General features: G+C 40.7%; 1 protein-coding gene and 2 pseudogenes across 10 annotated transcripts; 2 read left to right on the forward strand and 1 right to left on the reverse strand.

Annotated features, from left to right (window-relative positions):
* Positions 1-212: 212 nt before the first annotated feature.
* CPLANE1 (ciliogenesis and planar polarity effector 1) lies at positions 213-156371 on the reverse strand. 9 transcript variants are annotated; one of them, XM_030927505.1, is made up of 53 exons: positions 156012-156371; positions 153724-153851; positions 151497-151632; positions 151266-151385; positions 150112-150344; positions 149079-149185; positions 145525-145681; positions 144697-144800; positions 133533-133715; positions 130244-130493; positions 129913-130068; positions 128975-129744; positions 126906-127114; positions 126627-126707; positions 123871-124035; positions 115431-115604; positions 101558-101786; positions 100351-100490; positions 96620-96837; positions 93433-93597; positions 89939-90077; positions 82127-82236; positions 81808-81966; positions 81008-81116; positions 79500-79800; positions 77472-78411; positions 75581-75729; positions 74408-74574; positions 73742-73824; positions 72039-72118; positions 70209-70286; positions 68063-68258; positions 64345-64635; positions 63085-63855; positions 61394-61560; positions 59860-59992; positions 58583-58637; positions 56737-56838; positions 52789-52910; positions 52249-52447; positions 51893-52000; positions 46639-46892; positions 41048-41135; positions 35135-35299; positions 31891-31921; positions 31280-31408; positions 20004-20169; positions 16865-16923; positions 16020-16187; positions 14315-14439; positions 9019-9108; positions 2271-2449; positions 219-1768 (listed from the first exon to the last, which is right to left on the reverse strand). In XM_030927505.1, the coding sequence occupies exons 2-53, from the start codon at positions 153802-153804 to the stop codon at positions 1592-1594; spliced, it is 9768 nt and encodes a 3255-aa protein (XP_030783365.1). In that variant the 5' UTR covers positions 153805-153851; positions 156012-156371; the 3' UTR covers positions 219-1591. The 9 variants fall into 9 exon arrangements, 7 of the variants coding, with proteins under 7 accessions (XP_030783368.1, XP_010371742.2, XP_030783365.1 ...); XM_030927509.1 differs by having other exon boundaries at positions 491-1768; positions 101558-101657; XM_030927506.1 differs by having other exon boundaries at positions 491-1768; positions 74408-74571.
* Positions 25230-25713, forward strand: LOC104670256 (annotated as a pseudogene).
* LOC104670237 lies at positions 110937-114024 on the forward strand (annotated as a pseudogene). Its single transcript, XR_004056373.1, has one exon. The product of XR_004056373.1 is annotated as an oral-facial-digital syndrome 1 protein pseudogene (transcript).
* Positions 156372-220509: the final 64138 nt, after the last annotated feature.

The following is a 220509-nucleotide window of genomic DNA, read 5'->3' on the forward strand; positions in this document are numbered from 1 at the left end:
AAAATGACTACTATAGGAAAGATGGAAAATAAATGCTTGTGGGCATACAGATAAAGGGGAATGCTCATACAGCCTTGGTGGGAATGCAAATTAGTATAGCAGCTATGGAAAACAGTATGGAGGTTCCTCAAATAATTAAAAATAGAACTACCATATGATCCAGCAATCCCATGGCTGGGTATATATCCAAAAGAAAGAAAATCAGTATATCAAAGAGATATCTGCACTCCCACATTTATTGCAGCTCTATTCACAACAGCTAAGATATAAAATTGATATAAGCATCCAACAATGGATAAATAGCTAGAAGAAAAGGTTTGGAATGTTTCTAACACAAATAATGATAAATGTTTGAGGTGATGAATATCCCAATTACCCTGATTTCATTGCTAAACATTGTATGCATGTATTAAAATATCACATGCACCCCATTAAAAATGTACAAGTATCATGTATCAATACCCATAGAATACACAAAAAAGAAACAGAAAACATTGTAAAATATTTTAAATGACAATAACAATTAAATGACAATTTATAATAATGTTAGCATATAAAGCTATTTTCTAAAACAATTTAGTAAGGAGAGTGGCACTGTTTTATAGTTCAACAAATCTCTTTAATGTTTAGCTTAATAGAAGGCAGCTATTACCATACCTGCTTCTGCATTCAACTTGCTGCATATGTTGTAAAATCTGGCTTCACACAGGTAGATATTTGGAAAAAAGGGGGTATTTAATTGCTTTTTCAGATAATAGTGTGCTTTGATATTATACCAAACATTGATGAAGTAGTTGAAGGATCCTGGTTCTGAGTCAATTCTCATAAAAATTATCTCTTAAAACTATAACACTGTTGGAGCTCAATACCAAAACCTAACCAGGTCTCTGTACCATGGTTCTTACAAATTTAAGATAAGTCTTCTAGAGCCTGGAGTCATATTCCCCTACTTTCCCGCCCAAAGCATCCACGCCTGTTTCTTCCTCCAAGGCTTCAGGCTGCAGGGCAGAAGACAGAAGATCTCCTGGCCTCCATGAAACTTGGCTTATTTAGAAATTCACGGTTGGTAAAATGTAGTTGGTTTTTCTTTTCTTTTCTTTTCACGGTTGGTAAAATGTAGTTGGCTAAACCCTGCATAGGTGTTTTAAAATAGGGTTCATAATTGAGTTCTCAGGTGAGACTGTGATTTTCTTCTCAAAGAAAAGAATTTTTTTCCCTATTAATCTATATATGGTTGTTTCTCAAAACTCAGAGGGTAATAAAGGAGGAGGCAAGATAGAATGTTTTTATTGAAAGTAGGTTATGCAAACTTGGCTTGAAAGGTACTTATCATTTTAAAAATTATGCCTAATGATGCAGCAAATACAAAAACATATAATACATCAATAGTCAACCTTTTCCCCATGAAGGCAAAGTTATTGAGAAATGTTTATTTTTCCTCTTGAAATGGCTAATCCAGTTAATAATATGATAGCAGATGGAAAATTCACATTGCTTCTTTCATTGCTTCTGTCCCTTAAACCTGTTAATCTTTCAGAATCACATTACTGAGGTGCTGGCCTGTGTATGGAAACAGAATGATATCCAGGTCTTACAGGTCCAGGGCCCAGTGGACAGACAGGCCCTGGTCCTCCACGCTGGCCACCATGTCTTCAATGGCATTCCAGTCCAGCTTGCTGAGGATGCTGCCAGTGCTCTCAGACACGCTGTCCATGCCGCCCACCCCAAAAGGATGCTCTGGCTCTTCCTCTTCAGTTGGAGACAAGTCCTATTGAATTGAAAAGATAGTCAGTTGTGGTCCTAGCCCCTAAAAACAAACAGAAAAACAAAAACAAAAAAACCTGGAATGTGAACTAAGCTTTCAAAAATTCTAGAGTTGTTCATCCATCAAAGGGCTGAAGGAAATGTGCCAGGAAATAGGGCTGTGATTGCCCAGCACATCCAGATGGACAAGAGCTGAACATCATCTCACACAACGAGATGCTGGCACTGGATTCAAAGACAGGGAAGAATGGACGTTGATACTTGTAGTACAATTTTATATTCTTACATTTTGGTCATTTTTTTAGTTAAAAAATACAGTCACAGAGAATTCTGAAAGATAAATGCTGGAGTACTAAGCCAAAAGGGAAGATGTTTTGCATCACGATTTCAAACTGACCTAACAACCTTTCAGTATTTCCACATCCCACAAAAAACAAACTAAAAAACAAACACAAAACCTGAAGAACATAGAGCAATCACTAGACAAAATCTAGAACAATGCTTACTTGTAGAAGGGAATTGTGGCTGTCATGAAGAATCTTATGGATTTCTGAAGGTATCGTCCAGGGACTCACCACAGTCTCCTCTCTCTCATACTCCACACACACCTGCTTGGTTTGAGGTGCAAGTCCAGCACTTCCATGTTTTTTTGTATGCTGCTGACTATGACATGAAGCATTAGAGCCTTTTAAGGGATAAGAACAAAGCATACATTGGGATGGATTGATTGATTGACTCATTTGTTAATTGTGACTTTTATCATCAAAGCAAAGGTAGTCACATTTTAAATAATATTCAAATCATAAGGTCTGGATATGGTTCACTTTGGGGTTCGAACAATTCCTGTCCTGTCAGTGTATGAGATGGAAAATGAATTCCAGCCTTCTTTGGATTTGAAAACTATTAGTAATTAATCTCTAAGACAAGAAAATTTAGGGAGGAGAGGCCACAGATACAACAGAACTGTGGAGAGGTCTTCACATCAAAAGTTGGGTGAACTCTGAAACCTGTGCCTTCCCTGTCTTTTACGGAAAGTCTTGTGAAAACTTCTTTTTTTTTTTTTTTTGAGATGGAGTCTTGCTCTGTCTCCCAGGCTGGAGTGCAGTGGCGCGATCTCAGCTCACTGCAAGCTACGTCTCCCAGGTTCAGGCCATTCTCCTGTCTCAGCCTCCCGAGTAGCTGGGATTACAGGCACCCGCCACCATGTCCAGCTAATTTTTTTGTATTTTTAGTAGAGACGAGGTTTCACCGTGTTAGCCAGGATGGTCTCGATCTGCTGACCTCGTGATCCGCCCGCCTCGGCCTCCCAAAGTGCTGGGATTACAGGCGTGAGCCACCGCGCCCGGCCGTGAAAACTTAGAAGCAATGCTTTGGGCATCTTCACCCAGGCTTAATACTTACAATCTGCCTTTGGGCAAAGGCATCACAGTGAGTGTGGTGACAACACATTATGACCCTCTTTCTTCTTACTGCATGTATCAGTATTTGTTGAAAAGAAACTTTCATTCCAGCTAATGCCCAGAAGCAGCTTAGTAAACCCACAAACCAATAAGGTTTCTCCGCACAAAGTCCTAGGGGAGCCTACCTCACCTAACACAATGTTCCAAAGCCAGCGTCACAGCATGTTCTACCCTTCAAGGTGATTTCAAGACATGGGGCAAGATGGGATTAGATCCCAAACAAGCAGTCATGTGGCTCCCTGAAGCAGGAAGAAGAGGTAGGACAGTGCTGAAGTTTGGGCCCTCTTTGTCTTTGGTAACTCTACCAACCTTATGTACTTGAAGCTGAGGATACCACCAAGAAATAAAGCCCCCAAAATAATCACAGCACACACTTTGGCATTTATATGGGCTAATAAGCACTTTTACGTTCAGTCCCTTGAACTTACCAGACACTCATGCCTGGTCTTTGAATTTTCTAACACACCTCTGCTTTCCCTAGCTAACTTCATTTAGTTCCATGGCTTTAAATATCACCTACATGCTGATAACTCTCTAAAACCTGTACCTCCAGTCTCATAAAGCTAACTGCCACTTCTTAAAATCTTTGCTTGGATGTGCCATAAACATCTGAACTTTAACAGGTCCAAAACCACACTGTTAATTTTTACCCCTAAACTTGCCCCATCCCAGGAGACACTCAGGTTAAAATCCAGTTGTTTATCTTTCTTTTTTTTTTTTTTGAGACGGAATCTCACTATGTCCCCAGGCTGGAGTGTAGTGGTGCAATTTCAGCTCGCTGCAACCTCCGCCTCCCGGATTCAAGTGATTTTCCTGTCTCAGCCTCCCGAGTAGCTGGGATTACAGGCATGCGCCACCATGCCCAGCTAATTTTGGTATTTTTAGTAGAGATGGGGTTTCACCATGTTGGCCAGGCTGGTCTGGAACTCCTGGCCTCAAGTGATCTGCCTGCCTCAGCCTCCCAAACTGCTGGGATTACAGTCGTGAGCCACTGTGCCCTGCCTCATCCTTCTTTCTTATACATGTCACATCCAATCATCAGCAAGTCCTAATTTTGTCTATCTTCAAAATATATCCAAATCAAACCATTTCCCCCATCTCCATTGTTAAAACCCTAGCCCAAGCAATCTATCCTTGTATGCTGTCTTTTTTCCACATGTTCTAAAACATAAATTATATTATCTCTCTGCTTAATTGCCTAAAATGGAGTCTCACTGGATCTCAAGTAAAATCCAAACTCCTTGCCTTAGCCTACAGTATCTAGCCCATCTCTTCCACCATATCTCTCGTCACTTTTCCATATTGATCTTTTCTGTCATACCAACTTTGTTTCTGTACCAGGGCTCTGAACTTTCTGTTCTGCCTTATCTTTATATAACACTCTTACCAGAACTTTGAACTTCTGCCTGAAACTGTTTTGCCTTATCTTTACCTAACAATCTCCTTTTCATCATTTAAGATCTTCACTTCAAAATCACCTTCTCTTTTTCTAACTTTTTTTTTTTCTTTTTTGAGACGGAGTCTTGCTCTGTTGCCCAGGCTGGAGTGCAGTGGCCGGATCTCAGCTCACTGCAAGCTCCGCCTCCCGGGTTTACGCCATTCTCCCGCCTCAGCCTCCCAGGTAGCTGGGACTATAGGCGCCACCACCTCGCCCGGCTAGTTTTTTGTAGTTTTTAGTTGAGACGGGGTTTCACCGTGTTAGCCAGGATGGTCTCGATCTCCTGACCTCGTGATCCGCCCGTCTCGGCCTCCCAAAGTGCTGGGATTACAGGCTTGAGCCACCGCGCCCGGCCTTTTTTTCTAAATTTTTATTTAATTTTTAATTTGCTTCATACTAAGAGCTGGAGTAAGAGTTTCACCTTCTCAAAGAGACCTTCAACCACCCTTGCTAGAGTAGTTCCAACTAGCCAGCCTCATTCTCCCTTATTGATGTGCTGCTTTCTGTGTTGTTCATGAGTAACAGTGCCTGGTATGTTGTAGGAGCTCAATGGGCAGTTGCTGAGTGAATACTCTTCCTGACAGTTCTATGGAGGAAGCATTATTTTATTTATTTATTTATTTTTTTGAGATGGAGTCTTGCTCTGTCGCCCAGGCTGGAGTGCAGTGGCCAGATCTCAGCTCACTGCAACCTCCGCCTCCCGGGTTCACGCCATTCTCCTGCCTCAGCCTCCCGAGTAGCTGGGACCACAGGCGCCCGCCACCTCTCCCGGCTAATTTTTTGTATTTTTAGTAGAGACGGGGTTTCACCGTGTTAGCCAGGATGGTCTCGATCTCCTGACCTCGTGATCCGCCCGTCTCGGCCTCCCAAAGTGCTAGGATTACAGGCTTGAGCCACCGCGCCCGGCCACAAATAGATCTATTAATTTGCATCCACAAGGTGGCAGCTTTCCAAAAGCTTCTTCCTGGATTAGTGCCAAAGGGAAGGGAGCAGTGGTACAGACAGCTTAGGGATTTTTCTTTTGACTAGCCCCAAGAGTCTGAAAAAGAAACAAAGCTAACATCATTTGGTAGCACCTGCCACTGTAATATCCAGTGTGAGAGCTATGCTCTAGTTGAAAAGGTTTGACATTTTTTCTGCTACTTAAAGACATCAGAGAGTATTTTGAAATGCCACTGAAAGTCCCATGTTAAAATAATTCAGTAAATTATTTTTCAGTAAATATTATTCAGTAAATAATTATTTCAGTAAATATTAATAAGGAACAAATTTTGAAAAACCTTATAAAGGAAAAAAATCTACAAGCAGATCACAGGAATGCATATGAGAACAAATACTGTGGTAAAAAAGAAAGCAGTCATTAAAACAGAAAAAGTGAGACTGAAAGAGAAACCAATGAGTGGTTAAGCAACACAACCACAAGAGTAGGCTTCCACTTCAAAGCAGATGGGAACAAGTGGAGGTGGGGTGCTGAAGTATCCTTCAAGTATTCACGATATGACTAGAGATTAGCAAAGACTACAAACATCAACTAATCCCAACCCCATCTTGGCTACAATTAATTTGGTATCTAGACATTGACACTCTTGTTTTGTCAAATGAACATGATTATTGCCAGCTAGAAAGAATGACAAAATCAAACCACTACCTAGTCTGCTAAAATTACAGTTAAGAGTCTTGCATTTTAGGATAAATCTTCACCTATGGGGTATTACAAACCTTGAGAGGCTATCACTGGGTTTCTCTCACCTTGCTTTACCTAGAGATGGTTTTGTAATTTCCTTCCTTTCAGATCATAATGCATTTTTCTAGGGTTTATCTGGGATATCCAATTTGAGATAAAAATATAATATGAGAAAATTTCTGTGAAACTGAGCATGCATAAGTCTTTTCAAGGTAAACTGTCCTGCCCCATTGGACAGTGAAAGCTTTCTAAAGTGAAAGGTAAGTTACAGATCAAGAAGACACCCCACAGCAGAAACCAGGCTGCCAAGTACACTGGCTTCCCTCAGAAAGGAAGTACTCTTTCTCTAGGATGACGGGCACTGACACTCAGTTTCTTTATAACATAACACCAAACAGTGTCTACAGAGTCTAGCCTGAGAAATCTGAAACTGGATGATAAAACTAAACCTATTACCTCCACCATTCCCAAAGAAAATCCTGCTTCTTTTCTTGCTCTACTTGTGTCAATTTGTGGGTCACAGTCTATCTAAGCACTTAAGCTAGAAAGTTGGAGTCACACATTTCCAACTTTCAGAGGCAGGGTTACCATTGAACAATGAAACAAATATGTACAGCTTTCTATGGGCAAGGCCTCATGTTAGATTATAACGACCTCAAGAACACAAAACCCTGGATCTCTGGGACTTTCAAAAACAAAACAATATAATGGTACAAGTAATTTCAACTGTTTTGAGAGGTAACATTGTATTTGGGGAACATTTGATCTGTTGAACTAGACATTGCTAGATATTTGCTTTGAAAAGAATAAAAAGCTATTGAGTACTCTAAACTAGAAAATAATTCATAATGGATAAAAAGGAAAGACTTTGAAAGTGAGAAAAGATAGCATGGGATTTAGAAGCTGATATGGTTTGGCTGTGTCCTCAACCAAAACTCATCTTGAATTGTAGTTCCCATAATTCCCATGTGCTGTGGGAGGGGCCAGGTGGGAGGTAATTGAATCATGGGGGCAGTTACCTTCATGCTGCTGTTCTTGTGTTAGTGAGCTCTCATGAGATCTGATGGTTTTATAAAGGGGAGTTCCCCTGAATACGCTCTCTTGCCTGCCACCATGTAAGACTTGACTTTGCTTCTCCTTTGCCTTTTACCATGATTGTGAGGCCTCCATAGCCATGTGAAACTGTGAGTCCATTAAACCTCTCCTTTTAAATTACCCAGTCCCAGGTATGTATTAGCAGCGTGAGAACAGACTAATACACAAGCACAGGAAATGATGCTTTGAGGATTCAAATTGATCCAAATGACCAGAAACTTGGGTTTTAATGCGTACACGGGGAAAAGAGTAGAAAAAGTACCAAATGCATTGTCTAGAAAATACAGCCATAGACATTAAAAAGTTGATAAATGAGTTAAATAATGGATTACACATAGGTAAAAAGAGATAGGGTAAACTGAACGACGGATCTGCAAAGTAATGAGCTAGTAGTAGAGAAAGAGGCATAATACCAAGCCTAGGCTAATTACTTTGTATTTCTCATCATTTCTCACAGTACATATAAATTAGTGGGGTTTGTTTTGTTTTGTTTTGAGACAGAGTCTCACTCTGTTGCCAGGCTGGAGTGCAGTGGTGCAATCTCGGCTCACTGCAACCTCCATCTGCTGGGTTCAAGCGATTCTCCTGCCTCAGCCTCCTGAGTAGCTGGGACTACGGGTGCATGCCACCATGCCCAGCTAATTTTCGCATTTTTAGTAGAGACAGGATTTCACCATGTTGACCAGGATGGTCGCGATTTCTTGACCTCGTGATCCACCCGTCTTGGCCTCCCAAAGTGCTAAGATTACAGGCATGAGCTACCGCGCCCAGCCAAATCAGTGGGTTTTTAAAAAATAATTACCCCTACCAAATTTAGTTCTGTTCTTTCAATAGGGGATAACTGCACAGATTTCGTTGGGTTTAATGTGAGGATCAAGTGAGATAATGCACATGAGGTGTGAACATAATGCCTGGCATAGAGTAAATGCTCTATACCTATTAGCTACTATTGTTATTGTTTTAAGGATATCTGGACAGGTCATTTAACTTCTCTATGTCTGTTCTCATAGTAAGACACGGATAATAGTTACCCTGTTTACCTACCAAGGTAGTTACATATATCCTCACTATTATAATCTGTATTTTTTCCAGGTGAGAAAATTAAGGATACATAAATGGGTTAGAAATTTGTGTGAGGTTGAGTAAGTGGTTAACTTGATTCCATAAAGCTACTCCAAAACTTCTTCTCTGAACCACTGCAGCACAGAGTCACAGCATTCATTCTGAAATCTATATTTGAAATTGAGTGATTTATAATTTTTAAAAATTTAGTATTAAGGGCCAGGCACAGTGGCTCATGCTAAAGCCCAGGCACAGTCGCAGGACTTTGGGAGGCCAAGATGGGTAGATCACCTGAGGTCAGGAGTTCAAGACCAGCCTGGCCAACATGGCAAAACCCCATCTCTACAAAAAATACAAAAATTAACCAGGCGCGGTGGTGGGCACCTGTAATCCCAGCTACTGGGAGGCTGAGGCAGGAGAATCGCTTGAACCCAGGAGCCGAGATCGTGCCATTGCACTCCAGCCTAAGAAAATTTAGTATTAAGTCTGAGAACTTTATCTTCTTTATCCCTTACCTTTTCGGAAGGTAACTGGAGACTGCATAGCCTTTCTTACTGATGCTTTGGCTCCACCAGCTTTTTTCTGTATGGTGAAAGTGGCAGTTCCTGTACAGACAAACATTATTAATCTTCCATAGGCATTCATGATTTTTATATATATTGTGAGTTATTTGAGGACAGACATCTTCTCCTGATCAGCTCTGAATCTGCTCACCAAGACCTATTCACAGTAGGGGCCCAATAAATGGTGGCTGGTTTGAACCAAGGCGGCAAAACATAAGTGCAGACAAAGAAAGGGAACACTCTGCTTTGACACCTGGTATCCTTCAAGCACAGCCATATTCTTGTTTCAAATAGCAAATGTGTTTTGACGTTTCTGGCAACTGGAAAAGCTAGGAACATAATACACCTCTTAGCAGTAAACACCTAGACAAAATGCCAAGTTAAATTTTATCAACAGAATGATTAGTTTCTTAAACTCAAAGATTAATAACAATCATTTACTTCCATGTTATGCAATATGTTCTCTTATTAATATAATCCTCAACAACTCTCTGAGGTAGGTTTCAGATAACTTATGAGGGCAAAAATCAGCAGCAGAGCTGGGATATAAACCTAAGTTCAGGGGATTTTAAAACTTAGACTTTTATTTCTTTTTTTTTTTTTTTTTGAGATGGAGTCTCGTTCTGTCACCAAGCTGGAGTATAGTGGTGCAATCTCTGTTCACTGCAACCTCCGCCTCCCAGGGTCAGATTCCCCCGCCTCGGCCTCCCAAGCAGCTAGGACTGCTGGTGCGTGGGCCCGGCTACCTTTTTGTATTTTAAGTAGAGATGGGGTTTCACCATGTTGGCCAGGATGGTCTCAATCATCTAACCTCGTGATCCGCCTGCCTCAGCCTCCCAAAGTGCTGGGATTACAGGCATGAGCCACCATGCCCAGCTGACTTTTACTTTTTTATGCCTAAGATGCTTCTCGGTTACTAATCACATAATCTTTGTATTGTAGTTGACAGAACTAAACATAAAACAAGCAACAATAACACAAACTACTCCTGGCCAGGCACGGTGGCTTATGCCTGTAATTCTTGCACTTTGGGAGGCCAATGTGGGAAGACTGCCTGAGCCCAGGAGTTTGAGAACAACCTGGACAACATGGCAAGACTCTGTCTCTACGAAAAAATTTAAAAATTACCTGGGTGTGGTGGTGCTCACCGGTAGTTCCAGCCATTCAAGAGGCTGAGGTGTCTAACATACCACTAGGCACGGTGGCTCATGTCCGTAATCCCATCATTTTGGGAGGCCAAAGCTGGCAGATCACTTGAGGCCAGGAGTTTGTGACCAGCCTGGCCAACATGGTGAAACCCTGTCTCTACTAAAAAATACAAAAAATTAGTTGGGCGTGGCGGTGTGAGCCTGTAGTCCCCGTTACTCCAAAGGCTGAGGCAGGAGAATTGCTTGAACCCAGAGGGCAGAGGTTGCAGTGAGCTGAGATCACACCACTGCACTCCAGTCTGGGTGACAGAGCAAGACTCTGCCTCAAACAAACAAACAAACAAAAAAAAACAGAAATAAAAAAAGGCTGAAGTGAGAGGATCATCTGAGCCAGGGAGGTCAAGGTTGCAGTGAGCCATGATCACACCACTGCACTTCCATCTGGGCGACAGAATGAGTTCCTGTGTCAAAACAAACAAACAAACTCTTAACAGTATGGAAGCAGGGCTGAAGAAATTAGCCAAAAACTACATACTGCTTCACAAGATAGAAAGCAACATACAGTCAAACTCCCAAGTACATTAAGAAAAACTCTTCATTTACAAATTAACTGCAGTGCATTTGAAAATCTTGATGGAGCCTCACCTCCCCACATGTGCAATGACTGAACTTGACCTATGTGAGTTCAGGTTATCTGTATCACTGACTAGGAAAAGGTCTGGAATCAGTCTTGCCTGGGTTTCCCTTCATTCTCCCAAACACTGGGGGACCTGAAACTTCTGAATGTAGCCAGGTGAAATGGTTGGGTGTGGGTGTGACAGAGGCCACAAGAACAAGGGGAGTCACAGCCTGCTCTACTGAGGCAGAGAAGTCAGAATATCCACAAGCACTCAAGCTGCCTCTTTTATCTTTGCCTTAAAAGACAGGACAATAGCCAGGCATATGGTATTATTCTCTGACGTGATATAAATACTATAATACCTGCCTATTAATATCCTTGAACAATAATTTGTTTATAAACAGCTATGCTTAGGCAAAAAGCTCAATAACTATTTTTTCCATTTATCCATTTGTTCAATGTTTGAGTATTTCATTTGTTCAATGTGAGGGGTAATATGAAGATGAATAAGGGAATACTGCTGCAACGTATTCTAGTATGGGGCATGAAGTTTACAGGTAACAATAACAGGACGCCTGTTGTAGTGCTTCAAGAGGGACATAAACACGTGACTAAGGGTTCAAAGAACAGAAAAATAACTGCTTTGGCCACTATTATCTCTAATTTTCATAGCAACCATGCAGATTAAATATAAGCCTCAATTTAGAAATGAGAATGTAGAATTTCAAGTTGATTATATCAGATTGGACAAACTAAATAATTAAGATTAGGAATGTCTTCAGACATACAGAAGTGAGACATTCAAGGTATAAGGGAGCACAAATCATGTCATGCGGTTGGAAGACAAGATGCTGAGCAGCACAGGTTCTGTGGGGAAAGGAGGTCAAGGAAGCAGGAGAACACACAGAGGATGCTTGAAGGCCAAGCAGAGGGTCTAGACGTTTCTGCATGGGTATGAGTGTTGCTGAGGGTTTCTGAGACCAGGAGTAGCAGGAGCCCCTCCTCAGCATAATCCAGCAAGGGCAGGTGAGATTAACGGAAAGACAGGCTAAGGCCACAGCAACTGTCAAAGCACAAGGTAAAAATAAAGACTTGAAATTGAACATATATAACAGGAAGACATATTTCTGTATAATTCAAGACTTTTTCATCAGATGTTAAGAAACCATCAGATGTTAAGAAACTATCAGATGTTCTTAAAACCTTGACAATTTTAGATATGTGTTTAATTCTGGCAAATATATCAGGTGTAAAATAATTTTTTTTAAAAAAAGTATGGTTCACTATTTTGAAATTTCCATTTTAAAAGAGCAGTATTTTCTTACTGTAATTTGTCAATCAAAAAAGCCAAGAGCTGGTCAGGCATGATAGCTCACACCTGTAATCCCGGCACTTTGGGAGGCTGAGGTGGGTAGATGCTTGAGCTCAGGAGTTCAAGACCAGCCTGGGCAACACAGCGAGACCCCCACCCCCCCATCTCTACAAAAAACTAACAAATAAACAAAAATTAGCTGAGAATGGTAGCACACACCTATAATCACAGCTACTTGGGAGGTTGAGGTGGGAGATGTCTGTTGAGCCTAGGAGGCAAAGGTTGCAGTGAGTCAAGATTATCGCACAGCACTCCAGACTGGGCGACAGACTCTGTCTCAAAAAAAAAAAAAAAAAAAAGCCAAGAGCTAACCAAATCATGAAGGGTTTCATCTAAAGAATTGGGATTTATGGAAATTTCAATTTTCTAAATTGAGGCAGCATATTGAAGTGTTGGTTCTATGTGTGTAGGCTCTAGACCCACCCTAGGATTAAATATTGGCTCTACCACTTCCTAGTTGTATGATCTTGGGCAATTATTTGAGCTTTCTATCTGCCTTGGTTTCCTCGTCTTTAAAGTGGGAACATAATAGCACCTATCTCACAGGGTTGTAATTAAAGAACATAAACAGAACCTGCCACATAATTAGTTGTTATTTCACTTTTTTTTTTTTTTGAGACAGAGTCTCGCTCTGTCACCAGGCTGGAGTGCAGTGTTGCGATCTCAGCTCACTGCAACCTCCGCCTCTTAGGTTCAAGCGATTCTCCTGCTTCAGCCTCCAGAGTAGCTGGGACTACAGGCGCACACCACCATGCCCAGCTAATTTTAGTATTTTCAGTAGAGACGGGGTTTCACCATGTTGGCCAGGATGTTCTCAGTCTCTTGACCTTGTGATCTGCCCGCCTCGGCCTCCCAAAGTGCTGGGATTACAGGCATGAGCTACCACACTGGGCTTATTTTGCATTTGTAAATGTACACATTTATATTACATGTCAGCTATTATAATACATTCTTAATATATAAACATATTACAAATAACTATGTTTTACTTTAGTAATCAAAACTCAAATATGGCACAATTAACTAAAGAAAGGTTAGTAAATAATAGATATACCTTGAAATGTGGAAAAGAATTTTCAAAGGATAAAAACATGATAATATTTCAATCTGAGCTTCTTAGCATTTCTCTTCTGTGATGTATTCATCCTGCAATCTATCAGAACTTGATTTGTTCAAATGCCTACATCTTTAGCCAGATATACAAAAGAAACAGACTCCCAAAAAAGTTATATCTAATACCCTGACTCTTCAAATGCTATTATAAAAAAGCCATTCGGCCGGCTGCAGTGGCTCACGCCTGTAATCTCAGCACTTTGGGAGGCTAAGGCGGGCGGATCACCCAAGGTCAGGAGTTTGAGACCAGCCTGACCAACATGGAGAAACCCCATCTCTTCTAAAAATACAAAATTAGCCAGGCGTGGTGGTGCATACCTATAATCCCAGATATTTGGGAGGCCGAGGCAGGAAAATCGCTTGAACCCGGGAGGCGGAGGCTGTAGTAAGCCAAGGTCACACTACTGGCACTCCAGCCTGGGAAACAAGAGCAAAACTCCGTCTCAAAAAAACGAAAAACAAAAAAATAGTCATTCAAGGTCGGGCATGGTGGCTCACGCCTGTAATCCCAGCACTTTGGGAGGCAGAAGCAGGTGGATCACCAGGTCAGGAGATCAAGACCATCCTGGTTAACATGGTGAAACCCATCTCTACTAAAAAAATATTAAAAATTAGCCAGGCATGGTGGTAGGCGCCTGTAGTCCCAGCTACTTGGGAAGCTGAGGCAGGAGAATGGCGTGAACCCGGGAGGCAAAGCTTGCAGTGAGCTGAGATCTCACCACTGCACTCCAGCCTGGGTGACAGAGCGAGACTCCGCCTCAAAAAAAAAGAACAAAGCCATTCATTTAGAAAAATTCCTAGGGCCTTACTTCAAAGCAGAAAAAAAAAAAAAAAAAATTACAGCTAAGTCTTTATCTTTATCAATGCTTTGCATTCTGTTCAAATCAGAACTCCTCTTTACTAAGACTTATACCTTTTACTAATGAAAACACAACTCTGGAGAGAAGAAGGAATAGGTCCAAATCAGACAATTTACAAAAAAGCTTTAAGTCTTACCATGTGGCCAAGGTGAGCCTTGAGGTTGCCCAAAAGACTTTCTCTTATGGATGTAACTTGGTTTGGACATATATTTGACTTTCCCAGGTCGATTTATTAGAAAACTGTAACCGTGTTGATTCTCTCTATAGTAGAAATCACATAATTATTATAATCCTAGAATCTCATATCAGTGATAAACTTTAATATTTCAAAAAGCCCAAATTAAGCTGGGCACAGTAGCGCAGGCCTATAGCCCCAGCTCCTGGGGAGGGTGAGACAGGAGGATCACTGGAACCCAGAGGCTCGAGCTGTGGTGTGCCATGATTGCACCTGTGAATGCCACTGCACTCCAGCCTGGGTGACAGAGCAAGACCCTGTTACTTTAAGGAAAAAAAATGGACCGCCGGGCGCGGTGGCTCAAGCCTGTAATCCCAGCACTTTGGGAGGCCGAGACGGGTGGATCACGGGGTCAGGAGATCGAGACCATCCTGGCTAACACGGTGAAACCCCGTCTCTACTAAAAATACAAAAACTAGCCGGGCGAGGTGGCAGGCGCCTGTAGTCCCAGCTACTCGGGAGGCTGAGCCAGGAGAATGGCGTAAACCCGGGAGGCAGAGCTTGCAGTGAGCTGAGATCTGGCCACTGCACTCCAGTCCGGGCGACAGAGCGAGACTCCGCCTCAAAAAAAAAAAAAAAAAAAAAAAAAAGGACCAAAATATAGCTCAGATTATATTCACTTGATACTGCCTATTCTGTACCTCAGTGATACACTTAACATATAACTCTCAACAAATTATTCTTTGTATCTCATACCTCAAACTTCATTTTTTTCACAAAATTTTTTTGTGGTTATCTCACTCCCCATTTCAAGTTATCCATATACTGGGCAGTTATATATGTATTTAATCCCTGCTTTATTCTAGAAAAGTCCCAATGGGAATCTTTGGTATTGGAAGTAAACTCCACAGTATACACACAAATGATCTGATTACATCTGGGTTTGTTTTGGTAGTATCTCCTCTAGGCTCTTCAATTATGTGATTATGTTTATAATTCTAATAATTCATTTTGTCAAAGGTGGTGATGCTTAACAACACTGTACTCCATTTCATGTTCACCTTATGATTATCAATAGAACTTTGCATGTTTGTTGACCATGCATAAGAAATTTTATACTTGGGTAGTTTTCTTCAGCATTCTATGTTTAATTAATTACTGCCTAATGAACTCACATATAACCCCTCTGTAGGTGATTAAAGTAAAATACATAATAGTAGCTACAGTTGAATGAGCATAAGTGGGCAGGTCTGGGGTGGGTAGCAGAAAGGCAAGTGGTAAGCAGCTGGGGACTGGCTGTTTCTGCAAGAGAGATGACAAATGGAAAAATAGGATGAGCAGTTAGGAGGCAAATTACGGAGGCAAATATTAACAACTAACTAAGTAAAACAGGACTGCACACATACTAAATTTCATACTTCTGGAATACCTAAATGCGCTGTAAGCTTAGTGAGAAATGTAACACAATTTCTGCCTTTTTCCTTGGTGATTATATCAATGTATAAAGACCTCATGATTATGAGACTACTTTTTTTCCTTCACTTTATCATCACAACTCTAAGCAGGGTAAATGCAAATGCACTGAACTTAGGTCACAAAAGTGCTACATTTCTTCTTATCAGGCCTGACATTATCTTGCCAAATGGCATGTCAAACCTTGTCTTACCCTCTTGGAGAAGGACAGTGTTGACATCTGGAAGAGTGAGTAGGGCTGGGTTTGTTAGGCAATGGTTTCTGTGGTACAGTTGGTAGCTGTACTGACTCAGATAATAGTTCATTCATCAGACCGTATGCTTGTGAGATTCGACGACTGTAGTGTTCAGAGAGCAGCAATCTGTAGACAAAGAATTAAGCATCATTTACTAAGAGTCGCTAGTATCTTACTTCCATAAAATGGACACTCAGAAGAGTATCCAGAGGGAATATAGTGTTTGAAGATCACCTAGCATTTTCTTTTCTTTTTTTCTTTTTTTTTGAGACGGAGTTTCACTCTTGTCACCCAGGCTGGATTGCAATGGCACGATCTCGGCTCACTGCAACCTCCGCCTCCTGGGTTCAAGTGATTCTCCTGCCTCAACCTCCTGAGTAGCTGGGATTACAGGCACGGGGCCACCATGCCTGGCTAATTTCACTTAGCATTTTCTTTCTTCAACGCTTCTCACATCCTTCTATTTATCAGGTTTCTGAAAATGATTAGGCAGTATTATTAAAAGTACTTGTAGTTATGGTCTCTGGAGTATTTCCCAAATGCATGTAAATATCTGGGTTGGGAAAGGGAGAACAGCAGAAATAAAAGTCATAAAAACTGAATGAAACACATAATATTTGAAAGCAAATTTGAAAAAAGGGTAGTGAGTCTCATTATTTTCCTTGCAGTGATATCTTCCATAATTTTCTGTTTATTCACAAAAAAGAGACTATTGTGAACACAGAATTCCTAAGGCATTAACCTATGCCTCAGGCAGTAAGGAAGTCAGAGAGAATATACAGGGTTACAGCTACCAAACTCACCTGTCTTTTTCATGCTTCATCTTTTGTCTCAGCCTTATTTCCCTTGAAGTCATGTAAAGCTGCATAAGAAATATCCAGTTGATTCATTATTGTTCAATCCAAATAATTAAACCATTAGACATAATTCTGTTTTTGAGGAAACAGTACAAAACACTGTGGTGTTTGATGAAGCTTCCTACTCTAGCACAAAACATAAAAATGTTAAATTAAAACATTATGTAATTAAAGTAAAAACCAAGTTAGGGAGGCGGCGGCAGGCGGATCACCTGAGGTCAGGAGTTCCTGACCAGCTTGGCCAACATGGTGAAACCTCGTCTCTACTAAAAATACAAAAAGTAGCCGGGTATGTGGCATAGGCCTGCAATCTCAGCTACCCAGGAGGCAGAGGCGGCAGTGAACTGAAATCGTGCCACTGCACTCCAGCCTGGGCGACGGAGCAAGACTCCATTTCAAAATAAAGAAAAATTTAATAAATGGAATGCAAAATCTATTTCCTAGTTCAATTAATATATTTTATTGAGTTAATTAGGAGAGAACCTTATTTGGCTGCACAAAAAATGTGAAGTAGGAACATTTTAGGTGGAAGCGCCTATGCTTTGTACTCAATCTTGTAACTAACCTCACCAAGAGCCTGTTAATAAAGCTGAAATTAGACATTTAAAATAATTATTTTTATGGTTTTTTTTTTTTTGAGATGGAGTCTCGCTCTGTCGCCCAGGCTGGAGTGCAGTGGCCGGATCTCAGCTCACTGCAAGCTCCGCCTCCCGGGTTTACGCCATTCTCCTGCCTCAGCCTCCCGAGTAACTGGGACTACAGGCACCGGCCACCTCGCCCGGCTAGTTTTTTGTATTTTTTAGTAGAGATGGGGTTTTCACTGTGTTAGCCAGGATGGTCTCGATCTCCTGACCTCGTGATCCGCCCGTCTCGGCCTCCCAAAGTGCTGGGATTACAGGCTTGAGCCACCGCGCCCGGCTATTTTTATGTTTTAAAATGTTTATCAGAAACCTACTACAGCGAATTGACTGTGACTTGTAAACTCTTCAAGTTATACACCAGAAGGCAAACAACAAATGTCAGACACATACATATTATTCCAGAACATTAAGAACTATTGGTGTGAGTTATATGTGAGGTTCTTTTCACACACAATTATGTATATAAAAATGGACACTCAGAAGTAAACACAATTTTTCAAGGTCCTGTAGAGAAGTAGTCACTAACAAATTAAAGGTCTTGTTGATTTCTAATAGAAATTCAAATGAAAATTTTAATTACATTAACACCTCACTAATCTCATCCAAACTTACCCAAATAGAAGTTAAAAAACAAAACAAACAATGTCTGCAATCTTGAATGAGACCACAAAATCTATGAACCAAGCAGTTCTTAAACCCTTAGAGTTTACTTATTTTGAGACAAGAGCTCACTCTGCTGCCCAGGCAGGACTGCAGTGGCATGATCACAACTCACTTTAACCTCCAACTCCTGGGCATACTTGATCTTCTCACCTCGAGTAGTTAGGACTACAGGTGTGTGCCACTACATCTGGCTAATTTTCATTTTCTTATTTTTTATTTCTATTTTTTAGAGACGAGGTCTTACTATGTTGCCTAGGCTGGTCTTGAACGCCTGGCGTCAGGTGATCCTCCTATCTCGGACTCCCAAAGTGCTGGGATTACAGACATGAGCCACTACTCCTGGCCAATTTATTCTAAATTTGGACACAATTCTAACCATCTTGGGTATTTACTTCACTGACAGCAAGAAGGTAATGTCAGAACCCATTCTACATTAGGCTGGGGGAACACACATACACACACACACACACACACATTCTTCTCTCAAATACACATGCACACACTTTAAGATTCTGGACATGTACCTCAGTAGCCCTGAAGGCCACTACCATGTCTCCTGGGCTATCAAGAAAATGTTATGTTAACACCAATATACTCTTTTCAGAGACAGGTAAGTAAATTGCACACTTTAAACAATAGTTCACCTACTTTTGCACCATTTGGTGTTTTAATGGAACAGTTTATCTGGAAAATTCACCAAAAGAATTTGTTATCCTAATGATGCTGAAAAAATGAAGGGATATTATATTTTATTTCAGATTACAAAGTAAAAGATAAACTGTAATCTAAATGTAATTTTCATAGTAATGTGACTATCAAAGTAACAGTGCTTTGTTTTACCATCTGAAAAAAAATATACCTGACCTAACTATGGTGATGTCTGTATTTAGGGCTCAGTAAATAAACGCTGACAGTTTTAAAGACAGTTAAAAAAACAAAAACCACACACACAGAAGTGACATTGTTCTGTTGATACATGATTGGACAATTTTTTTTTGTATTTTTTGTAGGTAACTTATTAACAGAAAATTACGGGGCTTTTTATTTGTTAGCTTTTGCGTTATTTGTAGACACAGGGTCACCCTTTGTCTCCCAGGCTGGAGTGCAGTGGTGTGATCATAGCTCGATACAGTCTCAAATTTCTGGGCTCAAATGATCCTCCTGCCTCAGCCTCTAGAGTAGCTGGGACTACAAGTGTGTGCTACCACACCTGGCTAATTTCTTTTTTTTTTTTTTTTGGTAGAGATGAGGTCTCACGATGTTGCCCAGGATGCTCTCAACTCTTGGTCAAAAGTGATCCTCTCACTTTGGTCTCCCAAAGTGCTGGGATTACAAGCATGAGCCACCATGCTGAGCCTCAAAGTTTTCTAAGCAAGTAAATTTTATAAACTAAGTAAGGGAGCAGGCATAGAAAAGTGAGTTTTTAAAATGGCTTTAATACACATAGTTGTTTCAACTGCCAATGACTCTCACTGAAAATTAAAGGAACAACTCCAATTGGTCACCCGATTACTCAACCTCCTCCTCTTGTTAAAATGCTACAGCCATCATTAGCCTGGGTGACAAAAAAATATTTAAGATAATTCAGTATAACTTGGTTAGCACAATATCCTGTAACATTTTAAGGTAATTAACTTTTCCTGACTTAAGTAAAACATTTACTTTTCTATATGCCAAATTAAAAATGTGTCCAAATTATGTTAATCTTTTTCTTAAAATTTTGCCAGGAAAGTAATTACACATATTCTATAACTCCATTGCCCTTGACACTGCAGACTTACTGGATTGCTTCTGGGACAGAAAGGATCATGTTCTTGCCCTCTCTTTTCTGCCAGCTCATTTAAGTACTTTGACATTCTTTCTTTTCGTTTTCTTTTCATCCAGGCTTGAATCTCTCTTCTTTCCTTGTCAGTTCTTTGTGAATGTCTGCCAGAAGAATGCTGAATTCTGAGAAATTTAACAAGTAGACATCATTTGCTTTTAAATTTGTTATGCAGATAAGATATATCATGACTAAACACTATTTATCTGGAAATATTTTGCCCCATCTTCAAAAGCAGTATATACTTATGTTCTCTAGTCAACTCACTCCAATTTGTTACCTGAACTCCAGTGAAAAGGGACTCAGAAAACTAACAACTTCTTTACAACATTTGCCTTAAACTCTTTTCCCTTCTTCTTTAAACTCTATCTTACTGGGTCTTTTCCTAACTCTCAGAAAACTATATAGCCTCCTGCATTGGCTCCTTTCTTCTCTGCTCACTGCTTCAAAACTAATGTCTTAAAGGTTCTCCTTTTGACTTTTTTTTTTTAACTTTTTAATTTTGTGGGTACATAGTAGATGTATATATTTATAGGGTACATGAGATATTTTGATACAGGTATGCAATGCATAATAATCACATCATGTAAAATGGGGAGGTTTCCACTTCTTTATCTATTAATGTAACTTATTCCCTGTACTATTTCTATCACTTTCAAAACTTCTAATACAGGGCTGGGCTCAGTGGCTCACACCTGTAATCCCAGAACTCTGGGAGGCCAAGGCAGGTGGACTGCTTTAGCCCAGGAGTTCAAGGCCAGCCTGGGCAAGATGATGAGATGCCATCTCTATAAAAAAGAAAAAAAAAAATTTGCCAGGTTGAATGGCACATGCCTGTAGTCCCAGCTACTCAGGAGACTGAGGTGGGTGGGAGGATCACTTGAGCCTGGGAGGTCGAAGCTGCAGTGAGCAGTGATCGTGCCACTGCATTCCAGCCTGGGTGACAAAGGAAGACTGTCTCAAAAAAACAAAACAATTGCAACACAGAGGTGACTTCCAACACTTGCCCTTCTGGATCTACTCCCATGCTTAGGTTCATGTCACACTTTCCATGGTCTGGCCCAAATTAATGGACTAAGCATGGCAGGGATACTGCGAAAGGCCCATTCCTGCAAGACACAGGTGACTCTGTGGGTAACTTGGCCTGAGGTCTTACCATTGACCCAGCTGAAACATTCATAAAACTACACAGTGCACTGAGACTCTGTCTCCCCCACCCTTTTTCCCTCTCCTTTGCAGGGAGGGCTGAGAGCTGCATCGTAGTCTGATGCTTCTCCTTACTTCTTCCCCGCATTCTGCTATCCTCTCACAAGCATTTTCCCCAGTAAATCTCTTCTGCAGCTAAACCGACCTTAGCTTCTTGGAGGATCTGAACTAACATACATGTACTAGGAGTGGTCTGAGAAAATGGGTGGTGCAAAATGGGGATTTGGGGCCAGGTGCAGTGGCATGCACCTGTCGTCCCAGCTACCTGGGAGGCTGAAGTGGGACAATCATGAGTTTGAGCCTAGTTTGGGCAAAATAGCAAACCTCCGTCTCCAAAAAATAAAATTTTAAAAAGTTTGTTTTAAAAGATGGGGACTTGGACAGATGCATCACCCAGTGATTGAAGAAGACACCCTCCTAAACAGAAGACTAGCACAAATACAAACACTACATTTTATTCTGAATATCTGCTTTCCTTTTGAGACTCTGGAATCTTAACACATGGCAGGCAGTATCCTCCCAGTAAAACCCCAGGCACTGAGTTTCTAATGGGCTTGCCTGGTAGACATTTCACACACGTTGTCACAACTTGTTACTGGAGGAATTAAGTGCATTCTATGTGACTCCACTGGGAAAAGACTCTTGGAAGTTTGTGCCTGATTTCCCCAGGAATTTACTCCATGTACCTTTTGCCTCCCGTTAGGATAAATTATAGCCATGAAAATGACTATTTGCTGAGTTCTGTGCATCCTCCTAGGTGATTTCTGAACCTGGGGGTGATCTTGGGGACTCCCAGCACAGGGTCAGCTCTACATCAGCACTGCAGTCTGATAGTTTTCCCCAATTTTATGGCATCCTCCCTTTTTCCTTCACAGGCATTTCTCCAAATAAATCTCTTGCTCATCAAAATCCCATCTGCTTTGCAGAGGACTTAAAACTAATATACCACTGAATATTACCACTTGATGTTTTTCTGCCACCTTATATCTAAAACTGCATTCTCTTTTTTATTTATTTATGTTTTTGAGATGGAGTTTCATTCTTGTTGCCCAGGCTGGAGTGCAATGGCACGATCTCCGCTCACTGCAACCTCTGCCTCCCAGGCTTAAGCAATTCTCCTGCCTCAGACTCCTGAGTAGCTGAGATTACAGAATCGCAGCACCATGTCCGGCTTTTCGTACTTTTAGTAGAAACGGGTTTTCACCACGTTAGCCAGGCTGGTCTTGAACTCCTGATCTCAGGTGATCTGCCCACCTCAGCCTCCCAAAATGCTGGGATTACAGGAGTGAGCGACTGAGCCCAGCCATTATTTAATTAAATTAATTAATTTAATTATTTATTTGTGTTTTTGAAACCTAGTCTCTACCAAAACTATAAAGACTAGCTGGATGCAGTGGCACATAACTGTAGTCCCAACTACTTGCAGGCTAGGGTGGGAGAATCACCTAAGCCTGGGGAGGTTGAGGCTGCAGTAAGCCATGATTGTGCCACTGCACCCCAGCCTGGGTGACAGACTGAGACCCTGTCTCAAAAACCAAATAAACAAACAAAAGATATATTATGTCCTTCTCAGGGAAGGAAGCAAAATTAACAGAATGCAGGATTTAAAAGATATTTTTATTAAAAAAAATATTTTTGAGATTGGGTTATGAGGCTGGCTAATTTTTATATTTTTGGTAGAGATTGGGTTTCCCTGTGTTGCCCCTGCATTCTTTATCCTGCTAAAGAAATCACCATCAACTCAGTCACCCAAGTAGAAAAGCTGTCACTCTTACCACCTGATAGCCTCCAAATGTTTACTTACACCTATTACCCTACACTCTCCATTCTGATCACCTCATCTCTAAACTACTGAAATAAGTCTTCTAACCGGCTCTAATTTCCATCTTAAAGCCCTGTGCTGCATGCAGATGGTGCCACCTGGAGCTTAAGGACCTGCATGCATGTATTACTGCTGAAAGAAATCATAAATAACAAAACAAATGGAAATGCATCCCATGCTCATTGATGGGTAGAATCAATATTGTGAAAATGACCATATTGCCAAAAGCAATCTACAAATTCAATGCAATTCCTATCAAAATACCACCATAAGGGCCAGGCGAGGTGGCTCACACTTGTAATCCCAGCACTTTGGGAGGCCGAGGCGGGTGGATCACCTGAGGTCAGGAGTTCAAGATCAGCCTGACCAACATGGCAAAATCCCATCTCTATTAAAAATGAACAAATTAGCTGGGTGTGGTGGTGCGGACCTGTAATCTCAGCTACTAGGGAGGCTGAGGCAGAAAAATTGCTTGAACCCAGGAGGTAGAGGTTGCAGCGAGCTGAGATTGTGCCACTGCACTCCAGCCTGGGCAACAAAGTGTGACTCTGTAAAAAAACAAAAACAAAAACAAAAACAAAACAACAACAACAAAAAAACCCCATCATCATTCTTCACAGAACTAGAAAAGACAATCCTAAAATTCATATGGAACCAAAAAAAGAGCCTGTATAGCCAAAGTAAGACAAAGCAAAAAGAATAAATCTGGAGGCATCACATTATGACTTCAAACTATAAGGCCATAGTCACCAAAACAGCACGGTACTGGTATAAAAATAGGCACGCAGACCAATGGAACAGAATAGAGAACCCAGAAATAAACCCAAATACTTACAGCCAACTGATCTTCCACAAAGCAAACAAAAACATAATGGGGGAAGGACACTCTATTCAACAAATGGTGCTGGGATAATTGGCAAGCCACATGTAGAAGAATAAAACTGGATCCTCATCTCTCACCTTATACAAAAATCAACTCAAGATGTATCAAGGACTTAAATCTAAGACCTGAAACCATAAAAATTCTAGAAGATAACACAGGAAAAATCCTTCTAGACAGCGGCTTATGCAAAGCCTTCATGACCAAGAATCCAAAAGCAAATGCAACAAAAACAATGATAAATAGGTGGAACTTAAACTAAAAAGTTTCTGCACAGCAAAAGAAACAATCAGCAAAGTAAACAGACAACTCACAGGGTGAGAGAAAATCTTCACAATCTATACATCCGACAAAGAACTAATACCCAGAATATACAAGGAACTCAAATAAATAAGCAAGAAAAAAAAATCCCATCAAAACAATAGAGTTAAGGCATGTAGAGACAATTCACAAAAGAAGATATACAAATGGCCAACAATCATATGAAAAAATGCTCCACATCACTAATGATCAGGGAAATGCACATAAAAACCACAATGCGATACCATCATACTTCTGTAAGAATGAACATAATTAAAAAATCAAAAAACAATAGATGTTGGCAGCGATGCGGTTAAAAGGGAACACTCCTACACTGCTGGTGGGAATGTAAACTAATACAACCACTATGGAAAACAGTGTGGATATTCCTTAAAGAACTAAAAGTAGAACTACCATTTGATCCAGCAATCCCACTACTGGATATCTACCCAGAGGAAAAGAAGTCGTTATATGAAAAAGATACTTGCACACACATGTTTATAGCAGCACAATTCACAATTGCAAAAATATGGAACCAGCCCAAATGCCCATCAAGCAATGAGTGGGTAAAGAAATTGTGGTACACATATACACCATGTCATACTATTCAGCCACCAAAAGGAATGAAATAATGGCATTCGCAGCAACCTGGATAGAATTGGAGACCATTATTCTAAGTGAAATAACTCAGGAATGGAAAACCAAACGTCGTATGCTCTCACTCAAAAGCTATGAGGAGACAAAGGCCTAAGAATGATATAATGGACTTCAGGGACTTGGTAGAAAGGGTAGGAGGTGGGTGAGGAATAAAGACTACAAATTGGGTACTGTTGAGGTTGATAGGTGCACCAAATCTCACAAATTACCACTGGAGAACTTACTCATGTAACCAAATACCACCTGTTCCCCCAAAACCTATGGAATTTAAAAAAAAAAAAAAAAAAAAAAAAAGAACCTGGATGTACACATCAAAGACAATGGCCAATAACAAATTAAGGGGGCAGAAGTCCAGGAACGTATTTCACATTGCCAGCCACAACAACTTTAAGGCAAAAAACAAAGCAAAGCCAAGCGATTCTCCTGCCTCAGCTTCCCAAGTAGCTGGGATTACAGGCATGTGTCACCACGCCTGGCTAATTTTGTATTTTTAGTAGGGACGGGGTTTCACCATGTTGCCCAGGCTGATCTCGAATTCCTGACCTTAGGTAATGCACATGCCTTGGCCTCCCAAAGTGCTGGGATTATAGGCGTGAGCCACTGCACCCAGCCCACTAATCTTAAAATATACATTATGAATGATGAAAAGTTAACAATGTGAATAAAGCATTTGTAAGTATACAAAAGGAACTAGAGAACTTCTCAAAAGCCCTTTCTCTTGAACCTCTGCAAAAAGAACCAATTCCTCAGAAACATCACGAAAGCAAACCAGTTAATGTTGATGAAGCTGTAATACAGTTGTGATACAGTGTAATACAGTGATGATGCATCTAATTCCCCCCAAAAGACCAATACATTATATGTTTTATACAATTTTATTTTTAAAAATCTTAACGTGCAGGCACTGGCACATTTAAAAACAAACTACATAAACAGATCTTTCCTCCAATCTAGGAAAAATGGAAAGTCAGAAGTCAACAAAATGTGATAAACTTAAAGTACTAAAACAGAAGGCACTTCACCAAATCTGTTCATTGAAATAGTTATATATCCTTGCTTACATCTTTCACGTTATAGACTGCAGTGAATGTCTGTCTGGATAGAAGAACATACAGGAAATAGTTTCATGGCAATAAAAATATAAGTCGAAGAAGTGATGAGTACTTTGCCAACGTATTTTGTTTTTGATAACCTTCCTTTGTTTTTGATAACTTTCCTTTTATAAGTGGAGAAAACAGGATTCAGAATTGGAAGAAAAGTTGAAATCGTAGAATGCAGCCAAGTACTTGGGGGATGGGGAGCTTGGAAGGTATTAAATCGTTTTTCCCCTGAAGCAAAATGAAAAGAAAAAAAGCCCCTTCTTATCACCCCCTACTGCTTGTCAATAGGTTGAACTTAGTGATTCCCTCTGGTCTCCACACTCAGCTAGTCCCACTCTTCCCTTCTAATGCACAAACTCTAGTTACATCTAATTCCTTGCCCTTCACTTACAAATACAAGAACTGCTGTGAATGCCTTCTTTCACTGACTTTCTTCCCCGAGCTCAAATAAACACTGATATAACTTGGTCTTAGAGCTCTAAGAGGTGTGTGTGTGCGTGTGTGTGTGTGTGTGTGTGTCTGTTGTAAATGGGACTGCATTCTTGCTTTGGTTCTCCATAGAAATGCTACTGATTTTTGTATATTGATTTTGTATCCTGAAACTTTACTGAAGTCATTTATCAGTTGTAGGAGGCTTTTGGAGGAGTCTTTAGGTTTTCTAGGTATAGAATCATACTGTCATGGAAAAGAGATAATCTGAATTCTTATTTTCCTATTTTGATGCCTTGCATTTATTTATCTTACCTGATTGCTCTGGCTAGGACTTCCAGTACTATGTTATATAGAAATGGTAAGATTAAGCATCCTTGTCTTGTACCAGTTCTTAAGGTGAATGCTTCCAGCTTTTGCCCATTCAGTAAGATGTTGGCTGTGGGTGTGTCATAAATGGCTATTTATTGATTTGTGTATGTTGAACCAATCTTGCATCCTAGAAATGAGGCCTACTTGATTGTGGTGAATTAACAATCACCACAATTTGATGTGCTGCTTTCGGTTTGCTGTATTTTGTTGAAGATTTTTGCTTCTATATTCATCAGGGATATTGGCCTACAGTTTTCCTTTTTCCTTGTGTCTTTGCCAGGTTTTGGTATCAGGGTGATGCCACCTTCATAGAATGACTGGGGATGAGTCTGTCCTTGATTTTTTAAAAAGAGTTTCAGTAGAATTCCTATCAGCTCTTCTTTTATGTCTGGCAGAATATGGCTGTGAATCCATCCAGTCTGGGGCTTTTATTGGTTGGTGGGGTTCTTACCACTGATTCCATTTCAGGACTTCATATTGGTCTGTTCAGGGTTTCAAATTTCTTCCTGATTCAATGTTGGGAGGTTGTGTGTTTCCAGGAATTTACCCATTTCCTCTAGATTTTCTACTTTGTGCATACAGGTGTTCATAATAGTCTCAGGATCTTTTGTATCTCTGTGGGATCAGTTGTAATGTCACCTTTGTTGTTTCCTGATTGTGCTTATTTGGTTCTTCTCTCTTTTTTTTCTTTGTTAATGTTGCTAGTGGTCTATCAATCTAGTTATCCTTTCTAATAACCAACTTTTGGCTTTGTTGATTCTTTGTATGGATATTTGGTTCTCGATTTTGCTCACTTCTGCTCTGATTTTAGTTACATATTTTGCTAGCTCTGGGGTTAACTTGTTCTTGTTTTTCTGTTTCCTCTACGTGTGATATTAGATCACTAATTTGAAATCATTCTAACTTTTTGATGCAGGTGGTTAGTGCTATAAATTTTCCACTTTTTTTTTTTTTTTTTGAGAAAGAATTTTGCTCTTGTTGCCCAGGCTAGAGTGCAATGGCACGATCTTGGCTCACCACAACCCCTGCCTCCTAGGTTTAAGTGATTCTCCTGCCTCAGCCTCCCGAGTAGCTGGGATTACAGGCATGTGCCACCATGCCCAGCTAGTTTTATATTTTTAGTAGAGATGAGGTTTCTCCATTTTGGTCAGGCTGGTCTCCAACTCCCAACCTCAGGTGATCCGCCCACCTCAGCCTCCCAAAGTGCTGGGATTACAGGCGTGAGATACCATGCCCAGCCTCTAAATTTTCCTCTCAGTGTTGCTTTTGCTGCGTCACACCTGTAATCCCAGCACTTTGGAAAGTCGAGGGGGGCAGATCACAAGGTCAGGATATTGAGACCACCCTGGCCAATATGGTGAAACCCTGTCTCTATTAAAAGTATAAAAATTAGCTGGGCGTGGTGGCACGTGCCTATAATCCCAGCTACTCGGGAGGCTGAGGCAGGAATCACTTGAACCAGGGAGTCGGAGGTTGCAGTGAGCTGAGATCGCACCACTGCACTCCAGCCTGGCAACAGAGTGAGACTCCATCTCAAAAAAAAAAAAAAAAAAAAAAAACAAAACAACAAAAAACCCATCAGAACTCGTGAAATAGTGTTTTTACTATCACGAGGACAGGACAGAGCAAACTACCTCCATGATTCAATTATCTTCACCAACATGTGGGGATTATGGGAACTACAATCCAAGATGAGATGTGGATGAGGAAACAACCAGACCATATCATTCTGCCCCGGCCCCTTCCAAATCTCATGTCTTCATAATTCAAAACACAATCATGTCCTTCCAACAGTCCCTCAAAGTCTTAACTCATTCTAGCATTAACTCCAAAGTCCAAGTCCAATGTTTCATTTGAGATAAGGCAAATCCCTTCTGCCTATGAGCCTGTAAAATCAAAAGAAAGTTAGTTACTTCCTAGATACAATGGAGGTACTGGCATTGGGTAAAAACACCCGGTCCAAATAGGAGAAATTAGCCAAAACAAAGGGGCTATCAGCCTCATGCAAGTCCAAAATCCAGTAGGGCAGTCATTAAACCTTAAAGTTCCAAAAATGATCTTCTTTGACTCCATGTCTCACATTCAGGTCATGCTGATGCAAGAGGTGGGTTCCCATGGTCTTGGACAGCTCTATCCCTGTGGCTTTGCAGGGTACAGCCCTCTGCCCCAGCTGCTTTCACAACTGGCATTATCTGTGACTTTTCCAGGCACATGGTGTAAGCTGTTGGTAAATCTACCATTCTGGGGTCTGAGGATGGTGGATCTCTTCTCACAGCTCCACTAGGCAGTACCCCAGAAGGGAATCTGTGTGGGGGCTCCAACCCCACATTTCCCTTCTGCACTGACCTAGCAGAGGTTCTCCATGAGAGCTCTGCCCTTGCAGCAAACTTCAGTCTGGGATTTCCATACATCCTCTGAAATCTACGAGGAGGTTCCCAAACCTCAATTCTTGACTTCTGTTCACCACAAGCTCAACACCACATGGAGGCTGCCAACGTTTGGGGCTTGCACCCTCTGAAAGCCACAGCCCGAGCTGTATCTTGGTGCCTTCTACCCACGGCTAGAGAGGATAGGATGCAGGGCACCAAGTCCCTCGGCTGCACACAGCAGGGAGGGCCTGGGCCTGACCCAGGACATCATTTTTCCCTCCTAGGCCTCTGGGCCTGTGATGGGAGGGGCTGCCATGAAGGTCTCTGACATGCCCTGGAGATATTTTCCCCATGGTCTTGGTGACTAACATTTGGCTTCTCATTATTTATGCAAATTTCTGCAGTGAGCTTGAATTTCTCCCCAGAAAATGGGTTTTTCTTTTATACTGCACTGTCAGGCTGCAAATTTTCCAAACTTTCATGCTCTGCTTCCTCTTGAATGCTCTGCCACTCTGCCACTTAGAGATTTCTTCCACCAGATACCCTAAATAATCTCTCTCAAGTTCAAAGTTCCACAAATCTCTAGGGCAGGAGCAAAATGCCACCAGTCTCTTTGCTAAAAGATAATAAGAATCACCTCCTCCAGTTTCCAACAAGTTCCTCTTCTTCATCTGAGACCACCTCTGCCTGGACCTTACTGTCCATATTGCTATCAGGCTTTTGGTCAAAGCCACTCAACAAGTCTCTATGAAGTTCCAAACTTTCCCACATCTTCCTGTCTTCTTCTGAACCCTACAAACTGTTCCAACCTCTGCCTGTTACCCAGTTCCAAAGTCGCTTCCACATTTTCAGGTATCTTTGCAGAAGCACCCCACTCTCTGTGGTACCAATTTACTATATTAGTCTGTTCTTACACTGCTAAATAAGACATACCTGAAACTGAATAATTTATAAAGGTATAAAGGAAAGAGGTGTAATTAACTCACAGTTCAGCATGGCTGGGGAGGCCTCAGGAAACTTAAAATCATGGCAGAAGGGGAAGCAAACATATCCTTCTTCATATGATGGTAGGAAGGAGAAGAATGAGTGCCCACTGAAGGAGGAAGCCCCTTATAATACCATCAGTTATTGTGAGAACTCACTCACTATCATGAGAACAGGATAGGGCAAACTGTCCCCATGATTCAATTATCTCCACCTGATCCCTCCCATGACACATGGGAATTATGGGAACTACAATTCAAGATGAGATTTGGATGGGGACACAGCCAAATCATATCAGTCAGATTCCAGGGTTTTTTTTTTTAATTTATTGAGACTTGCTTTACAGCCAAGCATTTGGTCAATCTTGGAGTATATATTCCATGTGCAGATGAAAAGAATGTATATTCTGGGGTTGATGGGTGGAGCATTCTGCAGATGTCGATTAGGTTCAATTGATCAAGTGTCTAATTTAATTCTAGAATGTGTTAGTTTTCTGCTTTGATGATAGGTCTAAATTTGTCAGTGGGGTGTTAAAGTTCCCCACTATTACTACGTGGTTGCCTAACTAGTTTCATAGGTCTGTAAGTACTTATTTTATGAATCTAGGTGTTCCAATGTTGAATGCTTATATATTTAGGATAGTTAAGTCTTTTTGTTGAATTGAACTCTTTATCATTATGTAAAACCCTTCTTTGTCCTTTTTTACTGCTGTTGGTTTAAAGTCTCTTCTATCTGATATAAAAACAGTAGCGCCTGATCTTTTTTGTTTTCCATTTGCATGATAGATCAGAAAAGCTATTTAAAACGTATTCTAAGGGTTAATTTTAGGATAAAGTGCTACAAACTAAATCATTAATTACTTCTAGTAAGAGATAGGATTAAATGTATGTTGTACTTAAGAGTGATTCTTGGGAAAACTCACAGGATACAGTTATATACTATAAATTGTTAGAGAAAAGGGAAGACTGACACATATACATAACAAAACATGAAGAAAAAATCTATTCTATGCTTCAGATTTTTTTCATAAAAATCACATTAAAATATGACAAGTTTTGAACATTTTTGAATGAGAAGCATTTTAAACAGGTTAAAAATGAATTATTCAATGATTACCTGAAGGTGCGCTTAGCTTGTTCTGTTAAGCCCAGCTCTTCACTGGAAACTCCATCTTTAGTTATAAGGTCATCAATAATGTCTGCAATATCAGTCAATCCAGTCATCTGGAGTGGATCTACTGAAGCACTTCATTTGCAAATGTAATAAGAAATATAAATCAGTATCTACAACTTAATTACATTAAGCAAAAATAAACATGTAACAAATAAACACAAAATGATAAACATATATCTACTGTTCCTTCTATTTCTGCAATTCTAGTATCTCTCATCAACAATAAGTAATGACTTAGTAGATTTTCTTTAAAAAGGAAACATACGGCCCAGAAGAAAACCTCTATAGATTCTGCCTGTTTAAATTTGATCTATATTTATATAAGAAAATATAGTAACTATAGTCTATTGAATTCTAATTACTTGTGCTAAAACAGTAAGGGATATAGCAATCCTCAATTTCTTAAAAATATTCCATACCCAATGAAAACTTATATTCCTTTAAACCACAAAGATATGTATAATGTAAAAATTCACACACATATGAACAACAAAATTTCCACTATCTACACCCAACTTTAAAGAAAATCATGAATTAACACTTAAGATATTTACCTCTCAAATAATTCATCATTGCTATTCATACCTAAAAAAAAAAATCATTATTAATAAAAATTTTGGGTCATTTTTTTTGCTGTCAATTGTTAATCTAATTTAGAAATTATATAACCAGAAATTAAATTAAAATACTTTTAAACCTCCAAATTGGTTTACAGATATATATTTACAGCATATTTATCCTCCTCTGGAATATGCTACCTGATAGTGAATACTGTCTACATGTTTTTTAAGACCATGTCTCACTCTGTCACCCAGGCTAAGCACAGGTCATGGCACACTACAACCTCTGCCTCCAGGCTCAAGCGAACCTCCCACCTTAACGTCCTAAATGGCTGGGATTACAAGTGTGTGCTGCAATGCAGGCTAATTTTTGCATTTTTTTGTAGATATGGGGTCTTGCTGTGTTGCCCAGGCTGGTCTCCAACTACTGAGCTCAATGATTCACCTGCCTTGGCCTCCCAAAGTGCTGAGATTACAGGCATGGGCCATCGCACCCAGCTGGTATAAGATTATTACTTTTCTATCCTGAGTACTCAGTATAATATATGTCAGAAGGTACAACCCTTCTTTGCTTAGTACACAGTTTAGAGTGCTGGAGTGCAATTTACTTTATAAAATATACACAAACAAAAAACAAACCTTTGGTGATCTGAAAGTAATATATTTCAGAAAATATCTTATTTAAATCCAAGGAGCAATTTACCTGTAAGAATGTAACCCAAAATATAATTTTTTGTTGTTGTTGTTTTGTTTTGTTTTGAGACGGAGTCTCGCTCTGTTGCCCAGGCTGGAGTGCAGTGGCCGGATCTCAGGTCACTGCAAGCTCCGCCTCCCGGGTTCACGCCATTCTCCTGCCTCAGCCTCCCAAGTAGCTGGGACTACAGGCGCCTGCCACCTCGCCCGGCTAGTTTTTTTGTATTTTTTTTTAGTAGAGACGGGGTTTCACTGTGTTAGCCAGGATGGTCTCAATCTCCTGACCTCGTGATCCGCCCGTCTCGGCCTCCCAAAGTGCTGGGATTACAGACTTGAGCCACCACGCCCGGCCCAAAATATAATTTTTAAGTCTTGTCCATTATTAACTATATGTTTTCAAAGAAAAACACTTAATCTATTCAATCCTCTATATGTTTAATTCTAAAAACAGAACTGAATTAATTTGGGAAAAGTGTTCTGACATCTCTTCTCAAAAAATATTCCTTAAGATTTTATTATCTTAAGATAAACCAAATCTGTCCTTAAGACTTATACATTCACATGGTTTTAATATGAAATACCTGTTTTCTTGAAAGTACATTGTTCTATTTAATTTATTAACCTCCAAATCAAGCATTTTATTTTTGTTCTCAGAATCTGGGCATCTGTGGGTTCTTAAGGATGACTAATTCAATTAAATAAGAGAGAAATACCTTACATAAATCTAAGGTTAGTGTAATAGTAACAGTACTACCCTTAATAGCTTTTTGCTAGGTAGAAAAAGATATTAATCCTATGTACTTAGAAAAGAGAGGGTCCATTAAAGAGACACTTTCTATCAGTATTTGAGAGGTCCCTACTGGCCTATTCATGAAAAAAAGCTTGAAGGATTCTCTTCCAATACTGACTGGGCTGCATATGGGGAAGTAGATAAGATTAGTGAAGATGGTGACCTCTTGGGTTAAAGGTTGAAGTGTTTGGTAAGTAACAAGTTGCCCTTTCTCCTATTAGTAACCCAGGATCAGTAACCCACGGCCACAGTACCTGTTTACTACCAAGTAAACGTTCTTAAAACATTATGAGATTTATGCATGGACTTTTTTTTTTTTTTAGCTCATCAGCTATTGTTAGCGTTAGGGCATTTTACGTGTGGCCCAAGACAATTCTTCTTCTTCCAATGTGGCGCAGGGAAGCCAAAAGGTTGGAGTCTAGACTTTGATATCAGACCTAGTTATACGTTTGCCTTAGACTCTGGCAACACTAAACAACCATGTTCCCCCTCTCCTCCTCTTTTACCCACCTAGTCACTGAGTACCATCAGTTACTAATTCAAAATGTCTCGTTTCTTCTATTTCTTTCCCATAACACTAGCCAGGCCCTCATTATTTCCCAGGTCAGATTTTAGTAGCCTCCTCAGTGGTCTCTATGCCTCCGTTCTATTTTTCCTCAAAACCTCCTCATTTTACTTCTCTGCCTGGAATTCTCCCATGATTCCCAAGTATAAAATGGAGTGTAAACTTCTCAGATATAATTGGAACCCTCTACCATCTAGCCATACAAATCCTGTTTAACCTCATTTGTCAATCCTACCCCAGAGAAGAGAAGAGAAAAGCTATCAGTGACCAAGAAAATGAAACAAGATTCTGAGATGCTTTATACATGATATTCAGTCTTCACAACTCTGTGAAGTGGAAATTATTATCCCCATATGTTGATGACTAAAACATACATGGCATCTAGAAAGAACTGAGAAAATCATTACAAGATTTAAAGTCAGCTTACTAATAGCTTTTCTTTAAGTAACAGTAATGTCATTCAAAATAGCATTTTTACTATTTATATCACTTTAATAATGGTAATAGAACATATACTAAACACTCAGTAAAATCATTTTAATTGACCATCAATATCTGAGAGAAAAAAACATATTTCCAAGCCACTGTCAGTGATTGAACTGATGTATTTACTATGTCCTATTATTCATAGGATAAAATGTATTCATTAGGACTAAAGAATAGCAGTTTTAATTGCTACCTCCAAATGAAATGAAACAAAAAGTGGCACTAAATCCTTCTAAATCTCAATCTCCTCAACTGTAAAATGGGGATAATAATAGTGTCTACACCTCATAGGTCAGGCTTAAACCAGAATCTACGCATATAAAACAGTGATGTTTGGCACATGGTAGAGGTGCAAGAAAAAATAGATACTATTTTGTTTTCAAATTAAAATTCAAAGTTCTTTTAATTGGAAGAGTTTTAATTTTTCAATTTTTGTAAAAGTCAACTATTATAGTAATTCCAGTTGCTATATATTTCATATTAATAAGTTACACCAAGATATGATACATGATTGCATTATGTTTTATGAAGGTGACAAGATGTCACAGTTCTTCATGTGAATAGCAAGTTTTAACTTTCCTTCCCCTAAAATATTACAAAATGACTTCACAAACCTTTCATAACTGTATTTCCAGTAAATCACATTCAGTAACATTATAATGGAGAATAAGAGTATGTGTAAATGAAAAAGTGAAGAACAATACCAGGAGAAGTAGTATTCTGATCACTGGAAAGGCTGACAGCTGAATCGGCAGTAGGAAACACACGGGTTTTCTGACCAGAATAATTTTCCGTTATTGAAAATTCAGGTTCTGAAGTCTCCTTTTTGTCACTTTGATCTTCTTCATCCATATGTGTCAAAAAACGCACTAATCCAGAGTATATATTACAATTAAAATAAAATAGTAGAGAAAAAAAGATCACATGGAAAAGACAACAATTGCTAATACTTCCAACTGGCAACATAGATATTAGAAGTTTACCACATATTATGCTGATAGCTTTCTACTGTATGATGAATTTAATAAAAAATTTGAAGTTAAAGCTCTCCCACAGTAAATAAACCATAAAATTTATTATCAACTTCATTAAATGTGGCAGACTGAGCTGAAGTACACAGGCCTATGCCCTTCCATAAAAACACAGACATGCTAAATTACAAAAAAAAAAAAAATATTTAATATACAACTAATCTTTCTAAACAGAGAAATCCCCTGGTGCCAGAAAAGAAAAAGGAACTCAAAGCTGGAGCAATAAGCGGGCAATGATGCTAGGATAGTCTACTGAGGAATAGGAGATGTGGTTTCTGCAGACTGCAATGAGGGAAAAACTGAGCTACCTTCATTTATCTTAGAGCACTGAAGGACAGCTTTGTCCATAAAATAGGAATAAGAAAATCTCTCCCCTGGTGAAACAGCAAATAAGTTTTCTATCTGCATGGACAGTAGCTGAGAGAAAAATAAAAGTCAACTTTGAGAAATCAAAATCTCTGACTTGCCACAAGCATGAACAGGGTCTGAATTTCTACCATCAATACAGTACAGCAACCCCAAGTGAAGAAATGTACACTAAAATTTGTTTCAATTTTTTCCTACGTTGTTCAATGATAGCAAAAAGCAAATGCAAAACTACTCCAAAGACAAATACATATAATCTAGCAGAACTTCTACTAATCATAAGCCCATGATAAAAAATTACAAATCACACAAAGGAACAACCAATCATGAAAGAGAGTCAGTATGCAGATTCAATAATTGATAATGTGCACATATGAAATACAACAATCAGAAAAGGTTAGTCATAAAACATGACTAAAATTATTAAACAGATAAAGCATAGGAACAGCAATAAAAAAAACAGGACAGGACATCCAAAGAGCAGATAGATCTGAAAAAGAAATAAATATAACTTCTAGATATTAAATGTAGCCACCAAAATTAAAATCATAATGAATAGCTAAAACAGCAAAGACATAGCAAAAAAGAGAATTAGTAAACTAAAAGACAGATCTGAGGAAATCATCCTGAGTGCACCACTGATAAAGGGAGGAAATTATGCAGAAGAGGTTAAAAGAGATAAGGAGGCCAGGTGTGGTGGCTCACACCTGTAATCCCAGCATTTTGGGAGGCCGAGGTGGGTGGATCACCTGAGGTCAGGAGTTCGAGACTGGCCTGACCAAAATGGAGAAACCCTGTCTCTACTACAAATACAAAAAATTTGCCAGGGGTGGTGGCACATGCCCGTAATCGCAGCTACTCAGAAAGCTGAGGCAGGAGAACCACTTGAACCCGTGAGGTGGGGGTTGCGGTGAGCTGAGATCACGTCATTGCACTCCAGCCTAGACAACAAGAGCGAAACTCTGTCTCCAAAAAAAAAAAAAAAAAAAAAAAAAAAGATATAAGTAACAGAGTGAGAAGGTCCAACACACCTCTAATAGGTGTTTTAGAAAGAAAAGAAAAAATGGGGAGGAAGCAGTACTTCAAAATATTATGGGTGAAAAGTACCCAAAGTTAAATCTTAATACTAAAGAATCATTCCTAGTCCAATAGAAGGTAAATAAAAGAAATATGGCTGGGCCCGGTGGCTCACACCTGCAATCCCAGCACTTTGGGAGGCCAAGGCGGGTGGATCACAAGATCAGGAGATGGAGACCATCCTGGCTAACACAGGGAAACTCCGTGTCTACTAAAAATACAAAAAATTAGCCAGGCATGGTGGCAGGCGCCTGTAGTCCCAGCTACTCGGGAGGCTGAGGCAGAGTATTGCTTGAACCCGGGAGGCAGAGGCTGCAGTGAGCTGAGATCATGCCACTGCACTCTGACAGAGTGAGACTCCATCTCAAAAAACAATAAAAAAAAAAGAAGTGGATGCAAAAAGCAACTGTGGGCAACAATAGCAGAGAAGAGAAAATATCAGAGAGCATCTCAGGCAATAAAAGGTGTCATGAAACTTGTTTTGGTTTTATACATTTGTTGCCTACATATTTACATTATTTAAATTAGAAATTTTAAAATGAAGTAATTTGTTGGCAAAGAAAATGACAAATATGGAGAAATCCTAACTAAGCACTGACTTAAAAAATAAAAGGCAAGGGGAACTAAATGGGAGGGTTAAAAACAGAGTAGATCTACAAATATTTGAAAACAGTATCAGAGGCTGGGTCGGTGGCTCACACCTGTAATCTCAACACTTTGGGAGGCCGAGACGGGCGGATCACAAGGTCAAGAGATTGAGACCATCCTGGCCAACATGGTGAAACCCCATCTCTACTGAAAATAGAAAAAATTAGCTGGGCGTGGTGGTGTGCACCTGTAGTCCCAGCTACTTGGGAGGCTGAGGCAGGAAAATTGCTTGAACCTGGGAGGCGGTGGTTGTAGTGAGCTGAGATCACACCACTGCACTCTCCATCCTGGGCCACAGTGCGAGACTCTCAAAAACAAACAAACAAACAAACAAACAAAAAAACAGTATCAGAGAAGATGGAGGGAACAAATCAGTGCTAAAAAGGTCTAAAGTCCTTATATTGTTTGGGAGGTAGATATATTCACCTTAATTTAAAAAGAAAAAACTTTTGAGATGGTGTCTCACTATGTTGTCCAGGTTGGAGTGTAGTGGCTATTCATAGGTGTGATGATAGCATACTACAATCTTTAATTCTTGGGCTCGAGTGATCCTCCCACCTCAGCCTCCCGAATAGCTGGGACTACAGGTATGCACCACCATGTCCAACTTCACCTTAAATTTTAAATCAACTATGAATGTTAAAAATTCAAGAATAACCACTAAAAATTAAAAATCAAATGTATAATTTCTGAATCAATACAGTAGGAAAGACAGAATATAGAAAACTCAATCCAATAAAAGGCAAAAAAGAGGAACAAAAAATAAAGGAAAAAAATGGCAAAAAAAACCCCATGAAATAAGATATTAGAAACAAGCACAAATATATCAGTAAATACAATAAATGAAGACTGATTATGCTTGCTGGTTAAAAAAGATTGTCTAGGTCGGGCACGGTGGCTCAAGCCTGTAATCCCAGCACTTTGGGAGGCCGAGACGGGCGGACCACGAGGGGAGGAGATCGAGACCATCCTGGCTAAAACGGTGAAACCCTGTCTCTACTAAAAAATACAAAAAAAACTAGCCGGGTGAGGTGGCGGGCGCCTGTAGTCCCAGCTACTGGGGAGGCTAAGGCAGGAGAATGGCGTAAACCCGGGAGGCGGAGCTTGCAGTGAGCCGAGATCGCGCCACTGCACTCCAGCCTTGGAGACAGAGCGAGACTCCGTCTCAAAAAAATAAAAAATAAAAAAATAAGAAAAAAATAAAAAAATTGTCTAATTATTTAAAGGAATGAAATCTTGGTAGATGCTGGACACAACTACAACATAATCAAACAGCCTGAAAGTAAAGGGATATCCAATTTACAAGAAATACAGAGGAGAAAACAACACATTAAATGACATCACAGAGACTCAATTAGCAAAACTCAGACTCTGAAAAACACTTCAGAACAAATATCTTGTTTCTTCAACAAAGAAAACTTCAAGGAAGAAAGAGCAGAGAAGGAACCCAGAAGTAAAGAGACTTACAAGCCATCAACCAATGGCCACATATAGATCTTACCTGGGTTCCAACTATAATAATTAAGAAGTTTTTTTTGTTTTTTTTGTTTTTTGAGATGGAGTCTCGCTCTGTTGCCCAGGCTGGAGTGCAGTGGCATGATCTCGGCTCACTGCAACCTCTGCCTCCTGGGCTTCAAGCAATTCTCCTGCCTCAGCCTCCTGAGTAGCTGGGACTATAGGTGCCCACCACCACACCAGGCTAATTTTTGTATTTTTAGTAGAGACAGGGTTTCACCATATTGGCCAGGCTGGTTTTAAACTCCTGATCTTGTGATCCGCCTGCCTCAGCCTCCCAAAGTGCTGGGATTACAGATGTGAGAAACCATACCCGGCCTAAAAAGCTATTTTTTGAAACAAGACAACTGGCAACATTTGAACCCTGATTAGATATATAAGTATATTAAGAATTTTTTAAAGGAGTGCCAATATTATTGTGCTTATATTTTAAAAATGGACCTGATCTTTTAGAGATACATATAAAATATTTATATATAAAATAACGTGCTGTCTGGGTTTCACTTCAAAATAATCAAGAAAAAGGTGGGAAGAGTGGGTGGGTGTGGGTAGGTGTTTAGGTAAAAAATGGATTGGCCATGAGTTGATAATGATTAAAGTTTGTTGTTGAGTATGTGAAAGTTAATTGTATGATTCTGTCTTCTATTAAAATAGCATAGAAATTTTACATAAAATTTTAAAAAATAAAACATATCAAAAAGTTATACCAGAACACAGGGGTAGTAATGTTCATATTAAACAAAATTGACTATAAGTCAAAAAGGATTATTGGGAATAATTACTTAATGATAAAAGAGACAAAATCCAACAAGAAATATAACAACCCTGAACTATTTTCACCTTATAGCCTTAAGATGAATGTAACAGATTTACAAGGATAAATAATTCCATAATCACTATGGGTAATTTTTAATGCAACCTTCTGAGAAATTAATGGATCAAGCTGACTAAAGAAACAGAAAAAATATAAAAAGCTGGACAATACAATTTAGAAGCTTGACCAAAGGGAGATATATACACATACAATACATACAACCAACAGAAAATGTTTGGTCTCTTCAGATAAATGTGGAACACAACGTAAAAACTGACTATCCTCAGCCACAAGGAAAATCTTAACAAATTTCTAAGATTTTATATCATCATACACATCAGCTAATCAAAATACAATGAAAGTGGAAATCAACCACAAAAACATAGCCCTGTATATTAGAATCCTTAATATTTAGAAGCTAAAAACTCCTTTCACAAGCTAAAGAAATCATAATGCGAACTACAAACTATGTAGACCTGAACAACACCAGATGATGATAAGTAGGTCCATGCAGGACCATATTCAGCCTCAATTACACATATTAGAAAACAAGAAAAAATAAAGTTAGAAAAAAACCAACAAGTTAATCCCCCCCAAATAGAAGACATAATAAAGATTAATGAAAAAGGAAACTGAGAAACAAAGAGAATTAACAAACACTGGTTTTTGAAAAGACTGACAAGACTGAATGAGAAAACACAGGTATAAACTACACACACAGTAGAAAGTAAAAACAAATTCATTCTTTCAATAAAAAATGAAAAAACTTAATACCTCACCACTGCCTGGCCATTTTACTAGAACCTCAAATTCCAGCTCAGCTGATGATCACAGACAAACAGCAACCTCAGCACAAAGTTCTGTGCAATCCTCAGCACTATGAGGCCAATGGCTTGGAATCCACAAAAACTGAGCTCCAGGCCACACTTGCCCCATGCTGGTATGAAATCCAGAGGAGGTTACTGCCTTCTCAAAAAAAAAAAAGGCTTTGAGGTGGAAGCTAATCACATTATAAAAAAAATAATCCTTATCTAAAAACTGGGAAGCTGATGAGTTAAGCTCACATATGAAAACTATTCCTACTTCTGGCACTCCACAAAGCAATGTTTATTCTTTCAGGTCAACTAAAGCAAGACTTCAGCCAGTCCCTGTCAGCCCCTACAAACCTTCTTCAGAAATGCTAATGGTTTTTGAGGCTAATGTTTTTTTGAATTCAGGGCCAGAAGAGAATTCAATGTGATCCACTGGTCCAATCTGTAGAAAAAACACACACGACAAAACAATGGTAATACTTTGATAATTTCAAAATAACAAACAAGTTTTTGTAAGTTTTAAACACTTGCATTAATGCAAAAGTAAAAGAAATGGGATTAAATCCAATATAACCTAAATGGTAGGGATCGATAAAGCAGAGGAAATTTTTACTTATTTGTAGCTTAACTGAGTTATAAACTTTTAAGAGGCTCAGGAAAATTGTATCATAAAATTTTAGAATGAAGAAGAACCTTAATTACCATCTAGATAAACTCATATTAAAAAGGAGAGAACAAAGCCCAGAGAGAGTCAATGACTTTTTTAGTGGCATGACACGGTCAATTCAAGTCTTCAAGACTACTTACTACTCAGTGTCTGCCCAGAGTATCCCTGGGCCTCTTCCAGGACTCTAAGCTGTTTTCTTAGCCAAGTGAAGATGTTTGTATTTATGTGTACATTATAACAATGTGAGAGCATTTTTTAAAAATATACCAAACCTGCTGGGCCCAGTGGCTCACACCTGTAATCCCAGCACTTTGGGAGGGTGAAGCAGGCAGATCACTTGAGGTCAGGAGTTTGAGACCAGCCTAACCAACATGGCAAAAACCCGTCTCTACTAAAAATACAAAAATTAGGTGGGCATGGTGGCAGGTGCCTGTAATCCCAGCTACTCAGGAGGCTAAGGCAGGAGAATTGCTTCAACCTGGGAGGCAGAGGTTGCAGTGAGCCAAGATTGCACCACTGCACTCCAGCCTGGATGACACAGTGAGACTCCATCTCAAAAATAAATTAAATAAATAAATTGTGTGTGTGTGTATACAAAATTAACGTTATTTCCTTCAAAGTGGTCATTTTAGAAGACTAAATACCCTCTTTTTCTCTGGGAGATATGTTCCAAGACCCCCAGTGGATGCCTGAAACCGTGGGTAGTACCGAACCTTATTTATAGCTGTCCCTTAGTATCCATGAGGGATTGGCTCCTGACGTCAAAATCCACAGACACTCAAGTTCCTTATATAAAATGGTGCAGTATTTGCATATAACCTATACACATTCTCCCATATACTTTAAATAATCTCTAGATTACTTACAATATCTAATACAACGTAAATGTTAAATATTAATAGTTGTTATGACATATTGTTTAGGAATGACAAGAAAAAACTCTGTACGTGTTCAGTACAGATGCAACCATCCTTTTTGTTTTTATTAAATATTTTCAATCCACACTTGGTTGAACTGTCAGATGCAGAACCCATGGATATAGAGCGCCAATTGTATACTATGTTTTTTCCTATGCATACATACCTATGATAAAGCTTAATTCATCAATTAGGCACAGTAAGAGATTAATAATTGCTAAGAATAAGATTGAATGATTATAACAATATACTGTAATCAAAGTTATGTGAATGTGATTTCTTTCTGTCTCTCAAAATATCTTCTTATACTGTACAGAGGGTAACAGAAACCTCAGAAAACAAAACTGCAAATAAGAGGGGACTACTGTACTTAGGGGCTCTGAGCAAATGCTTTTGGAACTCTTCCTTTGAAATTGTCTCCCAACCTTCTGCCACAATTATAAATAACTGTTCTAGTGGTGAATCTTTAGTATGTTAATATGATTTTATTAGTGCCAGAATCAAAACTAAGATAGCAAAAACAACCATTAAACAAATATTTATTAAATGCCACCCTGTGTAGCAAAAGACATTGTCCCTACCTTCAAGTCTTAAAAGGCTTGAGAGAGGAGCCCTATCAGAATTTTTGAGAGCCTTTTCAAAATGCCATGCCATCTCCACCTCCCCAGCAGATTCCGCAGGGATAGAATGTATACTCTGAAAAAGCATCTGAGTGATCTTGACAGGCACAGGAGTTCAAATGCTTAATGGACAGGAGTCCATTAAGCATTAAGATATGTGGAAATTCCCTCCTGCAACTCCTGCTTTGGCTGGCTTTCTCCTGAGTCTCTTGTGACTTCAGACTGTTATCAAGTCTTGTTGAATCCTCATCCTTACAAGGCAGTGTTTCTACAAGATTCTTTGCCCTCTTCTTTTCTCCTCTATGTGCTCTCTGAGGAGCGCCTATGCTATCATGATTTGAACTTCCTCCTGATTACTGAACTTCCTCCTAACTGATTACTCCAAAATCTGTAACTTCAGCCCAGTTGTAGTTCCTCAGCTGCTTCTGAGGAACTACCTACTTATCTCACAGCACCTCAAATTTGTCATGTCCCTGATAGAAATCATTGTGCTTCCCTCCCCCAACACACACACACACACACACACACACACACACACACACACACCCCTCTTCCTCTTCCTTACTTTGGAAAATGGCTCCACCATTCACCCAGGCTGGAATCTGGACGCCACTGTGAATCTCTGTTGTCTTCTTCACCTTCCCACGGCTTATCAATCTCTAAGTCCTATTAATGCCTTCCCTCCATTCTTACCGCTCAAATTCAGGCACATTGTTATTTCCTGCCATAGATATTTAATGGATCTCAAACACTTACCAGTGGACCTGATATAGAGCTAGCAGCATAAGAATCATTTGTGAAGCTTGTTAATAACACAGATTCCTGGGCTCTAACCAGACCTACTTAAAATCAGAATTTCAGGGAAATGGGGCCCAGAAATTTGCATTCTTAACAAGTTTCCTAGATGATTCTAATGCGCAGTCAGATGTGGAACCACTGTAACCCATGTGGTCTCCTTGTTCCCAGACTTATCCTTTCCAATCTACCCTCCACATTACTGTCTGCATATCTGATCATCTCCCTTCACTGTTTAAAATACTTCTGTGGTTTCCCACTACCTGCTTATAGGATAAAATCCCAATGGCTTGACATAGTAAATGCTTTCTGTTCCTCCTTGTCTCCCCTCTCCTACCTCTACTGACAAATGTCTTAAAGTCCAATCCCACTAACTTCTACCTCTAAGTAATGCTCTTACAGCTCCCCAAACACTATGCCATTTGGTACCTTTCTCCTTTGCTCACAATATTTTGTCAGTCTTTCCTTAATTAGCTGATGAATACCAATTCATTACCAGCTCGAGTCACCACTACAAAGCCTTCTTTGATGCCACAGCTTCACTTACCCCATCTAGTCACAACACGCCAGGCATATCTATGTGCCTCATTAGACCCAGTATGTATGTATTTATTGGTAAATACATCTATCTTCTTTTATTAGATTTTACACTCCTTGAGAGTAGGTACTATGCCTTATTTATCTTTCTATTCCTGGAATTTAGCACAGGGCCTAATATGCAGTAGATGCTCAATAAATGTTTGTTGAAGGAATTAATGATTCATGAACTCTTCTGAAAGTGAACAAACCAGGATCAAGACTAGATTTGGGTATAATCAAGTATCTGGCTGTAGATAATGAATACTAAACTAGCTCAAAGGCAATTTCAAAAGAGATTCTTTGAAGTAAGGAGTTCCAACAACTGCTTTGATGCTGAACATTTATTTGGATGTGAAGATCTAAATCTGGGTTTAAAAAAAAAACAGAAAGCAGGCCAGGTGCAGTGGCTCACGCCTGTAATCCCAGTACTTTGGGAGGCTGAGGTGGGAGGATCATTTGGGCCCAGGAGTTAGAGACTGGCCTGGGCAACATGGTGAAACCCCAAATCTACCCCCTAAAAGAGAGGAAAGCAACCAAATAAGCATCATAATATCATTACTTAGTATTAATATTTTTACTTAGTCGTAGTCCTGCCTCATATGCTTTCAGTATAGTTTCACATATGCTTAATCTTAATTTTTAAATGTGTTAAATGTTTGGATTAAAGGTGTACTATAAACCTAATAAATACATTTTTTAAATGTCAACACACTAGCAAACTGGAATATTTGTAAGTTAAGTCAATAACAGAATTCTTATCCTGCAGACTATTTTGCATTTCCCAATATTAGACTTTAAGACATTTAACTTTGTTTTTTGTTTTTTTAAGAGGCAGGGCCTTGCTCTGACACCCAGGTTACAGTGCAGTGGCACAATGATAGCTTACTGCAGCCTTGAACTCCTGGGCTCAAGTGATCCTCCCACCTCAGCCTCCCAAGTAGCTAGGACTAAAGGTGCACACCACCATGCCCGACTTACTATTATTTTTATGGAGATGAGGTCTCGCTATGTTGCCTGGGCTGATCTCAAACTCCTGGCCTCAAGTACCCAACCATGGTCTCATTTAACCAATTATTTGTAACATAATATTTGTTCTCTAATCTTTTTGATATAAATTGCTCTTCTTTTAAAAAAAAGGACAAAATGTGCAAAATAATTTTTGAGACTTCCTATTTTATTTAACTGTCATTATATATAAACATTAATTTATTTTGTATGTCTACCTTTTAAAGATATAGAAAACTAGGCTGGTATGGCGGCTCACATCTATAATCCCAGCACTTTTGGAGGCCAAGGCAAGACTGTTTGAGGCCAAGAATTCGAGGCTAGTTTGAGCAACATAGGGAGAACTTATCTCCACGAAAAAATTTTAAAAACTTAGCTGGGAGTGGTGGTGCACACCTATAGTCCCAGGTACTCAGGAGGCTGAGATGGGAGGATTGCTTGAACCTGGGAGATTGAGGCTGCTGTGAGTCATGATCGCGTCACTGCACTCCAGCCTGGATAACAGAGCAAGACTATGACTCAAGAATAAAAAGAAAAAAAGATATGAAAAATTTCTAAGGAACTGACTACTAACTCTCTTATAAAAATATTTAAAAGAAACTCACAAAAACTCCAAATAGAAGGACAATAATATTTATAAAAGTATAAAAATCTTTCAGAAGAAAATGATAATTATAAGCGGGGTTCCTTTAAAATCAATTCTAGTTTTGTAATTCACATATTCCTTTTCTTGATAGGAAGCATGGGTTTACTTCATTTTTGTGTGGGAGGACTCTAGAAAAAGCTTTATTTAGAGCAGATCAGCTGAATAGCCCTATATCTACAGAAGAAACTAAATTTATACTTTAAAATGTCCCAACAAACAAAGCTTTAAGCATCTTCAGTGAAGATGGCTTCACTGAATTGTACCGAACATTTAAGGAAGAAATAGTACCAATCCTATAAAAAATTTTCCAAAATATAGAAGAGAGGGTAATATTTTCCAACTCATTTTATGATAATAGCATTATACATGGGTTTACTTCTTAAAGGTAATGGTTCTCAACTGAGGGTGATTTTGGCTCCCAGGGAACATTTGGCATTATCTGGAGACATTTTTGACTGTTACAACTAGGAAGCAGTGCCACTGGAAACCAGTGGGTAAAGACCAGGGATGCTGCCAAATATTCTACAACACATGGGGCAGTCCCCCACAACAAAGAATTATCTGGCTCAAATGTCGATAGTGCCGAGGTTGATAAACCCTAGCTTAAAGAAAATAAACTTCTCATTATTCTGAAAAATCAAGTATCCAAAGTTATATCACACTACAAATCTAATAATTCAGTTGCAAACAAAAAACTAAAAATAAAGGTAGTCTACCTTATCACAATGTAGATCTAGCACTTCAGGTTTGGGGAAATCCTGCTCTATCTTTTCAGCAATGTTCTGTATTGCTAGCAACTGCTTGTCAATTTTCTGAAGCTTAGCAGTAAGATGCTCTAGTCGGTGAGCTGCAAAGCTTGGTGCAGGGCGAGCTGCAGAGACACCTTGCAGCTGTTTCCACAACAGATAATCTTCCGCAGAGTCTGACTTCGTGCTCTGTCCTTTGAATTGGAACTCTGGTTTTGGCAGATCTAAATATTAATAAGAGTAAAAGCAGAATTGATTATAATTAAAGAAGAGGTATTATTGATGATCTCATTTTTTGATGACTTCATTTTAAACCAGCACAACACTACTTTCCAAATCAGTTTTAATTAAATATACCTAAAAATTCCTTTTCAGCTTCTTGATTTCTGGGGTAAGAATACATAAATTACTACCACAAAGTTCTACACACAAGGAAAGTCTGAATATTACTTTCATTCCTTGCTACAAACATACACTTCATCAAAAAGCAAATTTAATATTTTTAATGACTTTTTCAAATTCTACTTGAAAACCAAAAACATCACACATTAAAAGCTGGCCCCAATATTGGCTATTACTGACTTTATATGGGATCTCAGGCAAACGTTAAACTTCCTAAAACCAAAATCAAAGCCAATGACTCTTCTTCTTCTTAAATTCAGTTGATTCTTCTGCCAAATTTGCAACACCTTTTTTTTTTTTTTTTTTTTAAGAGCCTCGCTCTGTCACCCAGGCTGGTCTCGAACTCCTGGGCTCAAGCAATCCTCCCACCTCAGTCTCAGGAAGTGCTGGATTACAGGCGTGAGCGCCTGCACCTGGTCTGCAACACCTTTTTTAAATGCACTCTTCTTCTGATGTCTGGGTCTCCTCTGGCCTGTATTGCTCATACTTCTGCTGCCATCCATTCCTTTTACCCGTCAGTACTTCCTGGGCTGTCAGCCTGAACTCACTTCTCTACTTACTCTTCCCACTTTCTCTGAGTTATGTCATTGATGAAAGATGACTCCCAAATCCATATGGCAGTCTTTTTTAGCTCCAGCTCCTCATATCCTGAACATACCAGTTAGGTTGTCCCATAAGCACATAAAAATGAATTCATTGCTTCTGCCCCTCCAAATTGCTCCCTCTTCCTTGTTCCGCAGCTCAGCAAACAGCACCACCATTCAGTTTCCCAAACCAGAGACCAGAAAGTCACTTGAGGCTCCGTTCTTTCCCTTAGATCCAAAGTGACAAGTACTGATGATTCAACCTGCTAAATGCCTGCATTCTTAATACCACTACTTGGCTGAAGCTTTCACAATAAATAGACCCCAAATCATATCACTATCTGTAATTTATCTCTATCCTATCTAGTCCATCTTCCACACCAGGTCCAGAGAGATCTTTTAAAAACAGAAATCACGTTCCTTTTCTGTCCAAAACTCTTCAGTGTGTCTCCAATGCCTTCACCTTAAAAGTCCAAATGCCTCCATATGACAGACAATGGCACACATAATCTTTCCACTATCTACCTCTCCAGCTTCATCTCTTGCTATTTCTTTAAACAAACAAACAAAATACTACTCCGTTTGACTCCACGCATAATGAACTTTAATTTTCTTTTCTTTTCTTTGAGACATGGTCTCACTCTAGCACCCAGGCTGGAGTGCAGTGATGAGATCTTGGTTTACTGCAACCTCTGCCTCCTGGACTCAAGCGATCCTCCTGCCTCAGCCTCTCGAGTAATGGGAATACAGGTGTGTGCCACAACACCTGGCTAATTTTTCTATTTCTTGTAGAGACAGGGTCTCACTATGTTGCCAAGGCCGGTCTCAAACTCCTGAGCTCAAGCAATCCACCCACCTTAGCCTCCCAAAGTGCTGGGATTATAGGCGTGAGCCACCACACCCAGCCCAACTTTAATTTTCTCAAACTAAAAAAGTTCCATTAACTTACTGCAAAATCTATTCTGTCTGTCTGAAGGCCCATTCTCTCACTAAAACCTACTTTCCTTTAAGATTCCATTTAGGTGTCTCTCCTCCAAATAGCCCCAATCATCCCCCGAGATGGATTCCATGCTGTCTTACCCAAGAATTTCATTCATCCCGTCACTGCAGAACTTACCAAGCAGTATCATAATCATCTTTTTATATGTCTGTCTTTCCTTTCCCCTGTAGGCATGCCCGCAGACTGAGAGCCTGGTGTTTCTCTCTTCTTTAGCCCTGGTATATGGTCTTTAACTTCATGTTTATTGAATGAAGAGTCAGTCAAATGAAGATTATGATGCCTGCCCTACCTAACTTACGCGTTTTGTGAAGATCACATAATGTGGCAAAGTACTTTGAAAAAATGTGAACTACTAAAAAAATATAAATAGTGCTTATTATATTTCAGTCCCAGTCTAAGATGAACCTTCCCATGATAAGACAATAGTAAATGGCAACATTGGCAATGGCAGTTATATAGTATTTCCCTACCTGTTCTGGCCCTACCCTTTTTAGCTTGACTCTCACAGTACTTTACATCTATCTATCCCTGTTTCTCAGCAGCCTGAAGCATCAGCTTCAATCACTCTCAGGAAAGAATGTGATGCATACAAACTTCCAAGTGGAAAATACAGCAAAAGAGAAGTACATGCTCAAAACCCAGAACGTCCTCAATATATAATGAAACTAGCTTCCCTTTCTCTGGAGAACCTGTTCCGCTTCCACTGACTCATAGAGAAATCACCCATCCAAGAATGTTAAACACTGAGTTCCACTGACCCTGCAATGCTCTTTCTAGGCCCAGCAAAACTCTGCTTGCTATTACTGATGATATTCCTAATAAGAGATGACTTCCAAAATAAGATGCTACTGTCATTCAAAAAATAATGAGCAGGTCTCACTAAAACAGAAATTTATTGTTTGTTTGGCTTTTTGTTGTAGGCATCTAGTGACCTTGTCCCTCCCTTCTCCTCACCTTTTCCTGTAATGTAAATCCCAGTCAACTCTAATGTGTGACTATATTCTGAGTTTCTAAAGCATATTATGGGCCAGGCGCGGTGGCTCACATCTGTAATCTCAGCACTTTGAGAGGCTGAGGTGGGTGGATCATGAGGTCAGGAGTTCAAGACCAGCCTGACCAACATGGCAAAACCTTACCTCTACTAAAAATATAAAAACTAGTCTAGTGTAGTGGCACATGCCTGTAGTACCAGCTATTCGGGAAGCTGAGGCATGAGAGTCACTTGAACCTGGGAGGCAGAGGTTGCAGTGAGCCGAGATTACACCACTGCACTCCAGCCTGTGTGACACAGTGAGACTCTATCTCAAAAAATAAAATAAAATAAAATAAAATATATTATGTAAAACGACAGAATTTAATTTCAAAATATAAAACTTTTCCTTTTAAAGTTCTTCTCGGTAATTAGAGTACAAGGGTCCACTGATAAATTTTTGCAACCAGGCATTCTCCCCCTGTAAGGAAACTCCAAAAGGTTGATTATAAACCCAGTCTCATTGATAAATGAAATTAATCTGTAGCTTATGGTCGTTTGAAATGCTGGCCTAAGATACTCAGGAGTCACAGAGAGAAAAATCTACTTCCTGTCTGCCAGAACTTCAAAAGTTGATTGGCATGAAAATGAAGGGAAACTAACAGGGTACATAAGCAGCCACAGACACTTGGCTAGATGTACTTCATGACAACCCTCTAAGGTGTGTCCTACAGACATACAACTGAGGATCAAAGAAAGTTAATTGATTTGTAAAACGTATCTAAGCTATTAAGTGACAGAGCTGGGATTCAAATCCAGGTCTGTTCTATTTGAATCTAAAAGCCAGGCTCTGTTCACTTTCCCACATACCTCCCCCGTCTGAAAGATTGCTAGCTTCATACGTCCTCCATTCACCACCCATGCACCTTAGCAGCCCCATGACAGGAGAGAGAAGATGAAGGCTTTAAAATCTGAAATGCTGGTAGTTGTTTGTACATGCAGCTGTGATACACATGCCCTAACACATCCTAACCCATCCCTTCCTTGCTCCTCATGTCTCCTGAGTGCCCACTGTCATTATATAATAATCAGGTAGAGCTAGACTCTGTGCCCAAGCATCTTGCAACCACAGGGCTGGCTATGTCCATACCTCACAACCACTGTGGAACCTAGGGGAGACTTAGGTCTCTGCTGCAGGAAGTCTGATTGCATATTGGATTAACCTAACCAGTCACAGGATGCAGTAGCTTCAGGTTGTGGAGGGATATTCTTCTAGGCTGGTGTGGTGGCTCATGCCTGTAATCCCAGTACTTTGGGAGGCTGAGGTGGGAGGATCACTTCAGACCAGGAGTTTAAGACCAACCTGGGCAACATAGTGAGACCCTGTCTCTATAAAAAAATTTTTTTAATTAGCTAGGCATGGTGGTGTCTGCCTGTAATTCTAGCTACTTGGGAGGCTGAGGCAGGAGGATCCCTTGAGCCCAGGAGTTCGAGGCTACAGTGAACTATGATCGCACCACTGTACCCCAGTCTGAACAATTCAGCAAGATTCTGTCTCTAAAACACAACAACAATACACACATATATATGTATTTTATTTAAAAATTTAAATATATATAGTCTTCTAAATCTTGTAAAAAGTTACCATAATGCAACCTGACTATAAAACTGAATATTTATAAATACTATTGAATTGCGTACACCTGGCCACAAAGATGGAAACAACAGACACTGAGGACTACGAGACGGACAGGGAGGGAGGAAGGTAAGGGATGAAAAACTACCTATTGGGTACTATGCTCACCACCTGGGTGATGGGTCCAATCATACCCTAAACCTTAGCATCATGCAATATACCTAGGTAACAAACCTGTACATGTGTCCCGAATTTGAAATAAAAGTTGGGAAAAAAAATACTGTTGGCTACCATGCCTGTTTATTTTCGGTGTGCTATTTGATAATTTCCCACCTTTTACAATATAAGAATTGCTTTTTAACATCAAAACACTCATGAACTCACACAGAATATTTATTTTTAGCCTTATTGAGAAAAGACATATGCATAAACAGATTTGTGACTTTTTACAAAATATCCATGGGTCCCAGCTTTAGAATCATGTCTCTACTTCATTTACCTATTTGCCCCCATGCTCCTTGGCAAGGGACAACTCTTTTTCTGGTTTATTTTGCAATTACCAAATTTTGCTGCTTGTTTCCAATATAACAGTAATTCAGAAGAGGGTCATGCTATACCTCTTGGCTGTTTACCTTCGTTCTGCTGTATGTCTGATGGTGTAGGTGAAGTGACACTAGGCTCCTTCACTTCTGTAATGCCTACTCTCAAGCTTTTTCCATCCAAACAAGCTGGAGCTACTTCTGCAGGTTTGGAAAATAAATTCATAGAGGAATTGGCTGATTCCATCAAGAATATGAAAAACATTCAAAGACTGATTCTAAACTTCTAAATAAGGTAATGAGAAGGTTAACAGAACATTTCTGTGAATATAAACATCCAAAAATACAGTGGGTTTTAGGAGGAGAGCTAAGAGATATGAGTAGGGATAACAATGCTATATTAAAGAACTTTTCAAATCATTTTTGTTTTAAAAGTAGGAAAAAATTACCTTGACTCTTAAAATTATGTGGGGGAACAGCATTAGTAACTGAAGCTGCCATATAATGTAACTCTGCAGATGATGGAACTGCTGGATGATCGCTTTGCTGTTTGATAACATTATCATTTGAAGGCTCTTCTCTCACAGGTAATTCCTGTAGAAGATCATCAGCTTCAATGTCAATCACATTTATATAAGTATGTCCAACCTAAGCCAAAACACATAAAATCAAAGAGGGTTACATTCTTTTTACTCTATATGGTCACTCTGTCCCCCCAAATAAAGGCTTAATTCTTAATTCTTATTAATAACAAGGAAAGAAGGGCCTGAATGTGCCCAACTTGGGAAAAGGAGCAGGAAGTATGTATTATTGATCTTAGTCTACAATATTTTTGGCACAATGCTTAAATTAATTTTTGAACTTTTACTACAAAACTACCTAGATGAGATTTTTAGCCTCATTTCATCTACACAATTGAATAATGTCTAGATGACCATAATACCTTTTAGTGCAAAGGTATTATTAAAATTTCTGAATAAAACACAAACCAAGTTTGCTACTGTATGAGGTGTTGAGGGTGACAAAGGTTTCTCTGACATTTCAGTGGAAAGCTTCAGATTTAGATATACATCTGGGACCAAGAGCTGAGGAGCATTCAAAGGCTCATGTTCTGAAAATTAAAAAAGAAATAATCAGAAACTTTAAGAAAAACACTGTAAACTGCTCCAAACCATCAAGTTTGTATGAACAAGTTAGCAACAAACAACATAAATTGTACTTCTTGAAATCTAAGTAGAAGTGACATGCGTATAAATAATTAAAGCAAATTCTATTCTAAGGGTAATTTAGAGTAATTCATAATTGAATGCAAGCTGACTATTGTTTTTCTCATATGAATGATTCACAAGAACAGTAAAGTAAATTACATCAAGAAAATGCTAAAAATTTCCTATTTCTATATCAGATATATTAAGTCATGTTTGGTTACTTTAGGGAAGTTTCAAAAAAACCGTATTTTAGGAGATTAACCTATAACTAACTTTTTTTTACTTTGAACAGTTTCTTGTTATTTGCTTATTTTTATTGACAGCTTTATTGAAACATAATTCACATTCTCTTTTTCTTTTTTTTTGAGACAGAGTCTCGCTATGTCACCCAGGCTGGAGTGCAGTGACGTAATCTCGGCTCACTGCAACCTCCGCCTCCCGGGGTCATTCTCCTGCCTCAGCCTCCCAAGTAGCTGGGACTACAGGCACCTGCCACCACGCCCAGCTAATTTTTTTGTATTTTTAGTAGAGACAGGATTTCACTGTGTTAGCCAGGATGGTCTTGATCTCCTGACCTCGTGATCCGCCCACCTCAGCCTCCCAAAGTGCTGGAATTACAGGTGTGAGCCACCGTGCCCAGCTAATTCACATTCTTTAAAAGGGTATCATTCAGTGGTATATAGTATATTCACAGAGCTTATAATTAAATTTTACCACTTAAAGTGTTTTAACATCTAAATTTCACAAATGTTAACTGCTTCTTATTTAACAGTAAAATAAACAGGCCTGTCACAGGAGATCATCAGACAGTTTAACTCTGTGCCTTTTGTTCTAGGCCTCTAGCCTTATTTTCTAGCATTGTTTTTTCAATAAAGCACTATTTTCAAATGTAACTCGTATTGAGTACTTATTACCAAAGCTTGAACTTAAACCACTTAAAACTAGAAAAAAAATAAAAATAAAAATACTGAAATCATTCTCTCTTAATTGATTGGTTTAACTGCTTTCTTATGGGGGACAGTGACTAGCTTTGGCATCATGCAGATATATCTTTAATAAGTCATATTGCTCTTAGAAAAAAAAGAAATCACACATGATGTGCAAGAAATGATTTGCTGCTTGGTACCACATTGAGAAACGACTTCTTGAGAAGTAGCTTACTTATCTTGTAGTACACTAAAAAATTTAAGACAAAAAGAGAAAACAAAAAAATTTCACAAACATAAGAAAAAATTAAAATATATGAATACAGATAATTAGATCTTATGCATAGAAGGTGATAGGTAGAAACATAGAGTGACAGCTTAACAATGTAATTTTAAATAATTAATGTAATTTCAAATTTTATTATTATTTGTATCTTGGGCCTTCACCTAGATGAACAGCAGACTCAGGAAATAGCTGCCAACTTCAATAAACCACTTAACAACAAAAGCAATGTACCTCCAAGGCTTTCTCAAAGATATGCTTAGATAATATAAGCATATCTAATTTAAGAATGTTTCTCAGTTCCGATGTGGTGGTTCAAACCTGTAATCCTAGCACTTTGGGAGGCCAAGGAGGGCAAATCACTTGAGGTCTGAGACCAGCCTGGCCAACATGGTGAAACTCTGTCTGTACTAAAAATACAAAAATTAGCCAGGCACAGTGGAAGTCACCTGTCAGAAGACCTTGGCTATTTGGGAGGCTGAGGTAGGAGAATTGCTTGAACCTGGGAGGCGGAGGCAATCTTGAGACAAGATTGCACTACTGCACTCCAGCCTCCAGCCTGGGCAACAGAGCAAGACTCTGTTTCAAAAAAAAAAAAAAAAAAAAAAAAAAAAAAAAAAAGTTTTTCAAATGCAGACTCATCATTTATATCAAAAACATTTACACATGCTCAACTTCATTCAGAAAGAAATACAAATTTAAATAATGACTTTTGTTTTTCTTTTTTTTTTTTGAGACGGAGTCTCACTCTGTCACCCAGGCAGTGGCGCGATCTCAGCTCACTGCAAGCTCCACCTCCCGGGTTCATGCCATTCTCCCACCTCAGCCTCCCGAGTAGCTGAGACTACAGGTGCACGCCACCACGCCCAGCTAATTTTGTTTTTGTATTTTTAGTAGAGATGGGGTGTCACCGTGTTAGCCAGGATGGTTGATCTCCTGACCTCGTGATCCGCCTGCCTCGGCCTCCCAAAGTGCTGGGATTACAGGCGTGGGCCACTGTGCTTGGCCTATAATGACTTTTTTTGACCTATCAGATTGGCAAAGTTAAAAAGGTAGCTAAGTCATAGTAATAACCAAAAAAGTCTCTTATGCAGGAAGATATTCATTGAAGCCTAATTTGTAGGAGAAAAAACTGGAAACTAATGTATAGCTGGAAGAAGGAATATGCTTATGAAGTATTTCTTTGATGACACAGGGACATGTTTGCCATACATATAAATCAAAGTGAAATGAACAGGATACAAAATACAGGTATCCCTTGTAATGCAAATCTAATCCACTTCTGCAAATGTGCTAAATAGTGAATTTTCCAATTCCAGGAGACTTTATGACAGTATTTCAAATGGAAATAAAAAGGTGTCCTAGCCCATCTAATTTTTCTAATAAAAAGGTGTCCTAGCCCAAACATCATTAAACAAATCTTAAATACTTAAATAACAACTCATCAAGGATTACAACATATAAAGCATTTTAAATATCTTTTTTATTAATATTCATTTAATTCATGAGTTAGCATTCAATATGCAATAATACTGAATGGATTAGAGATAAATTGCCTTCAACACTGCAGCAAACATACTATGATGCAAATAACAAAATAAATAATATATTAAAGATACACTCTGATTTAAGAGCATCCCAAGGTACTTGGAAAAAAACAACATTGGGACCCAGGAGGATTAAACTAAACTCTCATGGAAAAGCTAGAGAAGACAGCCATAATATCTGGACAATGAGAGTTTAGATACTAAGGGAGGACACCTATGCTATATACTGTATCTAACTATGTAAAATGCACAAAAGACTGAAAGAAAAAACAATATCAAACCATTATTGCTAAGCGGTGTGATTATGGTTAATTTTCATCTTCTTCATAGATTGCTAAATTACCTAAATATTCTACAATGATTACATTTTTAAGACATAAAGTTAGAGAGGCTAAAAAGCACGTACAAGGTTCTGTACATGGGTAAAAGAAACAGTTTACTAAAAGTCATAAAAAAGAATTACTATGATACAATGGGTAGAGCACTATTCAAGATGCTATTCATAATGATAAACAATATTAAAGAGGAAATTTGTCAGGACACATTCCAAATAATAGGTCCTCCAACACTTATTTCCTCTACTCCTGGACATAGTTACACACCCCTCCCTCACCAAACCCAATCCAGTCCTTCCTAGCTCACCCTCACTAGCCACAGTCCCAGGCCTCCCAACCTTGGACATGCAATTCCAGCGAAGGTAATTAATAACACAGAGAATCCAAATTCAAAGCATTATTTTTACTGACTTAGGATGTAATCTATGGCAATTTTGAAGAAAAGTCTCTATTATGTTTTACTAAGTTATAAATTTGATTTCTAAAGTACATACCAAGATTGGAGAGAAAAATCTAGGGGGAGTAAATCATATCTCGTAATTTAAAATTCCCTTTAAATCACTGCCTTAAAGGAAAAGTCTAGGTAACTCAATTATATCAAAATATATGAATTTTTTCAAAAGAAAAACAGCATTTACCTGGGTCTGTATTTGTACTTGCATCTTGACTTCCTATAGCTTTCTTTTTCAGAGAGGCCATGAAATGCAATCCAGCTGAAGTATTATCATCTTGTAGCATTTCTTAAATATAACAAAACATTGGAAGTAATCATTGAGAAGCTAACATATTACCAGGAGCCCAGCAGCACAGTACCTAACTCAATGGAAGTAAAATATGGGGTGTCAGGATGTTATTAAAATTTTTTTTTTGAGACAGAGTCTGGCTCTGTTGCCCAGGCTGGAGTGCAGTGGCGTGATCTCGGCTCACTGCAACCTCTGCCTCCCAGGTTCAAGTGATTCTCCTGCCTCAGCCTCCCGAGTAGCTGGGATTACAGGTGCCCGCCACCATGCCTGGCTAATTTTTGTATTTTTAGTAGAGATGGGGTTTAAGCCATTTTGGCCAGGCTGGTCTCAAACTCCTGACCTCAAGTGATCCACCCGCCTCAGCCTCCCACAAGTGCTGGATTACAGGCATGGGCCACCATGGCCAGCCTAAAATGGGCTTTCTGAATGAAGTGTTATGTAAGTTGAATTTCAAAGACATGGTAGAATCAAAACCAAAACTGTTGAGGACTCTGCATGTCCAGCTTAGAAACCTAGATATTCTTCTGGGAATGAAGATCCAGTAGAAGCTGTTAAGCAGAGAAATGATACGGTCAGATTCATATTCTAGGAAAACAATCTAGCCAGTGTGTGGAAAATAGGTTTGAATGGATATACCTAGTAATGGTGAGGGATGGGAAAACAGGATAAATTTAAGAATTACAAAGGAAGCAAAATAGGTAAGAATTGGTTATTGACTGGATAAAAGGGAAGACAGAATTCATAATCACGTGTTTCTGGCTTAGGCTGATATCAACACAAATGGAGAAAGAGAACATAGGAGGAAAAAACAGTCAGGACAGAGTAGAAATACTGAATTCAGAATTCACATGGTGTACCTGAGGTAATTTCTACGCAAGTGGAAAAACTCAAGAGGAAAGAGAACCAAACTCCAAAGTCTACTGTGAGAGTTTGGGTTTACATGTGGATTTCTCTGGGAGATCACCCAGGAAGACTAGGTAGAATAAGACAGTATCAATTATGGAGCATTGTGGTATAATGAAAAATGTATATTTGGTCTACAAAGACCCAGTTTCTTGCACACAGGTCCTCAGAATCTTGGGATTTCCTGATAGGAGTGTCTGTTATTTCTAATGAGCCCCTTTTGATCACACCTAAGTATATGCTAGAGGTGTCTCTTCACAAGCTCCTAGATGGCTTTAGCATAGGGCCTAGTCACCAGAGGAACCAACCACATGATGAGAGTGTTAGAACGATCAGCCCCCAATTCACCCATCCTACTGCCACATCTGGGAAAGAGAAGGGGCTGGAGATTGAGCTCAATCACAATGGCCAGTGATTTAATCAATTATACCTATGTACTGAAAAGTCAATAAAAATCCTGAAGCAAACAGGTTAAGAGCGATTCCCAGTTGGTGAATACATGGATGTGCTAGGAGAGTGGCCATCCCAGAGAGGGCATGGAAGCCCTGTGCTGCCCAACCCCACCACTGCCTTGCCCTGTGCATCTCTTCCATTTGGCTGTTCCTGAGTTGTATCCTTTATAATAAAATTGTAATCATAAGTAAAGTGCTTTCCCAATTTCTGTGGGTTTTCTAGTCAATTACCAAACCTGAGTTGAGGGGGGTAGAGTATAGGAACCCTTGAATTTGTAGTCAGCTGGGCAGAAATGTAGGTAGCCTCATTTTCATATTGTACATATTTCTAAAAAGCTAATTTTAACTCTAAACTTAGACATTACATTAATCATACACATACATACCAAAAGGAATGTCGAAGTCATCCAAAGAATGGGAACCACAATGTTCTTCTTGTTCCTAAATGAATTCCCACAGGATTAATCTATGATTAACTCAAAGACATGTATTATTTTGTAAAAAAAATACTCAATAGCTATGAAGATTGAATTCTCATTTATGGGTTCAATTTCCATCATTCTAGGCATAATTATTCCATCTAATTATTTACTCTATTGAAGTAACTCTACAAATGAGTTAAGAAAATGTATAAGCCAAACAATAAAAAAGCATTACCAATTTAATGTAAGGTTCCTAGGTTACCATGTGCAACTCTCTCCTACAGAGTAGCTTTGATAATACTCAAATAGTACACCATCCTGTCAAAAATCTTTCATGGACTCAACAAACAGTTGTACTAAGTGCCTCTAGACATGCTCTTGAGGACTGACTGAAAAAGCATGCCTTTTAAAAAATCAATGTAAACAAAACTATTAATACATTTCTCTTTATTTAATCTGTTGTTGCAAAAATAGTTAGACAGTCACCAAATACAGAAGGTATATTTAAAAAGACTTGACTTAACACTGGGCATGATGGCTAACACCTATAATCCAAGTGTTTTAGGAGGCTGAGGTAGAAGGATCACTTGAGGTCAGGAGTTGGAGACCAGCCTGGGCAACACAGCAAGGTCCCACCTCTCAAAAAAATATTTTTTAATTAGCTGGGCATGGTGGCACACACCTATAGTCCCAGCTACTTGGGAGGCTGAAGCAGGAGGACTGCCCAAGTCCAGGAGGTAGGGGCTGCAGTGAGCTATATTTGTGCCACTGCACTACAGCCTGGGCAACAGAGCAAGACCCTATCTCTAAAAAATAATAATAAATTAAATTTTTAAAAAAGATTTGACTTAAAATAGAGTTTACACAACAAACCTGTTTGGGAAGTCCTAGAGGAATCTCAGAGAAGGGTGAAACTGTATTAGGAGAAGCCCAAATAACATAACATATACGTTAAGATGTCATAGAAATAAGCAAAGGGTGATTTCAAATATAAAAAAAGCCACATAGGCAGATGCTCTAAACTGCAGTTTTTGCTATACCATCAAGTTGCTTTTCACATTCAGAACACTAAGTCTACTGCTCTGTGGAGGGAGGCAGCAGGGACTGATATACTGAATGATATAAAGATCCTCCTAATCACAATCAGAAGCTCCCAGCAATCAGACTAGATAAACCACAAAGACATACCAAACTCAGTGTACATGCAAACCAGGGAAGAATCAATAGCAGTTTTTCTATACCTTGTGTTTCTTAATGATTTCTGAATTATCATTATTAATTATGGAATTCTCTGGTCGAAAAGTCACATTTGGTTTTCTCCTCAATTTCTCAGATTTTTTTTCTTGCAGCTCTTTCTCAGCTCTTCTCCTTTGTCTGTTAAACATAATAGCATAAAACATATTTTTTACAATTATAGCAACATTTGCTTTTCATTTATCATGCTATATAGGGATACAGTTAACAAAATTATGTTCATAAATTCTTTTCAATAGCATTTAATTAAATTAGCAAGACATTCTGCAAATACAAGCAAATATAAGCAAAACATCAAATATGAAATTTATTTCTAGAACCTCTAATACTGAACTGACTATTCTATGTTAGTCACTGGAATCTAAGGACAGGGTTACACATCTTAGATAATTATTAAACTCTCTTTTCTGTGAATTTGCAGCTGGTGCCAGAAACCCTATCAGATACCTCCATTAGTCTATTTGAAGACATTAAGCACACTTAGTCACCTCAGCAAAATCACAGCAAGGAGGAAAGAGGTCTCAAAACGCTAAGGGGAAGACTAAATTTGAAGAGGGAAAAAATGGAAACAAGAAGGCCTTTTCTGGAAAGAGAGCACTAGTAACAGATTCTACAGTGAAAATAAATAAATAAATAAATAAATAAAGTATTTTCTAGACTTAGTAATAATCTACCAATCAATATATGTGGTAAAACACTACAGTAAATGCTCTTCACTAGAAGTCACAGCCTTGCTTTTCACATACACATTTCTTAGTGCCCTGAAACAATTTACATCACCTACCCTCCTGCTTACTGTAAGAGTCTGAAGAATATGGTTCAAAGTATTCTTTGAACCATATTGATTGGTTCAAAGTATTGGATGATACAGTAGTCCCCCCTTATCCATGGTTTCACTTTCCAAGGTTTCAGTTTATCAGAGTTCAACCATGATTCGAAAATAGATGAGTTCAGTGCAATAAGATATTTTGAGAGACAGAGGGAAAGGGATCACATTCATATAACTTGCCTTACAATATAGTTATAATTGTTATATTTTATTACTAGTTATTGTGCATTGCTTACTGTGCCTAATCTATAACTTAATCATTGGTATGTATGTATAGAAAAAAACAAAATATATAATAGGGTTCAGTACTGTCTGCAGTTTCAGGTATCCACTGAAGGTCTTGGCATGTATTCCTAGGAATAAGGGAGGACTACTGCATATGGGATATTGTGCCAAATATTTGAGAAGCAAATGATGACTGTTCATCCTATTATAGACACTGTAAAAGAATCCTCCAGTCTACAAATGGTAGGAAAGAATTCCTTAATACGATGGGAAAATATTATAGTATTTGTCTCACAAAATAGGAATTTTTCTCACATAAAATGTGTTCAGATGCATGACACTTGAAAAGAAAACTGAATGTGCAATTGTGTATAGCCTAGGAGACAACCAGATTACCGTGTGATTTTAAATAATAATGAACTTGCTGATATATGATATTATTAAATAAAATTTCACTTAAATCTTGCCTTTTTTTACTGTCCTTTCTTTGTCTTACTTCAGGTGGTTCTATTTTGACCTTTAGAAGTTGAAGGCGTCCAGCATCACCTTGTTCAAATAAATTATGTGTTAGTTTCTGTTGGCTTTGTTTAAATGCAATGAGGTTTTCAAGTGGGATAAGTTGTGTTTTTTTGCACTACAAGAAAGAAACAAAGCATAAGAATGACAAATTGCAAACTCAATTATGTAATATTTTAACAAAAGACTGAGGAAAAATGCATTTCTTTAAACTGTGCGACAGAACAAATCAAATATAACAAATTGATTTAAACTGGCAATATGAGTATACATATCTTAGAGAAAAAGTGATTTAAAGTGCTGAAAGTTTCAAATGGGTCATCCTATTTCAGATATTAAGCTAGACGTTCTCACCTTCCTAATTTCATTCCCATATTAAAAATCTTTCCTCTGGTCAGGCGCGGTGGCTCACGCCTGTAATCCCAGCACTTTGGGAGGTCGAGGCGGGCGGATCACAAGGTCAGGAGTTCGAGAACAGCCTGGCCAACATGGTGGAACCCTGTCTCTACTAAAGATACAAAAAATTAGCCAGGCGTGGTGGTGCATGCCTGTAATCCCAGCTACTTGGGAGGCTGAGGCAGGAGAATCACTTGAATCTGGGAGTCAGAGGGTGCAGTGAGCTGAGATTACACCATTACACTCCAGCCTGGTGACAGGGCGAGTAAAACAAAAACAAAAACAAAAACAAAAACCCTTTCCTCTTATAAATGAAATTATATAATGTCCAGCATTTAACTTAAAATTATTTGGAACAGGGAAGATGCAGAGGCACGAAGACCACAGATGGAAAAGACCAGCAATATGCTGAAAATCCCTGAAGCCTTGGGAATTGGATGGTAAAAACTTGGGGTTCTTCTTCGGTTCATGTTATCTTCAGAAGAAAAGGAAGCATGGTTAAGTATTTTTTCTAAGGAATAACCATTTGTTTTCCCAGTACCATCTTCAAATCATAAAAGTATACCTGAGAATGCATTACTCAATTATCTCCCTAAGATAGTACTGCTCTCCTCAAAACTAGAGCTTAAACCATTTTAATTTCATAAATCAAAAGTTATACCTTTAAAGAGGACTTGGTGGGTCTATAAAACTACCATTTTAATATATGTGCTACTAATCACAGATCTGGGTCTATTTAACAAATTTAACCTGTCAAAGATTTGAAGATCATACTATAATTGCTAGGAACCTCAAACAATATGTGTGTTCACTTGCTCTCCTCTCTACACGCACATAAACAAAAGCATCTGGTAATTTTTTTGCCTTTTTTTTCTGCGTGTTTAAATCTTACACAAAGTACCTGGTAATTTTACTGCTTATTTCTTTCTAGAGCAGCAGAAATATCTACAAAAGAGTCTATACACAATTTTTTAAAAATAGAGACCGCTTCTCCCTACGTTACCCAGGCTGGTCTCAAACTCCTGGGATCAAGGGATCCTCCCATCTTGGCCTCCCAAAGTATTGGGATTATAGGCATGAGCCACTATGCCCAGCTACAATCATTATTTTAAACCTAATTTTTACATGCTATTTTCTATAACAAGCATTTTTTTATGTACAAGAGCTTTTCACTGACCATATGGTACTTATGGTATGAAAAAAATGCAAGACATTGCTTTTGCATTACCATACAAAAATTCATTACCGTATTTTCTGGGGACAAACGTGGATGAAGTAATGACAATCTTGGGTATTTTCTTTCTTCTGCTATAGGTTGGATAGGTGTTGAGGGAACTGTAATAGATGCTCTTGAGGTTGATGGAAACGTATTAGGAGGTTTAAGTGGCAGGTATAGTAACGGAAGTCCAAAGGAATGGTGAGGAGCTATGTCAAGGGGCCCTGGCTTAACATCAAATAGTTTTTCTGGTTTTATAAACACTGAAGAGTCCTCTGGAGGGGTCAGATTTTCTTGTCCAACATATTGATCCAAGTTTACATGCTTAGGAATTTCTGTAATTACAGTTTCTGCCCATGTCTTCTGCTCAACTTCTTTTTTTTTGGCTTCAGTATTATACTGGCTTACATTCAAATGGGATGCTGGAGGAGTTTGTGCTACTCTCTGTGGCAGAGCAGGTTGGAAGGAGTCAGATAATCCCCAAGCCTCTCTTGGTTGTGGCAGAGGCCTGAAGGGAACTTGTGGAATACTTCCTGCATGTAAGAAAAGGGGCTTGAATTCTTGTTTAGGCTTAAATTGAAGCAAAGGAAAGCCATCACCAGGACTAAATGTTTTTGCATGTGGGATAAGTCTAGGTGCCTTCTGAACAACAGAAGGTGTGGACAAAAGGCAGAGGTGAGTATTTCCAGCAGGAGCTGGATAAAACAAAGTAGATGGTAAGTTTTGAGATGATGGAATTGGTCCTCTTTTCTGGGGCTGGCCATTTAATTGACATAAAGGAATGCTCCCATGTAGAATATTCTGGAAGAGAAAAAAGATATTATGTAAGTTTAGAATATATTAGAAATTCCTTACTTCGTAAATGGCATTCAATATGTTTTGCAGTGGGTAGAATGTAGTAACTGCTTAAAAAAAAAAAAAGTATTTACTCAACAAAAACAAAAAACACGATGACTATTGAACTACTCAGGACATTATTATTATTATTATTATTATTTTCCGAGACAGAGTCTCGCTCTGTCACCCAGGCTGGAGTGTAGTGACATGATTTTGGCTCACTGCAACCTCCACCTCATGAGTGCAAGCGATTCTCCTGCCTCAGCCTCCTGAATAACTGGGATTACAGGCATGCACCACCACATCTGGCTAACTTTTGTATTTTTAGTAGAGATGGGGTTTCACCATCTTGGCCAGGCTGCTCTCGAACTCCCAACCTCAGGTGCGGCCTGCCATAGTGCTGGGACATGAGCCACCACGCCCAGCCATTAAAGGTATTTTTACATACATTACCTGTACATTTCCAGTACTATTTTGACCAGATGGGATAGTTCTTTCATGGCAGTGTGGGTTGTTCTTGCGAGGCTCTCTGGTGTTCTCTCCCATTGACTGTGGCTTAACAAAAAATCTCTCCGTAAGATTTTTGTTGCTGTCTTCAACATCACCACATCCTCTTAGATTTGATTCTTGGCTTCCCCCTAAATGCACAGACTGAGACTGCTGTACAAGTTGTTGTATATCTGGGAGATTAGCAAAGGATGATCCTACTATTTGCATTAGGCTCATGAAGTTGATCTGTTGCAGCTTGAATAAAACAAAAATTGAAGCAATATCTTAAAATATAACAAAAAAACTAAGGAATCAATAATAATCATATGAGTACTCTACAACAGTCACACCTTTGTCTTAGTATCTATGAGAATCATGAATGCTAAGCAGGAGGCATAGTCACAGAATTTTTTTTTTTTTTTAAAGGGAGAGGAAAAAAATGATAACTTCCTGTCAACCAAGCATATGAATACTCACTTGCGAATGAAACTTGGAACTATTTGTAAACAGTTTACAGTATTCAGTTTCCATAAACATCCCAGGGATCAAAGGAGTGGGATAAAGACAGATTCCCAGAATAGGCCAGGCGCAGTGGCTCACGCCTATAATCCCAGCACTTTGGGAGGCTGCAGAGGGCAGATCACAAGGTCAAGAGATTGAGACCATCCTGGCCAACATGATGAAACCCCATCTTTACTAAAAATACAAAACTTAGCTGGGTGTGGTGGCACGCACCTATAGTCCCAGCTACTCGGGAAGCTGACACAGGAGAATCGCTTGAACCAGGGAGGTGAGGTTGCAGTGAGCCGAGATCGTGCCACTGCACTCCAAGCCTGGTGACAGAGTGAGATTCTGTCTCTAAAAAAAAAAAAAAAAAAAAAAAAAAGACAGATTCCCAGAATAAGTATATTTTGAACAGTTTTCAGGAATGAGCAGAAAGCAGTACACAGGTGAAGAGCAAGGAATTCCCTTGGAAAGGCTGATTAGGTGAAAGAAAAGTCAGACACCAGTTGTCCCCAAACCATGCTGCACATTACAATCACCTGAGAAGTATCTGTAAGTCCCGACGACCAGGTCGCCCCCTATCAATAGCATCGCAATGTCTGGGGATGGGAACCAGCATCTGTATTCATTAAGACGACCAGGTTATTTCAATGTCCAGAAAATCTTGGGAAGCACTAGCACAGACATTGGCTTAGCAGGAACAGGAGATTTACAGCAGGGATAATGAAAAGATAGGCTAGTCCGGAAGTTCTCAAACTTCGGCATGCACCAGAATTACCTGGAGGACTTGAACCACTTTGCTGATCCCTATCCAAAGTTTCTGATTCAACGGGTCTAGGATCGGGGCCTGAGAATTTGTATTTCCAAAGTCTAAGTGATGCTGATACTACTCGTCCAGGCATCATACTTTGAGAACCACTAGACTTGTGAAAGTAAGGCAGGAAAGGAGGGAAGGTAAAGACTTCAGAGTGAAGTTTTTGAAGGCCAACAGAAAAATTTGCATTTGATAGAACAAACCAATAGGGAAACAGTGCAGGTTTTAAAAAATGCAGTTTTCTTTTAATTATTCTAAAGCAAATACACACAGGAAAAAACAGAAATTTTAAAAATAAAATAAATATCATTCATAATCCTACCCTCAAAAATAATGAGCATTGACATTTTAGTATATTTCCTTTCTCTTGCTTGCTTTCTTTCTATCTATCTATCTATCTATCTATCTATCTATCTATCTATCTATCTATTCTATCTAAAAGAAAAGGTCTCACCATGGTACCCAGGCTGGAGTGCAGTGGACTGATCACAGCCCACTGTAACCTCAAATTCCTGGGTTCAAAGCATCCTCCCACCTCAGCCTGCCGAGTAGCTGAGACTATAGGCATGTGCTACTATGCCTGGATAATGGTTTGCTTTTTGGGTGTTTTGTTTGTTTGTTTGTTTTGTAGAGATGAGGTCTTGCTATGTTGCCCAGGCTGGTCTCAAACTCCTAGCCTCAAGCAATCCTCCCACCTCAGCCACCCAAAGCACTAGGATTACAGGTGTGAGCCACCTCTTACAAAATTTAAAAATATAAAGAGCCTGTCTTCTTTATATTTTTAAAACAAGATTGATACCATATATTATACAAATTCCTGAAGTTTACTGAAGATTTTTAAACAGGTGACTAATATTATTAAAATAATACCTGAAGAAAGTATCCTAGAAAATGCAAATAGACGACAATAGAAGTATGAAACTAAGAATCTAAGGTTACCCACTGCTATAGAAATAGCAAGTGACTATACTGACATATAGTATCGGCAAAAAATTCAAGAGGGCATAATAAAACACTGGGTAAGGGTTGTGAAAGAAGGCAAAGATGACTTTTGAAGATAGTGATTCTTAATCTTTTGTGTGCATCAGAATTATCTGGAGAACTTGTTAAATATATAGGACAGTGACCAGTAAAGTCCCCAAGTAATCCATCTAACAGTTTGAGAGATGGCTCTAAAACATTAAACTGGTAGAATAGGTGGTGCTACTAAACAGAAAAAGAAAAGAAGAAAGGGACTAGGGAGAATAAGAATAAAATCAGTTTCAGTAAGTTTCATGGGACAGGGGGACATGCTGAACAACTATTCTCATCAAGGCCCATAAGTTCAAAGAGAACATTAGTACAGCCGGTGCGGTGGCTCACACCTGTAACCCTAGCACTTTGGGAGGCCAAGGTGGGCAGATCACCTGAGGTCAGGAGTTTGAGACCAGCCCCGCCAACATGGTGAAACTCCATCTCTACTAAAAATATAAAAATTAGCCAGGCAAGGTGGCGCATGCCTATAATCCCAGCTACTCAGGAGGCTGAGGCAGGAGACGCTTGAACCTGGGAGGCAGAGGTTGCAGTGAGCCAAGATCGCGCAACTGCACTCCAGCCTGGGCGACAGAGTTAGACTCTGTCTCAAAAAATAAAAATTAATAAAAAATTTTTAAAAAGAAAATTAGTGCCGAGAATCATCAATATGATGGTATATTACATCACATAAAAGGATATGGAAGTGAATGCAGGACAAATGAGCAGAGGTTTAGATCTGAGGGAAACTAATGTTTCTAAAAAGGTAAATAATCAACCATTGTTGGTAAACAGAAAAAAAGGATAGCCAGGTATGATGAAAGTCAAAGTGAACAGTAATTTGAAATGCAGTTGACAGTTTCAACTCAAGCACAAGAAATATGGATAAGAAATATGTGATAGTGTCAGCTGGAAAATAAGCCTTGGATACTTCTGAGTAGGAGCCCACTGATCTGGTTTGATTACTCCCCACCTCATTTTTGTAAGCAGCTGCATCCCAAAGAGCTCAGTAAGAAGAAGTCATTGTGAGAAGTAGGTAGCTTAGCCTGGACTCTAGGCCCTAGAGTTATGAACTTTTTTTTTCCTAGTAGAGTTGGCGGTCTCATTATGTTGCCCAAGCTGATTTCAAACTCCTGGCCTCAAGCAGTCCTCCTACCTTGACCTCCCAAAGTGCTGGGATTACAAATGTGAGCCATTGAGCCCAACCAGTTACAAACATTTGAATGAAAAGTACCCAAAGCAGAGAAATGCTTGTGATATAATTTTAACTTGTCAATTTCTGGAAATCTGTTAATATTTTAAAACCCTATATGTACACTATGTGTAGATTTACTTATATAGAGATGTGCTTACCTGAACTAATTTAAACATTTCATCTTGGAGCATCTGCCTAACGGACTCTGAACAATCTGGTAACTGAGCCCTGCATTCATTTCTCTGGGTCTTCTGAGGTGGTGCAACAGGTGGTTGTGAAGCAACACTGACTCCATTTGATATTATCAGAGGTGGAACTGAGGAAGATTTGTCTTTATATGTAGAAATCTGTGCACTACGTGGAAAGCATTTAAATAAAAAACATGCATTAATTGACAAAAAACAAACTGAATATCTATGATCTGAATATTTTGATCCCACTTTTGTCTTCCAATTTAGAGGTTATTCTGGTAGTTTTCCAGAAATTTAAACCCTAAAGCCTTTCTCTCTAGTGCCCGTCAGCCCCCAGACACATTCGTCATGAGCTCAATTTTCATCTTTATTAAGAGACTGTCTAGTCAGTGATGAGCTCCTTCACAGGGTGTTGCAAACCCAAGAGCTGACATGTGTTTTACTTGCCTCGTCCCTGTGGACAACTGAATTTGAGACCTGTGGAATCATTCTGACTAACTGTATAGACTTCATAATTTGTACTTTTGTTTAGAAATACGTTTTTGACTAAAATCAATGATCTAGCATAGAGTTAAGAAAACTAGGGAAAAAATAGGATTAAAAAATTTAATTCTAGGATCAGTAGAGAAAACTACCGTTTATTATCATTAAATGTGAAACAACAGTACTGTGAACATTTCATTTCCAAGCAAACCTCAGAGTTTAAATGTATCATAAACCCTAATAAAAATGCTTATTTACAAACAAAAATTAAGGATCAAAACAAGGTGTTTAGCTGTTTTTTTATTTTTTTTTTTAACAGAATGACTGTTGGGAAATGATCCCTCAAACATAGCAGATACTCAAAGTTTTCTACGTTTTATAAACTAAGCAACGGAGCAGGCAATTATCAGATACAAATAGATCATTATTTCCAAAAAAGAAAAGAATATATTAAATTTCATATAGACTTATTTAGTTTTACACTCATTCCCATTTGGCAATAATATTTGCCTTTTATTGAGCATCTAACACACCTAATAAAAAGTTTTATTTGGCAAATTCACAAAAAATAGGCATTACAATTGATCTGCCTTTTCTTTTTTTGCCAAAGTGAAAGCTTTGAGTGTTGCTCCTTGAGAATCATGTTTCTCACAGCTGCTACCAGCCTCCACTGTCCCCAGCTTTCTTAGCTGGGTGATGAGTGAGTTAGTTGCACAGTGACAGGGATCTGGAATCTAAAGAGTGAGCTGGAGCCAAAGAAGGTTGAGAAGGCACCCTGTGGGGACTGGGTTCCTGAAGTGTGATGGAAGAGGGCATGGGTTTCAGGCTGGCCCCTCTTCAGGCATTCCTAGTAAAGCCACAAGGGGCTCCAGGGCTGTAGAGGTCCCCTTGGGCACAGGGTGGGTGCATTCATGCTTGCACAAGTCACTAGCACTCAAGAAGGCCTTGGGACAGTAGGGGCAGGTGTAGGGGTAAACTGAGCTGTAGGTACAGCTGGACGTGCACAGCCCAGCCCAGTCTCAGAAGCTCTTTAAACTGAGTGCAACGAAAGGGCCGGACATGGGTGTGAGCACTCATGCAGATGCAACAATATTTTGTGACGGTCTCCTTGCACAAACAGATTTGCCCATTTTAAAACAACTTTACTGGGCTTTGCTTTCAACAGGTCTCAAGGAGATTGATTCTAACTATGAAAATTTTTTTCTGAGGTAAAGCTGTGCTATATTTTCCTCCTATTTCAGCAAGACTTCTAAACACTAAGCACTCTGTTCAAAAGAACTGGATGAATCTGTTCTATGAGAGAATTAAAAGCATTTCAAACTCTGTAAGAAATCACTTAGAAGCTGAAAATGAGCAACAACTTCATCTTTCAATAATATATCACTACTTTTTTTCAGAAAAGACTGTTCTAACATAGTTCCTGTATAACTTTAAAATACAATCGCTAGTGGAAACTCAGTAATGAAAGATGTCAGATATGCATGCTTATGCTGCTCTTTCAGTGTTTTATGTTGCTTTTATTTTCTTAGTTTTTAGTCAAAATGCAACAATTGTTTCAGAGTGGCATATTTTCACTCTGATTTGTAAAACACAACTATTTTTAAATGGTATAGTAGGTAAAACTTCTTACCTAGAAATGTCCGAACTTGTATCTACTTGAGTTGATTGAGGAGTGGTATGCTCAGGATGTGAAAAGGCTTCGATCATACTATCAATAAAAATTAATAGGTGATTAGGAAGCAAGATATTCTTTGCATTATCTAAGGTACGAGTTACCTGTGCTCAGCCATCTAAGAGTCTAAACATCCTCTAATCGTCTATAATGTTTAGCTCATAATTACAATCTGTTTACATTTGTCTCCATAGCAATTAGTAACAGACCTAAGCAAAAGCAAAAAAAATATGTCTGGGTGACTTAAAACACCACTTAAATACTGCTGACTGCTCAGCAATGAAAACAACAGAACTCAAAATGAGGGGACATGAGGTTAGCTAAGACCCAAATTTCACCTATAGAAGAGGCAGACATTTTGCTCAGAACACTAGAGCCCACTGTCACATTTGAAACTGTAAAGAGGCCGGGCATGGTGGCTCACGCCTGTGATCCCAGCACTGTGGGAGGCCGAGGCAGATGTATCTCCTGAGCTCAGGAGTTTGAGACCAGCCTGGGTGACATGGTGAATCCCATCTCTACGAGAAATACAAAAAAATTAACTAGGCGTGGAGGTGCGCACCTGCAGTCCCAGCTACTCAGGAGGCTGGGGCAGGAGGACGGCTTGATCCTGGGAGGTGGAGGTTGCAGTGAGCCAAGATTGCACCACTGTACTCTACCCTGGGCAACAGAGCAAGACCCTGTTTCCAAAAAAAACAAACAAACAAAAAAAAAAAAAAAACAAGAAAAAATAAACTGTAAAGTTTAGTATTTGTCTTATCTCTCTCTTTTCTTGGGTAATTTTCCTAAGGAATCATTTTTATGAATGGAAGTACCTAATTACTTGTAAAGGCACATAGTATTAAATATATTCTTTGTAATTGTCCACAGAAAACCTAACAAAATTTGTATACTGAAAAGAAAAAGAAAATCTAATAATGTTGCCTTTTTTTTTTTTTTTTTTGAAATGGAGTCTCGCTCTGTCGCTCAGGCTGGAGTGCAGTGGCAGGATCTCGGCTCACTGCAAGCTCCACCTCCCCGGTTCACACCATTTTCCTGCCTCAGCCTCCCGTGTAGCTGGAACTATAGGCGCCCGCCACCATGTCCAGCTAGTTTTTTATATTTTTAGTAGAGACAGGGTTTCACTGTGTTAGCCAGGACGGTCTCGATCTCTTGATCTCATGATCCACCCGCCTCGGCCTCCCAAAATGCTGAGATTACAGGCATGAGCCACCGCGCCTGGCCATGTTGCCTTTCTTATCTAAGGGAATTCTAAAATTCTAGAACTTCTAAAATTCTAAAGATTTAGAAATCATGTCCAAACTGTAATACATGAAAACTGCCTTCAACTCTCCTTGAAGCAATAAGCTAGCCGGCAGTGTAAGTGTACATCATAGCCCTAATGAATAGTGCATAGTAATCATCACGATAGTGAAAGATTTTATACATACATAAAATAATTCATAATCGTTCTTTATTTGATTCAATAAATATGGAATAAGTATGAAAAGTGGTTCCCTACTTAGCAGCTAAATAAGCTTTGGCCCATTTACAGCTTTATTTTGATAAGGCTGATAGTGATGAGAGAACAAAAGGCATTTTAGAGATCATTATTTATTTCGCTCTATCAATACACAGAAGTATAACTCTTACCAAAAATCATTTTACCATAACTATAAGCTGAAGTTACAGTTTCAGTAGATACACAATACCACCCTAAATCATGTATTGTAAATTATGAAGGAAAAAAGCTGAAAGCTTCACTGAAGTAACCAGAGACAATCACTGTCATACTTTTTTCCCCCTTACCCTTTCTGTTCAGTAGATTTTTCCTCCATATTTGTCTCCAAGGGTTCTTCCCTTTGACACTGAACCTCTTCTGTGAACTCCTTTTAAAATTAATAGTATGCAAAAAGAAAACATGTAAAACAAATAGGTATTACTGTCTTGAGTATTTTCAGTCTCATATTAGCCACTTAACCAGAGTAACAACAGTCTACAAGCAAGTGAGAAATCACACAGTAAAATGTACTCCCAGTCCTGCTCTGACCAAATATTTATACTGTGTGAACTGCCTCCAGTCTGTCACACTGGGCTACTGAGCATGCTAAGTTACAAAGACAAGACTGTGTCAATAGACTAACACACTGTAAATTATATACACCTAACACTACATGATTATTCATTTCCCTGCAAAAACAACTATAAAACCAGGAAAAATGAATCCATTTTAAAAGAATTGCTACAAGGCAGGTGGATCACTTGAGGTCACTTGAGGTCAGGAGGTCAAGATCAGCCTGGCCAACAAAAATTACAAAAAATTAGTCAGGCATGGTGCCGCATGCCTGTAGTCCCAGCTACTCGGGAGGCTGAGGCAGAATTGCTTGAACCTGGGAGGCTGAAGCTGCAGTTAGCCAAGATCACACCACTACACTTCAGCCTGGGCAACAGAGCAAGACTGTCTCAAACATAAAAATAATAATAAAAAAGAACTGTTACAACAGATAGGGCACAGTGGCTCACACCTGTAATTTCAGCACTTTGAGAGGCTGAGGCTAGGAGTTCAGGACCAGTCTAAGCAACATAGCAAGGCCAAGTCTCTACATAAAAATGTTTTTTTAAAAAATTAGCTGGGCATAGTGATGCGCACCTATAGTAGGACCCAGCTACTTGGGAGGCTGAGGCAAGAGGATGACTTTATTCCAGGAATTCCAGGCTGCAGTGAGCCACGATCATGCCACTGCACTCCAGCTTGGGCAAAAGAGCAAGACCCTCATCTCAAAAAAAAAACAGAACTGTTACAATAATTGGAAATGTCTATGTTCCCCCTGGAAATTCAACGTATAGAGTTTTGAGAAAAATAATACCAAAAAGCATATATATGTATAAAAAGTGCAGCTGAAATATACTTTTTAATTTTTTTTTTTTAAAGACAGGGTCTCACTCTGTTGCCCAGGCTGGAATGTACTAGCACAATACAGCTCACTACAGTCTCAAACTCCTGGAGTCAAATGATCCTCCCACCTCAGCCTTCCAAGTAGCTGAGACTATTACAGGTGCATGCCACCATGCCTGGCTATTTTTTAATTTTTCGTAGAGATGGAGTCTTGTTCTCTTGAGCAGGCTGGTCCAAAACTCCTGGGCTCAAGCAATCCTCCCGCCTCAGCCTCCCAAAGTGCAGGGATTACAGGTATCAGTTGCCATGCTTGGCCATACTTCCATACTTTTTAAATAAAGGACACGTTTGCTACTCTTGATTAAATAAATTTGCTGAAGCAGTTTATGGCATGAAAATTTCATTGCCTGAAATTATTGGACACGTTACTACACTGTACTAGAATTTCAGGGAAAGAAAAATGTCACACAGCATGGCTATATTCTACAACCCATAGTGCATTTTTAAGAGCTAGCCTTGCTTTGATATATTTAATAACAATGAATAAAAACATGTATAATTTAAACACTACACAAAATGAAAGATGAATAATTGTATCCACTATTTATTGACTTACTTCTTCTAACTGCTGTGGTAAAGTCATCTTGCAAATGGCAACATTGGGACTTCTGAAACCTCCAACAGATTCTTCAATGTCTTCTAGCAATGAGTGAAGATGAAGAGAAAACTGATCATTAAAAAAATTAAACTATTGACTTTTTAGGGGGCTCAGGGAATATTACCAGAAACAATATAATGACAGAAATATTTTCTATCCTTTTTATAAAGACAGTCTTTGAAAACACCTGGAGTCTATTCCGTCTTCATCAGCAAAATCCCAGATGAGCCTTGAGAGGCCTTATTATTCAGTATGTTTAACTCCATGTAGTGCTCTGAGAGTTTCTGTTTTAAGGAAGACTGCTGGGGAGAGGTTTGTAGAGTTGCTTCACAGAAATTAAGAGACCATAATTATTACATAAGTAGCACAACAGGCCCAACAATTGTAAAAGAGCACCAACATAAAAAATAGACCTCAGATCTTCTTGGTTTTATCAAAACCAAAATTAGAGTTAATATGTTCAATGTTTCATAAATATTTAATTCTCTTAATTTTTTATTTTAGGCTCCTGTAAACACACTTAGGTGGAAGACTAAATAAGTTATCTCAGATAATATTATTTACCATATTATTTACCAATTTCAAATTAATAAAGCCAAAAAAAGATTATCTAAATAAACTGACCTTCATAGTCTGATATGTGCATATCCATTTTCTCTTCTGTAAATGCTTGTACTTCTAAAAGATTCTCATCAATATCTATAAATTCTTTTTTAGTATTATGAATGACGGAAATAATCTCAACATTGATTTCTTTTATATCAGGATTTTTTGCTTCAGTTGGCATTCTACTGAAAAAAATGCAGCAACTAAAATTACAACTATTCTTAGAGATAAAGAGCTACTTTACATTTAATTCAGTTTTTGTTTTTGTTTTTTTTTTTGAGATGGAGTCTCGCTCTGCCGCCCAGACTGGAGTGCAATGGCACAATCTCGACTTAATTCAGTTTTTTAAAAACAAAGAACAAACTCTGGTTTCATATTTATAAAATCTTTCTTAAAAAAATTCTGATACATAGAAGCTCAGTTAAAGATTGTTCAGTAGGCCGGGTGCGGTGGCTCATGCCTGTAATGCCAGCACGTTGGGAGGCCGAGGCGGGTGGATTACCTGAGGTTGGGAGTTCGAGACTAGCCTGACCAACATGGAGAAACCCCATCTCTACCAAAAATACAAAATTAGCTGGGAGTGGTGGCACATGCCTATAATCCCAGTTACTAGGGAGGCTGAGGCAGGAGAATTGCTTGAATCTGGGCGGCGGAGGTTGCGGTGAGCTGAGATTATGCCATTGCACTCCAGCCTGGGCAACGAGAGTGAAAGTGAAACTCCGTCTCAAAAAAAAAAAAAGGATTGTTCAGTAAATAACTAAACATCCTAGTTTTTATTTATTCAAATGATTGGAATAATTTCAACTTATCTACAATTATCATTCTCACAAAGGACTATTCATGCTATAATGGCTTTTGCCTTGGGATTCAAAGCTATGTTACTCCTAGCATTGCTTCATATATAAAAATGGATGAAAGGATTAGTTCAACTTCTGATATGGGAAATAAATTGATAAAGGAATCTCTCAGGATGAATTAATTGCTCTCTCAGAAAATATAAGCTAGACCAAGAGAGAAAAAATACAATTTGCAATGAATTGTTAAAGCACCTCAGAAAGCTCACTGCCTGTTCCTCTACTTCAAAAAATGCTCATTCCTTTAACTTTCAAGGGTTTGAGTCTTCCCTTTAAGCCCAAAGGCCATCAAACCAGGTGTCTTATACTGAAAAGAAGAGTATAATCAGCAACTTACTTCAAGATATTTTGACAAGATTTATTCTGACCATTTCTTTCCTCTGTTCCACCTGGAGTTGCTACTGCAACTGAACTGCCAGCATCTGATTTGCTCTCCCTCTCAATACTGGGTACAATCTGACATCCAGTGTCATGATTCTCTACCACCTAAAGCAAACCATTTACAGTATTTAGTATTTATTGAACCCTTTATTTTTCAAAATATTTTAAAATTATTCATTCTTTCTACAGGAATTCTGAATAATCCTCTTATTCATTTATCAAATATTTACTGCATTTCTACAACTCAATATTTGTTGCTGAAGCAATGATCAAGTCTTTATTCTAATTGGAAAAAGCAAATCTGACTACCTAAATAGTATTCAAAAGAAATCAGCCTTACACATTTGCAAGGGAAATTGTCATTGTCTTCAGGCCACGAAACAGTGGCAAAAAAAGTTATAATATTCTCATTTCATTCCTTTTGCTATATCATAAAGACATTCAGTAGTTATTTCAAAATGACATAGTAAACAAAAATACATGCAGCTAAAAACACAAGGTACGTATCCCTTTTGTCTCAATTAAAATTTCCATATACATTACCTAGAAATACAAATTTCAAGGATGACAAATATCACAGTATCATATAAACTGTATACCTTATGATAACAGAAACCAATCTCAAGGAAAAAAAAAGAGGACTGGTATGGTGGCTTACGCCTGTAATCCCAACATTTTGAGAGGCTGAGGTAGGAAGATCACTTGAGCCCAGGAGTCTGAAACCAGCTTGGGTAACACAGGGAAATTCTGTTTCTACAAAAAATTTAAAAATTAGCCAGGCATAGTGGCATGAGCCTGTGGTCCTAGCTGCTTGGGAGATTCAGGTGGAAGGATCACTTGAGCCCAGAAGGTCAAGGCTACAGGCAGCTCTGATCCTAAGACTGCACTCCAGCCTAGGTGATAAAGCAAGACTCTGAACCAGGAGCAGTGGCTCACACCTGTAATCCCAGCACTTTGGGAGGCCGAGGCGGGTGGATCACGAGGTCAGGAGTTCAAGACCAGCCTGGCGAATACAGTGAAACCCCGTCTCTACTAAAAAATACAAAAATTAGTCAGGCGTGGTGGCGCGCACCTGTAGTCCCAGCTACTCGCAAGGCTGAGGCAGGAGAATTGCTTGAATCCAGGAGGCAGAGGTTGCAGTGAGCTGAGATCATGCTACTGTACTCCAGCCTGGGTGACAGAGTGAGACGTCATCTCAAAAAAAAAAAAAAAAAAAAAAGCAAGACTCTGTCTCAAAAAATAAATAAGAAATAAAAGAAAACAAATTCACACACACACACACACACACACACACATCCTCCAGCCTAGAATAAACTACTTTGGAATAAAGGCACTTGCCATTGACTAGGGAAAAAAGAATAGTTAATTAAACACTAACTCCTCTACTGACTCCCATCTGCCTTTCTGAGTTTGATTCTTCAACTTCTTCTGGCCTGAGAGTATAAGAAAAACAATCCACTAATGGACTTGATGAGACATCAGTAATTAAAACTAGAGAGCTACCTCGTCCTTCTTCTGAACCAAAACCTGAAACCGAAAAAAGAAATAATATAACTGTAATACCACTTGTAATATCACTAAAATTATCTCCTTTCCTTTTTTCTTTTTTATAAATACACACAAAACTTCAAAACCTCACAGCCTCTCTGAAAAGCACTTTCACTTTAACTATTGTTAAGAATTAAAGGAACCAGTAGAAGAAAAAAAATAGGAGATACTGATTATAATCAACATTGTCATTAATTTTCTATTATTTAATGATTCTTTAATAGATGGGAAATGTAAACATAGTTTTAATCAAAAATGAGAATTCTCATTTGTATGTAATGAACAATTGATATGCTTACCTGAATAATGGCATTTTTTGCCTTATATGTAGCAAAATAGGGTTGTTCCAAAAGCCATAATGATGTAAGAATGGCAGTTGTAGAGGTCTTTACACGAATTACTGGACTGTACTCAGAGGACGACTCAGTTATACCAGAATCACAGAGTAGTCTTCTATTAGACCACCTTATCATCCATTCCAGCAGTCTTCCTATACTGCCAAATGTGTTTAGTGCTAAAGGAAGATCTTCTTGAGGGTTAATATCATCGCACTCAATAGCTTTGAAAACACATCTTCTAGTTTTAATGGACTTGGGAGTCCAAAAAATGTTGTTTGATGATCTCTGGATTAGACATTTTTCTCTAGTGTCATCTTGTATTCTGTAAATTGACTTTTGTTTTAAACCAAATAATCCACTCATTCGTTCATTCTTATTGACTTCATTCAAAGGATATTCTAAAAAAGGTTTGATCCCTTGATTAACCCGTACCGATGATGAAAGTTCCTGGTTTTCTAAATGCATGCTATCTTCATCATTTAAAGAGGATGATTTTTCTGATTCATAGGACTCAGGAGCAACAACAAAGCAAGAACCAGCTCTAAACACATTCTGGCTTTTAGTTTTGCTCTGACGTCGTTTTAATGTTGTATGTACATCAAAAAGTAAAGAATTAAGTTCATGTTCTCTAAGCGTTCCAGAAAAACTGGTTAGAAATGGAATTCCAGCATCCCTGGAATAAGGTAGGTCTCTTTCAAGAATGTAACTCAAAAAGAGATCAAGGAATTTAATATATTCATCATCATCACGTTCAAATTCCCAAACACCTATTACAGGAAGTGTATTTTGTGATAACTTTTCATGATCTTCTTTCTTTGTAGGATTTTCTTTCTGATTACACATTTTCTTTTTATCAGTGGGCTTACCAATCGATGTTAATTCCATGTGATTTGGGGCATTTCTACAGCAAAAAAATAAAATAAAATAAGACAGAATTAAAGATCATTTAATCACTAAAACTGATATTAGAATTGACATGAAAAATTCTCTCCAATGATTAAGTCATGTATATTTTGTGTGCCTTGATTACATATATTTCAAATGAGGGAGTGGGACTAAATGATTTGTAAGTGTTTTCAAGAGTGGAACATTTCTACGAGATCAAAAAAAATTAATATCAAAAGGGAAAATTTGTATTAGAAGAGATTAAAATGTGTCCACAGAAATTTCACTATAAAAGAACATGAATGATTTTTCTGTGGGTAAAAAAAAAATAGTCCTCTAATGGGTCAGATTTTAGGAATACAAAGTCAACAAAAACTCCAAGCCACTGATACACAACAAAATTTAGGATTTCTTTTCTTGCATCTGCCCACTCAGCTCCCCTAACACCAAGTGTAACAAGCAAGACTGTCCTTTTATGTTTTACCACACAAAATTAGGAACTTTTTCTAAACACTTTTAGCTGCTATGAAACCAGTTAGGCAGATACCTTAACTGCCCAACCACAATTCCTTTTAAATGTTTCTTCTCAACGTGGTTCTTAGGGCAGAACACAGATCCTTAGTTCCCTCAGTAAGATAACAGGTATTGGCCACCTGGGCTGAAAGCATCCCATCCCTTCTGATTGAGGCAATTTCCTTCCCTGAAATATTTCCCTTAAAAATATTAAGGAAATATAAGGAAAAATTTTCCTTAAAAATAATATGGCTAACTCAGTAACCCAAAACTATTTAAGTCTAAAGATTACTAAAAAAAAAACCTGAAAGTCCTCCAGTGAAACGTAGAATTTCATCTACTCCTCTGATTTTATAATTTCAGATGGCAAAATTGTTTCATATATCAATAATACTTAAAGTAAATTTTCAAATGTACAGTCTCATTTTATACTCCTAATATTCTTATGAGTGGAGGGGGTGGCACTTATCATTCATATTATTAATAGTGCAATCTGTGAGGGTTGCTGGGACCAGAAATCAGCTCATCAGATGCCTGAAAGCTACTTTTCAAAGGAAGCGAATGCCTGTTATTAAAAGATCTCAATTGTACCTTTGACAGATATTTATCCTACTTTTTTCTTCAACCGACAAAGCTTCAGAGAATGTATCTGCCGTATCTGCATCACTGTGAACCACAGAATTCCCCAGTTCTGTGAGTGTACTTCTGCTCAAACTAGTCCCCAGGGAAAATCTGTCAAAACCTGGCACCTCATCTGGTTTCTCTTCTTCAATTGGTTCCCATATATTCAATTCAAAAGAGCCTATATTTCTCTGTACACGTTTTAGAGCTTTCACCCTCACTTTCTGGATAGAATGCATGACAACAGACATCATTTCTTCAGTCTGGGGACCTGGAAAGAAAAGAATAAAAAGTCTTAGTGTTCATTAAAATGTTTCAATTCGAGACATACGGAGACCCAACACTGGTCCCTCCTGGGGACAAGAAACCTAACTCATGACTTATTTCCACATTCTTACAGGTCGTGTTTTTTTCAGTATTTACTGGAAAGTTATTTTAAAGTAGAGCTGCAGAAGCTAAAGAAGGTCCATTAAAGAACACAATAAAAGAGATAGAACCTAGACCTGATGAAGAAACAGTATGCCCTGGAAAAAAAAACTTTAGGTGATTTAACTGTTTTAAAACTCAGAAGGATAATTATATTTAATAAAAAGAATAACCAATGTTTTTTCCATTCTCACATAGTAGAGAATAAGATAAAATGAGTATAATTCTAGTCAAAAAAATCAAGGACATTTTTCTTACTACAAGTAATAGGAAACAATAGAAGGGAAGGTTTTCAAGGCTGCCTATAGAAAAATTTTAAAATAGTATTTAATACATAAACAGAATATTTTAAAGGATGTCAAAAAAAGTATTAAGAAAAAGACAAATCACAAATACAATATATTAATAGAATAATACAAAATCACTGGACATACCTGGACTTAAATACTGAATTATAGTTCTAAAAAGCAGGGTAATTTTAATTCTTTAAAAATTCCACAACGTTGTAAATGTACTTAATGTCAATGAATTGTGTATTTTAAATGACTAAAATGGCAAATTTTATATTATATGTATTTTACCCCAATAAGAAATGTGTGTATTCTAATTTTGAAGAACAAAATTAGAAGCATAAATAACCATAAAGGGAAAGGAAAATTACTTGTTTTCAACAAATACTTGCAATATACAAAGCACTATATGCTCATTTTATATTATCTTATTTAATCCTCTCTGAATACACATCATAAAGCAGGTAATACTAGGCCCACTTAACAAATAAAGATATGAGGCTCAGAGAGACTGAGCAACTTGCCTAAGGTCACACACTTACTGACTGACAGAGCCATGAGCCGAAGTCAGCTCCATCTGGTTCCAAAGCAAGACATTAGTCTTTCTGCAATGGAAAAATGTTTCTACCTTCTCATACTCCTATCTTGAGGAAGAGGCAGAAATGCATAGACACATAAGCAACAGTAAATAAATATTTTCAAAACAAAAAGGGAATCTTCCACAATTTATCTATTAGCTATCTGAGAAACAACAAATAATACCTTTCACAACACAGTGTCTGAGTCTCTGGTGAAGAGAGTGATATTTGTCTCTTAAAGGAACCCTCACATCCTCAGGATAGGGAAATGCTTTCACGAAAATTTCTGCTACCTTCAGAAAAAAATTTTTTTAAGTTTTATGAGAACCAACATTCTTTTTTCTTCCATTCCACAAATATTTTATTTTAACTAAAAATATAAATGCCTATTTCTTACTAATCTTTTGAGGTCAGGTCACAGCCTCTCCCTGAGCATGAGTCTGCTAATAGGAGTTCCGTATCAACTTACTTTTTTATTTTAAAACACGTAATTGACAAAACGTGTGTATATTCAAGGTGTACAATGTGATGATTTAATATACGTATACATTCTGTGATTTCCACAGTCAAATTAATTAGCACATCCATTAATACACACAGTTACTATTGTAATATCCTCCCTTATCAAATTTCAGGTAAACAATACACTACGATTAACTATAGTCACTACATTGTACATTGGATCCCTAGAACTTAATTCATCTTATAACTGAAAGGTTGTACCCTTTGACCAAGATCTCCCCATTTCCACCACATCCCCAACCTCTGGCAACCACCATTCCACTCTCTGCTTCTGTGAGTTCAAAATTTTTATATTCCACACATAAGTGAGGTCCTACAGTATTTATCTTTCTGAACCCAGAAGATATTATGCTAAGTGAAATAAGCCAAAGAAAGGCAGTATCATCCTTAATTAAAATTAAATAAAAATCTTTTGAAGTCCCTGCTTCTGATGTAGTTTACTTTCACCTACAAGCACATTACCTTTCTGATTGGTGGCAGTTCTCCAATAAGGCTCAAAATTATATCCTGAATAAGTTCTTCCATATTAAAGAACCGAGAGAAAGGCAGCATTCTATAAGCCCATTCCACCGCACTAAGACAGTGCTCAATCATACAAGAATCAAACTCCACTTCAAGGTCCTAAAAGGATATTGAAAAACATTCATTTCTTTTTTAGTTTAGATGGTAGACCAGAATGAGTTCAAAAGAAAGTTTTGCTGCAAACAATAAAATCTTCTTTTAAACAATAATTTCCCAAGTAATGTGTGTTCATTTTTCTTATTTTTGCCCTGGTAAATACCTTTTCTCCCTTTACATTTTCTCTTGCTTTCTGATATTGCCTGCAACTAAGGGATAACTTATCACGGACATGCAGCATCCAACACAGAGCACAAAGTTCTCTGAAGCAACCTAAAGCAGGAATACAGATATGAAAGAAAATTATATGAGTATGTACATTAATATTATAACAACTCCACCTCTGCTGGTCATTTTTTTCAAAGTAAAGGTCTTTATTTCATTAATTATAAAATGAACACATGCATTGTAAATTTATATAAAAGTCCTTATCTAAAAATCATGGAGACTGACTTAAAAGTCACTTACTGATATTCATTTATGTTTAAACATTTTTAATACTAAAAACAATTTCTAATAGTAAATAATTTATCAGAAGCAATACAAGTACACAAAGATATATAAAATCATACTATGTTTGCTGCTTTGCAACCAGCTTTTTTTTCACCTACTATGTCTTAGATATCTTTTCACGTGCTTTTCATATACTGAGTCTTCTTATTGCCGATACGGTGTTCCATTGTATGGAGCATCAGGATTTAACTATAAACAATGCACGGGCTCACAATCCAGCTATCAAAACTAGTTTTCACTCTTCTGCTAATCTTAAATTTCTATTATAGTTAACATGTGACCAATTAAGTGAAAACCATCTCTCTACCCTACTGTTCTATGGTTAATAGGACCTTTTCAACGGTGTGATGTAGGCTTTGTAGACAGAGCAAGACTTTGTCTCCCAGCTACTTGGAAACCTGAGGTGGGAGGATCGTTTGAGCTGAGGAGTTTGAGACCAGTCTCCATATTGGTATGGACGTGGTGAAAAGGAAACACTTTTACACTGCTGGTGAAAACGTAAACTAGTACAACCACTATGGAAAACAGTGTGAAGAGTCCTTAAAAAACTAAAAGTAGATCCACCATTTGATCCAAACAATCCCACTACTGGGTATCTACCCAGAGGAAAAGAAATCATTATATGAAAAAGACACTTGCACACACTTGTTTCTAGCAGCACAACAGCAAGACTGTCTCTGGAAAAAGAAAAATATAGGAACTTTTCCTTTGGAAAAAGAAAGATAATACTCTAAAATTTAACAGTCATTCATTTATGCCTTATTTATTTTTATTTATTTTTTACTTATTATTATTATTTTTGAGACGGAGTCTTGCTCTGTCTCGCCCAAGCTGGAGTGCAGTGGTACGATCTTGGCTTACTGCAGCCTCCACCTCCCAGGTTTAAGCAATTCTCCGGTCTCAGACTCCAAAATAGCTGGGACTACAAGGCATGTGCCACCATACCTGGTTAATTTCGTATTTTTAGTAGAGACAGGGTTTCACCATGTGGCCAGGCTGGTCTCCAACTCCTGACTTCAGGTAATCCACCTGTCTTGGATTACAGGTATAAGCCACCGCACCCAGCCTATGCCTTAATTTTTTAAATAAGCCTTATTTTTACAATAAACTGACTTTTATATTAGTAGTCAGTATGTTCATTTTCTTTAGGGAGCTATTTAGTATGTTTTTAAAATAAATATTACAAAGTCAAAAAGAACAGTTTGACATTATAGAAAGTGAGCAGAAAGCAGGTCTTCTACACATTCTCTTCATCCCAATAGTGAGAGAGGATGGTGGGTACATGGCCCCAGGGGGACTATTGGGGTCTCCAATGAGCATTTTCACACTACAGCCCACCCCACACATCAGATTCTCATAGATTCTGCCAGGGGAGCATGGCCCAATCTTTTGAGAAAGGCATCATTACTGACAGATGTGTTTCATTATTTCATATTTCACAGGCAAGCTGGGTTAGAACTAAGGCCAAGAACTAGCAAGATACAGTGCAGCAGCATACTAAACAGTGACTCATCTAAAAACACTCCTTATCTGTGTTTTTCAGACTGTGGATTACAACCTATTATTAATTACTAGGCTATAAAATCAATTCAGTGAGTCTCAATCATCTTTTAAAACTAGAATACAATAGAATATATCAAGAATGCATTGCGGCTGGGCGCAGTGGCTCACGCCTGTAATCCCAGCATTTTGGGAGGACGAGTTGGGTGTATCACCTGAGGTCAGGAGTTCGAGACCAGCCTGGTCAACCTGGTGAAACCCTGTCTCTACTAAAAATACAAAAATTAGCTGGGCGTGGTGGTGTGCACCTGTAATCCCAGCTACTCGGGAGGCTGAGGTAGGAGAATCACTTGAACCGGGAAGGTGGAGACTGCAGTGAGCCAAGATCACACCATTGCACTCCATCCTGGGTGACAGGCTGAGACTCTGTCTCCAAAAACAAAGAAAAAGAAAAGAAGAGTGCACTGCACACAGTAAGAGTAAAGGTAGTTCATTAAAGCTCCAAGCATGGTATTGCCCCTGAAGACCTTCCAGGAGAACAGGAAGTGAAGGACAGAGATATTGATGATCCTGACCCTATGTAGGCCTAGACTAATGTATATGTTGTGTCTTAGTTTAAAGAAAAAAAAAATTTAAAGAGTAAAAAATAAACTTCAAAATTTTTCAATAGAAAAAATCTTGGCCGAGCGCAGTAGCTCACACCTGTCATCCTAGCATTTTGGCAAGCTGAGGTGGGAGGATCGATTGAGCCCAGAAGTTTGAGACCAGCCTGGGCAACATAGTAAGACTATGTCTCCATTTTATAAATTAAAAAAATTAGGCCAGGTGCAGTTGCTCACACCTGTAAACCCAGCACTTTGGGAGGCAGAAGCAGGCGGATTGCTTGAGCTCAGGAGGGCAAGACCAGCCTGGGCAACGTGGTGAAACTCCGCCTCTACTAAAAATACAAAAATTAATCAGGTATGGTGGTACATGCCTGTTGTGCCAGCTACTCAGGAGGCTGAGGCAGGAAAAATGCCTGAACCCAGGAGGCAGAGGCTGCAGTGAGCCAAGATGGCACCACTGCACTCCAGTCTGGGTAACAGAGACTCCATCTCTACAAAAACTAAAAAATAAATTAGCTGGTACAGTGGCTCATGTCTGTAGTCCCAGTACTCAACGACTGAGGTTGGAGAATCCTTTGAGCTCAGGACTTTGAGGTTGCAGTGAGCTATGATTATGCCACTGTATGTCTTTTTTTTTTTTTTTTTGAGATGGAGTCTCGCTCTATCACCCAGGCTGGAGTGCAGTGGCCGGATCTCAGCTCACTGCAAGCTCCACCTCCCAGGTTCCCGCCATTCTCCCGCCTCAGCCTCCTGAGTAGCTGGGACTACAGGCGCCCGCCACCTCGCCAGGCTAGATTTTTGTATTTTTTTAGTAGAGACGGGGTTTCACCATGTTAGCCAGGATGGTCTCGATCTCCTGAACTCGTGATCCGCCCGTCTCAGCCTCCCAAAGTGCTGGGATTACAGGCTTGAGCCACTGCGCCTGGCCGCCACTGTATGTCTCTTAAGCCAAGTATGATTACAAGAGTCAAAAAGGTTTTAATTTTTTTAAGTTCATAAAATAAAAACATTACAATAAACTATGGTTAATTTATTATGGAGGAAAAATATTTTTAATAAATTTAGTATAGCCTAAGTGTACAGTGTTTACAAAGTCTACAGTAGTGTATAGTAATGTCCGAGGCCTTCAAATCAACTCACCACCCACTCAGTGACTCCCCTGGGGTAAAAACTTCCAGTCCTGTAAGCTCCATTCATGGTAAGTGCCCCACACTTACCATTTTTTACAATCTTTTATACTGTATTTTTACTGTACCTTTTCAATGTTTAGATATGTTTATATATATAAATAGTTACCATTGTGTTAAAACTGCCTACAGTATTCAGTGTAGTCACATTCTGTATTCAGTACTGCAGTATTCAATATGGCAACACTTCTTTTTAGAGACAGGGTCTCACTATGTTGCCTATGCTGGAGTGCAGTGGCTATTGACAGGTGCAATCATTGCACACAATGGCCTTGAACTCCTAGGCTCAAGCAATCCTTTTGTACAGGTTTGTAGCCTAGAAGCAGAAGGCCATATCACATAGCCTCAGTGTGTACTACGCTATTTTTGTCTAAGTATACCCTATGATCACACAACAAAATTGTCTAATGACACATTTCTTAGGATGTATCCCTATCACTAAGCAGGCCTGACTATATATGATATTAAAGATTTATTGTCCATTTTGTCAGTCATGATAATAGAATTATGGTTTTAAAAACTACCTCATCTGGGCCAGGCACAGTGGCTCACGCCTGTAATCCCAGCACTTTGGGAGGCCGAGGCGGGCGGATCACGAGGTCAGGAATTCAAGACCAGCCTGACCAACATGGTGAAACCCCATCCTACTAAAAAATACAAAAATTAGCTGGGTGTAGTGGCCCGCATCTGTAATCCCAACTACCCAGGAGACTGAGGCAGGAGAACTGCTTGAACCCGGAGGCAGAGGCTGTAGTGAGCTGAGATTGTGCCATGCCATTGAACTCCAGCCTGGGCGACAGAGCAAGACTCCGTCTCAAACAACAACAACAACAACAACAAACAAACAAACAAACAAAAAACCTCATCTGTTCACTACATATACTGAACTACTTATCATACTTATGATATACTCAGATCTGCTTTGAGGCATTGACAATTGTTGTAAGCGTGTGAGAGGTACTCGAGTGCTTATAAATGTCTACTTTGGTTTAAATTTTCTGTAATAAAAAAATCTTCAAAACAGTGTGAAATCCTGGGCCAGGCATGGTAGCTCACACCTGTAATCCCAGCACTTTCGGAGGCTGAGGCAGGTGGATTACCTGAGGTCAGGAGTTCGAGACTGGCCTAGTCAACATGGCAAAACGCCATGTCTACTAAAAATACAAAAATCAGCCAGGCGCAGGAGCGGGTATCTGTAGCCCCAGCTACTCGGAAGACTGAGGCAGGAGAATCACTTGAACGCAGGAGGTGGAGGTTACAGTAAGCCAAGATTATGCCACTGCACTCTAGTCGGAGTGACAGAATGAGACTCCATCTCAAAAATAAATAAATAAAATTCAAAGTTAAAATCTACTATTTTAGGTAACAAACTAGGCAACAAACCTCGTTTTTTTTTTTACTTTTTAATTTAATTTAATTTAATTTTTTTTTTTTGAGACAGAGTCTTGGTCTGTTGCCCAGGCCGGAGTGCAGTGGCCGGATCTCAGCTCACTGCGAACTCCGCCTCCCGGGTTTACGCCATTCTCCTGCCTCAGCCTCCCAAGTAGCTGGGACTACAGGTGCCCGCCACCTCGCCCGGCTAGTTTTTTGTATTTTTTAGTAGAGACAGGGTTTCACCATGTTAGCCAGGATGGTCTCGATCTCCTGACCTCATGATCCGCCCATCCTGGCCTCCCAAAGTGCTGGGATTACAGGCTTGAGCCACCGCGCCTGGCCTATTTTTTTTTTTTTTTTAAGAAACAGAGTCTCGCTCTGCCGCCCAGGCTGGAAATCAGTAGCAAGATCATAGCTCACTGCAGCCTAGAAATCCTGGGCACAAGGAATCCTCCTGCCTTGGCCTCCCAAAGTACTGAGATTACAGGCATAAGCCACTGCACCTGGCCAGAAAGGAATCTTTTTTTTTTTTTTTTTTTGAGACGTTGTCTCGTCCTGTTGCCCAGGCTGGAGCGCAATGGTGCAATCTTGGCTCACTTCAACCTCCATCTCCCAGGTTCAAGTGATTCTCCTGCCTCAGCTTCCTGATTAGCTGGGATTACAGGTACACACCACCACGTCCGGCTAATTTTTTTTTATCTTTTAGTAGAGACAGGGTTTTACCATGCTGGCCAGGCTGGTCTCGAACTCCTGACGTTGTGATCCGACCGACTTGTCCTCCAAAAGTGCTGGGATTACAGGCGTGAGCCCCTGCGCCCACCCCGAAAGGAACCTTTTTAATCTAGACAAATCACTTCCCAACAATCAAGAGACCAAATCAAACAAAATAATAATTAAATAGAACTCAGGATCAAAATGAAAATATTAAAAATATATGTTCAAATCTTTATTTAAGTCACTTCAAAGGACTATGTCCCTATTTATGAGCAAATATCTTTTAACTGGGATTTTTGTGAATTTAACTCACTTCTTACAGACCTAGATTTTTAAGAAATGAAATGAGATTGTATATACTTTTCCAAATGACACCTGCCTGGCCCTTTTGTAACGGTGAATGAAGAGTCTATGAAACTAAGCTCATGACAGGTGAGAGAAGCAATCAAGAAACATTTCAACGCCATTTCATTTGGAAAAACAGACAATCTGAGCCCCAGGACATGTAAGATTATACTAAGGGTGAGTGAGTTAAGAATAAACATTTTTTTGACTCACGCCTATAATCCCAGTACTTTGGGAGGCCGAGGTGGGCGGATCACGAGGTCAGGAGATCAAGATCATCCTGGCTAACATGGTGAAACCCCATCTCTACTAAAAAAATACAAAAAAATTAGCCGGGCATGGTGGCGGGCGCCTGTAGTCTCAGCTACTCGGGAGGCTGAGGCAGGAGAATTGCGTGAACCCGGGAGGCGGAGCTTGCAGCAAGTGGAGATCGCGCCACTGCACTCCAGCCTGGGCGACAGAGCTAGACTCCATGTCAAAAAAAAAAAAGAATAAACTTTTTTTTTTTTTCGGGACAGGGTCTTACTATGTTGCCCAGGCTGGAGTGCGGTGGCTATTCACGGGTACAATCATTGCACACAACAGCCTCAAACTCCCAGGCTCAAGCAACCTCCCACCTCAAGCCTCCCAAGTACCTGGGATTACACCACTGTGCCCGGCTTTAAAGTAAACATTTTAATCAAAGTCTAAAGATAAGATCAGGGCTTAATATAAATAGAACTGATTTAATATAAATAGAACTGATTAGGATTAAGGAATGATTAAGGAGAAAAGAGTGAAATGATATCTAAAGTTTTACTTCTTTTTAAACTTGTTACACAAATAATTGGACATAGACCATGAATTAAGAAATTAATTTAGGTCAGGCACAATGACCCATGCCTGCAATCCCAACACTTTGGGAGGCCAAGGCGGGTAGACTGCTTGAGCTGAGGAGTTCAAGATCAGCCTGGGCAACATGGCAAAACCCTGTGTCTACAAAAAATACAAAAATTAGCTGGGTGTGGTGGTGTGCACTTGTCATCCCAGCTAATCAGGAGGCTGAGGCGGGAGGATGGGTTGAGCCCAGGAGGTGTGTTGCAGTGAGTTGAGATCATACCACTGCACTCCAGACCGGGCAACAGAGCCAGATTCTGTCTTTAAAAAAAAAAAAAAAAGGCCAGGCGCAGTGGCTCACACCTGTAATCCCAGCACTTTGGGAGGCCGAGGCGGGTGGATCACGAGGTCAGGAGATCAAGACCATCCTGGCTAACACAGTGAAACCCCATCTCTACCAAAAATACAAAAAATTAGCCGGGCGTGGTGACGGGCACCTGTAGTCCCAGCTACTCAGAAGGCTGAGGCAGGAGACTGGCGTGAACCTGGGAGGCGGAGCTTGCAGTGAGCCAAGAGCACACCACTGCACTCCAGCCTGGGAGACAGCGCAAGACTCCGTCTCAAAAAAAAAAACAAAAACAAAACAAACAAACAAAAAAATTCAGTTTAATAATGAAGCATGATATAAGGTAACAGGTATCACAATTTGTTTATATAATAAATTTCTGACTTACTATCATATATATCATATATGTATACACATAGCTGTTAAAGTGCAATATTTACTTGTGAACACAAAGTAAAACATCATAGAGCATACTGTACTTTGAAGAGTCAATACTTTCCCAAATCAAATGAAAAATTCATACCATTATTCATACTTAGGCCTAATGTCTGAGCAAGCAGTTCATTTGGACAAACCTATTGCTCTAATGGAAACTTCATCAAGTTTATGGTCTCCAGCTGCTCCAGGTCTAAAGCATACAATACCTCCTTTACAGTAATTAAGTAATGACTGAGGAAAAGGACTCAGTGAAGGAAGGGATCCTTTCATTCGAATCTAAAAGTAAAGAATAACCAAATATGTTAATTACCAGCAGTATAAATCACTTTTAAAAGAAACTATAAAAGAATCAGGCAGGTAAGATGAACCATACAGAATGGAAAACACAGCATATGAAATCAGCTACATTTTCAGAAACTTACACATTTAATTCAGGAAAGTCACTAGCTTGTTATCTCAAAAAAAAAAAAAGGGTTCTAAGTAAATCATTTGCACTCTCTTGTCACAATTTTGCCTGTATAAGAAGAATTTAAAGCTATTTGTCCCTGGCTTTCCTCACTGGCATAGCAAAGAAAATAAAGAAATATAAGAATCTTAACCTTATCCCAAATAAAGCTGTGTACAGTAACTAAAACAAATACAAAAAGTTTATGCCTACATACATAACTTTTAAAAAAACTAATCTATAAATGGCAGAATTAGAAAGACACCATTTGGCAACCCCAAATAATGACTCTAGGCAAGGATCATTAGTAAATGCTAACAGAGTAAAAAGCTGATGGGTTGACGGGGATACGTGATAGAGGGTGTGACATGATCCAAACTCTATCTCCCTATCCCTAAAAGTAAAATAAGCAAACACATGTGCCACGTCCAACACAGAAGCACACAATACTTATGAAAGATTCATTTCTAAAAAAATTTGAGGCAAAGTGCGGTGGATCACGCCTGTAATCCCAGCACTTTAGGGAGGCTGAGGTGGGCAGATCACTTGAGGTCAGAAGTTTGAGACCAGCCCAGCCAACATGGTGAAACCCCATCTCTACTAAAAACACAAAAATTAGTTGGGCGAGGTGGCAGGCGCCTGTAGTCCCAGTTACTCAGGAGGCTGAGACAGGAGAATCGCTTAAACCCGGGAGCCAGAGGTTGCAGTGAGCCGAGACCATGCCACTGCACCCAGCCTGGGCAACAGAGTGAGATGCTGTCTCAAAAAAAAAAAAGAAAATTTGAATCTCAATCTATTTAAACCTCTCTGCCTCAATGAGCACAGATTAATGACCGGGTTACAGGGGGAAAAAAAAGAAAGAGAAACAAGGTAAACGACGTTAAATGAAGAAATGATCAGATAAATTTAGAATATGGTGCAGGAAAAATTACCTAGTTTTTTTTTTTTTTTTTTTAATCAATCAAGAATAAAAAGAGAAGGAGCTTCTACAGATAACAGTCTGATTTAAATATATTTGGAGATGATAAAATTTATTTCCACATTTCAGGAAAGGGCTCTAAGAGACTTAAACCTGGGAAAGAAGCATTAACAGAAGGCTTGCAATTGATTTTCTCCTGCTAGTCACTTCCAGAAAGACACAATCTAATCAAATCTCCGGGGAAGCATGCTAATGACAGACTTCTTGTCAAATACATTAATGGCATTTACTACCAGGATGGTACTAAGAGGTAGAGAGAGAGAGCGTGAGCCAGCAAAGAAATGGGGGACCTCAGTCCTACAGCCACATGCAACTGAATTCTGGAACAATCTGAATGTGCCTGGAAACAGATGTTCCCCTAGCACCTCTAGAAAGGAATGTAGCCCTGCTGCCACCTTGATTGGCCTTGTGAGACTCTAAGCAGAGACCTAGCTGAACCACCCTGTGGTGGTTCTGATGCACAGAACCTGTGGGATATTAAATGGGTGCTATTTTAAGCTGTTAAATTTGTGTTAATTTGTTAGGGTAGTAATAGAAAAGTAATATGGTTCAGAATCTTTGTTTCAGCACCATTTTTTAATTGAGCTATAACTCACATAACATCAAAGTCATCTTTTAAAAGTGTACAATTAGTGGTTTTTAGTAAACTCACAAAGTTAGGCAACCATCAACACTGTCTAATTCCAGGTCATTTTCGTTGGTTTTTTTTTTTTTTTTTTTTTTGAGACAGAGTATCTCGGCTCACTGCAAGCTCTGCCTCCTGGGTTCACGCCATTCTCCTGCCTCAGCCTCCCGAGTAGCTGGGACTACAGGTGCCCACCACCACACCCGGCTAATTTTTTGTATTTTTAGTAGAGATGGGGTTTCACCGTGCTAGCCAGGATGGTCTCAATCTCCTGACCTGTGATCCACTCACCTCGGCCTCCCAAAGCGCTGGGATTACAGGCATGAGCCACCGTGCCCGGCCCTCTTTTTTTTTTTTTTTTTGAGACAGAGTATCACTCTATCACCAGGGCTGGAGTGCAGTGGCACGATCTCGGCTCACTGCAACCTCTGCCTCCCTAGTTCAAGCGATTCTCCTGCCTCAGCCTCCCGAGTAGCTGGGATTACAGATGCCCACCATCACGCCTGGCTAATTTTTGTATTTTTAGTAGAGACAGGGTTTCACCATGTGGGCCAGGATGGTCTTGATCCCTCGACCTCGTGATCCACCCGCCTCGGGCTCCCAAAGTGCTGGGATTACAGGCGTGAGCCACCGCACCCGGCCAATTCCAGGTCATTTTCATCACCCCAAAAAGAAAAACAAAAGCAGTCACTGTCCACTTCCTACTCTCCCTAACCCCTGGCAACCAACCACTATCTACTTTCAGTTTCCATTGTGATGCCAAAATATAAAATGAGTACAGTTTTAATTTATATTTTTATAGAAACTATATCCAAATTTCACAAACTTTCTTTTTCTCTAAAAAAGGGTAATTTTCAAAAATACTTTTAGATAACTTCTCAAAGTCTCTCCAAAGGTTCCTATTAAAAATAATTATATTGTTTTTAGGCTGAATTAAACAATTCAGATGATGAAATTTATTTCCGCATTTCCGAGACAGTAGGCATATAAAGGACTTAGAGCTGGATAAAGGGACCTACCAGGTGTCCTAGCTGGCTGGAAATCTGGTAAGAATGAAGTGACAGCTTAGCTAAAGTCAGTATAGGAGGAGATGAACACCTGGGAATCAAACTGAATTGCACATCTCAGAAAATAGCAAGGGGGAGACCCTGACTAGTGGAGGCTACTGGATGGAAACAGACGAGAATGAACTATAACTTTCCATTCTCTGAACCCACAGAAGCCCCCACAGAATGCAGACAACACCTCAAGGAGAACTGGGAGAAAGCCCTGGACTGAGTTTCAATCTTTAATGAAATGATGGGGGAGTTGGAAAAAAGTAACTGTAATTCCCTGGAATTAACGGACTAGATTACATTATCTTTTGCTAGACAGGGTGGAACTAAGCTACAGACCCAGTTCAGAGTCCTTACCTTTCAACAGGAAGAATCTGGTCTGTTTACTCTGTTTATGAATAAACCTGAAATTTATGATTTACAGGGCACGACTCCTTGGGAAAATGTAACAATTATAAAAACAATAATATAAATATTAGTATATTTCAGTTAACACAGCACGTAAATGACTTAAGATATTTCCATACCTTCTGCATGACTTTTCTTGCCCACCTCAACTGCAAGATATACCACTGTGCCACAGGAAAAGAACACCGAGCCGCCCGGAAAAGCAGGAGAACACGCTGAAGGATTCCAGATACCTTCTGGCGATTATTTTTTTCAGCTTTTAAAAGAAGATCATCACCATCTTCCTGAGGAAAATAAAACAATCCATTTTAGTGGCTAGTAATGAGAAAATTTAGAATGGTAAAGTAAAAATAAAGATAGGCTAATGAGGCTGGGCACAGTGGCTCATGTCTGTAATCCCAGCACTTTGGAAGGCCGAAGCAGGAGGATTGCTTAAGCTCAGGAGTTGAAGGCTGAAGTGAGCCATGACTGCATCACTGTACTCAAACCTGGGCCACACAGTAGCACCCTGTCTCAAAAAAAAGAAAAAAAAAAAGATAGGCTAATGATGCTCACTGCTTCTCAAACTAGAATGTTCCTGGAGATTTATAAAGTAAATTCTGAGGCACAGGCTCTGAGATTTCAACTATGACTATTTCTAGAATCAAGAAAAGTTTATCTCCCCTCAACGTAAAGGGATAAGCTGACCCTTGTTCCCAGTCTTACCCTAGAACAGTTAAAGCCCACCACTCCAGACTCCACTGGTGGAATGTTAGAGAGGTCCATCTAAGCAGAATCCCTTTTCTCTTCCTCTGCTGGGAAGAATCCTACTTATATTTCAATGTCACTTCCTCTGTGAAGCCCATCCCTCTGTGCTACAAGAGCACTCTGTTCACACTTCTACTGTAGCTTTCACCAATTAATTACATATCAATTTATACCTGTATCTCACTGTACTCAGAACTCCCAAGAGGAAGGAAGGGCCTTGCCATTTGTCTACATATGGCCACAGTGTACACACTCAAGTCTGATACATAGTAGGAACCAATAAATGTTTGTTGAATAAATGCTATTCAAACCAGTAGCTAAAGATTATTTTCCCAGATAATGAGATAATGTGAGCACTGTAAACATATGCTTCCCCAACATCCTTCTTCCCTGCCCACTTCTTTACAGTACTCAGTTTTTGAGTATCTGCCCATCTCCTACATGGCTCATACGATTGAGGGAAAGCTCATCCCACCTCAAAGAAGGCTCTATTCACGGGCCAAGCAGTACCCTGTGTTAAGCCTAGCCAGAAAGATTGTTTGAAGGACAGGTATGTGACCTAAGCCAGTCTCAATAAGAATGAATCTCAACCCTCCTGCTTGGAATGCTGGGACAGAAATAATTTTGCCACTTTTCTTTGTCTCAATCCCTGTGCCCAGGGACATGGACAAGGCATCGTTAGAAACTGTTAGCGGCCATCCTGCTCCCACAAGGTGAGCTAGTCTTCAGGTGAAGATGATACCTCAAAAAACAAACTAGAGCAAAAGACAGAGCCTAAGTCTTTGGTAACATAACTAAATCAGAAACCAGCCCTACCACTAGGCTTCTTCATTATGTGAGCCAATAAATGCCTTTATTGTTTAAACCATTTTGACCAAGTGTTCTATTACTTGCAACACAAGGGGTTCTAACTGATACATAGTGACATTTAGAAGAAATCTTACCAAGGAGAATTGCTTTAATAAAAAACAATAAAATGAAGCACTACTAAAGATAGTAACCACTCAAACTACTCGAACTATTATCTGCATAGGCTATCCAAAAAACTTTAAATGTCATTTCACATTTCTAAACCAATTACTAAAGACTCAGATGCAAGAGGAAAGATGAATTATGAAGAAATGCCATGGACTTTTTATTCCTTCCATTTGTAAAATCAACAAGTAAAATGTTTTAGACTATTGAAATATAACCAAACAGAACAAATGAGAAATTAAAAACTAGAGGTAGAAGTTGCCAATTTTGAAACAGGAGGTAGTAAAAAAATAATACCCAGAACTACTTCAAAGTGTTAATCAAATACTTAAAAATCTAAATGTAAGTAATTTACAATAACATTTTAAATATTAAAACCAGCTAATTATAATGTTATGATTTTTTAATAAGAGCAGAGAAAAAGTTTCTGAGCAGAATATAGTATTTATAATATAGAACTATCAATTGACTAGTGCAGGAAAAAAAAAAAACCTTTTAAATCAAAGTCAAAAATAAGTTCTTTCTTTTCCTTTTTGAGACAGAGTTTTGCTCTGTCACCCAGGCTGGAGTGCAGTGGTGCAATTTCAACTCACTGCAACCTCTGCCTCCTGGGCTCAAGTCATCCTCCCACCTCAGCCTACTGAGTAGCTGAGACTACAGGCGTGTGCCATGATGCCCAGCTAATTGTTGTATATTTTATAGAGACAGGGTTTCGCCATGTTGCCTAGGCTGGTCTCAAACTCATTGACTCAAGCAATCTTCCTGCCTTGGCCTCCCAAGTTCTGGGATTACAGGTATGAGCCACTATGCCCAGCCGAGTCTTTCAAAAAAGGCAAACACAAAGAGATAAATAAGAGACTGAAATAATGTATGGCTTCTAATTCTGACACTCATTATTTCATTTGTTACCCTAAACAAATGCCTAATTTTTAAAAGTCTGGATATTAAGATTGTGCTATATTGTTAAAATGATTTTTTTTTGAGACGGAGTTTCGTTCTTGTTGCACAGGCTGGAGTGCAATGGCATAATCTCAGCTCACCGCAGCCTCTGCTTCCTGGGTTCAAGCGATTATCCTGCCTCAGCCTCCCAAGTAGCTGAGTTTACAGGCGTGCGCCACCACACCCAGTTAATTTTGTATTTGTAGTAGAGACAGGGCTTCTCCATGTTGGTCAGGCTGGTCTCAAACTCCAGACCTCAGGTGATCTGCCTGCCTCTGCCTCCCAAAGTGCTGGGATTACAGGCATAAGCCACCACGCCCACCCTATTGTTACAATAATTTTAACATTTATTGAGTAATTACTATATGTCCCAGGTCCTGAGCTAGCAGATTTTATAGGATATCTCAATCCTCACAAAAATGCCATGAGAGGTACTATTATCATCTGCATTTTACAGATAAGGAAACTTAAACAACAGTTTAGTACATTCCCAAAGATTATACAATTAGTGAATAGCAAAGCTGGGATCTAAGTTTGTCTTTAGAGCTTGAATTTTTAACCTGATGATTATTATCAAGTTAATTATTTTAAAAACTCGACAAAATCAACTTTAAATTAATGAAAAAGTTAATGCTATAAGCTTACTTCACTAAGAATAGCTGGCTGGGGACAGTACAATGGAGGAGCTGGAAGATACAAGCCAAATGGCACTAAGCCCCACAGTCTTTTACTGAAGTCCTTGGCAGAGTCTATCAGAAGTTGAAATGTCTCCGAAAGAATATCTGCATCAGCCATAACTGATGCTTTCAGTACTTCTTGTACTGAACCAAATAGCAGATTTGCATCTTCCTCTTCAATGGGATCTATCAAATACAAAAATTTGATAAAATAGTTAAAGTTTGTATTAAACTTCTTATCCATTTTGTAGGAAAAAATTTCAAATCTAAAAACATTCATTGTCAAGAATGAACATATTGGTTGACATACAAACATCCAAACTTACAGACAGAAATTACAAACTATCTTGTTACTTTAAGATTATAGATAAGAACATGAGACATTTTTATACAAGATATTATAGAAACAACTATACGATAAAAATATTCTTAGGATGTAGTTCTGAGTCAAAATAATTGAAAAAATATTAATGGGAAAAGAATGTCAAGAAAGACACCAAAATAATATACAAGATTATGTGAGAGTAACTTTTTCCTTTTATTTATTTATTTATTTATTGAGACAGAGTCTCACTCTGTCACCCAGGCTGGAGTCACTCTGTCACCCAGGCTGGAGAGTGAAGTGCAGTGGCAGGATCTCGGCTCACTGCAACCTCTGCCTCCCAGGTTCTACCAATTCTCCCACCTAAGCCTCCCGAGTAGCTGGGATTACAGGCACCCACCATCCAGGCTAATTTTTGTATTTTTAGTAGAGATGAGGTTTCACCATGTTGGCCAGGCTGGTCTCGAACCCCTGATCTCAGGTGATCCATCCGGCCTCCCAAAGTCCTGGGATTACAGGCATGAGCCACCATGCCTGGTCATTTTTCCTTTTCTTAATAGTACATGATAGTACTTTTGTAACAATAAGTTAATAAAAATGACTTATGAAAGAAACAGGAAAACACAAAATAGTCACGCATATATTATGGCTTCAACTATACAAATATCTATACATATGTGGGCATGTCCCAGAAGGCAAAATGCAAGGAGATGTGGTGGTAGAACTGGAAACTCAGGGATTTTTCTACTATAAAATATTTTAAGCATACTGTAAAATATAGAATTTATGAAAGTATAGAGTATGTCAAACCCTCATGTGCTGACTTCTCATCCTTGTCTGATAGGAACATTTTTGCTATATTTAACTTAGGTAGCCACTATCCAGCATTTGGTGTGGACATACTGGAATTTCAATTAAATATACGTTGTCTTTCTGTTCTGTGTGTTCTATAAAGCTTCTCTTTCATATTTTTCAAATCTATGTCCCTATCTATTTTGTATATATTTATCTTTATTTCTTTATATATTTTATAGATATATAGATACATAAACATAGCTCAGATTCATCTTTTCCACTTCACAAATTTGCTCCTAAATTGGTCTAGTAACTTTAACCATCTAGTAAGTTTTTGTTTTCAAATCAGGTTGAGACATAATTTACATACTATATTCATCCTTTTTAAAGTATACAGTTCAATAAAATTAAACAAATCTATATGGGCTTGTAATAACATTTCCATCACTCCAAAAAGTTATCTTAATGCTTCTTTGTAGTCAATTCCCCATTTACTCTCAGGCAACCCCGATCTGTTTTCTGCTCCTATAGTTTTTTTTATAGAATGCCACAGAAATGGAATCATACGGTATATAGTCTTCGTTCCTGACTTCTTTCAGGACTTCTTACCATGACAGTTCTGTGATTCATCTATGTTGTCACATGTTATCAGTAATTTGTTCCTCTTCATTATTTGTTATTCCATTTTAAAGATACATTTGAATTTGCTTATCCATTCACCAGTTGACAAACATTTGAGGTGTTTCCAAATTTTGGCTATTATGAAAAAGTTACTATAAACATTCATGTATAGGTATTTGTTTTGTTTCATTTTTTGAGACAAGGATCTCACTATGTCACCCAGGTTGGAGTGCAGTGGCACAATCATGGCTCACTGCAGACTTGACCTCCTAGGCTCAAGTGATTCTCCCACCTTAGTTAGCTTCCCAAGTAGCTGGGACTACAGGCGTGTACCATCATGCCTGGCTAATTTTTGTATTTTCTGTAGAGACAGGGTTTTCTCATATTGCCCAAGCTGGTCTCGAACTCCTGGGCTCAAGTGATCTGCTGGCCTTAGCCTCCCAAAGCATTGAGATTACAGGCGTGAGCCACTGAGCCCGGCTTCATGTACAGATATTTGAATGGGCCTGTTTCTATTTCTCTTTAATGGCATGGAATTCATTCAAGAGCAGCTAAAGAGAAAGAAATGGAATGCTTTGAGTTTTTATTTGCTTCTTGTTTCTGACCTCTGGCAATTCCCCTTACTTTCTTTAAAGCCTGGCCTTTAAGTGGTATTTTTTGTATTTTATCTAAAAACACATTTTATCTATGTATTTATTGTGGAAGAGTTTTCAGATCATTTAAAACAACATATTGCCAAAACTCAAAGTTCAGACTGGGGATGTCTCAGTCCCTTCTTTAAAATCCAACTTTCAAATAGTAACATCTTTTCATTAATTAAAACAAAGGAACTACACAGAAAATTATCAAAGAAAAGTTTATAGTCAGATTTCCAAGTATTATAGGTTCTCTCAAAACAGAAACATTGTAAGTTTTAGGAATCTAGAGTTAGAAGTTTCACTCCTTACTGGAGCAAAGCACCAATAAAAACAGAAGGGCCTCACAGTTGTCCTGGTTTTACATTAAATATATGACATTAAATGACTGATTTCATTACTTTTTATCTAAATTTCTCCAACTGTAAAACAGATAAATTTGATAGGATTCCTGTGTGAATCTATGTAGTACATGTAATATTCTATCATTTTAAATTGTTTAATACCATTTTGAACTTTTCAAATTAAAAAAAATTATAATTTATGCACTAGGTGAGAGTTGAAATAAATCACTCCTAAGTACCCTTCCAGGCTTGAGATTCTATAGCTCCAAAAGAAAATGATATAAATGAAGCAAAATATAATTAGTATAAAGGCATGTAGGAAGGCTACTCTCAAACATAGTCTCTGGGGTGGCCTTGCTCTGCAGGAGTCAGAGAGCTGTAACACTGCAGCATCAAGAAAGCTACTTTCGTATTTAAAAAAAAAAAAAAAGGTATGTATGGAAAATCAGAAAATCTTTCAGTTATCAACCCTTGTATTGTGAGCTGGCATCAGTTTTGGGTGTTCCCATGGTTAAGTATAAATATCATACTTTCATTTTTTGGCCGGGCGCAGTGGCTAACGCCTGTAATCCCAACACTTTGGGAGGCCAAGGCGGGCAGATCACCTGAGGTCAGGAGTTTGAGACCAGCCTGGCCAAGTTGGTGAAACCCTGTCTCTACTAAAAATACAAAAATTAGCCAGACGTGGTGGTCCACACCTGTAATCCCAGCTACTCGGGAAGCTGAAGCAGGAGAATTGCTTGAACCCGGGTGGCAGAGGTTGCAGTGAGCCAAGATCATGCCACTGCACTCCTGCCTGGGTGGCACAGTGAGACTCCATCTCAAAAAATAGTAATAATAAAATAAAAATAAATATCATGCTTTCATTTTTGATAAGTTTATTTCAAAGTGTTAATACATTTGTAGACATGTATAAGCTTTTTAAGGTATCATAAGGTTTATATTAATCTGACACGAGTCAGACCATACATACATAACACACCTGTAAACTGTTTATATTTTGAGTCCATTTCATTTTTTGCTTCCAAAGAGGCTGGTTGACCTAAAAAACACCGCAGTTTTTCCTGAAAAATCTGTGCTGGAGTCATATGTAGTGGTAGATTCAGACTCTTTTTCTTGGACCTGAAATAACATCAAATTAAGGGAAATGAATCCAAATTTTGAGAAAAAGGAAAGGTTTCACACATCAAGGACTAAACATGAAAGTTTCAGAAATAATGGAATTTACTTTTTTATCTATCATACGTGTAAAAAAGATATATACAAGGAAATATTGTATTAAGACCCTCCACGATTATGATCCTAATATATACCCCCATTCTTATTTCTCATTGCTACCCTAAATACGGGCTTTACTAACACATAGTGTACTAAATAAATGGTTTTTGTTTGTTTTTTTTGTTTTTTTTTTTTTTTTTTTTTTTTTGAGACGGAGTCTCGCTCTGTAGCCCAGGCTGGAGTGCAGTGGCCGGACCTCAGCTCACTGCAAGCTCCGCCTCCCGGGTTCACGCCATTCTCCTGCCTCAGCCTCCCGAGTAGCTGGGACTACAGGCGCCCGCCAGGTCGCCCGGCTAGTTGTTTGTATTTTTAGTAGAGACGGGGTTTCACCATGTTAGCCAGGATGGTCTTGATCTCCTGACCTCGTGATCCGCCCGTCTCGGCCTCCCAAAGTGCTGGGATTACAGGCTTGAGCCACCGCGCCCGGCCGGTTTTTGTTTGTTTTGAGACAGGATCTCACTCTGTTGCCCAGGCTGAGGTGTAATGACATGATCACAGCTCACTGCGGCCTTGACCTCCTGAGCTCAAGTGATCTTCCCACATCAGCCTCCCAAGTAGTCGGGACCACAGGCACGAATCATCGCACTTGGCTATTAATAAAAGTTTTAACACAAATAAGTAAGCCACTGAACTGTTCAATACAGTAACCACTAACTACATGTGGCTATTTACATTTAAATTAACTAAAATTAAATTGAAAATTTAATTCCTTGGTCTCACTAGCTGCATTTCAATAGTTACTTGTGGTGAGTGGCTACCATACTGGACAACACATTTCCATTACTAAAGAATGTTCCATTGAACAATGCTGAACTAAGGATTCCACATAAAATGTAAATACCAGCAAAAAGAGAAATATAAAATACATAGTTCAATCATACTATATCTTAAAATTGCCTAAAATTCCATACCTCATGAAATTGCTATCACGTTTACAGAACAGCTGGAAAGCCACACCAATTGAAACAGACGTCTTCCAGTCTCCAAGTTTATATGCCAACCACACAGCCTCTGGAACGAGGCCACCAATAAATAGTAATTCAAGTGCATATTCAACTGTCCACACATTAGAGAGATTCTGATCTCTAACGACGCTGGCCACCTTAGAGTGTTGCAGAGGAATAAGTCGAAAGGACTGCTCTGTGAGTAAATTTTAAAAAATGGATTATTACAATCACATCCAAACTCATGATTCCTTGCGTGGGTATATTTATCTCTTCAATCAGTATTATCTACAAAAAACTACCAGGAAGATACATACAAAATGGGCTAAAGTAATACTCAACATGCCCTAGAACACTTTTAACACTGACAAATGTGCCTCATTCGTGTGTCATGAAACAAATGCCAGCATTATTTTTAAAATGAAACAAAAGAGAGAAAAAAACAGAGTAGAAAGTATTAGACAATAAAGGTAAATACTGTTTAGTGAAACTTTTGTGTCAGGTAATATGCAAATACATACAAAAAACATTTATATCTACTCTACTATTGGTACACAATGTACAATTTATTACCGTGACATGGGTCACAATGTGCAGTTTATTACTGTGGGATACTCAGAAATACATGCTTATTTCTCATACTAGATTATGAAATGCAGAAGGCAGAGACTACATTTTATCTGATTTTGTGTTACCCACAGTGTTATGCAATAAAAAACTAAGTTGAGGTAACAATGAAGGATATTAAGTGTCAATATTAGTGTTGATTACGAAGTAGAAAAGTGTGATTTTCAGTAATTCCGACTAAATAATAAGATTGCTATCCGGCCTGTGATTTAATACAAAAGGATAATATTCCCCCTGGCCTTCTGTCCCTTTCCCTAACTGAAGTAACTTGATAAAGCACTTAAAAATACGATAAGGGGGGCGGAGCAAGATGGCCGAATAGGAACAGCTCTAGTCTCCAACTCCCAGCGCGAGCGACACAGAAGACCGGTGATTTCTGCATTTTCAACTGAGGTACTGGGGTCATCTCACTAGGGAGTGCCGGACAATCGGTGCTGGTCAGCTGCTGCAGCCTGACCAGCGAGAGCTGAAGTAGGGCGAGGCATCGCCTCACCTGGAAGTGCAAGGGGGAAGGGAATCCGTTTTCCTAGCCAGGGGAACTGACACACAACACCTGGAAAATCGGGTAACTCCCACCCCAATAAGGCGCTTTAAGCAAAGAGGCACACCAGGAGAATATATCCCACGCCTGGCCGGGAGGGTCCCACGCCCACGGAGCCTCTCTCACTGCTAACACAGCAGTCTGCCGCGATCTATCCGCAAGGCAGCAGCGAGGCTGGGGGAGGGGCGCCCGCCATTGCTGAGGCTTAAGTAGGTAAACAAAGCCGCTGGGAAGCTCGAATTGGGTGGAGCTCACAGCAGCTCAAGGAAGCCTGCCTGTCTCTGTAGACTCCACCTCTGGGGACAGCGCACAGCTGAAGACCAACAGGGGAAACAGCGGGGGCCGGTGCAGACGCCAACGACTCTGTCTGACAGCTTTGGGGAGAGCTGTGGATCTCCCAACTCGGAGGTTGAGATCTGAGAACGGACAGACTGCCTGCTCAGGTGTGTCCCTGACCCCTGAGTAGCCTAGCTGGGAGAAATCCCCCACTAAGGGCAGTCTGACACCCCACACCTCACAGGGTGGAGTACACCCCTGAGAGGAAACTTCCAAAGGAAGAATCAGACAGGTACACTCGCTGTTCAGCAATATTCTATCTTCGGCAACCTCTGCTGCTGATACCCAGGCAAACAGGGTCTGGAGTGGACCTCAAGCAATCTCCAACAGACCAACAGACAGTCCTTCTGACTGTCAGAAGGAAAACTATCAAACAGGAAGGACACCTATACCAAAACCCCATCAGTACGTCACCACCATCAAAGACCAGAGACAGATAAAACCACAAAGATGGGGAAGAAGCAGGGCAGAAAAGCTGGAAATTCAAAAAATAAGAGCGCATCTCCCCCTGCAAAGGAGCGCAGCCCATCGCCAGCAACGGATCAAAGCTGGTCAGAGAATGACTTGGACGAGAGGAGAGAAGAAGGCTTCAGTCCATCAAACTTATCAGAGCTAAAGGAGGAATTACGTACCCAGCGCAAAGAAACTAAAAATCTTGAAAAAAGAGTGGAAGAATTGACAGCTAAACTAATTAATGCAGAGAAGATCATAAACGAAATGACAGAGATGAAAACCATGACACAAGAAATACGTGACAAATGCACAAGCTTCAGTAACCGACTCGATCAACTGGAAGAAAGAGTATCAGCGATTGAAGATCAAATGAATGAAATGAAGCGAGAAGAGAAACCAAAAGAAAAAAGAAGAAAAAGAAATGAACAACGCCTGCAAGAAGTATGGGATTACGTAAAAAGACCAAATCTACGTCTGATTGGGGTGCCTGAAAGTGAGGGGGAAAATGGAACCAAGTTGGAAAACACTCTTCAGGATATCATCCAGGAGAACTTCCCCAACCTAGTAGGGCAGGCCAACATTCAAATTCAGGAAATACAGAGAACGCCACAAAGATACTCCTCCAGAAGAGCAACTCCAAGACACATAATTGCCAGATTCACCAAAGTTGAAATGAAGGAAAAAATCTTAAGGGCAGCCAGAGAGAAAGGTCGGGTTACCCACAAAGGGAAGCCCATCAGACTAACAGCAGATCTCTCGGCAGAAACTCTACAAGCCAGAAGAGAGTGGGCGCCAATATTCAACATTCTTAAAGAAAAGAATTTTAAACCCAGAATTTCATATCCAGCCAAACTAAGTTTCATAAGTGAAGGAGAAATAAAATCCTTTACAGATAAGCAAATGCTTAAAGATTTTGTCACCACCAGGCCTGCCTTACAAGAGACCCTGAAGGAAGCCCTAAACATGGAACGGAACAACCAGTACCAGCCATTGCAAAAACATGCCAAAATGTAAAGACCATCAAGGCTAGGAAGAAACTGCATCAACTAACGAGCAAAATAACCAGTTAATATCATAATGGCAGGATCAAGTTCACACATAACAATATTAACCTTAAATGTCAATGGACTAAATGCTCCAATTAAAAGACACAGACTGGCAAACTGGATAAAGAGTCAAGACCCATCAGTCTGCTGTATTCAGGAGACCCATCTCACATGCAGAGACATACATAGGCTCAAAATAAAGGGATGGAGGAAGATCTACCAAGCAAATGGAGAACAAAAAAAAGCAGGGGTTGCAATCCTTGTCTCTGATAAAACAGACTTTAAACCATCAAAGATCAAAAGAGACAAAGAAGGCCATTACATAATGGTAAAGGGATCAATTCAACAGGAAGAGCTAACTCTCCTAAATATATATGCACCCAATACAGGAGCACCCAGATTCATAAAGCAAGTCCTTAGAGACTTACAAAGAGACTTAGACTCCCATACAATAATAATGGGAGACTTCAACACTCCGCTGTCAACATTAGACAGATCAACGAGACAGAAAGTTAACAAGGATATCCAGGAATTGAACTCATCTCTGCACCAAGCGGACCTAATAGACATCTATAGAACTCTCCACCCCAAATCAACAGAATATACATTCTTCTCAGCACCACATCGCACTTATTCCAAAATTGACCACATAATTGGAAGCACTCCTCAGCAAATGTAAAAGAACAGAAATTATAACAAACTGTCTCTCAGACCACAGTGCAATCAAACTAGAACTCAGGACTAAGAAACTCAATCAAAACCGCTCAACTACATGGAAACTGAACAACCTGCTCCTGAATGACTACTGGGTACATAACGAAATGAAAGCGGAAATAAAGATGTTCTTTGAAACCAATGAGAACAAAGATACAACATACCAGAATCTCTGGGACACATTTAAAGCAGTGTGTAGAGGGAAATTTATAGCACTAAATGCCCACAAGAGAAAGCAGGAAAGATCTAAAATTGATACTCTAACATCACAATTAAAAGAACTAGAGAGGCAAGAGCAAACACATTCAAAAGCTAGCAGAAGGCAAGAAATAACTAAGATCAGAGCCGAACTGAAGGAGATAGAGACACAAAAAACCCTCCAAAAAATCAATGAATCCAGGAGTTGGTTTTTTGAAAAGATCAACAAAATTGACAGACCGCTAGCAAGGCTAATAAAGAAGAAAAGAGAGAGGAATCAAATAGATGCAATAAAAAATGATAAAGGGGATATCACCACTGACCCCACAGAAATACAAACTACCATCAGAGAATACTATAAACGCCTCTACGCAAATCAACTAGAAAATCTAGAAGAAATGGATAATTTCCTGGACACTTACACTCTCCCAAGACTAAACCAGGAAGAAGTTGAGTCCCTGAATAGACCAATAGCAGGCTCTGAAATTGAGGCAACAATTAATAGCCTACCCACCAAAAAAAGTCCAGGACCAGATGGATTCACAGCTGAATTCTACCAGAGGTACAAGGAGGAGCTGGTACCATTCCTTCTAAAACTATTCCAATCAATAGAAAAACAGGATATCCTCCCTAACTCATTTTATGAGGCCAACATCATCCTGATACCAAAGCCTGGCAGAGACACAACAAAAAAAGAGAATTTTAGACCAATATCCCTGATGAACATTGATGCAAAAATTCTCAATAAAATACTGGCAAACCGGATTCAGCAGCACATCAAAAAGCTTATCCACCATGATCAAGTGGGCTTCATCCCTGGGATGCAAGGCTGGTTCAACATTCGCAAATCAATCAACATAATCCAGCATATAAACAGAACCAAAGACAAGAACCACATGATTGTCTCAATAGATGCAGAAAAGGCTTTTGACAAAATTCAACAGCCCTTCATGCTAAAAACGCTCAATAAATTCGGTATTGATGGAATGTACCTCAAAATAATAAGAGCTATTTATGACAAACCCACAGCTAATAACATTCTGAATGGGCAAAAACTGGAAAAATTCCCTTTGAAAACTGGCACAAGACAGGGATGCCCTCTCTCACCACTCCTATTCAACATAGTCTGGGAAGTTCTGGCTAGGGCAATCAGGCAAGAGAAAGAAATCAAGGGTATCCAGCTAGGAAAAGAAGAAGTCAAATTGTCCCTGTTTGCAGATGACATGATTGTATATTTAGAAAACCCCATCGTCTCAGCCCAAAATCTCCTTAAGCTGATAAGCAACTTCAGCAAAGTCTCAGGATACAAAATTAATGTGCAAAAATCACAAGCATTCTTATACACCAGTAACAGACAAGCAGAGAGCCAAATCAGGAATGAACTTCCATTCACAATTGCTTCAAAGAGAATAAAATACCTAGGAATCCAGCTTACAAGGGATGTAAAGGACCTCTTCAAGGAGAACTACAAACCACTGCTCAGTGAAATAAAAGAGGACACAAACAAATGGAAGAACATACCATGCTCATGGATAGGAAGAATCAATATCGTGAAAATGGCCATACTGCCCAAGGTTATTTATAGATTCAATGCCATCCCCATCAAGCTACCAATGAGTTTCTTCACAGAATTGGAAAAAACTGCTTTAAAGTTCATATGGAACCAAAAAAGAGCCCGCATTGCCAAGACAATCCTAAGTCAAAAGGACAAAGCTGGAGGCGTCACGCTACCTGACTTCAAACTATACTACAAGGCTACAGTAACCAAAACAGCATGGTACTGGTACCAAAACAGAGATATAGACCAATGGAACAGAACAGAGTCCTCAGAAATAATACCGCATATCTACAGCCATCTGATCTTTGACAAACCTGAGAGAAACAAGAAATGGGGAAAGGATTCCCTATTTAATAAATGGTGCTGGGAAAACTGGCTAGCCATAAGTAGAAAGCTGAAACTGGATCCTTTCCTTACCCCTTATACGAAGATTAATTCAAGATGGATTAGAGACTTAAATGTTAGACCTAATACCATAAAAACCCTAGAAGAAAATCTAGGTAGTACCATTCAGGACATAGGCATGGGCAAGGACTTCATGTCTAAAACACCAAAAGCAACGGCAGCAAAAGCCAAAATTGACAAATGGGATCTAATTAAACTAAAGAGCTTTTGCACAGCAAAAGAAACTACCATCAGAGTGAACAGGCAACCTACAGAATGGGAGAAAAGTTTTGCAACCTACTCATCTGACAAAGGGCTAATATCCAGAATCTACAAAGAACTCAAACAAATATACGAGAAAAAAACAAACAACCCCATCAAAAAGTGGGGAAAGGATATGAACAGACATTTCTCTAAAGAAGATATTCATACAGCCAACAGACACATGAAAAAATGCTCATCATCACTCGCCATCAGAGAAATGCAAATCAAAACCACAATGAGATACCATCTCACACCAGTTAGAATGGCAATCATTAAGAAGTCAGGAAACAACAGGTGTTGGAGAGGATGTGGAGAAATAGGAACACTTTTACACTGTTGGTGGGATTGTAAACTAGTTCAACCATTATGGAAAACAGTATGGCAATTCCTCAAGGATCTAGAACTAGATGTACCATATGACCCAGCCATCCCACTACTGGGTATATACCCAAAGGATTATAAATTATTCTACTACAAAGACACATGTACACGTATGTTTATTGCAGCACTATTCACAATAGCAAAGACTTGGAATCAACCCAAATGTCCATCTGTGACAGACTGGATTCAGAAAATGTGGCACATATACACCATGGAATACTATGCAGCCATAAAAAAGGATGAGTTTGCGTCCTTTGTAGGGACATGGATGCAGCTGGAAACCATCATTCTTAGCAAACTATCACAAGAACAGAAAACCAAACACCGCATGTTCTCACTCATAGGTGGGAACTGAACAATGAGATCACTTGGACTCGGGAAGGGGAACATCACGCACTGGGGCCTATCATGGGGAGGGGGGAGGGGGGAGGAGGGAGGGATTGCATTGGGGAGTTATACATGATATAAATGATGAATTGATGGGTGCTGACGAGTTGATGGGTGCAGCACACCAACATGGCATAAGTATACATATGTAACAAACCTGCACGTTATGCACATGTACCCTAGAACTTAAAGTATAATAAAAATAAAAAAAATAAAATAAAATAAAATATTTATATGAAAAAATACGATAAAAGAAATGTTATTAAAAAATAGATGTTGATGGGATTTTTACTCATTCTCTCAAAATAAAAGTCATAAATAGTATTCATGAGCTTCTCTGCTCCTTGAAATGGTTAGTTTCTCACATGACCTACACAGGCAATGTCTACAGCAAGAACTAACATTTTAGCTCTCTGACAAACACACCTGGAAAAACAAAAAAGTTTTCAACCACTTGGATGTCTGATTTTTGTATAAGCAAAGGAGCCAGGATACTGGCTAAATTTTTCCTATTTTTATTCAGTACGAGCAAGGTAATATAGTATTAAAATAACTTGAATAATTTAATTTTCTGAAAATTTTACTACTTTCACACAGTAAAAAGGTTCACTACTTTTTAAAATATCACACCAAATAAGCAACTCAAATCCCTAGAAAAATTCTGATTAGAAAAATTAACATGAAATGTATACACATCCTGAAACATTGACAGAACATAGGAGTTTGAACACATAGTTCAAAATCCATGGTTCTATGACTGATTATATTTGCTGACCACTTGTTGCCGTCCTTATTAAACTTCTAACTATATTTTAACTAGTACTACTCTAACCTAGGTGTGCCTTGTACATACCTGTGTATCTGTTCATGTCTACTCTTGCTTAAAGCCCTCCAACAGATTCCCATGATACTTAAAATAAATTCAGATTTCTTAACATGGCTTACACCATCTGGCCCTTTTACTGAATGCAACTCATATCACTCTCCACTTCCTCCTCTAGTTTTTTTTGTTTGCTTTGGGGTTTTCTTTGTTGTTGTTTTGGTGTTGTTTTGTTTTGTTCTGTTTTGTTTGAGACAGTCTTGATCTGTCATCCAAGCTGTAGTGTAATTGCGTGATCTCACTGCAACCTCTGCCATCCGGGCTCAAGCAATCCTCTTGCCTCAGCCTCCCAAGTGACTGGGAATCTCAAGTACATGTCACCATGCCGGGCTAATTTTTGTATTTCTTGTAGAGACAGGGTTTCACAATGTTGTCCAGGCTGATCTCAAACTCCTGGACTCAAGCAATAGGCCTGGCTTCCCAAAGTGCTGGGATTACAGGCATGAGCCGACATGCCCAGCCATCCTCCTCCAGTTTACAGCCACACAGATCTTTCCGTTTCTCAAACACATCAACCTTGTTCTTGCCCTGGGGCTTTTACACAAACTCAGGTTAGAATGCCCTGTGCCTTGATGTATCCAATTCTTTTTTGTTACTAAGAGTTAGGCTTAGAGGCCTGAGCGGTGGCTCACGCCTGTAATCCCAGCACTTTGGGAGGTCGAGGCGGGCGGATCACGAGGTCAGGAGATCGAGACCATCCTGGCTAACACGGTGAAACCCCATCTCTACTAAAAATACAAAAAATTAGCCGGGCGAGGTGGCGGGCGCCTGTAGTCCCAGCTACTGGGGAGGCTGACATAGGAGAATGGCGGGACCCCGGGAGGCGGAGCTTGTAGTAAGCCAAGATCGCACCACTGCACTCCAGCCTGGGCGACACAGTGAGACTCCATCTCAAAAAAAAAAAAAAAAAAAAAAAAGAAAAGAAAAAGAGTTAAGCTTAACTTTCACCTCCTCAGAGAGCTGCTCCTGAAATTCCCAATCTAAAACTGCCACTCAGTCACGCTGTATTGCTCTATTTTAATTCTCTCCGTAACAGTTATAACCATTTGATATATCTTGTTTATATATTTAATTTTCTGTCTCAACATATTAGGCGTAAACCCCATAAAAGAACAAGTACTTTATCATTTTGTTCACGGCAGTTAGGATAAATCTGTTCTACAGATGACAAAAAAAGAAAACAACGCGCATGCGCCGTAGCTCTCCAGACCGGGAAGGCTGTACTTAGCCGGTCGCCGGGAGATGAAGGATGGGATGTGAGGCGGTCCTGCCTTGCCGCCTTCCGTCCCTAGTCTCCGGGTCCCCGCCCTCCAGTCGCCTTTGAGTCGCGCCTGGGTCACGGTCCTCACTCATGCCTCAGAACCGAAGGAAGCTCATGTGTTTGCTAGAAAACCTAGTTGAAAGTGCAAGGCAGAAAGCGTTCAGCACCCTTGTTCCTCCCCACCCCCCGGGACAGAGACAGAGCTCTGGAGGGCAGGGAATCCCCCTCGTCTTGGCCCATCCCCGGCTGGGCACTAAACTCAGGCCACGGTGGGGCGAGCGAGGCGGGCTCCAGAGGAAGCTGACGGCTGATAATGGCTCAGTCGAACATGCTCCCCGTGGCTGATGTGTTGAGTCAAGATGAACTGCGCAAAAAGCTATACCAGACATTTAAGGATCGGGGTATACTGGACACGCTCAAGATACAACTTCGAAACCAGCTAATTCATGAGCTGATGCAGCCTGTATTGAGTGGAGAACTGCAAACTCGGTCCATTTCAGTGCAAGGGAGCTCCCTCTTAATAGGTGCCTCTAACTCTTTAGTGGCAGAACACTTACAAAGATGTGGCTATGAATATTCACTTTCTGTTTTCTTTCCAGAAAGTGGTTTGGCAAAAGAAAAGGTATTTACTATGCAGGATCTATTACAACTCATTAAAATCAACCCTACTTCTAGTCTCTACAAATCACTGGTTTCAGGATCTGATAAAGAAAACCAAAAAGGTTTTCTTATGTATTTTTTAAAAGAATTGGCAGAATATCATCAAGCTAAAGAGAGTTGTAATAGGGAAACTCAGACAAGTTCGACATTTAGCAGAGATTCTCTGGCTGAGAAGCTTCAGCTTATTGATGATCAGTTTGCAGATGCTTACCCTCAGCGTGTCAAGTTCGAGTCTTTAGAAATAAAGCTAAATGAATATAAGAGAGAAATAGAAGAGCAACTTCGGGCAGAAATATGCCAAAAGTTGAAGTTTTTTAAAGATACCGAGATAGCAAAAATTAAAATGGAAGCGAAAAAAAAGTATGAGAAGGAATTAGCCGTGTTCCAGAATGATTTTGAGAAAGCTTGTCAAGCAAAATCTGAAGCCCTCGTTATTCAGGAAAAAAGTACCCTTGAGAGAATTCAAAAGCACCAAGAGATTGAAACAAAAGAGATTTATGCTCAAAGGCAACTTTTACTAAAAGATATGGATTTGCTAAGAGGAAGAGAAGCAGAGCTGAAGCAAAGAGTTGAAGCTTTTGAACTGAACCAGAAGCTCCAGGAAGAAAAACATAAAAGCATGACTGAGGCACTTAGGAGACAGGAGGAGAATATAAAGAGTTTTGAGAAGACCTATGACCAAAAGCTCAAGAATGAACTTCTAAAGTATCAACTTGAACTAAAGCACGACTACATCATTAGAACTAATCGACTGACTGAAGATGAAAGGAAGAATAAAGAAAAAGCAGTTCATTTGCAAGAGAAGCTCATAGCTTTTAATTCAAAAAAGGAGGAACTCAATCAATCTGTAAATCGCATAAAAGAACTTGAGCTTGAGTTAGAGTCTGTCAAAGCCCAGTCTTTGGCAATAACAAAACAAAACCATATGCTGAATGAAAAGGTTAAAGTGATGAGTGATTATTCACTACTAAAAGAAGAGAGACTGGAGCTTCTGGCACAAAATAAATTACTTAAACAACAACTGGAAGAGAGTAGAAATGAAAACTTGCGTCTCCTAAACCGCCTAGCTCAGCCAGCTCCTGAACTTGTGGTCTTTCAGAAAGAACTACGGAAAGCAGAAAAGGCTACAGTGGTTGAGCATGAGGAGTTCGAAAGCCGCAGGCAAGCTCTGCACAAACAACTGCAAGATGAAATTGAGCATACTGCACAGCTGAAGGCCCAGATACTAGGTTACAAAGCTTCCGTAAAGAGGTTAACTATTCAGGTTGCCGATTTAAAACTGCAACTGAAGCAAACTCAGACAGCCCTAGAGAATGAAGTGTACTGCAATCCAAAGCCGTCTGTGATCCATCATTCTGCCAATGGATTAATAAATGGCAACATGGTGCTTCACAATGGTGAGATAAGTGGGGACTTCTTGAATAATCCTTGTAAACAGGAAAAAGTTCTAGCAGGTATGGTTGCATCAAGGATCACAAATTATCCAAATACAGGGATGGAGGGTAGTTCCCCTGATTCTGACCTTGAGTTTGTCGCCAATACTAATGCAAGGGTCAAAGAGCTTCAGCAAGAGGCCGAACGCCTGGAAAAGGCTTTCAGAAGTTACCATCGGAGAGCCATTAAAAACTCTGCCACAGGCCCACTACCAGCAAAGAGCCCACCATCTCTGCACTTGCTGGAAGCCTTCAAAAACATTACTTCCAGTTCCCCGGAAAGACATATTTTTGCAGAGGACAGAGTTATCTCTGAGCAGCCTCAAGTGGGCACACTTAAAGAAGAAAGGAATGACATCTTGGAAGCACTGACAGGCAGTGTAGCCTCAAGGCTACGCAGGGGCACTTCCTCCAGACGCCTCTCCTCCACATCCCTTCCAGAAGCAAAGAGAAGCCTTGAAAGTGAAATATATCTGGAAGGTCTGGGCAGATCACACATTGCTTCCCCCAGTCCTTGTACTGACAGAATGCCCCTGTCATCACCCACTGAGTCTAGGCACAACTTCTCCATCCCTCCCTTCTCCAGCCCTCCGGGGCAGAAAGCTGGTCATTATCAGAGACAAAATGAACTTCAAGACAAAAGTGAATTTTCAGATGTGGACAAGCTAGCTTTTAAGGATAATGAGGAATTTGAATCATCCTGTGAATATGCAGGGAACGTGCCAAGGCAGTTTGAAATGGATGAGCCCTCTCCTGCCGGGGATATGCTTCATATGGGTGCTGCTGCAGCTGCTGTGCCCCTCTCATATCAGCACCCAAATGTAGATCAGAAACAAATTGAAGAACAAAAGGAAGAAGAAAAAATATGGGAACAGCAAGTGAAAGAACGAAAGCAGAGAGAAGAAAGAAGGCAGAGTAATCTACAAGAAATTTTAGAAAGGGAACGAAGAGAACTAGAAAAACTGTATCAGGAAAGGAGGATCACTGAAGAATCACTGAAGATTGAAATGGAAAATGAATTAGAAATGAGTAATCAAGAAATGAAAGACCAATCTGCTCACAGTGAAAATCCTTTAGAGAAATATATCAAAATAATCCAGCAGGAGCAAGACCAGGAGTCGGCAGGTAAGAGCTCAAAAAAGATGGTCCAGGAAGGCTCCCTAGTGGACACACTGCAATCTAGTGACAAAGTCGAAAGTTTAACAGGCTTTTCTCATGAAGAACCAGATGACTCTTGGTAACCATGTTTGCTGCCCAGCTTCTAACTTACATACCATGAGAAGTAACATAACATTTACTCCTTTGTAAATGTTTCTCTGTCAACAGATAAAACTCTCAATAAAAATGTGTATAATCAAAAAAAAAGGAAGAAAGAAACTGCAAATGTTTTAGTATTATCAATTTCATGTCACACAAGCTAGTATATTTGCAGCACCAAGAATACTGTGTGGCAAACAGCAGGCACTCAATGAAAATCAGAATAAATGAATATCATAGAAATTTGTGTACATGTTTATACTGAGAACAGGGCAGTTATCTAGCACAGGATTAGATGCATTTTGACCATACTAATGAAAGTATTAAATTTAAAAAGTAAATGGTCCAAATAAAATCATAAAACTAAATCATCCAAATAAACTTAAATATTGAATTAGCAAGCTCAATATTTATTGAATTTCTACATTTTGACATAAATGAAGGTGGTAGCTCTTTCACTTTAAAAATTGAAACTTTCCTGTAATCCCAGCACTTTGGGAGGCCGAGACGGGCGGATCACGAGGTCAGGAGATCGAGACCATCCTGGCTAACACGGTGAAACCCTGTCTCTACTAAAAATACAAAAACTAGCCAGGTGAGGTGGCGGGCGCCTGTAGTCCCAGCTACTCGGGAGGCTGAGGCAGGAGAATGGCGTAAACCTGGGAGGCAGAGCTTGCAGTGAGCTGAGATCCGGCCACTGCACTCCAGTCCAGGCGACAGAGCGAGACTCCGCCTCAAAAAAAAAAAAAAAAAAAAAAAATTGAAACTTTAGCTGGGCACAGGGGTATACACCTATAGTCCCTGCGACGTGGGACGCTGAGGTGGTTAAGATCATTTGGCCAAGCACAGTGGTCCACGCCTATAATCCCAGCAGGGAGGCCAAGGCAGGTCAATCACCTGAGGTCAGGAGTTCGAGACCAGCCTGACTAACATGGTAAAACCCCGTTTCTACTAAATACAAAAAATTAGCTCGGCGTGGTGGCACATGCCTGTAATCCCAGCTACTTGGGAGATTGAGGCAGGAAAATTGCTTGAACCCAGGAGGTGAAGGCTGCAGTTAGCTGCGATCACGCCATTGCACTCCAGCCTGGGCAACAAGAGCGAAACTCAGTCTCAAAAAAAAAAGATCATCTGAGGCCAGGAGTTCAAAACCAGTCTGAGCAACATAGCAAAATCCCATCTCAAAAAAAATTAATTAATTAAAATTTAAAAATAAAAACTTTATAAAGATCAACTTGTCCCAATTTTGTGAAATCCATATTCAACAAAAACAAATCTAAGCCATTACTTTTCTCAGATTCTATTCATTCACAAATTGTCATAAATCGCCTCCTGTGTTTCAGATACTATGCTAGAACAGTATCATTTCCATAGAGTAATGACCTCTGTATAATATGTTTTAAATATTCTATTATGTGCAATGCAAAAAGAGTTTAAAAAGGATTTGTTTACTATATTACCTGTTTTAATATGAAGTGGGGGAAGAACATTCACATGATGAGGTGGCAAAATGCAAAGCTGCTGATTGGTGAAATAGGCAGCCATGAAACGAGCCATGGACTGGACGACTCTCACTGCTGCCTCAGGATGAACACCACCCGCCATTTCACACTCAAAATGAGACTTCGCAGCACCTAAGGAATACAGCAATGACCTAAGAAGACTGTGATCAACTACCAAAAGTAGTAATATTTAAGTTCCCAACATTATACAAAAAGAAAATTGTAATACGTTTTTTTCTGAGATGAGCACCCATGGCCAATACAGGCTGAATTATAATAGGTACCATACTTCTTAAAGACAATAAAACCAAAAACAATTACAGCTGACCCTTGAACTTCACGGGTTTGAACTGCACAAATCCACTTATATATATAGATTTTTTTTCCATAAATATACTAGAAAATGTTTTGGAGATTTGTGACAATTTGAAAAAATGTGTAGGCACACCATATAACCTAGAAACATCAAAAAATTAAAAAAGAAAAAGGTATGTCATGAATACAAAAAATATATGTAGATATTTTATCATTTAGTACCATAAAATACATATAAACTATAAAAAGTTAAAATTTATCAAAATTGGCTAGGTACAGTGGCTCACACCTATAATCCCAGCACTTTGGGAGGCCAAGGTGGGCTGATCTCTTGAGCTCAGGAGTTTGAGACCAGCCTGGGCAACACGGTGAAATCCCACCTCTATAAAAAAATACAATTAAAAAAATTTAGCTGGGCATGGTGGTGCGCACCTATAGTCCCAGCTACTCAGGGTGCTGAGGTAGGAGAATCACTTGAGTCTAGGAGGTGGAGGCTGCAGTAAGCTGAGATCGTGCCAGTGCACTCCAGCCTGAGCAACAGAGCTAGATACTCCGACTCAAAACAAAAAAAAAATTATCAAAATTTACACAAACACTTACAGGCCATATATGGCACCGTTCACAGTCAAGAGAAATGTAAACACACATAAAGTATTAAATAACTGCATAAAATTCATTGTAGTTCCTACTGTACTACTACTATATTAATTTTGTAGCTACCTCCTGTTGCTACTTTGAAGAGCTCAAGTGTTGGAAGTATTTGCTGAAAATACTGTGTGATGCTAATCATCTCTGCAAGAGCAGTTCATCTCTCTAGTAAAGTGCATATGGCCATAAAAAGCAACCTCAAAATTCTTGTGTGGTTCTCATCACATTTAGTGTTATATCATAAACCTTGAATAACACCACGAGACCTACAAGAAGTGCCACAAGAGATCCTGGAAGTGATCCGAATAAGCAGAAAAAATTCATGACATTACAAGTAAAAGTTGAATTGCTTGAGACATACCATGGATTGAGGTCTGTATTTGTGGTTGTCCACCATTTCAGACAATTAATCTTGGAAACAGATAACATAAACTGGTGGTATCAATAAATACAGTACAATACTGGAAATATATTTTCCCTTATGATTTTTTCTTTTTTGTTTTCTTTTTTTGAGACAGAGTTTCGCTCTTATTGCCCAGGCTGGAGTGAAATGGCACAATCTCAGCTCACTGCAACCTCACTTCCTGGGTTCAAGCGATTCTCCTGCCTCAGTCTCCTGAGTAGCTGGGATTACAGGCATGTGTGCCACCACGTCCGGCTAATTTTGTATTTTTAGTAGAGACTGGGTTTCTCCATGTTGGTCAGGTTGGTCTCGAACTCTTGACCTCAGGTGATTTGCCTGCCTCGGTCTCCCAAAGTGCTGGGATTACAGGCATGAGCCACTGCACCTGGCCTCTTAGGATTTTAATACAGCTTTCCTTTCTCTAGCTTACTTTATTCTAAGAATACAGTATATAATATACACAAAATACAAAATATGTGTTAATCAACTATGTTATCAGTAAGGCTTCTAATCAACAGTAGGCTATTAATGGTTAAGTTTTTCGGGAGTCAAGTTATACACAAATTTTTGACAGCATGGGGGTGTCAATGCTCCCAACTCCTGTGATGTTCAACAGTCAACTGTAGTTAGTAATTATGTGTACATACACCTAAGAACTGTTCACAACTTTAAGTTTTATTTTTTAAATGGAGGTATCTATACAAAATGACCCAAGCATGACAGCCTTGCAAGTTTAGAATTTCATTATTTATTTTCCGTTTTTCCTTCCCTTTCCTTTTTTTTTTTTTTTTAAGATAAAGGGGGCAGGGTTTACTATAAAAATAATCTAAAAAGCACTGAAACAGATTTTTTTTCTCTCTTTTTTTGAGACAGAATCTTGCTCTGTCACCCAAGCTAGAGTGCATTGGCACAATCTCAGCTCACTGCAACCTCTGCCTCCAAGTTTTAGGCCATCTTCCCGCCTCAGCCTCCTCAGTAGCTGGGACTACAGGCACACGCCATCATGACCAGCTAATTTTTTTTGTATTTTTTTGGTCGAGATGGTGTTTCCCCACGTTGGACAGCCTGGTCTTGAACTCCTGAGCTCAAGTAATCGGTCCGCCTCAGCCTCCCAAAATGCTGGGATTACAGGTGTGAACCACCATGCCCGACCCAAGATTCTTAATGCTTTTGTCTGTACCATTAGATCTGAGAATCTAAATATACTCCCATTAGTAATAGTAGCTCACTAGTATAAGATTTTGGGGGCAGGTAGTATCAAAAAGAACATGTGGGGTGGGCCAGGCACAGAGGCTCATGCCTGTAATCCCAGTACTTTGGGAGGCCCAGGTTGGAGGATCACTTGAGTCTGTCCAGGAGTTTGATACCAGCCTGGGCAACATGGAAAAACCCCGTCTCTGCAAAAAATACAAAAATTAGCCAGTGTGGTGGCATGTACCTATGGTCCCAGCTACTCAGGAGGCTGAGGCAGAAGGATCACCTGAGCCTGGGAGGTTGAAGCTGCAGTGAGCTGTGATCACGCCACTGCACTCCAGCCTAGGTGACAGAGTGAGGCCCTATCTCAAACACACACACAGACAAATGTGTGGCGTGAAGGGAGATGGCTAGATAGCAGGTGGGCAGAAGAGTCACATCAAAATTTCTGGTGTAACTCCAATGTGCACTAGCAGGATTAGAGGACAAGCATCATTTCCACTTGAGAATCTCCATAATAATATAAGCTGGCATTCACAAATTTGAAAATAAATTAGTTCAAAACTACTAAATACTGTATAGATAAATACCAGGATAACATTAGTTGGTATGAAGTGTGTGGCCCCAACAATAGAAAGGTATCTTTCTTTTCCAGAAGTGATCTGGCACATATTCATGGGAAATTACATTTTATATGTATATGGATTTCTATCTTGTTCACTGGATGTCCCAGCACCGAGCACTTCTCCTCTCATATAGTAGGCACTCAAAGGAATATTGTTAATTTAAAACATTGTTAATTAATGTTACCTGGTTTCTTTTTTTAAACAAAAGGAATTGAGAAAATTTTATTAGCCTTCAAGCAGTAGTCTTCATTTGGTCACTGTAATATTTGGGGGGGAAAAAACTTACTATTTCTTCACATTCAAGTTAGAGATACATGGGTAAAAATTTTTTTCTCCTGGGTAAAACTTATGGAGGAATTATACAAAGTTAAGATTTTCAGTAATCTTAATCATTCAAACCTTATGCAAAACTCAGGAATCAGCCTCTTAAATAGGGAGTGATTTATTGATGAGTAAATAAAAGTTAATATAAAAGTTACTGTCACAGAATAAAGCTGTATGAATTCAGAAATTAAAAAAACTTTGAAAGTATAAAACTTGACCAGGCGTGGTGGCTCACGCCTGTAATCGCAGCACTTTGGGAGGCCAAGGCAGGTGGATCACCTGAGGTCAGGAGTTACGAGACCAGCCTGGCCAATATGGTGAAACCCCGTCTCTACTAAAAATACAAAAAATTAGCTGGGTGTGGTGGTGCACACTTGTAATCCCAGCTACTAGTGAGGCTGAGGCAGGAGAATCACTTTAACCCAAGAGGCGGAAGTTGCAGTGAGCCGAGACTGCGCCATTGCACTACAGCCTGGGTGACAGAGCGAGACTCCATCTCAAATAAATAAATAAAAATAAAAATAAAGTGTAATTCTGTACAGGGTGCAGTGATAATGTTAATAACAGAAACCCGGTTGGGTGCAGTGGCTCACACCTGTAATCACAGCACTTTGGGAGGCCGACGGGGGAGGATCACCTGAGGTCAGGAGTTCGATACCAGCCTGGCCAACACGGTGAAACCCTGTCTCTATTAAAAATACAAAAAAAATTAGCCAGGTGTGGTGGCAGGAGCCTGTAATCCCAGCTACTCAGGATGCTGAGGCAGGAGAATCGCTTGAACCCAGGAGGCAGAGGTTGCAATGAGCCGAGATCGTGCCACTGCACTCCAGCCTGGTGACAAGAGCAAGACTCTGTCTCAAAAAAAATAAAAATAAAAATAAAAAAATAGAAGCCCTATTTAATAAAAGTTAAATAACTATAGACAAGTATCTAATAAGGTAGGTGTGCAGAGAGGAACTACCATAGCATGCACAACTGCTTGAAATGCTTGCTTGTAATGGTTGGTCCTTGGCTGGTATCTGGGAACTTGGATTTTGGGAGGATTTCCACCATCCTAACTGATAAGAGGAGCTCACTGAACCTAAACTGTTTGTATAAACAACGTGGTTTATGCTGAACATCTCTTTCGCCTCTGAGAGTGTAGAATTTTGGTTTGTACTAAAGCAGAAGGGGACTATGTGACCAGCCCCCCAATTAAAAACCCTAAGCACTGAGGTTCTAATGAACTTCCCTGGTAGACTACATCTCACATGTGTTGTCACAACTTGTCACTGATGAAACTAGGGACATCCTGTGTGACTCTACTGGGAGAGGATTCATAGAAGTTTATTCCTGGTTTTCTCCAAACTTCATACCATGCACCTTTTCCCTTTGCTGATTTTGCTGTTTCCTTTCACTGTAATAAATCATAGCTATGAGTACAACTATATGCTAAGTCTTGTGAGTTCCCCTAGTGAACCATCATATCTGGGGGGTAGTTTTGGGGTCCCCAACCCAGTAAGTATATGCTTAATATATTTTAAGCAATCATCATTAAAAATTAAGACAAATGGGCTGGGCGCAGTGGCTCACGCTTGTAATCCCAGCACTTTGGGAGGCTGAGGTGGGTGGATCACCTGAGGTCAGGAGTTCAAGAACAGCCTGGCCAATGTGGTGAAACCCCGTCTCTACTAAAAATACAAAAATTAGCTGGGCGTGGTGGCAGGCGCCTGTAATCCCAGCTACTCGGGAGGCTGAGGCAGGAAAACTACTTGAACCTGGGAGGCGAAGGTTGCAGTGAGCTGAGATCGTGCCACTGCACTCTAGCCTAAGCAACAAGAGTGAATGAAACTCCATCTCAAAAAAATAAATTTAAAAAAATGAATTACTACAGGCTCAACTTATCATGAAAGTTAAATCATGTAAGGACAATATTGCAAAAATAAACAAATAAATATAAAGACTATCCAGTCATTTAAAAAGTCATATATAGAAGTCTTTCACCCTGGGTACAGTGGCTCACACCAACAACCCCAGCATTTTGAGAGGCTGAGGTGTGAAGATCACTTGAACCCAGGAGTTCAAGACCAGCCTGAGCAACATATCAAGACTCATCTCTATAAATAATAAAATAATTTTTTAAAATTAGCCAGGCATGGCCCAGCATGGTGGCTCACGCCTGTAATCCCAGCACTTTGAGAGGCCAAGGCAGGTGGATCAGGAGCTCAGGAGTTCGAGACCAGCCCGACCAACATGGTGAAACTCCGTCTCTACCAAAAATACAAAAATCAGTTAGGCGTGGTGGTACATGCCTGTAATCCCAGCTACTCAGGAGGCTGATGGAGGAGAATCACTTGAACCCAGGAGGCAGAGGTTGCAGTGAGCCAAGATCATGCCACTGCACTCCAGCCTGGGTGACAAAGCAAGACTCCATCTCAAAAAAAAAGGAAAAAAAAAAATTAGCCAGGCATGAGGCACATACCTGTGGTTGCAGCTACCTCATTTCCCAGCAGACTCATTTCTCGGAATTTATCTTAAAGAAATTATTAGTAGGCTGGGCGCAGTGGCTCATGCCTGTAATCCCAGCACTTTGGGAGGCCAAGGTGGGTGGATCACAAGGTCAGGAAATCGAGACCATCCTGGTTAACACAGTGAAACCCTGTCTCTACTAAAAATACAAAAAAGTAGCGTCTCTACTAAAAATACAAAAAATTAGCCGGGCATGGTGGCAGGCACCTGTAGTCCCAGCTACTCGGGAGGCTGAGGCAGGAGAATGCCATGAATCCGGGAGGCGGAGCTTGCAGTGAGCCGAGATCGCGCCACTGCACTCTAGCCTGGGCGACAGAGTGAGAATCCGTCTCAAAAAAAAGAAAAAAAAAAAAGAAAGAAAGAAATTATTAGTAATGCTCACAAAGATTTAGGTACACTGCAGCATTATTTAAAACAGTAAATACATGGCAACAAAATGTACAATGGGAAAAAGGTTCAATAGATTTTTTTAAGTTTATTGGCACTGGAAAATATTCATCATAATATTAAATTTATAAGATTATCCAGCTGTAGGCCGGGTGCGGTGGCTCAAGCCTGTAATCCCAGCACTTTGGGAGGCCGAGACGGGCGGATCACGAGGTCAGGAGATCGAGACCATCCTGGCTAACACACTGAAACCCTGTCTCTACTAAAAAACACAAAAAACTAGCCCAGCGAGGTAGCGGGCGCCTGTAGTCCCAGCTACTCGGGAGGCTGAGGCAGGAGAAACGTATAAACCCGGGAGGCGGAGCTTGCAGTAAGCTGAGATCCGGCCACTGCACTCCAGCCGGGCGACAGAGCGAGACTCCGTCTCAAAAAAAAAAAAAAAAAAAAAAGATTATCCAGCTGTGGTAATATATACATATACATAAGTCAAAAGGCCCTAGACAAAAAAACTAAACTTATAAGTGATTTTGTTTCCTTTCTACTTTTCCATATTTTCAAAATTGCCTAATATGAACATGTATTACTTCCTTAATGAACACAAAAATTTTAAAAGATAAAAATCAGAAAGTAAGCCAAGCACAGTGGCTCACACCTGTAATCCCAACACTTTGGGAGGCCAAGGTGGGCAGATTGCTTGGGCCCAGGAAGTCAAGATCAGCCTGGGCAACAGGGTGAGATCCCATCTCTACAAAAAATACCAAAATTAACCAGGCGTGGTGGCACATGCCTGTAGTTCCAGCTACTCACGAGGCTGAGGTGGGAGGATGGCTTGAGCCCAGGCGGCAGAGGTCAGGTAAGCTAAGATCACTCAACCACACTCCAGCCTCGGCAACAGAATAAGACCATGTCTCAAAAAAAAAAAAAAAACTCACAAAATAAGACATTTATAAACAGTGGCTGAAACAATCAAGAATGAAATCGGTATCAACTCTATTTAGAAATTTCGAATACATTGGGCCTTTCAGACACATTCATATATACAGTATACATCTAGCAGCCTACCACCCTATAACCATTATAAATATATTACAGGTTCATTCATACATATCTTTCCCTCTGGTTATGCCCTAATTTAAATATACCTCTTTGAAAAAGTCAATCCAGATACTCTGCAATCTCTTAAACAGATTTTTTATTTATTTTTTTTCTTTTTGAGATGGAGTCTCGCTCTGTTGCCCAGGCTGGAGTGCAGTGGCGCCATCTGGGTTCACTGCAAGCTCCACCTCCCAGGTTCATGCCATTCTCCTGCCTCAGCCTCCTGAGTAGCTGGGACTACAGGTGCCCACCACCACGCCTGGCTAATTTTTTTTGTATTTTTAGTAGAGACGGGCTTTCACCATGTTAGCCAGGATGGTCTCAATCTCCTGACCTCGTGATCCACCCGCCTCGGCCTCCCAAAGTGCTGGGATTACAGGGGTGAGCCACTGCGCCCAGCCCAGATTTTTTAGAAGACTCAAAATATCTCGGAAAATGATTTTTATGATTTCACTAAACCGCTGTAAGCAACAGTTAACATACTAAGGAAAAACACTTGGGTACCTAATATTATGTCTAACAAATATGGTTATAAGAAAGCAATTATACTATCAGCTCAGCAGGCAATTACTATACTGCTAAATCCTGGGGATTCTAAGATTTAAAAACAAACCAACAAAAAACCTCAACATAGTCCCTGCTATTAGGAAACTGAGAGTCCAAAATCCAACATAATATACTTAATCACCAGAGAGGTAGAACAACCAACTTTTATGTATAAGCAATTTCATGTCTATACTATAAATACAAACTAACAAGTAAATATACTGAATTCTGTAGTCCTAGCCACTTGAGGCAGCTGAGGTGGGAGGATTACTTGAGCTCAGGGATTTGAAGCCAATCTGGCAACATAAGGAAACTCTGTCTCTTTTTGAAAATAAAAGAAAAAAAAACATACCTGAAAAATCTTTATTTTCTTTTACAGGTAGTTGGGACCATCTCAGGATTTCTCTTGCTAGCTGATCACACAATCCTTGAGCATCATTTAAATTATAGCTATAGAGGTGGCAGTATAAAAGAGAAAGATAATAGCGTATCTGAAGAAAATATGTCCTTCCTCCTCCTGAAACAAGAATTAAGCTTACCTTAAAAGTATGTAAGCAAAGGAATACCCTTGGTGTAGTGCTCAATTGACAGGAGTGTGTAGTTTGTGAAAATTTATCAAGTTGTACACTCATGATATGTAAACCTTTCTGTTTCACACTTCAATAAATGATTTTTTAACAGGTGAGTCATACTTTGCTCTTTTTCATTTTAAATTCTAAACAATTTATTTTCTTTCATCACACCCTAGGATGACTTAGATTTTACTCAAAGAAAGCTGCAAATTCTTATCATCTTAGCATTAAGGTCTACTAATAACTTTTATCTCAAGTATACACAGTATGAAACAGAAGGGAACATGCCACAAAAACTCCAAGGAACCATATGTATATCAAAGGGATGGCCAAAGAGACTACCTGAAGCAGAAAAAACAGTTATCCAATAAGATAGGAGCAGCCCTGATAACTGCCTTTACATATCTAAAGACTGAAACTGCTGGTCGCCTACCATTCTTTCTGAGTAAAATAATTCCAATTTTATTTGGGGATATAATGCACTGAGATCACAATTTCTCCCTATATGTGGCCATGTAAAAATGTGACTATGTTCTCATTCAAGAGATAATATTGTATACAATTTCCAGAAAAGCTGCTTAAAGAAAGGTAAATTAGCTAGGAAATGCAACCTTTCTAGCTCTACCAACCTTTATCCTATTTGCTGCCTAGAATATGGATGTGATAGCTGAAGGTCCAGGCCTATGTAATGGCCTTAAGATTGGAAGCAATGCACTAAAGATGATACAATAGAAAAACTAAAGGAGCCTGGGGCCTTGGTGATACCATGGAAACACCAAATCAGCCCCAAACTGCAACTTCTGCCCTCCTTTCACAAAGGAAAGCCACTCTTTCTCTGCTACTTTTAATCTCCATTACTAGAAGCCATTCCTAATGGATGTAGTTGTAAATGAAATTAAACAAAATGTCCATAATGGAATTCATTACAAAAACTTTTCTTTATCCAGAACTTCACATCTCAGTGAATGCTGCTCTTCTTCATCCAGATGGACAATCCCAAAGTCAGAGAACTACACTAGCCTTCTTTCTCCAAGTCTACTCAATCACAAGTAGACTGATCAAGCCTATTAAATAACTGCCAAATGTAACCTCTGTTCTCCATTACTCTTGACATTGCTTTGGTTTCAAGCCTCCTCATCTGACTGATTTTCTTGCTTCCAAGTAAAACCCACATCCCTACATCATAGTCCTGCAACTGACCTTCCACAACTGACCAAAGTGATCTTTCTAAATGGCCTATCCTTATTTGTACAAGTCCTTTCCTACCTAAAGTGTCTTAACTGATCCCACTGTCTTCAAGATAAAATCTTAATTCCTTAGCACTCCATTAAAGACCCTCCTTCATCACCTATTGTCCATCTGCCTCTCAACTTAGCTCTTATGATCCTCTCACCAATATCACATATACATATATCACGTAATCTAGTCCTACTAAACTACTTGAAGTTGAACAAATTGCCAGGGTTTCTCAAGCCTTTCTGGTTTTAGAATACTATATCCTCTGTTATGTCATTTCCATGACCTTAATTGGTCAATATCTACTCAATTTTAAATGTCAACTCCAAGAGGCTTTCCCCAGACTGATGCTTGCACTCCATCCTGATTGTATTGAGGTGTTCTTCTGTGCTCCCTAAATGTCTACCATAAAACATAATGAGAAAAGTGACTGTGGGCAACTAGAGGGTAAAGTTAATTTATTTCAGTTATCCTAGTGCCTAATACAGTGCTGGGCACATAGCAGACACTCAACAAATACTGGTTAAGTAGATGAATTAATGAAACATACAAAGTCACAGCAGTCAGAAAATAAATGTAATAATAGGCCAAATCTGACCATGTAGGAGTTGCAGTCAGGGTTCCAGGGTCACCAGCTGAGAACCTCTGTCATCTCAGCCATATCCTCAGCTCTATATCATAAAAGCTATAACCAGTTTCTAACATCCACACCCCATATCCTTATCAAAAACTCCAAGAAGCCCATACTTAATGCAACAATACGTTTAACTGACACAATTCTTAAAGTTAAATTACTTAAAGGCAAAAAGCCCTCACTCTATTTTTCTCTAAGTCTGTAAGTAGGTGGTGAAATATATGAACTATAGTTTCCCATTTAGATACTTGCAGTCTCTCTAACTGACAAAAAAAAGACCCACATTATTTTATTTAGGATCTAAATCTCATTTTTCCCGTCAACAATCAACCACAGGCTTTATCACATATCAAAGAAAGGACAGAAGGAGACTTACCTATAGATCACTGAAAAGATTCTTAGTGTTACCAATTCCAAGGTTAAGAATAATTTTTAAATAAGTATTCATGAGTGTCAAGTTGCCTACAACATGTATTCTATTTGGCATTAGGATATCATAAGCACTCTGAAATTTAGAATTATTTTTAAGGTCTATGGCAAGTTAAAAGATGTCCTGCTAATATAATGGCACATATGTTTTGGAATTCAGAATTACTCTTAAGGTCTATAGCAAACTAAAAGGTGTCCTGCTAATATTATGGCACATATTTTTTAACACTCTCCTACCTTTCTCTCCGATTTCTTGTAGAGTTTTTTTCCACAGCTGAACAGACTTTTCATATGATCCTAATAAGAAACACTCTTCCCCTAGAAAGTTTTTAACCAACAATTAGTCATAGTTAATTATATTACTTCATAAAAATTTACTTTGTTTTAAAATTCAGTTAATGGCACTCAGTCAGAAATTATTTTGAAAAACAAATCATTACAACCAATTAGAAATTCAAAGTCTGGTTAACTATGTCATTTATTCATGGAGTTAGAAAATATTCATAAGATACTCACCATTGATAGATTTAAGTTCTAAGGTTTGATTCAAGCAATCTCCAGTACTCTGTAGGTTAGCCTGCAAATGACATAACAGGGACTTGACAGTAGATGCTTCATGTGTCATCTTTTCAGTTAACTGACTATCAGCTTCAGGAACTCTTCGATTTAATTGTGCTTGATACCATAAAGTTTTTTTGTACAGTATTCTCCAGAGAACACGCAATCTGCAAATAAAATCAGGTAACTATCAAAAGTAAATTTCAGGCTAACGATGAGTTTAGCCTCCTTTTTAGCCTTTTTTTTTTTTTTGCCTGTATTCTTCATCAGTATAACATACATACAAACTGATCACATTTAAATATAGCGCAAAATAAAATGATCAAAAAATGCTTTATATAAAATCTTCAAAAATATTTTAAGCACCTGTAATCTTTTTTTTTTTTTTTTTTTTTAAAGACACAGGGTCTTGCTATGTTGCCCAGACTGATCTCAAACTCCTGGGCCCAAGCGATCGTCCTACCTCAGCCTCCTAAGCAGGTGAGATTACAGGTATGTGCCACTGCACTCCAGCCTAGGAAACAGGGTCTTGCTCTGTTGACCAGGCTGAATTGCAGTGGTTCCGTCACAGCTTACTGTAGCCTCAACCTGCTGGGCTCAAGCAATCCTCCCATCTCAGCCTCCCAGGCAGCTGGGACCACAGGTGCACCACACTGGTTTTTGTTGTTTTTTTTTTTTTTTTCTTTTCAGGCAGGGTCTCCTTCTGTCGCCCACGCTGGAATGCAGTGGCATGTTATCTGCTCAACCTCTGCCTCCTGGACTCAAGCGATCCTCTCACCTCAGCCTCCTGGGTAGCTGGGATTACAGGCACATGCCAATAGGCCTGGCTACTTTTTTAGTTGTGGAGTTTCATCACGTTGCCCAGGCTAGTCGTGGGGTCAAGTGATCCACCTGCCTCAGCCTCCCAAAGTGCAGGATTAAAGGCATGAGCCACTGTGCCCAGCCTAACTTTTTTAAGAGGTCATTTTGGCCAGGCACGGTGGCTCACGCCTGTAATCCCAGCACTTTGGGAGGCTGAGGTGGGCGGATCACCTAAGGTCAGGAGTTCTAGATCAGCCTGGCCAACATGGTGAAATCCCGTCTCTACTAAAAATACAAAAATTAGCCAGGCATGGTGGCAGGCGCCTGTAATCACAGCTACTCAGGAGGCTGAGGCAGGAGAATCACTTGAACCCAGGAGGCGGAGTTTGCAGTGAGCTGAGATTGCACCATTGCAGTCCAGCCTGGGGGACAAAAGCAAGACTCCATCTCAAAAAAAAAAAAAAAAAGAGGTCATTTTTTAACAGTACTTAACTAAACCAAAATCTTTCAACATCATGGGTTTCTGAGACTAAGAAAATACGTATTGCACAACATTTGGCATAAATCCTGCAATTTTTTTTGGCAAACTAAAAGTGTATACATTTATCACATATAACATGACATATTTAACACGATGTTTTGAAGCATGTACTTAAATATTTTAAAAATAAAATCAGGCCGGGTGCGGTGGCTCAAGCCTGTAATCCCAGCACTTTGGGAGGCCGAGACAGGTGGATCACGAGGTCAGGAGATCGAGACCATCCTGGCTAACACAGTGAAACCCCGTCTCTACTAAAAACTACAAAAAACTAGCCAGGCGAGGTGGCGGCGCCTGTAGTCCCAGCTACTCGGGAGGCTGAGGCAGGAGAATGGTGTGAACCCGGAAGGTGGAGCTTGCAGTGAGCTGAGATCCGGCCACAGCACTCCAGCCTGGGTGACAGAGCGAGACTCCGTCTCAAAAAATAAATAAATAAATAAATAAATAAATAAATAAATAAATAAAATCTATAATGCTGAGTGCTAACAAATACGAGGTTTCCTTCTGGGGTGATAAAAACGTTCTGAATTAGTGCTGTTTCAAAACCTTATAAATATACTAACAAACACTGAATAGTACATTTTAAAATGATGAATTTTACAATATGGGAATTGTAGCTCGATTTCTAAAAAAGTAAAAACATCCAAACTAATAGTATCCCAGTATTTATTAAAATAAGTGATTATACCTGTGTCCTGGCTGCTGCACCGGATATACTACTTGAGGATGAATCTTGAAAAATGAGTTCCAAGACCAGTTTTCCTGAGAACCATCATCTCGAAACATTTGAAAAATAGGTACCACCAATGAATCTTGAGCTGTTATTTTACTTCCATCAGCTGATGCTGAAATAACTTCAGGCTGAAGACTGTATACACCATTTAAATTGTCAGCTACCATTCTGAGTAAATAAAAACAGGCTAACAGTTTCTCTGAGAATAACTGACCCTTTTGTTGCTGAGTCAGCAAAAGTTTTATAGTATTTGAGGTCAGCTTTATCAAATGCCCCACATCTTGTTTGTATCTTATATCCCAATAATGGATTGATAAACACTGATGAAAAAGTTGAAAGATACAAAGTATCCATGCATTATGTCTTGCGCTTTTGCTTAAAAAAAGATCTAGTTTGGGAAAAGGACATTTTATAAATTGAAGAATGTAAAAAAAATGAGTGATACAAACTACTATGTAATTTAACATTAAATTTTTTTCTGTCACAGTTTTTGAAATTCCTATAGTCCACGCAGCAAGTAGACTTTTCTGGATAGAATGCAGTTCTGTAATGGTTCTGTCTGTCTCCTCACTAGCATCCTTTGTATGTATCGTATCAAACATAGATGCAAATTCCAATCTTCCTTCCTTCATAGTACTACACAGCACATCATCTCTTTTGTTCCAAAAAGGAAATAAGTTGTCTGGAAAGTGTCTGTCTTTGTTAGTTTCTTCTGCTTCAAAATCCTAAAACATGAGGGGAAAAAAACGATACTTACTACCATTTAATACCTTATCAATAGAATCACTTCGGTGTTCTTATATTTCTCTTCCCTTTAACAAGAGAAAAACAAAATATGTTTTTGGAATAAAGTCATAATTGTTCCAAGCAAATAAAATACTGCTACAAAGTACCTGAAAATCTGCTGTATTTTCATTTAAATTTATTGTTTCTTCTGCCTGCAAGAATTTGGGGACAGTGAAATCGGCTGAACTTTCATTTCCTTGGTGTTTTAACAGGCTAGACCTTAGGGAATTCAGTGATCGCAAGTTCAGTCCTTTGCCTTCTGGCTGAACAAGAAAAGATGAAAGATTTCCAAGAGCAAAACGTTATATGTAAGTCTATTATAAGCAATTAAAAATTCTATAGACAACTGTATACAATTCAAGGACATTATTGTCAGTAAAGTTTTAAATTTGAAAAGAAAAAGGCAACTTTTCCCAATGATATAAAAAAGCCCTGTACCTTAGACAAGAGCACACTTTGATATATTTTCTCAAGCCTTTGGGTTGAATCAAGTAGAAGTGATCTCATGTGCACTGACGGAGACAGGCTATCAAGAAATCGAAGGGTTGTGACCATATATCCATCAGATATAACGAGGTAGGGTAACCGTGAGTGTGCTTTTATAGAAAATCTCTGTCTCATAGGGTCACTGTCAGAAGCTGATGAATCAACAGAATTATTTGAATCTTGAAACGTAAACTGCTGTGGTCTAGTAAACAAACATCAAAATACAAGAATCAATAAGAGAAAGATCTTAAGGAAAACAACAATGTTTTTCAAAAAAAAAAGAAAAAGAAAAAGTTACAGAACAATGAAAAAGCAAGCAGGTGAAACACACAAAAAATATTAAATGTGTATATATATCTTTCAGGAAAATATAACACAGTGATTAAGACAAAATAATATATAGGTTCATATGTTTTAAAATTTTCCTACATGGTAGCATTTATTCTATTTCATATTTAATCTACATACAACCTATTTCAGAAAATAATTTTTACTATTAAAGAGAGTTAAATAGTTAACTTTCCTCTTACCATATATTTAAATATACTTACACAAATAAAATTATGAGCTATCAGTATATTTTTTATTAAAGAGGAGAAAGAAAAAAGTTGAGAAGATTTGGAGAGAAGAGTGGTGGGTAAAATTTTACCTATTTAAATTTGAGTTTCCACTTAACTTAAACATACATTATTGTTATTATGATGTACCTGATTCTGATTATTTAATATCACTCCTTATTAAAGTTGGGGCTTTATGCCGGGCGCGGTGGCTCACGCCTGTAATCCCAGCACTTTGGGAGGCCGAGGCGGGCGGATCACAAGGTCAGGAGATCAAGACCACAGTGAAACCCCGTCTCTACTAAAAATACAAAAAATTAGCCAGGCGTGGTGGCGGGCGCCTGTAGTCCCAGCTACTCAGGAGGCTGAGGCAGGAGAATGGCGTGAACCCGGGAGGCGGAGCTTGCAGTGAGCTGAGATCCGGCCACTGCACTCCAGCCTGGGCGACAGAGCAAGACTCTGTCTCAAAAAAAAAAAAAAAAAAAAAGTTGGGGCTTTATAAATATAAAAGGAACAAAACATCAAAGTATATTGTAATATTTTTCTGGTTAGGCAGCTATTCAAATACAGATTTTTTTTATTAGTCAAATGGCAACCATAGAAAATTGGTAATTACAGGACATACACACCACAGACATCTGTAGAACCATTAAAAATAATGCCTAACATGGAAAGATATAAAGGATATACTGTTAAATCAAAAATGAAAAATAGTAAACAGGATATATCACATAATTTAGTCTTTAAAAAAGAAACTAATATTGCTATTATCATTGTTATATGAATATTTTTAAAATCTGGGGGACAACATATCAAAATGTTAATAATTGTTATATTTGAAGTATAGGATTACAAGTATTTAATTTTCCACATTATTTAGTTTTGTAAATTTGATTTTTGAGTGCTAAAATAAATAATGAATACTATACTTTCATAATCAGAAAAGAAGCAATCAGTTTTGGAAGGCCCCAAATATTAATTTTAAAGGAGAATATGAGAAAATTCTAATGAATTATGAATTAGACCACAACAAGTAAGGAAAAAATACTTTCACTGCAGGAAGTGACACATTTTTCCATTAGCATTACCAATTGCTAAAAATTGTCATTTTTGGGAGGCTGAGGCGAGTGGATCACGAGGTCAGGAGTTTAAGACCAGCCTGACCAACATGGTGAAACCCCGTCTCTAATAAAAATACAAAAATTATCTGGGCGTGGTGGCGCGCCTGTAATCCCAGGTACTCAGGAGGCTGAGGCAGAAGAATTTCTTGAACCCAGGAGGCAGAGGTTGCAGTAAACCAAGATTGCATCACTGCACTCCAGCCTGGGTGACAGAGCAAGACTCCATCTCAAAAAAAAAAAAAAAAATTAAATGTCATTTTTTTGCTAGATATAATCAAGGAAACACCCTATCTCAGTTTTCTTTCTACAAAGCAAAAGGAACAGATTAATTTCAAAGGTCTTTTCCAACTTTTCTGTCTTATAAATAGTTATGCATATGTGGCTAGCCACATATAATCAACATCAATAATAACAAATATTTACTGAGCACTAATTTTATGCCAGCCTGTGCTGATTTACAATTATGTATTATCTTACTTCATTCTCTAAACCCTAAGACACAATTAGTGTCACACTCATTTCACAGTAAAAGAAACTGAGGCTTAAAGAATAACCCTTCTGCAGGACTGGAGATCAAAAGAAATTTTTAAAAATAAAAAAATTAGTCGAGTGCGGTGGCTCATACCTGTACTTCTAGCACTTTGAGAGGCCAAGGCAGGTGGATCACCTGAGGTCAGGAGTTTGAGACCAGCCTCACCAACATGGTGAAACCCCTTCTTGTAACTAAAAATACAAAATTAGCCAGGCGTGGTGGCACATGCCTGTAATCTCAGCTACTTGGGAGGCTGAGGCAGGAGAATCACTTGAACCCGGGAGGGGGTATTGCAGTGAGCTGAGATCACACCACTGCACTACAGCCTGGGCAACAAGAGCGAAACTCTATCTCAAGAAAAAAATAAATAAGAATGAAAATTTTAAAATTAAAAAAAAAAAAAAAAAGAATCACTAACCCAAAGTCATACAATAAGTAAAAGAACCGGTATGTGAATCTTGATGTGACTCCAAAGCCAAATTGCTACTTCATCTCACAAGTAAAAATTATAATATGAAACATGCTATGCATGTAACAAAATATCACATGTATCCCATAAATATGTAAAATATTGCGTATCAATAAAAAAATTTTAAAAACAACAACAAAAATTAAAATACGGCCAAATCCTACAGTTTTCTATCCATTTCCAATAAATTTTCCCCTTTGGGAAAAAAGTAGATAAATTCATATGTAAAGTTAATTTTGAGTTATTAATTTTCTAAGTGCTATTCTTTTATAACAATAAACGCTATATCATACTTTTATTAACTTTTATATCAAAGATAATTTTTAGTGCTATTAAATAGTTAAATAACTTATACTTCCATACTCACAATGTCAAATTTTCACCAGGATTAAGCCACAAAAAGAAATAGAAGAAAACCATAAATAAGAAACAGATATTGAGATGATAGACTCAAAGAAAAAGTAAGACAATTTGAAAGATGAAATTTTTTTAAAATACACAGTAAAGTAATACAAAACAGAAAAAAATCTATAAACAAATTAACACAATTCAAATGTCTCACCTATATGTTATTAGTGGATGAAGAGGAATAAATTCTGCTGGCCCAAATTCTATAGAGCAACCAAATGTAATTAATGTTAGCAATTCACCTTGGCAGGTCAATAAAACCAGAGAGCCACGTTTTAACATACAAGCCAGAAAAAGACTATCATGCGTCCAGCTGATATCACCTACCCAGTAGGACCTGTAATAAATAAAAAACAACATGTTTAGAAAAGATACTTTACAATGTCTGTGACGATTTAAAATGGGCTGTACCAAGCAGAGGCATGAAAGTTCAAAAACTGAGGGCAAAAGAATGACTGGTAGTAGACAACTGCCACACATATTTCATGAATTTTACTTCCTAGAACAAAGAAGTTTGTTCAAAACATCTATCTCAACAATATTCCAATTAGAAATTCATAAGCAATTAAAAAATGAAAATATTCGGCCAGGCGCGGTGGCTCAAACCTGTAATCCCAGCACTTTGGGAGGCCGAGGCAGGCAGATCACCTGAGGTCAGAAGTTCAAGACCAGCGTGGCCAACATGGTGAAACCCCATCTCTACAAAAATACAAATAAGCCAGGCGTGGTGGCAAGTGCCCGTAATCCCAGCTACTGGGGAGGCTGAGGCAGGAGAATGGCTTGAGCTGGAGAGGCAGAGGTTGCAGTAAACTGAGATCACACCACTGCGCTCTAGCCTGGGCCACAGAGCGAGACTCTGCCTAATAAAAAAAACCTGAAAATACTCCTAAAGAACTGAGCTTTTTAGTCACTCACATATTAGAATGAATTTTAATCATATTAGAGTCTACAATCAAGATCTACTGATAGATTTCAAAGCCACATCTGTCCTCTCTACAGGAGTCCTCTCAACAGCAGACTCTCCCTCTTCCCAAAGCTCTAACTGGTACTACTCCTTAACTATTTCGTGATTTTTTAACTTATTTTATTTTTGTTTTTTAAAATTTTAGATTTTAATTCCTTTATTCCCTTCTTTTCACAGGTGTTGATATCTGGTGATACTAATGTTTAATTAGAACGAACAGTAGGTCCTCCTCAGAAAATGACAGACACTAAATCAAAAAGACCACTGAACTGAAACTAATACTTTCAAAGTATTTTAATGTGAATGAGAAATTTACCAAAGAGAAAGGAACTTGTGGAGAGTAAAAGAAAACGAAGAGGCAGGGCTAGATAAACCTGAAAACTCTGAAAATGCATAGAAGAGCATGGAAAAGTATTCAGAAAAGGAAGTTAGAAGCTCTAAGAGGAAATTCTCCTGCTCTGTAATTTTGCATAGATCCTGGTGGTAGTTCATGTGCCATCCCAAATCACCACCTATGTTACTATTGACTCATATGTAGAGGATGCATATGTAGAGTCTTGTTTAAAAGACTAGGCTTGTCCAGGTATGGTGGCGCAGACCAACATACCAACACTTTGGGAGGCCGAGGGAGGTGGATCATGAGGTCAAGAATTCAAGACCAGCCTGGCCAAGATAGTGAAACCCGGTCTCCACTAAAAATACAAAAAAAATTAGCCAGGCGTGGTGGTGGGCACCTGTAATCCCAGCTATTCGGGAGGTTGATGCAGAGAATTGCTTGAACCCAGGAAGCAGAGGTTGCAGTGAGCCGAGATTGCACCACCACACTCCAGCCTGGGTGACAGAGCAAAACTCCATCTTGGAAAAAAAAAAAAAAAAGACTAGGCTCTCTCGGCCAGGTGCAGCGGCTGACATCTATAATCACAGCATTTTGGGACGCCAAGGTGGGAGAACTGCATAAGGCCAGGAGTTCAAGACCAGCTGGGGCAACATAGCAAGACACCGGCTCTACAAAAAAAAAAAAAACACTGGTCGTGATGGCATGCACCTGTAGTCCCAGCTACTTGGGAGGTTGAGGCAGGGAGGGGGATAGCTTGAGCTTAGAAGTTTGAGGCTGCAGTGAGCTATGATCACACCATTGCACTCCAGACCAGGTGACAGAGCAAGACCCTGTCACATTAAAAAAAAAAAAAAAAGGAAGACACTCAGATCAAGACAGCTGACTAGACACAGGTAGTATGTAACTCCTCCATGGAGAGGAACCATGAACTATCTACTTACTATTAAGTAGAAGTAGTAAGTAGATATTCACATTTTGAGCAAATCCTCTAGGAGAGAACACTAGGATTTATCAGAAAAGAGATGGGAGGCACCAGAAGAGAGGGTTAGAGGCAGCCTGCCAGCCAGGGACTGACTAAGATTGGGGAAAGGCTCCTGAACACAGGGAAACAGTAAGATAAAAATCCACAGGGCTTCACACCCCAAAACAGGCTTTCATAATCTCTGAGTGGGAGAAACCCTCAACCCACTAGGCCTTGGGCCTCACATATGGAGCTGCCTAAAGATTGCTCAGAGACATTGCTCCAGAAAGGGAAAGCACATGGAATCCCACAGGCATCCAAGCCTAGAGCAGCCTCAGAAAGCCTAGATACCGGGGATCTACAGACTTGGCTGCTGCTGCACTGCTTCAGGGAGGAAGAGGAGAGACCAGGCGCTCTCAGGCACTCCTGGGAGGCTCCCTATCACCCTGCTATGGGCTGCTGTTGAGACCGAGATGTGAGCAGGCTGCACTCCTCACGGCTTCTTGCCTACACTGCTTGCCTGGAAGGGATACCACCCTCTCTGGTCCCAGGCCCAAGGTACCATTTTGAGTGTTTATAGCTGGGTTACGTCCCACCCTTGGGCTGAGTTGGGGCTGAGGTGGCTGCAGGCACCACCCAGCTCAGGGAAGAACAGGACAGACCAAGCTCTCCTAAGCACACTAAGGACAATGCCCACTAACCTGCCACAGAGCAGCTATGTCACTAGAGACTAGTTCCCCCAAACCATCACAACTTCCAGTAGCTCCAACATGGACAACTTGGGTCCCGGGGGGTTGCTTCACCACTACTACTGCCATCGCTCACACCATGCCAGATACTCAGAGGCCTGGGAAACTGCCCACACACCTAGACCACCACTCCCACTACTAGCTTCTAAGCATGCCACCTGGAGGCCCACGAATCAGCCTTCAGGACCCACCAATACCAGGGCCAGTATAAGGTGGTCTAGGGCCTAAAAACAGGCACACTCACCCCACTGCTGCCACTACTAGGGCCTGAAGACTGGCTCAGTTGTTGTCCAAGTCCCTAGCAAAACTTCGCCATAACCTCAACTAATAACTATACCTTAAGCCACTGAGGAAATCACAGATGCCACCAACCCTGTGTACTACTGAAGAAGTCATACAAAGATTACATTACCACAAGTATGCAAAATCAAAGCCAAAGTATCCTACTCAATCAACAACATACATCTTCAGGAAAAAATTCCCCTCTATAAATGCATTTTCAAAAAATTAAAACAAGCAACTGCTGTACCAGATGTACAGACATCAATGGAAGGACACAGAAAACATAAGAAAAGCAAGAAAACATGACACCACCAAAGGACCACAAAAACTGTCCATTAATAGATGCCAATCAAAAATAATTCCCCCAGAGGTTCCAAGATGGCTGAATAGGAACAGCTCACGTCTACAGCTCTCAGCGTAAGCGACGCAGAAGACGGGTGATTTCTGCATTTCCAACTGAGGTACTGGGTTCATCTCACTGGGGCTTGCTGGACAGTAGGTGCAGCCCACCGAGCGTGAGCCAAAGCAGGGTGAGGCATTGCCTCACCCGGGAAGTGCAAGGGGTCAGGGAATTCCCTTTCCTAGCCAAGGGAAACTGTGACACACGGCACCTGGAAAATCAGGTCACTCCCACCCTAATACTGCACTTTTCCTTTCCAACGGTCTTAGCAAACGGCACACCAGGAGATTATACCCTGCGCATCGCTCGGAGGGTCCCATGCCCACGGAACCTCGCTCATTGCTAGCACAGCAGTCTGAGATCAACTGCAAGGCGGCAGCAAGGCTGGGGGAGGGGCACCCGCCACTGCTGAGGCTTGAGTAGGTAAACCAAGTGGCCAGGAAGCTTGAAGTGGGTGGAGCCCACCACAGCTCAAGGAGGCCTGCCTGCCTCTGCAGACTCCACCTACGGGAGCAGGGCATAGCTGAACAAAAGGCAGCAGAAACTTCTGCAGACTTAAATGTCCCTGTCTGACAGCTTTGAAGAGAGTAGTCGTTCTCCCAGCATGGAGTTTGAGATCTGAGAACGGACAGACTGTCTCCTCACTTGTGTCCCTAACCCCCGAGTAGCCTAACTGGGAGACACCTCCCAGTAGGGACCAACTGACACCTCACACGCCAGGTGCCCCTCTGAGACGAAGCTTCCAGAGGAACGATCAGGCAGCAACACTTGCTGTTCTGCAATATTCGCTGTTCTGCAGCCTCTGCTGGTGATGCCCTGGCAAACACGGTCTGTAGTGGATCTCGAGCAAACTCCAACAAACCTGCAGCTGAGGGTCCTGACTGATAGAAGGAAAACTAACAAACAGAAAGGACATCCACACCAAAACCCCATCTGTACATCACCATTATCAAAGACCAAAGGTAGATAAAACCACAAAGATGGGGAGAAAAAAGAGCGGAAAAGCTGAAAATTCTAAAAATCGAGTGCCTCTTCACCTCCAAACAAACGCAGCTCCTCGCCAGCAATGGAACAAAGTTGGATGGAGAATGATTTTGACGAGTTGAGAGAATAAGGCTTCAGATGATCAAGCTTCTCCGAGCTAAAGGAGGATGTTTGAACCCATCACAAAGAAGCTAAAAACCTTGAAAAAAGATTAGACAAATGGCTAACTAGAATAACTAGAGAAGAGAAGACCTTAAATGACCTGATGGAGCTGAAAACCATGGCACAAGAGCTACGTGATGCATGCACAAGCTTCAGTAGCCAATTCGATCAACTGGAAGAAAGGGTATCAGTGATTGAAGATCAAATGAATGAAATGAAGCAAGAAGAGAAGTTTAGAGAAAAAAGAGTAAAAAGAAATGAACAAAGCCTCCAAGAAATATGGGACTATGTGAAAAGACCAAATCTACGTCTGAATGGTGTATCTGAAAGTGACGGGGAGAATGGAACCAAGTTGGAAAACACTCTTTAGGATATTATCCAGGAGAACTTCCCCAACCTAGCGAGGCAGGCCAATATTCAAATTCAGGAAATACAGAGAATACCACAAAGATACTACACGAGAAAAGCAACTCCAAGACACATAATTGTCAGATTCACCAAAGCTGAAATGAAGGAAAAAAATGTTAAGGGCAGCCAGAGAGAAAGGTCAGGTTACCCACAAAGGGAAGCCCATCAGACTAACAGTGGATCTCTCGGCAGAAACTCTATAAGCCAGGAGAGAGTGGGGGCCAATATTCAACATTCTTAAAGAAAAGAATTTTCAACCCAGAACTTCATATCCAGCCAAACTAAGCTTCATAAGTGAAGGAGAAATAAAATCCTTTACAGACAAGCAAATGCTGAGAGATTCTGTCACCACCAGGCCTGCCTTACAAGAGCTCCTGAAGGAAGCACTAAACATGGAAAGGAACAACCGGTACCAGCCACTGCAAAAACATGACAAATTGTAAAGACCATTGATGCTAGGAAGAAACTGTATCAACTAATGAGCAAAATAACCAACTAACATCATAACGACAGGATCAAATTCATATATAACAATATTAACCTTAAATGTAAATGGGCTAAATGCTTCAATTAAAAAACACAGACTGGTAAACTGGATAAACAGTCAAGACCCATCAGTGTGCTGTATTCAGGAGACCCATGTCACGTGCAGAGACACACATAGGCTCAAAATAAAGGGATGGAGGAAGATCTACCAAGCAAATGGAAAACAAAAAAAAAGCAAGGGTTGCAATCCTAGTCTCTGATAAAACAGACATTAAACCATCAAAGATCAAAAGAGACAAAGAAGGCCATTACATAATGGTAAAGGAATCAATTCAACAAGAAGAGCTAACTATCCTAAACATATATGAACCCAATACAGGAGCACCCAGATTCATAAAGCAAGTCCTTAGAGACCCACAAAGAGACTTAGACTCCCACACAGTAATAATGGGAGATTTGAACACCCCACTGTCAACATCAGACAGATCAATGAGACAGAAAGTTAACAAGGTTAACAAGGAATTGAACTCAGCTCTGCACCAAGCAGACTAATAAACATCTACAGAACTCTCCACCTCAAATAAACAGAATACACATTCTTCTTAGCACTACATTGCACTTATTCCAAATAATAGGCATTAGAGACTACAAAAGACGGGAGTGGAGTGAGGGCTGAAAAATTACTTATTGAGTACAATGTTCACTATTAACACTAAACGCCCAGACTTCACCACTACACAACATATGCATAAAGTGAGTGAACTTATAAGTTATCAGTATGCCTGAGGGGTAAGAGAGATCAAAAAGAGACGAAAACATATTTAAAAGAATAATAAATGAAAACTTTCTAAGTCTAGCAAGAGAGTTAGACATCCAGATACAGGAGGCCCAGTGATCCCTACGCAAATACACAGCAAAAAGGACTCCACTAGAGGATATTATATTCAGAATGTGTTAAGTCAAAGGGAAAGAAAGAATTTTAAAATCAGCAAAAGAAAAGAGTCCAGTCACCTATAAAAGAAACTCATCAATTTCCTCTAGGTTTTGTAGTTTGTGAGCATATTATTTCATAATAGTCTTAATAGTCATTGTATTTCTGTTGTATCAACTATAATGTTTAGAACTGGAACAAGACAAGGATGCCTACTTTTACCACACCTATTCAACATAATGCTAGAAGTCCTAGTCAGAGCAATCAGGCAAGGTAAAAAATAAATGGTATCCAAATTATCACTGTTCACTGACAATACAATCTTATATCTAGAAAACCCTAAAGACTCCACAAAAACTCTTAGATTTGATAAATGAATATAGTAAGATTTCAGGATTCTTTATACAACAAAATGAATATACAGAAATCAGTAGAAAATACACCAGTAACTATGTGGCCAATGATTGAATCAAGAAGGCAATCCCATTAACATTAGCTACAAAAAATAAAATACCTAGCAATATATTTAGTCAAGAAGGTAAAAGATCTCTATGAGGAGAACTATAAAACACTGATAAAAGAAATCATAGATGACACAAACAAATGAAAAAGCAACTCATGCTTATGGATTAAAAGGCCAGTATCATTAAAATGAACATACTGCCCAAATAAATCTACAGATTCAATGCAATCTCTATCAAATTACCAGTGCCATTTTTCACATAATTAGAAAGAACAATCCTAAAACTCGTATGGAACCAAAAACAAAAGAACAAAGCTGGAGGCATCATATTACCTAATTTCAATTTTTTTTTTTTTTTTTTTTTTTTGAGACGGAGTCTCGCTCTGCCGCCCAGGCTGGAATGTAGTGGCCGGATCTCAGCTCACTACAAGCTCCGCCTCCCGGGTTTTACGCCATTCTCCTGCCTCAGCTTCCCGAGTAGCTGGGACTACAGGTGCCCGCCACGTCGCCCGGCTAGGTTTTTGTATTTTTTAGTAGAGACGGGGTTTCACCGTGTTAGCCAGGATGGTCTCGATCTCCTGACCTCGTGATCCGCCCGTCTCGGCCTCCCAAAGTGCTGGGATTACAGGCTTGAGCCACCGCGCCCGGCTTTTTTTTTTTTTTTTTGGCGACAGAGTCCCGCTCTGTCACCCAGGCTGGAAAGCAGTGGTGCGATTTCAGCTCACTGCAACCTCTGCCTCCTGGGTTCAAGCAATTCTCCTGCCTCAGCCTCCTGAGTAGCTGGGATTACAGGCGCCTGCCACCACGCCAGCTAATTTTTGTATTTTTACTAGAGACGGGGTTTCACCATGTTGGTCAGGCTGGTCTTGAACTCCTGAACTCATGATCCGCCCACCTCTCCTCCCAAAGTGCTGGGATTATAGGCGTGAGCCACTGCCCCCAGGATTTTTTTTTTTTTTTTTTTTTTTTTTTTTTTTTGAGACAGAGTTTCACTCTTGTTGCCCAGGCTGGAGTACAATGGTGCAATCTCTCGGCTCACCACAACCTCCACCTCCTGGGTTCAAGCGATTCTCTTGCCTCAGCCTCCCGAGTAGCTGGGATTACAGGCATGTGCCACCACGCCCAGCTAATTTTACAAAATCCAGGTTAGTAGAGACAGGATTTCTCCATGTTGGTCAGGGTCTCCAACTCCTCAGGTAATCCACCCACCTCAGCCTCCCAAAGTGCTGGGATTACAGGCGTGCGCCACCATGCCCAGCCTACTAATTTCAAACTATACTGCAAGGCTATAGTAGCCAAAAGAGCATGGTACTGGTATAAAAACAGCACACAGATAAATGTAACAGAATACAGAACCCAGAAACAAAGCCACATTCCTACAACCAACTGATCTTCAGCAAAGTCGATAAAAATATACACTGGGGAAAGGACACCCTATTCAATAAAAATAGTGCTGGGAAAATTGGATAGATGTGCAGAAGAATGAAACTGGACCCATACTTCTCATCATATACAAAAATTAACTCAAGATGGATTAAAGACCTAAACATAAGGCCTGAAACTATAAAAATCCTAGAAGAAAACCTAGGAAAAACCCTTCTGGACATTGGGCTAGGCAAAGAATTTAAGGCCACATCCTCACACGCAAATACAACAAAAATAGACAAATGAGAATTAATTAACTTAAAAAGCTTCTGCACAGCAAAAGACACAATTGAAGTAAAAAGACAACCTACAGAATGGGAGAAAATATTTGCAAACTATGCATCTGACAAAGGGCTAATATCTAGGATCTATGAAAAACTAAGACAACTCAACAAGCAAAAAAAAAAAAAAAACAACCTCATTAAAAACTGGGCAAACGGCATGAACAGACATTTCTCAAAAGACATACAACCAGCCAATAAACATATGAAAAAATGCTCAACATCACTAATCATCAGAGAAATGCAAATTAAAACCACAATGAGATAACATACCAGTCAGAATGTCTATTACTAAAAAGTCAAAAAACAACATGTTGGCAAGTATGCAGAGGAAAGGGAACATGGGAACATGTTTCTCATAGGAACACGAGAAAAGGGAACAAACAAGATTGGTGGGAATGTAAATTAGTATAATCATTGTGCTACAGACATTTCTCAAAGAACCAAAATACGAACTACCATTCAATCCAGTAATCTCACTACTGGGTATATAACCAAAGGGAAAGAAATCATTGTATCAAAAAGGTACTTGCACTCATATATTTATCACATTACTATTCACAATAGCAAAGATAGGGAATCAACAAAACCATCTAACAACAGAGGATTTTTAGTAGAGATGGGGTCTCATCGTGTTAGCCAGGATGGTCTCGATCTCCTGACCTCGTGATCCAGCCACCTCAGCCTCCCAAAGTGGTGGGATTACAGGTGTGAGCCACCACGCCCAGCATCAAATACTACATATTATAACTTATAAGTGGGGACTAAACAATGGGTCCACATGGACATACAGAGTAGAATAATAGACACTGGAGACTACAAATGACGGGAGGGGAGTGAGGGTTGAAAAATTACCTATTGGGTACAAGGTTCACTATTAACACTAAAAGCCCAGACCTCACCACTACACAACATGTACATGTAAGAAATATGCACCTGAGGCCGGGCGCGGTGGCTCACGCCTGTAATCCCAGCACTTTCAGAGGCCAAGGCAGGTGGATCACAAGGTCAAGAGATCAAGACCATCCTGGCTAAAACAGTGAGACCCCGTCTCTACTAAAAAAATACAAAAAAATTATCTGGGCATGGTGGCGGGAGCCTTTAGTCCCAGCTACTGGGGAGGCTGAGGCAGGAGAATGGCATGAACCCAGGAGGCAGAGCTTGCAGTGAGCCAAGATCATGCCACTGCACTCCAGCCTGGGTGACAGAGCGAGACTCCATCTCAAAAAAAAAAAAGAAAAGAAAAGAAATACACACCTGTACCCATTAAATAAATTTTTTAAAAATTTTTTTAATTTTTAAAGACTATAAACCCCCCCAGGCTCCCTGATTAAATAATGGTCTTTCCAAACAAGCCTTTTTCATTTCAGCCTCTCCAATTCATCCCAACATTTCTCTACTTACTCATGATTAAATTTCTCCCAGGAAGACACAAAAATAAATGAAAGAGAAAAGAAAGTATGTTATCTACTACCCCACCAGACCCTTCCTTAAAGTATTTAAGGCATTCCTTATATAAAGCAACTTTTAGGCTGGGCATGATGGCTCAGGCCTGTAATCCCAGCACTTTAGCAGGCCAAGGTGGGAGGATCACTTAAGGCCAGGAGCTCAAGACCAGCATGGTCAACATAGCAAGACCCTGTCTCTACAAAAAACTTTAAAAAGTTAGCCACATACAATGACACACACCTGTAGTCCCAGCTACTCAGAAGGCTGAGGAAGAAAGGACTGCCTGAGCCCAGGAATTCAATGCTGCAGCGAGCTATGATCACACCACTACACTCCAGCTTGGGCAATAAGTAAGACCCCATCTTTTTTTTCTTTTTTTCTTCTTTTTTTTTTGAGACAGTCTCCCTCTGTCATCCAGGCTGGAGAGCAGTAGTGCAATCTCAGCTCACTGCAATCTCCGCCTCCTGGGTTCAAGCCATTCTCGTGCCTCAGCCTCCCAAGTAGCTGGGACTACAGGTGCATGCCACCACACCTGGCTAATTTTTTTTTGTATTTTTTTTAGTAGAGATGGGGTTTCACCATTTTGGCCAGGCTGGTCTTGAACTCCTGACCTCAGGTGATCCACCCACCTCAGCCTCCCAAAGTGCTATGATTACAGGCATGAGCTACTGTGCCCAGTCTTTTTTTTTTCTTTGAGATAGGGTCTTGCTCTGTTGCTCAGACTCAGACCGGAGTGCAGTGGTGAGATCATAGTTCACTGCAGCCTCTATCACCCAGGCTCAGGTGACACCCTCTATCTCAGCCTCCCAAGTAGCTGGGACTACAGGTGTCCACTACCATGCTCGGCTAATTTCTTTCTATTTTTCAGTAGAGGCGAGGTCTCATTATGTTGCCCAAGCTGGTCTCAAACCCCTGAGCTCAAGTGATCCTCCCACCTTGGTTTCCCAAAGTGCTAGAATTAAAGGAGTGAGCTATCACACCTGACAGAGACCCATCTCTTTTAAAAGAAAAAAAAGACAGACAAAAGAGTTCTTACCTAATAAGTGCAGCTGGAACCACGCGACTCTTGCTACTACATCCTTTAAGACTACCACAGAGAGTAACAAAATTCAGTGTGTTTATAAATAATACCTGAGTTGCCTAGAAAGGAAAAAAAAGACAAGAAAACTATTAAAATTATTTTACTGTAACCATCACTTATAATTCTGGCGACATAGAGATCTATTACTATATTAATAAACTATCTAGGGAGAATTTCTCAACTGGCAAGGCAATATTGACCCGTGGTAGCCTTTGCTCTTTTATGTTCCACCTTAAGAACATTAGTTACCACAGTGCTCTTTTTTCCTCTTTTTCCCTTATTCTTTTTTCATTTCTGAAAGCCAAGTTTTGAAAGTTACAGCATCTAATTTAAAGAACTTTACCAATCCACAATGTTAAGTTGGATTAAACACCACCAACTTAAAGAATATAAAGTAGGCTGGGCACACTGGCTCACACCTGTAATCCCAGCAGTTTGGGAGGCTGAGGTGGGAGAATTGCTCGAGCTCAGGAATTCAAGACCAGCCTGGGCAATATGGCAAAACCTCATCTCTACCAAAAAAATACAAAAATTAGCCAGCCATGGTGGTATAAGCCTGTGGCCCCAGCTACTTGGAAGGCTAAGGTGAGAGGATCACTTCAGCCTGGGAGGTCGAGGCTGCAGCAAGCCATGATCACACCACTGTACTCCAGCCTAGGCAACAGATGGAGACTCTGTCTTTTAAAAAAAGGCTATAAAGGAGTATTTAGAAAAAGAAAAATCTCAAAACTCGAATAAACTCCTTCTTTTATAGATTACTTTCTAAGACAGATATTTACTGACCTTGGGGTCTTTCTGATTAAGAGTTACTGCCAGGGTAAGGCCATCTCTTGAAAAGGCAGAAATTAGAGCTCCTCTTGACTTTACTGATTCACATTTAGGAATTAGACTGCAGAGATGACAGTCTTGTTGAGCCCAATGAACATGGTATGGCAATGATCTAAAAAAAAATGAAATAATTGAAAACAAAATGTATAGTAACTTTTAAATTTATATATAGTTCATTACAAAAATTAAAGGATCCATCCAAATTCCTACATGTGCACATGTACTTAGGGAATATTTTAGAGACTATGTTAATCCATTGTGTTGCTGTAAAGGAATGCCTGAGACTGAGTAATTTACAAAGAAAAGGGGTTGGCTGGGCGCGGTAGCTCACAACTGTAATCCCAGCACTTTGGGTGGTGGAGACAGGTGGATCACTTGAAGCCAGGAGTCTGAGACCAGCCTGGCCAACATGGTGAAACCCTGCCTCTGCTAAAAACACAAAATTAGCTGGGCATGGTGGCATGCACCTGTAATCCAAGCTATTCAGGAGGCTGAGGCAGGAGAACTGCTTGAACCTGGGAAGTGGAGGTTGCAGTGAGCCAAGATCGTGCCACTGCACTCCAGCCTGGGTGACAGAGTGAGACTCCATATCAAAAAAAAAAAAAAAAAAGAAACAAAGAAAGAAAAGGGGTTTATTCGGGCTCACGGTTCTCCAAACTGTGCAAACATGGCTTAGGCATCTCCTCGGATTCTTGTGAGGGCTTCAGGAAGCTTATAACCATGGCAGAAAGGAAAGAGGGAGAAGCATTTTCCCAAGAGAGGGAGTACGGGAAAGAAGGAGGAGATTCCAGGCTCTTTTAAACAACCAGATCTCCAGTGAACTCAGAGCAAGAACTCATTACTGTTAAGCAGAACACCAAGCCATTCATAAGGGATCTGCCCCCTTGACCCCAACATCTCCCACCAGGCCCCACCTCCAACATTGCAACATTAAGGATTATTTTCAACATGAGATTTGGAGGGGATGAACATCCAAACTATATCAGAGATCTTTCAGAAGTCTGTGCACAAAAGAACAGCTGCAGATTAGCTAAATAAATTGAATATCAGAGTTCTGTTAGTAGAGCCATGTTTTTATATGCATCCCCAAATATATTATACCTGCTTCCACTAAAAGTTTGGATAAACATATTTCAACATAATACCAAACATTTTTACAGGAATTTAAAAAGTAGGTCAGGAGTTCGAGACCAGCCTGGCCAATATGGTGAAACCCCATATCTACTAAAAACATAAAAATTAGCCAGGCATGGGGGTGCACACCTATAGTCTCAGCCACTTGGGAGGCTGAGGCAGAAGAATCACTTGAACCTGGGAGGCAGAGGTTGCACTGAGGCAAGATTGCGCCACTGCACTCCAGCCTGGGCAACACAGCAAGACTCTGTCTAAAAAAAATAATAAAATAAAAAAAAAAAGTAGAGAAGGCCAGGCATGGTGGCTAATGCCTGTAATCCCAGCACTTTGGGAGGCCAAGTCGGGCAGATCATTTGAGGTCAGGAGTTTGAGACCAGCCTGGCCAACAAGGTGAAACCATGTCTTTACTAAAAATACAAAAATTAGTTGGGCATGGTAGTGTGAGCCTGTAGTCCCCATTACTCCGCAGGCTGAGGCAGGAGAATTGCTTGAACCTAGAGGGCAGAAGTTGTAGTGAGCTGAGATCACACCACTGCACTCCAGTCTGGGTGACAGAGCAAGACTCTGCCTCAAAAAAACAAATAAACAAAAAAAACAGAAACAAAAATACAAAAAATTAGCTGGGCGTGGTGGTGCATGCCCATCATCCTAGCTACTCAGGAGGCTGAGACAGGAGAATTGCTTGAACCTGGGAGGCAGAAGTTGCAGTGAGCCAACATTGCACCACCACACTCCAACCAAGGAGACAGAGCAAAAAGACTCTGTTTCAAAAATAGATAGACAGATAGATAGATAGATAGATAGATAGATAGATAGATAGATAGACAGACAGACAGACAGAAAAGGGAAACTTCTGGGATAGTATCAATGTTCTACAATTGATCCAAGTGATATATATATTTATATTTCAAATAGGTGTATATATTTCTAAGTCTATCTAGTTGTACACTTAAGATTTGTTCATCTTATTTTATTTATTTATTTATTTTCCAGACAGGGTCTCACTCTGTCACCCAGGCTGGAGTGCAGTGGCACGATTTCAACTCACGGCAACCTGGACCTCCCGGGCTCCAGCGATCCTCCCACCTCAGCCTACCAAGCAGCTGGGACTATAGGTATGCGCCACTATGCTCAGCTAATTTTTTTTATATTTTTTGTAGAGATAGGATTTTGCTATGTTGTCCAGGCTGGTCTTGAACTCCTGGGCTCAAGCGATCCTCCTGCCTCAGCCTCCCAGAGTGCTACAATTACAGGCACCCGCCACCACATTCAGCCAAGATTTGTTCATTTTACTTCATGTAAGTTATATCTTAATGTAAAATATAAAAATAAAACAAACAGAAAAATAAAAATAAACATCACACCGTTTTACTCAATCTTACTTAGGCATTGTAAGAAAATAATGCATATTTTCAGCCAGGTGACGTGGCTCACGCCTGTAATCCCAGCACTTTGGGAGGCCAAGGCAGGTGGATCACAAGGTCAGGAGTTCAAGACCAGCCTAACCAACATGGTGAAACCCTGTCCCTACTAAAAATACAAAAAGTTAGCGGGATATAGTGGTGGGCACCTGTAGTCCCAGCTACTTGGGAGGCTAAGGCAGGAGAATCGCTTGAACCCGAGAGGCGGAGGTTACAGTGAGCCGAGATCGCACCATTGTACTCCAGCCTAGGCGACAGAGTGAGACTCCATCTCAAAAAAAAAAAAAAAAAAAAAAAAAAAAAAGCATATTTTCTATTTTATTAGGCTTTTCAGAATAAAACTATTTTTAAATAAAATAACACTTAAGCATTTAAAAGGTATAATAGCAAATTAAACTAGTTACGCCTCTTTTAAATTTCAATTGAATTCTTTTCCAAAATAGTTACTCTTATAGTCTTAGACAAGTAAAACCATAGCTTGTCTTATCTTTTACAAGTTCTCAAAGAAGAGAAACAAGACAAAAACAAGATAAACTTTCTGGATTAAACATTTAGAAGTAAGAGAGGAAGAAATGATTTGCAAAGCCTCAGAAATCAAAACTCACAATAACATTTACAAATTTTATTACATGTATATGGATCAAAAGATAATATTGTTTAAAAAGGGATAGAAAACATGGGGCCAGGTATGATGGCTCATGCCTGTAATCCCAGCATTTTGGGAGGCCAAGGCAGGAGGACTGCTTGAGTCCAGGATTGCAAGACCTTGTCCGTTTAAAAAAAAAAAAAAAATTAGCCAGGCATGGTGGCACACACCTGTAGACACAGGTACTCAGGAGGCTGAGCTATGATTGTGCCACTGCCTCGCCAGTCTGGGTGACAGAGCAAGACCCTGCCTCTAAAAGAAAAAAAAAATCAGTAAGGAAATAAGGAAGAAAAAAACATTTACCTCACCTTATAGATGTAAATACATTCTCATGCCACCGAATTGCTAGAAATGTTAACTTCAGGCATTCCCCAGAATAAAAAGCAAATGAACACAGGCAGCAGTCTCCAAATAACTGTAGATAAATTTAAGATACTTCAGTATAAAATTAATGTGAAAATAAATCAAGATACTAAACATATATCTATATATTCCTCGTCATAAACCAGTAAAAAATATTGAGATCTTGCTTATATTTTTAATTCTCAACATTAAGCTAAAGACTAAGTAATTTTTTTCTGAGCCAGAGGCAGGTCTCAAATATCAGGTTGTAGTTTACGCTCTTAAGGAAATATTGACATTTATTGTGACTATAACTGAAACTATTCTTATGTATTTATTTTTCTCTTTTTATACTTTTATACTATTTAAATTAGCGCACCACCCTGAGAATGGGGAGGGGGGACAATAAAACTTTAAAATGCAATTTCTAACAATAGTGGTTTGGATAATAAAATGCTGATCCATACATACAAAGAATACCAAGCAGCTATTTTAAATGTGTTTTGGCTTTTTAAGTTCATGAATCTTTTATTTCCCAATTAAATGGCATATTTAGTATCAATTCTAGCTTGTTAATTTACCAAGCATATATATATATATATATATTTTTTTTTTTTTTTTTTTGAGACAGAGTTTCACTCTTGTTGCCCAGGCTGGAGTGTAATGGCATGATCTCGGCTCACTGCAACCTCCACCTCCTGGGCTCAAGCGATTCTCCTGCCTCAGCCTCCCGAGTAGCTGGGATTACAGGTATGAGCCAACGCGCGCCTGGCATAACAAGCTATATCTTTAAATCAAGGATAGAGAAAAGGAGTTCTAAGTTAAAACTACTTTTAATAAACACTTTTTAAAAATGTGACCCAAGAAATATAAAAATATCTTTTCCATATAAGAATTGCACAATTACTACGAAAATTTATGGTGACTAAAAATATACAGTTATACCATTATGCACTCTGCTGATCTGCTTCACAGATAAGAGTCTGAGACTGATTTTACCTCATTTTTTATAAAAACAGCATTCACTACAGCTTCTTTATCTTCAATGGAAGGCAAGGGAACTACTTCTTCAGGTATGACCTGGGACCACCGACCCACCAATGAAAGACTCTTAGAAGATAAGATACTCTTTAATTCCAAATATTCCCAAAGAAATATGCATCCAGAAGGTGTTATGAGCAGAATTCTTTTCCCATTTCCAGATACATACAAATAAGGTCTCAAAGAGCTTGCTAAAAAAAAATAACAAAAAATGTAATTAAACCTCTGAAGTCTAAATTCCCCCCAAGAAAGTACATAATTTATGTATTCTTACAATAAAAAACTAAATAATGTTACCATTCAGGATGTCAAAACTAAGACACTAGCAAAAAATTAAAAATACAACCCAGGCACAGCAGCTCATGCCTGTAATCCCAGCACTTTGGGAGGCTTAAGGAGACGGATCGCTCGAGCCCAACAGGTCAAAGCTGCAGCTATGATCATGCCACTATACTTCAGCCTATGTGACAGAACAAGATCCTGTCTCTAAAAAAGAAAAAGGTACAAAAAATAGCAATGTTTATCAAGTACTTATGTGGTATTAGAAACCTATTATTGGCCGGGCGCGGTGGCTCAAGCCTGTAATCCCAGCACTTTGGGAGGGAGACGGGTGGATCACGAGGTCAGGAGATCGAGACCATCCTGGTCTACACGGTGAAACCCCGTCTCTACTAAAAAATACAAAAAACTAGCCAGGCGAGATGGCGGGCGCCTGTAGTCCCAGCTACTCGGGAGGCTGAGGCAGGAGAACGGCGTAAACCCGGGAGGCAGAGCTTGCAGTGAGCCGAGATCCCGCCACTGCACTCCAGCCTGGGCAACAGAGTGAGACTCCGTCTCAAAAAAAAAAAAAAAAAAAAAAAAAAAGAAACCTATTATTATCACAGAAATATTAGGCATGCCAGAATTTTCTTCTTCAAGTTGAATCTCAGTATCATATATAAACACGACCAAAAATACATATATATACACATACATGGAAATATATATACATACAGATACACATATGCACATATACAGAAACACATTTTCAAGACAATAACAGAAAAATGTTTCATGATGTTCTCCTATTTTTCCTAGTTAAATGAATTTAAACAAATAAAAAAATTTCCCACCGACTGTAGCTTTGATCATTTCCTTAGGCTTTTCAGTTATTGGTATAGTTTTCAAACAATCTTGATCTTTGTTCCAAAGGAAAAGCTCTCCTGTAGTTAGTACCCCAGCCAGCCAGGCATCTGTTTCCAAAAATGAAATGCAATACTTATAATCTAATATTTTCTTTAACATCACCCTAAGTTATTAAAAAATACAGTTTTAGTCATTTGAAAATATCAGTGCTACTTAACCATTACTGGATGTTGTTAGGACAAGAACATTCTTCAAGAAAGGCTGCAGACTAGGAATTTTCTTCTTTATCTTTCCTGATAGCAAATTAATTTCATTTATGAATTTATCATCCAAAAGAAAAACAGCTTCTTTTTCCTAAGAGAAGAAACATGTGAAGGACTCAAGAGGTGTTCGAAATTAATTCAACTTACTGCCTAAATAAATTATCCAGAAACCAAAGCAACATTTAAGAAAGATTATCCATTTGACCACAAATCATAAAATTAACATCCAGCTTAATACGCTATAGTAACCTGAACATTTTGAATTCTGTTTTAAAATACTTCATTAGAATTAATAGGCAAGGTGAACTAATAGTTGTATTTCAATTTCTTTGAAGTTTAAAATTATAGGAGTGTCTTCTAATTCTGCCAGCCAAAACTGGCTTATCTATTTTTTAATCTTTTTTTGTTGTTTTTGCCCAGCCTGGAGTGCAGCAGATATTTACAGGCACTATCCCATTACTAATAAGCAGGAGAGTTTTGACCTGGTCCATTTCTGATCTGGACCAGTTCACCATTCTTAGGCAACCTGGTGGTTACCCCAGCCCCTTGATCCCGGGAGGTCATCATATTGATACGGAATTTAGCGCAGACACCTAATCGGTATGGCACACTGCAGCCCAGAACTCCTGGGCTCAAGCGATCCTCTTGCCTTAGCCTCCTGTGTAGCTGGGACCACAGGTGCATAACACTGCACCCGACTCTCATCAATTTTAACAGCAGTATGGGCCGGGCGTGGTTGCTCAAGCCTGTAATCCCAGCACTTTGGAAGGCTGAGGCAGGTGGATCATGAGGTCAGGAGATCCAGACCATCCTGGCTAACACGGTGAAACCCCATCTCCACTAAAAATACAAAAAATTAGCCGGGCGTGGTGGCGGGCACCTGTAGTCCCAGCTACTCAGGAGGCTGAGGCAGGAGAATGGCGTGAACCCAGGAGGCAGAGCTTGTAGTGAGCCAAGATTGCACCACTGTACTCCAGCCTGGGCGACAGAGCAAGACTCTGCCTCAAAAAAAAAACAAAAAAAAAAACAAAAAACAAAAAACAAAAAAAAAAACAGTAGTATGAGCAAGTTATTTAATTATTTACTTAGATTAAAATAGATATAGCTTCTGAAATTCATAAATCCATGACTCTGCTCATCTTTTAATATCTAGAAAAAGTAGGCTGTTTTGAATTAACTGTTTTCATATATTCTAAGGCAGTGATTTTCAAAGCATAACTGAGCCAGCAGCATCAGCAACACCTCAGAAGTGAGGAGTTCAAGACCAGCCTGACCAACATGGTGAAATCCCATCTCTACTAAAAATACAAAAATTAGCTGGGCATGGTGGCACACGTCTGTAATCCCGCTACGCGGGAGGCTGAGGCAGGCCAATCACTTGAACCTGGGAGGCTGAAGTTGCAGTGAGGCAAGAAGGTGCCATTGCACTCCAGGCTGGGCAGCAAAGCCAGACTCCATCTCAAAAAAAAAAAAAGAAAAATACAAAATACAAAATATCCAACCCTACTGCAGACCTAATTAACTGAAAACTTTGGGAGTGGGGCCCAGCAATCTGTGTTTTAACCAGCTCTCCAGATAATTCTGATACATTGTAAAGTTTGAGAACTCCTGTTCTAGGGGAGTTAGTGGTATAGTTTCTCAGAGGAAATGTAACACTTAATTTCAATGATCATTACAAATACAGTAGGGTTGCCTACTTTCCCTAAGTGGGGAATCTATGCCACATATTATGAATGGCATTCCTGGATTACTAACGTACTGTGGCCCATTTCTTCCATCCTAGTTCCAAGAACACTTCATAGCACAATCATGAAAACCACAATAGGAGGAAACACTCCACTAATTGTTCCGGTAAAGGAAAGCTCAGGACATTAAATTTTCCATTTTGATATATGATGCCATCTCAAACTTAAACTTGACTTAAACATAATATGAATAAGAAAGTTGAAGTAAAAATCTTCTAAAACCACTTAACATTCTGGAAAAGCTAATTTGCTCATTATTATAAAGACAAAACACACACAAAACCCTGTTCAGTGTGCAGGTAGGTGATCCTCCTGCAGATCCTCCTCCAGTAAATGATGTTTTATTTACTTAAGATCATAGAACACTCCTATATTACAGGCAAAACACACATGCAACATATATAAAACTGGTACTGCTTGAATAAAGAAAAACCTACCTTTCCCAACCAGGAGACACGTGGCCATGGTTTTTTCTGCTTAATACTTGTTGATGTCAAAATTTCTAATCTTATCTCCATGTTTGTTAAGATATCAATGACCAATTAAGTAAAACAGTCCCAAGATTCTGTAAACAATAATAGTAATAATCATAAATGACCCATAATATTCACTGGGTTTTTGTTTTTGTTTTTTTGGTTTTTTTGTTTGTTTTGAGACAGTTTCGCTCTGTTGCCCCAGCTGGAGTGCAGTGGTGCGATCTCAGCTCACTTGCAACCTCCACCTCCCGGGTTCAAGTGATGCTCCTGCATTAGCCTCCCAAGTAGCTGAGACTACAAGCGTGTGCCACCACTCCTGGCTAATTTTTTTGTTTGTTTGTTTGAGACGGAGTTTCGCTCTGTCGCCCAGGCTAAAGTGCAGTGACGCTATCTCGGCTCACTGCAAGCTCCGCCTCCCGGGTTCACGCCATTCTCCTGCCTCAGCCTACGGAGTAGGTGGGACTACCGGCGCCCGCCATTACGCCCGGCTAATTTTTTGTATTTTTAGTAGAGAGGGGGTTTCACCGTGTTAGCCAGGATGGTCTTCATCTCCTGACCTCGTGATCCACCCGTCTCGGCCTCCCAAAGTGCTGGGATTATAGGCGTGAGCCACCACGCCCGGCCACGTCTGGCTAATTTTTGTAATTTTTTTTTTTTTTTTAAGTAGAGATGGGGTTTCACCATGTTGACCAGGCTGGTTTCGAACTCCTGACCTCAAGTGATCCACCCACTCTGGCCTCCCAAAGTGCTGGGATAACAGGCATAATCTACTGCGTATGGACCACTGAAGATCTTAACTGAAAATTTTTCATAAAGTTTTGATTTATACTTTATTTCTGAGTTGGAGTTTTGCTCGTCGCCCAGGCTGGAGTGCTGTGGCGCAATCTCGGCTCACTGCAACGTCCGCCTCCCGGGTTCAAGTGATTCTCTTGCCTCAGCCTCCCGAGTTGCTGGGATTACAGGCATACAGCACCACACCAGGCTAATTTTTTTGTATTTTTAGTAGAACGGGGTTTCACCATGTTGGCCAGGCTGGTCTCGAACCCCTGACCTTGGGTGATGCACCCGATTCAGCCTCCCAAAGTGCTGGGATTACAGGCATGATCCACTGTGCTCGGCCAAAATAGATGGGGTTTTTTTGTTTGTTTTTTAATAAAATAGCTTTAAAAGAAAAACTACTCTGAGACAGCACACAAAGATCTATCAAGATGCTAGCTATCAGCCAGCACGAAGGCCGAGATGGGAAGATCGCTTGAGGACAGGAGAGTTCCAGGCTTCAGTGAGCTGTGATTGTGCCTGTGAGAGCCACTGCACTCCAGCGTGGGCAACATAGCGAAGACTTCGGCTCAAAAATAAATAAATACAATTACAAATAAAATAAATTCTTTCAAAAGGGTTAACCAAATGCAAGAGGAACACCAGCATTAGAAAAGCATCATTTGCAGCTCCTAATGAAATAACAAATCCACTCAATAGTATCAGTGCTGCTAAAATTATTGAGTGAAAAAAGACTGGGAACTTTATGCACTGACATACCCCAAATCCATTAGTCAATCTTTTTTTTTTTTTTTTTTTTTTTTGAGACGGAGTCTTGCTCTCTCGCCCAGGCTGGAGTGCAGCGGCACCATCTCGGCTCACTGCAAGCTCCATCTCCTGGGTTCACGCCATTCTCCTGCCTCAGCCTCCCAAGTAGATGAGACTACAGGCGCTCGCCACCACGCCCGGATAATTTTTTGTATTTTTAGTAGAGACGGGGTTTCACCCTGTTAGCCAGGATGGTCTGGATCTCCTGACCTTGTGATCCGCCCGCCTCGGCCTCCCAAAGTGCTGGGATTACAGGAGTGAGCCAAAGCACCCAGCCCCATTAGTCAATCTTAAAGTTGCTAACAGTGAGGAAAATTGACATTCTATTCCTCCGGATCCTGCACAAGAGGCTGGGGGGCTGGGGTCCGGGGCCGAGGTATGGCCCAAGCCTGGCACCACCCACGCCGGCCGGGCGACCCCGCCCCCTCGGGGCTCCCGCGCTCCGTCAGCAAACGACGCCGGGAGGCTGGGGTAGGCCCAGAGCGAGGACGGGCCCCGACTGGGTAGTGGGGATGTACCAGGGCCGGTGCGGCTGGAGACGGCCCGGGAGGGAGGTCGCGGACCTGCCCGACAGAAGGGTGGATGAGGGGATACCAAGGACGCCCGGGTCCGGGGAGCCTAAGAGGAGGCCAGGGTCGCGGGGTAAGGAATCCGCGGGCAGTTACCTCCGCCAGGGGCAGGGCCCGGCCGGTCCGACGCGGGAAGGCGCGACAAGGCAGACTGAGCGGGGTGGAGACGCCAGGCAGACGGCTGCGGGCCCTACTGCCTTCCCCGACGCGGGCCTGCGTCCTGGCGACGGCGGAGGGCGGGCAGGAGGCGCGGACGCTGCCACGGCGCCTGCTCGGAGCCGGCCGGGAACGCTGGCGGGCCTCCTCCGCCCTCCGCCCCTCCAGCCCTGCTCTCAGGCCCCCGCCCAGGCCCTCTAAGCTGGCAGCCGCGCCCGCCTCCGCGCTCCTGGCCCCTGCTGCCGCGCACTCCCCTCCTCAGCGGCCGCCCGGCCCCCTCAGTTCACTTCTCTTACGCGTTCCTCGGACGCTCCTGGTTTGAGCTCACAGGCATTGGGCGGGGCTTCGCGGGGGAGTCGCTTAATAACCGACCAACACGGAACTCAAGGGCTGCCCCTTCCTAGCGGGGACGCTGCACAGACCCGAAAGTAAGGAGGTTTTGCTCCTGCCCTCCCCAGTTCACGTGGGCACCTTGGAATACTGAAGAAAGCATTTTCCGAACTCACCGCCCTAAGGACTTATTTTCCGCCCTGTTTTCACCTCCTTCACCCCTGTTCTCGTGACTGACAGGATTTGGGGTCACAAGCTGGCAGCCCGAGAGCTCTGCTCACCTGGAAAAGCATTTTTGTGTAGCTTAAATGTGAAGGCCTCAGGCAGTGGTCTGCTGTCCTCCTCCACCTGCGCCCATCATCACTCTTTTCTGTGACTGGCCTGTTTTTGAAGGCAGGACCTTGTCACCCTTGACTAGGCCAAGTATGTTCTGCACAGAAAATGGCCCTGCCCTCTGCATTGGATAGCTAGCTCCTAGGTTGGTTTATTTTAGCTAATAAGCGTTACAGGATAGGAGGACTCCTGGCTGCATCAGAACCACAATTACCTCTGTGTTTCTGGGTGGGATAAATGGCAGCTGACATTCTGGCAGCTCAGCCCCGCTTATCTCAGAGGTTATAGATCTGAGATGGTTTAGATCCACCCCCAAATCACGAACATTTTACATAAGCCGTGCTAGAGTTAGCATAAAAGTCTCACACAGAAAAATTTGGAAACTGAGAAATCCTAACCTATTCCCACAAATCTGTGTTCTCATTTTTAGGTCTTAAGATATGAAAACAATGGGATAACTGAGGCTGATTTTGCTGTGTGGCCATTAGACCTAGAAGTATTGGTGTGATTCTGGAGTTGATTGCTCACAATCAACTTATTTATTTATTTATTTATTTATTTATTTATTTATTTTCCTTTTTATCCCTCCACTTCCTCCTCCTCTATTTAAAAACGTATGGAAATGTATCTGGCAATGTTTGCTGTAAAAAATAATGTATGGAGATGACTACGATTTGCTAAAATAAAAATCATTGAGCACTTATGTGTGTCAGACACTATACTAGATATAAAGAGGGGAAGACAATGTTGTCCCTATCCAAAAGAGAGTCATGCACACAAGTTACAGTGCAGTCATAAATACCATGATCACAGTATGTGCAGGTCCATTTTCTCTATCTGGGCGATGGGAAGGTTCAAAACTAAGCTAGGTTTCGAATGAGGAATAGTTTCATTTTGAAGCACATCCATTTTGTGATACCTCTGGACATATCTAGTGAACAATTTAGATGCATGGTTCAGAAGCTCGATGGGAGGCTTGGGAACACAGAATGTGTAAAATAAGCATCAGTCTCCCCTTCATGCTGCTCTGCACTTTTTAAGAGTCATCTCTCTTTAGCATATATTGGTAAGAGATTTTATGGATGATACCAAATCTTTTTTTCTTTTTTTTTTTGCGACAGTCTCACATTGTTGCCCAGGGTGGAGTGCAGTTGCACAATCTCTGCTCACTGCAACCTCTGCCTCCTGGATTCAAGTGATTCTCCCGCCTCAGCCTCCCAAATAGCAAGGATTACAGGAGCCCACCACCACGCCCGGCTAATTTTTGTATTTTTAGTAGAGACGGGGTTTCACTATGTTGGCCAGGCTGGTCTTGAACTCCTGACATCGTGATTCACCCGCCTTGGTCTCCCAAAGTGCTGGGATTACAGGTGTGAGCCACTGCGGCCCGCCAGCATACCAATTCTTATGAGAGAGTGTCAGGGGTAGAAGAGATCCAGGAGAATGGTTGACCAGGTAAAAAAAACTGATAGAGGTCAAATAGAAATAAGCCTGAGAATTGCCCCGTCAGATTTAGTGTTTAGTAGGTATAGTTATAGTACCACATATACAATAACTACATTCCTTTTGAAAGCATATAGTAAAATCGAATCTGATTAGCCTAAGTAACAGAGGTGATTTATTGTAATGATTCTGGGGTATCTGACAGATTGTAGATATTCTCCCTAGAGTGCTCCTATCCAATATAAATTTCTGTAATGATGAAAATGTTCTGTCTGCTCTAATATGGTAACCATTAGCCAAAAGTGCTACTGAGCATGTGAAATGTAGCTAGTGCAACTGAGACCCTGTAAACTAAGATTCCAGTCAAAGAGAAAGGAAAAAACAGTGAGCTTGCCCACAGTCTTTAAGACCTGGGCCCAGAAATAGTACACAATATTTCTGCTTACATTCCACTGGAGATAACTTAGTCACATGATCACACCTAACTGCAAGGAAGCCTGGGAAATGTAGATTAGCAGTGTACCTGGAAAGACTGAGAAAATGGTTTTGGTGGACAACTCGTGGTGGTCAGAATACAAAAAGTAATAATACAGATTTCCTGCTTTCAAGAATATCACAGGTTTAGTGGGAGACAGATGAGTATTTTACTAGCAATGAATAAAGAACATGCTGTACAAACCCAAAGAAAACAGTACGTATAGTCTGGATATTTGTTCCTACCTAAATCTCATGTTGAATTGTAATTCCCAGTGTTGGATGTGGGGCCTGGTGGGAAGTGATTGGATCATGAGGGTGGATTTCTTGTGAATGGTTTAGCACAATTCCTTGGTGCTGTCCTCATGATAGTCAATGAGTTCTCATGAGATCTGGTTGTTTAAAAGTGTATGGCACCTTGGGAGGCTAAGGTATGAGAATCGTTTGAATCTGGGAGGCAGAGGCTGGAATGAGCTGAGATCATGCCACTGCACTGCAGCCTGTGTGACAAAGCAAGACTCTCTCAAAAAAAAAAGTGTGTCACCTCCCCCGTGCCTGTGTTCCTGCTTTTGCCATGTGACTTACGCACTCCCACTTTGCCTTCTGCCATGAGTAAAAGTTTCCTGAGGCCCCCGCCAGAAGCAGATATTGGTGCTATGCTTCCTATACATCCTGTAGAACCATGAGACAAGTAAACTTATTTTCCCATAAATTACCCAGTCTCGGGTATTTCTTTATAGCAATGCAAGAACAGCCTAATACAATGGTATTTCTCAAACCTTAATGTGCATGTGGATCAACTGGGAATCTTGTTAAAATATACATTCTGGGCTGGGCATGGTGGCTCATACCTGTAATCCCAGCACTTTGGGAGGCTGAGGTTTATGGGTCACTTGAGGTCATGAGTTCGAGACCAGCCTTGACAACATGGTGAAACCCCATTTCTACTAAAAATACAAAAATTAGCCGGGTGTGGTGGTGGGCACCTGTAATTCTAGCTGATTGGCTCATTGATGCAGAGGTTCAGCAGGTTTCATGCAAGTTTGATTGGGCAGGACCCTCGTTCAATTTTTCTTTAATTCTCTTCACTCTGCCCTTTGTCTTCAGGCTGGCTTCCTTTGTGGTAAGTGAGATGATGGAAAATTTACACATCTTACAAAGAAAGTGTAAGGTTTTTTTTTCTATAATTGAGCATTCCTTATAAGCCTCTACCCCAATGTGTTAGAAGGGAAGTCTTTATGTTGACAAATAATGGTAGTTCCATTTTGCTGTTGTTGTTGTTGTTGGTACTTAAGTCTCTTTCCTATAACAGTTCTATCTTGTAGATTTTCTTTCTCTCATTCTAATCAACCTACAAAGTGGATCAATAGTGTTAGTGGGCTGGATGCAGTGGCTCACATCTGTAATCCCAGCACTTTGGTAGGCTGAGGTGGGCAGATCACTTGAGGTCAGGAGTTTGAGACCAGCCTGGCCAATAGGATGAAACCGCCATCTTTACTAAAAATACAAAAATTAGCCAGGCGTGATGGCACACACCTGTTGTTGGGGTCCGCGTGTTTCCTAAACAAAGGAATGAACACACAAGACAACACAGGACAAGACATACATGGTGGCCGCGCCGAACGGCACACTCTGCTTTATTTTATACAGCTGTTTGTGGAATGTTACCAAGTCATGGGGCATGTGTTGCTTCTCTGACCTTTCCTTGACTCCCAAGATCAGTAAACATTGACCAGTTCCCAGAGCCCACTGTTTACAGCTGGGTCCTTTGTCCTTTCTGTTTGCAGAGAAGGACCGTCCTGCTTTGTCTGCAAGAGCAGGGCTTATCGGGAATGTCTCGTTTGCGAGCACGCAGTCCTCTACATCTCCCCCTTCTTTATTTACAGGTTTGAATTTCTTTCAAAACCATCATCACATGTTGGGCTCACTGGGATTTGGTGTTTGCCCTTTGGCACTGTTTCCAGCAGACTGTGAAAATGACAAAGGCAAAAACAACAATCAATACATTACTAGAAACAGAAGTCAGTAAAGTTTTTATAGGACTCATAGGGTTTAAAGAGTTCAAACTTTGTGCAATACCAGTCGTTAAATCTGCGCCAGTCAGCAATGGTAACTGATTAAGAAAGGTTTTAGAAATATTGTGTGTTAGTTTTTGTATTTTTAGGGAAAGATTATTATGGCCAATTAAAAGCCTTTTTATCTTTGTCCAATTATGTACAGTGTTGTTAAAAGGAACAGGGGTAATACAAAATTGAGTAGTATTTCAGTCACATTTTAACAAGGCTCGAGTATTTAACACTGTTAGCTGATCCCCTATCCAAGAAACCACTTGTTTTAAGTTATCTACTCATTTAGTCAAATGAGCATCGATGTCTCATTGTTGTTGTCACAACAAGTGAGATTGTTCATGCCATTGTTGCACGAACTCTGCATTTTGGATACTCTGATGTAACGCCAGTCCAGCAACAGCGGCGGTGGAAGCAATGGCCACAAGTCCCACTACTGCTGTTACGATGATCCCAACCACTCTTCGGCTGCGGTGGACAAGATCTTGCATTACTTTGTAAATTTGAGTAACCCCAGTAGATTTACTCCAGGTGTGTGTCAAGTTTACAGGTAACCAGGTTTTTTTTCTAGCTCTTAAAATATATATATTGGAGTAAGTCTCATTCCAATTATTATGCCACCAAGTAGTATTTATACAGCTTAAAAATGTACAATTGCCCATACAGTTAACTACTTCTGTATTATTATCCCATTTAAAGATTTTCACTAACAACAAGTAAGGTTTTTTTAACACAAGCAATGACATATCTAGATCTGTTTCGATGTAAAGATATATGGAAAGGATTAGAAAGATTAGTGGTATTTAAAGACATGTTTCCCGTAAAAGCAGACATTGGTTTGCCAGTAGCTAGTAACTTTCATATATGACTTTGTATTTGTGAGGTGTTGGCCAAATGTGGCATAGGGGGCGACAAGCCACCATCATGCCAAATAATAGTTTCGTTACCATCACCATAAATGCTGCGATTATTTCTATGTCATCGTAGGCTAATGTGGCTAAACTTAGTCTGAAAATCTCCATGCACACTTCAGTCAGTGACAAGGTATCTGTAATTCCTACCTTTTACCTCTAATAACAATCGTGGTCTACTTCTTTTACATCTAGTCCACTCTAATTGGGAAACACCTCTGGACACGTCAGGAATAGGACATAAGGATAATGTAGTAGGCAAGGTTTCATTAAGCAGAGCAATATGATTATATTTAAAACTCCGAGTAACAACAATCATAGTAAAGGCAGCAATGTGACTATGATTATAGCGTACAGCCTAAGCCTCATGAGAAGTATGTAAACAATGTGGACTGTTCCCAAGACATATAAGTAACCCTTTCACCCCAAATTGATATGAACTATTTATTATACCCGTGTCTAACTCAGGATCCTGATTTTAAAAAGGTGATGGCATCCAAGCAGTATCATTAGTAAATACTAAAACTTCTTTGTCTCCCCAGGCCACACCTTGATATAAGGGTGGAAAGAGAATATAAGCCCAATATGTGAATTCTCCAGCTTTTATCTGGCAATTTACTACAGCTAGCATAGCCAGAAATAAGGTCAGTGAGGTTTTGGGCTGTCTAGCTTGTTGAACAACCCCTTCAGCTTCTTGAGTAAACTTTTTTAGCTGACCCCATGTTGGGGGTTCCACTCGTCGAGTTTTGAAGGTGAAGGTTTTCTGAGTACTCAGATTAAATTTTTGAAATGCCGCCAGGAAGTCCTCCGGCCGGCTCCTCTTCGCCATGGCACTGCTTCAACCGTCAGGATGGGAACCACTTGTCTCTGGCACCTGTACGAACGAGAGCATAACCTCGACCCCATTGTAAAACTTTTCTTTTTAAATATTGGCCTTGTAATGAAGGATAGTACACCCACAAATTGTTAGCTTGTGGCTTTTTTAATGGTTGTTGAAAATGTTTTACTGCTGCAGATTGTTGTAATTGGCGCCAATAGTTAAGAAAATTTAAAGTAAAAAAAGCTTTCAGAATTTGATGTTTTGGGGAATCTCGTCCATTTCCCCCTGTTTGTTTTAAAAGTTGTAATTTTAAGGTAGTATTAGCTTTTTAAATAATTGACCTTGACTGTTAAATGGAATACCAGTGGAATGACGAATGTGGTATGAAGACAGGAAGGCAGCCAATTTGTGAGAGTAAAAAGTAGGAGTATTGTCAGTTTTTAATTTAGTAGGAACTCCTATAACTGTAAAGTAAGTAAGTAAATGAATAATAACAGAATCAGCTTTTTTAGAGGGTAATGGTGTAGCCCATTGGAAGTGTGACCAAGTATTAATTATATGCTGAACATATTTTAAACAACCAAAAGAAGAAATATAAGTTACATTTATTTGTCAAATATAATTTTGTTGAGTGTCTCGGGGATTTATACCTGGACTTAAAAAGGGTGCAATAATAGGAGCACAAGATGGACAGGCTCTGACAATAGTTTGGGCTTGACGGTGTGTTATAGAAAATCGCCATTGTAATCCTAAACTGTTAGTATGATGTAATTGATGTTTATTTTGAGCCCGTTGGACATTGCCAACAAGTAAAGAATCAATTTGGCTATTACCAAAAGTTAAAGGTCCCGGTAAAGCTGAATGTGAACGAATATGAGTGATAAAAAGGGGGGTTGTATGGGAAGTAAGAGTCAAAAACAATAAGGAAAATAGTTTTTGTAAAGGGGTTTTTGGGAGTAATGGTAAAGAAGTTTGAGAAATATACTTAGTCACATATACAGTATATTGGGAATCACTAACTATATTACAAGGGGTTTGAGGCCAATCTTGTAGTACCATAAGAATGGTAAAAAGTTTTTCCTGTTGTACAGATTTAAATGGATAGTGAGAAATTTTTGAATTATTTGATGTCCAGTATCTAGCTTTTTTATTGTTAAAAGTATTAGTAAAAAAGGTGGGACCTTTAACCGGAGTATAAGAAATAGGATTATAGGGCAGGAAAGAATATTGTTGGGGGCGGAGCAAGATGGCCGAATAGGAACAGCTCCAGTCTCCAACTCCCAAAGCGAGTGACACAGAAGACCGGTGATTTCTGCATTTTCAACTGAGGTACTGGGGTCATCTCACTAGGGAGTGCCGGACAATCGGTGCTGGTCAGCTGCTGCAGCCTGACCACCGAGAGCTGAAGCAGGGCGAGGCATCGCCTCACCTGGAAGTGCAAGGGGGAAGGGAATCCGTTTTCCTAGCCAGGGGAACTGACACACAACACCTGGAAAATCGGGTAACTCCCACCCCAATAAGGCGCTTTAAGCAAAGAGGCACACCAGGAGAATATATCCCACGCCTGGCCGGGAGGGTCCCACGCCCACGGAGCCTCTCTCACTGCTAACACAGCAGTCTGCCGCGATCTATCGGCAAGGCAGCAGCGAGGCTGGGGGAGGGGCGCCCGCCATTGCTGAGGCTTAAGTAGGTAAACAAAGCCGCTGGGAAGCTCGAATTGGGTGGAGCTCACAGCAGCTCAAGGAAGCCTGCCTATCTCTGTAGACTCCACCTCTGGGGACAGCGCACAGCTGAAGACCAACAGGGGAAACAGCGGGGGCCGGTGCAGACGCGAACGACTCTGTCTGACAGCTTTGGGGAGAGCTGTGGATCTCCCAACTCGGAGGTTGAGATCTGAGAACGGACAGACTGCCTGCTCAGGTGTGTCCCTGACCCCTGAGTAGCCTAGCTGGGAGAAATCCCCCACTAGGGGCAGTCTGACACCCCACACCTCACAGGGTGGAGTACACCCCTGAGAGGAAACTTCCAAAGGAAGAATCAGACAGGTACACTCGCTGTTCAGCAATATTCTATCTTCGGCAACCTCTGCTGCTGATACCCAGGCAAACAGGGTCTGGAGTGGACCTCAAGCAATCTCCAACAGACCAACAGACAGTCCTTCTGACTGTCAGAAGGAAAACTATCAAACAGGAAGGACACCTATACCAAAACCCCATCAGTACGTCACCACCATCAAAGACCAGAGACAGATAAAACCACAAAGATGGGGAAGAAGCAGGGCAGAAAAGCTGGAAATTCAAAAAATAAGAGCGCATCTCCCCCTGCAAAGGAGCGCAGCCCATCGCCAGCAACGGATCAAAGCTGGTCAGAGAATGACTTGGACGAGAGGAGAGAAGAAGGCTTCACTCCATCAAACTTATCAGAGCTAAAGGAGGAATTACGTACCCAGCGCAAAGAAACTAAAAATCTTGAAAAAAGAGTGGAAGAATTGACAGCTAGACTAATTAATGGAGAGAAGATCATAAACGAAATGACAGAGATGAAAACCATGACACGAGAAATACGTGACAAATGCACAAGCTTCAGTAACCGACTCGATCAACTGGAAGAAAGAGTATCAGCGATTGAAGATCAAATGAATGAAATGAAGCGAGAAGAGAAACCAAAAGAAAAAAGAAGAAAAAGAAATGAGCAAAGCCTGCAAGAAGTATGGGATTATGTAAAAAGACCAAATCTACGTCTGATTGGGGTGCCTGAAAGTGAGGGGGAAAATGGAACCAAGTTGGAAAACACTCTTCAGGATATCATCCAGGAGAACTTCCCCAACCTAGTAGGGCAGGCCAACATTCAAATTCAGGAAATACAGAGAACGCCACAAAGATACTCCTCGAGAAGAGCAACTCCAAGACACATCATTGCCAGATTCACCAAAGTTGAAATGAAGGAAAAAATCTTAAGGGCAGCCAGAGAGAAAGGTCTGGTTACCCACAAAGGGAAGCCCATCAGACTAACAGCAGATCTCTCGGCAGAAACTCTACAAGCCAGAAGAGAGTGGGGGCCAATATTCAACGTTCTTAAAGAAAAGAATTTTCAACCCAGAATTTCATATCCAGCCAAACTAAGTTTCATAAGTGAAGGAGAAATAAAATCCTTTACAGATAAGCAAATGCTTAGCGATTTTGTCACCACCAGGCCTGCCTTACAAGAGACCCTGAAGGAAGCCCTAAACATGGAAAGGAACAACCGGTACCAGCCATCGCAAAAACATGCCAAAATGTAAAGACCATCGAGGCTAGGAAGAAACTGCATCAACTAACAAGCAAAATAACCAGTTAATATCATAATGGCAGGATGAAGTTCACACATAACAATATTAACCTTAAATGTTAATGGACTAAATGCTCCAATGAAAAGACACAGACCGGCAAACTGGATAAAGAGTCAAGACCCATCAGTCTGCTGTATTCAGGAGACCCATCTCACATGCAGAGACATACATAGGCTCAAAATAAAGGGATGGAGGAAGATCTACCAAGCAAATGGAGAACAAAAAAAAGCAGGGGTTGCAATCCTTGTCTCTGATAAAACAGACTTTAAACTATCAAAGATCAAAGAGACAAAGAAGGCCATTACATAATGGTAAAGGGATCAATTCAACAGGAAGAGCTAACTCTCCTAAATATATATGCACCCAATACAGGAGCACCCAGATTCATAAAGCAAGTCCTTAGAGACTTACAAAGAGACTTAGACTCCCATACAATAATAATGGGAGACTTCAACACTCCACTGTCAACATTAGACAGATCAACGAGACAGAAAGTTAACAAGGATATCCAGGAATTGAACTCATCTCTGCACCAAGCGGACCTAATAGACATCTATAGAACTCTCCACCCCAAATCAACAGAATATACATTCTTCTCAGCACCACATCGCACTTATTCCAAAATTGACCACATAATTGGAAGTAAAGCACTCCTCAGCAAATGTAAAAGAACAGAAATTATAACAAACTGTCTCTCAGACCACAGTGCAATCAAACTAGAACTCAGGACTAAGAAACTCAATCAAAACCGCTCAACTACATGGAAACTGAACAACCTGCTCCTGAATGACTACTGGGTACATAACGAAATGAAAGCGGAAATAAAGATGTTCTTTGAAACCAATGAGAACAAAGATACAACATACCAGAATCTCTGGGACACATTTAAAGCGGTGTGTAGAGGGAAATTTATAGCACTAAATGCCCACAAGAGAAAGCAGGAAAGATCTAAAATTGACACTCTAACATCACAATTAAAAGAACTAGAGAGGCAAGAGCAAACACATTCAAAAGCTAGCAGAAGGCAAGAAATAACTAAGATCAGAGCCGAACTGAAGGAGATAGAGACACAAAAAACCCTCCAAAAAATCAATGAATCCAGGAGTTGGTTTTTTGAAAAGATCAACAAAATTGACAGACCGCTAGCAAGGCTAATAAAGAAGAAAAGAGAGAGGAATCAAATAGATGCAATAAAAAATGATAAAGGGGATATCACCACTGACCCCACAGAAATACAAACTACCATCAGAGAATACTATAAACGCCTCTACGCAAATCAACTAGAAAATCTAGAAGAAATGGATAATTTCCTGGACACTTACACTCTCCCAAGGCTAAACCAGGAAGAAGTTGAATCCCTGAATAGACCAATAGCAGGCTCTGAAATTGAGGCAACAATTAATATCCTACCCACCAAAAAAAGTCCAGGACCAGATGGATTCACAGCTGAATTCTACCAGAGGTACAAGGAGGAGCTGGTACCATTCCTTCTAAAACTATTCCAATCAATAGAAAAAGAGGGAATCCTCCCTAACTCATTTTATGAGGCCAACATCATCCTGATACCAAAGCCTGGCAGAGACACAACAAAAAAAGAGAATTTTAGACCAATATCCCTGATGAACATTGATGCAAAAATTCTCAATAAAATACTGGCAAACCGGATTCAGCAGCACATCAAAAAGCTTATCCACCATGATCAAGTGGGCTTCATCCCTGGGATGCAAGGCTGGTTCAACATTCGCAAATCAATCAACGTAATCCAGCATATAAACAGAACCAAAGACAAGAACCACATGATTGTCTCAATAGATGCAGAAAAGGCTTTTGACAAAATTCAACAGCCCTTCATGCTAAAAACGCTCAATAAATTCGGTATTGATGGAACGTACCTCAAAATAATAAGAGCTATTTATGACAAACCCACAGCTAATATCATACTGAATGGGCAAAAACTGGAAAAATTCCCTTTGAAAACTGGCACAAGACAGGGATGCCCTCTCTCACCACTCCTATTCAACATAGTGTTGGAAGTTCTGGCTAGGGCAATCAGGCAAGAGAAAGAAATCAAGGGTATCCAGTTAGGAAAAGAAGAAGTTAAATTGTCCCTGTTTGCAGATGACATGATTGTATATTTAGAAAACCCCATCGTCTCAGCCCAAAATCTCCTTAAGCTGATAAGCAACTTCAGCAAAGTCTCAGGATACAAAATTAATGTGCAAAAATCACAAGCATTCTTATACACCAGTAACAGACAAGCAGAGAGCCAAATCAGGAATGAACTTCCATTCACAATTGCTTCAAAGAGAATAAAATACCTAGGAATCCAGCTTACAAGGGATGTAAAGGACCTCTTCAAGGAGAACTACAAACCACTGCTCAGTGAAATAAAAGAGGACACAAACAAATGGAAGAACATACCATGCTCATGGATAGGAAGAATCAATATCGTGAAAATGGCCATACTGCCCAAGGTTATTTATAGATTCAATGCCATCCCCATCAAGCTACCAATGAGTTTCTTCACAGAATTGGAAAAAACTGCTTTAAAGTTCATATGGAACCAAAAAAGAGCCCGCATTGCCAAGACAATCCTAAGTCAAAAGGACAAAGCTGGAGGCGTCACGCTACCTGACTTCAAACTATACTACAAGGCTACAGTAACCAAAACAGCATGGTACTGGTACCAAAACAGAGATATAGACCAATGGAACAGAACAGAGTCCTCAGAAATAATACCGCACATCTACAGCCATCTGATCTTTGACAAACCTGAGAGAAACAAGAAATGGGGAAAGGATTCCCTATTTAATAAATGGTGCTGGGAAAATTGGCTAGCCATAAGTAGAAAGCTGAAACTGGATCCTTTCCTTACCCCTTATACGAAGATTAATTCAAGATGGATTAGAGACTTAAATGTTAGACCTAATACCATAAAAACCCTAGAAGACAATCTAGGTAGTACCATTCAGGACATAGGCATGGGCAAGGACTTCATGTCTAAAACACCAAAAGCAACGGCAGCAAAAGCCAAAATTGACAAATGGGATCTAATTAAACTAAAGAGCTTTTGCACAGCAAAAGAAACTACCATCAGAGTGAACAGGCAACCTACAGAATGGGAGAAAATTTTTGCAACCTACTCATCTGACAAAGGGCTAATATCCAGAATCTACAAAGAACTCAAACAAATATACGAGAAAAAAACAAACAACCCCATCAAAAAGTGGGGAAAGGATATGAACAGACATTTCTCAAAAGAAGATATTCATACAGCCAACAGACACATGAATAAATGCTCATCATCACTCGCCATCAGAGAAATGCAAATCAAAACCACAATGAGATACCATCTCACACCAGTTAGAATGGCAATCATTAAGAAGTCAGGAAACAACAGGTGTTGGAGAGGATGTGGAGAAATAGGAACACTTTTACACTGTTGGTGGGATTGTAAACTAGTTCAACCATTATGGAAAACAGTATGGCAATTCCTCAAGGATCTAGAACTAGATGTACCATATGACCCAGCCATCCCACTACTGGGTATATACCCAAAGGATTATAAATTATTCTACTACAAAGACATATGTACATGTATGTTTATTGCGGCACTATTCACAATAGCAAAGACTTGGAATCAACCCAAATGTCCATCTGTGACAGACTGGATTAAGAAAATGTGGCACATATACACCATGGAATACTATGCAGCCATAAAAAAGGATGAGTTTGCGTTCTTTGTAGGGACATGGATGCAGCTGGAAACCATCATTCTTAGCAAACTATCACAAGAACAGAAAACCAAACACCGCATGTTCTCACTCATAGGTGGGAACTGAACAATGAGATCACTTGGACTCGGGAAGGGGAACATCACGCACTGGGGCCTATCATGGGGAGGGGGGAGGGGGGAGGAGGGAGGGATTGCATTGGGGAGTTATACATGATATAAATGATGAATTGATGGGTGCTGACGAGTTGATGGGTGCAGCACACCAACATGGCATAAGTATACATATGTAACAAACCTGCACGTTATGCACATGTACCCTAGAACTTAAAGTATAATAAAGAAAAAAAAAAAAAAAAGAATATTGTTGTAGAAAAGCAAATAATCTATGACTGGGATAGTGTTGAGAAAAGGAACCAGTATACTTAGCGCAAGTCACTTGTTATCTTTTATGAGTTTTTAGTAGAGATTTAATGTATTGATTAGATAATTGGGTAATAATTTTTACAGGGTTAATTTCAAGCAATTGACGAGTTTTATGTTGCCCTTTAATAATTAATTTAGCCAATTTATTAATATAAGGGTAAATTTTTTAATGGCTTTATTAGCCAAAAATAGCCACTTTAGAATGTTATTATTTTGATGTAAGATGGCTGTTGGTGAATGAGGAGTATGAAAAAGACATAAAGAGAGTGGAAGATCGGGTATAATATAATCAAGGTGAGCTTTACTAATTTTATTTTTTACAAAAGACAATTTCTCTTCTGTAGTAGGGGATAATTGTTGAGAACTGTTTAAATTCAAATCCCCTTCCAAGGTAGCAAACAAATGTTGTAATTTATAAATAGGAATACCTAAGATGGGACGAAGCCAATTAATATCCTCCAACAATTTTTGAAAGTCATTAAGGGTCATAAGCTGATCTCTCCTAATTTGAACCTTTTGTGGGCAGATTTGTTTTTTAGCCAATAGATACCCCAAATATTGAATGGGGAACTGAGTTTGTATTTTTTTAGGAGATATTTGTAAATTATAATGAATTAACTGTTGTTGTAAAACCTTAAAAACTTGATTTTGGAGGGTTACATTAGGGGTAGCCAATAAAATATCATCCATATAATGATAAATTAACACAGTTGGAAACTGATTTTTTACAGGATTTGAAGTCCTCTGTATGAATTTTTGACATAAAGTAGGGCTATTAAGCATACCCTGGGGAAGAAACTTCCACTGATATTTTTGAGTGGGCTGCCCATTATTATATTTAGGAATAATAAAGGCAAACTTTTTATAATTTTGAAGTTGTAATGGAATAGAGAAAAAACAATCTTTGAGATCTATGACCATTAATTTTCAACTTTGTGGGATAAGGGTGGGATTAGGAAGACCAGGCTGTAAACTCCTCATAGGTTGAATGTAAACATTTATAGTTTTAAGATCAGTTAATAAACACCATTTTTTACTTTTTTTTTTTTTTTTTTACATGACAAAGACAGGGGAATTCCATGCAGAAGTATGTGGCTCTATATGCCCCTCTGCCAATTGTTTTTTTGACTAACTCTTTTAAAGCCCCAAGTTTTTCTTCAGATAATGGCCACTGCTCCACCCAAACAGGGGTGGTAGTTTTCCACTTTAATTGTAAAGGTTGCGGCTGGTGAACAGTGGCTATGAGTTTAAAGGGTTGTGGCCCATTTTGAACATCATATTTTTGGCAGCTGAAGAAATATGAGGAATGTTTAAAAAAGTACCAAATTGTTGTAAAAGATTTTGTCCCCAAAGATTAATATTGATAGGAACAATATAAAAAAACATTTTGCCTTGTTGACCTTTAGGACCGACACAGGTTAAAGGTTCTATGCTTTGATAAACCATAGAAGCGGCACCCAAGTCAGTGAGTGTAACTGAAACTTGTTTTTTGTCTTTTTTTTTATTGCATAGGCCACTGATTTAAACAAATGATAGACACATCCGCCCCCATGTCAATTAACCCTTCAAAAACTATTCCATTAATGTGCAATGAACATAAGGGCTTTTGATCAGAAACTAAAGTTTCCTAAAAAACAGTTTTTCCTGTGCTACCAAACCCTCCCTGCTGAGATACCTCTCTAGATAGGAACGGAAAAAAAGGCAATAAAAGTAATTGTGCAATATGTTCCCCTGCCTCTAGGTGCATAAATTGTGAGACTTGTACCATAATAAGAATTTTATTAGTAAAATCAGGATCAATAATTTTTGGAATTACCATTAACCCCCGTATAGTACTGCTGCTTTGACCTAACAAAAGTCCTACATGTCCTTTTGGCAAAGGGCCACACACTCCAGTAGCTAATTTATATACTCCTCCATTAGGAGACAAGGTATAAGGCTGAGTAATAGCTAAGTCAGTAGCGGCACTCTGCTTAGTTGCTGCATAAAGCTGGGAAACTGGGGTAAGGGGTGGTATCCTTAAGGAGGACTTGAATTTATTTCTTGATGTTGTAGGCCATTGCTCACTGGGTATTGTGGTAGGCTTGCATTATAATTGTTGAGGCCCCAAGCCTGTGGGCCCTGACTCCTGTTTTCCGGGAGAGGAGATAGTAAATTTTCACTTTTATCAGTTTTGGAATGACATTTATTTGTCCAATGTTGACCTTTGCCACAACGTTTGCACACCTCTGAAGGCAGCTTTCTGCCTTGAGGGATAAAAGTGTTTAATTTTTTATGACATTCTTTCTTGAAATGTCCAGGTTTACCACATTGAAAGCAAATACCTTGTTTGTTATTTTCTTTTAAGGCTTTAGATAGGGCTCCAGCAAATAACTGAGCATTATAAATAGCCCCTCCAACACCAGCACAAGCTCTAATATATTTATCTAAATTGGCCCCACTGGCCTTTAATGGTCTCAACAATTTTTGACAGTCAGCATTAGCATTTTCAAAAGACAATGTTTGTAACAAAATTTTTGAAGTAAGGCCAACACCCACAGTTTTCAAGACAGCATCTTGAAGATGGACTACAAAATGTGGATATGGTTCATTTGTGTCCTGTAAAATCTTCACAAAGGAGAGGGAAGATTTTCCTGCTATTTCTACCTTATTCCAGGCCCTTAAAAACAAAGTCTTGATTTGAGTAAGGGCGACATCATCTAGGCCAACCTGAGCATTAAGAGTAGCATATTGGCCCGTGTCTGTGAGTTGTTCCTCAGTGGGTCCTGGGGAATCACATGTAGTATTTTTTCTAGCCTGCACATGCGCCTTGTCCATCCACCAGCTGTGCAATTGTAACCACTGAGAATGATCAAGAACAGCCTTCCCCAAAGTCTCCCAGTCTATAGGAATCATCAAATTTTCTGATGAAAAAGCATCAAGAACACCAAGGACAAAAGGAGATTGAGGTCCATAGTTAGAAATGGCAGCTTTCATTTCTTTCAAAAATTTAAATTGTAAAGCAGTAAATTGGACATCATTGCCACCATTTGGAAACTGAGCATTAGGAGCAAAAGGAGCACGAATAATTTGAAACAAATCCAGCTCCTCAAATTTTCTTATCTTTTCCTTTTCTCCCTCCCCCAATGGCAGGAAAGGCACTGAGAAAACTTTGCAGACAAAGGTAAGGAAGCTGGGGGGTTGGAGGCACTGGAAAATCCCCTTCTAACGGGGCAGAAGGAAAAGAAACAGGGAAAGCTCACAAAGGTGAATTAGAAGAATGTATCTGTAATATCTGTTGAAGCATTCCCATAATACGCTGCATGTCAGAATTCCCCTTAGAAGAAGGAAGAGTTGGCTCTTCCTCTTCTCCCCCTTTTGCTACCCCCGCATCCTCTGTTACCCTGGCATAAATGGGCTCTATTTCAGATTCATTTTTTTCCAAATCCTCAGATGCCTTTCCTCCTGTGGTTACATCACCACGCTCTGAATCAGTCTCAAGTAACTCTAATGCCTGAGTGATAGAGCTACACAAGGTCCACAAATTTAGAGGCATAGTATCCCCTAACTGGTGAGCTCTATGCAGAGCTTTTACTACCTGTAACCATTCTCTCCGATTCAGCTGCACTTTAGTCTGATACTGAAACCAGTAACAATGTTGTTCAACATGGGCAAACAATCACTTCAAAGTCTTTTCTTTCACTTCTACTCCTGTAGACAGCAACAGTCCTTGAAACAGCCATAAATATTCTGAGGGCAGAGAGGTGGAATTCCCCACAATTATCCCGTGGGTCCCCCTTCTGTACTTACACACCCGGGGTGCTCCCCCTCCGGTTCCTTGCTCTCTTGGAGCCACGGACCCTGCTTGCTGCGCCAGTTGTTGGGGTCCGCGTGTTTCCTAAACAAAGGAATGAACACACAAGGCAACACAGGACAAGACATACATGGCGGCCGCGCTGAACGGCACACTCTGCTTTATTTTATACAGCCGTTTGTGGAATGTTACCAAGTCATGGGGCATGTGTTGCTTCTCTGACCTTTCCTTGACTCCCAAGATCAGTAAACATTGACCAGTTCCCAGAGCCCACTGTTTACAGCTGGGTCCTTTGTCCTTTCTGTTTGCAGAGAAGGACCATCCTGCTTTGTCTGCAAGAGCAGGGCTTATCAGGAACGTCTCGTTTGCGAGCACGCAGTCCTCTACACCTGTAATCCCATCTACTCAGGAGGCTGAGACAGGAGAATTGCTTGAACCCAGGAGGTGGAGGTTCAAACCACTCAACTGTATGGAAACTGAACAACCTGCTCCTGAATGGGTACATAATGAAATGAAAGCAGAAATAAAGATGTTCTTTGAAACCAATGACAACAAAGATACAACATACCAGAATCTCTGGGGCACATTTAAAGCAGTGTGTAGAGGGAAATTTATAGCACTAAATGCCCACAAGAGAAAGCAGGAAAGATCTAAAATGGACACTCTAACATCACAATTAAAAGAACTAGAGAGGCAAGAGCAAACACATTCAAAAGCTAGCAGAAGGCAAGAAATAACTAAGATCAGAGCAGAACTGAAGGAGATAGAGACACAAAAAACCCTTAACAAATATAATGAATCCAGGAGCTGGTTTTTTGAAAAGATCAACAAATTGATAGACAACTAGCGAGACTATTAAAGAGGAAAAGAGAGGAATTAGACGCAATAAAAAATGATAAAGGGGATATCACCACCAATCCCACAGAAATACAGACTACCATCAGAGAATACTGTAAACACCTCTATGCAAATAAACTAGAAAATCTAGAAGAAATGGATAATTTCCTGGACACTTACACTCTCCCAAGACTAAACCAGGAAGAAGTTGAATCCCTGAATAGACCAATAGCAGGCTCTGAAATTGAGGCAACAATTAATAGCCTACCCACCAAAAAAAGTCCAGGACCAGATGGATTCACAGCTGAATTCTACCAGAGGTACAAGGAGGAGCTGGTACCGTTCCTTCTGAAACTATTCCAATCAATAGAAAAAGAGGGAATCCTCCCTAACTCATTTTATGAGGGCAACATCATCCTGATACCAAAGCCTGGCAGAGACACAACAAAAAAAGAGAATTTTAGACCAATATCCCTGATGAACATCGATGCAAAAATCCTCAATAAAATACTGGCAAACCGGATTCAGCAGCACATCAAAAAGCTTATCCACCATGATCAAGTGGGCTTCATCCCTGGGATGCAAGGCTGGTTCAACATTTGCAAATCAATCAACGTAATCCAGCATATAAACAGAACCAAAGACAAGAACCACATGATTATCTCAATAGATACAGAAAAGGCTTTTGACAAAATTCAACAGCCTTTCATGCTAAAAACGCTCAATAAATTCGGTATTGATGGAACGTACCTCAAAATAATAAGAGCTATTTATGACAAACCCACAGCTAATATCATACTGAATGGGCAAAAACTGGAAAAATTCCCTTTGAAAACTGGCACAAGACAGGGATGCCCTCTCTCACCACTCCTATTCAACATAGTGTTGGAAGTTCTGGCTAGGGCAATCAGGCAAGAGAAAGAAATCAAGGGTATCCAGTTAGGAAAAGAAGAAGTTAAATTGTCCCTGTTTGCAGATGACATGATTGTATATTTAGAAAACCCCATCGTCTCAGCCCAAAATCTCCTTAAGCTGATAAGCAACTTCAGCAAAGTCTCAGGATACAAAATTAATGTGCCAAAATCACAAGCATTCTTATACACCAGTAACAGACAAACAGAGAACCAAATCAGGAATGAACTTCCATTCACAATTGCTTCAAAGAGAATAAAATACCTAGGAATCCAGCTTACAAGGGATGTAAAGGACCTCTTCAAGGAGAACTACAAACCACTGCTCAGTGAAATAAAAGAGGACACAAACAAATGGAAGAACATACCATGCTCATGGATAGGAAGAATCAATATCATGAAAATGGCCATACTGCCCAAGGTTATTTATAGATTCAATGCCATCCCCATCAAGCTACCAATGAGTTTCTTCACAGAATTGGAAAAAACGGCTTTAAAGTTCATATGGAACCCAAAAAGAGCCCCCATTGCCAAGACAATCCTAAGTCAAAAGAACAAAGCTGGAGGCATCACACTACCTGACTTCAAACTATACTACAAGGCTACAGTAACCAAAACAGCATGGTACTGGTACCAAAACAGAGATCAAGACCAATGGAACAGAACAGAGTCCTCAGAAATAATACCACACATCTACAGCCATCTGATCTTTGACAAACCTGAGAGAAACAAGAAATGGGGAAAGGATTCCCTATTTAATAAATGGTGCTGGGAAAATTGGCTAGCCATAAGTAAAAAGCTGAAACTGGATCCTTTCCTTACTCCTTATACGAAGATTAATTCAAGATGGATTAGAGACTTAAATGTTAGACCTAATACCATAAAAACCCTAGAAGACAATCTAGGTAGTACCATTCAGGACATAGGCATGGGCAAGGACTTCATGTCTAAAACACCAAAAACAATGGCAGCAAAAGCCAAAATTGACAAATGGGATCTCATTAAACTAAAGAGCTTCTGCACAGCAAAAGAAACTATCTTCAGAGTGAACAGGCAACCTACAGAATGGGAGAACATTTTTGCAATCTACTCATCTGACAAAAGGCTAATATCCAGAATCTACAAAGAACTCAAGCAAATATACAAGAAAAAAACAAACAACCCCATCAAAAAGTGGGCAAAGGACATGAACAGACATTTCTCAAAAGAAGACATTCATACAGCCAACAGATACATGAAAAAATGCTCATCATCACTCGCCATCAGAGAAATGCAAATCAAAACCACAATGAGATACCATCTCACACCAGTTAGAAAGGCAATCATTAAAAAATCAGGAAACAACAGGTGTTGGAGAGGATGTGGAGAAATAGGAACACTTTTACACTGTTGGTGGGATTGTAAACTAGTTCAACCATTATGGAAAACAGTATGGCAATTCCTCAAGGATCTAGAACTAGATGTACCATATGACCCAGCCATCCCACTACTGGGTATATACCTAAAGGATTATAAATTATTCTACTACAAAGACACATGCACACGTATGTTTATTGCGGCACTATTCACAATAGCAAAGACTTGGAATCAACCCAAATGTCCATCTGTGACAGACTGGATTCAGAAAATGTGGCACATATACACCATGGAATACTATGCAGCCATAAAAAAGGATGAGTTTGCGTCCTTTGTAGGGACATGGATGCAGCTGGAAACCATCATTCTTAGCAAACTATCACAAGAACAGAAAACCAAACACCGCATGTTCTCACTCATAGGTGGGAACTGAACAATGAGATCACTTGGACTCGGGAAGGGGAACATCACACACTGGGGCCTATCATGGGGAGGGGGGAGGGGAGAGGGATTGCATTGGGGAGTTATACCTGATATAAATGATGAATTGATGGGTGCTGACGAGTTGATGGGTGCAGCACACCAACATGGCGCAAGTATACATATGTAACAAACCTGCACGTTATGCACATGTACCCTAGAACTTAAAGTATAATAAAAATAAATAAATTAAAAAAAGAAAATTAAGATTAAAAAAAGCAAAAAAAAAAAAAAAAAAAAAAAAGAAAGGAATGAAGGAAAGTAAGTTAGTTGTCTTAGTCAAAATAGAGTCACTAATGTTAAGAAAACCCTGACAAATAGAGCTGAGGAAGACCATGAAGAGAGGGTTCTCACATTTACATGCCTGATAACAAGAAAGACTCTGCAACCTCACACAAAGGCCATCGCAATCATTAACAAAAAATGCTTCTGAAAGGACATCTGCCCAGCAACTGCCTGTGCAACTTCAGACTGGTGTTACCCTTGTTATTGATCTTTGTAGCCAGGTATAATTATTTTAAAACAATTATGTAATTCTCATTTTTTTTCCTTCAGAAACCATTGTCTTCCTTTATCTTCCTGAATACACACATAGTTTTTACCATGGCATGGGTATTTCCATTGCAGTGCTGTATTTTCAAATAAACATCATTTTCTTTTGGAAAGTCTCCTCTGTTTGCTGTTTAGATTGACATATGTGGTGTCAGAAGTGAGATCTGAAGAAAAATTCACTATTGAAAGGAATCAGCTATGCTTGAAACCAGTTTGCAGTACTCACTTGAACTGTTTGAGCTCTCCACTTCCACAGTTTGCGTTTTCTGGCTTGGTGAGTCTTCTCTCAGGTTGAGCTTCCCTCCTTCAAGTAGAAGCTTTTTTACTTTATTTGGGAACTGGTGTGGATAAGGCAATCTTAATAGAAGATCGTGTGGGCCGGGCGTGGTGGCTCAAGCCTGTAATCCCAGCACTTTGGGAGGCCGAGACGGGCGGATCACAAGGTCAGGAGATCGAGACCATCCTGGCTAACACGGTGAAACCCCGTCTCTACTAAAAATACAAAAAAAACTAGCCGGGCGAGGTGGCGGCGCCTGTAGTCCCAGCTACTCGGGAGGCTGAGGCAGGAGAATGGCGTGAACCCGGGAGGCAGAGCTTGTAGTGAGCTGAGATCTGGCCACTGCACTCCAGCCTGGGTGACGGAGCGAGACTCCGTCTCAAAAAAAAAAAGAAGATCGTGTGTACCTTCTGGGACTATAAAAGGCTTTTGTGTGTATGTCATTTCTGGTATAAAGACAAGCATCTTCCTGAATGGAGGACTCTTCATTACTACAGAATTTTCATTCTGTCTGTGAGGCATGTCTTCTCTGGTTTGCATGCCTAGTTTAATATTTCATTTGATCTGCACAACTGAATTAAAATGTTGGCAAAAACTCTTATCTTGGTTTATTTTTATTTGGTTTGACTCCTTCCCCTTGCTTGTTTCTGAAAATCTTCCAAGAGCCAAAACAAACATTCTTGGCGGTGGGTGCAGGACAGCTAATTAAACACCACTAGAGTGGTTGCCATCAGCTAAAACAGTAGTCTAAACTCCCGATATTCCCTGAAAGGATTTATAGAGTATTCTTTGCTCTCAATACATTAATAAGAAATGGAATGATCTTTTCAAACATTAAGGCAGGCAAGGTTTTCTGGGACTCCCAGTCTGGTCTTAAGCCTCAAGAAATCCTCCCACCTCAGCCTCCCAAAGTGCTGGAATTACAGGCTTAAGTCACCATACCTGGCCCCATTTCTTAAGGTAATTTTGTTTGAAACTTCTCAGACTTATATCTAAGAAGTTCAGCTTTTGCTGTATTTCACTGTATGAGATGTGCAGAGCATACATCATGGCCTCTGTTATTTCTCTCCTTGAAAAGGTATATCTTTTTGCTTGGCTGGAGTGATAACTCTAACCTTCAACTGTTTCATCAACTCCTATAACTTTTTTTCTCTGGTTCCAGCTCTGCTGTTATGGCCTGACACTGATATGTTTGTCTTGAAGGTGTACAAAGGCAATGTTTTCCTACAGCATAACTTGATTCTCTAGTCTTGGCTGTTCTTGATGTGTCTGAATTGTTGCATGTAACCAGGAAACTCCCCACGCTTTTACTGAGAGCCAGCTATTTTTCTATTCAAGGTACTAGATTTTTTGTTTCTATTCCTTTATAATATAGTGTACGTTCAAGACTCTGGTCACATTCTTCCTGTGTCTACTTAAATTCAAATACCATTTTCATCAAGTTTAACTTCCAGGTTATGTAAACAGGCTTCCCCTAATGAGAAGCAATTTTCCTTTACTTTTCTGGTAACTGGGCTTTAAAAAGACAAAACAAAGATCTTAGTTTAGTTTAGCTTTTTGAGATGGGGTCTTGCTCTGTCGCACAGCCTGGTTTTGAATTCCTGGCCTTAAATGATCCTTCCATTTCAGCAAGACTTTACATTTTATCAAGATAATTCATGTATTCTCTTTACTGAGTTTTTATTAGCTGGAAAACTGAGCTTTTAAAGAGTTAGTTTTTTATATCCATGTAACTTTCTGTATTGCTTTTGAAGTCTTTTTATTATTATTTTACTGTGATTCTGTTTTAATCAAATGTTTTGAACCTTTTGACATTATTGGCCAATTTCCCCAGGATCCGAAGCCTGTGTTTTTGGCCTAAAATTAACATTGGGATTTCTAGTTGGGTCCCTGGGAAGCCTCAAAGAATATGTCTTTCATCTTATAGAGATAGTAAATGATTCGGCTTATTTGGCAATTTGCATAGGAGGCATTGTGAAATGACAAATGATACTAGACATTCTTTCAGTTGCATTATGGGTATAGTATCAGTATAAATGTTCCAAAAATTATATAAACATAAAAAGTTAATATGTTATTAGTCATAATTTTGATTATTGTGTTGAAACCTTTCTTAAGTTATATTTATATGGATATGTTATTAATATGAGTATTCTAAAGATTATTTAAAATTTGATCAGGTGCGGTGGCTCACACCTGTAATCCCAGCACTTTGGGAGGCTGAGATGGGCAGATCACTTGAGGACAGGAGTTCGAGACAAGCCTGGACAACATGGTAAGACCCTGTCTCCATTAAAAATATTAAAATTAGCCGGGTGTGGTGGCTGGTGCCTGTAATCCCAGCTACTTGGGAGGCTGAGACAGGAGAATTGCTTAAATCTGGGAGGCAAAAGTTACAGTGAGCCGAGATCGTGCCCTTGCATTCCAGCCTGGGTGATGAGAGTGAAATTCCATCTCAAAAAATAATAAAATAAAATAAAATGTATAGGCTGCAAGTGGTGGCTCACGCCTGTAATCCCAGCACTTTGGGAGGCCAAGGCAGGTAGATCACCTGAGGTTGGAAGTTTGAGACCAGCCTGGCCAACATGAAACTGCATCTCTACTAAAAATATAAAAATTAACCAAGCATGGTGGTGCATGCCTGTAATCCCAGCTACTCAGGAGGCTGAGGCAAGAGAATCACTTGAACCCAGGAGGAGGAGGTGGCAGCGAGCCAAGATCATTCCATTGCACTGCAGCCTGGGTGACAAGAATGAAACTCCGTTTCAAAAAAAAAATTTTTTTTTAAGTCTAATGGTCCTGATATGACACTGTCAGTCATGATACTGGGTTTTCTTTTCTTTTCTTTTCTTTTTTTTTTTGAGATGGAGCGTCACCCTGTCACCCAGGCCAGAGTGCGATGGCATGATCTCGGCTCACTGCAACCTCCACCTCCCAGGTTCAAGCAATTCTCCTGCCTCAGCCTCCCTGAGTAGCTGGGATTACAGGTGTGTGCCACCACACCCAGCTAATTTTTGTATTTTTAGTAGAGACAGGGTTTCACCATGTTGACCAAGCAGGTCTCGAACTCCTGACCTCAGGTGATCTGCCTGCTTTGGCCTCCCAAATTGCTGGGATCACAGGCATGAGCCACCACGCCCTGCCTAACAAGTACTCTTGAACACAGATTTCTGATAAGTTTAAGATCAATGAACTAAATAAAAATTTCCAGAACTCTAATAAAGAAACTGATGCATTTGACCAAGAGTGGTGGCTCACGCTTGTAATCCCAGGACTTTGGGAGGCCAAGGCAAGCAGATTGCTGAAGCCCAGGAGCTCGAGACCAGCCTGGGTAACATGGCAAAACCTCATCTCTCCAAAAAATACAAAAAATTAGCTAGGCGTGATGGTGTGAGTCTCTAGTACCAGCTACTCAGAAGGCTGAGATGGGAGAATCACCTGAGCCTGGAAAGCTGAGGCTGCAGTGAGCCATGATCCCACCACTGCTCTCCAGCCTGGGCATTGGAGTGAAAACCTGTCTCAAAAAATAAAAAAAGAAACTGATGGGCTTTATGAATCAAGCAAAAAGCAAAACAAGACATCAATTACATGAAAGTTAAGGAGTTAATAAATACAATGTTTTTATGGCTTTTATTTAAGACGCTGTTGGCTCTTAATGTTTTGTTTTCCAGATTTAAGGAATTTTTCTCTCATAAGCGATCTATAGTTGACAGCAATTTCATAAAGTGTCCTTTTTGGACAAAGATGGAAGCATTTGCTTTTTCTCCCTACTTGATTCCTCCAAAAGTTGGAAACTATATGTGAGTATTCTTATTCTTAGTTTTACTTTATTATTATTATTATTATTATTATTATTTTGGAGATGGAGTCTCCCTCTGTTATCTAGGCTACAGCGCAGTGGCCCCATCTCAGCTCACTGTAACCTCTGTCTCCTGGGTTCAAGCGATTATCCTGACTCAACTTCCCAAGTAGCTGAGATTACAAGCACGCATCATCAGGCCCAGCTATTGTCTGTATTTTCAGTAGAGATGGGGTTTTACCACGTTCGTCAGGCTGGTCTTGAACTCATGACCTCAGATGATCCACCTGCCTCTGCCTCCCAAAGTGTGGAGATTACAGGCGTGAGCTACCACGCCCAGTCTATTTTCTTTCTTTTTTTTCTTTTTCTTTTTTTTTTGAGATAGAGTCTCAGTCAGTCTCTGGAGTGCAGTGGTGCAATCTTAGCTCACTGCAACCTCCACCTCCCAGGTTCAAGTGATTCTCCTGCCTCAGCCTACCAAGTAGCTGGGATTACATATATGTGCCACCACACCTGGCTAATTTTTGTATTTTTAATAAAGACAGGTTTCACCATGTAGGCCAGGCTGTCTCGAACTCCCAGCCACAGGCGATCTGCCTGCCTTGGCCTCCCAGAGTGCTGGGATTACAGGTGTGAGCCACTGCACCTGGCTGTATTCTTATTTTTATTTACATAAGTTCAATAAAAATCTGCTCTGTATATAAGGAGGATACAATTGGAACATTGGTTTTACTACGAAGGCTTTGACTGAAATGTCTTAAAAATGTACATGAAATGCCTAGCTTCAAGAATTCCCAGCCTTATAGTGAGCGAATAAAAACAGTCACTTCCCGGCAGGCCCAAGAACATTGTAAGTAAAATCTAAAGTCTTCTTTGTTTGGCTTCCTAACCTTAAGAAATTTTTAAATCTGAGATTCATGTGTGCTCAATATAGAGAGAAAAATTTATGTTTCTAAAGAGAAACTACAATACATCTTTTGTTATATAGTAGCCCTGTGCCTTACTTCCAAGTTCTTGTTATCTACTTATAGACTGGAGTAGATCCTGAAGCCGCCTAATTTCTCCAATATTTGGCTGCAGCTTTCACCTTCAGAATGAAAGCTGCTCTGTTCCTAAAGTCCTATAAGCTAACATTAGATGAATTTTAAGGAACAAGCCTCGTGCTTGATGTGTGTGCCACACAAAAAGTTCACCAAACTGTCCAATGTCATGACCAAAGACATCGAAATTACAAACCCAGAGAAGTTAATGTTTTCACACTGTGAAGAGCTTTTCCCAAGATGTTAGAACAAGGCTCCATATCACAATGAGACTTTTATCCCCCTTAATGCTACCTTGTTTACTTCGCAGGATAATGGTGTAACTGACTTTGCCATCAATACCTTCTTACTGGTAACTTAACAGACTCTAACCTAGAAAAAATCATTTAGTATCCATTGATTAAATTTTTAAAAGGTCTGTGCTATTGCTAATACTACATTCTGTATCTAAGTAAATCCTCTGGCAAAATTGAGACCCATGTACACAAAATAAACAATTAGGCCACGTGGTTACAACAGCTCTCACCTAATTCTCTCTGGTCTTTTGATTTATTCAACTGTTTGTCTTAAAAATAATGATTTATAGGCCGGGCGCGGTGGCTCAAGCCTGTAATCCCAGCACTTTGGGAGGCCAAGATGGGCGGATCACGAGGTCAGGAGATCGAGACCATCCTGGCTAACATGGTGAAACCCCGTCTCTACTAAAAATACAAAAAAAACTAGCCGGGCGAGGTGGCGGGCGCCTGTAGTCCCAGCTACTCGGGAGGCTGAGGCAGGAGAATGGCGTAAACCCGGGAGGCGGAGCTTGCAGTGAGCTGAGATCCGGCCAGTGCACTCCAGCCCGGGTGACAGAGCGAGACTCCGTCTCAAAAAAAAAAAAAAAAAGAATAGTCCAGTTTGGCTGGGTGTGGGGGCTCACACCCGTAATCCAAGCACTTTGAGAGGCCGAGGCAGATGTATCACAAGGTCAAGAGATCGAGACCATCCTGGCCAACATGGCAAAACCATGTTTCTAGTAAAAATACAAATATTAGCCGGGCATGGTGGCACACGCCTGTAATCCCAGCTACTTGGGAGGCTGAGGCAGGAGAATCACTTGAACCCAGGAGGTAGAGGTTACAGTGAGCTGAGATCACGTCACTGCACTCCAGCCTGGTGACAGAGTGAGACTCTCTCTCAAAAAAAATAAAAAATAAAAAAGAGTAGTCCGTTTCCACTGTTTTAGTTATTTTGAAATTTACAATAAATTGTTGTTAACTATAGTCATCCTATTTTGATTCCAAATACTGATCTTATTCATTACATACAACTGTATTTTTGTGCCATTAACCATCCCCACTTTATCCCTGCCTTCTCACTACCCTTCCAAGCCTCTGGCAACCACCATTCCACTCTTTATCACCATGAGATTGGTTTTTTAGCTTCCACATATGAGTGAGAATATGTGATATTTGTCTTTCTGTTCCCAGCTTATTTCACTTAACATGATGTCTTCCAGTTCCATCAATGTTGTTGCAAATGACAAGATTTTGTTCTTTTTTGTGGCTGAATAGTATTTTTTTTTATTTTTATTTTTATTTTTTTTTTTGCTATTTCATTCTTGCTTTTTAAAAAAAATTTTTTTATTATACTTTAAGTTCTAGGGTACATGTGCACAACGTGCAGGTTTGTTACATATGTATAAGCCATATTGGTGTGCTGTACCCATTAACTCGTCATTTACATTAGGTCTATCTCCTAAGCTATCCCTCCCCTCTCCCCACTCCCCACCACAGGCCCTGGTGTGTGATGTTCCCCTTCCTGTGTCCACGTGTTCTCATTGTTCAATTCCCACCTATGAATGAGAACATGCGGTGTTTGGTTTTTTGTCCTTGCAATGGTTTGCTGAGAATGATGGTTTCCAGCTTCATCCATGTCCCTACAAAGGACATGAACTCATCCTTTTTTATGGCTGCATAGTATTCTATGGTGTATATGTGCCACATTTGCTTAATCCAGTCTATCATTGATGGACATTTGGGTTGGTTCCAAGTCTTTGTTATTGCGAATAGTGCCACAATAAACATATTTGTGCATGTGTCTTTATAACAGCATGATTTATAATCCTTTGGGTATATACCCAGTAATGGAATGGCTGGGTCAAATGGTATGTCTAGTTTTAGATCCTTGAGGAATTGCTACACTGTCTTCCACAACGGTTGAACTAGTTTACAGTCCCACCAACAGTGTAAAAGTGTTCCTATTTATCTACATCCTCTCCAGCTGAATAGTATTCTACGGTGTATATATGCAACACATTTTCTTTATCCATTTGTATTAGTCAGGCTTCTCTGGAGGGACAGAACTAATAGGAGATATATAGATATATATAGATATATATAGGGGAGTTTATTAAGTATTAACTTACATGATCACAAGGTCTGACAATAGGCTGTCTGTAAGCTGAGGAGCAAGGAAAGCCAATCCAAGTCCCAAAACTGAAGAACTTGGAGTTGAATGTTCAAGGGCAGGAAGCATCCAGCATGGGAGAAAGATGTAGGCTGGGAGGCTAGGCCAGTCCCTCCTTTTTTTGTTTTTCTGCCTGGTTCATATTTGCTGGCAGCTGACGAGATTGTGCCCACCAGATTAAGGGTGAATCTGCTTTCCCTGGCCCACTGACTCAAATGTTAATCTGTTTTGGCAACACCCTCGCAGATACACCCAGGATCAATATTTTGTATCTTTCAATCTGAACAAGTTGACTCTCAGTATTAACCATCACAAGTCCACTCCTAGTCAACTTGAACCGATACACATCTCCTGAGATCATACATGGTCTTCAAATAAAGACAATAGTAAGGTCACAATTATGCCTAACACAATACAACTATCCTTCGTACAGCAGGAAGCATACCAATCCCCAAATACTGTTACATAAAGTTAACAATATTTAAATGCTGATATGAAGGCAATAAATCTTATGTCACAAGATAAAGGAAAAGGAAATAAAATAAAGATATTTTCTTAGTACAAGTTTATACATGCACAAACATGTTTTCAGCAAAAGAGAAGGAAATACTCAGGACAATTACAGTCCCCATTTCTGCAGCTGGTCACTTCGTTGTAACTGGTATTCATGACTACCTTATTCTACTAGCCATTCTGTATTCCCTCTGCTTTCAGCAAGCACCTCAGCAGGTTGTGGGTTTTTTCCTGGTGGAGTGACCCAAACCTTCATCCCTGAGGGGTCTGGGCCATTTGTAGTCCTGCCTGGATTGGGCTATTGTAGTTTCCCATTGACCTTAATCACAGGACATGGTAATATTAAGAGACGTCCTAATGGATCTCCTGTATTTCATGCATTCTCTTCCTTCCCTCCATTGTGAAGTAGTAGACTGATTTCATCTTGATAGTCCAGGTCAACCACAGCCAACACTAACTCTCTTCTTAGCCTGTTGACTTAAAGGTAGGAGGAACCCAAAGTGTCCAGGGGGCAATCTTAACTTCCAGTTTAATGGAATAATTGTTGTGTATCCTGGTTGCAGCATTCTTCCCTCTGGAACTAAGACCTCTAGGCCATCAGAACGTAATATCATGGGAAAAGAAAGCAAAAATTTTGCTAGTGGATCTCTAGGGGTGATGGTGAGTGGTGCCACTTCCACTCTAACCCCTTGATTCCTGGACCCGTGTATCCTAGCTATGGGAGAAACAGTACCATATATTGGATGCTGATTCAGAGCATGCATGGCTTTATGGAGAACATTGCCCCAGCCGTGCTAAGTGTTGTCACCTAGCTGGCATTGTAATTGTGACTTCAAAAGGCCATTCCACCGTTTCGTCAATCCAGCTGCTTCAGGATGATGGGGAACATGGTAAAAACAGTGAATCCCATGAGCATGAGCCCACTGCTGCACTTCTTTAGCTGTAAAGTGAGTGCCTTAGTCAGAGGCAATGTTGTGTGAAATACCATGACAGTGGATAAGGCATTCCACGAGTCCACAGATGATAGTCTTGGCAGAAGCATTGTGTGCAGAATAGGCAAACCCATATCCGGAGAAAGTGTCTATTCCAGTGAGGACAAACCTCTGCCCTTTCCATGAGGAAAGAAGTCCAATATAATCAACCTGCCACCAGGTAGTTTGCTGATCACCCCAAGGAATGGTGCCATGTAGAGGGCTCAGTGTTGGTTTCTGCTGCTGGCAAACTGGGCACTCAGTAGTGGCCTGTAGCCAGGTCAGCCTTGGTGAGTGGAAGTCCACGTTGCTGAGCCCAGGCGTGACCTCCATCCCTGCCACCATGGCCACTTTGTTCATGGGTCCATTGGGTGATGACAGGGGTGGCTGGGAAAAGAGGCTGAGTGGTGTCCACAGAACAGGTTACCCTGTCCACTTGATTATTAAAATTCTCCTCTGGCCGAGTGCACTGGTTCATGCCTGAAATCCCAGCACTTTGGGAGGCCGAGGCAGGTGGATCACCTAAGGTCAGGAGTTTAAGACCAGCCTGACCAACAAGGTAAAACCCCATCTCTACTGAAAACACAAAAATTAGCCAGGCATGGTGGCAGGCGCCTGTAGTCCCAGCTACTCGGGACCCTGAGACAGGAGAACTGCTTGAACCCAGGAGGCAGAGGTTACAGTGAGCCGAGATTGTGCCACTGCACTCCAGCCTGGGCAACCGAACAAGACTCCATCTCAAAAAAAAAGAAAAAAATTCTCTGCTGAGGTCACCTGTCGGTGAGTACTCACACAGGATACAAATATCTTCACAGTTTTTGCCCACTCAGAGAGGTCCATCCACATACCTCTTCCCCATATTTCTTTGTCATCAATTTTCCAATCATGCTTCTTCTAAGTCCCTGACCAGCCAAACCATTGGCTACAGCCCATAAGTCAGTATATAATCACACATCTGGCCATTTCTCCTTCCATGCAAAGTGCACAACCAGGTGCACTGCTTGAAGTGCTGCCCACTGGGAAGATATCCCTTCACCATTGTCCTTCAGGGATGTCCTACAAAGGGGCTGGAGTGCTGCAGCTGTCCACTTTCAGATGGTGCCTGCATATTGTTCAGAACCATCTGTGAGCCAGGCACTAGTCTTCTCCTCCTCTGTCAACTGATCATAGGGAACTCCCCATGACACCATTGGTGCAGGCTGGAAAGAGAAGGCAGGGTGGCAGGAGTGGAGGTCATGGGCATTTGAGCCACTTCCTTGTGTAACTTACTTGTGCCTTAAGGACCTGCTTGAGCCCTATCACGTATATACCATTTCCATTTGATGATGGAATGCTGCTGGTTGCACGACCCCTTTTATAACTAGATGGGTCAGAAAGCATCCAGTTCATGATAGGCAGTTCAGGTCATAGGGTGAGTTGATGACCCATAGTCAAATGTTCAGTTTCCACCAAAACCCAGCAACAGGCCAAGAGCTGTCTCTCAAAAGAAGAGTAGTTATCTGAAGAAGATGGCAGGGCCTTGCTCCAAAATCCTAGAGTCCTCCACTGTTATTCACCTCTGGGGGCCTGCCGAAGGCTCCAAACAGCATCCCTATCTGACACTGACCCCTCAAGCACTATTGGATCTGCTGGGTCATATGGCCCAAGTGGCAGAGCAGCTTGCACAGCAGCCTGGACCTGCTGCAGAGCCTTCTCCTGTTCTGGATCCCACTCAAAACTGGCAGCCTTTCAGGTCACTCAATAAATGGGCCAGAGTAACACACCCAAATGAGTAATGTGTTGCCTCCAAAATCCAAATAGGCCCACTAGTCGTTGTGCCTCTTTCTTGGTTGTAGGAGGGGCCAAATGGAGCAACTTATCCTTAGAAGGAATATCTTGACAGGCCCCACACCACTGGACCCCTAGAAATTTTACTGAGGTAGAAGGTCCCTGAATTTTTCTTGGATTTATTTCCCGTCCTCTGGCATGCAAATGTCTCACTAATAAGTCCAGTGTGTTTGCTGCTTCTTTCTCACTGGATCCAATCAGCATACTATCATCAATGTAATGGACTAGTGTGATATTTTGCAAAAGCAAAAAGCGATCAGTCTCTTTGAATCAAAGCTGGAGCATTGATATACCCCTGATGTAGGACAGTAAAGGTATACTGTGGCCTTGCCAACTAAAGGCAAATTGCTTCTGGTGGGCCTTATGGACAGGAATTAAGAAAAAGGCATTTGCCGAATCAATGGCTGCATACCAGATACCAGGAGATGTGTTAATTTGCTCAAGCAATGAAACCACATCTGGTACAGCAGCTGCAACTGGAGTCACCACTTGGTTAAGCTTACGATAATTCACTGTCATTCTCCAAGATCCATCTGTCTTCTGCACAGGCCAAATGGGAGAGTGGAACAGGGATGTGGTGGAAATCACCATGCCTCCATCTTTCAAGTCCTTGATGGTGGCACTAATCTCCGCATTCCCTCCAGGGGAGAGATACTGTTTTTGATTTACTATTTCTCTAGGTAGAGGCAGCTCTAATGGCTTCCATTTAGCCTTCCCGCTTAATAGCCCTCACCTTACCAGTCAGGGAGCCAATGTGGGAGTTCTGCCAGCTGCTAAGTATATCTATGCCAATGATGCATTCTTGCACTGGGGAAATGACCACAGGATGTGTCCAGGGACAGCTGGACCCACTGTAAGTCAGACCTGAGCTAAAACTCCATTAATTACCTGACCTCCACAAGCCCCTACTTTAAATGGAAGACCACAATGACGTTTTGGGTCCCCTGGAATCAACGTCAGCGCAGAGCCAGTGTCCAGTATTCCCCAAAATGTCTGATCATTTTCTTTCCCCGATGCAGTTACCCTAGTAAAAGGCCAGAGGTCTCTTTGGGGAAGGATGGGAGAAAGATTCCCTGCATAGATGACATGATTGTATATTTAGAAAACCCCATTGTCTCAGCCCAAAATCTCCTTAAGCTGATAAGCAACTTCAGCAAAGTCTTAGGTTACAAAATTAATGTGCAAAAATCACAAACATTCTTATACGCCAGTAACAGACCAACAGAGAGCCAAATCAGGAATGAACTTCCATTCACAATTGCTTCAAAGAGAATAAAATACCTAGGAATCCAACTTACAAGGGATGTAAAGGACCTCTTCAAGGAGAACTACAAACCACTGCTCAGTGAAATAAAAGAGGACACTAACAAATGGAAGAACATACCATGCTCATGGATAGGAAGAATCAATATCGTGAAAATGGCCATACTGCCCAAGGTTATTTATAGATTCAATGCCATCCCCATCAAGCTACCAATGAGTTTCTTCACAGAATTGGAAAAATCTGCTTTAAAGTTCATATGGAACCAAAAAAGAGCCCCCATTGCCAAGACAATCCTAAGTCAAAAGAACAAAGCTGGAGGCATCACACTACCTGACTTCAAACTATACTACAAGGCTACAGTAACCAAAACAGCATGGTACTGGTACCAAAACAGAGATCAAGACCAATGGAACAGAACAGAGTCCTCAGAAATAATACCACACATCTACAGCCATCTGATCTTTGACAAACCTGAGAGAAACAAGAAATGGGGAAAGGATTCCCTATTTAATAAATGGTGCTGGGAAAATTGGCTAGCCATAAGTAAAAAGCTGAAACTGGATCCTTTCCTTACTCCTTATACGAAGATTAATTCAAGATGGATTAGAGACTTAAATGTTAGACCTAATACCATAAAAACCCTAGAAGAAAACCTAGGTAGTACCATTCAGGACATAGGCATGGGCAAGGACTTCATGTCTAAAACACCAAAAGCAACGGCAGCAAAAGCCAAAATTGACAAATGGGATCTCATTAAACTAAAGAGCTTCTGCACTGCAAAAGAAACTACCTTCAGAGTGAACAGGCAACCTACAGAATGGGAGAACATTTTTGCAATCTACTCATCTGACAAAGGGCTAATATCCAGAACCTACAAAGAACTCAAACAAATTTACAAGAAAAAAACAAACAACCCCATCAAAAAGTGGGCAAAGGATATGAACAGACATTTCTCAAAAGAAGACATTCATACAGCCAACAGACACATGAGAAAATGCTCATCATCACTGGCCATCAGAGAAATGCAAATCAAAACCACAATGAGATACCATCTCACACCAGTTAGAATGGCAATCATTAAGAAGTCAGGAAACAACAGGTGCTGGAGAGGATGTGGAGAAATAGGAACACTTTTACACTGTTGGTGGGATTGTAAACTAGTTCAACCATTATGGAAAACAGTATGGCAATTCCTCAAGGATCTAGAATTAGATGTACCATATGACCCAGCCATCCCATTACTGGGTATATGCCCAAAGGATCATAAATCATGCTGCTATAAAGACACGTGCACACGTATGTTTATTGCGGCACTATTCACAATAGCAAAGACTTGGAATCAACCCACATGTCCATCAGTGACAGACTGGATTAAGAAAATGTGGCACATATACACCATGGAATACTATGCAGCCATAAAAAAGGATGAGTTTGAGTCCTTTGTAGGGACATGGATGCAGCTGGAAACCATCATTTTTAGCAAACTATCACAAGAACAGAAAACCAAACACCGCATGTTCTCACTCATAGGTGGGAACTGAACAATGAGATCACTTGGACTCGGGAAGGGGAACATCACACACCGGGGCTTATCATGGGGAGGGGGGAGGGGGGAGGGATTACATTGGGAGTTATACCTGATGTAAATGACGAGTTGATGGGTGCTGACGAGTTGACGGGTGCAGCACACCAACATGGCACAAGTATACATATGTAACAAACCTGCACGTTATGCACATGTACCCTAGAACTTAAAGTATAATAATAATTTTAAAAAAAAGAAAGAAAAAAAAGAAGATTCCCTGCATAAATTGTTGGTAATGAGCTGGACGTGGTGACTCACATCTGTGATCCCAGCACTTCGGGAGGCAGAGGCAGGTGGATCACCTGATGTCAGGAGTTCAAAACCAGCCTAGCCAACATGGTGAAACCCCGCTTCTACTAAAAATACAAAAATTAGCCGGGCGTAGTGGCACACACCTGTAATCTCAGCTACTCGGGAGGCTGAGGCAGGAGAATCGCTTGAATCCAGGAGGCGGAGGTTGCAGTGAGCCGAGATTGCACCATTGCACTCCAGCCTGGGCGACAGAACAAGACTCTATAGCAAAAAAAAAAAAAAAAGAAAAAAAAAAGTTGGTAATGTAGTGGTGACCTTCCTCAAAGGGACCCGGCCTCCCCTTTATTCAGGGAGCTCTGGGTTGTCAATTGGCTCAAGTCTGGAAATTGATTGAGAAGCCGTGATTCTCTGTTTTTATCATTCAAATCATTGTTTTGTCCATTCAACCTAGACATTTCCTGCTTGTATAAATTTAGTAGGAATGCAGTAGGCTTCCTATCAATTTAACTTGTAGGAACACCATGATTAATTAGCCAATGTCAGAGCTCTACACAAGTCAGACTATTCTGATTGCTGCTTTGCCTCTGCTGTCCATTATGGTATCTATGCCCACCTTGCCTTTGACAGTTGAGTGCCACCACTTGGCCCCTGCCACCTTGGAATTCAGTTATTTCCATTGTATTTATTTATTATTTTTATTTTTTATTTCTGAGATGGAGTCTTGGCCTGTGGCCCAGGCTGGAGTGCAGTGGCTCAAATCTCGGCTCACTACAACCTCCACCTCCTGGGTGCAAGCAATTCTCCTGTCTCAGCCTTCCCAGTAGATAGGATTACAGACACCTGCCACCACACCTGGCTAATTGTTGTTTTTTTAGTAGAGATGGGGTTTCACCATGTTGGCCAGGCTGATCTTGAACTCTTGACCTCAGGTGATCCACCCACCTCGGCCTCCCAAAATGCTAGGATTACAGGCATGAGCCAAAGTGCCTGGCCTATTTCCATTGTATTTAAATTTTGTAGTTGAGCAACTGTTCCCACTGTTATATACAGAGAAGAGGAATGACAGGGTTCTTCAAAGATGCAGGTGCTGCCCTCCCAAATCTATTTAGCAAGGCATTGGTCAAGGCTATATCTTCTGGACCCTCCCAGCTGGGATGAGTAGGTCTAAAGTCAGTAATCTACTCCACCATCCCAATCTCCCTAAGCCATTGGATCCCTTCCTCTACATTAAACCAAGGGAAATTGGGCATTTTAGCCCACTCACAGTGGACCATATTTTAATCCATATTTCTGCTAACCAAGCAAGTAAACAATTAGAATCTTTTTTAACTCCCCAAGCTGCAACATTAAAAGCAGAGTCCCTACTTAGTGGGTCAAATCAATAAATTCAGCCTGATCCAATTCTATGTTTCTTCCACAATTATCGCATACCCTTAGTACCCATTCCACTGCCTGTTCTCCTGGTTTCTGTTTCTGTAAATTAGAGAACTCAAACAGTTCCTTTAGACTGTAGTGCACCTCCTCATGGGTCACACTCTCAACCTCACCTCTAGGGGTCCACCAGGACTTTAGTCTAGTTATAGGTCTAGAAGCAAACAGAGGCGTTGGGGGTGGGTCCTGAGGAGAATCAACATTATCTTGCACGGCAGCTGCCTCGGGGAGGCCATCGCTATTGCCTCAGGCAGTGCAGGGTTTATCTCCTCAGACCAAGGTGGAAAGGCTGATGGCATCATGGGTTGGGGAGGGGATGCTGCTACTACTGGGGATGGGGAAGCTGTTCCTTCCGGCAAAAAACGTTCATCAGAGTTTACAAACTCAGTGTCCCCAGCTTCATCAGGGTCCTCCCACAAATCCACATTCCAAGTTTCAGGGTCCCATTCTTTTCCCATGAATGCCCTCACTTTAACAGTAGACACCTGGCAAATCTGTGCGTGTATCTTTTGTTGCAGGTCAGCCACTCACATGATAAGAGCTTGTATCTGTTTTTCCACAATTTCGGTTTTCTCTACAGGAGATACGACTCTCACTCAGGACAATCTTAGCAGATTTGAGGCTCAGTATCTGTTTCTGATGCCAGGAGACAGAATCCCTGAGTTCATCATTTTCTTTCACCACTTTGTCCACTGAACTTAGGAGCAACCAACCAGCTTTATTATGTTCCTTGGTTCTCCACATATGGTCAAAGGTATTATGTATAGAGTGTCTCAACTCTTTGCCTCTCTCGAGTGGTGAATCAGGAGTGTCAAATGCATTTATTTTGTATAACTCTCTAAACAGTTCACACCAAGGACTATCAGTGTTCTCCATACTCTTAGAAGTACAGTCCTTAGCATTTTTGGGTCTAATCATATTAAGCAGCCAAATCCAGAAACCCCAAAAATGAAAAAACTCCATCCTTAATATGTAGTTCCTATAGAACCACTCCTGATACCAAAATACATATTAGTCAGTGATCTCTAGAGGGACAGAATTAATAGGATATATATATATATATCCTATTAATATATACATATATACACACACACACACGAAGGGGAGTTTATTAAGTATTAACTCACGTGATTATAAGGAACCACAATAGGCTGTCTGCAAGCAGAGGAGCAAGGAGAGCCAGTCCAAGCCCCCACAACTGAAGAACTTGGAGTCCGATGTTTGTGGGCAGGAAGCACCCAGCACGGGAGAAAGATGTAGGCTGGGATACTAGGCTGATCTCTCCTTTTCACATTTTTCTGCCTGCTTTATATTTGCTGTCAGCTGATTATATTGGGCCCATCAGGTTAAGGGTGGATCTGCCTTCCTCAGCCCACTGACTCAAATGTTAATATCTTTTGACAACACCCTCATGGCCACACCCAGGATCAATACTTTGTATCCTTCGATCCAATCAAGTTAACACTGAGTATTAACCATTATACCATTCATCCAATGATGGAAAAGCAGTTGATTTCAATCTGATTTGGGGTATCTAATTATTAAGGTACTTGGTATAATAAATTTTTAAATGTATCAGGAAGCTAAAGAACGAGTCATGAATAAAAAAATATTCATTATACAATATGGATACCATAGCATATTTCACCCATTCTAAAATGTAATTCCCTTCTACTTCTCATCTTAACATCTCAAACTGGAATCAGTAGTATAACACTTGTCAGTAATTGCCTCCGCATGTGCACCAAAACTTGCAGAATGGCCATTGCCCACTTGGCAGAAATTTCCTGAGTCCATGACAGAATGCCCTTAAGAAATGCCTCATCACCAACATTCTTGATGGTCAGATGTTGATATTTGTTAAGGTCTTTAAAGAGTCTGGGATTTTACTCTCCTCGCAAGCTAACAAACTAACTGTTAAATTGTGTGGATCCAAGCATGGGGTGGATTCTGGCAGAAGATGCGAGACTCGAGGGTTTAGAGAAAAAAGTCGGCATTTCTCAAGTCAAAAGCAATAGATGGAGTGTTCAGGTGACGTTCATGAGGTTTCTCAAGCCTCCCAATTCCCACAGGGACAACACAGGTGGCCTAGATGGATAAATTGGGTTGTGTTACAGGATAAAAACGTTGAGCTGGGAGATTTATCATTTTTACAGTGAGTGGCAAATAGGCTGACTCACTGTTGGGACATTACCTCAGCAAACACTACCCTAAGGAATAGCTTAGGGAAGGAGTGGTCAGGGCCTTGCATTCTTGGCATACCCTGCAAGGGCATGGTGTACTCAAGGTCATTGCATAGTCTTTCCTATCAATATTGTGTTAGAAAACAGACATCAATATCTGAATTCGAAAATGGTTTAGAAGAATTGGTCTATCAATATAAAATTATTTTTAGTATACCTTAACTAATTTTAGTTTCTATTTTCTTTTTATGAATGTACAACAATAATATGATAAAAATCTACCATAATAATCTAAATAACTCTTTCAATAAATGTAAAATAAAAATTCTTTTTTTTTTTTTTTGAGATGGAGTCTCACTCTTTTGCCAGGCTGGAGTACAATGGCACAATCTTGGCTCACTGCAACCTCCGCCTCTCATGTTCAAGCGATTCTCCTGCCTCAGCCTCCTGAGTAGCTGGGACTACAGGCGCCCGCCACCACGCCCAGCTAATTTTTTGTATTTTTAGTAGAGACAGGGTTTCACCATGTTGGCCAGGATGGTCTCGATCTCTTGCCAAGATCATGCCACTGCACTCCAGCCTGGGAAACAAAGAGTGAAACTCAGTCTCAAAAAAAAAAAAAAAAAGATTATGTTTAAGTGCGCTGTAGCATTTAAATATTAGACATTAAGTATTCATAATAATTCAATCAAATAGTGTTCATTTTTTATGTCTACATTTTAATAGTAAAATGTATATGCACAGAAGTATATATAAAATATGTATGTAAAGTTAATAAAATATGGACTAAACATCTATGAAAATACCACTGAGGTCAAGAAAGAGAAGATTGCTAGCTTTCTAGAAGCTCATCGTGCTCCTTGGAGGTAAGCATTAGACCTTTTCTTTTCTTTTGTTTTTTTTTTTTTTTTTTTTTTGACACAATCTCACTCTGTCAGCAAAGATGAAATGCAGTGGTGTCATCATAGGTCATTGCAGCCTTGACCTCCCTGGCTCAAGTGATCCTCCCACCTTAGCCTCCCAAGTTGCTGGGACACCACCACGTGGCTAATTTTTTTTTTTTTTTTTAATAAATATGAGGCCCAGGCTGTGTTGCCCAGGCTAGTCTCAAACTGGTAGGCTCAAGTGATCCTCCTGCTGTGACCTCCCAAATCGCTGGGATTACAGACATGAGCCACTATACCTGGCCCGTTAGACCAAATTTTATATCTTTGGTTTCTCTATGGTTTTTGCCAATTGTGTATATATATCTAAACAATACAGGGCAGGGTTATTATTATTATTTTTGCTCTGTTTGAAATGTGGGTAAATGGAGTCATAGTGCAGATACTCTTTTGTTACTTAATTATTTCACTTAACATATTGTTGCTTATTGTGCCATGGTTGTCCATTGCATGAATACACCACAGTTTGTTATTTATTCATCTAATTATGGAAATTTTTATTGTTTCCAGTTTTGGGCTAGTATCAGTGAAGCTGCTCTGAACGTTATTGTGCAAGCTTTTCTGTGGACATAGGTTTTTATTTCTCTTGAGTAACTATCTAGCAACAAATCACTAGGGATTTCTGAGTTACATGAATACATGGTTAACTTTAAAAGAAACTGCCAAACTGGTTTTTTCCTTCTTTTTTTGTTTTTTTGTTTTTTGTTTTTTGTTTTTTTGAGATGAAGTTCCACTCTTGTTGCCCAAGCTGGAGTGCAATGGTGTAATCTCAGCTCACTGCAATTTCCACCTTCCTGGTTGAAGCAATTCTCCCGCCTCAGCCTCCCGAGTAGCTGGGATTACAGGTGTGAGCCACCGCATTGGACCTAATGTACTATTATTTTGTATTCAAATTAACAACATATGAGTTTCAGTTACTTCACATCCTTGCCACTGCTAGAAATGACCAATCTTTTTAATATGAGTAATTCTTGTGGATGTGTAGTGACACATCTTATTATAGTTTCAATTTGCCTTTCTCTACTGAGTAATGATGTTGAGCATTTTCTCCAGTGCTTATTGCCATCCGTGTATCTTCTTGGGCAAAGTAGCCGAATCTTTTGCCCATTTTTTGGAAGGGTAGGGGCTGTCTCTTTATTGAATTGTAAGATTATTATAAATATATTATGTATTATAATTATTTTTGAGACTGTTGAGAATCAATGTTAATAGACTCAGTGTTCCAACTCATAAGCACAGTATATATACATACACACACATATATGTGTGTGTGTGTGTGTGTGTGTGTGTATATATTTTTTAGATGGAGTCTTGCTCTGTCTCTAGGCTGGAGTGCAGTGGCGTGATCTCAGCTCAGTACAATCTCCGCTTCCTGGGTTGAAGCGATTCCCCCGCCTCAGCCTCCTGAGTAGCTGGGACTACAGGCATGCACCACCACGCCCACCTAATTTTTTGTATTTTAGTAGAGACGGATTTTCACCATGTTGGCCAGGATGGTATCGATCTCCTGACCTCATGATCTGCCTGCCTTGGCCTCCCAAAGTGTTGGGATTACAGGCCTGAGCCACTGCGCCCAGCCCCACAGTATTATTTCTCATTTGGGGTTTATTTTTTTCCCACGCTCTCTTGTACTTTTCAGTATGTAGGTCTTACACATGTGTTGTTGGAATCATTCATATTTTATGATTTTTTTTTTTTTTTTTTACATTTTATTGAGACAGAGTCTGTCACCCAGTGGTGTGAGCATAGCTCACTACAGCCTTGACCTCCTGGGCTTAGGTAATCCTCCCACCTCAGCCTCCTGAGTAGCTGGGACTATAGGCATGTGCCACCACTCCCGGTGATTTTTTTTGAATTTTTTAGAGAGACAGGGTTTTACCTTGTTGCCCAGGCTGGTCTCAAACTCCTGGACTCAAGCTATCCACCCACCTTTACCTCACAAGGTGCTGGGATTACAGCCGTGAGCCACTGCACGTGGCTCATTGTATGATTTTTTTTTTTTTTTTTTTTTTTTTGAGATGGAGTCTTGCTCAGTCGCCCAGGCTGGAGTGCAATGGTGCAATCTTGGTCCACTGCAACATCTGCCTCCCGGGTTCAAGTCATTCTCTGCCTCAGCCTCGCGAGTAGCTGGAATTACAGGCACCCGCCACCGTGCCTGGCTAATGTTTTGTATTTTTAGTAGAGACAAGGTTTCACCACCTTGGTCAGGCTGGTCTTGAACTCCTGACCTCGTGATCCACCCTCCTTGGCATCCCAAAGCACTGGGATTACAGGAGTAAGCCACCGCGCCCAGCTATTTTTTTTTTTTTTTTTTTTGAGACGGAGTCTCGCTCTGTCGCCCAGGCTGGAGTGCAGTGGCCGGATCTCAGCTCACTGTGTTATGCCCAGACCGTTTATTCCCCGAAGAAGACCACCAGAGTCCAGAGTTAAAGCCAAGTGGCAAGGATCTTTAATGCAAGTTCGAACTTGGTCCCCCCGTTCTACAACATACAAGAGGGCCTCGAACAATGCGTAAGCTTGCTTTTTATAGCCTAATGTAAACAGGACTTGTAAAGTTGTAGAGGAACGAGGGAATTTTTTAGGTTACAGCATTACAATTGGTTAACATTTTAAGTTTATACATTTAGCAGTTTTCTATTGGTTCCCGCGCTTTCACAAACAGCTGTGTCCTTATCGGGGACTTTTCAGGTGGTGTCTTTCTAAAGTTGAGATATATGGTAGTCTTTGAGTTGAAAGATATATGGTGGGGAGACATATGGTGGGATGTGCTCAGGAAGTTGAGAGACATATGGAGGGGAGACATATGGTGGGATGTGTTTATACGGGGCTCAGGAAGTTGAGAGATATATGGCAAGCACTGGTAATTAGAACAGAAAAAGAATAAGACAGGGACTTTTACAATGCTTGTCTATACAACGTCTAGAATCTATAGATAACATAATCGGTTAGGTCCGGGGTCAACTTTTAACTAGGCTCAAGGTGCCGCCCGGGCTGTCTGCCTGTGGATTTCATTTGATCTCTTTCATTCCTCCCTTTCTCAAGTACCTCTGGAGCCAATCTTGGGTCTTATAAGTCTGATTCTGTTTTAGCGTCTACAGGTTGGTATTGGGCTCTGAGGGCCATGAGCTGTATGGTGTTAAACCTTTCCCTGACAAACCACAAAATTCTGTTAACAACACAAGGTCCTATGGTAAACAGAAATAGTAGTCTTAGTAGGGGTCCAAGGAAGGGGGCTAACAGAGAAAACATATAGGAATTTTACCATTGATTTGTAGCTGAGGCAAACTGCTGTTTTTTTATTTCTGTGCTTAACTTGCATAGCCGTTGGACCCGGTTTTTTACAAGCCCTGATTTATTTACGTAGAAGCAACAGTCTTCTTTCAGGAACATACATGCACCACCTTTTTTAGCAGTGAGTAGGTCTAGGGCCCTCCGGTTCTGCAAGGTCATCTGAGCTAGGGATGTGAGCTGTCGCTGAAGGGAGGCAAGGGACTTAGCCAACTCCTCCATAGCCACGGCAAATTGTTGGTACAATTTGTTGCTTTTTATGAGGGTGTGGCCTAGGGCTCCCCCTGCCAGTCTGGCCGCAATGAGGGATGATGTGAGGGAGATCCCCGCAATGAGGGGGAGAAATATGGCTCGTGTAGGTCTCGGTCTAGGGGCTGGGTGAATAGCAGTACTAGTTCAGTTATTAGTGTACCCCAGGAACTCGCCAGCAGTTAGTAGAGTTAACCGGGGAACTAATGTGACAGGAAGACACAGTAGGTCGGTAACAGAGGGACCAGATAAGTTCTTAGATAATGTTTCATTACACCAAAAGAATATGCCCGGCGGGGCTCTTAGGGAGGTACTAGGGGGCGTTACAGTGATGCTACAGAGGCTGGAGTTAGTGCCTGAAAAACTGTAGGGAAACTTTTTCTGACTGGGGTTCAGGTACAGTGGCACATTAAGAATGGGGGCGGGTGGAGGTTTTTCAGGGCAGAGGGACAGCGGTTAGTGGTGGATGTTCTAGGGTGGCACACAGAAAGCAGCCAGACAAGCTGTGAAGTCCTGTAAGGTTGGCAAGTTTTAATTCTTCTTGTAATAATTTTAACCAGGAGAAAGGGCGTAATTCTTGTGTTAGTCTGTCTTTCTGTCCCTGGATATCCCCATGGACCAGGGGCCGTACTTGAACTAGGCCATGCCACAGATAGAGGTGACTACTAGGCCACGTGGAGGAAGAGGAATAGTATACAGCCCCATGTTGAGGCGTGGTCCAGTGGGAGTTCTAAGGGTCCTTAACTATCCAAGTATAGATACCGCCTCTATCCTGCTGGTAGAAGTTCCACCCGGATTGCTCGTTCCACCCTGTGACTGAGTGCATTTTACAGTAACTGTAGGGGCAGCCTGCGTTTTGGTGCCACCAATAGTGTTTACAATTGTACTTAGTCTGATCAAACTCAAAACATATCATTGGTGCCACTGGTTTGGCTATCTGAAAACCAGTAAAATTCAGTAAAATTGGGGCACTGCACCCTGAGGAGGGACAATTAACACTGGCCAATAATTTCCCGGGATTATGAGGTTGCCCAGGTTGTGTTCGGTTTTTATAAAGCCAGAATTTCCAGACAAAGGGATTAGAAACTGGTTTTGTGTTTGCCCCCGCGGCCACTAGGGCGACTAACATTAGGGTTAGACTACCTAGCTGCATGTTTGCAGTGAGCTATGCTGTCGGCGCAGGGTGAGTTTTAAGGGGTTGTTCTTAGTTTTGTCCACAGTCCACGTGGTCGGTGCTTTAGTTGCTACCATGACGGGTCCGAGAAGGTCAGAGGTTGGGTCCACCGGTTTGACGTGGGTGTAGTGGATCCACGACGTGATGCCTTTTACCTTCAGGGCGGTGGGTGTGGTTAGGAGTACTTGAAGTGGTCCCTTTTACCGGGGTTCTAAGGTCTCCTGCCGGTGTCGCTTGACCAGGACCCAGTCTCCCGGCTGGTACGGATGGGGTGTCGGTGGGGGTCCGGTCTCATACAATTCCTGCATCTTAGGCCAGATTTCCTGATGAATTTTTTGCAAGGCTTGTAGGGAAAACAAGAGTTCAGAGACATTTTCTGTTTTAGATTTGAGCAGATTATTTTTTAGGCTGGGAACCAGGGGTGGGGGTCTGCCATACATGATTTTATAAGGGGTAAGGCCCAGTCTGTAAGGGGTATTATGGGCCTGGAACAGAGCGTAGGGGAGAAGGACCACCCAATTAGTGCCAGTCTCCATAGTTAATTTAGTTAAGGTCTCTTTTAAGGTCCAATTTATTCTTTTTACCTGTCCTGAACTCTGGGGCCTGTATGCGCAATGTAATTTTTAATTAGCCCCAAGAATGGAAGCCAAATCCTGACTCACCTTAGCAACGAAGGCCGGCCCATTATCTGACCCTATCTGGATGGGAAAGCCATACCTGGGGAGGATGTCTTCCAGAATTTTCTTTGCTACAACCTGAGTGGTTTTTTTATGGTTGGAAATGTTTTAGTCCACCCTGAAAAGGTATTTATAAAGACAAGTAAGTACCGATACCCGTATTTTTCTGGCTTTACCTCAGTGAAATCTACTTCCCAGTAGATACCGGGCCTGGTTCCCCTGAGCCTTGTTCCTGTAGCAGCCTGGGATTGGGGATAGGCGTTGTTAAGCTGGCAGACTTTGCAACTCGTCACGATGCTGCTGGCCGTCTCCGCTATGCGTCTGATCTTGAGCTTGGAGCATCTGATCAGGTCTATCATTCGCCGGGCACCCAGATGGGTGGATCGGTGAATGTGTTTTAACACTTGCTGTCCTAATTTTTCTGGTAGGATAATTTGGTCATTAGTATCAGTCCACCACCCATTTTGGATCTGTTTTAGGGGAAGTTTGTCAATCCACTGGAAATCTTGTTCTGAATAATCAGGGTGATACGGCAGGTCCCGGGGTCCCGGATCAGGGAGCTGGAGTGCAAGGAGTTGACTGGGAGCCTTTGCCACACTCCTTGCAGTTTGGTCTGCCAGAAAGTTGCCTTGAGCAGTTGGAGTGGTTGGCTTCTGGTGCCCTGGGCAATGTACAATAGCCAATTTTTCTGGTTTTTATAGGGCTGTTAGCAGGGCTAGGATCTCTTGCTTATTTTTTATCTCTTTTTTTTTAGCTGTTAGCAACCCTCGCTCCCTGTAAATGGCCCCATGTATGTGTGCCGTAGCGAAAGCGTATCGGCTGTCTGTGTATACTGTCAGTTTCCTCCTTGCCCCTAAGGTAAGAGCTTGGGTGAGCGCTATCAGTTCGGCCCTCTGGGCCGATGTCCCCGGGGGCAGGGGTTCCACCCAGATTACCTCAGTCTCTGAAGTCACTGCTGCTCCAGCATACCTCTGGCCCTGGTGTATGAAGCTACTCCCATCGGTGAACCAAACGAGATCGGCGTCAGGAAGTGGGCGGTCCTGCAGGTCGTCTCGAACTCCATGCACCTGGGCTAATATCTCGGTGTAATTATGGAGTGGCGCGTCCAGGTCCGGGTTGGGCAGCAGCGAGACAGGGTTTAAGGTTGTTGGGGGTAGGAAAGTTATTTTGAGGGGATTTAATAGTAGTCCTTGGTAGTGGGTGAGCCGGGCGTTGCTTATTTATCGGTTAGGCGGCTGTTACCTTTGATGGCATGTGAGGTAACGACCCGTAATTTTTGTCCCAAGACAAGTTTATCAGCATCTTGTACCATCAGGGCTGTGGCTGCGATCACTTGGAGGCAAGGGGGCCACCCGGCAGCCACTGGGTCTAACTTCTTTGACAGGTAGGCGACTGGCCTCCGCCAGGGGCCTAAGTTCTGAGTTAGCACCGCCTTGGTGATGCCCTTACTCTTGTCCACGTATAAGTGGAAGGGCTTAGTGACGTCAGGCAGTCCCAGTGCAGGCGCAGAGAGTAGGGCGGTTTTAATCTGTTGGAAAGCCGACTCGGCTTCTTCTGTCCAATTAAATGGCTGCTGTCCCCGCGTTGCCTGATATAAGGGCTTAGCCAGCTCTGCAAACCCAGGTATCCATAGTCTACAAAATCCTGCCGACCCCAGGAATTCCCTTACTTGGCGGGTGGATTGTGGCCTGGGGATCTGCAGAACAGTCTGCTTCCGGGCGTCTGTTAACCAGCGCTGCCCTCCTTTTAGCAGGTACCCCAGATATGTTACTTCTGGTTTACAGATTTGAGCTTTCTTTGCCAAGGCCCGGTAGCCTAGACTCCCTAGAGCTTGTAAGAGACTCTTGGTCCCTTGGAGGCAAGCTTCTCGGGTCTCGGCAGCAATCAGGAGGTCATCAACATACTGTAGTAAGGTTATTTTAGGGTGTTTGCGTCGGTACTCACCCAGGTCTTTATGGAGGGCCTCATTGAACAGGGTAGGAGAGTTTTTGAATCCCTGCGGCAGTCTGGTCCATGTCAGTTGGCTGCTTATGCCCCTTTTAGGGTCGGTCCACTCAAAGGTGAAAAGCTTTTGGCTCTGAGGGGCTAAAGGCAAACTGAAGAAGGCATCCTTCAAATCTAAAACAGTGTACCATTGGTGTTTAGGGTTTAGAGTACTCAGGAGGGTATACGGCTTAGGCACAGTTGGATGTATGTCCATAACCCTCTCATTGACTTCCCTTAAGTCCTGTACAGGTCTGTACTCCCCGCTATTAGGTTTCTGTACCGGCTACAAGGGAGTATTTCAGGGTGAGTGACAGGGCCGAAGGACCCCTTGGTCGAGGAGCTGACGGATGTGGGGTGTAATTCCTTCTTTGGCCTCTAGGGGCATTGGGTATTGACGCACCCAAACGGGGTCTGCCCCAGGCTTGAGTTCGACAAACAAGGCAGGACAGTGCTTTGCTAGTCCTAAACCTCCCGTTTCTGCCCAGGCTCCTGGATATTGTTGAAGCCAGGTTGCTATGTCCTGGTCAGGGGCCGCCTGCTCCTGGTGGAGCCGGTACTCATCTTTTAAGGTTATGGTCAGGACGGGCACGGGCTGATTTTGGGAATCGGTCATGATGGGCCCCTCAGGGAGGAAATGGATCTGTGCTCCCATTTTAGTTAGCAGGTCTCTCCCTAGTAGGGGACAGGAATTCTCAGGGATAACCAGGATGGAGTGGGTTACATTCTTGGCTCCGAGATTTACTGTTTTTTGTGTCGTCCAGGGGTACTTTTTAATTCCGGTGGCCCCTTGTACCCACGAGGACTTGGAGGATAATTTTCCATCAGTTTCAACTAGGACTGAGTGCTGTGCTCCCGTATCGACCAAGAACTGAACTGGGAACCCCTTCACTTGCAAAGTTACCCTGGGTTCGGGGAGGGGGACCAAACCCCGTCTTCCCTAGTCCTCGTTTTGAGTGACTAGTATGGGTGTAGACCTAGGGGGTCCCCGTCCTTGTTGTTTTTTTTGGGGGCAGTCTCTTGCCCAGTGGCCAGCTTTTTTACAGTAGGCACATTGATCTTTGCTCAGGTTGTTATATCTGGGGGACCGCTTAGGTTGGGTGTTCTCTGGCTGTAGATGCTCTTTTTGTACAACCGCTGCCAGGACCTTGGTCATTTTTTCCTCTGGAGTATCTCTATTATTGTAAACCTGCTGGGCTATTTGAAGAAGGTCCTGAAGCTGTTTTTCCTCTAAGTCTTCTAATTTCTGGAGTTTTTTTTTAATATCTGGGGCTGCCTGATTTACAAAAGACATTACCACAGCTGCTTGACTTCCTGGGGCCTCTGGGTTTATGGGGGTATACTGTCTGAAAGCCTCCATTAATCTTTCTAAGTAGCTAGCCAGGCTTTCTGTCTTTCCCTGCAGAACAGAGTATACTTTAGCCAAATTAGTGGGCTTGCGAGCAGCCGCCCGGAGACCTGCCATTAGAGTCTGGCAATAAAGGTGTAGCTGTCCCCTATCTTCTGCCGTGTTGTAGTCCCACACTGGTCTGGACAGAGGAAAAGTCGCATTTATGAGGTCGGGGTTGGCAGTCGGTTGACCGTCGTCCCCCGGGACCAGTTTTCTAGCTTTTACCTGTATTCTCTCTCACTCCTCCGTTGTGAACAAGATTCGGAGGAGCTGCTGACAATCATCCCAAGTGGGCTGGTGGGTGAACATAACACTATCCAGTAAAGCCATTAAATCTTTGGGGTTGTCTGAAAACCGAGCACTCTGAGTCTTCCAATTATATAGATCACTGGTGGAGAATGGCCAGTACTGGAGCCTAGGACTTCCCGTGTCATCTGGGGGCCCTATTTCCCAAAGGGGTAACTGCCACTGTGGAGTCAGGCGGCTGGGGAGGGGGAGCCCACAAAGTACGCCCTCGCGTCCGGCCCGCTGGGCCTTCGGAGTTGCTTTTACTTTCAGCGGGTACAGGCGCGCCGGCTGCTTCCCGTTCGCCTGCTCCCTCCTGCGGTTCCTCCCGGGAGGCTGGGACCTGGGGACCGGAGAGGTATGGAGGGGGTTCTGTGGACAGAAGGTCCTCGCTATCCAGGTAGAACAGGATGGGGGGGGGCAGTCGGTTGCTTGGATTTTAGCGGCCGAGCAACCAGTGCCTTACAGGGTTCAGAGGCTAATTGGAAAGGGGACAGCCAAGGGGGCGGGTTCCCAGCTATATCCTGCCATATGAGGATATATGGGATATGATCCGGGTGATTAGCATGCCCAGGCTGGAAAACCTTGGACTTTACTCTAGTGATGACAGGGAGACAGAACGTCCCTTAGGGTGGCCACCCTACGTTAAGGGCGGGCCACTCGGAGCGGCACAGAGTAATTAGCTTTCCCTTCCTGATGTCCATACCAAGATCATGGCCCCTTGCCCTAACATCCTTGAAATTACTTGTAAGGAGAGATAGGGGAGTGCTCTGGGTATTACCCATCTTGAACAGTAGCGCCCGGAGTGGCATCTGGAACAGGTCCTGCAAGGGAAAAGTGAGTTGTGGAACAGGTCCTGCAAGGGAAAAGTGAGTTGTGGAACAGGTCCTGCAAGGGAAAAGTGAGTTGTGGAACAGGTCCTGCAAGGGAAAAGTGAGTTGTGGAATATCAACAACAAGTTTATGTCAGTCGCAGGCGCGCTCCAGAAATCTGGGTCAGAACAAGGGCAGACAAGAATCAGATGAGAGCCGGGAGATGTCTCCCACTGGTCTCCACTGGCTGTCCTATAGCGCGTCCGCCAGGACTTATGCCAGCTTTCAGCTTCAGACCTTGCGAGTCACAGATTCAGAGCGGACTCAGAGAGCCGCGAAGTCAGACAGGCTAACAGCCTCAGAGCGGACTTAGAGAGCCGCAGGTTCAGAACGGACACAGACAGACAAACAAAGACGAGCCGGCTCACCTATTAGCAGATCGATCCTAGTAGATCCATTGACCGGGGGTCTGGTGGGCTTGGGGGAATCCTGGACGAGCCCCCAGATGTTATGCCCAGACCGTTTATTCCCCGAAGAAGACCACCAGAGTCCAGAGTCAAAGCCAAGCAGCAAGGATCTTTAATGCAAGTTCGAACTTGGTCCCCCCGTTCTACAACATACAAGAGGGCCTCGAACAATGCGTGCGCTTGCTTTTTATAGCCTAATGTAAACAGGACTTGTAAAGTTGCAGAGGAACGAGGGAATTCTTTAGGTTACAGCATTACAATTGGTTAACATTTTAAGTTTATACATTTAGCAGTTTTCTATTGGTTCCCGCGCTTTCACAAACAGCTGTGTCCTTATCGGGGACTTTTCAGGTGGTGTCTTTCTAAAGTTGAGATATATGGTAGTCTTTGAGTTGAAAGATATATGGTGGGGAGACATATGGTGGGATGTGCTCAGGAAGTTGAGAGACATATGGAGGGGAGACATATGGTGGGATGTGTTTATACGGGGCTCAGGAAGTTGAGAGATATATGGCAAGCACTGGTAATTAGAACAGAAAAAGAACAAGACAGGGACTTTTACAATGCTTGTCTATACAACGTCTAGAATCTATAGATAACATAATCGGTTAGGTCCGGGGTCAACTTTTAACTAGGCTCAAGGCGCCGCCCGGGCTGTCTGCCTGTGGATTTCATTTGATCTCTTTCAACTACAAGCTCTGCCTCCCGGGTTCACACCGTTCTCCTGCCTCAGCCTCCCAAGTAGCTGGGACTACAGGCCCCCGCCAGCTCACCGGGCTAGTTTTTTTTGTATTTTTTAGTAGAGACAGGGTTTCACCGTGTTAGCCAGGATGGTCTCAATCTCCTGACCTCGTGATCTGCCCGTCTCGGCCTCCCAAAGTGCTGGGATTACAGGCTTGAGCCACCACGCCTGGCCGATTTTTAAATGATACTTATTTTTATTTTTTTTTTGAGATGGAGTCTCCCTCTGTCGCCCAGGCTGGAGTGCAATGGCGCAATCTTGGCTCACTGCAACCTCTGCCTCCCGGGTTCAAGTGATTCTCCTGCCTCAGTCTCCCTAGTAGCTGGGATTACAGGCGCACGCCACCAAGTCCAGCTAATTTTTGTGTTTTTAGTAGAGATGGGGTTTCACCATGTTGGCCAGGCTGTTCTCGAATTTCTGACCTCAGGTGATCCACCTGCCTCAGCCTCCCAAAGTGCTGGGATTACAGATGTGAGCCACCGTGCCCAGCCTTATGATACTTAATATTTATTTATTTATTTTGAGACAGGGTCTTACTCTTGCCCGGTCTGGAGTGCAGTGGCATGATCGTGGATCACTGCAATCTCTGCCTCCTGAGCTCAAGTGTTGATCCTCCCACCTCAGCCTTGCAGGTAGTTGGAACTACAGGTGCATGCCACCACATCCAGGTAACTTTTTAAAAATTTTGTAGAGATGGGGTCTCCTATATTGCCCAAGCTGGTCTCGCATTTCTGAGCTCAAACAATCCTTTCACCTTAGCCTCCCAAAGTGCTGGGGTTACAGGCATAAACAACTGTACGTGGCCTTCATGCTACTTTATTTTTTATGAATATATATATATATATGTATATACACACACATACACACACACACACACACACACACACACACACACACACACACATTTCTTGAGACAGAGTTTTGCTCCTGTTGCCCAGGCTGGAGTGCAATGGCCCGATCTCGGCTCACTGCAACCTCTGCCTCCCGGTTTCAAGTGATTCTCCTGCCTCAGCCTCTTGAGTAGTTGGGATTACAGGTGCGCCACCACACCTGGCTAATTTTGTATTTTTAGTAGAGATGGGGTTTCACCCTGTTGGCCAGCCTGGTCTCCAACTCCTGACCTCAGGTGATCTACCCACCTCAGCCTACCAACATGCTGGGATTACAGGAGTGAGCCATCATGCCTGGCCCTTGATGCCACTTTAAATCATTATTTTATAAATTTTTATTAATTGTTGCTGGTATATAGAATTATCATTGATTTTTGTACATTGACCTTATATCCTGTGACATTGCTACACTTTGTCCTAGTAGTTCTGGTTACTGGTTCTAGTATTTTCTGTATATTCTATAGGATTTTCTACATAGACAATCATGTCTGTCAGTGAAGACACATTTACTGGCTGGGCGCAGTGGCTCATGTCTGTAATCCCAGCACTTTGAGAGGCCGAGGCAGCCAGATCATGACGTCAGGAGTTTGCGACCATCCTGGCTAACATGGTGAAACCCTGTCTCTACTCAAAATACAAAAAACCAGCTGGGCTTGGTGGCATGCGCCTGTAGTCCCAGCTACTTGGGAGGCTGAGGCAGGAGAATCGCTTGAACCCAGGAGGCAGAGGTTGCACAGAGCCAAGATCATGCCACTGCACTCCAGCCTGGGTGACAGAGCGATACTCCATCTCAAAAAAAGAAAAAAAAAAAAGACACATTTACTTAAGCTTTTCTAAACCGTATGTCTTACATTACCTTTCTTGTTTGCCATATTGTACTGGTCAGGACCTTCAATACCATATTGAATAGAAGTGGTGAACAGAGACATTTCTTTTTAGCATATTTGAAACATTTACTCTTTCACCATGAAGTGTGATTTTAGCTGAATGTTTTGCACAGGTGTCGTTTGTCAGGCTAAGTTCCCTTTTATTCCTAGGTTGCCGAGAGTTTATGATGTGTCTGTAGTGTTTTTGTCTATTCTGCTCTGGGTTCATTGAGTTTCCTGGATCTGTAAGCTTATAGTTTTCATCAAAGCACAGTAAGTGAATGGTATGCAACGTAGGTGGACTGAAGTGCCTACTACATCTGATGTGCATAGCTGAGATTGTATGTATGCCCAGCATCCAATCCTTTAGGAAAGCATTTCTTTCCCTTTTCATATGGTTTGCATGATGATCCCATACCACTATGCCCCAAGACTAGTCCATGACTCAAGCTGGACTCATTGATCAGAGCCCTTCCTAGGACTTTTCTGTTAACTGTATCTCCAGGTTACAGCTAACAGGATGTAACACTGCCCATACTCTCCCAGGAGTCATGGGTAGACAAATTGCAAGAGGAGAGTGACATGAAAAAAGAGGAACTGAGCTAGAGAAAGCCCTGAAAATTTTGAGGCTGGGGATGTAGTCAGGTGGAAGTTGCCTATATGTGGACATTTTAGTTTTGAAGGCCAATAATTTATTCTTTTGCTAAAACTAACATGAGACTTTTATTATATTTATTTTTGCTCAACTACAATGCAGTGCTTATAAGCCACACTAGGAATCTGTAATTTCTTGAGGAAAAAGGTAGGAGTATATTTCAAGTTACATTTTTTTTAAGACAGAGTCTCGCTCTGCCACCCAAGCTGGAGTGCAGTGGCACGATCTCGGCTCAGTGCAAACTCCACCTCCCAGGTTCAAGCGATTCTCCTGCCTCAGCCTCCCAAGTAGCTGGGATTACAGGTGCCCACCACCACGGCTGGCTAATTTTTGTGTTTTTTAGTAGAGACAGGTTTCATCATTTTGGTCAGGCTGGTCTCGAACTCCTGACCTAATGATTCACCCACCTTGGCCTCCCAAAGTGCTGGGATTACAGGCATGAGACACCATACCTGGCTACATTTTTAAAAGGAATATAGACAGGGCACTGTGGCTCATGCCTGTAATCCCAGCACTTTGGGAGGCCGAGGCAGGTGGATCACAAGGTCAGGAGATCGAGACCATCCTGGCTAACATGGTGAAACCCTGTCTCTACTGAAAATACAAAAAATTAGCTGGGTGTGGTGGCAGGTGCCTGTAATCCCAGTTACTTGGGAGGCTGAGGCAGGAGAATGGTGTGAACCAGGAGGCAGAGCTTGCAGTGAGCTGAGATCATGCCATTGCACTCCAGCCTGGGCGACAGGGCGAGATTCCATCTCAAAAAATAAAAATAAAAAATAAAAAATAAAAAAATAAAAGGAATATAAAACTACTTCTTGACCACCATTCACCAGTATTCACAATAAACAATATACAACTGGAATAACACTCTGACTACTACAAACTTATTTTTCCTGGCTTCTGGTGAACCAATAAAACGAATATTGAAAAGACTGTAAGGAATGAGCAGGGATAAGGAAAAAACATCCAGATCAATAGTTTAAGATAAAAGCCTTGTTCTTCCAGGTCCTAAACTACAACCATCTCTAACCATCCGATTAGGTTTCCATGAACCGAGTCTCAGATATTCCATGAATCATGACCACTGAATCAACATAGCACAGGGATTTCAACTTTTTGTAAAGAAAAGGTTCACGAGATGAATCTTTACATGTCCATTTTAGTCTTGTTTAAAACACACCAGGCTTTGTCTAGTTTCCTCTTCTGGGTGGGGAGGTTGTTGGCAGTGATACAGTTTTTCCTTTCAGGAATTCTGTAAACAAACCGTTATGTTTATGACTACATGTATAGATATAGATTCTGATTAAGTGCTGTATTAGTCCATACTCACACTGCAATAGAGACATACCCGAGATGGGGCAATTTACAAAAGAAAGAGGTTTAATGGACTTGCAGTTCCAAGTGGCTGGGGAGGCCTCACAATCATGGTGGATGGCAAGGAGGAGCAAGTCACATCATACAAGGATGGCAGAAGGCAAAGAGAGAGCTTGTGCAGCGGAGCTCTTCTTTATAAAACCATCACATCTCATGAGACTTATCTACTATCACAAGAACAGCACAGGAAAGACTTGCCCCTATGATTCAATTACCTCACACTGGGGCCCTTCCACAACACATGGGAATTCAAGATGAGATTTGGGTGGGGACACAGCCAAACCATATCATTCCACCTCTGGCTCCTTCCAAATCTTATGTCCTCACATTTCAAAACCAATCATGCCTTCCCAACAGTACCCCAAAGTCTTGACTCATTTCAGCATTAACTCAGAAGTCCACAGTCCAAAGTCTTGCCTGAGACAAGGTAAGTCCCTTCCACCTATGAGCCTGTAAAATCAAAAGCAAGTTAGTTACTTCCTAGATACAATGGGGGTACAAGCATTGGGTAAATACAGATCCCAAATGGGAGAAATTGGCCAAAACAAAGGGACTACAGGCCCCATCCAAGTCAAAATCAAGCGGGGCAGTCAAATCTTTTTTTTTTTTTTGAGACAGAGTCTCACTCTGCCTAGAATGCAGTGGGTGATCTTGGCTCACTGCAACTTCCACCTGCCAGGTTCAAGTGATTCTACTGCCTCAACCTCCCAAGCAGCTGGGATTAGAGGCACCCGCCACCACGCCCAGCTAATTTTTTGTATTTTTAGTAGAGAAAGGGTTTCACCATGCTGGCCACGGTGGTCTCAAACTCCTGACCTCAAGTGATCCACCCACCTCTGCCTCCCAAAGTGCTGGGATTACAGGCATGAGCCACCACACCTGGCCAGGCAGTCAAATCTTAAAGCTCCAAAATTATCTCCTTTGGCTTCATGTCTCACATCCAGGTAACACTGATGCAAAAGGTGAGTTCCCATGGTCTTGAACAGCTTCACCTGTGGCTCTGCAAGGTACAGGTTCCCTCCTGGCTGACTTCATGGGCTGGCATTGAGTGTCTGTGGCTTTACCAGGTACACAGTGCAAGCTGTCAGTGGATCTACCATTCTGAGGTCTGGAGGACAGTGGCCCTCTTCTCACAACTCCACTAGGCAGTGCTCCAGTAGGGACTTTATGTGGGGGCTGCGACTCCACATTTCCCTTCTGCACTGTACCCAGAAGAGGTTCTCCATGAGGGCCCCGCCCCTGCAGCAAACTTCTGCCTGGGCATCCAGGCATTTCCATACAACTTCTGAAATCTAGGTAAAGGTTTCCAAACCTCAATTCTTGACTTCTGTGTACCTGCAGGCTCAACAGCATGTGGAAGCTACCAAAGCTTGGGGCTTGTACCCTCTGAAGCCACAGCCCAAGTTGTACTTTGGCCCCTCTTCACCATGAGTGGAGCGGCCGGGACTCAGGGCACCAAGTCCCTAGACTGCATACAGCATGGGAACCCTGGGCTGGGCCCATGAAACAATTTTTTTCCTCCTAGGCCTCTGGACCTGTGATGGGAGGGGCTGCCATGAAGCCCTCTGATATGCCCTGGAGACATGTGATTAACATTCATCTTCTTGTTACTTATCCAAATTTCTGCAGCCAGCTTGAATTTCTCCTCAGAAAATGTGGGAAAGTTAGGAGCTATTTAGAGACGTGTTGAATGGCTTTGCCCAAAATAATGACAGCAATCTGGACAATAAGGTCCAGACTGACCTAGTCTCAGATGTAAATGAGCAACTTTTTGGGAACTGGAGCAAAGATGACAAAGATGACTCTTGTTATGTTTTAGTGAGGAGACTGGTGGCATTTTGCCCCTGCCCTTGAAATTTGTGGAACCTTGAACTTGAGAGAGATGATTTAGGGTATCTGTCTTCTTCTGGGCCCTCCAAACTGTTCCAAACTCTGCCTGTTACCCAGTTCCAAAGGTGCTTCCACATTTTCAGATATCTTTTCAGCAATGCCCCACTGTACTGGTACTAACTTACTATATTAGTCCATTTTCATGCTGCTGATAGACATACCCTGGCTCACGCCTGTAATCCCAGCACTTTGGGAGGCCGAGGCAGATGGATCACAAGGTCCGGAGTTTGAGACCAGCCTGGCTAACATGGTGAAACCCCCTCCCGTCTCTACTAAAGATACAAAAATTAGCCGGGTGTGCTAGTGGGTGCCTGTAGTGCCAACTACTCAGGAGGCTGAGGCAGGATAATTGCTTGAACCCAGGAGGCAGAGGGTGCAGTGAGCTGAGACCATGCTCTGGGGGACAGAGCATCTCAAAAAAAAAATTTTTTTTTAATAAAAAAGAATACCCAAGACAGGGTAATTTATACAAGAAAAAGGTTTAATGGACTTATACAGTTACATGTGGCTGGGGAGGCCTCTTAATCATGGTGGAAGGCAAGGAGGAACAAGTCACGCCTTACATGGATGGCAGCAAAGAAGGAGTTTGTGCAGGGGAACTCCTCTTTATAAAACCATTGGATCTCAGGAGATTTATTTACTATCATGAGAACAGCACAGGAAAGACTTGCCCCCATGATTCAATTACCTCCCACTGGGTCCCTCCCACAACACATGGGAATTCAAGATGAGATTTGGGTGGGGACACAGCCAAACCATATCAGGTGCTTTTAAAATATCCAATTCGGCTGGGCATGGTGGCTCATGCCTGTAATCAAAGCACTTTGGGAGGCTGAGGTGGGAGGATCACCTGAGGTCAACAGTTTAAGACCAGCCTGGTCAACATGGTGAAACCCCATCTCTACTAAAAATACAAAAATTAGCCAGGTGTGGTGGCACATGCCTGTAGTCCCCGCTACTCAGGAGGCTGAGGCAGGAGAATCACTTGAACCTAGGAGGTGGAGATTACAGTGAGCCAGGATCATGCCACTGCACTCCAGCCTGGGTGAAAAGAGCGAGACTCCATCTCAAAATAAAAAAAATAAAAAAAAATCTGATTTAAATTATGCAATTAATTAAAAGAATCATCTATTTAATGTCATGACTTCAGGAAAATTTTCAATTTAACATGAAGTGATTTATTTCTTAGAATCCTCTGAATGATGGCATCTCAGAAATATGGGCTTACTCATGATTTTTTGTTTTGGTGAATGGTTAAAAACAACAAAAGAAGGCCGGGTGCGGTGGCTAATGCCTGTAATCCCAGCACTTTGGGAGGCCGAGGCAGGCGGATCACCTGAGGTCAGGAGTTCAAGACCAGCTTGGCTAACATGGTGAAACCCCATCTCTACTAAAAATACAAAAATTAGCCAGGTGTTGCGGTGGGCGCCTGTAATCCCAGCTAGAGAGCTGAGGCGGAGGTTGCAGTGAGCCGAGATCGCACCACTGCACTCCAGCCTAGGGGACAAGAGCAAGACTTTGTCTCAAAAAAAACAAAAAACAAACAAACAAAAAAAACAAAAGAAAAATGTTTATATATCCATCTTATGTATACACACACACACACACACACACACACACACAACCACAATGGTCCTTAAGTATATAACAAGTTCTAATTGAGTAATGACTATGGAAATTTCCCCCGAAATTTAGAAAAGCTGTTCTCTAATGCCGAGGAAATAATATACCATTGTACCAAATATTCTTTCCTGGTAAGGGAAGCAACCACAGAAAGCTTTCGTTTGTTGAAGGCAACCAGTGCTATTGATGCAAACAAAACAAAATCCCAATGACTCTCCTCAAACTACTTTTATTTATTTTTATTTATTTTTGTTCGAGTCAGGGTCTTAATCTGTTGCCCAGACTGGAGTGCAGTGGCATGATCTCAGCTCACAGTAACCACTGCCTCTTGGGTTCAAGCTATTCTCTTGCGCCAGCCTCCCAAGTAACTGGATTATAGGCATGTGCTACCATGCCCAGCTAAAATTTTTTTTTTTCCTTCCCAAGATGGAGTCTCTGTGTCACCGGGCTGGAGTGCAGTGGCATCATCTCGGCTCACTGTAAATTCCGCTTCCTTTGTTCAAGCGATTCTCTTGCCTCAGCCTTCTGAGTAGCTAGGATTACAGGCACCTGCCCCCACACCTGGCTAATTTTATATTTTTCAGTAGAGACAAGGTTTCACTATGTTGGCCAGGCTGGTCTTGAACTCCTGACCTCAGGTGATCTGCCCACCTCAGTCTTCCAAAGTGCTGGGATTATAGGCATGAGCCACTGTGCCTGGCCTAATTTTTGTATTGTTTAGTAGAGACGGGGTTTCACCATGTTGATGAGGCGGGTCATTAACCCAAACTACTTTCTTTCTTTTTTTTTGAGACCAAGTTTCACTCTTGTTGCCCAGGTTGGAGTGCAATGGCACAATCTCGCCTCACTGCAACTTCCGCCTCCTGGGTTCAAGCAATTCTCCTGCCTCAGCCTCCCAAGTAGCTGGGATTACAGGCATGCGCCACCATACCTGGCTAATTTTGTATTTTTAGTAGAGACGGGGTTTCTCCATGTTGGTCAGACTGGTCTTGAACTCCCCACCTCAGGTGATCCACCTTGGCCTCCCGAAGTGCTAGGATTACAGACGTGAGCCACCGTGCCCAGCCATAACCTGAACTACTTTCAAAATGAACATATCAAACTTGATTTTTATTAGAATGCAGTTATTTCTTCACATTAGTAAAGCAAAAAGCAAGAGCCCAGTTTTATATACATTTCATATTTTCTTCTTTTGCTAACACCAAGTCTGCTTTATCTGAATTTTCCATTTCATGAGTATCAATTCTCCACTACTGTCTGCACAGCCAATTAATTTTTTTCAGAATCAGGTCTCTTGGTTTGTCTGCAGCATCTCTTTCCTTCTTTGATTTTACGTCATCCAATTGTCAGGTAAATATTTTCTTCTTGTACCATCTTTTTAACAGCTTTTTTGAGAATTAAATGTTTCAAGTAACTCTGGACAAGCTAGTTTCTTCAGGTTCCCAAGTACTTTCAGCGTCTACAAATCCCTTCCACATCAGGAAATGCTCTACCTTGCCATTCACTGCACATTGACCCAGTACTTTTTCCACTACAAATTCTTCAGGCTCTGCCTCAACTTTTTTTTTGGAGATGGAGTTTCACTCATGTTGCCCAGGCTGGAGTGCAGTGGCGCCATCTCAGCTCACCACAACCTCCATCTCCCAAGTTCAAGCGATTCTCCTGCCTCAGCCTCCTGAGTAGCTGGGATTACAGGCATGTGCCACCACACCCAGCTCATGTTTATATTTTTAGTAGATACAGGGTTTCTCCATGTTGATCAGACTGGTCTTGAATTCCCAACCTCAGGTGATCTGCCCGCCTCGGCCTCCCAAAGTGCTGGATTACAGGCATGAGCCACCGTGCCCAGCCCCAACTTTTTTATTCTATTGTTTCCTTTCCATTTATCTGCTCACCGCCTCACACTGCTCTGGGTTGAAGGTCTGCAGTGTCTCCAGCTGTGCATGCCTCAAGCTCAAGCTTCGTCTCAAGGGCTAAATTTAGATTTTAAAAAGATCACTCTGTCCTTGGTGTGGAAACAGAGATGAAGGAGGGGTCAAAGTAGAGGCAGGAAGACCACTTTGACCTGTTTTAAGCATCCAAGTCAAACAGGGTAACTTTAATCAACCCTGAAAGCCTAAAAGTAATGAGACAATTGGGCAGATACAGGGGCTATCAATAGACTTGCTTAAAAACTGGTTTTGAAGGGAAGAAAATTGAATGATTTTCGTATTTTTTATTTGAGACGATAATAAAGAGGCAGAAAACAAGGAAGAACAAGAGTGGGCAGAGGGCAGAGACAGAGGGATGAGTTCGGGTTTGGTTGTTTTGACAGAGGTGCTTTAGTGGGTCATTTCAAATGTGGGTTGAAAATATATATGGGGATCCCAGATCCCACATGGTAAATTGATTTTGTTTTGTTTTTGAGACCAAGTCTTGCTCTGTCACCCAGGCTGGAGTGCAGATCTCAGCCTGGTGTGGGATCTCAGCTCACTGCACCTTCGTCTCCCAAGGTTCAAGTGATTCTCATGCCTCAGTCTCCCAAGTAGCTGGGACTACAGGCGCCCACCACCACGCCCAGCTAACTTGGTAGAGACAGGGTTTCACCATGTTGGTCAGGCTGGTCTCAAACTCCTGACCTCAGGTGATCTACCTGCCTCGGCCTCCCAAAGTTCTGGGATTACAGGTGTAAGCCACTGCACCCGGCCCTTGATTTATTTTTAAAAGTTTTATTATTTGGCTTCAATCTCATTTATATATGAGGAAAATGAAGCTCAGAAGAGTTTCAATTATTTAATGGAGGACTTAAAATCCTAGAAAAAAGGGTTTTATTATTAAGAGAATTTAAATGAAGACATTAATAGAAAATGAAAAGAAATTATGAACCCTTTCAAAACCTTTCAATTCAATGTTCTAGTTCTTCATTTCCTTGATACAACTCTGTACCATGGTCATAATTTTTCTGTCTCATGAATAGGAGGAAAAATGATAGGAGTGGAGACTATCCTGAGGAATACTTTTGAGATTAGTGGATAGGTGTTCAATGAATAAGTCAGGTACGCCTAAAAAAACACTGAACCTATATGTGCATCACAGTCAGTATCTAATACTGTGAACAGTTAGTCAAAACAGCTGTCTTTCCCAACCATTTTGCCATACTACAATGATCTACTTAAAATACAAATTTCAAAACTTCAATGATTCTTCACTGCCCACAATTTTTTAACGCACTGCTTCATAGACTTGTGCTACCAATTATACATTGCCTATATATAACAGTCACTGTAAAGAAATAATGAACAGGCATGGTGGCTCATGCCTGTAACCCCAGCACTCTGGGAGACTGAGGCAGGGGAATCGCTTAAGGCCAGGAGTTTTGAGAGCAGCCTGGGCAACAGAGTGAGACTTTTTGGCTACAAAAAAAAAAAAGGTGGGGTGTGGGGGAGGGGGCCTGGGTGTGGTGGCTCACGCCTGTAATCCCAACACTTTGGGAGGCCAAGGTGGGTGGATCACCTGAGGTTGGGAGTTTGATGGTTCTGAATGTGAAAGTTTTAGAAACACTGTTCCAGAGGGTAAAAATGAGGGGACCTAATTTCTTCTCTTTTAGGAATCTTACCCACCAAAAGGTATTGCAAGTATCTGTTGTGGGGCTGGAATTCCTAAAACCTCTCAAAGCATGCTGTGTGAATACAAGGACAGTGTTTAGATTTCTGACTCTAACAGACCATTTAGCCATGGAAGCCTACAGCCCTTTTAAAACATGTACTTTCAATGTTGTGAGCAGAGTATATTTAACATATTGCTAGTATGTTAATGTGCTTAAAACAAAAATGAAGTTCTTATCTCTAGCAGAACCAGAGTCACACCTAAATTACAGCATTCAGACAAGGCCTTCATTTTAAGTAGACATAACAGAATTTAAAATTTATAAAATTAATGTATCACGTGCATTCACTTTACATACTCAAAAAAAGCTATACTTAAGAAATTAAAAAGTTGAGGCCGGGCGCAGTGGCTCAAGCCTGTAATCCCAGCACTTTGGGAGGCCGAGATGGGCAGATCATGAGGTCAAGAGATCGAGATCATCCTGGCTAACACGGTGAAACCCCGTCTCTACTAAAAAATACAAAAAACTACCTGGGCAAGGCGGCGGGTGCCTGTAGTCCCAGCTACTCGGGAGGCTGAGGCAGGAGAATGGAGTAAACCCGGGAGGCGGAGCTTGCAGTGAGCTGAGATCCGGCCACTGCACTCCAGCCTGGGCAACAGAGCGAGACTCTGTCTCAAAAAAAAAAAAGAAATTAAAAAGTTGAAAAATAAGAGGTAGTAGTACCGAGTGATATTCTGGCATTCTATTAAATATTCTACACTAGAAGATTATAGGGAAAAGGGAGCTGAATTCTACGAGAACAAATGTAGAGAAGGCAACCCTATGGTCTTGGGAAAAGACAAAAATGGAAGGAAAAATATATTCAAAATGTATCCTAAAAATTGTTAGACATGCACCGCTTACAATAAACAGGAGGTAATTATTTGTGGTAGCATAAAACAAGAAGGGAATAGGCCAGGTGCGGTGGCTTACGCCTGTAATCCCAACACTTTGGGAGGTTGAGGTGGGCGGATCACTTGAGGTCAGGAGTTCAAGACCAGCCTGGCCAACATGGTGAAACCCATCCCTACTAAAAATACAAAAACTAGCTGGGTGTGGTGGTGCATGCCTGCAATCCCAGCTACTCGGGAGGCTGAGGCAGGCGAATTGCTTCGAACCTGGGAGGCAGAGGTTGCAGTGAGCCAGGATTGTGCCACTGCACTCCAGGCTGGGCTACAGGGTGAGATTCTGTCTCCCCCCAAAAAATGGAATAGAGTGTTTTGTTAGCTCTGGTCACTCCCACTCTTCTCTCTTGTTGCTATTACTTTGAAGCACTTGGTTTAGTTATTCTATTTTGTTAAAGAATAATTAAAAAGTACATTACTAACAGTTTTGCTTTATATAGTGTGCCTTGGGCAAAACTCGTGTGAGTGGTTATTCACAGAGAATGGGGAAGGAGGAGCCACATAGGGAGTTCAATCCATAAACTATGGAAGGCAGCAGTATCCTTTACTGCAGTGGCTTTCAAATTTGACGTGCACCAAAATCTCCTGGAGAACTTGTTAAAACACAGAAAGCGGGGCCTCATCCTCCACGTTTTTGATTCAGTTGGTCTGGGTTGGGGCTCGAGCTTTTGCATTTCTAACAAATTCCTAGGTGATGCTGATGCTTCCGGTTTGGAGCACATACTTTGAGAAGCACTACTCGAATGGAATCAGTAGTCACAAGGCCAAGGAGCCAAGTAGACACTAAGGGAAAATAGTACCTCCCTGTGTAGCTTTTCACGACACAACATTAGTTACAAGTTTTATCACCTGCTCAACCAACCAGGTATATATATCAATCCTCAAGGGCTTTAACTGACAAAACTAGTTGTCGGAGGACAGTTCTTTCAAGGGTGAACCCAACACCTAAAAAAAGTTTTGAAAAAGTCAGTTATTCGCCTATTTAAAGACAGTTTTAGAATCCACTATTATGGGAATGGATCTGCTTAGCCTATTTGGAGGTTTTTTATTTTTTGAGACAGAGTCTTGCACTGTTGCCTGGGCTGGAGTACAATAGCAAGATTTTGGCTCAGTGCAACCTCCACCTCCTGGGTTCAAGTGATTCGCCTGCCTCAGCCTCCCGAGTAGCTGGGATTACAGGTGCCTGCCACCACGCCTGGCTAATTTTTTTGCATTT

The sequence above is a fragment of the Rhinopithecus roxellana genome, chromosome 3, assembly GCF_007565055.1.
Source record: "Rhinopithecus roxellana isolate Shanxi Qingling chromosome 3, ASM756505v1, whole genome shotgun sequence".
NCBI lineage: Eukaryota > Metazoa > Chordata > Mammalia > Primates > Cercopithecidae > Rhinopithecus > Rhinopithecus roxellana.

What these genes read in the sequence shown, in the direction of transcription:
- CPLANE1 (XM_030927505.1), bottom strand. Translation starts at nt 153,804, where the DNA reads ATGGAGATAAGATTAGAAATTTTGACATCAACAAGTATTAAGCAGAAA. An exon ending in CCCACTTCATATTAAAACAG is followed by an intron (nt 101,787 to 115,430) that starts GTAATATAGTAA and finishes ATTTACTCACAG; the next exon opens with AGCAGTCCTTTCGACTTATT. An exon ending in CAGACACTGTGTTGTGAAAG is followed by an intron (nt 79,801 to 81,007) that starts GTATTATTTGTT and finishes TTTTCTTTCCAG; the next exon opens with GTCCCCAGACTGAAGAAATG.